We start from the raw sequence: 288,358 nt of genomic DNA on the forward strand, positions 1-288,358 counted from the left end.
TTTTGACAAACTTGAAGCAATATTTACAGAGGCCGAGATTAAAGATACAATGATGTCTTGTGATGGGAACAAAGCACCAGGGCCAGATGGTTTTAGTATGGGATGTTTTCAAAAAATTTGGAAAGTGATGAGGTGTGATGTGATAAACTTTTTTAATGAATTTCATAAGAATGGAAGGTTGGTTAAGGGTATCAATAGCTCTTTTATAACCCTTATACTAAAGAATGAGAATCCTAAAGGGCTAACTGATATAAGCCTATAAGCTTGGTGGGCTCAATATATAAGATCTTAGCAAAGCTGCTATCTCATAGATTGAAAAAAGTGATGCCACACATAATTAGTGAAACTCAGACTGCATTTATAAGTGGGAGGAACATTTTAGATGGTGTGTTAATTGCAAATGAGGTGATGGATGGGTGGAAGAAGGCAAAGAAGAAGGGGCAAATTATTAAGTTGGACTTTGAAAAGGCCTATGATTCCATTAACTGGGGGTTCTTATTCCATATGATGTCTCAATTTGGGTTTGGAGATAAATGGATTAGTTGGATCGAGGAGTGTGTAACATCTGCTAGAATATCAGTGCTTGTTAATAGGTCTCCAATGGAAGAGCTCAGTCTGCAAAAGGGGTTAAGACAAGGTAACCCTTTGTCCTCTTTCCTGTTTCATTTAGTTGCGGAAGGGCTACATATTTTACTGTCCAGAGCTCAAGCTCTTGGCCTAGTCCAAGGAGTGAAGGTTGGAACAAATGGTGTTATATTATCTCATCTTCAGTTCACGGATGACTCTTTACTATTCTGTGCAGCAGAGGTTGATGAGGTGAGGAACTTGAAAAGGGTGCTTAGATGTTTTGAGGTTTTATCTGGGCTGTGAATTAACTACCATAAGAATGTTGTGTGTGGTGTAGGGGTCCCAAATGAAAACATAGCTGTTTTTATCTCAATCTTGAACTGCAAAGTGAAAGCACTACCAATCAGCTACCTTGGGTTACCTCTAGGGGCTAATCCAAAGAAGAAATCTACAAGGAAGCCCATCTTGGATAAAATTAAATGTAGGCTGGCTGGGTGGAAAACGAAGTTGCTGTCTTTTACTAGGAGATTAACACTTGTTAAAGCTGTCTTATCTTCACTACCAGTGTACTACTTGTCACCTTTTAGAATGCCTGAAGGGGTTGCTAAAGAAGTTGAAAGGCTCCAAGTAACATTTCTGTGGGGAGTATGAGAAATTAAGAAGAAAATTCATATGGTTAGATGGGGGGAGCTGTGCAAAGGTGTGAAACAAGGAGGGTTAGGCATTAGGAGGGTGGAAGAGGTTAACCTTTGCTTATTACTAAAGTGGTGGTGGAGGTTTGGGTGTGAGAGTGAGGCTTTGTGGAAGAGAGTTATATGCAGCAGGTATAAGTTAAAAAATGCAAGCTGGTTACCTCCTACTATGCCTGGGAATAATCAGTCAAATGTGTGGAAAGGAATTATAGTTTTTGGTGAATATGGAAACAATCTTCAAGACGTTTTTGTGAACAATTTTCAGTTGATAGTTGGGGATGACAGAAGGATCAGCTTCTGGGAGGACAAATGGTGTCAGAATCTTTGTCTGAAAGAGGAGTTCCCAAGTCTATATAGGCTGTCCCTAGAGAAAAGTGCTACTCCGAGGGTTATCCTTGATAGGAAACAGTCTTTAGGAGTTTGGAACCTTTCATTCAGAAGAGTGTTGTATGAGTGGGAGGAGGTGGGGCTTAATAATCTTCTGAATAATTCGAAAGCAGGACCTGCAATGAGGGTTGATTAAGTGGATAGACCTGTCTGGTCAGCATCATCTTCAAGTCAGTTTTCTGTTACCTCTTTGAATAGTTCTGATGCCTGTAATAATAGCCCAACTCTCCTAATTACTAAGTTGGTGTGGCTTAACTTTATCCCACCTAAAGTTCAAGTATTTGGGTGGTTAGCGTGGAAAAATAGAGTGAAGACTGTGGAGTTTTTTGCAGAGAATTGGTGTTCTGTCTGGGAATGGAGCTGATATGTGTGTGTTTTGCAAGATTGAGGGAGAGTCAGTGAACCATGTTTTGATCTGTTGTCCTTTTGTGTAGAGGGTCTGGACTGTTATGTTGAATTGGTGGGGGACTCAAGGGCCATTACCAGGCTCGATGGACCAGCTGCTGCTATGGTGGGCTGGGGGAAGGATGAAGAGGCTAGAAAGAAAGATTTGGAGTGCTATTCCTTTGGCAATGCTGTGGTCTACTTGGAAACTTAGAAATAAATGTGCGTTTAAGGCAGCTAACCCAAATTTGATGGAGTTGTGTGAATTGGTTAAAACTAAGATTGCTCTGTGGTTGATTCCATATTTGAAAGAGTTCCATTTCTCAACCAATGATTTCATTTGTAATTTAGGGCAGATCAGAATGTGTTTTAGAGGTGTTGTGCTGAACTGAAATGGGTGGAGTTTGCTGTGTTCAATCAGGGCATCTCTGTTTTGGTTAGCTTGTGAAGAGGCTACTCTATCCTTGGTTGATGATATACAGATTCAAATGGGGTGAATACCTGGTAGTATGATGCAACAGTATGTTTTAGGTGATTTCCTGGTTTGGTTGTATCCATTCAGTGCAAAAGTGCAGGAACTGGGCTGTGTAGATTGAATTGAAGGGCTGCAGTGCATGTCATGGTTCTTCTCTGCTATCTGTTTTTCTTTGTTTTACCCCTGTCCTGGCCCTAGATCTGCTAATGAGAGGTATTGGTTGTGTAGAATGAACTGGAAGGCTCTTGTCTAGAATGAATTGGGAGGTAAGGGCTGCAGTGCAGTTCATGGCATATCTCCGCTATCTATCTGTTCATGGTCCTCAGCCTGTGTCTACTAAAATATTTTCTGATGAGACCTGGAGTACACTCTGTTGTCATGCTTTGCCTTATTGTGAGGAATGGAGGTTGAAGGCTTTAGCTCAAGTCTGGTGTTTTTTGGCCTCATTTATTTGCTGGGCTACTGTATGGAGTTCAAAACAGCAGTTCACTGATCTGGAGCTGCTGTCAAATGGATGAGCTGCTGTCAAATGGTGCATGTCTATTTTAGTTTTGATGGAAGGGTGTGAATTGATCTGGAGCTTCTTGTAAACTGTTGTTGCATGTCTATTTTAGTTTTGTGATGCTGTGTGTTGCTTTGCTATTTGTGTTGGAAGGGTGTAAATTGATCTGGTGTGTTATGATCTGATAAAAGGGTATGTCTTCAAACTGCTATTGCAAGTCTATTAGGTGGTTGCTGTCAAATAGGTGGTTGTCGTTCTTTTGTTTTGCTTTGTTGTGTTAGTCTTTCACCAACTAAGATGTTGGAGCTTAATCTAGCTCCAAGCTCCTCTTTATTGATGTTGTCTATCATATGTATTCTATATATGATTCATCAATAATGTTTTCTTTTGCCAATCAAAAAAAAAAAAAAGTGTGTTTGTAATGGAGTACAAATGAAAAGTTATAGAGATTGTATTAGTTATTTTTTCTCCTTCTCTCACCTACATATAATTTTTCCTTATTTATTATATAAAATGTTACCACTTTTTATCATTTTCATAAATTAGTAGAGTAGCTCCTATTCTGAATCTGGCAATCAAGGATAGTGCATTATGGGTAGCTTAGAGTTCTGGCCAATCCCTAGTATTTGCTTTCTACAAACATACCAATCTTGACTTTGATGATAATGTCAGCTACAGTAGTATGGTATGGATCAAATACCTTCCACCCAAAGTGCAATGTTTTGGTTGGCTTGCAAGGAGAAATAAGGTCAAAACATCAGTGTTTCTACATAGATTGGGAATTCTAGATCGAAATACTTCTACTTTATGCATTTTCTATAAAGCTAGTATTAAAACAGCTGAACATGTGCTTATCCTTTGCCCCTTGGTATGGAGAGTTTGGTCTGGCCTATTGAAGTAGTGGAAGGTTACTTGGGCGGTGCCTGGTTCTGTTCAAGGCTTGCTTGACTGGTGGTCAGGGTACTGCTGCAAGAAAGCTGAAAGAAGAATTTGGAGTGCAATTCCTCTAGTAGCTCTTTGGTCAATTTGGAAGCACAGAAATGAGTGCCTCTTTTAAGGTTCTCAACCAAAGTTGCAGGAATTACTGGAGCTCATCATTACAAGAATTGCCATCTGGTATAAAGCTGCAACCAAGTAGACTCCATTCTTAATTGATGACTTCCTTCATAACATTGCACAAATCAGATTCTGTTTAGATGGAAGGACTTAGAAGATCTGTTTTGTTGGGGTTTTGTGGGGTGTTTGTATTTTACAGCATAAATCATCCCTCCTACTGAGCAGTTTAAGCTGTTCTGTTTATAGCTCTGGGGTGTTTGCAGCTCAGTCACTTTCTAGCAGCTAGGTGAGTACTGGATCAATTTGTGAGTCTGGTGTTTGCAGCTTGTGGATCAGCTTGTGAGTGTTGGATCTGCTTTGCTATGCTATTATATGAGCTATATTTGGGATCTGTTTTACTAGCTGCTGGAAATAAGTCTGGTGGACTCTGTTTGCTCTGTAATTTACTCTGTTTGCAACTCTGTCTCTTTCTGTTCGCAGCTAGTGAGTTTGGTGTTTGCAGCTAAGTGAGTCTGGTGGACTAGTTTGATCTGTTTGCTTGTTGCTGAGTGTAGCTAAGATGGCTATCTTGGTCTTTGTTTTGTTTTTCTGTTTTGTGGGCTTTGCTTCTGCTGTTGGCTTATAGTTGGGGTGTTCTTGGTTGGTTTCTCACCAACTTCGGTGGTGCTAGCAAATGATAGAATGAACTCTTTGGTGTCAACCTAATTGAGATTATTTTGCCCATTGTGATACTTTTACACTTCCCTCTCTTTATTGGTGTTTGTTTGGTATTTTGTACTCCTTCCATTCATCAATAAAGTTTCTTGTTTGCCGTTCAAAAAAAAAAAAATCTAACCTAAGATCTCGCCTGACTAGGACATAAGTGCCTCTTATGACAACTTGAAACCTGAGTTTATTTTATTAATGTATCTTTCTGCTTATATTTATACTAATACAATAATGCCTTCACATAATAAACAAAATATAATAAGATAATAGTCATCCAAACATTATTACAAATTTTTATCAAACATTTTGTGTTCTAGGATTAGTTGTATAGAGATTAGTGCTGATCAAAAAAATAGATTATTAATAATGTTATAATAATCATATTTTTTTTATAATTTTTTGTTTACTATCTTATGTGTGATTTAAATTTAGAGATATTACTTATTCCTAAATTAAGTTTTCTTTTACTGAATATTTTAATAATATATTAAAAATTTAGAATTTTTTTTTAATATTATATGAAATTTTAGAATTTCGTTCAATATTACTAAAATATACATTGATTTTCATTAATTTTTATACAAAATCTCAAGGGATAAGTGAAATGTACTATTTGAGTAGATAACTACAGAACAATCTTGACTTTTTTGGCTTTATAACTTATGAAATCAACAAACATGTTAACAATGAGAGAGAGAGAGAGAGGGGGAGGGAGGGGGAGGGGGGGGGGAGACAGGTCAATGTTATTAAAATTATAAAAGAGATTTCTACAATTATACTAAACTTTGGGAAAGATAAGTGTAATTTATCCTAAAATAAAATTGATAGTAGTTTTGAATCACAAAAAATAAATAAATAAAAATAAAAATCTTGCTTGTAAATAAAATATTTAAAAAATTATAATTAATATTTAATTATCAAAAAACCTCACTTTAAAATTTTGTCTTAAACCCTACAAAGGTTGAGCCATCCCTTTATGTTAACCAAACTTAAAACAGTTATACATTTTTCATAAAAACGGGTGTTATAAAAAAAAATTTTAAAAAAAAATGTACTCATTCTATTTGGTTTTAAGTTTCTATATTCAATTTTTTTTAAATTGAGTTTTTTATTTTTATTTTTCATATTTTTTTGTTTTTAGTGAATTTTTTTAAAATATTTTAAATTTTATTTTAATTTTTAGATGCATTTAGATGTACCGAAAAAGTAAAAAATTATTTTTAAAAAATAATAAATATACAAGAATATGAAAATATATTGAATTTTTATATTTTTGGTATTTAGTGAATTTTTTATATAAAAAAATCACAAATATTATACTTTTTAATTGTATTTATATTAAGTGTATTAAAAAGTAAAAAACTTGCTTAAACTATTAAAAATTCACTAAAAACAAAATTAGAACTAATAGATACCTTATCTATCTCAAATCCTAAGGCAACTGTAACTTATCAAAAATGCATTTTCCTAGAAAGAAAGAAAGAAAGAAAGAAAGTACTTTCCCTTTCTTGCTTAACAAGTATATTACACGGAAAAAAAACTACCCATCTCATCTCAAATTTGTATACTAGTTTTACAAATCCTACCTGCCCACTCCTCTATTGCCGCAAGAACTGTGTGTTGAGAGAGAGAAGAGAAAGATGGTGAGTCTTAATGAAGAAGTGAAAGACCTCAATGTTCATGTCTTCAAGTGGAACCAAAAGCTTCACAACATAGAAGAATCACAAGGGTTGTTCATGTTTCGCATCAACAACGCATCCAAGAAAGCAACTCGGATCGAACATGGCGGTGTTAGAAAGATCTACTCAGCATCTTTGTTTGAACTCGAAGCATTATCAACCCTAGACTCTACACAATATTTGGTTTCTCAAGTCATTGAAGACAAACAGTTCCATTCCAAAAACACAGCTATAAATCTGAGAAAAGACATATCTGCATATCTGCTAAGTTGTTTCAAGTTCGATATCGAAACACACTATCAAAATCCCACAATCGTCATAGTGGTAGATGTTTATATTTCGGTGACTATGAGGTATACGCGAAAGAGGGTTGCACCATCACCCTTTTCATGGCGCAAGAAGCGAAAAGTTATAGATGATGATGATGATGATGATGATGAATCCAAGGGTCTAAAGCGCAGCAAATTGTCTGTCGAAGAAGTTGAAGAGATTCGTGGTGGGTTATTGACCGACCTGGAGGAACCAATGTCGTGCCATGAGTGTCAAGGGCTTCACGAGATTGAGGCTGCGATGAGAGTGAAGGAGTTTGATGGAGACGATGATGAAGAACCAGTTGATGATTGTTCGATTTGTTTGGGGGAGATATGTGCAGGAATGATGGTTGCGATAACGCCTTGCTTGCATATGTTTCACAGAGATTGCTTGTTTAAGTGGTTGCCAAAGACTAGTCGATGTCCCTTTTGTAGGTCATTTTGTGCTACCATGGTTTAGTACTTGTGTGATATTGTGTATTGTGAATATAATATAATACAATACATATGTAGTTATTCTTTGATCTTAACATATGTTTTGTTTGGATACTGATTCTTAGATCTTTCAATTATAAGACGCAATTTTGTTATTATACATATATAGTGACTCTTTCTTGTTATGTATTATGTATTGGTATTCTGATACAGTTGTCATTCTTTGATCTTGTTATGTTTTATTTGTATTTTTTTATTCTATTGATGTCAAAATTTTGTAATGTATCACTCTCTTGTTACTTTGATACAGTAAAGTATTTGTAAAGGCTCTTCGTTCACAAAAAAATGTAAAGGTCAAAAAAAAAAAAAAAAAATCAGCGAAGGATGCGTTACTAATTGTAGATGTGTCACTAATTTTTCCCGTCACACTCATCTCTCACATTGCATTAAATCAAAAAATTGAAAAAACAAATAAAACAATTTTTTTTTTTGACAACTGCAATAGCATCGATTAATTTACTTTGATTATAATTTTTATCATATTTATTTCACTACTCTATATATATAAATAGATAAGCGATGACATGTGACTAAGCTTCTGAAAAGCGGTTGCGGCCGCCGTAACGGTTGTGGTGGCGGTTGCAGGATGGAAATGCCGTAGCGTAACGGTTGTGATAACCGGAACTGTGATTTTTTTTATTTTTCGCACAATTTGAAAAAAACTTACTGATACGCATATTTTTTTTTTCAAAATCTCATTTATTGAGGTTTAAAATAGATTTTAATAAATTTTTGTTAATTTTTAAGTATGTCTAATGTACATATTTTCAAATCACTATAAAAATAGTTTTTTATATTTTATTTCAATAGTTAATGACTTTAAGAATAATTGATTTTAAATATTTATAAATTATTTTTGACTAATACACGAACTAACTGAATAAAAAACATTCACAATTATTAAATGATTATAAAAATAAAAATTATGCCTTAAACAAAAATTATTTTTGAGGCATTTTTTTAGACAACACTTTAAAGCTAACTAAAAAAAATTATTTACAATTAAGTATTAAAAATTATTTTTGAACTGCTGATTTTATTTATTTTTTAAAGACATTTTTTAGACAACACATTAACAAAATAAAAATATTAAATAAAATGATTATAAAAATAAATGCAACCACCGTTAATATATTTTTTATTTTACATGCTAATGTAATGAAATAAAAATTATAAATAAAAAAAATTCATATAAGATTTTTTCTTTGAATTTAGATCACTTGAATATTTGTTCTTTTTTTGTATTCTTTTATTATTTTTTTTTTTAGGAAAGGAAACTATTTAAAATATTATAAAATAGTGTAACGGTGTATAATGAACCGTTACAACCTTTAATGTCGTTATGTAACACCGAAACGGTTTTTACACGTAAATTTTTATCACTGCTATAGCGGCCGTAACGGGTGACGGTAACCACTACAACCGTTACGTAACTGCGTTACATAACGATTGCAGCCACTTTTTAAAACCTTACATATGACATTTGCAACAATCTCTCGCTCTTCCCCCTTTGAAATTGATTCTACAATTGAACGACATAAAAGGTGACCATAACTCTCTGATGGCCAGAATTGGTGGCGGTGTTGGTGGTGGTGGCAGCCGGGAATCAGGAGAAAGAAAGAGAAAAGGGAGAGAAAGGGAAAGTAGCCTGAGTATAAGATTAAAATGCAATAGTAAACACACATTTTTATACATTAGATTTCTACTATAATCTTTATGGTTCAGAGAATAAGCAATGATGTGTAAATATATCCCATAAAATTATTTTTTCCAATTGTCGTATACAGGTTACATAATTTGGCTCCATCTTCCCTGCTCTAAAGCACCTCTTCCCATCTATTTTCATATTCCAAATACAAAACTATACAATACATAGAAAGAAAACAAAATTGAATCAACTGGCAAGAACAAAATTGTTACACCTAATTTAGCACCAAGAAGAATCAGCAATGTTGAATCAGAATCCATGCTATTTAGCATTTTTCTATCTTTCCCGGACATCAGCAGAGCACACGAAACAGGACTTTTCAACTTCTGAAATCCCACTGCGCAGAGTACCGATTGATTTCCCTAGGTGCAAGGATAAATGATGATCAAACAGGGTTTGTCCTGCAACCTAGGCAACCCTTCCAGCTCTGTGACTTACTTGACAGCACAGGAATAGGCCTTCATAGGAGCAAACCCGAGCTTTCACTTCTCACTGTAAATGTGGTCTTAAGTTCCATCCATGTTCCCGGGGATCCCACTTCAACCATGTTTTTGATACTTTTCTGAAGACTCAAATGATAGAAATATATGTGGACGGGTTAGTTGAAGAAGTACGGAGAATAGAGAACTTGTTGCAAGTTGAAGTCGCCTCTTTCTGGGAGGGGAGGAAATGTCAACTCTGGATATGATCTCTGGAAGCTTTCAAGCAACTGGGTAAAGAGAATCAGAATATTATGTAGATATATAAGTAAATTAATTCAAAATTTTGATGTCACTTGTATGTTGATGTTCAGATCCATGAAGCAATAATGGCTTTATATGAATAAGGAATTACAACAAAACTACATGTTTTTTTTATTAGTGTGCTCAGGAGAGAGAGAGAGAGAGAGAGAGAGAGATGCTTACATCTTCAAGTATTGATGTTCTATAAAGCTCCACAAACTTTTCCCTGATGATCCAATTCATCCTATCAACGTCACATGCATGCGTCCAGAAAGAGTCATGCACCCCTGCAACAGACAACAACATGAAATTAAATAGGAAACATAAATTTCTCATTTTCTACAAATTCCCCTCCAGTCTTTCCCAAGGAAGAGCCTATAAAAGCACGTCAGAGTTTCAAAAATGTTTGATTAAAAAATTATCTGAAAATAAATGTATGACCTGCATTTGAACATGCATTAAATAGAAGCATTTTAATATAATTATGAATTTCAAAACATACAGCACACTAGTGGGGACATATAAATGCATATTAGACTTGATTCAAGTTAAAGACAACACAAATGGATATTATATATTTGAATTCTTAATATGATCATGTAATATTAGGAAATAAAATGATTTTTTTTTTTTTTTTTTGATAACCGGGTGTCCGGACAAGTTTACGCGTACCTCGCCTAAATCCCAGGACCTTGAAATTAACGACCGGGCAAACCTCTAGTGGCCCCAAGGTTTGAGATGTTTGGCCTTGTGGGTTTTGAACCTACAACCTTTTGGGTGGTAAGCCCTTTGGTTACTTTCTTTACCCACTAAGCCAAACCCTTTGGGGTTTATAAAATGAAATTAATTTATTTCTGACATCCATTAAGAGACTTTAACTGTGATTGAGAAGATAGAAGTGGATCTGTGGATTTAGGCAATAAGTTGACTGAAGCCAATAAATCGGAGTATTTCACTTCAAATGTATGATTAAAATTTAATTATTACTTAATTGTAGTACAACGCCATTCACCTAATTCACATAACAACTTCTAAAGTTATCAAGAGATTAAGGAACTTCTCCCAGTGGTCAACTCGGAGATGTGTGCAAAAAGAAAATAAAGACGGAAAAATAAAAAAGAGTAGACATTTCTGTAATTGTGGATCCCACATAAAGCATAATCTTAGAGTCCAGACAAATGTTGAACAATTTAGACGACTTGTAATCTACAACTTAATAGATTCAAAGTGTAGAAACACAGAAACAACCACAGAAAATACAGGTGGAACAATGTGAGTGAGACAATATCATTAATGGCGAACCCACCAGCTGATATGTATGGCCAGAATTATTTGATGTGCTTGGTTCTGTGGGGAGATCATTTTTTTCATTTTCAGAGTATGGTACCAACAGTACGAGCTTCCCTACAGGATTGGAGAAAACAGATCACTTAACCAATAAGTTGGCCTCAATTATGCTACATGGACTTGTGTATGCGTATTGGGTGGGGGTATGTGTCCAATCATTGGACCTTCTTTTCTTAATTTTAGATATATTAAAATATGTGAAATGATATCTCCTATCCATGTGAGAAGTTAGAAATTTTCCTTTACTATCAAAAGTGAGCTCCTTGTTCTTTAAACATTGTTACAAATTAGAGAATCCAAGTGTATTGAAAATCTAAGTGATTCGTGATTAGATCAAGATTAAAATATTCCAAATCCCAAAAATCCAAAACACACAATCTAAATCAACAAGCACTTACGAAAGCGATTTAGATTGTTTGTTTTGTCAGATTAAATAATAAATCGACACAAAAGATTTTTACGTGGAAAAAACCACAATTGGACACCTCCAACTGTGATTAAAAAAACCACGGGCGAAACGCCATAAATCAATCCACTACTGAAGTAAAAAAAATTACAAAGATAGCTTACAAATTACCCAACTTAGTCAATCTGTCTCCGAATCTTCTGTAACTCTTTTTCACGACTTCATCTCGGAACTGATCAATCTTGAAGTTGATTCCACAACCTCACCCACATATAGAATCAAACACCTTTCGAAACTATATGCTAGAATCTTCGGAATCCACCGAAGAGAACTCTCTCTTGAATATAAAGAAACCAACTCCTTGATGTATGTATTTTAGATCCTGAGTGAAGAACTCTTCTCAAGACATCAAGAAATACTCTCAAAAATCTCCCAAGAAGACTTTTAAACTCAACCCTAGTTTGTTTTTATCAGATCTAGGAAAAACGTATCCAACAAAACAACGTTAGCAGCTTTAAATAAGAATCTGAAACCGCGATCTCCGCTCGAGCTCAACATAGCCCGCTCGAGCGGACTGAACAAAAACTGCATACGAAGAAACAGAGCTGCGCTCGAGCGTAGGAGTTTCCGCTCGAGCGGAAAATCACACCCACCAGTATCTGTGCTTGTCCTGTCAAACTACTGTGACCTGCTACTCTACGCTCGAGCTCAGGAGTCTCCGCTCGAGCGGACAGTACAAAAACAGAAAAACAGAAAAACATAGTTTTTTAAATTAACACAAGATTTTGTCTCCGGATTTGACAACACAGGGACCTAACAATCTCCCCCTTTGTCAATTCCCGGACAAAACTTCTCTAAACAAAAATCCTTAAACACAAGCACTAGACAAGATTCAAAAACTAATACTAACACACTCAAAACAAATCTATGAACAAACAAACTTTCCAATCTTGCCATATATCGATCCATCAAGTCAATTCATCATCCACCAATCACCTGTGAAAAAACGAGCAACATACCAGAAAAACCAAAACTTGTGGAACTATATAAGAATATAACAAAATGTATCCATTCAATAGAACCAACGGAACAAAATATCAAAAAATATCCATGTATCATAACCAAAAGACAAAACGAAACAAAATATATCAACAATATCCAAGAACCATCAACAAAATATACCAATATATCAACAATATCCATGGGTCAGCAAATATCCAGCAGCAGCAGCAGATAGCAGCAGATATGGATCCAAACTCTCCCCCTTTTTGACCGGGAATGAAGAAAGCAACAAATCAAGCACCAGAGGGAGGAGGTGGCGGCTGAAGCGTCAGTAAGGAAATGATGTGATCCAGCTGCGAAGTATTGTGAGCAGCAGTCTGCTCCAGCTGACCAAGACGACCATCAAAGGCGTCAAAGCGAGCATCAAGAAAGTCTAACCTCCGAGTCATGGCCTCCTCAAAATGGCGAAGCTGATCAGGAAACGAGCTAGATGGAACAGGTGGAGTAGGATCCTCCTCACCCCCGGCAGCAGCAGCATCATATTCAGCCTCCTCAGCAAGACCAGCAGCGGTACCTGTAGAAGGACCAGCCCTAGAGGACTCCCCCTTAACATGAGCCCGACTCTGCGAGACAGTTTTCTTAGTGAAAGGGCGAGAGGGAGAGGCAAACTCATCATCATCGAGGGTAGGAGCCCCAAGGTCAGACAAAAGTCGGTTGATCAAGCAACCGTAAGGAAGGCCAAGCTTGGAATGGCCATGAGCACTGATCATTTTGGTGACAATAAGAGAGGCAAGATCAATAGGGCGATGATTGGCAATACAGGACAGAATGAAGCCTTGGTCTTGTTTGACCTCGGAAGAATGTGTGGTGACAAGGATGTTGGCGCAGACAATCAAATTAAGCAGTCGGAACTCCGGAAGAAGTTCAAACTGTTTAATCAAACCGCCTTTAGGCCAATGACGGGCAACACCACAAAGTTCCAAAGACACCTCATCAAAGTCACAAGTCGGACGATCCGGTACAGGAAATGGATAGTATTGGGGAGAACCCTGCTCAATCTGAAGTAGTTGGCGAATCAAAGCAGGGGTGACAGAAATGGATTTGGACCTAACCCAAGTGGTGAAAGAAGGCTCATAATCCCTAATACCCTCCATATTACAGTAGAATTCTCGAACCCAATCGAGATTCTGACGCCCCGAGAATAATAAAACACGGTCACCTCCTAGAGGGTCGAACAAAGGACGAATTTTGATGGACTCAAAAGTATCGGGCTGAACATTACGTTCTAAATGAACGGTTCGAGTCACAAACGATTTATGGAATGACTTGGATTGAGAGGCTGACTGAAACCTCTCAGGGTTAAAGATAGGGCGTGAAACGGTGGCCTTTCGGCGTTTTGGGGCAGGAGCAGACATACCGAAGAAGACACTAAGACACCCAACAAAGCAGCAAACCCAAATCCCAACCCAAACCAAAACAAACCAAAACACAACATTAGTGCAAGAATCAAATCAAAAACAGGGCATAACAAAAAAAAAACAGGGCATGAAAGCATGGTATTGAAGAACTCATAATTAATACACAAAATGTGAGAGAAATTACACAGAATAAGTATGAATCATGAGAAAATCACAGCAATGTATCTAAGCCCAAATTGAGACCCACACAAAGATACCTCAACAGCCCAGTAAAGGAGGAACACAGATATCTTCAAAATACCACAGACACAACACAAGAACAAAAAACACAAACAAAAAAAAACAGACAAAGAGACAAAGGAAAAAAAAATGAGAGAGAGAACCACAGACACGACACACAACACCCCACAAAGCGATAAACCCAACAATCAATCGAATCAAATAGAACAAGAAAACGGGAAAAAAGGAGAGGATAAAACTTACCAACGAGCAAATCAATGGAAAGGATGATGAATGGGAGGAGAAACGACCACAATGCAGCCACACGACCAACCCTAGATCGAGAGAATGAAACAGGAAGAGAAAAAAATACCTCGAAGAGGCAAGAGAGGGAGTTAAGTATGAAACAGGTCCGCTCGAGCGTACTTAGTACCGCTCGAGCGTACAATACTGCAAGCAGACTCACGCTCGAGCGTGAAAGAGTCCGCTCGAGCTCAAAATACCATCTCTCAGAACTGACAAAACACGAACAAACTGCTGCAAGAGAGAAAACCACGCTCGAGCGTAAAACAAGCCGCTCGAGCGTAACAAAACAAAAACAAACCCCCCTTTTTTTTTTTTTTGTTTTTTTTTTTTTTTTTTTTTTTTTTAAACAATCCAATATGCAAAATCACGGGGTGAGACCTGAAACAAAAATAGATGATCAGACAGAGCCAAATGAATACCACGATGAAATCATCCACAATTCATGAATCGTGTGAACTTGCACCTTTTTTTTTATTTTAAAAGAAAACGACACTTGAAATCATGAGCATAGCAAAAAAAATATAATCAGTGATCATAAGCTACATGAGAATGTACACCTCAAAATCCCAAATGAGAGCTCACATAAAAAAGTGTGTGTGTGCAATCCATGAGAGGTCACTGAGCTAGAGTTAATCCTAGTAGTGATCGGATGGCTGGACCTCCATCAAGAGTAACTCAACAATACAGTGAAAAGTCAAACCACTAGGAATCACGGGGTATTTGTTGAGTAAATGCGGAGGCTCCCCCTCAGTCAAAGAGTCCCCCCTTTTTTTTGTTTTTGTGCACTCACTGGTGGCTTTCACTCTCAAGAGTATGGAAACCAAACCAGAGAAGAATGAAATCATAAAGGATGGCCTGGTTGGTGCCTCTGAGGTAGCCTTTTCCTAATGCCCGGACTTCAAGGAACTGAGGGAGAAACCGTGGAAGTGAAAACAGATGGTGGATGGTTAAGAGACTCAACATCACCCATGATATGCTAGTATCGGTCAATTCCACAGTAAAAGTACAAGAAACCCTGTTAGTGGTCCATAGAGAACTTTGATCACATGTGCGGAAACCCCTGCAACAATTAATCTCAAGGATGTGTACAGAATGAGATCATGAGATTAATGAGCATGGGCATTCAAAATGAGCTATGACCAATGAACAATGAGATCTTGTAAGCAGCATGAGTAGTGTATAAAAATTGGATGCAAGTAAACAGATATCAATGATAATGAGATTATCACATCCAAGCATTCATAAGGCACAACCAATTACACCTACTCAAGAAACAGGTAACACTCTAGTGATCGAGCATGACACCCAAGGTCTTTCTAAGGAACTCAAACCGAAGAAGATCAAGGGGTTTTGTAAAAATATCAGCTTTTTGATGCTCAGTGGGAATATGCTCAATAACAACAAGGCCCTCTTCCACTAACTCACGAATAAAATGATGACGAATGTCAATGTGTTTGGTGCGAGAGTGTTGGACAGGATTTTTTGAAATGTTTATGGCACTTGTGTTATCACAGAAAAGAGTAAGAGTGTTCTGTTCTATCCCATAATCGTGAAGCATTTGCTTCATCCACAACATTTGAGCACAACAACTCCCTGCAGCAATGTACTCAGCCTCAGCAGTGGAAAGAGAGATGGCATTCTGCTTTTTACTATGCCAAGAAACCAGATTATTCCCAAGGTAAAAACACCCCCCGGATGTACTTTTCCTATCATCAGCACATCCTGCCCAGTCGGCATCAGAAAAACCAGTAATTTCGGCTGTAGTGTCAGTGGAAAACCAAACCCCATACCCCAAAGTCCCATTAACATACTTGATGATGCGTTTTACCGCAAGAAGGTGAGACTCTTTAGGACTGGCTTGGTAACGAGCACAGACACCGACACTGAAAGAAATATCAGGACGACTGGCTGTAAGATACAAAAGACTCCCTATCATACTCCTATAAAGGGTAGGATCAACATCAATACCAGAGGAATCTTTGGAGAGGTGAAGACTGGTGCTCATGGGAGTGCGTGCATGCTTGGAAGACTCAAGACCAAACTTAGACACAAGATTTCTCGCATACTTAGACTGAGACACAAATATACCTGAAGAAGACTGTTTAATCTGAAGACCCAAAAAATAAGACAACTCTCCCATCATGCTCATCTCAAACTCATGTGTCATACAATCAGAAAAATATTTCACAAGATGTTCAGCAGTGGATCCAAACACAATATCATCAACATAAATCTGAGCAACAAGAATATGAGACTTAGTATGTTTCACAAACAAGGTCTTATCCACACTACCCCTTTGAAAATCATTGTCAAGAAGAAATGTAGTAAGTCTATCATACCAAGCTCGAGGGGCTTGTTTCAACCCATACAAAGCCTTGTCTAACTTGTAGACATGATTGGGACATTTAGGGTCCTCAAACCCTTTTGGTTGCTCAACATATGCCTCTTCTCTCAAGTATCCATTCAAAAAGGCACTTTTCACATCCATTTGAAACAATTTAAAGCCAAGAAAACATGCAACACCAAGCAAAATACGAATAGATTCGAGACGTGCAACTGGGGCAAACGTCTCATCATAGTCAACACCCTCTACTTGTGTGTAGCCTTGAGCAACCAACCTAGCTTTGTTCCTAACAACTGTACCATTCTCATCAGATTTATTTTTAAAGATCCACTTGGTACCTATCACATTCATGTCTCTAGGTCTGGGAACTAGAGTCCAAACTTTGTTACGTTCAAATTGACCTAATTCTTCATGCATAGCATTGACCCAACTATCATCTAGCAAGGCCTCTTTAAAATTTTTAGGTTCAATTAAAGAAACATAACACATATGTGATACCTCATCCCGAATCTGTCTTCGGGTTTTCATTCGATCCGAGACACTTCCAATCACCTGTTGAGCTGGATGATTTAGTTTCACCCTAGCTGATGGTTTAAGCTCAGGACTCGCAGTGACCGGGGCAACAGGAGTTATGTCCCTTGGAGCACTCTTTGGACTTGACCTTACCTGTGAAGATGGTTCTGTAACCATTTCTTGTGATGGGTCCACACCTTCTCCTTGATTTTGTGATTCCGTGTCCATGATTGGAGACTCATCATTATCATCCTCATTTGTTGCTGGAGTAGGTGCACCTGTGTCATCTATAACCACATTTATAGATTCCATTAAAGATGAAGTTCGCAGGTTATAGACTCTAAATGCCCTACTAGTGGTTGAATACCCTAGAAAAATACCTTCATCACTTCGGGAGTCAAATTTGCCCAAAGGCTCTCTATCTTTGAAGATGTAACACTTACTCCCAAAAGTTTTGAAGTATTTGACATTAGGTTTCAACCCCTTCCACAATTCATATGGAGTTTGTAAAGTGCCTGGCCTTAAGTACACGCGATTTATGACATAAACAGCAGTATTTAAGGCTTCAGCCCAAAACTTAGGAGGAAGTTTCTTACTAAGGAGCATGACCCTAGCCATTTCTTGAACAACCCTGTTCTTCCTCTCAACAACTCCATTTTGTTGTGGAGTAATAGGAGCAGAAAATTCATGCTTGATTCCATGCATATCACAAAAATCCGAAAACGAACTATTTTCAAATTCACGACCATGATCAGTTCGGATTCTTATGATACGCCCAATGGAAACACCCTGTTCATTTTGGATTTTAGGGACTAAGGCCTGGAAAGCATCAAACGTATCAGATTTTTCTCTTAAAAAATTTACCCACGAAAATCGAGTAAAATCATCAACAGTTAAAAAAATGTATCTTTTACCTCCGATGCTTTCAGTGCGAGTAGGACCCATTAAATCCATGTGAACTAATTCAAGAGGACGTTTGGTTGTAAAGCTGTTCACTTTTTTATGAGGAGCACGGGTTTGCTTTCCAAGCTGACATGGTCCACACACATGGCTCAAAGTCTTACCTAGTTTAGGTATTCCCCTCACAAGCTCTTTGTTGGCAATCTTAGTTAGGTCATTGAAATTCATGTGACCTAATCTTTGATGCCACAAATCAATGTTACTAATGATGGCAGAGTGACAAGTGAGATCATTAGTTGTAACAATCCCATAGCAGTTATCAGATGTGCGAACCCCATGTAAGACAGTATTTCCTTTTTTATCCAAAATTTCACATTTATTTTTAGAAAACAATACTTCATGATGGGAATCACACATTTGACTAATGCTTAAAAGATTTGCTTTAAGACCATCAACTAATAAAACATTATCTAGCTTGGGAAGACCAGCAACACTTATAGAGCCCTTACCAATGACTCTCGAAGTGCCACCGTCTCCAAAGGTAACAATTCCTCCTTCATATTTGTCAAGGGAGGTGAAGTAGGATTTGTTACCGGACATATGGCGAGAACACCCACTATCAAGATACCACATGTGTGAATCACGTGCTTTTAGAGCAGTGTGAGCAACAAAACAAGTCAAATCCTCTTTTCTAATCCAAACCTTTTTAGTCTTGGTGTTCAGCCTAGACATGTAAGGTTGTCTCCTAACCCAAAAAGTATTAGAATTTCTACCCTTTTGAGACACCTTACCAAAGAGTTCAAAACAGTAAGGACGAATGTGGCCATACCTACCACAGTGATGACAAATAAAAACTGGTTTTACCTCCTTTTTGTTGATTTTACCAGCTTTCGGTAGACGGAGAGAGAGATCAGCCTGGTCTACCTTCAATTTTCCCTTTGCTTGAGTCTTCTTGTCATGTGAAGTAGAGGCCTGTCCCTTGTGTGCTGTTGCATCATAGCCTAACCCGCTTTTGTCGCAACCCATTTGTTGAGACCCGAGGATGTCTTCTAAGGATTTTGAACCTTTGTTCCACATGGCAATAGTGGTTCTAGCAACCCGAAGCTCTTCATCCTTTTGACAGATTATCTCTTCCAATCTGGCTTGTGACAGCTCAAGACTTTCAAGCTTTTCTTCAAATGTGGAATACACCTTCAGAAGTTCATTCCTTTCAGTTTCAGAGGATAGTAATTTTCCACATAAGTCTTGCCTGTCACTCGAGATCTTGACAATATTCTGCTTTGCTGCTACAAGTTCTTCTTTCAGCCTGACATTCTCACTCTCACATGTCTTGAGCTTGAGAGAGAGTCTGTCGTTGAGTTTGGATAAATTCAAAGATTCCTCGTACAACTTTTCGTAGGCTTGTTGTAGTTCATCGCCATTGATCTCCTCATTATCCTCAGATGTCTCATCATCCTCTTTTTGCTCTTCATTCTCCTTTGCCTCCTCCAATCTTGCAACTAAGACTGAAAAGTCGCTGGATGGTGGTGAATGTGAGTTTCCTCTTTCATGGAATTGGCTCAAAATTTCCCATGCCTCTTTAGCCTTTGTGCAACGAACAACCCGTTGCTGTTCTTCAGCAGAAATTGCTCTACGAATAGTGCTAAGGGCTCTCAGATTGCTCGGACTGTCAACACTTTCTGTATCTTCTTCAATGGCCTGCCAGCCTTCTGGATCAAAGGCTCTCAGAAAAGCCCTCATTCTGATTTTCCAAAACAGGTAGTTACTCCCATCAAAAGTAGGAGCATGATGCAAGTTCTGACCACGAGCTAACTCCGCTGGCTTTGGAAGAGTTTGAGTGAAAGTGGACCAAAAAGCCATAAAAGCACTATCCCCGTCTTCTCCAGATTCAGGTTCTTCGGGTTCTTGCTCCGACCCGCTTTCATCATCCCAAGTTACAGTGTAGACTTTCTTTCGATTCTTTTTCGAAGGGCATTCAAGGGCAATGTGACCAAAGCCTTGACACTCATAACACTTGACCCCTGGTCCCCTAACAATCTTTTTTTCAGTAGTTTGAGCAAATTTTGGTGGAACATTTTTGGGTTTGTCATTACTCTTATCTTTTGAAATAGGGGCTCTGAAATTCGGCTTCTTTTTCAAAAATTTTTTAAACTGTTTTGTAAGCATAGCCGTCATCTCAGACTCTAAATCAAATTCAGTCTCCGGAGGTTTTGCAGTCTCATGGGCACTCGTGAAGGCCATATTTTCTTTTTGCTTTTTCTTAGAAATTTGGTGGGCTTCATAAGTCTGCAAATTTCCAACCAATTGATCGAGCTTGAGGGTATCAACATTCTGAGCCTCCTCAATGGCTGTCACCTTTGGTTGGAACCTCTCGGGAAGGGACCTCAAAATTTTTCCAACAACTTTTGCTTCCGGGATTTTCTCACCGAGAGTGAAACAGGAATTCACGATATCACTGAGTTTTGCATAAAATTCATCGAACGTCTCATCGTCGCGCATAAAAAGGGTTTCAAAGGCGGACGTGAGACGTTGAAGTTTTGCCCTTTTAACAGAGGTGGTACCTTCGTGAATCGTTTCAAGAATATCCCACGCCTCTTTTGCTATTTCACACGTGCAAATTCGACGGAATTCTTCAGGTGTGACAGAGCAGAAGAGGGAGTTGAGAGCTTTGCTGTTCCAACTCGAATTCTGGTAATCAATTGCGTCCCATTTATCCAGGGGTTTAGGAATATCACTCCCATCAATGGTGATTGTCGGTTCACTCCACCCAAAGATTACGGAGTGCCAAACTTTCTCATCGATGGATTTTAAAAATGCTCTCATACGAGCTTTCCAATAAGAATAGTTTGTACCGTCTAGTAAAGGGGGTCTATGAGTGGAGTTACCTTCACGAATAGAATCCATGATACTAATCACACAAAATCACACTCCTATAGTTTTGAAAAAACAAAGAGTGACCCGCTCTGATACCAATTGAAAATCTAAGTGATTCGTGATTAGATCAAGATTAAAATATTCCAAATCCCAAAAATCCAAAACACACAATCTAAATCAACAAGCACTTACGAAAGCGATTTAGATTGTTTGTTTTGTCAGATTAAATAATAAATCGACACAAAAGATTTTTACGTGGAAAAAACCACAATTGGACACCTCCAACTGTGATTAAAAAAACCACGGGCGAAACGCCATAAATCAATCCACTACTGAAGTAAAAAAAATTACAAAGATAGCTTACAAATTACCCAACTTAGTCAATCTGTCTCCGAATCTTCTGTAACTCTTTTTCACGACTTCATCTCGGAACTGATCAATCTTGAAGTTGATTCCACAACCTCACCCACATATAGAATCAAACACCTTTCGAAACTATATGCTAGAATCTTCGGAATCCACCGAAGAGAACTCTCTCTTGAATATAAAGAAACCAACTCCTTGATGTATGTATTTTAGATCCTGAGTGAAGAACTCTTCTCAAGACATCAAGAAATACTCTCAAAAATCTCCCAAGAAGACTTTTAAACTCAACCCTAGTTTGTTTTTATCAGATCTAGGAAAAACGTATCCAACAAAACAACGTTAGCAGCTTTAAATAAGAATCTGAAACCGCGATCTCCGCTCGAGCTCAACATAGCCCGCTCGAGCGGACTGAACAAAAACTGCATACGAAGAAACAGAGCTGCGCTCGAGCGTAGGAGTTTCCGCTCGAGCGGAAAATCACACCCACCAGTATCTGTGCTTGTCCTGTCAAACTACTGTGACCTGCTACTCTACGCTCGAGCTCAGGAGTCTCCGCTCGAGCGGACAGTACAAAAACAGAAAAACAGAAAAACATAGTTTTTTAAATTAACACAAGATTTTGTCTCCGGATTTGACAACACAGGGACCTAACATGTATAATACAGATTCTTCAACTACCTTTCACTTGTCACTTTGTTCCACTCACTCGCTGTAACAGAATTTACATCCATTCTTGGGCTCTTTTTTGCTTCTATAGCTTCAATCAGCTTTATGGCATCCTTCGCAAAATTATTTATGGGATTTGCAGAAATTTGTTAGATCATCAACCCTCTTTATTAGATAATAAATTCAATAAGGGTCATCTGCAAACCTGGGGCTTGCGGATGAAGCCTTTGAATGGAACATGCCATTGTGAGGCATCTCCATTAAAGCTTAAAAGGAGCTTTGGATTTCTTCTGGTAGAATTATATAGCTAGAAACAAATCAAGACACATTCAATCTTCAAGCGACTCCTAAGATTAAGAGTTCTTGGTGAAGAAATTTATGAAAATATCAATCTGATTTAAAAGCTGCTTCTGATTTCGTATAACCTGCCACTTGCTGGATGGCAAACACAGAAGGATAAGATGATCCTTAAAAAATTCAAAGTCTCTTTCTGAATAGGTTTAAGCTCTAAATAAAATGGTACCTGCAAAACGTAATCCAGCATCCCTGCATGCAACAGCAGTCATCATCATGTGTGAACCATCAAGTGAGTGCACAAAATTCGGAGGAAATGTTGTTCTCTGTTTCCTAACCTCAACCTAGAGTTCACATGATAATGAAAGTTATGGCAACGAAGGTGTCAGAAAAGAGGGGAGAATTTCTAACAAAAAGATGATATGTACTTACAGAGTCACCCTCACGCTGCAAAGCCAACACCTGAAGAGAAGTTCTTATCTGCAGCACCACGGTGTGATCAATATCATTTCACAGATTTTATGAGGAATTACATTGTATGATTTCAAAATACAACTAAACTCAAATACTCACAACATGCCGTTCAGTTTTAAAGTAGGGTTGCACAACAGGAAGACCTAGAGGAGTTGTCCAACGCACTGGTTGATTTTCTGAAGCAATAATCTGTAGAATTTCAATAATCAAGATTCCATATTCAAAAATAGGACTTCTGATCAAATTTAAAGTAGGGTTGCATGACAGGAAGACCTAGAGGAGTTGTCCAACGCACTGGTTGATTTTCTGAAGCAATAATCTGTAGAATTTCAATAATCAAGATTCCATATTCAAAAATAGGACTTCTGATCAAATTTAACAGTCCAAAATTTGAAACAAAAGTATACCTTTGCACAATCACCAAGCCAACCCATTATGGCACGTGCAGCTTCGAATATTTCTCCAAGGGCAGACATTGTCACCTAGTTAAAATTGTGGTATTGAAACGAATGATTTTTTTTTTTTTTTTTTTTTTTTTTTTTTTTTTTTTTTTTGAACAAGTATTGAAAAGAATGATTGAAATGAAAATATTACGATTTGATCAGAGCAGCAAAGTTCTTTTTTAAATCTTGGTATTAAACATCATGTGCCTAAAAATTTAACATTTGAATTAAACAAATGCAATTTATGTCTTGCAATACATATTTCGAAACATGGTACGCTTTCATTCTAAAACAATGAATTTAGTGATTCCAATTTTTCCTATGTATTTTTCCTTGACATTTTCCATAGGAGAAAATAAATCAAACAGAATGAATTAAAATCTAGCAGGTGTGGAATTTCAACTGGACAAAATGTCAAAAAAGGCCAAACTGCTCCTAGAAATGTGTTTTTAAGTGATTAATTTGTAGGATAATATACACTACGTTTCATTGGATGTCTCAATGTTTACAATAAATTGGTATCAAGTTTGTAGTACCTTAATAAATTTCAAGTGTGATCAATATAAATGATAAATCTACCCCTATCAAACCACATTTTAGAGCATGTGTTGTATCACATCCCTGTTCTTGTTCCTCGTACTGAAATGATCCATGTTCCAAGTAATATTGCTTTGTCCAAAAGCACAACATAACTCAATAATTTTCCAATTTAAACCCCCCCTAAGAGAATGACATTGGGTTATGATATCAAAGTTCTAGGGAAACTTATGGCGTGAGTTCGAACACTATGCTATGGGAATGGGGTCACATTTATAGCCTATCATGTATGAAGAAAAACTCAAAAGTAACGAAAGGGGGGGAGGAGAAAGAAATAGATGGATGGAGTTTCTGTTGACAAATGAAGGAAATTGGGTGTGAAAGATTGATATAAATTGTTGGGCCCATGTTCAAATAGAAAAACGTTTCAGGGAAAATTGTTTCTCCCAAGTGCTTCCCTCTTTCCCTCCCCCTGTCATGCTTTTGCCAGCTGAACACCATCCATATGTAAGGAAAAATTTAGAGTCATTATTTTTCTTCTTTTTATTTTCCTCAACTCTGCTAAACCAAACGGAAGGATGAAGGACTACTTTCTTTTCCCAGGGGTTCTTCCATTACTATTATCATTCCTTCCTCCTCGCTTTTTCATCCCATACAAAATCCTAGAATAAGGAAAAACAGAAGCTGCATGTGATGGAAAGTTACAACTTGAAGTAGCATCACGGAAGCTTCATGTGATGGAAAGTTACAACTTGAAGTAGCATCATGAGTAAAAGCTAAATGAGTGACGCATAAGTCTTGGTCAAGATCAAAATACAAGCAAATGCTTCACATGAATATGTAAAAAATGGCAATCACCTAAACTGTGCCAACTCACACTCAGTTGTGCGCGTGGATAGACCCATGTTGAATTAATCATTTGGTGGGATGCTCAGCACAAGCTAATCAAAAGAGAAACTTGCTAAAGAAAGGTACCACCCAACTCCTAATACATGGTGAGGGATGGTTGTGATTTTTAGAGTTACAGTTTTCTACAGGGCACTGCTAATTGTCCAGTAATGTTCATTGGAGCTTACATTGTCCCCACAACCTCAGCATCTAGAAGCAATCTCACCACCTACAAAAGCTGGGCTCCTTGCCATATTTCAACTATCCATCACATGAACCAAGAGAAATCTTTCTTTTGATGTAAAAGGATCAATTGAAGGAATTAAATCTTGTTTTTTATGAACTTCATCTCTATATTTGAGCAAATTTTCTGTCATTAAAGCCATTTTTGCATGGTATGAACTAGTTGAGTGAGGAAGCCTCCTAACCCAGGTTGGCCAATCACTTATATCAGTGATGGATAGTAAATCAAATCTCCAATTTCAATCTTTTTCACTTATTAGGTGCCAGAGGTTCAAAATATGCCAAAAACAACATGGGTCAAGCATGGCCAATCATGAGAAACAATAAAATGCCAACTACATTAATGAATTGATCTTCACTGTAACCTTGACTTTCTAATAAATTTTCTTTAGCGTGAAGAATCAAAATATTTTCTGTTTTCATGACATAAGCAACAATATTAAGGACATTGAAGTGGAAATTATGTTCTCTAATGCTATGCTAACAACCTAACCCTATTTTCTAGTCAGTGGATGCTTACTTTAGCAGCATAGCAAGCTGCATTAAAAAGTAGGCCATCATCAGTAATTTGACCCTTCTCCTCTAATCTCCTTTTGATCTGCTCTCGTGCCCCAACATAAGTAATGCCATATACTGAAGTCATCACTGTCTGTTTCACTAGTTTCCAGTTTCCTATCCACCTGAAAGCTAACAAAGTTAAAGGTCATTATCTAGAATTCGTCTTCTTATAAATATGTAATGTGGTCTAAAACTCAAACATTTCAGGGAAGTGAGGGAGAAGTAAAAGAAAACAACCTGTCCAATTAAGAGCTTGGCTAATAAAGCATTTGGACTAGTTGCAGGATCCTTATTGCTGTCCCTTACCATGATATCATGAACCCTGCCAGATTAAACTGTTGCTTTTTAAGGGTCATGAATGCAGCATTAAAATATTAACAACAAAGTAATGCATGAGACAAAAGATCAAAGCCTCCTCTCCCACACCTCCCTTTCCCTTCTCCTTTTTTTATTTGGTTGAGAAGGGAGAGGGAAGGGTAAGAAAGGGGTTACTAGTTTATGACTTTGCCCAAATATGTTTACAAAAGTGCTTTTTCGAGGCAAGACGGTGATGAAGAAGTTCATTAAGGTTCCACATTCCCTTCCTCTTGTTCGCTGTTGGGTGAAAAGGGTAGGTGGAACCATGGAAACTCTCCCAAACCCTTTTTCCTTTCCCACCTATTTTCCTGCTATCAAATACTAGAAACTCCAAATGTTGTTTAGAGGCCAGAAGTGATGAAGTGTAAGGTTCCTCCTTTCCTTTCACCTGTTCACTATTGGGTGAAAAGAATATGTTGATCCAAAGAAACTTGTGGGTATCTATATTATGCTTGGCACGTGGCGAGCCCTACGGGTGTCACGTTGCACCACTAGACATCCATGTGGCAGACCCCTGAGGCACCACGATGAGTATGTCATCACCACTATACATACACGTGGCAGACCTCTGAGGCACCACGATGAGTGTCATCACCACCACACATCCATGTGGTAGACCCCTGAGGCACCACGATGAGTCGGGGTCGTATGCCTAGCCTAAGCGGGGGCATGCACACCACCAAGTATGAAAACAAGGCCACAGCCTACTTTGATAGAGCTGGCTCACCTAGAGCTCTTTATGACCCTTCATAACTCAAGAAATATATTCTCTACCCACGCACCCCAGCTCCATAGCAACATAGTTGGACTCTTGGCTCACCTATGTATACTTAGCTACTAAAGATGAGCCCTTAGCTCACCTATGCACTCACCCTCTTGGCTACCTAGGTTGGGAGCAGGACCTACGCACTCCCCTTGGGATCATTAGAGAATTGTGTATTGGAGGCTAAGACCTCAGGATCGTCCAAGGTCATGTAGCTGTCTCCCTACAGTGACAACTCCCCCTTTGACCTGGCTTAGAGAAAGGGACGTTGACCTTACACTTACATTTGATGCACATATGATACGCCTCTCAAGATATCATACCTACAGCTGCAGCTCCTGTGATGCAACCTTCCCAAGGACCTGAATCATAGGACACAGCTAGTAGGGCTGATATTACCCTCCTGTCGAGTCAAGGAGAACTCGCCACCTGTCTTAAGGTTGCTTGGACTCCAATACTCCTAGAGTCTATATAACGACATCATATGTGCAGCCACAATAACACAACAAGAGCAACAAGAATCATATAACATACACTAAGTGTTCAAGGTCCCTCACTGCCACCCCTTTCCTCTCTAAGCTTGCCTTGGTCTTTTCCTCTTCTATCTCTGGTAATCTCAGGGCATTGAAGTGCCTACCATCTTCCCAGAGATCAACGACCGATCACCTCTAATCTCTATCACCCACAAAACTCTCTCCTCTCTTTTTTTTCCTACCCCTTCTCCTTTCCTTCTATCAAATACTAGAAACTCTCTTCATCCATCATCTAGAAAAGACAGAAAGGGGAATGAAAAGGAAAAGAGAAATGAGATTTCTCCCTCTTCCTTTCCCCTCCCCTTTCCTCTTCAACTATGAATTGCCATGGAAATACAGACTATAAGCTATCATAGGGTTTATAATAGCTTAAAGAGAACAATGATTGGATTCCAAGTTCATAATAGATATCATTATACCTTGCAGCAATTTCGGAGTAACATCAGCAGGTTTCTCTCCAGCAACTAAGTTGATAGCAGCTGCTTCCAACTGTAAAAACAGAGCCACCATAGAGAAGGCAGAGGACGTGAATGTACTCTAAATCAATTATCAATGCCAAAACTCCACGCAAAATAAATAAATAAATTAATTGATTAATGATAAAATTTGCCAAAAAAACAATTGAAAGCAGAGGTTACAGCATTAACTCCAAATATGACCACAAAAAATAAATTGAACATAAAATACTAGACAAGACTTGAAGCTTAAATCTATGAAATCCATACTCAATTCACCATGGAAATAGAATAAATGTGTACAGCCATTGCATGAACCATAAAAGCAAGCCTCCTAGGCAGATTAAAGAAGAAAACATAAAAGCAAGCTTCCATGGCTGGTACATCAGGGGCTACAAATAAATAGAATCTCAAAAAGAGAATTCCACCAAAAACATAGGCTTACTAAACATAAGATTTCAATAGTCTCATAAAAATGACTATTGCACATGTTTCCCAAGTAATGCATAAAAGAAGAAAACAATGTCAACGATGCAAAGACAATATTATCTTTGAAACAAAAACGAAATTTATTAAGCAAAGCAATAGAAAGGGAGATATCATCTAGCAAAGAATGAAACAATATAAGTTCGAACAGAATACTTACAGCATCTCTTCCCAAGGCTGCATAGTGCTGTAGGCCATTGCATGAACCATCCTAAAAGAAGAAAGTGCAGCATCAAGATCAGGCTATAAGAAGCCAAATAAGGTGAATGGTTCTATTCAAAATCCTCTAACTATAAACAAAACCCAAAAGGTACTTAATTCAGGTACAAGCAAGTAAAACCAATCAATGAAGTAGTTAAGTCGCATCCTACAAATTACAAATACAAATTGGTTGTACAGATCAAAAGCATGACAGAAGATTACAAACAATGCACAAATAATGGCATACATGTGTCAGAAATATGCAGAGGATGTTACATACATGTCATGAGAGGAAAATTGCAAGGCCAAACCTCAATAGAATCCAAAACATCCAATTTTACAATTGGGAAAAGAAAAGCCCAACTAAAATCTTTCTTACATATTACAAGGGGTGCATGGTTGTCTGCAATTGCGTATTATCTTAATCCAAGGTTTCATTATGCTCCTGATTTTAATGCGGATTATGAGATAAAGAAGGGACTTTATAAGACAATTAAAAGGATGTGCCCCACAAGTGAATTGCAAGAAAAGGTGGATAGGCAACTAGATATGTTTCACAATGTGGAAAACATGTTTGGGATGGAGATGGCCATTCAAATGCGAAGCAAGAAACAACCTAGTATAACATTAACTTTCATTTATTTAGGATTCCCATTTGTTTTACTAAAGTAGTGATTAATTTTTGTTAATACTTGATAGTCTTGTGGTGGGCCTCTTTCAAACTCTTGCCATTCGTGTTCTTAGCTAATTGTAGTGCAACAGGATGCGAGAAAAATTGGAGTACATTTAATCAGGTACAAAAAAAATATATAAATTAATTTCAAAAAATATTTTAGTTTTCAAATGAATAATAAATCCTAATTCAACCCTCCTCCTTTAATAGGTGCATACTAAGTGGAGGAATCGATTGGAACAACAAAGACTTTATGCACTTGTGTTCACAAAGTATGATCTCCGATTAGAAGCAAGGCACCAAAAAAGGGCAGAACAAGGGCATGCCTATGATCCTATTTCTCTATCGGATATGGAATAAGATGATGAGTGGATAATTGAAAAAGAAGATCCTACCCTACCTGAGGACACCGCAAGGCTAGATATTGATGAATGTTTTCAATTTCAAGCGGGATCAAGTAGCAAAAGAAGAAGAGAGGTAATATACTTTTACTCTTATTTGTAGCGCGTAGAAATCTCAACAATATAAATAAAGGGAAACAAGTGGTTGAAGCTTAGTTGCACAAAACAGAAGCGGGGACGGGGATGGGGACGGGGACGGGGGCGGGGGGCGAGATAGCATGGCCACTTAGAAGAGTCGTAGGTTGGGAGCGCTTATGTATTATTTTATTGATAATATTTTTAATTTATCTATATAAACTTTTATTTATTTATTTATTTATTTTTTTGATAAATAACCAAACTTTATTAAAAAGCATCAAGATGATGCAAATAATACAAATAAGGAAGCCAAAGAGGCGACACAAACAAACGAACTAACAAATCAAATCTTCCACAAATTCAACAAAAGCCAAAACATCCGGATCAACCGATCTAGTCACCCAACCATACAAAATCGTAAGAAGCCGCCGTTCTAACCAAAGGACTAAATGAGACAACCCCTGAAAGACGCGCCTATTTCGCTCCAACCAAACCAACCAAAGAATACAATGCGAAGCAAGCATCCACGCCTTCCGACGTCTCCTACCAACACGACTCCCTACCCAACTATGCAGAACTGCTTGAACCGACGCCGGCTGCACCCAAGCCAAACCAAAAGTTGCAACAACTAACACCCAAAGGCGAGAAGACACGGGACAATGAATGAACAAATGGTCCACTGACTCCGCAGCACCACAACACAAACAACACCAATTAACCAATATGTGGCCACGACGAATTAAATTATCCAAGGTCAAAACACGGCCCAACATAGCTGTCCACACAAAAAAGGCCACCTTAGATGGCGTACCCGAGACCCAGACACACTTCCAAGGGAAAGCAACCTCCTCCACATGAGCAAGCACATGATAAAAAGAAGAAACGGAAAAAATCCCATTAGCCCCAAGACAGTCCCAAACCAAAGAGTCCTGTCCGTCCTCACCCACTCGTAACTCATATAAAAAAGCCAACAACTCCACCAGCTGACCTTGCTCTCAATCCTGAACATCACGACGCAGGCCGACATTCCAAAAAGTCGAACCCCCCTGGCCAGACCACACAGCACCCGCCAACATCTCAGCATCCATGGCAATTCCAAAAATCAAAGGGAACCGCTCTTCTAAAGTAAGATCACCACACCATCGATCGCGCCAAAACCGAACCCTATCCCCTACCCCAACCTTGAGTTTCACCCGCTTCCAAAACTCCTCCCACCCCAACCAGATCCCCTTCCATAGGCCAAAACCATGAGAATGCCCTACCCGCCCCGAACACCACCCGCCTTGCCCCACACCAAACTTTACAACCACTACCCTTTGCCAGAAACGGTCATGCTCTACCACAAACCGCCACAACCATTTACCCAACAAGGCTATATTGAATAAGACCAGCCTGCGAATCCCCAAATCCCCCCTGAACCTTGGGACGACAAATCCGATCCCAGGCCACCAAAGGGTAATGGGAACCCTCCCCCCCGAACCCCACAAGAAATCCCTCTGCAATTTCTCTATCCACTTGGCTACTGACACCGGGATCACATGGACAGACATAAAATATGTCGGGATGGAAGATAGAACACTCTTAATCAACGTAAGTCTCCATCCTTTTGACAAATATTGCCACTTCCAACCTGCCAACCGCCGCTGCACATGGTCCACCACCCTATCCCACACCCCTATGGCCTTAAAAGACGCCCCCAAAGGTAATCCCAAATACGTAACTGGCAAAGTGGCCACCTTACACCTGAGAATAGCTGCCAGTACCGAAATCGTAGCCACCTCCCCCACTGGGATCAACTCGGACTTTGCTAAGTTCACCCGAAGCCCTGAAACGGCCTCAAAACACAATAACACACATCTCAAATACCCAATTTGATCCACATCCGCATCAAAAAAAATAAGAGCATCATCGGCATAGAACAAATGAGAAACCGACAAATTATCAGGATCCTTTCCCACCGCAAATCCCTGCAACCGACCTCCCTGCACCGCTCTAGATAACAATCGCCCCAACGCTTCCATCATCAGAATAAACAATAAAGGAGATAAAGGGTCTCCTTGCCGGAGCCCCCTATAAGTAGGAAAGAATCCCGCTGGAGACCCATTCACAAGAACTGACATCCGCACAGTAGAAATACAGAATTGGATCCAACGCCTCCACCGAACCCCAAAACCGAGCCTGTCTAACATATATAGTAAAAACTTCCAATTAACATTATCATAAGCCTTCTCAATATCAAGTTTGCAAATAAGGCCCGCCTGCCCTTGGCGGATTCGAGAATCCACACATTCATTTGCCACTAAAACTACATCCAGAATTTGCCGGCCGCCCACAAAAGCATTCTGAGACTCCAAAACCACCCCTTCCAACACACCTCGTAACCTATTAGCCAACACTTTCGCCAAAAGCTTATACATACTACCCAACAGACTGATTGGACGAAAGTTCCGAATATCCTCCGCCCCACCTTTCTTTGGGATTAAAGCAATAAATGTGGCATTAAGACTACGCTCAAACTCACCAGTCTGATGAAACTGCTCAAACATTGCCATCACATCAGCTTTCATGACCTCCCAGCAATGCTGAAAGAATGCTAAAGTAAAACCATCGGGACTCGGCGCCTTATCCCCAGGCATACTACGCAAAGCCTCCAAGACCTCCTCTTCTGAGAACGGGCTCTCCAACCGACAACTAACCGTGTCTGAAATTAAATCGAAAGAAACACCATCCAGGCTTGGCCTCCATACCTTCCCCTCATCCCGAAACAGGTGCTCATAGAAGCCCACAATTCCGGCCCTAACCGTATCTGAAGAAGACAGCTCCACATCATTTACACGCATACGACTTATCTGATTCACCCTCCGATGGGCATTCGCCACTCGATGAAAAAACTTTGTATTACGATCCCCATCTTTTAACCACAAGCATCTGGATTTTTGTCGAAAACTAATCTCCTCCATACGGGCAATCTGGCCAAACTCCTTACGAACCTCAACACGACGACGAAGATCAGCCGCAGACAAAATCCCCTTAAATTCTTTGACGTCCAATTCCAGCAACACCGCGAACACAGCAGCCTTCTAAGCCTCCAAGCGACCAAACACTTCCCTATTCCACCTCTTCAAATCGGACTTAAGAAGTTTCAATTTCTGTGCCAGACGACAACTAGGCAAACCTGAGAGCACATAACTATCCTACCAGCCCTTAACCCGCTCTAGAAAACCCTTAGACAACAACCACATGTTCTCAAACCAAAACGGCGATGGCCCACTCCGGATACCCCCACTATCCAATAAAACTAGCCAATGATCTGAAACTGGACGATGCAAACGTGTTTGGATCACGTTTGGAAAATGCTCCTCCCAATTCCCTGTGACCAAAAATCTATCAAGTCGAGACATCACCCCACCTCCAGACCATGTAAATGCACCACCCTGCATAGGAAAATCCACTAACTCCGCCTCATCAATGAATGGCGAGAACATCCGCATAGAAGCCGTTACCGAAGTTGCCCCCCTCTTCTCCTCCAAACTCCGGACCACATTGAAGTCACCACCGACACACCATGGAACCCCCCACCGAAAGGCAATGTAGTGAAGCTCCTCCCAGAAACCAATCCGCTCCCCTCCATGAACCGGTCCATAAACACCTGTGAATGCCCAACGGAAGTCATCCTCAATACAACGAAAAAGGCAAGAAATGGAATAAGCCCCCACCTCCTCCTCCTCCTTTACTAGCACCCTCCTATCCCAACAAAGAAGAACTCCCCTAGCCACCCCTTGGGCAGGTAAAAACGCCCAATCCACAAACCGACCTCCCCATAACTCTCAAACCATCTTGACCCCCAAACTCTCCATCTTGGTTTCTTGTAGACAAACCACATCTGCACGCGCAGTTTTTAACAAAGATTTGACCATCACCTGTTTTCCCCTATCATTTAAACCACGCACATTCCAAGATAACATTTTTAACCGCATTGTAACATCAATGGAGTACCACGACCCTTCCTAGCAACCCGGCCATCCCCACCTTCACTCCGATCATAATTGATAGAACACTCCAATCTTCTTAATTCCCTAACACTCCTCTCATTGTGTTTCAAAGGCGTCACCACCTGGCAATTTGGGGCACTCTCCCTCCAGGAGCCCTCAATAGCAGAAAATAAAGCAAAAGCCTCATGCTCATGACCCTCAAAAGACTACCCCAAGAAATGACTAACCTCATTTATGCGAGAAAGAACCCACCTTGATACCTCCACCGAGCTCGGAATAACATCCTCGTGAAAATCAAATACCGGACTAGCAAAGCCCTCCTCAACCACAACATCCGCAACATCTACCGCAGCATCCACTACCTCGGGCTGGACCACCAACGCTAGCCTATCTACCTGCATGGACCAACAACCTGCATCACCATTTCCGTCGGGCTCACAATTTGCCCCACAACTCAGTTCCTGCAAACATGGTTCAACCCCCACAAGTACAGAAAAATTATTTGGGGAAACTGCAACAGAAGACCCAATTGAGTGGGAAGAACCACCGAAATCCTCCGCGGCATTCTTCTCCTGAGGTAGCCCAGATTCCGATGACGCGGTCATGGCAGTAAGGGGCCGACTGAGTTCTAAAATATTCGGAGCAACCACCACCGGAGATCCAGAGTCTCCGAAAATCACCACGGAAGTCGTCACCTGAGGTCGCCCAAACTCCGGCGAAGCGTCGAAGGCAGTATCGACCCGGTGAAGCCCCAATCCGTCACAAAGAGAGGCACAAACCCGAGTAAGGGTTGGATTGTTTTGACCCGGGTTGGGTAGAACCGGATCTAACACCACTGGGCCTAAACCACTCCCAGAGGCCTTGAAAGTAACCTCTCTACCAGCTAAGCCCATATCTGGAGGGTGATTGACCTGAGCCCACCTCTGCTGGCCCAAAGAAACATCAATAGAATTATGGGCCTCAGAAAGACACAATTGTGGACCTGGTAAAACCCCTAAAGAGCCCACGATTGAGCTAGCTTGGGTAGTGGGACAAACCCACACCTCTTTACCCTGAAGATCAGTGGGTTAACCAGATCGCCCAAATCGCTGCTTATACTCGTTGACCCCCACAATCTTCACACAGCCCCAATTTGTCCGCCGCAGATCTCGTCGTTCCAATCCAAAATCCAAACCACCCTCCTCGCCGCCGGGCGGCGCCACAGGAACAACCAACGGCCGGACCTCCACCCAAATTGGTAACGAAAATGACCACGATCTCCACCGGAGCAAGACAATTTGCGGCATTTTCTCCAAACCCCTCACACACAAACGAAGAGAACCAAGATCCACCGATGACTCGTCTGCCTCTAAAAAGCCACCACACTGGTCACCAAGGACTCGATAAACCGCCTCCCCACGAAGATGCAACGGTAAACCCATCACACGAATCCACTGTCTTGGTCCTGGTAGTGAGTCCATCCCCGAAGCATAGAGGGCCAATGGTGTCCACCAGTCCAACAACAAATCTCGGCCATCAAGAGTCCATCACCGACGCAACACAATTTCTGCCTCGTGTCTGGAAGAGAAGACAAACAGAAAGGCCTGATCACCAAGGGAACGCACTTCCACCTGCCCCGACGTCGTCCATCAACGACTGATCCATTCTGACATAGCTGCAAAACTCAAGCCTTTGCCCCGCACACCTCTCAGATGGCCCACCAATGCCTTATCCAGAAGTTTAAACCATTCCCCTTCCAGTGCTGAATGTACCGCCTGACCCACTGCCACCAGACCAGGATGTGCCACTGCCATGGGTGTAGAAGTAGGTAGCCCCATCCGCCGCACACCAACAGGGCGCTTAGCCCAACCATCACCTAATCCGAACCCTTCAATCACCAAAGCCAAATCCCCCCACCCATCTCCAAAGGCAGACACCGGAAAGAACAGCTGAGTCCTCCGCTTCCCCTCCATCACCACTATCTGGATAGATGACCCACCCTCCTCACCTCAAACCCAAACTGCAACACTACGGCTGCTCTACGGCTGCTGCCCCTAAGGCGTCCCATAAATCAAAGGGCCCCAGGATCCAACGAAGCCTCCCGCAATTTTGCCACCAGCCAACATACTTCAAATCCAACAAGCAAGACCGCCCGTCGAAGCCCCTGACCCCGTTTCACAATCGACAAACACTGGCGCCCAATCGCATCCACTACCGCCTCCTCCAGTTCAAAAGACCGACCGCCGAGAAAAAGGATTCGCCGGCATGGCCCTACTTCTGATGTCACAGGTAACATTAAAATGTCCTATTGGACATGGGATTCTAGAGGTACTTTTTTTTTATTTTTAATTGACATGTATAAAACATATTTTTTGGGGCTTTATTCAAATATATTAAAGTCATATTATTTTGTTTATTTTTATATTTTTTATATATATATGCCTGTTTTTTAATGGGCTTTGATTGTAATATAATTAGTATTTAGTATCCAATATTTTTTAATCTACAAGCTAAGACCAACTATAGGCCCAATGAAGCCCATTGAACTTTTTAAATGAAAGCCCATGACCATCTAGGTCAAAATAAAATATATACTACTAAAAAAATAAAAATAAAAAGGGAAGAAAGAAGGATAAATCCAGCAAATAAAGTGAGCAGCTTTGTCGTCTTCTCTCTCTTCGAAGACTGGTCTGATTTGAAGGTTTCCTTCAACTTCTCCCTCGATCTCGTTCGCTTCATCTGTTTTCAAAAGGTATGCCATCTTTCTTCTTCTTCTTCTTCTTCTCCTTCTCCTTCTTCATATTTGATATCAGATTCTTTTTCTTTTCTTCTCGTAGATGGATCTTCAGATCTACTTTTCTTTTTCTTTTTTTATTGCTTTTGGAGTTCACCAGCGCTTCCATCTAGATAAAAACGTGTTTCTCTCCCAAAAGAGTCGCGTTTCTTCCTAAGAAACACAGCCTGGATGCATAATTGCTCTAACTAGTTGAAGTTGCTGATGATGATGATGACGAAAAGAGAGAAAATATTGAGCAAGTAGATGTTGGAAGTGAAAATGAATTGATAGATGTTCTTGATGATGACATGATTGATATTTAGAAATTGGAAGTTCAATAGCCTGTTGTGTTGTATGCCAGTAGGGATGGCAATGGGGGTTAATGGGGTGGATATTAATTCCCCATCTCCATTCCCCTATAATAAATTTTTCCCATTCCCCATTCCCCATTCCCCATGGGTACCACCCTCCGCATCTCCTAATAGGTTTGGATTTTTCCTAACCCATCTTAATCCCCATTTCTTTTTTATTTTTTATATTTAATGTTAACAACCATTTTTTTTTTAATGTTCACAACAAAAGCTAAATATACCTTCAATCTCTTTTTTTATTTTTTATTTTTTATTTAAGGTTCACAACAAAAGCTAAATATACATTCTTCTTCTTCTTTTTTTTATAATATATTTAATGTTAACAACTTTATTTTTTTATTTTTTTATTTTTTTAAGGTTCACACAAAAGCTAAATATACATTCAATCTTATTTTATTTTATTTGGTTCAACAACAAAATCAAATACACATTAATTAATTAATTAAAAAGTTTGTTTTATGATAATCAAATATATAATTTTAAGACAATCAAATAAGTTTTAATAATTGAAAAAAAAAATGTGGAAGAACATGGAAGATTAAAAAAAGAATTACAACCACTCATTTTATTTGCTGCCCACCTAATGATAGCAAGATTGAGAGAAAAATATATACACGATGTTGTTTCTAAAGTTATAGCTCATTTCTCCAGACTTCCTATATCCTTTAATGTCTTTCCATTAACAAAAGAGTGATGAAAATGTCTGACATACTGGAGTATTGAGTCAAAGTCAGATTGCCTATTCATAGTAAAGTACATTTCCAAATGTTTAGAAGCCAATTTCAGATTAGGAACTTACACAATAAAATATCGCTAGCAATAACCAGATCCCAATCCATCAAACAATTGAGCAAAGTTAAAAGACATACAAACGAGGGATCTACTATACCTATCATGTCATATTGTTCATTCCCTAAGTCTAATTTTACAATGAAAAAAAAAAAAATTCCACCAATCATGAGAATGAAGGTCAAAAGCATCAAATCTTATTGATAGTCCTCACCAATATTTTCTTGGATCTATCTTCCTTATCGTATGAAAGAGAAAAAGAACTCACGCTTAATGTGAGGAAGGAGGGGAGAAATTCCATTAACTCTACAATTATGAGCTATGTTCTCTGTAATTTCTTGATCATCATAGTATGAGGTAGTGATGTCAAATTCCCTCTTTACTTTGTTTATTTGTGTCTTCACGCCATTATGTCCATTAATTCCAATCACTTTACCTTACTAAAAGAGATGTCGGTGTAAGTACACTAAAAATATGGGGTTATTATTTCTTTTCTTTCATTATTTTATTTTATTTTTTCAGATCTTAGGAGAATGGATCCATTCTTTTATTAGTTTTACATGAACAGAGGAGCATTAGCCAATTCAATAGCTGATCAACACAACAAAGTGAAAATTCAACAGTATTGATCAATATTTGATGAAAGTAAAATTGAAAGATTGGATTAGTACCTGAAACAATCCCTAAAATCCCAAGACTCTCTCTCTCTCTCTCTCTCTCTCTCTCTCTCTCTCTCTTTAAAAACCCCTATTTCTGTCTCTACAAGCTAAAAGGGATCAACTTTCCACTCAACATTCTCTTCTCTCTCTCTTCTTATTCAATGGAAATGTTAAAACACTCATTTTATTTTGACTATATAAAGCAACCAATCATCAAAACAGAGATAACTTATTTGCTTAAAAACTTAAGGAGTAGCTATATTGATCTTGATCATTTGCAGAGGCAATTGCCATTTTTGTAACAAAGCTTTTATGCAATCCATTTTGACCCTAAACCCTTTTAACATAACATAACATAACATAACATAGCAAAGTCCCAAGAAAATAAATAGACAGTAAATCAATTTCATCTTCCACATGAGAAATCAAAGCTAAAAATTTCCAAATGCATCAGAATTCACAACTGATTTAAATCCATAGCTTTAAACAACATTAAGTTAAAATTTCCATGAATCAAAGCAACAACTCTGTGAAGCTAACCGTATTTTCTGTTGATTGATGCGTAAGTCTCTTCGACAGGTTTCGCCAATTGCAAAAGAATGCCAAAAACTCTGTGAAGCAACAACTCTGTTTGGAAGTTGAGAAAGTGATAAATAGATGAATTTGTAAACACAAACAAAACAAGAGAGAATGATAGGCCTTCAACTAGAAGTGACTCTGCTGCCATGGGCCAAGACAAGGGGCTGAACTCAGGAGCAGTCAGTAGTGGTTTGGATAGTGGGCTGGACTGGATGATGGACCAGACAACAGAACCAGATAACCCAGATAACAGATCAATTACAGCTCAGTGACTTGGTGCGGGATTAGCAGAAGATGTTAAAGTTGTTGAGCAGGATAAGCAAAAGTGGTTAAAATAGTTGAGAGATATTGTATAAGGAGGGAGATAAGGAGAGAGGAGAGATTATTATTTTTTTTGTAATGAAGAAGCTTGGGATCTAACATTTCCCAGAGTTGGAACCCAGTTTCAATTCAATATAATTTTCCATTGCTATCTCAATTTCAGTCTCAATCAGTCTCAATCTTTTCTCTCAATTTCCATTTTCATCACTCATCTTATCACTGGTATCAGAGCTAGCAGTTCCTCGGCCAGAATTGCTAATGTCGGAGACTCGTGCACAGGAACAAAAGAGGATGGAGGAAACCATTCGCCAGTTGCACGAGAGTGACGAACGTTTGGTTCGCCAACAGCATGAAAGTGAAGCACGAACGCAGCTTGCTCTCAACCAGCTCAAGGAGATGATCATGGCTCTCACCCTTCGTGGTGATTAGAAACAACCACCGACAGAAGATTTGGGCGGAGATTCCGTTACCCCTCATAGATCTTCACCCCACAACTCTGGCTACATACAAACTCGTTATGCCAAAATTGATTTTCCCCAATTCTCAAGTGAGGATCCTACTGGTTGGATTTATAAGTGTGAGCGTTTCTTTGAATTTAATCAGATTGATGAAGGTAGTAAAGTAAAACTGGCTGTGATGCATCTCACTGACAAGGTGATACTGTGGTATCAATGGTTTGAGCGAACTTAGAAAATGCCTACCTGGGCTGAATTCTCTCATGGACTTTAACTGCGTTTTGGCCCCAATGCTTTTGACTTTGAGGACCCTATGGGGAAATTGACCAAGTTGAAGCAGTTTACGTCTATTAAGCTGTACCATGAGCGATTTGAAGAGTTAGCCAACAAAACCAAAGGTTTAACGGAGGAGTTCTTTGTTAGCTATTTTGTCAGTGGATTGAAAGATGAGATCAAAACTGGTGTCCAAATGTTCCAACCTACTACCATCTCCCATGCCACAGGCTTGGCAAGGTTACAAGAAGAAAGCATTGAAGCCCTTAGTAGACGAAACAAAATTCCCCACAGATCATCCACCAGTAATTGGTCTTTCCCTTCCCCAACCCTCTCATTACCAAAACCCTTTCCCTCAAGTGGACCTAAACCTGATACCAAAACCCCAGAACCTACTGACTCCAAATACCAACCAACCAACCACTTCTCCCAACTCAACCCTAACCAGTACCATCCATTTTCCCATCAAGAGACTAAGTCGCAAGGAAATGGAGGCCAGAAAAGAGAAAGGGCTTTGCTACAACTGTGACGAAAAATATGTCAGGGGACACAAGTGCCAAAGGAAACAATTGTATTTGATGCTTGGGGAAGACGAGGAATCAAATGCTCCAGAACAGGAATTACAAGAGGAGGGAGACTCTCAGATGAGTGATGACATGCAGATTTCAGTGCATGCTTTGTCAGGTAGCCTATCCTTTAGGACCATGAGAATACTTGGGAAGGTCAAGGGGAGGCCCATCACTATCTTAATTGATTCTGGCAATACCCACACCTTTGTGGAGCCAAGTGTGGCTAAGAGTTCTGGACATTTAGTGGAACCCACCACAGATTTGCCAGTCACAGTGGCTGATGGAACCAAATTATGTAGCAAAGGACTGTGTAAGGCCTTCACATGGGAAATACAGGGAGCCACCTTCACCACAGAGGTGCGTATCCTGGCTATTGGAGGGTGTGACATGGTGCTTAGGGTGCAGTGGTTGTCCACCTTAGGACCAATACTTTGGGATTTTAAGAACCTCCAAATGCAGTTCCAATTGGAGGGACAGGCCATCCTTCTCAAGGGAGACACTGGCTGCAAGGTGGAACAAGTGTCTAGCAAGCAAGTGAGCAAGGCTTTGCAGCAAACCAACCAAGGTTACCTAGTCCAGTTGTACAGTATCACAGCTGCACATGTAGAACAGGTACCCACTGATATTACTATCATTTTAGATGATTTTAATGATGTATTTGTGGAGCCTAGCACCCTCCCTCCTCAACGATTGATTGACCACCGCATTCCCCTAACACAAGGCAGTGTACCCGTCCATGTGAGGCCATATCGGTATCCATACATACAAAAGAATGAAATTGAAAAAATAGTCAAAGAAATGCTGGATGCTGGAATCATTAGACCAAGTACCAGTCCTTTTTCCTCCCCTGTGCTATTAGTGAAAAAGAAGGATCACACTTGGAGGATATGTGTTGATTACAGAGAATTGAACAAGTTGACGATTAAGGACAAATTCCCCATCCCTATAATTGATGAACTATTGGATGAATTGCATGGTGCCAAAGTGTTCACAAAGCTCGATTTACGAGCTGGATACCATCAAATCAGAGTGAATCCTGAAGACATCTCCAAAACTACTTTCAGAACTCACGAGGGCCATTATGAATTTTTGGTTATGCCTTTTGGGCTGACCAATGCACCCTCCACTTTTCAAAGCCTAATGAATTTAGTTTTTAAACCCTATCTCAGGAGGTTTGTACTGGTCTTCTTTGATGACATCTTAATATATAGTAAAACTTGGGCTGACCATCTTCATCACTTACAAACCACTTTACAATTATTGAGGACCAACCAGCTCTATGTCAAGAAGTCTAAGTGTGCCTTTGGACAACAATCTTTGGAGTATTTGGGGCATATTATTTCTGGACAAGGTATGGCAGCAGATCCAGTTAAGATTGGGGCTATGGCCCCATTTGGTAGAACTGTAGGAAAGTGATTATAACGTATAACCTAACAGCTTATACCTTATAACTGTGAACATAAGCTGATTTTTTACTTATAAGTTAAGCTTCTCCTCCCCCACTCAAAGAATAAGTTGATTTTTGACTTACAAAAAGCTATAAGCCGTATTATTAAGCTGAACCAAACACATCAAAATAGCTTAAATTAAACTAAAAGCTGAAATAAGCTGGAAATAAGCCCTATCAAACAGGGCCTATGTTGCAATGGCCCAGACCAATATCTATCAAGGCATTGAGGGGATTTCTGGGGCTAGCCGATTATTACCGACGATTTGTGAAAAATTATGGGAAAGTTTGTGCACCACTTACCACTCTATTGAAGAAGGACTCCTTTGGATGGAATGAACAAGCAGAAAATGGCTTCAACACCTTAAAAGCAGCTATGGCTTCCACACCTGTGTTAGTACTACCAAACAATGATAAGGACTTCATTTTGGAGTGTGATGCATCTGGCACAGGCATAGGAGCAGTACTCACGCAAGATGGGCGTCCCATAGCTTATATTAGCAAGGCTTTGGCACCCAAGCATTTAGGGCTATCAACCTATGAGAAAGAGTTATTGGTAGTGGTATATGTTGTCCACAAGTGGGGACACTACCTTTTGGGAAGACATTTCACCATCAAGACTAACCATCTCAGTCTTAAGTGCCTACTAGACCAAAAGATCTCCACTACTATGCAACAAAAGTGGCTCACAAACTTGCTTGGCTATGACTATGACATTGTTTTCAAGGCTGGGCACGAGAACAAAGCTGCAGATGCTTTATCCAGACAGAGCATGGAACAAGTTTGCACAGTTTCAGCTCTCTCAGTTGTCCAACCTGAGTGGCTCAATTCTCTCAAATGGGAATGGCATACTGACCCAACCCTCAAAACACTCATTGAGGGCTTAACCAATGACCCAACCGCAAAACCAGGCTATTCTTGGACGCATGGGCTGTTGACCTACAAAGGCAGACTAGTAGTGGGCTCAAATGCACAGCTCAAGGAGTTACTTATGCAGGAGATACATGCTACCCCTTTGGGAGGACATTCTGGTACTAAAAAAACTTATCACCGAGCAAGACGATCATTTTATTAGAAGGGTATGAAGAGGGACATATATGCTTTTGTGGCCCAATGTGATAATTGTCAGAGGAACAAAATTGAGACAGTAGCTTCCCCTGGCCTACTGCAGCCCTTGCCCATCCCAGAAGGCATCTAGTCCGATATATCCATGGACTTTGTGGAAGGGCTCCCCAATTCCCATGGCAAGACTGTCATACTAGTGGTAGTGGACAGATTGTCCAAGTACACTCATTTCATTGCCCTATCCCATCCTTATACAGCTGTGGAAGTAGCCCAAGCTTTCTTGGATACCATCTACAAATTGCATGGCATGCCTAAATCTATCGTATCTGATCGGGATCCCATTTTCACCAGCAACTTTTGGCGGGAACTGTTCCAGTTACAAGGAACAAAACTAAACCTCAGCACCTCTTACCACCCTCAAACGAATGGCCAAACTGAGGTGGTCAATAGGTGTCTTGAGGTGTACCTAAGGTGCATGACAAGAGATAGGCCCAAGGCATGGGCTCACTGGCTGCCCTTGGCTGAGTGGTGGTTCAATACCAACTACCACACTGCCACCAAGCTAACACCATACCAAGTGGTGTATGGACAAGTACCCCCTTCTCACATCCACTATATTCCAGGGGTCTCCAATGTGGCTGCAGTTGATCAGTCGGGTAGGGATAGGGAAGCAACTCTAAAAATCCTCAAGGAACACCTAGTCCAAGCCCAAAATAGCATGAAGCAACAGGCAGATCAACATCGAACTGAAAGACAGTTTGCAGTGGGAGGTTAGGTATTCCTAAAATTGCAGCCCTACAAGCAAAGGACATTACAATGCCGGTCTAACATAAAACTGTCCCCAAGATTTTATGGGCCATTTCAAGTGTTGAAGAAGGTGGGTCAGGTAGCTTACCAATTGGACCTACCCCCACACTCTAAGTTGCACCCAGTTTTCCATGTGTCCCTGCTCAAGAAGAAGTTGGGAGACCACACCACACCACAAGCCACATTTCTACCTGTAGGGACTGATGGTGTCATTGAACCTAAACCCATTGCAGTCTTGGACAGACGTTTGATCAAGTATAAAGGTAGACCAGCTAGTCAATTGTTGGTCCAATGGTCTAATTCATACCCAGAGGATGCAACTTGGGAGCTGTATCAAGATCTCCAAACCAAATTTCCAACTTTCCAGCCTTGGGGACAAGGCTCTTTTCAAGGGGGAGGGAATGATAGGCCTTCAACTAGAAGTGACTCTGCTGCCATGGGCCAAGACAAGGGGCTAAACTCAGGAGCAGTCACCAATGGTTTGGACAGTGGGCTGGACTGGATGATGGGCCAGACAACAGAACCAGATAACCCAGATAATAGATCAATTATAGCTCAGTGACTTGGTGCGGGATTAGCGGAAGATGTTAAAGTTGTTAAGCGGGATAAGTGGAAGTGGTTAGAATAGTTGAGAGATATTGTATAAGGAGGGAGATAAGGAGAGAGGAGAGATTATTATTTTTTTTGTAATGAAGAAGCTTGGGATCTAACGCTTCCCAGAGTTGGAACCCAGTTTCAATTCATTATAATTTTCCATTGCTATCTCAATTTCAGTCTCAATCTATCTCAATCTTTTCTCTCAATTTCCATTTTCATCACTCATCTTATCAGAGAAAGAGAGAATGGAAGAGAAAGAGAGAACGAGATAGAGAAACTCACCACGCCGGAGAACCACCGTTGTAACGCAGACAGAGATCGTCGCCGCTAGATCGTTGCCTTTGCAAAACCTATGGAGATTGTTGCCTTCGCTGCTATGTGAGAGTGAGAAAGAGAACCCTAACATATGGGGAAATGGGCGGGTACCCATTCCCGACCCATATCCTATGGATATTTTAAAAACCCACTTAATTAATCCTATGGGTAAAAAAAAAAGGGGAAAAATTCATATATTTGGATTAGATCTCCATGGATATCCATAGGGTAAGATCTCCATTGCCATCCACTATGCCTAATGATGTCATTTTGGATTTTGAATTTTCTCAAAAGCTAGTTTTTGAAGCTTGAACTTTGATCTATAAACTTTTGGAGCTTCCTCTTAAATCAATGAAACAATGATGCATGAAATTTATAGTAGATTGTTATTTTTTTTTTCATTTTAAGCACTATATTTGTGATTTTATATGTATATATATTTTTTACAAAAAAAATATGAACAGCAGCCAAAGACTTTTAAATAAGAGTAATCCGGGATGCTTCCAGCAAGAACTTACACGGTGATCAAGTATGTTGCAGTCAACACAGCTTCTGCGCAAACGAGGTACATTCATCATAAGATTCACGATTCAGTTTTTGAGAAATACGATCCATGATTTGATTCGTGATTTGACAACCATGTGAGGGTGTAAATAAAGGACAAATTACTCTTTCTTTTTCCATTATATCGTATTGGTTATTATGTTGATCAATGCTCTCTTCCATAACCAATTGATGTCTTTGCATGAGCGCAACTTAATAGCGACTATGGAGTGGATACCTGGTTTATACACCATCACCTATTTGAGATCGGTTACCTCTTAGTTCATTGCACCTGGACCTTGAAGGGCCTTGGGCCAGAGGGGAATTGGAAGCGAACCTTCTTGCATGTCTGTATCTCTTTTGTTTATACCAAACAGTACAAGGAAAGCTCATTGGAGTATTTTTTTAAATGAGTTCCAAATTTTGACCATTGTTAACATGAAACTCTCTTTGAAAGAAGAGACTTATTTTAGGAATGGAGACAAAACCCTAGTGAAATTCAATCCCTAGGAAATATTTCCAAAACATTTCAGGAACTTGTCAGAAACTTGAAAACTTCCTAGAAACACACTTCTCATAATTTATAGTTTTTCAACTATTTTTTCATGTTCATATAGTTTCAACAATAATATGTTGTAGCTCTTATAAATTTCTCTAAATATTAGTTAACATCAATAGTTTAATTGATAATAAAAGTATTCTAATGCATTATATTACCATTTTAAGATCCCTAATAAATTTAAGGGTAATTACACTGACCTCCCTGAGATGCTAATTCCAGATTTCTTCCTCGAGGTTTCTAAAATAACCCTGACCTCCCTGTCAATCTTGTCTCCCTAACACCATTAGAAAAGGGCGGTCTTTACTTATTTAGCCCTACAATGAATTGAGACATTTTCTCCATTTGATTTGTAACGAAACAATTTTATAACCTCACCACAATACTCTCTCTATTTGCAAAACCAAACAACACAAGAACTTTACAACAAAACACAAACAATGCACTCAACTTCACTGCCATTATCTTAACCACCACTACCACCTCATCTTCATCATTACCCCCTCCCCTCTTGCCTCCCCTTCCCTACAACTATCCCCCACCATCTCCCACCCACTTTTGTGACCACCATCGCCACCAACTACCACCAGTTATCTCCTACCCAATCATCAGCCACCACAACCATCAGCTACTAACCACCACCGCAATCTCTTTCAAGAAAAATGCAACTCCTTCAACCCTAACCGTGAAACCCTCCACCCACCCCACAAGAGTCAAATCGAGTAATGAGTTGAGATGGATCTGATGGTGATAATCAATAACATTGGTGTGCAATTCCACTAGGTCGACAATGATGATCAACATGTTGGGTCGATGGTTAGCTAAGACCAACGTGTGTGTTTATTTATTTATTTATTTTTTTTGAACAAGCAACAATAGAATTTTATTAATAACAAAAGTAATAACCGAGTGGAGGACATGAAGTCCTCATACAATGACTAACGATCAAAGCATTAATCCAACTAGTAAAAATGGAAAAACAAAACAGAAAACATTCCACCATTAAACATGACAAACAACAGCCCAATCCCCAAAAATAAAAAATAGGGAAATTCCTTTAAAAGGGGAAGCCACACAAGCCAAGATTTAAGCCAAATGCCTCGCCTTATCCCAACATGCCAAATGCCTCACCAATTATGAAGCACGGACATCTCTCTGAAGATAGTGTATGGGTGTCCGACACGTGTCGGACACGAACACGCATCGAACTTCGTTCTTCTTCTTTCATCACTTTGAAGGTCGTCTCTCTCTCTCTGCGCTTTTCGTCTCTCTTTGTCGCAGTTTGTCCCTCTCTGTCACTCATAGATCGTCTCTCTATGTCTCTCACAGATCGCCTCTCTCTGTGTTTTCGTCATCACCCCCTCTCTGTTTCTTGTCTCTCTCGCAGATCCCCTCTCTCTCTCTCTCTCACTGATTGTCTTCGTTTCTCTTTTTTTTGTCTCTCTCTCTCTCTCTTGCTTTTTATTTATTTTTTTTCTTTTTCTTCTCAGATTGAAAATACTTTTTTTTTATAACAAAAACCCTATTTTTTATTTATACTAAGACCCTCTTTTTTCCCTCTTTTTATTTTTTCTATTTTTTTTTCAATTTTAGACATATAATAAATAAATAAAATTATATATATTAAACATCTCCCCAGTGTGTCGTGTCTCTCATTTTTTGAAAATTTACATGTCCGTGTCGTGTCCGTGTCCGTGTCCGTGTCCATGCTTCATTGCCCACCAACATGTTGGGTCAACAGTCATGATCAAACATCCACAATCGCTACAATTTAATGGAGATCTAGACATTTCCGATCAATATGGTCTTTTCCAATGAGTGGGCTCAAGATGATTTTGAAAGGGGATGATGGACGAAGGGTGGGGAGGGGAACAAGAAAGGGGTTTGTTGTGGACAGTAGAAGGTTAGAGAAGAATGATGGAGAGAGAGAGGGGGAGGAGGAAGAAAGAGGGCTTCCATAAGGGTAGGGGGTGGGGTTATGCATCAGTGTAATTTACCAAAATTTAATTATGCATGTCTTAAACGTTCTTATATCACCTAGTGTTTTCCATTACACATAATTATTTTGGACCATATTTCTGTTTCCTACTTATGTTTCCCGTATTGGAACTATGCTTTTGACTAATAACATCTTGAGAGATTCAAATACATTAGTTTCAATCAATTCCTTAATCGTCATGTGAACTATTTGGCCCACCCCAAGAAAGCATATCCCATTACTAGATCTGAATTACATGATTTCAAACCAGGACCCAAGTTCTTCAAGTGATGGAGATTGGAGACATCTCAATTTAAAGGTAAAATGCATCTCAATAAAATGGAGATTAGTAACAAAGGGAATAAGCAAAATATAAGATATTTCTTTGCAAGTAAAATTTGATGAGCACAAAAGGGGTGATATACGGGTGATTTGCTTTCAAGATCTACTCAAGCACAACAATAAAGCATGTATGGATGTAAAGGAGACCCTCAACTCAGGCTAGGGTGCAGAAAATAGTTATTATATATCTTTCAGTAGGTTTGGGATTACAACAAGGTAAGCTGGATCTATAATTAGCATTACTCTTACAAATGCAATTGCTAAAAATGTTTCCTAGTAAATAAAGCATCCTTGGAGAAATTTACAAAAGATATTTTCAGCTTGCATAAGTTGATAGATGTTCTTTTATGATTCCAAGGCATCCAAAAACACTTACCTGATGAATAGGTAGGTGGGAGATGACAGTATGCGGGGATGAGCTTTTTAAGGCTTCTGACAGATTAATACAAGTTGCCAAACATTGAAAAGGATCTTCAGCAGTTAACCACCACCGATTTCCATGAAAAAGGTTGTCTGCTGAATCCAATACATCATCTAGATGGCTTTCCACAAACGCTAGGCGTACATTTTGTGCAATTCATTTTTTACAGTGCAAGTTCAAAGAAACATAAAAGAGCAATACGATATTTAATTTTTTTTGAAAGAAATAAATCATACAAAAAGCTTAAGTTCAATATCACATCATTGAGAATGCAACTCTTGGTTGATTTTTTTTGCCTTTCTCACACTCCATTTCCATTTTTTTATTTCTGCTAAATCCTCTGATTGTGGCCTCTTAGGTATGGGAACCTGCAAGTGAATGAAAAGCAGTGCCAGATTGATTACTTAAGGTATAGCTACAGAAAACAAAATCTAACATATCAAGTTGTATAAGTAGTCTACCAATGATCAAGTGTCAGATTAACCAGCTAGAAGAATTGCAGAAAACCATAATGATTGGATGAATTTTTTTTTTTTTTTGGATAAATATAATGATTGGATGATCCTTTTGCATAGCCATCAAAAATGGCAAACATTGCAGGGGAAATTTTAGGAGTATAATCGAAAGGATTTTCCAATCACATTACAAGCTGTTTCCCATGGATAACAAAGAAGCAAGAACTATCAAGCTTCTCTATAGTGACAAATTGAGAACGGCCTCGCTATCAATGGTTGACCACTCTTACAAGAATATTATCACTAAATGCACCATACAAACATCCACACTGAATGGGAAGTTGTAAGTTTTCTAAACACAACTGTATATTAGATTGAATTGATTGAACAAAGAATACATACATCATTTATATAGAGTACCACTAATTCCTAACCCTACATGGATACATCACTGAGATATATAGAAGTCTAATAGATATAGGACACTTATTCCTAATCCTAGGAGAACACATATTCTCACACCCCCGCTCAAACTCAAGGTGTTTTAGCAGAAAACACAGAGAGTTTGCTAAGAAGAAACTAAAACCGAGTAGTAGTGTGAGTCTTGGTGAAGAAGTCCGCAAGTTGCAAAGTTGAAAGAATGAAAGGAAGCAAGATAGAGGCAGACTGCAGATGTTGGCGAACAAAGTGACAATTAATCTCAATGTGTTTTGTCCGCTCATGGAAGACAGTATTGTGGGCAATCTGAACAGCACTGCGGTTGTCACAATAGAGAGAGGCCGGAGAAGACTAAGAGACACCCAAATCAGACAAAAGACAACAAAGCCAAACAATCTCAGCAGTGGCATGAGCCATAGCACGATACTCAGCTTCGGCAGTAGAGCGGGCAACGACTGATTATTTCTTATTTTTCCAAGAGATTAAGGAATCACCAAGAAACATACAGAAACCAGACGTAGACTTGCGATCAGTAACATCACCAGCCCAATCAGAGTCAGCATAGGCCACCAAGTCCAAAGAGGAAGTAGAGGACAATAGTAAGCCTTGAAATATGGTACCCCTGAGATAGCAAAGAATGTGAACCAAAGTAGCCCAATGGGTAGAGTGAGGAGCAGAAACGAACTGACTAACCACATGAACAGCATAAGCAAGATCAGGGCGAGTGACAATCAAATAAACTAAACAACCCACAAGCTCGCGATATAAAATAAGATCATCCAGAGGGACACCATCAGTAGAATTAAGCTTCACATTAAGCTCAATAGGTGTATCAGAAACCTTAGTATCGGTAAGACCAGCACGGTGAATGACTTCATTACCATACTTAGCCTGAGACAGAAAATAGCCCTTTGGAGAAGAAGCAACCTCAATACCAAGAAAATACCATAACGGACCCAAATCTTTCATTTCAAAGGTGTGGAAGAGATGCTGCTTGACGTCAGAGATAGCAGAATAGTCAGAGCCAGTGATGATCATATCATCCACATAGAGTAAGAGAGCAACAAAACCAGCCGATGTATGTCTCAGAAATAAACCAGAGTCGGAAGCAGAAGAATGAAACCCAAGCTCAGTAACAGCAGTCTGAAAGCGATCATACCAAGCACGAGGAGACTGCTTGAGACCATACAGAGAACGCCGAAGACGACAAACTTGGCCAGAGGAATGGGGAAGACCAGGGGGAGGACGCATGTAGACCTCCTCAGTGAGACAACCATTAAGAAAAGCATTCTTTACGTCCATCTGATAGAGAGACCAATGTCGAATAGCAGCAACAGAAATAAAGGTACGGACAGTAGTCATCTTGGCAACAGGTGCAAAGGACTCCTCATAATCAATACCATACTCCTATGAGAAACCCTTGGCAACCAAACGAACTTTGTAGCGCTCGAGAGAACCATCAGAATGAGTCTTGACTTTATAGACCCATTTGCAACCAACGAGATTCTTGCCAGCAGACAAAGGAACTAACTCCCAAGTGTTAGTCTTCTGTAAGGCAAACAACTCATCCTCCATAGCTTGAACCCAATTAGGATCCTAACAGGCCTCCGTGTGAGATTGTGGTTCTGAAAAAGAGTGAATAACAGACAAAAAAGTACGATAGGAAGCAGAAAAACATGTATTAGACCAACCCAACTTGTTTGGAGGACGACGCTCACGAGTAGGATATCGGTGTGTAGCAGGATCAAAGTCATCAGAAGCAAAAGGAGCAGCAACAGGAGTAGAGACTACTGGTGGTGGGGGAGCCTGACGACGAGAATAGACCAACAACGGAGGGGGAGAAGAAGCTGAAGGAGGAGAAGGAGCCATAGGTGACGTAGACGGAGAAGTACGAATGGACTCAACAGGAACAGTGGAGATGTACCCATCATATGGGACCTTAGAAGGAAATGGGTCAATGTGTACCAAATCCTCTTTGGAAACTGGAGCAGTGAGAGGAGGAAGCTGAAAGTAAGACAGACGTTCGAGAAAGGCAACATGACGGGAGACATAAAGGCGACGAGAGACAGGATCGTAACAGCAGTAGCCTTTTTGAGTAAGACTGTAACCCAAAAAGACACAGAGGACAGACCGAGCACTAAGTTTGGTCCTATCTTTGCGGGAAAGAAGGACAAAATAGGCAGACCCAAACACACAAAGAAGGAAGTAGTTAAGAATGTGAGAGAACAAAGCCTCATAAGGAGACTAACTAGAAAGAAGGGGAGTAGGCATGCGGTTGAGAAGAAAAGCAGCAGTAAGAACTGCCTCCCCCCAGAATGGAGCCGAAACTGAGGCAGAGAGAAGAAGAGCCTAGCTGTCTCAAGGAGATGACAGTGTTTACGCTCGGCTTGACCATTTTGGGCAGGTGTATCTGTACAGGAAGTTTGATGAATGGTACCCAAATTGGCCAAATACTCACAAAACTCATTTTTTAAATATTCTCCACCTAAGTCAGACCGTAACACTTTAATAGTAGACCCAAGCTGAGTAGTAATCATAGACTGAAAGGTACGGTATATCTGATAGAAATTAGACTTATAAGTCATAAGATAAACCCAAGTGTAACGGGTGCAATCATCAACAAATGACACATAGTATGCAGAACCCCCCTTGGTGAGAACAGGAGAAGGACCCCAGACATCAGTATGAACTAAAGAAAACGGTGTAGCAGATATAGAAGTACTGTTACGGAAAGGTAAGACTGTCATTTTGGCAAGTTTACACCCCCGACACTCTGTAAGTTGACTAGGAGAAACTTTACCCAATATACCTGACTGAGCTAAAGATCGTAAGCGGTCAGCAGACAAATGCCCTAATCTAGAATGCCACAAATAGAAAGGACTGAACAGAGAATCTAACTGAAAAGAAGAAAAGGCAGTTGAAGAGGTAGTCATAGGCAGATGCAAGTTCTTCACCACATAAAGGTCTCTAACTCTACGGCCAGTCCCAATCTGCTGCTTGGACATCCGATCGTGCACAGAACAAATAGAAGAAGAAAAGAAAACATCAAAACCAGAGGCATCAAGTTGACTAATAGATAATAAACTGACAAATAACTGAAGAACATATAAGACAGACGGAATAGAGACTGCAGACATAGCAAACGGTAGGACAAACCCAACAGATATAACTGACATACCCGACCCATTAGCAGCATTAACAGTAATAGGAAAGGGAGGGGGAATACAATTTTGAAATAAAGAGAGATAAGGAGTCATATGATGAGAGGCACCAGAGTCAAAAAGCCAGACAGATGAAGAAATACCTGAAGAAGACCCAAGCAAACCTGAATGAAGAGAGAAAACAATTGAAGCAGACAGGGATGGCTGGGAGGTAGACAGTATATGCTGAAGCTGGCTAATTTGAGCACTCAAGGAAGCCAAGTCAGGATTAGGAGCCGGAGCAGAGACAGTGTATGCAATCGGAGACTGAGAAGAACTTAGAGGTGGAGCTCGGAACTATGTCGGAGACTGCTGAGAAAACGGAGCATGCATACGTCTCTTCTTAGGACACTGATACTTCCAATGTCCCATCTAATGGCAGAAGGCACACTCATTCGAAGCCAGAGACATCATAATAATAAATAGAAAACTGAAGGGTTTAAAATAGAGCAAAATAAGGGTTTAAATGTAATAAACCCAAAATATAACCAAAGTATAACCAGAGATCAAATTCATGAATAGACTGAAGAAAAACTAGAGAGAGAAGATCAGCTATCGAAGCATAGTGACCACTTCGAACCGATGGGTCGAACCGATGGGTCACCTAAGACGACCAGCTATCGTCGGAGAAGAGAAGATCTTCGCGTGAGGCACGAAAGAGGCAGAGACAAACGACCAGAGTCCTATCGACTCAGATGAACTGTGACGAGGGTTTGTGCGACTTAGACGGGTTACGAAAATGGTTCACAACCTACACCCAGATCCCAGATGTGTCGCAATGAAATAGACAAATCAAGAACCCAAAGAACCAGAGAGAGGAGAACCCGGTTCTCGAATCTGATGACCTTCGATGAACCAAATGGGTCTCGCAAGCCTAACAAAGCATAGGCATGACTTGATGATAACTAGGGAGTTCAATCGAGTTTAGAAAACAGAGTCGAACTAGAAATCAGAACCAGAAAGGATTTCACGATGGCTGCTGGGGTTTGAAACCTAGCTCTGATACCATGCAAGTTTTCTAAACACAATTGTATATTAGATTGAATTGATTGAACAAAGAATACATACATCATTTATATAGAGTACCACTAATTCCTAACCCTGCATGTATAGAAGTCTAATAGATATAGGACACTTATTCCTAATCCTAGGAGAACACATTCTCACAGTTTACTTAAAGAAAAAATTTCAGGGTGCACTCACATCTTTGCGATCAACCAGGCCTCCAATTGTCACGACCCAAACCCACCCCTATGGGTTTAGCACCGTAACCGGCCAGTAATTTGAGATTACCGAAGGCCTACTTAACAGTAAGACAGTAATACAGAGTACAGGGGCTGGCGGAAACTAGAACAGTAATTAAGAGATGTCCAATGAGCTGTGACTGTCTGTATGCAAAAAGACTTTTCATAACATATACACATTCAGAACAAAACAGTACATACATACATCATATACAGATATTCAGGTTAGGGACCGGATCCCTACCATAACAGTACAGTACGGTATCATTCAGCCTATACAGTAATTACAAAACAGATACAAAAAGGGGAAACTAAAACACCCCAAAAGCCCTAGCTTGAAGGACTTAGAACCTCTCAGTGAGGCATAGTGGTTGGCTCGACAAAACTAGAGTTTACCTTGACGCTTCTAGCAACGGTCCGGTGCCTGTACACCTACATATATATATGAGCAGTGAGCTAAAGCCCAGTGAATAACATATGCGTAAAGAGGTTAAGAATGAATGTCCTTTCAGTATTGAAAACAGTCATTTATCAGTATATCAGTCATTCAGTTTGTGGCTCATAATTCATGCCATACAGTAATTCAAAAACTATAATAGTCATATGTGGTACACCCAATAGCAAAACCATACAGTAGGTCTTAACAGACCGAACAGTCAATAATGGCCATCATATTAGTAAACAGTAATGGTTCCAAACATGGGAACTGACAGAGATCTCTGTAACAGCAGCAGTAACAGTTCAGTAATAGTATATTGCTATGGATGCCACGAATACAGTTCACAAATAGGACAAACATTCATTCAGTAAACAGTGTCATTTCATAAAGCAGTACAGTCATTTGTTCAGAAAATAATCTCAATTGAACATATCTTTACAACATTGTTACTCACAGAGTTCTGGGCTACAGATAAGCTAGAGCGTCTCCGGATGCCCACCCTACACAGTTAAAGAGTGAACACACACTAAGCTACACAGTTGGGAAAATAATAGCTTAATCCCTAATTTGCCTCGGTATGGTATTACATCAATATCTTCATTAAGATGCCTTAAACTAGGCCTAAGAATGCCTAGAATGAAATGAGGATACAAAGATACACTTTAAAAACATTTTTAGAATTTTCAGAAAACAGATGTCCCTCTCGAGCGTGGGTTTCCCCGCTCGAGCAGATGTGCAAACAAAAGTCTCCACTTGAGCGTAAACTTTCCCGCTCGAGCGGACTGTAAAAGTACTGGATGTGTGAAAATCACGCTCGATGGGCGCTCGATACCCGCTCGAGCGTGTGACACAAGTACTCGCTCGAGCGTGCAAAACCCCGCTCGAGAAACACAACAAAAGTGCTGGATACACGAATTTCCCGCTCGAGCGCCACTTACCCAGCTCGAGCGGGAGTCCAAAATCTGGAATTTCAAGATTTGAACCTCAAGCTCAAAACTCAATTCTAATGCATCAAATTCGATTCTTTTGGGCTAATTTTCTGGAAAACACTTGTAAATTCACAGTATAACATGATTCAAAACTCAATTTGTAAAATCAAGGCCCAAAGGTAGTTCAATTAAACACAATTTCAAAGAAGTTTTCATGAACAAAACTCAAATGTAACATGCATGATTTTGATCAACTTCAAAGCTTCTAATTCAAGAACAAATGAGCCAATCCTTTCAAAAACATGAGGAATTCATGGACTACAACAATAATATGGACATGCATGCAAGAATTTCCATGAAAACAACTTTAAACTTCAAGAGATGCACATGCATGCATGAATTAAGCCTCTATTCAACAATCTACAACCAATTTATGATCTTAAGCGCCTATTTACCATGAACCATGCAACAATTAACTTGAATTCACAAATAAGAAGGTAAATGTCCTACCTTAGGTCTTGAATGCAAGATATGGGAGCTCAATTATGCAAATTATCCTTCAATTCCTATAATATCCAAGAAAAACCTCCAAGTTGAACTCAATTCCTCTCACTCTCTCACTCTAGTCGGTTTTAGCTCTCAAAGTGGCTGAGAAAAAGGGTGCTCAAACAATGTAAGGGTGAGAAGATGAGTGGTCTAGCATAACCCACTAAGTGGCAATTTGGTGAATAATCAACCTAATGCAATTTAGCTTTATTTAATCTAATTTAGTCATTCCAAATCACATTTCAATTAAATTTACCATAAAATCACATAATTCCTAATTAGCATAAAACATTAATCAATTTCAGATTCGGCTGCCGATAAGGCCTTCAATTTGCAGTTTAACATAATACATGGACAGATCATTTAACAGTCAAACAGATAGAAATGCATTCAAACTAGCACAATCAATCAATCAGTTTAGTAATTCAGTCAGTCAGTCAATCAACATGCTTAATCATAGATTAGCACTAATTAGTAGTGTTATCAATAAACAGTAGTAAGGGTTGTCACAGTCTCCCCTCCTTATAAAGAGTTTGGTCCTCCAAACTCGAATTACCTTCTTTTTGGAAGAAAATAGGATTCAGTGGGAACAATTCAGGATATCTCTTCATCATATCATCTTCCCTCTCCCAGGTGGCATACACGCCACCATGGTTTTGCCAATCAACTTTCACTAACGGTATCTCTTTATTCCTCAACTTCTTGATCCATCTGTTTACAATCTGAATAGGCCGTTCTTCGTAAGTGTAGTCATCACTTAGCACCACACGGGTAGGCTCAATCACATGGAAGGGATCCCGAAGGTATTCCCTCAACATTGAAATATGGAACACGTTATGCATATGCTCCATTTCAGGAGGAAGCACTACTTGATACACCACTGGATTGTTTTTCTCAATAATCTCATACGGTTCGATATATCGCGGCGCTAACTTGCCTTTAACCCCAAAACGGGTCTGGCCCTTCATCGGTGTCACTTTAACAAAGACATGATCACCTACTTCGTACTCTCTGTCTCGCCTTCAGACATCCGCATAACTTTTCTGTCGACTTTGTGCGGTTTTCAATCTCTGTTGAATCAGTTTCACTTTTTCGGTAGTTTCTTGTACAATCTCGGGCCCAAACAAAGGCCCATCTCTAACTTCTGCCCAGCAGATAGGGGATCGACATTTCCTACCATATAAAGCCTTGAAAGGCGCCATACCAATGCTTGAATGAAAACTGTTGTTGTAGGCGAATTCAGCCAACGGTAGATGACTTTCCCAATTTCCCTAGAAATCAAGAACACACATCCGCAGTAAATCCTCTAGAGTCTGGATGGTTCTTTCTGACTGGCCATCTGTCTAAGGATGGTAGGCATTACTCAGTCTCAGTTTAGTACCCAATGCAGTTTGCAGACTTTTCCAGAATCTCGATGTAAACTTCGAGTCCCTATTAGAAACAATGGACACAGGTACTCCATGCAATCTAGCCATCTCATCAATATAGAGTATAGCCAATTTGTCCACATTATAAATTGTTTTGACAGGTAAGAAATGAGCAGATTTAGTCAATCTATCAACAATAACCCAAATTGAATCCATACCTTTACTGGAGCGAGGTAAACCAACAATAAAATCCATAGTGATATGTTCTTATTTCCACTTCGGTATCGGTAAGGGTTGCAGTAAACCTGCGGGTCGTTGATGTTCGGTTTTAACTCGGTTACATTTTCATATTTCCTGGATGAATAGATAGTTTTGAATTGTGGCCTTCTTGCAGAATTCTTCTTTTCAGTTCAGAATTACTTGGTACACACAATCTTCCCTAAAATTTCAAAACATTATTCTCAAATTTGAAATCTGGCCTCGGTTTGGATTCCCGTTCTTCGATGCTCTTCCTCAAGAAGTTATCCTGTTGCTGTTTCTCTTTAATATCTTCAATCAATGCCGGTTAAGCAGAAATAGAGGCTATTGTTCCACCTTGTTCACGCAAAACAATCTCAATTTCAAGTCTTTCAAGGTCACAAAGCAATTCTTTCTGTCCGGTGAGTAAACAGGCTAAATTTCCAATCGATTTCCGACTCAATGCATCGGCAATGGTATTAGCTTTCTCGGGATGGTACAAAATTTGCAAATCATAGTCTTTAATCAGTTCTAACCATCTCCTCTGCCTCATGTTCAATTCTTTCTATGTGAAGAAATACTTTAAACTTTTGTGGTCTGTGTATACCTCACATGTAGCCCCATAAAGGTAGTGACGCCAAATTTTCAGTGCAAACACCACTGCAGCAAGTTCCAAATCATGGGTCGGGTAGTTTTTTTCATGCGGTCTCAGTTGTCGGGAAGCATATGCAATAACTTTCCCATTCTGCATTAAAACACATCCCAAACCCTTGTGAGAAGCATCACTATATACAGTATAACCATCCGTACCTGAGGGTAAGGTGAGAATCGGTGCAGTCACTAGTCGAGTTTTCAACTCCTGAAAAGCTGATTCCCTCTTATTGGTCCAGTCAAATGATATCCCCTTCTGAGTTAGCTGTGTCAGTGGTAGAGCAATTTTGGAGAAATCTTTGACAAACCTTCTGTAATACCCGGCCAAGCCTAGAAAACTTCGGACTTCGGTAACATTTGTCGGTCTAGGCCAGTTCACCACTGCTTCAATTTTCTGTGGATCAACTGAAATTCCATCTTTACTGATTACATGCCCCAAAAACATAACATTGTCAAGCCAAAATTCACATTTAGTTAGTTTTGCACAAAGTTTCTATTCTCTTAGGGTCTGTAGGGCAATTCTCAAATGATGTTCATGTTCCTCCATGCTTTTGGAATAAATTAAAATGTCATCTATGAATACAACAATAAAGTCATCGAGGAATGGTTTAAAAATTCTGTTCATAAGTGTGGATGCGCCCTCGGGCTTTATGCCACCACAGTTCGGACTCCCTTTTGTGTCACGGTTCTTAGTCTGAACCAAATAGTCCAAATCCGGCACATCGTTTTGGAAAACAGTTTTTTGTAAAGAAGTGTCAAACATGGACTGCTTTGCCAGATACGGAGTCGCCACCTAAATATTTTTTTAATGGGGGAATTTAGGAAACCCTGACTTGTTTGCCTAAGGCCACGTGTTCGTCATTACCAAAGTTGCCTCGGCTCGGGAACTTGGGTACAATTGGGGAAGGTCAGCTATGAGCACCCCCTCTCACCCGATCCGAAGATCGGCCTCTACTAACCATGATATCCAATTTTGAAAATGTTATGTGTTCTTATTCTTGTTAATTAGCTAGAATTACTATGTGATTGTAGACGTCCCCGAACGCCCCGGGAGGGTTAAGTCCCGTTCTGTTCATTTGGGGTTACTACAGCTCGGACTCTTAAATGTCACGGTTCCTAATCTGAACCAAAGAGTCCAAATCCGGCAAATCGTTTTGAGAAACAGATTTTTGAAAAAGTAGTGCCAAACATGGACTGCTTTGCCAGATACAGAGTCGCCACCTAAATATTTTATTTTGGGAAATTTAGGAAACCCTGACTCGGTGCCAAAAGGTCACGTGTCCGTCATCACCAAAGTTGCCTCGGCACGGGAACTTGGGTACGATTGGGGAAGGTCACTTCGTGAGCACCCCCGCTCGCCCGGTCATAGACCGGCCTCTACTAACCATGATATCAATTTTTGAAAACATTGCGAGTTCTTATTCCGGTTATTAGCCTAGGTTACTATGTGATGCGCACGGCATACAAGTATAGACCAGGTCACCCGAATTGGAACAAAACATTTCATGTTTTGCCTTTTTTGAAAGAGGTTTTGCTACCCGCAGGTAGGCTTGAAACATTTGATGATTTACTCCAATTCAGATAACCCAACCTTCACCCACAGGCATTCAGGCAGTTATATCAGATAAGCACATAGCCTCATGGTAAACATGCTATTCATAGCAGCACTCACACGCATGCAAGGATGCTAAAGTATAAAAACTTACCGAGTACTCCAAGCCAAAATAGAAACTTCATTAGAAATCATGCATGATCCTAACTATACAGAAATGCCTAATGCAACACATGCAGAATGCAACTATAGCAGACTCGGCTATTCTAAGATGGTATATGAAATGCTACAACTACCATGTATTCAACTTGGAATTGAAAGTACGATGCAGTTAGTATGGTGCGCCGAGCCTGGTGCATGCAATACAGATGAATGAATGCAAACATGCTGTCATACTGTATGCTAATTTAAACATGCCCTAATCTAACCATCATAAGCGGATAAATAAAGGGAGAAAGACGTGGGGTTGGAAGACATACATCACACTCACCCACACTTATTACAGTTGTGCCCTCGCAGAGAGGGTCCGAATAAATATACAGTCCAAATATTACAGTCCCGAATAAAAGAATATTACAGTCCAAAATATTACAAAATCCTAATTAATTAAAGAATTAACTAAGAAAGCAAATAAAACTGGCGTGCAAGCCAGGGACTGCCTTGCTTCTGATGGATGATGCATGTCCGGGTTGTCTTGCGCGAAAATCCACCGGAATGCCCCAATTAGCCTCTGTTTACACCTGTTCTTGAAATGCGTGCCAAGCCCCAAAAGTTGCTGATTCTTCGTTTTGCTGCAACAGAGAGCAGGAAAGGGGCATAGCAATGTATTTGCACAGATATATGCATGTCTCGATCCTCGTGCCACCAATCACGCATACCGAGGCATGATGGCCGAGGAGTCGAAATGCACAACTCAATATAGGATGAATGCACATGAAACTACAGCTAAAACCTAACTCCATCATGGATAATCCAGAGTGTCGGTGACTGGGGAATTGAGACACATTCCGTCACTCGGAGTACGAAATGTACCACGTTTCCCGTGCCCGGGCTAACTCCTATTCCGGACACGATGCAATATGCATGATATGCATGAAATGCAACTAAGATATAATCCTAACATACACAGAATGCTATGAAAATGAGATGCCTCGAAGCGTGTGCACACGGGCACGCAAACCGAGGCGATGACAGAATGCAATGAAAATGAGATGCCTCGAAGTGTGTGCACACGGGCACGCAAACCGAGGCGATGACAGAATGCAATGAAAATGAGATGCCTTGAAGTGTGTGCACACGGACACGCAAACCGAGACGATGATAGAATGTAATGAAAATGAGATGCCTCGAAGTGCGTGCACACGGGCACGCAAACTGAGGCGATGACAGGATGCAATGAAAATGAGATGCCTCGAAGTGCGTGCACACGGGCACGCAAACCGAGGCAATGGAAAAATGCAATGAAATGACATGGAAACATGATATGGACCTATACCAACATGAGTGAGCCTCAGACACACTCACATAGGATGCCGGTGAATAAAAATGGAGTGTCTCGAAATGCGTGCACACGGGCACGCAAACCGAGGTGGTGATAAAATGTGATGAAATGACATGGAAACATGATATGGACTTATACCAACATGAGTGAGCCTCAGCCACACTCACATAGGATGCCGGTGAATAAAAATGGAGTGCCTCGAAATGCGTGCACACGGGCACGCAAACCGAGGCGGTGATAAAATGTGATGAAATGACATGGAATGGATGGCAATCATTCTAACAGAATTTCAGCAACAAAATATGGGGGAAAACAGTCCCGAAATGAAGCGAAATGACACCAAATGCATGAAATTGTCCCGAAATGCAACATTAGGCACCCGAAATGGCCTATAGCTATGCCAAACATGCACAATATGGACATGCAATGCAAAGACAGAAGCTAGACAGTCCCAAAAAAGGCACTTTCACAGTTATAAACATGGCCAAACAGCAAGCGTAGGTATGGCAAAAATGGCATGCAAGAATAGGGGCCAAAAGAGGGGTAATGAAGCAAGTGATATAAGCAAAGCCCAAACTGAAAATTTTCCTTCTACAACACTGAAGAGTGACCAAAAATATGAATATTTACAGTATATGGAAGCCTCAAAATCAGTATACAAACATGATAGAAATGTGATGCAAAATAAGGCTCAAAAATGGCTATAACATGAAGTATACAAAATAATCACCAAAAAGAAAAAAAATGTTAATGAAACATGAAGTATAGGCCAAAATAAGGCCACTTTCAGTTCGGACCAAGGTCCAAAAACAGAAGTAAAGGGGGTTGCCAATTTATGCAAAAATGGAGCCAAATAAGGGATATAACTACAAGTGACACATGGAGGCACCAAACAATGTTGAGCCCTTCTCCAATGTTGAAGAGGGGATCAAAATAAGCCTAACATCAATTTACAACATGCTCAAAAACAGATTTCTCATGGGCCAAAAATAGCATGCAAGATTATGACATATAAGAGGATCAATGAAGCAAGTATGTTATGGAGGGCTCAAACAGGGTTGAGCCCTTAATGAAAAGTGAAGATGAGCTCAAAATAGGGCCCTTTTCAGTTAGGGCCGGAGCTTGAAACAAAAAGGAAGTGGGGCTTACAAATAGATCAAGAAAATGGGTCAAAAGAGTAGAAGTATCACTTACCTTTGAAGACTCAAACTTTTGTTGCTTCTTGGATGAATTTGCAGCTTCTTTGGCCTTTTAGAAACCTTCCTTGTTGCTGGAAATGAGGTGGTGGTGGTAGAGCTTGGTGGTGTAGAAGGAATGATGGTTAGGGACTTAGGGTTTTTTCAAGAATTGAGAAGGATGAAGATGGAGTTGTGTATGGATGCTTGAAGGAGAATTTTTCTAACCCCAAAATACTACAAGGCTTGCTTGCTATATAGGCCAAAGAAGGGGTGTAAAGGTGGGGGAAAAGGAGAGCAAAATTCCCCCACAAAATATCCCCTGGATAAATATCTTTTCTGGGGGATATTGCCCCACAGCTGTAAAGGGAACAGTGCAAGGAATACGGCCGGCCTGGTACTTTTGCTGCAGGTGGCCGGCCGGCCACACCCCCTAGCCGGCCGGCTAGGGGTCAAAAGGTTCAATCATATTTTCTGGCCGGCCACCAACTGGTGGGGTACTCCTATGTGTTTACAACACAACCATGTGGTTGAAAGTCCAAGAAAGTGGGTCCAAGGGGTTCAACATTAACTCGGAAAGAGGAGTTCAAAAGGGTCAATTTGAATTACTGGCCGGCCACCTCTTTTTAGGGTCCTCTCATGTGTGTACATCTCAGATATGTGGTTCAAAGTTCAAGAAAAAGGGTCCAAGGGGTTCAACATTAGCCCGGAAGGAGGGGGTCAAAAGGGTCAAGTTGAATTAATGGCCGGCCATGAACTTTTAGGGGCCTCCCAAGTGTGTACATCACAAATGTGTGGTTCAAATTTGGAGAAAATGGGTCCAAGGTATTCAACATTAGCCCGGAAGTGCGAAAAACGGGCGCCGGAGGGCGTCGGAGGATGTATAACTGGTTGTTGCAACAATTGCTGGCCTCCCACCCTTCAGTGACCTCCCTGGTAACAAAACAGAGGTACCTGCCAAAAATGAACGAAAACCGTTGCAAAACGAATGTTCGGGGGCCAAAACACGTAGTTCGGGGTCCCGAAAATGGGCTGTTAAGCACCGAAAGTGGCGTTCGGCCACGAAGTGGGTTTCTCAGACCCCAGTGTCCCTCAAAAGGGAGAAAATAGGAAGTATGCCAAAAACCGGAGCAATAGGAGATGGTTAAGCGGTCCCGAACCGAGGCACACGGCCTGACGGCTCCGAAAACCGGAAACCGGACTCCGAAATGGGAAAAATGGCCTACGGCCACCAAATGTAGCCTACGGACATTGAGAGATGGTCTACGGGACCTCTCCCTTCCCTCAGGAAAAGAAACAGAGAAAACCGAGTCTGGTTCGCAAACCGAGACAAGGCACAGAAGAGGGTTCGGAAGTCCGGAGGCAGGGCTCACGGCCGCAACTCTGAAACTTCTGAACAAGCACATTATGCAACATCACCAAGCGCTCAATCAGTGACGTCTGAGTCTTAAGGTCGGTCAAAAATGGGGTGTCTACAGTTGCCCCTCTTTGACAGAACTCGGAAGTCACAAGTGACGGGAGTGAGTGTCAAAGCCCAAAGACGACCCATTTTTGACAAGGCCGAAGACTTAGACAAACGTACAAAATGAACAGAGATGTGCTCGCAGGCATGCCCGCAGGCAGGGGCAAAATGCAAATGATATGCAAGGAGCCGAAGGTAACCCAATGATCATGCAAATGCAGCAAGCTGTAATGAAGCAGGTATTCGCGAATAGATGCAACAGTTTTAAGCAAGAATGCAAAGCAACAACTACATTTCATGTAGTTAAGAATGCGGAGGATTATTCAACCCCCGCCACGTCTCACACGGAGAAGATACGATACCTGCGCGATTCGTCTGGTCGCACCAGCCTCAATTGAACCGTACATACAATATCGTGCCTGCAAAAGAGAGAAATTGCAACAAGTACAACATGCTACCAACATATATTTAATGTGATTCCGAAAGTTCGACACACGCAGTGCCGGTGAGTGAATGCATCGCAATGCGAGAGTGGAACATGCGTGACAACGCATGCTCAAACATAGAGGTATGCCAATATCGAGAAATGTGCATGTTAATGCAGGTATGCTCATGAGAATGCAAGTTATGTGCATGATAGTACAAAACGAGCATAAATCAGGGTGTTCATTTGTCATGAAATAACGAGTACGGAAACGCGTGTTCCGGCGAAGGTAACTCGGTCACGGCCTCCGATCCGCTTCCCTGAAAGGTTACAACTCAATCAAAAAGGATACACTTCGATTTTGATGAATGATGATGAGACACATGTCAGAACTTGAAACCGAAGTCCCGGCGGAGTTATTTCGCGACCGGAAGTGTACTTTTCTTGAACTTTTTCAGGTCCTGGGAACTCCGATCTTCCTCAAAATTTGCAGAGAGCTAGGTGAGCATGTGGGGGACATGGCCGGCCGTTCATCTTCCCAAGGGGAGGTGGCCAACCGGTTTTCCATAAAGCTAATGGCTGGCCGGCCATTTCTGCAAAAAGCAGAAAGCTGGCCGGCCAGGAAAGGGGGCCGGCCGGCCATATGTCCGAAATCAGGGGCATTTTGGTCTTTCACCTCCCTTTTGATGCTCTTTCAATCTAAGGCCTTGAGGCCTATATAAGGCAGCCGAGACCTCCCCTTTTCTTGCCTCTTACAACACTTTCCTCTCTAGATCTGAGTTTCACGTGCATTTTCCAACGCCCCGTGCAAATTGTTTTCGCAAAAACACTCAGTTTCAAGCACTTTGAAGCGATTAAATTCCGGCTTCGGAGCTTCTTTTTGCATTTTCACCACTTGAGGTAAGTTTGTCTCAATATTTGGAAGATTTTCTCGGGAGTTGACTTTTGTTGACTTTTTATTTCCCGAGAGTTGACTTTTGTTGACTTTTTCCAATTTTGGCCCATTTTGCTCATTTTTGCTCCCTTTTGCAGATTCTCTGAAAATGGCGGGCAATTCTCCCCACGGCGGAGGTTTTCCAGGTGCCGGAGACGATTTCGATCCCATGACGCTTCCCCCGAGGACCCGACCTTTTATTCCTGGGTGGTACCGTCCGTCAGCGCATGTCCTCCCGCGTGCTGTCTTCCGTCACTTCACTAGCTTTGACGAGCGAGCACCCGGGGATCTGCTTCTCCGAGAGCCGGAGCAGCACCTCTCTCACGAGGCCCGAGAGGTATTTACTTCATTTTCTGTATTTTTCATCGATTTCGCACCTTTGCCATGCTTGAACACGCAGTTTAGCTTAGCACTTTGCTTGCATCCTGAACATGTAGTTTAAACACTCGAATTTCTGAATACTTGGCTCACTAATTAATTGCGAACGCACAGTATACATTAATTAAGAGGTGAACACACGGCTCAAACACTGATTTGTCGAACGCACAGCCCGAATTCGAAAGTGAACACACAGCCCACACTTTAAATTTTCTGAACACGCAGCCCAGGTAGATAGTGAACACGCAGCCCACAATTTAACTGAAAGTTGAACACACAGCCCAAAATTCAAATTTTCTGAACACGCAGCCCAGATAGGTAGTGAACACGCAGCCCACAATTTAACTGAAAGTTGAACACGCAGCCCAAACTTCAAATTTTCTGAACACGCAGCCCAGATAGGTAGTGAACACGCAGCCCACAATTTAACTGAAAGTTGAACACGCAGCCCAAACTTCAAATTTTCTGAACACGCAGCCCAGGTAGATAGTGAACACGCAGCCCACAATTTAACTGAAAGTTGAACACGCAGCCCAAACTTCAAATTTTCTGAACACGCAGCCCAGGTTGATAGTGAACACGCAACCCACAATTTAACTGAAAGTTGAACACGCAGCCCAAACTTCAAATTTTCTGAACACGCAGCCCAGGTAGATAGTGAACACGTAGCCCACAATTTAACTGAAAGTTGAACACGCAGCCCAAACTTCAAATTTTCTGAACACGCAGCCCAGGTAGATAGTGAACACGCAGCCCACAATTTAACTGAAAGTTGAACACGCAGCCCAAACTTCAAATTTTCTGAACACGCAGCCCAGGTAGATAGTGAACACGCAGCCCACAATTTAACTGAAAGTTGAATACGCAGCCCAAATTTCAAATTTTCTGAACACGCAGCCCAGGTAGATAGTGAACACGCAGCCCACAATTTAACTAAAAGTTGAACACGCAGCCCAAACTTCAAATTTTCTGAACACGCAGCCCAGATAGATAGTGAACACGCAGCCCACAATTTAACTGAAAGTTGAACACGCAGCCCAAACTTCAAATTTTCTGAACATGCAGCCCAGATAGATAGTGAACACGCAGCCCACAATTTAACTGAAAGTTGAACACGCAGCCCAAACTTCAAATTTTCTGAACACGCAGCCCAGATAGATAGTGAACACGCAGCCCACAATTTAACTGAAAGTTGAACACGCAGCCCAAACTTCAAATTTTCTGAACACGCAGCCCACAATTTAACTGAAAGTTGAACACGCAGCCCAAACTTCAAATTTTCTGAACACGCAGCCCAGATAGATAGTGAACACGCAGCCCACAATTTAACTGAAAGTTGAACACGCAGCCCAAACTTCAAATTTTCTGAACACGCAGCCCAGATAGATTTGTATGTAGCTTATTTCACTTCATCGGCACACAGCCCATTTCATTCCATTGGCATACGTGTATTCATTATACTGGCACACAGCTCATTCATTTCATTATTTGACACATGTATTCATTCTGAATGCAGGTTTGTTCCCGCAGTGTGCGGGGATATGGTTCCACCATCGCACGGGACTGGTATGTTGAGCTCCCGGAGGGCGTCGGAGACTTGGTAGATTTGGCAAGGTTTGGGCCCTTCTGCGTCGGGTTGTCACGTTGTCCTGCCGGGAGGACACTGATGGCAGCCTTGGTAGAGAGATGGTGGGACACCACTAACTCCTTTCATTTCTCTGCCACTGGGGACATGACCATGACGCCCCTAGACTTTGCCGTGCTGACCGGCCTGGATGTAGGAGGTTGGTCCATCCCCTACGATGAGGATATGGGCGAGTGGGAGGCCGCTTGGATGTACTTATTGGGGGTTTGCCCGCCCGTTGACAGGGTCTCTGGGAGAGTCCGATACACTTGGTTCTCTTCCCACTTTCGGCAGGCGGAGATGGTGCCTGAGAGTCCCGAGGAGACGGAGCAGTACGCCCGTGGTTTCCTTATGTTCCTCTTCGGGACTACCCTGTTCGCCGACAGAGGGAACACGGTTGGGTTATATCTGCTGAGCGCTCTAGTCGACCTATCACAGGTCAGTAGATATGACTGGGGTGGCGCCGGCCTGGCTACCCTTTACTTTTATATGAGCGCGACCTCCCGCGGGCGGGGCGATTTACTTGGCGGCTACTGGAGAGCCTGGGAGGTACCCCTCTGTCCCCTTGATTTACATTTCTGCTTTTCATCATTTGTACATTGCACACACAGCGCACTTTTACAGTCTGTATTTTGCTCTCAGCATTTCGTACTTACATTCTGCACTGTTTTTCTCAGCTATGGGTCTATGTATACTTCCCATCATTAGCCCCAGAGCTGGAGGTGGTAGGGATTCCCACGACCCCATATTCATTGATGTTCGAGGGCCCGCACCGGCCGAGACCTCGAGAGACCCTCCTTCGCCTGCGACAGTACTTTGACACTGTGCGACATTCAGAGGTACTTCAGAACTTTCAGTTCTTTTCATTTTTATCTTTGATTTGCTCTGTATATTCTCGATTTCTGATCGGTTTATGCATTTGTCATCCGCAGATCACATGGCAGCCCTGGGTGTGTTTGGGTGATGGTCTCCGACTTCAGTACACCGGAGCGTCGGACATCTCCCAATATAGGGTCCTGCTCGAAGGGCCGGTTGGCAGGGCCTGGTTCCTGGAGGAACGCTTTCTGCGCCAGGTATGGGGGTATCTTTCTCAGGATATTCCCGCAGTACCCCCAGCTAGTATGCGGACCGCTGACAGGCTCTCTTACTCGGAGGTAATCGGCGCCATGCTGGGCAGTGATGCTTTGCTATATATTGAGGAGGGGGACTATGCCACTTACCGTCACATATATTTGATGCCTCCATTGACGGGAGCTCATATCCCGATGATGAGGCCTGCCGGTATGTCATCCTCGGGCCAGGCTCGGGCTCGGGCTGTAGATGCCCCTTCTACTAGCAGGGCTGGTACATCTAGAGGCGGGAGTAGACCGGTTCCTCCGGCTTCGTCGATTCATCCTCATCCCGGATGGCCAGATATGCCGACTGAGTTGATGGCGTGGCAGTATGGGGCTATCTCTCCGACCCCGATCCCGCTAGAGCCTCCGATGCCCAGTGATCGATACGCCATTGATCCGGACTCACCGCCGGTATGCTCCACCTTTTCATTCATCATTCAGATGTTTAGACACTCTTTTGTTCACTGACGATTACGAGCTCATTTTTGCAGCCATCGCGAGGGTACATGGAGGAGGTGGTTGGACTGGTGGCCACACTCGAGGGCATGGTCCTGCGTAGGGAGGCACAGTTGTCTGTCGCGGGCATTCAGGTACCCTTCAGTTTTCTGGCATTTATCATACTTCTGATGACATGCTGATTTCTACTGCATTGATAGACTACTTGTGTAGAGCACATCTGACACACACCCCACTTGTACACTGTATTTACATGCACCCACTTCACGTAGCCTTTGCTTGTATCCGCATCTGATGTACATATTTGGACTGATGTATTTGAATTGAACTCTTTGTTTTCAGATGCCTTCATGGTCCGGTCAGCCGCAGACCAGGCCACCTGGGCCTCATTGGGGAGCTGGGCCATCTGGGCCTTTTCAGGGGGCGGGGTCATCTCGGCCTTCCCGAGGAGCCGGGGCATCTAGGCCTTTTCGAGGAGCTCGAGGGGGGCCTGTCCGCAGACGCAGGGCTCACGTTGTGGAGGTGGAGCCTGATGAGGAGGAGGAGGAGGCTACCGATCGTCAGTCAGAGACATCTGTTGAGGATGGGGGCTCCGGTTTTGGCTCGGGGAACAGAGGCGAGGCTGAGGGGGATCCTGGGGATGACAGCTCTGACTCAAATGATGATGACGGTGCGGAGATTGTCCCGCAAAAGAGGATGAGGCGTGCTTCTCGTTCCCGCTCCCGGGGACTTTGATGCTGTTATTTCCTGCTTTATTTTTCTTTTTGCTAGTAGTTTGTAGCACTTTGCACATTGTTAGGCAGTGTTATTTTTTGTAAAACTTGTACCTTTGTTTGTTGTAAAGCATGATGAAATGAAATAGCTTTTGAAAAGGTGTTTGTATTTAAACTTTTAGCATCGTATCGCATCATTTTGTTTTGCACAAAAATGAAATTGAATGGAAATGCGCATTGTGTAATCACCAAGTCAGGTAGTGAACCGACGCAACAAACTAAACAACGCAACTTACTAAGATATAACAGAATCTTTAGCAAGTTTACAACTCGCTAAGCAAAATGCAACAACGCAAATAAACAAGACTTTAACACAGATTGCTTAAACAGAGAGCAATGACTCAAAAACACGAAACACGTCCACTCGACAAACAACTCGATAAGCAAAACAACAACTCGATAAACAAAACTCAATCACAACAAACTGTACTTCTGACGATCTGGGCATCGGAACGCATCCGAAACAGAGGGAGATGAAGGTCTTTGACTCTCCCGTTGTATGGAAATGCTTGGAACTCTCGCTCGAAGGGTAAAACAGGGGCAAGGAGATACACTGCAGCATTGCCAGCCGTCCCTGGGAGCTGGCCGGCCATTTTTGTGGAGAGAGACAGCTGGCCGGCCATTTATGTAAAAAGTAAATGGCTGGCTTGCCAGAAAAGGTGGCTGGCCGGCCATTCTGTCCTGCAGCCACCGGATTTTTGACACGTGTCCCCGTGAATAGTGTTTTTCCTTCTATAAAAGCCTCAACTTCGGGAACATTCATTTCATCTTAGTTTTAGACAAAGATGGAGGCGTTTCTTGCAGAAAATGTCACATCTTGGATCTCTTCTCTAGATGGCTCGAAAAAGCTGAATTTCCGGGGTTTCGGCTTGAATGCACTATTCACGCTGAGCCGTACTCCGCTACATTTCCCTTTTCTCCATGCCGCGGCAAGGTTCTGGAATCCAGTGACGCATGTTTTTAGCTTTGGCGGCCAAGAGGTATGTCCCACTGTCGAAGATTTTCAGGTTTTGATGGAGTCTGAATGCTCTGAAGTGATCTTGCCCCAGCTCCGTTTTGGCCATGCTCAGGCTTTAGGGCGGATGTGTGGGCTCACGGCGCATGATGCTCGATCTCTGATCTGCAGTGGGGAATTGGACATCCTCGGCTTGATCCATCGTTTTTCCGACGCTGGTGACCGCAGCAACCATTATTGGTAGGGTTTCCGGCAACACGCCCTCTGCTTATGTTTGTTGTCTCACTTTCTGCTTTCCTCGGGCCTCGGCGGGGCTAGCATTCGCTTGATTGAAGTCGCCCGAGGTTTGAGAGAAGGAAAGAGCTGTATTGCCATGACCTTGGCCGAGACACTGATGGGCTTAGATTCTGTCTATCGCCGGGAGGCGACCAGGTTTGCTGGGAGTCCACTGCTGCTACAGGTAATGTTTCCCACCCGACCTTACATATATATTTGCTCACATCACTCGACCCTCAGGCTCGGTTTTTTCTCACAAAACCCTTGTCTTACTTTTTTTCTCAACTTACACCTCTCTGTTCTTTATTCTCTCATTTTCCATCCCTCCCCTAGGTATGGTTAATGGACAAGTTGCAAGTTGTGGACTCTTGCCCGGCCTATTCAGCTCGAGGCTACTTCTTTCAGCAGCGCCTAGTCAATGCTCTTGACGAAAGGTGGTGGTTCGATTGGATGTGCAATTTGTCCGCAGATGGCATTGCTTGGCGTTGCCCTTGGCTCAACCTCCCGGCAATGAGCTATAGTATGTCCCGGCTGATTGGGATCCAATTGGTTGGTCTAACCCACTGCGTATTCTATTTTTCGTTCCGGTTTCTGCGTCAGTTTGGTCATGATCAGATCTGCCCACCAGAGGAGATTGAGTACCCAGCCGCTTTCCCAGTCCGGGGTGCACAGCTTGCCCGATACGCCACGGCATGGAGGACGAGAGAGCTCCTGGCCCCTGCTTCCACTTTCAGTTGCACTTTGTCCGATGAGTGCGTGGATTGGCTCAATGAGGAGGCACAGGTTGGGCCTAGCTTGGCATCAGATGCTCCGTCCAGTTCTGGGAGAGGAGGCAGGGATACTTGATTCAACTATGCCCCAAATTTATTGCCTATTTAGCGTTTTCAAGTTTTCTTTATGAATGTACTAAAAAAAGCAACCTCGATTGTAATGCAAGAGCAGGAGAACTCAGTTTTGAAATCAATGAAATTGAAAGTTGTGGTACTGAAAATTTTCCGCTTTTGGTCCAAAAATGGTCTTAGTCGTAAAAAGATGATTTGAACAAAGTCAACTTTTATCAAAACTTTTCAAAACTATTTTCGATGTGGATCAGAATTGGACACGCCGAAAATCTGTCACTGAGATGCACAACCCCAGATCCTTGTAACTGGAAAGTTGCCCCTAGTCTGAAGAACAATGCGGCATTCCATAGCAACGGAAAGTTGCCCCTAGTTTGAACAGCACTGTACCGGAGATCACGATAAATGCTGATGGATAGAGATGACTGAGATGTTCAAGATGGACAGAGTTGATCGAGGAAAAGTTATGGCTGAACTTCAAGGTGAAGTTGCCTACGTATCCCAAAGATGGGAATCAAGCCTTACGTAGTTCAGGCTAAGGTTCACTCGAGTATTTTCACTCTCCTTTTGCGCTCTAACTTTTGCCAAGGCCGCCCTTTGCGGGTTTTCAACCTTGTGAGCTCAGTTTTTATATTTTCTAATTTTTTGTGCTCTGACTTTTGCCTAGGTCGCCCTTTCGGGTTTTCGGCCTAGCGAGCCTCTCAAGGATAGTATTTCTTCAACTTGTCCATATTGATCGGTTGTGAGAACTCCAAGCCATCTAGATCCATCAGAACCACAGCCCCACCTGACCAGATAGCTTTGATGATGTAAGGACCAGTCCAATTGGGTTTGAACTTGCCCTTTGGGTCGTGGATGGGAGCTCGGTTGTCTTTGAGCACCAAATCTCCTTCTTTCAGATTCCTGGACTTAACCTTCTTATTGAAAGCCCGGGCGATTCTGCGTTGATAGCCTTGGACGTGGTACAGTGCTTTCAGTCTTCTTTCATCAAAGAGCATGAGTTCTTCGAATCTGCTTTGCTGCCAATCTGCTTCGGCTATCTGGCATTCAGCCAATACTCGTAACGACGGAACCTCAATCTCAATGGGTAGAACAGCCTCCATTCCATAGACCAATGAATATGGAGTTGCTCCAGTAGAAGTTCTGATTGAAGTCCTGTAGCCCCACAGAGCAAATGGCAGCTTGTCTGGCCAATCCCGATAGGTTTCCACCATCTTCTGTAGTATATGCTTGATATTCTTGTTGGCGGCCTCAACTGCTCCGTTGGTCTGCGGCCAATATGTAGATGACTTATGGAAAGCCACATTGTATCTCTCCAACAAGTCTATCACTTCTTTCTTGAAATGGGAACCATTATCTGAAATTATCTCGTTTGGCACCCCGTAGCGACAGATGATGTTGTTTCTAATGAACTTTGCGACGTGCAACGCCTTCAACACCGCGTATGATTGGGCCTCGACCCACTTTGTAAAATAATCTATCGCTACTAGGATAAACTCATGCCCGTTTGACCGCTTCGGGGTAACAGCTCCGATCACATCAATTCCCCAGACTGAAAAAGGCCACGGCGAAGTCATGTTGTACAGTTTTGACGGCGGGATGTTCATGCGGTTTGCATGAATTTGACACTTGTGGCATCGCCGAACAAAGCTAATACAATCCTCCTCCATGGTTGACCAATAGTAGCCCGGTCTGAGGATCTTTCTAGCCAGCATCACTCCATTCATGTATGCACCGCATTCTCCCCCATGGATGGCTTCCATCAGGCGTTTCGACTCTTCAGCTTCTACACAGAGCTTATGCATTCCCAGATGACCCCTTTTGTACAGCTTTCCTCCGCAGAAAATGAACTGAGCAGCCATTCTTCTGACGGCCCTCTTATCCTTGGCATTTGCCCCTAGTGGATATGTCTCTTTTTCCAAGAAGTTCCAGATGTCGTAGTACCAGGGGTTGCCGTCTTGAACCTCATCTATGGCGGAAATTGACTCGTACGCTGGCGCAAACTTCTGATCAATAATGACTGGACGCATCCGGACTCCGGACGGGATGTCTATCATAGAAGATAGAGTTGCTAATGAATCTGCAAACCTGTTGTTCTCTCTTACAAGGTGGGTGAAATTTAGCTTCTCAAACCGAGGAATTAACAAATCCAAGGTTTGGTGGTAGATTATCATCCTTTCCTCCTTGACTTTCCAATCTCCTTTTGCTTGAGACACAACAAGGTTCGAGTCCCCAATGACGTCCAACCGTCTTGCCCCTAGTTCTAGGGCTGCTTCCAGGCCAGCAATACATGCCTCATACTCTGCTTCATTGTTGGAGACTTTGAACCGGAGCTTGAATGCTAAAGGGATACGGGAATCATCAGGCGCTATCAGCAACACCCCTATCCCATACCCATACTGGTTTGACGCTCTATCAAAGTACATCGTCCAAGTTTCATCTTCGACGTGCAGAATGGCTTCATCTGGGAATAGATACTCAACCGCTTCATCCCCCTCAACCGGGTGGTCGGCAAGGAACTCCGCTACCGCTCTCCCTTTTACTGACTTGCGCGTTACATACTTCAAATCAAATTCGGAGAGCAACAGCAGCCAACGAGCTAGCCTACCCGTAAGTGCTGGTTTCTCGAAAAGATATTTAATGGGATCCAAACGCGAAACCAACATTACAGAGTAAGCTAACAGGTAGTGCCACAGCTTCCTGGTTGCCCATACCAAGGCCAAACAAGCCTTCTCCAGCGGTGTATAGCGGGTCTCGTAATCCAGCATCTTTTTGCTCAGATAGTAGATAGCTCTTTCCACTTTGTCTTCTGACTCCTGCGCGAGCATGCAGCCCATGGTAGTCTCAGTTACCGAAAGGTACAGTATCAACGGTCTCCCCGGCTCTAGCAGTGACAACACGGGTGGGTTCTGTAGGTACTCTTTGATCTGCTCAAAAGTTGCTTGACATCGGCCGTCCCATTGGAATTTCTTTCCTTTCTTCAGGAGACCAAAAAGTGGTTCACAAGTCAAGGTTAATTTAGAAATAAACCGTCTTATGAATTGCACTTTACCCAGAAAGCCTCGCACCTCCTTTTCAGTCCTTGGTGGTGGCATTTCTAAGATGGCCTTGATTTTGGAAGGGTCGACCTCGATGCCCCTTTGTGTGATCAGAAACCCTAGCATCTTCCCTGCTGTAACACCAAACGTGCATTTCTGGGGATTCAGTCGCTGCCGAAACTCCTTGATCCTTTGAAAGAATTTTTGTAAGGCGGTGTAGTGGCCCTCTCTATCTTTGGACTTGACAATCATGTCGTCCACGTACACCTCGACCTCCTTATGGATCATATCATGTAATATTGTAGTTGCTGCCCGTTGATACGTAGCTCCAGCATTTTTCAACCCGAATGGCATCACTCTATAACAATATGTACCCCACGGGGTAGTGAACGCAGTCTTCTCCCGGTCTTCGGGTGCCATCACTATCTGATTATAGCCTGAGAAACCATCCATAAACGAAAGCAAGGCGTGTCCTGCCGTGAAATCCACCAATTCATCGATGTGCGGCAAGGGAAAGTCGTCCTTCGGACTGGCCCTGTTCAAATCTCTGAAGTCTACACAGACTGAATTCTGCCGTCCTTCTTTGGCACCGGAACAATGTTGGCCAACCAAGTTGGATATTCAAATACCAGCAGGAACCCTGCGTCAATTTGCTTGGTGACCTCTTCCTTAATTTTGAGAGCCCAGTCCGAGCGGATCCTTCTGAGTTTCTGTTTGACAGGGCGGGCCTCGGGATCAAGAGGGATCCGGTGCTGTACAATCTCAGAATCGATTCCAGGCATGTCTTCATAGGACCACGCGAAAACATCTTTGAAATCTTTTAATAAAGCGACTAAGCGCTCGCGCTCCTCTGAAGACAACGTGGACCCGATCTGGACCAGCCGCGGGTCCTTCTCAGTACCAACATTCACAGTAGTGATTTCATCCATTAAAGGTTTAACAAATCTTTCCTGCTCTTGATCAATTAATCGTTGCAAAACTGGGGGAATTTCTTCCTCGCTATTTTCATCAAAATTTTGAAAATCCTGATTTAAGCAATAAATCAAAGGCACAGAAAAATACTCGGAAACCACATCCACATCATTCTCATTAAATACTTCCAAGCCGTCAGATTCCTCTGTTACAACAGACTCAAAAGAAAATGAAAAAGACGACCTAGACAGGACTGTGGCATCCGGGTTATCACCCCCAGGAATACCGGACTCAGACTCAGTCGAGCTGGAATCTGATTCTAACGCACAAGATTCGGTAGAATCAGATTCCGGCTCACTACCTGACCCGGAACTGCTAGATAAAACGCCTTCTTCATATTGCCAGATGAGAGAAGGTGCGATAGATGCATCCAAGATCGGCGCTGGAAAGCCCGCAGCTATTTCATCTCCAATCACAGAAACCGAAGAGTTATCCCCCAAGCACTCTTGGCCGATCGGAGGATCTGATAGTAGACTCGCCAGTGTTACCCCCATTTCAAGCTCTGTGCTCTCAGGATCCATTGCTTCACATTGCTCAACCTCAGTTGGTGGGTCTGTCCGCGCTTCGGCGACGTCATCCCCAGATAATTGTATGTCGAAGAAGATTTCAAAACCAGGCACGCGCGTCCCCTCCGCGTTTAGCCATGGCTCCGGGAAGCCGCAGAATGGAAAATCTTCCCCCTCCCGGACGAAACGTCCGTTTAGGGTACGCCAGATGGGCCTGTGCATTAACTCAAATGGCTTCCCGGCCTTCTTTGCTCTGGCCCTTCCGGCCATTTCTTTTCCTTTCCTCACCCAGTCTTCTTTGGTGGGCAGATAACCCAGTCCAAAGGCGTGGGGGTTGTGTGGCACTTCGGCCAATACTGAGACGCCTTTCTGGCCGCTTCTCCCTAATCCCATCCCAGGGGTATGTTTTAGCTTGTTCATGAGGTAAATAGATTGAGCATTAACGTACATACCCTCATTCGCAGCCATGACATTCTGCACCACTTGGGCCTCGGCCAAAGTGAACCCCGATAAAAACACATCCTCCGTGCCGTGCTCGATCTCCAAGACAGGTGTAGACACTTCCGGCGGCGGATGGATTGATGAATTCCCAAAAACGATCGCTACCCCTTTCCCGTGAGGGTACTTTAGCATCTGATGTAGAGTGGAAGAGATTGCTTTGACCTGGTGCAACCACGGTCGCCCCAAAAGTAGGTTAAAGGTTGCGGGAACGTCCAAGATATGAAATTCAATGTTGTGTTGTCCTGGACCAACCTTGGTTTGAATTTTAACAGTCCCCATCACTTCTCTGCTGGTATTGTCGTATGCTCTGATCACTTGGGTGGTTGGGATGAAGTCCACGGGTTTCAACCCGATTGCATATGCCGTTCTGGTCGGGCAGACATTAATCGCAGACCCGGTATCAACAAGTACCACCGGTATCCACTTATCTCTACATTCCACAAAAATATAGAGAGGTTTATTATGACTTGTGCCCTCAGGCGGTAGTTCCTTGTCCGAAAAGGTTAATGCCGGGGAACCTCCTCCCGGAAAAACCAGCCCAACCAGCTGTTCAGGCGTGGTGTCTATGGAGAGTTTAGACTTGTCCATGGCAGATAGGACAGCTTCTCTGTGTACTCGTGATGCCATTAGCAGTCCCCAGATGGAGATGTCTGCTTGTATCTTTTTTAACTGTTTCAGCACAGCTTCATCTTCAATCTGCTTCTCCTTCTGTCTTTCTGCTTCTCTGTCCTTCCCGGATGCCTTGGGTTGGTCCAGGTGTGGGGGTTTGAAGTACCGCCCACTTCTCGTCATATGGTCAACCTCATCGAGGTACCAAGTATCATCCGGCTGGCCACTTCCCCAGTCTTCATCGGTGTGGGCAAGACACAGGTCGTCATCTTCCCACCACATTCCGCTGGCAGCCAACAGGCATCTGTCTGGCTCCGGTCCACTCGCACTCTCAGTGCTCTCTGTCCATATGTTCGCAGCATTGTCTGTCTTCGTGCACACAGCACTTTCAGTCCCCTCAGGGCCTTTTGCCTTCCTGGCTTTCTCAGTAGCCTCAAACTTTTCTTGTTCCAGCTACATCAGTACAGCTGTTTGTTCAATAATTCCCGTATCTGTAATGCCCATGTCTTGAGCGGAATTCTTAGCACCGGCGCTCTCCGGCGATACAACTTGACTCTCGGCCATTCCGGCCACAACTGATACTTCTGCCCCTGCCGGGCTCTGTTCTGGTTGGGCTTCCCCCACTACATCTGGTTGATCCTCGAGCCATCCAGTGGCCTCCTCTGATCCCTCATAATCATTCCAGTTGATTGACGCATCCTCCAGTTCTTGATCATCGAGAAATTGCAAGTTAGCAAAGTCCTCCTCCACGACTGTCAGCTCATCTGCCCATAGCCGAGATCCATCCCCCCGGATCATGCATAGCTCTCCTGTCTCTGGCAATTCTACACTTAGCCCAATTCGGCTCGTTGATAGGATGTACTTGCTTGGATCATAGGCTCCCTCAGCAAAACTCTGTCCAGTCCCAGATTTAACAATCTCATTCTCTCCCAAAATCTGCCCTGCTCTGTCTTCGACGGTCACCACCATCGGTTCTGGTTGGGTTTTAGAGATGTCCACCATGCACAAGAAATCAGTGCAATCGGGGAGAAGCACCTCCGGCTTGGGTAGGTGGGTGGGCGTAATATAGACGCTAGGATCGTAAGATACGACCCCAGTCTGGATGAAGTTAATTCTTTTGGGAGGGGGAGGTTGGTTATGTGGTGGGAGAGGGTTGGTTGTGACATTGGGTTTATCAGGAGGCGCTATCACCTGTTTGTCAATAAGATCTTGGATCTCATGACGCAATCTGTAACAACGGTCGGTGTCATGACCGTGTTGTTGGTGATATGCGCAGTACTTTGACGAGTCATAAGAGGGGGGAAGTGGATTCGGTAATGGCTTTGGCTCCAGGGGTTTTAAATGATTTTTTCTGATCAATATTCCCAGAACCTTGGTCAGAGGCATATATAGTGGGGTAAAGGTTCTTTGGCCTCGCGGTTGGAATCGGTTGTTTTGTGTGTTGCTTCCGGACGCGCCGGAGAATGGTGTGGCAGTCATGGGCCTTGGAGGGGGAGGGGGAGTGGTGGTGACCATACTAACTTCCGAGGCTCTCGTATTTGCAGCGCCACTCGGGCCCGCATTGTTGTTGCGATTGAAGGTCCTCCTCGGTTGTTCTCTGTCGTGGTCAAACAGACCTTGTCTCATTGCATCTTCGATTTGCACCCCCATATCATGTAAATCTGCGAAAGTAGGGAAGGGGACTACAATCATTCTTTGCATCAGCTTCGGGTGGAGATTGCGCACAATCATCCGGATTTGATCTTTGTCAGTGGGCCTTAGAGTCATCGTTGATGCCTTTGCCCTCCATCAGATCACAAAGTCCGAGAAAGATTCCTTGGGCTCTTGCCTTGTCGTTTCAAGATCACGGGTTGTGATCTCAATCTGAGTGTTGTACGAATATTGTGTGACAAAGGCCTCAGCCATCTCATCCCAATTCTTCACTTCATCTGGTAATCTTGCGTACCAATGGGAGGCCACACCCGACAGGGTTCGATCGAATAGTGAGAGCTTCTATGGTCGTGTTAGGCCCATTGGCCGCAAGACGTCTGCAAACAGTCGGATATGGACCATGGGGTCGCCGGTCCCATCAAAGCGGTCGATTTGTGGCATTTTGAACCTATCGGGGAGTGTTACGGCCTCCTCGGTATATCCATCTCCGATATCCGGCATAGCCTTGACCCCTTGGGATTTTTTGAAGAGCTTCTCCAGTTTGCTCAATTTCAGAGCTGTATGATCAACCTCGACCTCGGATGGAGAGTCCGGGTGATTGGGTGTATGGACCTTGGATAGTTGTGGTGGAAGCAGGGGCGGGGCTGGCCCTGTTGGAAGATTTGTGTCCTCTTGCAGATTTTGGATAGTCAGTATAGTATTCTGGGTGTTCGGAGGAACGTCCTGAATAGCAGGAGCCTTCTCAGGTAATGGGGCCCCTGCCGGAGGAGGAATTTGGTGTGAAGCAGATGCTGTACTCTGTTGTTGCAGTCTGGTAATCAGCTCAGCCTGCTGGGTCATAATTTCGGCCTGCTGCTTAGCGAGCTCATCTCGGCGAACGGCATCCTGTTGCATGGCTCGCATGGTTTCCTGCATTTGGCGTATCATCTCCTCAACTCCTGTTGGTGCCGTCATACTGTTTCGATTTGTCTGAACTATTGGCAGATCTGTCTCAATGGGGGTCTCAATCCAACTGTCCGCTGATGGGGGATACCACTGTTCTGGTGCTCTCTGTTCAGATGTACTGCGCTTTTTTCTGCTTCCTTCTTGTAGCAGGGGGTAGAGAATGGAACACTGGCTGTCCGTCGATTAGATCCTCAGATCGATGGAGTCGACGACCTCGTGTCCAAGGTGCTTGGGGAATGCCTGCTGGGTTGGAAGCAATCGTGCTAAAACTAACCTAGCAAAAGATAAATAAAGCGAAAAGGAAATAAATAAACAGATAAACGGACAGCACAACAGCTTAAAATAAAATGCATGACACACAGTCGAGCATAATTAACACACAGTCAATAAGCTGAATACACACTGTCCTCAAACACTGATTATTATCCCTGTATCACTGTCCCCTTAAACAGAATCTGATATCCGCAGATAACTAGTCCTCAAATACTGGCTGGTGTCCACAGGCCTGATACCCGTAATACCGAACTGATGCCCGCAGGCCTGATGCCGACAATACTGAACTGATGCCCGCAGGCCTGATACTGTCAATACTGAACTGATGCCCGCAGGCTTGATACTCAAACTCATATACTGATCTGATGCCTGCAGGCCTGATACTGACAATACTGAACTGAAGCCCGCAGGCTTGATGCCCAAACTCATATACTGATACATGCATTCCTGTAGAGACGCACTCTAAAGCACATAACAGATAAGTGAGAGCCAAAACACCCCTATGTTGGGGTAGGGTTTCCTTGTCCTATTTTGTCAGGAGCTAGGGTTTCACTACGCACGCAGCGGTTTCAAACAACCTATAAACGGGTAAGCAACCTGTCCTAATTTGGAATGGTCACTATGAATCCGAATATGCACTAGGTCGAATGGTCAAAGAGGGTGCCCCGGTAAAACCGGGGTTTGTGTTCCCATACTGGCAGAGCCCACAACCGGTCAGCCTTATGGTCATGCCTTGACAAGACAAGCCTCCGGCAAACCGTTCAGGAATAGCAGATGGCAAACACGGTGTCCTAGGCGCACCAATGCAAATGCAATGCAAAGAATCACACAAGTGTAGTCAAAAACGGATATCATGAGTTCGAGTCAAGCTCTCTAAGTCCCCAGCAGAGTCGCCAGAAACTGTAGACGTCCCCGAACGCCCCGGGAGGGTTAAGTCCCGTTCTGTTCATTTGGGGTTACTACAGCTCGGACTCTTAAATGTCACGGTTCCTAATCTGAACCAAAGAGTCCAAATCCGGCAAATCGTTTTGAGAAACAGATTTTTGAAAAAGAAGTACCAAACATGGACTGCTTTGCCAGATACAGAGTCGCCACCTAAATATTTTTTTTTTGGAAATTTAGGAAACCCTGACTCGGTGCCAAAAGGTCACGTGTCCGTCATCACCAAAGTTGCCTCGGCTCGGGAACTTGGGTACAATTGGGGAAGGTCACTTCGTGAGCACCGCCGCTCGCCCGGTCATAGACCGGCCTCTACTAACCATGATATCAATTTTTGAAAACATTGCGAGTTCTTATTCCGGTTATTAGCCTAGGTTACTATGTGATGCGCACGGCATACAAGTATAGACCAGGTCACCCGAATTGGAACAAAACATTTCATGTTTTGCCTTTTTTGAAAGAGGTTTTGCTACCCGCAGGTAGGCTTGAAACATTTGATGATTTACTCCAATTCAGATAACCCAACCTTCACCCACAGGCATTCAGGCAGTTATATCAGATAAGCACATAGCCTCATGGTAAACATGCTATTCATGGCAGCACTCACACGCATGCAAGGATGCTAAAGTATAAAAACTTACCGAGTACTCCAAGCCAAAATAGAAACTTCATTAGAAATCATGCATGATCCTAACTATACAGAAATGCCTAATGCAACATGTAGACGTCCCCCGAACGCCCCGGGAGGGTTAAGTCCCGTTCTGTTCATTTGGGGTTACTACAGCTCGGACTCTTAAATGTCACGGTTCCTAATCTGAACCAAAGAGTCCAAATCCGGCAAATCGTTTTAGGAAAACTGATTTTTGAAAGAAGTGCCAAACATGGACTGCTTTGCCAGATACAGAGTCGCCACCTAAATATTTTATTCGGGAAATTTAGGAAACCCTGACTCGGTGCCAAAAGGCCACGTGTCCGTCATCACCAAAGTTGCCTCGGCTCGGGAACTTGGGTACGATTGGGGAAGGTCACTTCGTGAGCACCCCCGCTCGCCCGGTCATAGACCGGCCTCTACTAACCATGATATCAATTTTTGAAAACATTGCGAATTCTTATTCCGGTTATTAGCCTAGGTTACTATGTGATGCGCACAGCATACAAGTATAGACTGGGTCGCCTGAATTGGAACGAAACATTTCATGTTTGTTTGTTTGAAAATGATTTGCTACCCGCAGGTAGGCTTGAAATATTTGATGATTTACTCCAATCCAGATAACCCAACCTTCACCCACAGGCATTCAGGCAGTTATATCAGATAAGCACATAGCCTCATGGTAAGCATGCTATTCATGGCAGTCACTCACACGCATGCAAGGATGCTAAAGCATAAAAACTTACCGAGTACTCCAAGCCAAGATAGACACTTATTAGAAATCATGCATGAATCCTAAGTATACAGAAATGTCTAATGCAACACATGCAAAATGCAACTATAGCAGGCTCGGCTACTCTAAGATGGTATATGAAATGCTACAACTATCATGTATTCAATTTTGGAATTGAAGATACAATGCAGTTAGTATGATGCGCCGAGCCCAGTGCATGCAATACAGATGAATGAATGCAAACATGCTGTCATACTGTATGCTAATTTAAACATGCCCTAATCTAACCATCATAAGCGGATAAATAAAAGGGAGAAAGACGTGGGGTTGGAAGACATACATCACACTCACCCACACTTATTACAGTTGTGCCCTCGCGCAGAGGGTCCGAATAAATAATACGGTCCGAATATTACAGTCCCGAATAAAAGAATATTACAGTCCAAAATATTACAAAATCCTAATTAATTAAAGAATTAACTAAGAAAGCAAATAAAGCTGGCGTGCAAGCCAGGGACTGCCTTGCTTCTGATGGATGATGCATGTCCGGGTTGTCTTGCGCGGAAATCCACCGGAATGCCCCAATTAGCCTCTGTTTACACCTGTTCTTGAAATGCGTGCCAAGCCCCAAGAGTTGCTGATTCTTCGTTTTGCTGCAACAGAGAGCAAGAAAGGGGCATAGAAATGTATTTGCACAGATATATGCATGTCTCGATCCTCGTGCCACCAATCACGCATACCAAGGCATGATGGCCGAGGAGTCGAAATGCACAACTCAATATAGGATGAAAGCACATGAAACTACAGCTAAAACCTAACTCCATCATGGATAATCCGGAGTGTCGGTGACTGGGGAATTGAGACACATTCCGTCACTCGGAGTACGAAATGTACCTCGTTTCCCGTGCCCGGGCTAACTCCTATCCCGGACACGATGCAATATGCATGATATGCAAGAAATGCAACTAAAATATAATCCTAACATACACAGAATGCTACGAAAATGAGATGCCTCGAAGTGCGTGCACACAGGCACGCAAACCGAGGCGATGACAGAATGCAATGAGATGAGATGTCTCGAAGTGCGTGCACACGGGCACGCAAACCGAGGTGATGACAGAATGCAATGAGATGCCTCGAAGTGCATACATACGGGCACGCAAACCGAGGCGATAACAGAATGCCATGAGATTAGATGCCTCGAAGTGCGTGCACACGGGCACGCAAACTGAGGCGATGACAGAATGCAATGAAAATGAGATGCCTCGAAGTGCATGCACACGGGCACGCAAACCGAGGTGATGACAGAATGCAATGAGATGAGATGCCTCGAAGTGCGTGCACACAGGCACGCAAACTGAGGCGATGACAGAATGCAATGAGATGCCTCGAAGTGCGTGCACACGGGCACGCAAAACGAGGCGATGACATAAACAATAAAAATGAGATGCCTCGAAGTGCGTGCACACGGGCACGTAAACCGAGGCAATGACAGAATGCAATGAGATGAGATGCCTCGAAGTGCGTGCACACGGGCACGCAAACCGAGGTGATGACAGAATACAATGTAATGACATGGAAACATGATAAATGGGCTTATACCAACATGAGTGAGCCTCAGCCACACTCACATAGGATGCCGACGGATAAAAATAAAGTGCCTTGAAATGCGTGCATGCGGGCACGCAAACCGAGGCAATGGCGGAATGCGATGTAATGACATGGAAATGATAAATGGGTTTATACCAACATGAGTGAGCCTCAGCCACACTCACATAGGATGCCGACGGATGAAAATTGAGTGCCTCGAAATGCGTGCATGCGGGCACGTAAACCGAGGCAATGGCGGAATGTGATGTAATGACATGGAAATGATAAATGGGCTTATACCAACATGAGTGAGCCTCAGCCACACTCACATAGGATGCCGATGAATGAAAATGGAGTGCCTCGAAATGCGTGCACGCGGGCACGCAAACCGAGGCCATGGCAAAATGCGATGAAATGACATGAAAATGAATGGAAAACATTCTAATGGAATTCCAGCACTAAAATATGGGGGAAAACAGTCCCGAAATGAGGCGAAATGACATGAAATGCAAGGAATTGACCCGAAATGCGAATTTTGGCACCCGAAATGGCCTATAGCTATGCCAAACATGCACAACATGGACATGCAATGCAAAGACAGAAGCTAGAAAGTCCCAAAAAATGCACTTTCACAGTTATAAACATGGCCAAACAGCAAGCATAGGTATGGCAAAAATAGCATGCAAGAATAGGGGCCAAAAGAGGGGTAATGAAGCAAGTGATATAAGCAAAACCCAAACTGAAAAATTTCCTTCTACAACACTGAAGAGGGACCCAAAATATGAATATTTACAGTACATGGCATCTTCAAAATCAGTATACAAACATGATAGAAATGTGATGCAAAATAAGGCTCAAAAATGGCTATAACATGAAGTATACAAAATAATCACCAAACAGAAAAAACATGTTAATGAAACATGAAGTATAGGCCAAAATAAGGCCACTTTCAGTTCGGACCAAGGTCCAAAAACAGAAGTAAAGGGGGTTTCTAATTTATGCAAAAATGGAGCCAAATAAAGGATATAACTACAAGTGACACATGGAGGCACCAAACAATGTTGAGCCCTTCTCCAATGTTGAAGAGGGGCTCAAAATAAGCCTAATATCAGTTTACAACATGCTCGAAAACAGATTTCTCATGGGCCAAAAATAGCATGCAAAATCATGACATATAAGAGGGTCAATGAAGCAAGTGCATTATGGAGGGCTCAAACAAGGTTGAGCCCTTAATGAAAAGTGAAGATGAGCTCAAAATAGGGCCCTTTTCAGTTAGGGCCGGAGCTTGAAACAAAAAGCAAGTGGGGCTTGCAAATAGATCAAGAAAAAGGGTCAAAAGGGTAAAAGTATTACTTACCCTTGAAGACTTAAACTTTTGTTGCTCCTTGGATGAATTTGCAGCTTCTTTAGCCTTTGAGAAACCTTCCTTGTTGCTGGAAATGAGGTGGTGGTGGTAGAGCTTGGTGGTGTAGAAGGAATTATGGTTAGGGACTTAGGGTTTTTTCAAGAATTGAGAAGGATGAAGATGGAGTTGGCTATGGAAGCTTGAAGAAGAGTTTTTCTAACCCCAAAATACTACAAGGCTTGCTTGCTATATAGGCCAAAGAAGGGGTGTAAAGGTGGGGGAAAAGGAGAGTAATATTCCCCCACGAAATATCCCCCAGATAAAGATCTTGTCTGGGGGAAACAGCTCCACAGCTGTAAAGTGTACAGTGCAAGGAAGCAGGCCGGCCTGGTACTTTTGTTGCAGGTGGCCGGCCGGCCACACCCCCTAGCCGGCCGGCTAGGGGTCAAAAGGTTCAATGATATTTTCTGGCCGGCCACCAACTGGTGAGGTCCCCCTATGTGTGTACAACACAACCATGTGGTTAAAAGTCCAAGAAAGTGGGTCCAAGGGGTTCAACATTAGCTCGGAAAGAGGGGTTCAAAAGGGTCAATTTGAATTAATGGCCAGCCATGAACTTTTAGGGGCGTCCCAAGTGTGTGCATCTCAGATATGTGGTTCAAAGTTCATGAAAAAGGGTCCAAGGGGTTTAACATTAGCCCGGAAGGAGGGGGTCAAAAGGGTCAAGTTGAATTAATGGCCGGCCATGAACTTTTAGGGGCCTCCCAAGTGTGTACATCTCAGATATGTGGTTGAAAGTTGGCAACACTAACCCTAGGGTGTTCAACATTAGCCCGGAAGTTGGAAAAACGGGCGCCGGGAGGCTCCGGAGGAGAGATAACTGGTTGTTGCAACAATTACTAGCCTTCCACCCTTCCATGACCTTCCTAGTGATGAAATAGCGGTACCTGCCAAAAATGAGCAAAAATCGATGCAAAACGAATGTTCGGGGGCCAAAACACGCAGTTCGGGATCCCGAAAATGGGCTGTTAAGCACCGAAAGTGGCGTTCGGCCACGAAGTGGGTTTCTCAGACCCCAGTGTCCCTCAAAAGGGAGAAAATAGGAAGTATACCAAAAACCGGAGCAATAGGAGATGGTTAAGCGGTCCCGAATCGAGGCACACGGCCTGACGGCTCCGAAAACCGGAAACCGGACTCCGAAATGGGAAAAATGGCCTACGGCCACCAAATGTAGCCTACGGACATTGAGAGACGGTTTACGGGACCTCTCCCTTCCCTCAGGAAAAGAAACAAGGAAAACCGAGTCTGGTTCGCAAACCGAGACAAGCAACTCTGAAACAGAAGAGGGTTCGGAAGTCCGGAGGCAGGGCTCACGGCCGCAACTCTGAAACTTCTGAACGAGCACATCATGCAACATCACCAAGCGCTCAATCGGTGACGTCTGAGTCTTAAGGTCGGTCAAAAATGGGGTGTCTACACAACACATGCAGAATGCAACTATAGCAGGCTCGGCTATTCTAAGATGGTATATGAAATGCTACAACTACCATGTATTCAACTTGGAATTGAAAGTACGATGCAGTTAGTATGGTGCGCCGAGCCCGGTGCATGCAATACAGATGAATGAATGCAAACATGCTGTCATACTGTATGCTAATTTAAACATGCCCTAATCTAACCATCATAAGCGGATAAATAAAAGGGAGAAGGACGTGGGGTTGGAAGACATACATCACACTCACCCACACTTATTACAGTTGTGCCCTCGCAGAGAGGGTCCGAATAAATATACAGTCCCGAATAAAAGAATATTATAGTCCAAAATATTACAAAATCCTAATTAATTAAAGAATTAACTAAGAAAGCAAATAAAACTGGCGTGCAAGCCAGGGACTGCCTTGCTTCTGATGGATGATGCATGTCCGGGTTGTCTTGCGCGGAAATCCACCGGAATGCCCCAATTAGCCTCTGTTTACACCTGTTCTTGAAATGCGTGCCAAGCCCCAAAAGTCGCTGATTTTTCGTTTTGCTGCAACAGAGAGCAGGAAAGGGGCATAGCAATGTATTTGCACAGATATATGCATGTCTTGATCCTCGTGCCACCAATCACGCATACCGAGGCATGATGGCCGAGGAGTCGAAATGCACAACTCAATATAGGATGAAAGCACATGAAACTACAGCTAAAACCTAACTCTATCATGGATAATCCGGAGTGTCGGTGACTGGGGAATTGAGACACATTCCGTCACTCGGAGTACGAAATGTACCTCGTTTCCCGTGCCCGGCCTAACTCCTATTCCGGACACGATACAATAAGCATGATATGCATGAAATGCAACTAAGATATAATCCTAACATACACAGAATGCTATGAAAATGAGATGCCTCGAAGTGTGTGCACACGGGCACGCAAACCGAGGCGATGACAGAATGCAATGAAAATGAGATGCCTCGAAGTGTGTGCACACGGGCACGCAAACTGAGGTGATGACAGAATGTAATGAAAATGAGATGCCTCGAAGTGTGTGCACACGGACACGCAAACCGAGGCGATGACAGGATGCAATAAAAATGAGATGCCTCGAAGTGCGTACACACGGGCACGCAAACCGAGGCGATGACAGGATGCAATGAAAATGAGTTGCCTCGAAGTGCGTGCACATGGGCACGCAAACCGAGGCGATGACAGGATGCAATGGAAATGAGATGCCTCGAAGTGCGTGCACACAGGACGCAAACCGAGGCGATGACAGGATGCAATGAAAATGAGATGCCTCGAAGTGCGTGCACACGGGCACGCAAACCGAGGCAATGGAAAAATGCAATGAAATGACATGGAAACATGATATGGACCTATACCAACATGAGTGAGCCTCAACCACACTCACATAGGATGCCGGTGAATAAAAATGGAGTGCCTCGAAATGCGTGCACACGGGCACGCAAACCGAGGCGGTGATAAAATGTGATGAAATGACATGGAAACATGATATGGACTTATACCAACATGAGTGAGCGTCAGCCACACTCACATAGGATGCCGGTGAATAAAAATGGAGTGCCTCGAAATGCGTGCACACGGGCACGCAAACCGAGGCGGTGATAAAATGTGATGAAATGACATTCAAACATGATATGGACTTATACCAACATGAGTGAGCCTCAGCCACACTCACATAGGATGCCGGTGAATAAAAATGGAGTGCCTCGAAATGCGTGCACACGGGCACGCAAACCGAGGCAATGGCAAAATGTGATGAAATGACATGGAATGGATGGCAATCATTCTAACAGAATTTCAGCAACAAAATATGGGGGAAAACAGTCCCGAAATGAAGCGAAATGACACCAAATGCATGAAATTGTCTCGAAATGCAACATTAGGCACCCGAAATGGCCTATAGCTATGCCAAACATGCACAATATGGACATGCAATGCAAAGACAGAAGCTAGACAGTCCCAAAAAAGGCACTTTCACAGTTATAAACATGGCCAAACAGCAAGCGTAGGTATGGAAAAAATGGCATGCAAGAATAGGGGCCAAAAGAGGGGTAATGAAGCAAGTGATATAACCAAAGCCCAAACTGAAAATTTTCCTTATATAACACTGAAGAGTGACCAAAAATATGAATATTTACAGTATATGGCAGCCTCAAAATCAGTATACAAACATGATAGAAATGTGATGCAAAATAAGGCTCAAAAATGGCTATAACATGAAGTATACAAAATAATCACCAAACAGAAAAAAAATGTTAATGAAACATGAAGTATAGGCCAAAATAAGGCCACTTTCAGTTCGGACCAAGGTCCAAAAACAGAAGTAAAGGGGGTTGCCAATTTATGCAAAAATGGAGCCAAATAAGGGATATAACTACAAGTGACACATGGAGGCACCAAACAATGTTGAGCCCTTCTCCAATGTTGAAGAGGGGCTCAAAATAAGCCTAACATCAATTTACAACATGCTCAAAAATAGATTTCTCATGGGCCAAAAATAGCATGCAAGATTATGACATATAAGAGGATCAATGAAGCAAGTATGTTATGGAGGGCTCAAACAGGGTTGAGCCCTTAATGAAAAGTGAAGATGAGCTCAAAATAGGGCCCTTTTCAGTTAGGGCCGGAGCTTGAAACAAAAAGGAAGTGGGGCTTACAAATAGATCAAGAAAAAGGGTCAAAAGAGTAGAAGTATCACTTACCCTTGAAGACTCAAACTTTTGTTGCTTCTTGGATGAATTTGCAGCTTCTTTGGCCTTTGAGAAACCTTCCTTGTTGCTGGAAATGAGGTGGTGGTGGTAGAGCTTGGTGGTGTAGAAAGAATGATGGTTAGGGACTTAGGGTTTTTTCAAGAATTGAGAAGGATGAAGATGGAGTTGTGTATGGATGCTTGAAGGAGAATTTTTCTAACCCCAAAATACTACAAGGCTTGCTTGCTATATAGGCCAAAGAAGGGGTGTAAAGGTGGGGGAAAAGGAGAGCAAAATTCCCCCACAAAATATCCCCCGGATAAATATCTTTTCTGGGGGATATTGCCCCACAGCTGTAAAGGGAACAGTGCAAGGAATACGGCCGGCCTGGTACTTTTGCTGCAGGTGGCCGGCCGGCCACACCCCCTAGCCGGCCGGCTAGGGGTCAAAAGGTTCAATCATATTTTCTGGCCGGCCACCAACTGGTGGGGTACTCCTATGTGTGTACAACACAACCATGTGGTTGAAAGTCCAAGAAAGTGGGTCCAAGGGGTTCAACATTAGCTCGGAAAGAGGGGTTCAAAAGGGCCAATTTGAATTACTGGCCGGCCACCTCTTTTTAGGGTCCTCTCATGTGTGTACATCTCAGATATGTGGTTCAAAGTTCAAGAAAAAGGGTCCAAGGGGTTCAACATTAGCCCGGAAGGAGGGGGTCAAAAGGGTCAAGTTGAATTAATGGCCGGCCATGAACTTTTAGGGGCCTCCCAAGTGTGTACATCACAAATGTGTGGTTCAAATTTGGAGAAAATGGGTCCAAGGTATTCAACATTAGCCCGGAAGTGCGAAAAACGGGCGCCGGAGGGCGTCGGAGGATGTATAACTGGTTGTTGCAACAATTGCTGGCCTCCCACCCTTCAATGACCTCCCTGGTGACAAAACAGAGGTACCTGCCAAAAATGAACGAAAACCGTTGCAAAACGAATGTTCGGGGGCCAAAACACGCAGTTCGGGGTCCCGAAAATGGGCTGTTAAGCACCGAAAGTGGCGTTCGGCCACGAAGTGGGTTTCTCAGACCCCAGTGTCCCTCAAAAGGGAGAAAATAGGAAGTATACCAAAAACCGGAGCAATAGGAGATGGTTAAGCGGTCCCGAACCAAGGCACACGGCCTGACGGCTCCGAAAACCGGAAACCGGACTCCGAAATGGGAAAAATGGCCTACGGCCACCAAATGTAGCCTACGGACATTGAGAGATGGTCTACAGGACCTCTCCCTTCCCTCAGGAAAAGAAACAGAGAAAACCGAGTCTGGTTCGCAAACCGAGACAAGGCACAGAAGAGGGTTCGGAAGTCCGGAGGCAGGGCTCACGGCCGCAACTCTGAAACTTCTGAACAAGCACATTATGCAACATCACCAAGCGCTCAATCGGTGACGTCTGAGTCTTAAGGTCGGTCAAAAATGGGGTGTCTACAGTGATGCGCACAGCAAAACAAATATAGACTAGATCACCTAATTTCGAACAAAGCATCGCATATCCGTTTGTTTGAAAAATGTTTTGAAATTTGCTACTCGCGAGTAGGCTAAAACACGGATTTTGATGAGTTGTTCCAACTCAAACAATCCAACCTTCACCCATAGGCATTCAGGCAGTTCATATCACATAAGCATCTAGCCACATGGTAAGCATGCTGTCATGTCGTTAGCAATCAATGTATGATCCAAGTCCATGTTAAGTGCCTAATGCAACGCATACAGAATGCAATTAGGATAGGCTCGGCTAATCCTAGGATGGCATGTGAAATGCAACCATTAGATGCACGTATTCAAGTTAGATTTGAAATACTTATGCAGTTAGCATGATGCGCCGAGCCCGGTGCATGCAATACTGATGAATTCTGCACGCATGCATAGCATAAGGTATGCTAAATTAAATATGCCCTAATACTAACCATCAAAGCAGGTAAGTAAAAGGGAGAAAGAAGTGGGGGTTAGAAAACATGCACACACGCACCCACACTTATTACAAATTCGCCCTCGCTCGGAGGTACCAAAAGAATAATACAATTAATTAACCTACAAGCTAATTAATTATTACAGACAAATTAAACCAGTTAAGAAAATTAACTAATCTAATAAAACAGTAAACAGCCTCGGGAAGAGGGCCCAATGCAATGCATGCTCGGTTCTGCTCGGAAGTCCACTGCCATGCACAAGTTGCCTCTGTTTTTACTGTTTGGCACCTCTGAAAATTGCACAAACTCCAAGGTTGCTTCTCTGAGTGTTGTGGAACACCACCGGCCATGAGGAATGGTCATCGACCACCTGTGGAGATATCGGCCACAAATTGTTGGTCGGTCGGCACTGTATGTAGCCGACTGGCCAAAACTTCCTGCAGAACCTGTTTTGACAGTAGCAGAGAGCAAAACAATGCATGGCAATGCATTCCAAGCAAATGTGTGCACCAATACATCTCTTATCATGTTTGTGACTCAAAAGGACATGGTTCTCAATTCTCGGACCACTAATCGCGCATTTCAATACGTGATGGCCCAAGAAACCAAGTATGCACTTTGATTTCAAATGAGATGCACATCAAACAAACAAGTGAGGCTCAACTTCTATCATACTCAATTCAAGAGGCAAAGCATGCATGCCAATGCAATGCAACCTAGGCATGTTAACTAAGTATGCAACATGGGCATGCAATGCACAATGCATACTAGGCATACAACCTATGCAAGCAAGCATGCAAGGCATGAGGCAATGCAAACCAACAAGTGTGCAAGATGCAATGTGGATGTTCAAGCATGCAACAACACATGGAGCAAACATGTTAAACAACCTAAACATGTAACAACACACAAGTATGCAACAACACACAAGGTGAGCATGCAACAACATGCGAATAATGGACTTAAACTAATTTGGGCACCTCTATACTAAGCCCAAAACAGTGGCCAATTGCTAAGAGAAGGAGAACCAAATAACATGCAAGCATGCATGCACACAAGGACCAACACTTAGGCATTGAAGAGCAACTCTCAAGCACACTTAAGAGAATGAAAGCATGGACAAATGGCATGTATTATAAGCTCTGAAAATCAAGTCATGAAAGGTGCCAAACCAACTAGACAAGACAAACAAGGCATGCAAGCAAAGCCAAAATTCAAGGCGAGCCAAAGGTGTATTGAACTACACTTAGCAAAATCAAACATGGGATGAATTAAGCAACCAAAATCAGAGTTTTAGCATATTAAGACAAAGCCAATAACACATGTAGATGGCATCTAAATGGCTTAAACATGTAAGCATGCACAAGGGCCTAAACAAGGGGCATAAGACAACAACCTTTTAACACATTAAAGGGGCATCAAATGCAAGCGTGCAAGCATGTCATGAGGACTGAAATGACATGTTAAATGGTTCCAAACCACTGGAATAATGCAAGTAATGCGTGCTCATGGTTCATACACTTAAGGCTTACGAGCCAAGAATGCAAAGAGGCTAAACAAAGCATGACAAGCATGGCTAAGACAACCTACATCAGACCTTAAGCATGGCAAAACAAGCCTAAAAGCTTCACAAAGCTTGGCCAAAACAAGCAAGCATGGTAATCTACATGCTAAGTACATGTTAAGGCAAATGATGGCATTACAAGACATGTATGCTAAACAAGCATGGCGTGCCTAAACCAACATAAAAAAGTGCTATAGCATGGCAAAATAACACTAAATAGAAGCTAAGATATGGCCAACATGAACCTAAATAAGATGCTCACTCAAGAGGCTAAAATGGCCCTTTTCAAGGACAACAAGGAGAGGGGGTGGCCCTCTCCTTCTTAGGACCTCAAGGCACCATCCTCACCACTGAAATTCCTCGAGATTTCAGTGGTGAAGAGGCCCAAACAAGGTGGTCCCGGAGCTCAACCAAAATGGCACAAAATGGGATCAAACAAGCCCTAAGAGGCGTCAAACAACCCCAAAGCTCAAAACACTCTTAAACAACTATTTAGAGCAGGAAAAAACAAGACTTTTATATGTTATACACAAAGTCTAAAAACAGTTTCAAGATAGGTGAAAAAGCTATGTAAAAATGGGGAAAAATGGGAAAAATTGTTACCCTTGTAGACCCTCTTCAAAAATGGAAGACCAGCTGCTTCCTTAGGTTTAAACTAGTCCAAAACCTCCAAGAACAAGCCCCTTATGCCTCAGCAACTAAGGTATGGTGTAATGGTAGGTATTTGTGTGCAATATTAAGAACAAAACACACACAAAACACTCGAGAGAGAGAGAGATATAGAGATAGAGTATGAACAAACCCTAACCCTAAAACTTAAAGCTCTGAAAAATTTTGTAATCCTAATGGAGGGAGAAGAGGCTCCCTCTTATAGACAATCCCTCTTGTGAAGCTTTCCAAACAAGCTAGTCAAGAGGGAGATCCCTCCATACACGTGTATGGAGGGGAGTAAAGTGTATGCCAGCTAGCACAGCTGGCATAAAAATATCTGCAAAAGCAGATGAATAGTGGTCGGCCAGCCAAAAATGCAATTTGACCAAAATAGATGGCCGGTCGACCATCTAGAGTGCTGGTCAGCCCAACATTTAGCCGATGGCAACAAAACACAGCCGGTGGCCTCAAGCCATGGCCGGTGGAGTGTGGGGATGGCCAACAAGCCATTCCCTGCCCTCCAAAGCAAAAACACAAGTGTTTGGTGCAAAAACAAACACAAAACAGTCGAGTCGAGAGATCCTGAGGCAAGGCGCGTAGCCGAGACCTCCAGGAACTCAAGACGAACACAAACAAGGATGATCGCCGAGTGTTCAAATGGTGACGTCCAAGTCTTAAGGAGCGTCAAAAATGGGGTGTCTACAATAAGGTCCATAAATGCAGCAGGTGCATTGGTAACTCCGAAAGGCATAATTAGAAATTCATAGTGTCCATACCTCGTTCGAAATGCAGTCTTTTCTATGTCCTCTATCTTGACTTTCAACTGGTGGTATCCAGATCTAAGGTCAATTTTGGAGAACACTTGGGCACCCTGTAACTGGTCAAATAAATCATCAATGCGAGGCAATGGATATTTATTTTTCACTGTTACCTTGTTCAATTCATGGTAGTCAATGCAGAGTCTCAGTGAGCCGTCTTTCTTTTTCACAAATAAGACCGGCGCGCCCCACGGTGAAGTACTGGGCCTGATGAACTTCTTATCTAATAACTTTTGCAGCTGAACTTTCAACTCTTTCAATTTAGTCGGTGCCATTCTGTAAGGAGCTTTCGATACTGGCTGTGTACCCGGAATCACATCAATGGTGAACTCAATCTCCCTATTAATCAAATCCCCTGGCAGATCATCTGGAAAAACATCTGGGAATTCTCTGACTATAGGAATACTATTCGCATCAGTTTTATCATCAGTAGGTACAGTCAATACAAAACATAGATACCCTTTACACCCCTTTCTAATCAGTTTGAGAGCTTCCATAGATGAAATCAGATATGGGGGAGGTAATACTCCTACTCCGTTAAACACAAATTCAGGCAGTCCGGGTGGACGGAAAATAACTTTTTTTGTTACACAGTCTATGGTAGCATGATATTTTGTTTACCAATCTATTCCCAATATCACATCAAAATGATCTATATTCAATGGCAGTAAATCAATATACAAATGTGCCTCTCCAACAATAATTTCACATGCAGGGTACATATAAGCACAATTCATAGATCCCCCAACAGGTGAAGATACAGCTAACAGATAGTTCATGGGTTCCAATGGTCTATTCAATTTTCGCGAAAAAGTATGCAATACATATGAATGTGTAGACCCCGAATCAATCAAAACATATGCATTTTGCGCACAAATTGAGAGTATACCTAACACAACGGTCTCGGTATTCTGTACATCTCCCGGTACGAGTGCGAACACTTGGCCTTACCTTATAGGCTCTTTTCTAGTCGCTTTAGGGTTGGGTTTTGGTGGAGCAGTTGATGCTGCTGCACTTGGTGCCGCTTTGCTATTGCCTTGGGGAGCAGAAGGGCAGTCTTTGACCATGTGGCCCACCTTGCCACACCTGTAACAAGCACCAGATATTTTATAACAAACCCCCTTTATGGTTCTTACCACATTCAGAGCAGGGTGGTATAAAACGGTTCCCTTGACTAGAACTAGTCGTTGACCCTGTATTCTGCTTTTTGTTCAATGGATTGTTTCGGCCTTTCTTGAACTTAAAGCCCCGTCTTTTACCACGCCACTCAGTCGATGGTGTATCAGTCTGTTTCAATGCCTCGATGTTTAACTCAGCCATGATTGCTCGGTCAAGAACATCCACATACTTAAGCAGTTTCAAAACATTAATTCTATCAAGAATTTCCACATTAAGGCAGCCTTCAAACTTCCTGGCCTTTTTGTAGTCAGTGTCAACCATGTGCGGTGTATAACGGGCAATGTGACAACCCTCACCACTGTTTACTGATAAACCACTGATTACTGTTAAACTAAGACTGATTATGATAATTGACTGAATTGATTGAAATCCTCAACTGATTGATTGCCTGTATATGTTTAAGTGCAATTCTATCTGTTGGCTGTTAAATTATCTGTTCATGTTTTAAGCTTAAAACTGCAAATTGAAGGCCTTATTGGCGGCCGAACCAGAAATTGATTAGTGTTTTATGCTAATTGAGATTTATATGTTTTTATGGTGTATTTATCTGAAATTTGAATTGGCATGATTAAATTAGATTAAATAATGCTAAATTGCAATGGTTGCCGTATTTACCAAACTACCACCTGGTGGCTACTTTATACAAAACATATTTGAGCCTCAATACATTCAAACAAAACATTTCATCAGCCTTCTTGAGTCCTTAGCCGACTAGAGAGAGAGGGAGAGGAGAAAACCTTGTTTTCATCTTGAATTTGCTTGAAGGCTTAGGGGATTTGGAAGATAATTGCAAAATTGAGCTTCTAAACTTGGAGTTGGAGACTTAAGGTAGGGTAATTACCTTCTAGATTGTGTATTTGAGATAGTTCTTACATGGTTCATGTTACATTCATGTTATATTGAAGAGTTGAGTCTTGAATTGGACCTAGCATGTTGAATTATAGCATATATCATGCATGCATGCCTCCATTGTTGCGTTTTGAGGTTGATTACATGGAATTTGGTACATGCATGTTCATATTATTGTTATAGTCCATGTTTTCATCTTGTTTTTGAGCAAATTAGCTCATTTGAGCAAGTAATTGAAGCTTTGAATTGGTTTAAACTCATGCATGTCATGTTTGAGTTATGTTCATGAAAATTGGTTTGAAATTGGATTTAATTGAACTACCTTTGGGCTTTGATTTTTCAAATTGACCTTTGAAACATGTTATATTATGAGTTTTGAAGAGTTTTCCAGAAAATTAGCCCAAAAGGATCGAATTTGGTACATTGAAACTTGTTTTTGAGCTTGAGGTTCAAATCTGGAAATTCCAGATTTTGGACTCACGCTTGAGCGGAGTGACTGGCGCTCGAGCGTGAAATTCTTGCATCCAGCACTTTACACTGTTTTATAGTCCACTCGAGCAGGGTATTGGACGCTCGAGCGAGGCCTTGTGTCACACGCTCGAGCGGGTATCGAGCGCCTAATCGAGCGTGATTTTCACATATCTAGTACTTTTACAGTACGCTCAAGCGGGAAAGTTTACGCTCGAGTGGAGTCTTTTGTTTGCATGTCCACTCGAGCGGGGAAACCCACGCTCGAGCGGGACCTCTGTTTTCTAAAAATTCTGAAAATGTTTTTAATGTACATCTTTGCATCCTCATTCTATCATAGGCATTCCTAGGCCTAATTTAAGGCATCTTAATGAGGATACTGATGTAGAACCACACCGAGTCAAACTAGGGATTGAGTTATTATTTTCCCAACTGTGTAGCTTAGTGTGTGTTCATTCTGCAACTGTGTAGGGTTGGCATCCGGAGACGCGTACTAGCTTATCTGTAGCCCAGAACTCTGTCAGTAACAATGTTATAAAGATATATTCGAAAATGAATATTTTCTGAATGATCAACTGAACTGTTTTTTGAACTGTTTACTGTTATCTAAATGAATGTTTGTCTTCTATTCTGAACTGTATTGTGGCATCCTTAGTAACTACTGTTACTGTTACTGCTACTGTTACAGAGATCTCTGTCAGTTCCTATTTTGGAACTTCTGTTTACTGTTTTGATGGCCATCATTAACTGTTCGATCTTTCAAGACCTACTGTTTACTGTACTGTTCTGCTAATGGATGTACCACATACGACTGTTATGTCTGAATGACTGATACACTGAATCAATTGACTGTTTTCAATACTGAAAGGACATTCATTCTTAACCTCTTTACGCATTATGTTATTCACTGGGCTTTAGCTCACTGCTCATATATATATGTAGGTGTTCAGGCACCAGACCGGAGCTAGGAGCGTAGGTTAGACTCCCTTTTGTCAAAGCCAACCATTGTGCCTCACTTCGAGGTTCCTGATCTGTTCAAGCCGAGGCTGTTTGGGGTCTTTTAGTTTTTCCCTTTTTGTGTCGGTTATATAATTACTGTATAGACTGAATGATGTTACTGTACTGTACTATTCTAATAGGGATTAAGTCCCTGATCTGGATAATTGTAAATACTGTGCATACTGTTTTGGTACTGACTGTATATATATATATATATATGAAAGTCTTTTTGCATACAGACTGTCACAGCTCATTGGACATTGTCTATTTACTGTTTTGGCTTCCACCAGCCCCTGTACTCTGTGTTACTGTATTACTGTTAAGCAGGCCTTCGGTAATCTCGAATTACTAGCCGGTTACGGTGCTAAACCCATAGGGGCGGGTTTGGGTCGTGACAAGCAAGTTCGATAAACTTTGATTCATACTCTGCTACCGACATGGTGCTTTGTTTCAACTGTTCAAATTCGGTTACCTTGCGGTCCCTGACACACTGTGGGAAGTATTTCTCAAAGAAGGCTCCCTTAAACTGAGCCCAATCCATAGCAGTATTTGTGCCGCAGACCAGCATCCACCACCTTCTGGCCTCTTCTTGTAAGGTGAAGGTAGCCAATAGGACTTTGTGTGCTTCAGAACACGAAAACACTTCAAATAAATTTTCTGTTTCAAGCACCCATGCTTCGGCCTTTAAGGGTTCAGGGCCTCTCTGAAAGGATGGCGGTTTCATCTTACTGAACTTCTGTGTTAGAGCAATGATGTCATCATTAACATTCTGTTCCGGCAGTACCGGAGGAGGTGGGGGCTGTTGGTTCTGTTGTTACAGCCTTAAGGTCTTAGTCAACATTTCCATTGTTCTCTCTAGACTTGCCATTCTGGCCTTAGATGATTCAGATTCATTAGTAGTTCTTGCGTTATCCATTTCACTATAGACAATTATGGCAGTTATAAACATAGACAGTTGCATACTTAACATATTAGCACATTAGCACAGATATTCATGTCATGGCCACACACACTTTTCAATGTTCATGCAATGCCCTATTCACTTTTCTAGGACATCCTATAGCTCATTTGGGCACGTGTGTGCGGTATCACTCGTGGTTTAGTATCGCTCTGATATCACTCTGTCACGACCCAAACCCGCCCCTATGGGTTTAGCACCGTAACCGGCTAGTAATCCGAGATTATCGAACGCCTGCTTAACAGTAAGACAGTAATACAGAGTACAGGGGCTGGCGGAAGCCAGAACAGTAATTAAGAGATGTCCAATGAGCTGTGACTGTCTGTATGCAAAAAGACTTTTCATAACATATACACATTCAGAACAAAACAATACATACATGCATCATATACAGATATTCAGGTTAGGGACCGAATCCCTACCATAACAGTACAGTACGATATCATTCAGCCTATACAGTAATTACAAAATAGATACAAAAAGGGGAAACTAAAAAACCCCAAAAGCCCTAGCTTGAAGGACTTAGAACCTCTCAGTGAGGCACAGTAGTTGGCTCGACAAAACTGGAGTTTACCCTGACGCTTCCAACAACGGTCCGGTGCTTGTACACCTACATATATATATGAGCAGTGAGCTAAAGCCCAATGAATAACATATACGTAAAAAGGTTAAGAATGAATGTCCTTTCAGTATTGAAAACAGTCATTTATCAGTATATTAGTCATTCAGTTTGTGGCTCATAATTCATGCCATACAGTAATTCAGAAACTATAATAGTCATATGTGGTACACCCAATAACAAAACAGTACAGTAGGTCTTAGCAGACCGAACAGTCAATGATGGCCATTATATCAGTAAACAGTAGTGGTTCCAAACATGGGAATCGACAGAGATCTCTGTAACAGTAGCAGTAACAGTTCAGTAACAGTATATTGCTATGGATGCCACGAATACAGTTCACAAATAGGACAAACATTCATTCAGTAAACGGTGTCATTTCATAAAGCAGTACAGTCATTTGTTTAGAAAATAATCTCAATTGAACATATCTTTACAACATTGTTACTCACAGAGTTCTGGGCTACAGATAAGCTAGAGCGTCTCCGGATGCCAACCCTACACAGTTACAGAGTGAACACACACTAAGCTACACAGTTGGGAAAATAATAACTTAATCCCTAATTTGCCTCAGTGTGGTTCTACATCAATATCCTCATTAAGATGCCTTAAACTAAGCCTAAGAATGCCTAGAATGAAATGAGGATGCAAAGATGCACTTTAAAAATATTTTTAGAACTTTCAGAAAACAGAGGTCCCGCTCGAGCGTGGGTTTCCCCGCTCGAGTGGACATGCAAACAAAAGTTTCCGCTCGAGCATAACTTTCCCACTCAAGCGAACTGCAAAAGTACTGGATGTGTGAAAATCACGCTCGATGGGCGCTCGATACCCGCTCAAGCGTGTGACACAAGTCCTCGCTCGAGCGTGTAAAACCCCGCTCGAGCGGACTGTAAACACAACAAAAGTGCTGGATACACGAATTTCCTACCCGAGCGTGTAGACGTCCCCGAACGCCCCGGGGAGGAACGAGTCCCCGTTCCGTTCGATATTGGGCTCACTACAGTTCAGCACTCAAATATCACGGTTCTTAATCTGAACCAAAGAGTCCAAATCCGGCAAATCGTTTTGAGAAAGCAGATTTTTAGAAAAGAAGTGCCAAACATGGACTGCTTTGCCAGATACAGAATCGCCACCTAAATATTTTATTTTGGAAAATTTAAGAAACCCTGACTCGTTGCCTAAGGCCACGTGTCCGTCATCACCAAAGTTGCCACGGCTCGGGAACTTGGGTACGATTGGGGAAGGTCACTTTGTGAGCACCCCCGTTCGCCCGATCAAAGATCGGCCTCTACTAACCATGATATCTATTTTTGAAAAAACATTGTGTGTTCTTATTCCGGTTATTAGCCTAGATTTACTATGTGATGCGCACAACATACAAGTATAGACTGGGTCGCTTGAATTGGAGCAAAACATTTCATGTTTGTTTATTTGAAAATGGTTTGATGGTGCTACTCGCAAGTAGGCTAAGACGTGGATTTGCCACCCTCAGATGGGCTTAGAAAACATGATTTTGCCACTATCTAGTGGGCTTAAAAAAACACACATTTGATGAATTGTTCCAATCCAAATAACCCAACCTTCACCCACAGGCATTCAGGCAGTTATATCACATAAGCATATAGCCTCATGGTAAGCATGCTATTCATGGCAGTCACTCACACGTATGCAAGGATGCTAAAGCATAAAACTTATCGAGTACTCCAAGCCAAAACAGAAGCTAATTAGAAATCCATGCATGATCCTAACTATACAAAAATGCCTAATGCAACACATGCAAAAATGCAACTATAGCAGGCTCGGCTATTCTAAACATGGCATATGAAATGCTACAGCTAACATGTATTCAATTTGGAATTGAAAATACAATGCAGTTAGTATGATGCGCCGAGCCCGATGCATGCAAAACAGATGAATGAATGCAAACATGCTACCATACTGTATGCTAATTGAAATATGCCCTAATCTAACCATCATAAGCAGGTAAATAAAAGGGAGAAAGACGTGGGGTTGGAAGACATGCATCACACACACGCACACTTATTACAGTTATGCCATCGCATAGAGGGTCCGAATAAAATAATATACAGTCCCGAATGAATAAATAATACAGTCCCGAATAAATACCAAAATCCTAATTAATTTACAAATTAATCTAAGAAAGCTATAAACTGGCATGCAAGCCAGGGACTGCCTCGACTCTGATGAATGATGTATGTTTGGGCTGCCTTGCGTGGAAATCCACTGGGATGCCCCAATTAGCCTCTGTTTTGTAATTATTCTTGGAAAGCGTGCTAAGCTCCGGAAGACTGCTGATTCTTAATTTGCTGCAACAGAGAGCAAGAGAGGGGCATAGCAATGTATTTTCACAAATGTATGCATGCCTCGATCCTCGTGCCACCAATCACGCATCTCGATGCATGATGGCCGAGGAGTCGAATTGTGCAACTCAATATAGAATGAATGCACATGAAAACAAACAAAACCTAGACTCCATCATGGATAATCCGGAGTGTCGGCGATTGGGAATTGAGACACGTTCCGTCACTCGGAGTACGAAACGTCCCTCGTTTCCCGTGCTCGGACTAACTCTTATCCCAAGAACAATGCAATATGCATGACATGCATGAATGCAACTAATATACAACCTAGCATGCACAATGCTATGAAATGGCATACACGATGCACGAGGTAACATGGCATACACAATGCGCTAACATACAACCTAGCATACACAATGCTATGAAATGAAATGGCATACACAATGCATAAATGGACTTACACTAACACAAGTGGACCTCAGCCACACTCGCATAAGAGGCCATTAGATGAAAATGAGACACTCGAGATGCGTGCATACGTGCACGCAAACCGAGGACCAATCCTAAGGCACTGAATGCCACTCTAACAAGACATGGCAAGGCACGAAATATGATATGCAAACATGCAAATTTCAACGCTAAAATATGACCCGAAACAGCCTCGAATCATGACAACATAGCACCCGATGCATGAAATGGTCCCGAAATGCAAGATTAAGCACATGAAATGACTTGTAGCTACATCAAGCATGCATTATTTGTACATGAAGTATGAAGAAAGATATAAGGAAGCCCCAAAACAAGCATGTTTACAGTTTTAAGCGAGGCCAAACAGCAAACACAAATAGGGCTAAACCGATACGCAAAAATGGCCCTAAATGTGAGATAAAGAAGCAAGTCACAGCTTCTGGTCCCAAATAGATGAGGGCCCTTCAACAATGTTGAAGAGGGACCCAAAATATGACCTTTTACAGTTTATGACTGAGCCAAAAACAGTACACAAGCATGCTCAAAATACTTATGCAAAACAAGGCCAAAAAGAGAGCTATAACACAAGGTACAAAAAGGATGCCTCAAACAGTAAAAGACCCTTAATGAAACATGAATAGGGGGTCAAAATAAGGCTGTTTTCAGTTCAGACCAGAGTCCGAAAACAGAAGCACAAGAGGCTAATAAATCATGCAAAAATAGAGCCAAAAAAGGGATATAAAGGCAAGTGGAAGATAGAAGCCTAAAAGAGTGATGAGCCCTTCAACAACATTGAAGAAGGGCTCAAAATAAGCCACTTTACAGTTTATGACATGCCTCAAAACAATTTATACATAGGCCAAAAATTCTACACAAGAAAATGGCATACAAGGGAGGCAATGAAGCAAGTGCAACAAGGAGGCCTCAAACAGTGAGAGGCCCTTAAACAAACATGAAAAATAGCTCAAAATAAGCCTAGTTCCAGTTAGGGTCGGAGCCCAAAACAGCAAGCAAGCATAGCTAATGTATTGAACAAAATAAAACACAAAAAAGAAAAATAGGGACTCATCCTTGAAGACTAGTCTTTGACAGCTCCTTGGCTTGAGTTGCAGCACTCCTAGGCTTTGAAGAACAACCTCCAGCTACTGGAATGGAGGATGGAAGGGTGGGGCTATGGGTTGGTGAAGGAATGAGTGTGGGACTTGAGAGTTTGGAGCTTGGAAATATAGAGAGAGAGGGAGAGAGAGAGAGATTGAATGCAAGAGGCTTGGGGGGAATTTTTGTAACCCTCATAACAAAGCTGGAGTTGCTGTTATATAGACAAAAAGGGGGGAAAATGGGGGGGGAAATGGAGGGAAAACAATCCAAGTTTCCCCCCAAAATGCAGCCCCCCCCCCTCCGGATACAGAATCTGGGGGAAAAGAGATGCATATTTGAAATGTGCCTGCAGCAAGGAGCATGGCCGGCCAGTTATTGGGACTGCAGGTGGCCGGCCGGCTTTCCCCGTGGCCGGCCGGCCAAGGGTCAAAACGGTCAATGAAAATTAATGGCCGGCCACCACAGAAAGAGGGCCTCCCATGTGTTCACAACACAACCCTGTGGTCACAAACTGGAGAAAATGAACCAAGAGAGAGAACAACCCACTTTTCAAAGGGGTTCAAAAGGTTCAAAAGTAATTACTGGCCGGCCACCAAATATTGGTGGCCTCCCAGATGTGTGCATCACAAATATGGGGTTTAGGGTGCAAGAAGATGGCCCAAGGGTGGTCAACATTGGCTTTGAAGTGGGAGAAATCGGGCGACGGAGGGCGATGAAGGGATAAAGTTGGCTGACAGAACAATTACTGGCCTCCCATCCCTCTATGATCTTCCTAGCAATGAAACAGAGGTCCCTGCCAAAAAGGAACCAAAACCGATGCAAAATGAAGGTTCGGGGGCCGGAACGCGCAGCCCGAGGCCCGAAAAACTAACTGTTAGGCACCGGAAGTGGTGTTCGACCATGAAGTTGGTCTCTCGGACCGCAGTGTCCCTCAAAAGGGAGCAAATAAGATGTATGTCAAAAACCGGAGCAAATGGAGGTGGTTAAGCGGTCCCGAACTGAGGCACACAGCCAACGGCTCCGAAAAATCAAAAACCGGGCTCCAAACGGGCAATATGGCCTACGACCACGAAACGTAGCCTACGACCACTGAGAGATGATCTACGAGACCTCTCCCTCCCTTCGGGAAGAGAAAACAGAGAAAATGGAGCCTGGTTCGCAAACCGAGGCAAAACACAAAATAGTCCTGAAGTCCGGAGGCAAGGCTCGCAGCTGAGACTCTGAAATTTCTGAACGAGCACAATATGCAATATCACCGAGCGCTCAACTGGTGACGTCTGAGTGTCAAGGTCGGTCAAAAATGGGGTGTCTACAGTTACCCCTCTTTGACAGAACTCGAAAGTCATAAGTGACGGGAGTGAATGTCAAAGCCCAGAGACGACCCATTTTTGACAAGGCCGAAGACTTAGACAAGCATACAAAATAACACAGATGTGCCCGCAGGCATGCCCGCAGGCAGGGGCAAAATGCAACCGAAAATGCAAGAAGCCGAAGGTAACTTACTGATTATGCAAATGCAGCAAGCTGTAATGAAGCACATATTCACAAATAGATGCAACAGTTTTAAGTAAGAATGCAAAGCAACAACTACATTTCATGTAGTTAAGAATACGGTGAATTATTCAATCCTCGCCACGTCTCACACGGAGAAGATACGATACCTGCACGGTTCGTTTGGTCGCACCAGCTTCAAATGAACCGTACATACAATATCGTGCCTGCAAAATAAAGAAACTCAACAAGCACAACATATCTAACAACATATACCTAATGTGATATCGAGTGCAAACAATCGCGGTGTTGATGGAAAAGTGCATCGCAATGCGGGAAGAAACGCGCGTGACAACGCGGGTTCAAGCACGGAGGCTTGGTGATGTCAAAGAGACGTGCATAACAATGCAGGTATGTGCATAAGAATGCAAATTATGTGCATGATAATGCAGAACAAGCGTAAACCAAGATGCATGTTCGTCACAAAACAATGAGCAAGGAAATGCGCATTTCGGCGGGGGCGATTTGATCGCGGCCTCCGGTTCACCTCCCGAAGAGGTTACAACATGTTCAAAAAGGATACATCTCACTTTTAATGAATAATGATGAGACACGCATCAGAAGTTAAAGCTGAGGTCCCGGCGGAGCGATTTCGCGACAGGAAGTGCACTTCTCTTGTACTTTTTCAGGTCCCGGGGACTCCAATTCTCCTCAAAATTTGCAGGGACCTTGGGGGGCATGTGGGGAACACCACCGGCCAGTTTTATTGGGAGTGGGAGGCCACCAACCATTTTTTGAAAAGTGAATGGCCGGCCTGCCAGAAAAAGTGGCCGGCCGGCCACTTTGCCAAATCCGGGAGCAATTTTGTCCTTTTAGCCTCTTTTCTTTAAATACACTTATCCAAACATTTTGAGCTCATAATTGCAGCTTCGAAATCCTCCTCCCTAGCTCCTCAAACCATTTTCTCCCTCAAATCTAGGCTCCATATGCGTTTTCCAACGTCCCACGCAAGTTGTTTTCGCGAAATTTTTCAGTTTCAAGCACTTTGAACCGATTAAATTTTGGTTTCGAGGCTTCTTTTCTCATTTTCGCCACTTGAGGTGAGTTTGTCTCAATATTTGGAAGATTTTCTCGGGAGTTGACTTTTGTTGACTTTTCATTTCCCGAGAGCTGACTTTTGTTGACTTTTTCCAATTTTTGCTCATTTTTGCTCATTTTTGCCCCTTTTGCAGATTTCTCGAAATGGCGGGCCAATTTCCCCACGGCGAAGGTTCTCCAGGCGCCGGAGGCGAGCCTGACATCATGTCTCTGCCTCCGAGGGTTCACCCCTTCATACCCGAGAGGTATGGCCCACCAGTACACGTCCTTCCGCGGGCTATTTTTCATCATTTCACCGAGTTCGACAAGCGAGCACCCGGAGATCTCCTCCTGCGGGAGCCTGAGTATCATCTCTCCCATGAGGCACGAGAGGTATTTACTTCGTTTTTACCTTTTTTGTAACGTATTATGAATTTTTCTTGTATTCTGTTTGCACTCCGAACACACGGTTCAATCACTTGAATTTCTGAGCACTCAGCCCATAAACTGATTGTGAACACACAGCACACACCGGTTGAGGGTTGAACACGCAACTCACACACTGATTTTCTGAACGCACAGTCCAATTTGAAGGTGAACACGCAGCACACACTGATTGAGAGTTGAACACGCAGCCCAAACACTGATTTTCATGAACACACAGCCCAAATTGAAGGAGAACACGCAGCCCACACTGATTGAGAGTTGAACACGCAGCCCAAACACTGATTTTCTGAACACACAGTCCAAATTGAAGGTGAACACGCAGCCCACACTGGTTGAGAGTTGAGCACGCAACCCAAACACTGATTTTCTGAACACACAGTCCAAATTGAAGGTGAACACGCAGCCCACACTGATTGAGAGTTGATCACGCAGCCCAAATTGAAGGTGAACACGCAGCCTACACTGATTGAGAGTTGAGCACGCAGCCCAAACACTAATTTTCAGAGCACACAGCCCAAATTGAAGGTGAACACGCAGCCCACACTGATTGAGAGTTGAGCATGCAACCCAAACACTGATTTTCTGAGCACACAGCCCAAATTGAAGGTGAACACGCAGCCCACACTGATTGAGAGTTGAACACACAGCCCAAACACTGATTTTCAGAGCACACAGCCCAAATTGAAGGTGAACAGGCAGCCCACACTGATTTTCTGAGCACACAGCCCAAATTGAAGGGGAACACGCAGCCCACACTGATTGAGAGTTGAACACGCAACCCAAACACTGATTTTCAGAGCACACAGCCCAAATTGAAGGTGAACACGCAGCCCACACTGATTTTCTGAGCACACAGCCCAAATTGATTTTCAGAGCAGAAAACCCACTTACTTTACTTTGCGCGCAGCCTATTCATTTTATTTGCACGCAGCTTATTCATTTCATTTGCACGTAGCTTATTCATTTCGTTTGCACGCAGCTTATTCATTTTATGCTGAAACATCTATTCATTCTGAATGCAAGTGACTTCTCACAATGTGCGGGGGTATGGCTCTACTGCGGTGAGAGACTGGTATGCCGAGCTCCCGGAGGCTGTTCGGGATTTGGTTGACTTGACGGGGTTTGGGCCCTTCTGTACTGGGCTATCCCGTTGCCCTGCCAGGAGGACGCTGATGGCTGCCTTGGTGGAGAGATGGTGGGACACCACCAACTCCTTCCATTTTTCCGCTACGGGGGACTTGACTATGACCCCCTTTTACTTTGCCGTACTGACTGGCCTGGACATGGGAGGTTGGCCTATCCCTTACGATGAGGACATGGGTCAGTGGGAGGTTGCCTGGATATATTTGTTGGGGGCTCGCCCGCCTGTTGATAGAGCTTTGGGGAGAGTCTGATACACCTGGTTCTCTTCCCATTTCCGGCGGGTAGAGATGGAGTCCGGGACTCTTGATGAGGCGGCACAGTATGTCCGCGGCTTCCTGATGTTCCTCTTCGGGACCACTTTGTTTGCCGACAGGGGGAACACTGTAGGGCTCTATCTGCTGAGTGCTTTAGTGGACCTATCACAGGTTAGACGATACGACTGGCGTGGCGCCGGCTTGGCTACCCTTTATTGCTATATGAGCGCGACTTCCCGCGGACGGGGGGACTTACTTGGCGGCTATTGGAGAGCCTGGGAGGTACTTTCTGCCCTCTTGATTTACATTTCTGCTCCTCATTACTTGCACATTGCACACGCGGCGCACTTTATACTCTGCATCGTGCACTTTGCCCTCAGCACTTTCGTATTCTGCTTTGTTTTCCACAGTTGTGGGTCTATGTATATTTCCCGATATTGGCCCTAGAGTTGGTGGTAGCGGCACCCCTCATGACCCCGTACTCACTCGTATTTGAAGGCCAGCACCGGCCGAGACCTCGGGAGTCTCTCCTTTACCTGCGACAGTATTTCGACACGGTGCGCTCATCGGAGGTACTTCAGAACTCTCAGTTCTTTCTATTTTCATCTCTGATTTGTCCTGTACATCTTCGATTTCTGCTTGGTTTATGTGCCTGTTATCTGCAGATTACATGGCAGCCTTGGGCGCCTTTAGGTGAGGGTCTCCGATTCCAGTTTGCCGGAGGGTGGGGTGCCTCCCGGTACAGGATTCTGTTCGAAGGGCCAGTTGGCAGGGCCTGGTTTTTGGGAGACCGTTTCTTGCGTCAGGTCTGGGGATACACTTCTCAGGACCCTCCTTCAGCACTCCCAGTTGATATGCGGATTGCTGATATGCTCATTTCCCAGGATGTTGTTAATGCTATGCTGGGTACTGATGCCTTGCTACATCTGGAGGAGGAGGATTACACTACTTACCGCCACATATACCTAATGCCTCCATTGACGGGAGCTCGTACTCCGACGATGAGGCCTGCTGGCATGCCATCTTCGAGCCAGGCCCGGGCTCAGGCTTCAGATGCCCCTTCCACCAGCAGGGCTGGTACATCTAGAGATGGGGGTGGATTGGTTCCCCCGATTCCTCTGACTTATCCTCATCCTGGATGGCCAGACATGCCGACCGAGTTGATGGGGTGGCGGTACGGGACCTCCTACACGATTCCGATAGAGCCTCCCATGCCTAACCATCGATACGTCATTGATCCCGACTCACCGCCGGTATGCCCCACTGTTTTTCATCTATCATTCAAACACTTAGACATTCCTTTATTCACTGATGATTATGAGCTCGTATCTGCAGCCACCCAGAGAGTACATGGAGGGGGTGATCGGATTGGTGGCCTCACTTGAGGGCATGGTCTTGCGGAGAGAGGCGCAGCTGTCCGTCATGGGTTTCCAGGTATTCTTTAGTTTTCTGACATTTATCATACTTCTGATGATATGCTGATTTCTACTGCATTGATAGGCTACTTGTGTAGAGCACATCTGACACACACCTCATTTATACACTGTGTTTATATATACCCACTTCATGTAGTTTTCTCGCATCTGCATCTGATGTACATATTTGGACTGATGTATTTGAATTGAACTCTTTATTTTCAGATGCCCCCAGTATATGCTCAGCCGCAGGCCAGGCCACCTGGGCCTCCTCAGGGAGCTGGGCCATCCAGGCCTTTTCGAGGAGCTGGAGGGGGACCATCTCGTAGGCGCAGGGCACACATTATAGAGGAGGAGCCCGGTGAGGACGATGAGGAGGAGGTTGCAGATCGTTAGTCGGAGACATCTGCCGATAGAGAGGACGGCTCCGGCCTTGGTTCCGGGAGTGGAGGCGAGGCCGAGGGGGATCCCGAGGGTGACGATTCCGATTCAGATGATGATGATGGCGATGGCGGCGGAGAGTCTATTCTGCAAAAGAGGACGAGGAGGGCCTCTTATTCCTGCTCTTGAGAGCACATATGCAGCTATTTCCTGTTTTATTTATCTTTTTGCTAGCACATTTGAACATTATCGGGCGGTTTTATTTTTTGTAAAACTGGCACCTTAGTCTGTAAAATGTTGTAACAAGTGAGGCATGATGGAGTGAAACAGCTTTTGAAAAAAGTGTTGTATTTTAAACTTTTAGCATCATATCGCATCATTTTGCACCATAATGAGATTGAATGAAAACGTGCACTGTGCATTTTGCCCAGCCAGGTAGTGAACCGACGCAACAACTTAACTTTTTAAGACATAACAAAACCTTAGCAAGTTTACAACTCAATAAGCAAAACACAATAGTATTGACAACTCAAGACTCAAACAAAATTGCTTTAAACAGAGAGTAACAACTCAAAAAAAAAACGAAACATGACAGCTCGACAAACAACTCGATAAGCAAAATGACAACTCGATAAACAAAACAACAACTCGATAATCAAAACAACAACTCGACAAACAAAACGTAACAAACCAAAGTGTACTTCGGACGATCTGGGCAACGGAACGCATCCGAAATAGAGGGAAATGGAGGCCTTCGATACTCCCGTTGCATGGAAATGCTTGAAACTTTCTCTTGGAGGGTAAAACAGGGCTAAAAACACACATTGGAGCATGATCGGCTACTTTTTGGAGCCGGCCGGCCATATTTATTGCAAGGGGGGGCCGCCGGCTAGTTTTTGGAAAAAGAAATGGACGGCCTGCCAGAAAAGGTGGCCGGCCGGCCACTTAGTCCAGCAACTGTCAAATTTTTGACACTTGTCCCCCGAATAGTGCCTTTTCCTCTTTAAAAGCCTTAGCTCCATGGTTCGTTCAATTCATCTTAGTTTTGCACCAAAATGGAGGCGTTTCTCGTTGAAAATCTCACAGCTTGGATTGCTTCTCTAGATGGTTCGGAAAAGCTGAACTTCTGGGGTTTCGGCTTGAATGCACTGTTCACGCTGAGTCACACTCCGCTGCACCTTCTTTTCCTCCATGCCGCGGTGAGGTTTTGGAACCTGGTGACGCACGTCTTTAGCTTTGGTGGGCAAGAGGCATGTCCGACTTTTGAAGATTTTCGAGTTTTGATGGAATCTGAAAGTCATGAAGAGATTTTGCCCCAGTTTCGCTTTGGCCACGCCCAAGCTTTAGGGCGAATGTGTGGACTCACCGCACACGACGCTCAGTCTTTGATCTATAATGGCGATCTGGATATCCTCGGTCTGATTTATCGATTTTCTGACGCTGGTGACCGCAGCAACCATTATTGGCAAGGTCTCCGACAACACGCCCTTTGCTTATGCCTACTGTCTCACTTTCTGCTTTCCCCGGGCTTTGGTGGATCTAGCATCCGTCTGATTGAAGTTGCTCAAGGTTTGAAAGAAGGAAAGAGTTGCATCGCCATGACCTTGGCCGAGACGTTGATGGGCTTGGATACTTTCCATCGCCGAGAGACGACTAGATTTGATGGGAGTTCACTGCTGTTGCAGGTAATGTTTCCCACCCAATCTTACATATGTATTTGCTCACATCACTCGGCCCTCAGGCTCGATATTTCTCACAAAACCCTTGTCTTACTTTTCTCTCATCGTACACCTCTCTATTCTTTATTCTCTTATTTTTCATCCCTCCCCAGGTGTGGTTGATGGACAAATTACAGGTTGTGGATTCTTGCCCAGCCTACTCAGCTCGAGGCTATTTCTTTCGACAGCGTCTAGTTGATGCCCTTGATGAAGGGTGGTGGTTTGACTGGATGTGCAATTTGTCTGCAGATTGCATTGCTTGGCGTTGTCCTTGGCTCAATCTCCCGGCAATGAGCTATAGCATGTCCCGGCTGATCGGGATCCAGTTGATTGGTCTGACCCACTGTGTGTTCTACTTTCCGTTCCGGTTCCTGTGCCAGTTTGGTCATGATCAAATTTGCCCGCCAGAAGGGATTGAGTACCCGGCTGCTTTCCCAGTTCGAGGTGCACAACTTGCCCAATATGCCACAGCATGGAGGACTAGAGAGCTCCTAGCCCCTGCTCCCACTTTCAGTTGCACTTTGTCTGACGAGTGCTTGGATTGGCTCAATGAAGAGGCACAGATTGGGCCTAGCTTGGCATCAGAGGCTTCGACCAACTCTGGGAGGGAGCGGAGGGACACTTGACTTGACTATGCCCCGGATTTATTGTTTTACTAGTACTTTCAAGTTTTCTTTATGAATGTAATAAAAAGCAACTTCGATTGTATGCAAGAGCAGGAGAACTCTGTTTTGAAATCAATGAAATTGAAGGTTGTGGTACTGAAAATTTTAGCTTTGGTCCAAAAATGGTCTTGGTTGTAAAGAGATTAATTTGAACAAAGTCAACTTTTATTAAAACTTTTCAAAACCATTTTCGATATGGATCAGAACTGGACACGCCTAAGGTCTGTCACTGAGATGCACAATCCCGGATCCTAGCAACTGGAAAGTTGCCCCTAGTCTAAATAGCACTGCACCGGAGATTGCGATAAATGCTGATGGATAAAGATGACTGAGATGGTCAAAATGGACAAAGTTGATCGGGGAAAAGTTTATGGCTGAACTTCAGGGTGAAGCTGCCTACGTATCCCAAAGATGGGAATCAAGCCTTACGTAGTTCAGGCTTAGGTTCACTCGGGTATTTACACTCTCCTTTTACGCTCTAACTTTTTCCAAGGTCGCCCTTTGCGGGTTTTCAACCTTGCGAGCTCAGTTTTTATATTTTCCAATTTTTTGTGCTCTAACTTTTGCCTAGGTCGCCCTTTCGGGTTTTCGGCCTAGCGAGCCTCTCAAGGGTAATATTTCTTCAACTTGTCCATATTGATCGATTGTGAGAACTCCAAGCCATCTAGATCCATCAGAACCACAGCTCCACCTGACCAGATAGCTTTGATGATATAGGGACCAATCCAATTAGGTTTAAACTTGCCCCTGGGGTCATGGATGGGAGCTCGGTTGTCCTTGAGCACCAAATCTCCTTCCTTTAGATTCCTGGACTTAACTTTCTTGTTGAAAGCCCGGGCAATTCTGCGCTGATAACCTTGAACATGGTACATTGCCTTCAGTCTCCTCTCATCAAAAAGCATGAGTTCCTCAAACCTGCTCTGCTGCCAATCTGCTTCGGCTATTTGACACTCAGCCAATACTCGTAATGACAGAACCTCAATCTCGATAGGTAGAACGGCCTCCATCCCATAAACCAATGAATACGGAGTCGCTTCAGTAGAAGTTCTAATTGAAGTCCTGTAGCCCCACAGAGCAAATGGCAGCTTATCTGGCCAATCCCGGTAGGTTTCCACCATCTTCTGCAGTATGTGTTTGATATTCTTGTTGGCGGCCTCGACTGCTCCGTTGGTTTGTGGTCGGTATGTGGATGACTTATGAAAAGCCACGTTGTATTTCTCCAACAAGTCAATCACTTCTTTCTTGAAGTGGGAACCGTTATCCGAAATGACCTCGTTTGGGACCCCGTGGCGACAGATGATGTTATTTCTAATAAACTTTGCAACGTGCGACGCTTTCAATACCGCATATGATTGGGCCTCGACCCACTTTGTGAAATAATCTATTGCGACCAGGATGAACTCATGCCCATTCGACCCCTTTGGAGTGACAGCCCCGATCACATCAATTCCCCAAACTGAAAATGGCCATGGGGAAGTCATATTGTACAGCTTCAACGGCGGGATGTTCATGCGATTTGCATGAATTTGACACTTGTGGCATCGCCGGACAAAACCGATACAATCCTCCTCCATGGTGGACCAGTAGTAACCCTGTCTGAGGATCTTCCGTGCTAGCATTACTCCGTTCATATGTGCACCGCATTCTCCTCCATGGATGGCCTCTATCAGGCGCTTTGATTCCTCGGCTTCGACACACAACTTATGCATTCCCAGATGACCTCTCTTATACAGCTTACCCCCACAGATGATGAACTGAACGGCCATTCTTCTGATTGCCCTTTTATCCTTGGCATTTACCCCTGGTGGGTATGCTTCCTTCTGCAAGAAGTTCCAAATGTCATAATACCAGGGGTTTTCGTCCTGAACCTCATCTATAGCAGCAATCGACTCGTAGGCTGGTGCAAATTTCTGGTCAATGACGACTGGACGCATCCGGATTCCAAACGGGATGTCTATCATGGAAGATAGAGTTGCTAAAGAATCCGCAAACCTGTTGTTATCTCTTGGAAGATGAGCAAAGTTTAGCTTCTCGAACCTAGGAATTAACAAGTCCAAGGTCTGGTGATACATCATCATCTTTTCTTCTTTGACTTTCCAGTCTCCTTTTGCTTGAGACACAACAAGGTTCGAATCCCCGATGACATCCAACCGTCTTGCCCCTAGTTCCAGGGCTGCTTCTAGACCGGCAATACATGCCTCATATTCAGCTTCGTTGTTCGAGACTTTGAACCGGAGTTTGAAGGCTAGAGGGATATGGGAATTGTCGGGTGCTATCAGCAACACTCCTATCCCATACCCGTATTGGTTTGACGCTCCGTCAAAGTACATCGTCCAATATTCGTCGTCGATGTGCAAAATGGCTTCATCTGGGAATGAGTACTCAATTGCTTCACCTCCTTCCACTGGATGATCGGCTAAGAACTCTGCCACTGCTCTTCCCTTGACTAACTTGCATGTTACATATTTCAGATCGAATTCAGAGAGCAACAGCAGCCAACGAGCTAGCCTACCCGTAAGTGCCAGTTTCTCGAAAAGATATTTGATGGGATCGAGTCGTGAAACCAACATTACGGAGTGAGCTAACAGGTAGTGCCGCAGCTTCCTGGTAGCCCATACCAAAGCTAAGCAAGCCTTCTCTAATGGTGTGTAGCGAGTCTCATACTCTAGCATCTTCTTGCTCAGATAGTAGATGGCCCTCTCCACCTTATCCTCTGATTCCTATGCGAGCATACAGCCCATTGTGGTCTCAGTCACTGAGAGGTACAATATCAACGGTTTCCCCGGCTCTGGCGGTGATAACACGGGCGGGCTCTGCAAGTATTCTTTGATCTGTTCAAAAGAAGCTTGGCATCGGCTGTCCCATTGGAATTTCTTGCCTTTCTTCAGGAGACCAAAAAGTGGTTCACAAGTCAAGGTTAATTTTGAGATAAACCGTCTTATGAATTGCACTTTACCCAAAAAGCCTCGCACCTCCTTTTCAGTCCTTGGTGGTGGCATTTCTAAGATGGCCTTGATTTTTGAAGGGTCGACCTCGATGCCCCTTTGTGTAATTAGAAATCCCAGCATTTTTCTCGCTGTAACACCGAACGTACACTTCTGAGGATTCAGCCGCAACCGGAATTCCCTGATCCTTTGGAAGAACTTTTGCAAGGTGGTGTAGTGGCCCTCTCTTTCTTTGGACTTGACAATCATGTCGTCCACATACACCTCAACCTCTTTGTGGATCATGTCGTGCAATATTGTGGTTGCGGCTCGTTGATAAGTAGCCCCGGCATTCTTCAACCCAAACGTCATTACCCTATAGCAGTATGTCCCCCACGGGGTGGTGAATGCAGTCTCTTCTCTATCTTCTGGTGCCATTACTATCTGATTGTACCCTGAGAAGCCATCCATAAATGAGAGCAAAGCATGCCCTGCTGTGAAATCCACCAACTCATCGATATGCGGTAAGGGAAAATCGTCCTTCGGACTAGCCCTGTTTAAATCCCTGAAATCCATGCACACCCGGATCCTGCCATCCTTCTTTGGTACTGGAACGATGTTGGCCAACCAAGTCGGGTATTCAGAAACCAACAGGAAGCCTGCATCGATTTGCTTGGTGACCTCTTCTTTAATCTTGAGAGCCCAGTCGGGGCGGATCCTTCTGAGTTTCTGCTTAACAGGTCGGGCCTCGGGGTCAAGGGGGATCCGGTGCTGTACAATCTCAGGATCGATCCCAGGCATGTCTTCGTAGGACCACGCGAAAACATCTTTGAAATCTTTTAACAAAGCGACTAAGCACTCGCGTTCTTCCGAAGACAACGTGGACCCGATCTGGACCAGTCGCGGGTCCTCCTCAGCACCAATATTCACGGTAATGATTTCATCAGTTAAGGGTTTGACAAATCTCTCCTGCTCCTGCTCAATTAAACGTTGCAAAACCGGAGGAATTTCTTCCTCGTCGTTTTCATCAAAATTTTAAAAGTCTGAGTTTATGCAATAAATTAAGGGCACAGAAAAGTACTCGGAAACCACAGTCACTTGATTCTCATTAAGCTCATCCAAATCGTCCGAAATCTCGGTTACAACAGACTCAAACGAGAAAGAAAAAGACGACATGGACATAACTGTGGCATCCGGGTTATCATCCCCAGGATTACCAGACTCAGACTCAGTCGAGCTAGAACCTGATTCCGACTCACAGGACACGGTGGAATCAGATTTCGGCTCACTACCTGACTCGATGCTGCTGGACAAGAATCCCTCTTCATATTGCCAAGTGAGAGAGGGTGCGATAGATGCATCCAAAATAGTTGCTGGTAAGCCCGCAGCCGTTCCATCTCTGATCACGCATATCGAGAAGTTATCCCCCAAGCACTTATGGTCGATCAGAGGATCTGAGAGTAGACTTGCCAGCGCTACCCCCATTTCAAGTTCGGTGTCCTCAGACTGCACTTTCTTACTCTGTTCAACCTCAGCTGATGGGTCTGTCTACTCTTCGGCAACGTCATCCCCGGGTAGTTACAGGTCGAAGAAGATCTCGAAACCTGGCACGCACTTCTTCTCCGCGTTTAGCCACGGCTCTGGGAAGCCGCAAAACGGAAAGTCCTCCCCCTCCCGGACGAAGCGTCCGTTTAGGGTACCCTGAATGGGCCTATGCATCAATTCAAAAGGCTTCCCAGCCTGCTTTGCTCTGGCTCTTCCGGCCATTACTTTACCCTTCCTCACCCAGTCCTCTTTGGTGGGCAGATAACCCAGACCAAAGGTATGAGGGTTGTGTGGCACTTCGGCCAATGCTGAAACGCCCTTCCGGCCGCTCCTTCCCAATCCCATCCCGGGGATATGTTATAACTTGTTCATGAGGTAGACGGATTGAGCGCTGACGTACACCCCCTCATTCACAGCCATAATATTCTGCACCACTCGAGCCTCAGCCAAAGTGAACCCTGATAAGAACACATCCTCAGTGCCATGCTCGATTTCCAAGACTGGTGTGGCCACTTCCGGTGGCGGATGGATTGATGAATTCCCAAAAACAATAGCTACCCCTTTCCCGTGAGGGTACTTCAACATCTGATATAAAGTGGAAGAGACTGCCTTTACTTGGTGCAACCACGGCCGCCCCAAGAGTAGGTTAAAGGTTGCGGGAACGTCCAAGACATGGAATTCAATGTTGTGTTGTCCTGGACCAACCTGGGTCTGGATTTTGACAGTCCCCATCACTTCCCTGCTAGTATTATCGTATGCTCTGATCACTTGAGTAGTCGGCACGAAATTCGTGGGCTTATCTCTACATTCCACGGAAATGTAGGGGGGTTTGTTGTGATTCATGCTTTCAGGCGGTAGTTCTTTGTCTGAACAGGTCAATGTCGGGGAACCTCCTCTCGGAAAAACCAGCCCAACCAGCTGTTCTGGTGTAGTATCTATAGAGAGTTTGGCCCTGTCCATGGTAGACAAGACAGCCTGTCTGTGTACTCGCGACGCCATAAGTAGTCCCCAGATGGAGATGTCTGCTTGTATCTTCTTTAGCTGTTTCAGTACAGCTTCCTCTTCGATCTGCTTCTCTTTTTGCCTCTCGGCTTCTTTGTCTTTCCCAGATGTCTCGGGTTGGTCTAGGTGTGGGGGCTTGAAGTACCGCCCACTTCTTGTCATGTGATCAACCTCATCGAGGTACCAGGTGTCGTCCGGTTGATTGCTTTCCCAGTCTTCGTCTGTGTAGGCAAGACATAAGTCATCGTCTTCCCACCACATTCCATTGGCATTCAAAAGGCACTTTTCTGGCTCGGGCATGTTTACACTCACAGCACTTTCAGCCTGTATACTCACAACATCCTCTGTTCTTGTGCCCACAGCACTCCCGATCCGCTCATGGATTTTGGCTTTCCCGGTTCTCTCAGAACCCTGTTGTTCTACCTGCGTCAATGCAGTTTGTTGCTCAACTTTCCCCGCATTCACAATGCTTCTGTCCTGAATGAAATTCTTTGTACCGACGCTCTCCGGCAATGTAACCTGACTTCCAGCCCTTCCGGCCAAAGTTGATACTCTCGCCCCTGCCGGGCCCTGTTCTGGTTGGGATTCTTCCACTACATCTGGCTAATCATCCAGCCATCCAGTGGCCTCTGCCGATTCCTCATAATCAAACCAGTTGACTGTTGCGCCCCCTGATTCTTGGTCATCAAAAAACTGTAGGTTGGAAAAGTCCTCCTCCACAACCGTCAAATCATTTGCCCCTTGCTCAAATCCGTCCCCCTGGATCACACACAACTCCTCCTTCTCTGGTAATTCGAAGCCCAGCCCAATCCGACCTGTTGACAAGATGTACTCACTCGGATCATAGGCTTCCCCAGCAAAACTCTGTTCAATCCCAGACTCAACAATTCTATCCTTTTCTGAAGTCTGCCTTGCCCCATCTTCGATGGTCACCACCGTCGGCTCTGGTTGGGTGGTTGGGTTGTGGAGATGTCCAACATACACAAAGAGTCAGTGCAGTCGGGAAGGAGCACCTCCGGCTTAGGTAAATGGGTAGGAGTAATATAGATGCTAGGATCGTAAGACACGACCCCAGTCTGGATGAGATTGACTCTTCTGGGAGGTGGAGCTTGGTTGTGTGTAGGGAGTGGATTGGTTGTGACGTTAGGTTTCTCTGGAGGTAGGATGACATTTTTGTCAACAAGGTCTTGAATCTCGTAACGCAGCCTGAAACATTGGTCAGTATCATGACCGTGCTGCTGGTGATATGCACAGTACTTGCCTGGGTTGTGAGAGGGTGGAAGTGGATTTGGTAATGGCCTCGGCTCTAGGGGTTTCAGATGCCCCTTTCTGATTAAGACCCCCAGAGCCTTAGATAAAAGCATGTACAGTGGGGTGAAGGTTCTTTGGCCTCTGGGCTGGTGTTTAGTGGTTTGGGTATTACTTTCGGATGCACCGGAGAAGGGTCTGGCTGCCATGGGTCTCGGAAGAGGAGGGGGAATAGTGGTGACCATGCTCACCTCTGAAGCTCTTGCAGTTGCAGCGCCACTCGGGCCTGCATTGTTGTTACAGTTGAAAGTCCTCCTCGGTTGCTCCCTATCCTGGTCAATCAGACCTTGCTTCATCGCATCCTCGATTTGTACCCCCATCTTGTGTAAATCTGAGAAGGTGGGAAAGGGAAGTACAATCATCTTCTGCATCAATTTCGGTTGGAGATTGCGCACAATCATCCTGATTTGGTCTTTATCAGTGGGCCTCAAAGTCATCATCAATGCCTTCGCCCTCCATCGAGTTACAAAATCTGAGAAAGTCTCTTTGGGCTCCTGCCTCGTCGTTTCGAGATCACGAGTTGTAATCTCAATCTGAGTATTGTACGAGTACTGCGCGATAAAGGCCTCAGCCATTTCATCACAGCTTCTTTTTACTTCATCCTCTAACTTCGCGTACCAGATGGTGGCTACACCCGACAGGGTTCGGCCGAACAGCGAAAGTTTTTGTGGTCGGGTTAGGCCCATTGGCCGCAGGATGTCTGAGAATAGCCGAAGATGGACCATGGGGTCCCCGGACCCGTCGAAGCGGTCAATTTGCGGCATCTTGAACCTATCTGGCAATGTTACGACCACATCGGTATATCCATCCTCGATATCCAAAATAGCCTTTACTCCTTGTGATTTCTTGAAGAGCTTCTCAAGCTTGCTCAGTTTCAGAGCTGTATGGTCTATTTCGAACTCGAAGGGAGAGTCCGGTTGGTTGGGTGTATGGGTCTTGGACAGTTGATGCGGAAGCGGGGGCGGAGCTGGCCCCGTTGAAAGGTTCGTGTCCTCTTGCATGTTCTGGATATTTGGCACGGTGTTCTGGGTGTTTGGCAGAGCATTCTGGACAGTAAGTGCCTGCTCGGGAAATGGAGCCCCTGGCGGAGGAGGAACTTGATTTGAAGCAAATGCCGCATTCTGCTGTTGCAGTCTAGTGATTAGCTCGGCTTGCTGGGCCATGATCGCGACCTGCTGTTTGGAGAACTCCGCTTGACGGGCGGCATCCTCCTGCATTTGTCTCATGCTCTCCTGCATTTGGCGCATCAGGGCTTCCATCCCTGATGTATTTTGCTGATCCATCCGACTAACTGGTATGTCTATTTTTATAGCAACAATCGAGACCTTAGTCCTATTGTCCTCTGATGGAGTAACCCACTGTTCTGGCAACCTTTGTTCTGACACACTGCGCTTTCTTGGCCTTCTTCTGACAACGGGGGGTAAAGAATGGAACACTGGCTGTCTATCAATTAGATCCTCAGATCGATTGAGTCAACGACCTCATATCCAAAGTGCTTGGGGAATATCTACTGAGTTGGAAGCAATTGGCTAAAACTGCCCTAGTAAAAAGATAAATAAAACAATAAGGAAATAAATAAACAGATAAACGGACAGCATAACAACTTAAAGTAAATGCATGACACACAGCCGGGCATAACAACACACAGTCGATAAGCTGAATACACACTATCCTCAATCACTGATTATTATCCCTGAATCACTGTTCCCCAAAGATTGAATCGGATACCCGCAGATAACTGATTCTCCAATACTGACTGATGCCCGCAGGCCTGATGCCCAAACTCATACACTGATACATGCATTCCCTGTAGAGACGCACTCTAAAGCACATAACAGATAAGTGAGAGCCAAAACACCCCTATGTTGGGGTAGGGTTTCCCTGTCCTATTTTGTTCGGAATTAGGGTTTCACTACGCACGCAGCGGTTTCAAATAACCTATAAACGGGTAAGCAACCTGTCCTAGTTTGGAATGGTCACTATGGATCCGAATATGCACTAGGTCGAATGGTCAAAAAGGGTGCCCCGGTAAAACCGGGGTTTGTGTTCCCATACTGGCAGAGCCCACAATCGGTCAGCCTTATGGTCATGCCTTGACAAGACAAGCCTCTGGCAAACCGTTCAGGAATAACAGATGGCAAACACGGTGTCCTAGGCGCACCAATGCAAATGCAATGCAAAGAAACACATAAGTGTAATCAAAACAAGATATCATGAGTTCGAGTCAAGTTCTCTAAGTCTCCAGCAGAGTCGCCAGAAACTGTAGACGTCCCCGAATGCCCCGGGGAGGAACGAGTCCCGGTTCCGTTCGATATTGGGCTCACTACAGTTCAGGACTCAAATGTCACGGTTCTTAATCTGAACCAAAGAGTCCAAATCCGGCAAATCATTTTGAGAAAATAGATTTTTAGAAAAGAAGTGCCAAACATGGACTTCTTTGCCAGATACAGAGTCGCCACCTAAATATTTTATTTTGGGAAATTTAGGAAACCCTGACTCGTTGCCTAAGGCCACGTGTCCGTCATCACCAAAGTTGCCTCGGCTCGGGAACTTGGGTACGATTGGGGAAGGTCACTTCGTGAGCACCCCCGCTCGCCCGATCAAAGATCAGCCTCTACTAACCATGATATCTATTTTTGAAAAAACATTGTGTGTTCTTATTCCGGTTATTAGCCTAGATTTATTATGTGATGCGCACAGCATACAAGTATAGACTGGGTCGCCTGAATTTGAGCAAAACATTTCATGTTTGTTTATTTGAAAATGGTTTGATGGTGCTACTCGCAAGTAGGCTAAGATGTGGATTTGTCACCCTCAGATGGGCTTAGAAAACATGATTTTGCCACTATATAGTGGGCTTAAAAAAACACACATTTGATGAATTGTTCCAATCCAAATAACCCAACCTTCACCCACAGACATTCAGGCAGTTATATCACATAAGCATATAGGCTCATGGTAAGCATGCTATTCATGGCAGTCACTCACACGTATGCAAGGATGCTAAAGCATAAAACTTACCGAGTACTCCAAGCCAAAACAGAAGCTAATTAAAAATCCATGCATGATCCTAACTATACAAAAATGCCTAATGCAACACATGCAAAAATGCAACTATAGCAGGCTCGGCTATTCTAAACATGGCATATGAAATGCTACAGCTAACATGTATTCAATTGGAATTGAAAATACAATGCAGTTAGTATGATGCATCGAGCCCGGTGCATGCAAAACAGATGAATGAATGCAAACATGCTATCATACTGTATGCTAATTGAAATATGCCCTAATCTAACCATCATAAGCAGATGCATCACACACACGCACACTTATTACAATTATGCCCTCGCACGGAGGGTCCGAATAAAATAATATACAGTCCCGAATGAATAAATAATACAGTCCCGAATAAATACAAAAATCCTAATTAATTTATAAATTAATCTAAGAAAGCTATAAACTGGCATGCAAGTCAGGGACTGCCTCGACTCTGATGAATGATGTATGTTTGGGCTGCCTTGCGCAGAAATCCACTGAGATGCCCCAATTAGCCTCTGTTTTGCAATTATTCTTGGAAAACGCGCCAAGCTCCGGAAGACTGCTGATTCTTGATTTGCTGCAACAGAGAGCAAGAGAGGGGCATAGCAATGTATTTTCACAAATGTATGCATGCCTCGATCCTCGTGCCACCAATCACGCATCTCGATGCATGATGGCCGAGGAGTCGAATTGTGCAACTCAATATAGAATGAATGCACATGAAAACAAAACAAAACCTAGACTCCATCATGGATAATCCGGAGTGTCGGCGACTGGGAATTGAGACACGTTCCGTCACTCGGAGTACGAAACGTCCCTCGTTTCCCGTGCTCGGACTAACTCTTATCCCAAGCACAATGCAATATGCATGACATGCATGAATGCAACTAATATACAACCTAGCACGCACAATGCTATGAAATGGCATACACGATGCACGAGGTAACATGGCATACACTAACATACAACCTAGCATACACAATGCATAAATGGACTTACACTAACACAAGTGGACCTCAGCCACACTCGCATAAGAGGCCATTAGATGAAAATGAGACACTCGAGATGTGTGCACACATGCACGCAAACCGAGGACCGATCCTAAGGCACCGAATGCCACTCTAACAAGACATGGCAAGGCACGAAATATGATATGCAAACATGCAAATTTCAGCGCTAAAATATGACCCGAAACAGCCCCAAATCATGATAATATAGCACCCGATGCATGAAATGGTCCCGAAATGCAAGATTAAGCCCATGAAATGACTTGTAGCTACATCAAGCATGCATTATTTGTACATGAAGTATGAAGACAGATTCAAGGCAGCCCCAAAACAAGCATGTTTACAGTTTTAAGCGAGGCCAAACAGCAAACACAAATAGGGCTAAATCGATACGCAAAAATGGCCCAAAATGTGAGATAAAGAAGCAAGTCACAGCTTCTGGCCCCAAATAGATGAGGGCCCTTCAACAATGTTGAAGAGGGGCCCAAAATATGACCTTTTACAGTTTATGACCAAGCCAAAAATAGTACACAAGCATGCTCAAAATACTTATGCAAAACAAGGCCAAAAAGAGAGCTATAACACAAGGTACAAAAAGGATGCCTCAAACAGTAAAATACCCTTAATGAAACATGAATAGGGGGTCAAAATAATGCTTTTTTCAGTTCGGACCAGAGTCTGAAAACAGAAGCACAAGAGGCTAATAAATCATGCAAAAATGGCGCCAAAAAAGGGATATAAAGGCAAGTGGAAGATAGAAGCCTCAAACAGTGATGATCCCTTCAACAACATTGAAGAAGGGCTCAAAATAAGCCACTTTGCAGTTTATGACATGCCTCAAAACAATTTATACATAGGCCAAAAATACTACACAAGAAAATGGCATACAAGGGAGGCAATGAAGCAAGTGCAACAAGGAGGCCTCAAATAGTGAGAGGCCCTTAAAAAAAACATGAAAAATAGCTCAAAATAAGCCTAGTTCTAGTTAGGGTCGGAGCCCAAAACAGCAAGCAAGCATGGCTAATGTATTGAACAAAATAAAGCACAAAAAAGGAAAATAGGGACTCACCCTTGAAGACTAGTCTTTGACAGCTCCTTGGCTTGAGTTGCAGCACTCCTAGGCTTTGAAGAACAACCTCCAGCTACTGGAATGGAGGATGGAAGGGTGGGGCTATGGGTTGGTGAAGGAATGAGTGTGGGACTTGAGAGTTTGGAGCTTGGAAATATAGAGAGAGAGAGATTGAATGCAAGAGGCTTGGGGGGAATTTTTGTAACCCTCATAACAGAGCTGGAGCTGCTGTTATATAGACAAAAAGGGGGGGGGGAAATGGGGGGAAAAATGGAGGGAAAACAATCCAAGTTTCTCCCCAAAATGCAGCCCCTCCCCCGGATACAGAATCTGGGGGAAAAGAGATGCATATTTGGAATGTGCCTGCAGCAAGGAGCATGGCCAACCAGTTATTGGGACTGCAGGTGGCCGGCTGGCTTTCCCCATGGCCGGCCGGCCAAGGGTCAAAACGGTCAATGAGAATTAATGGCCAGCCACCACAGAAAGAGGGCCTCCCATGTGTTCACAACACAACCCTGTGGTCAAAAACTGGAGAAAGTGAACTAGGAGAGAGAACAACCCACTTTTCAAAGGGGTTCAAAAGCAATTACTGGCCGGCCACCAAATATTGGTGGCCTCCCAGATGTGTTCATCACAAATATGGGGTTTAGGGTGCAAGAAAATGGCCCAAGGGTGGTCAACATTGGCTTTGAAGTGGGAGAAATCGGGCGACGGAGGGCGATGAAGGAATAAAGTTGGCTGACAGAACAATTACTGGCTTCCCATCCCTCTATGACCTTCCTAGCAATGAAACAGAGGTCCCTGCCAAAAATGAACCAAAACCGATGCAAAATGAAGGTTCGGGGGCCGGAACGCGCAGCCCGAGGCCTAGAAAACTGACTGTTAGGCACCGGAAGTGATGTTCGACCACGAAGTTGGTCTCTCGGACCGCAGTGTCCCTCAAAAGGGAGCAAATAAGATGTATGTCAAAAACTGGAGCAATCGGAGGTAGTTAAGCGGTCCCGAACCGAGGCACACACCGAAAAATCGGAAACCGGGCTCCAAACGGGCAAAATGGCCTACGACCACAAAACGTAGCCTACGGCCACTAAGAGATGATCTACGAGACCTCTCCCTCCCTTCGGGAAGAGAAAATAGAGAAAACGGAGCCTGGTTCGCAAACTGAGGCAAAACACAAAAGAGTCCGGAAGTCCGGAGGCAAGGCTCGCAGCCGAGACTCTGAAATTTCTGAACGAGCACAATATGCAATATCACCGAGCGCTCAACTGGTGACGTCTGAGTCTCAAGGTCGGTCAAAAATAGGGTGTCTACAGAGCGCCACTTACCCCGCTCGAGCAGGAGTCCAAAATCTGGAATTTCCATATTTGAACCTTAAGCTCAAAACTCAATTCTAATGCATCAAATTCGATCCTTTTGGGCTAATTTTCTGAAAAACACTTGTAAATTCATAGTATAACATGATTCAAAGCTCAATTTGTAAAATCAAGGCCCAAAGGTAGTTCAATTAAACACAATTTCAAAGAAGTTTTCATGAACAAGACTCAAATGTAACATGCATGGTTTTGATCAACTTCAAAGCTTCTAATTCAAGAACAAATGAGCCAATCCTTTCAAAAACATGAGGAATTCATGGACTACAACAATAATATGGACATTCATGCAAGAATTTCCATGAAAACAACTTTAAACTTCAAGAGATGCACATACATGCATGAATTAAGCCTCTATTCAACAATCTACAACCAATTTATGATCTTAAGCTCCTATTTACCATGAACCATGCAACAATTAACTTGAATTCACAAACAAGAAGGTAAATGTCCTACCTTAGGTCTTGAATGCAAGATATGGGAGCTCAATTATGCAAATTATCCTTCAATTCCTATAATTTCCAAGCAAAACCTCCAAGTTGAACTCAATTCCTCTCACTCACTCACTCTAGTCGGTTTTAGCTCTCAAAGTGGCTGAGGAAAAGGGTGCTCAAACAATGTAAGGGTGAGAAGAGGAGTGGTCTAGCATAACCCACTAAGTGGCAATTTGGTGAATAATCAACCTAATGCAATTTAGCTTTATTTAATCTAATTTAGTCATTCCAAATCACATTTCAATTAAATTTACCATAAAATCACATAATTCCTAATTAGCATAAAACATTAATCAATTTCAGATTCGGCCGCTGATAAGGCCTTCAATTTGTAGTTTAACATAATACATGGACAGATCATTTAACAGTCAAACAGATAGAAATGTATTCAAACTAACACAATCAATCAATCAGTTTAGTAATTCAGTCAGTCAGTCAATCAACATGCTTAATCATAGATTAGCACTAATCAGTAGTGTTATCAGTAAACAGTAGTGAGGGTTGTCACACCAATGTTGCCACCTCCAGCCCAAATGCTCTCCACCACACTTAGAACTCTTCAGTTAACTCTCCATTTGGTATTTCCTAGTGTGTCCAGGGCCTGAACATGTGCAATTTTAAAGCAATATGGTTGCGATATAAGGAAAAAATAAATATATCACAACTATAGATTTTACCTCATATACTTTCTGCATTTGTTTCACAGCAACTTTCTTAACAGCATCTTGTTGCTACCTCAATCCATGAGTTCGCATGAGATAAGAAGGTAAGAAAAAGTACCCGCCTTTGTCATACCTGAAAGGAGTCGTATAAGACACTTCAAATATAAGTGAAAATTTTAGCTGAAAGCAACCCTCTATTTCTTTGATTATATCTGAACATACTGGAGTGTCAATTTTCTTTTTCTTTTTCTTTTTTTTCTCATTAGCCTTTTGAAGAGGTCAGATAGGGGTAGATCACAAAACATGATGACTTGAACTTTGTGTCCGACTAACACAAACCCAAAGCCAACCACCTTAAGGGCCAGGTGAACAACATCATCACATGTTGAGTGAATAACATACCCTTTCCATTTTTTCGGAGGCACCAACATTGGCACATAAGAAATCATCATATGCTTAACCTGCATAAAGAGAAATGTTCGAAGGATTAGACATGAAGGACAAATCAAAACAAAAACAAGTACTCAATTTTTTTTATTGCATATTTGGAATTTATAATCAAGAAAAAAATTTGTATTACTTTCACAAATAACATAATTAGTGGGTTCCTAGCAGTCGTCTAAGAAGCACGGACACAGACACGGACACAGGACACAATGGTTTCAAACAAATGGGGACACAGTCATGGCGAGGACACAACAATAAAATCTTTTTCATATTTGCTATGTAGATTATCATTACATCCACAAAGTATCCAAAAAAAAATCACTTTTGAATTAACACTTGTCGTTTGTTTCCATTTTATGGATGGTTGTTAAATATTTAAATCTAAGCAAAAGAGTAATAAACATTCAACATCCAACATCCATCAAAAGCACTAAAGAAAAGGGGGAAAAAACCTAGTTGGCATGTCCCCAGAGTGTCCTTGTCATTTCTCCTTGAAACATATTAATTAAATAAATGTGTCCCCTCCGTGTCCCTCTGTCTCGGTCGTTTCTGACATCCCTACGGCACTTGTTTTGCAGTGCCGGCAATTCATAGGCAGTAAACGCAATTCAAAATATTCCATTGCTTAAAATGTACTTTAAATGTGAAAGATTAAATATCCAATAAAAAACAAATGGAAGGAAGTATACTTCAGTCCACAGGACAATATATCTTATTGTAACACATCATTTATAAAAAGCACAAAAGTATTGGGATTGAATTAGTATTTATGCATACATTCTCATCCAATTAAATAAGATTTATATTTCCTAGGTGAGATAAACTGCAAATAAATATTATGCAAACCAAATGAGCAAAAAAGAAGAGATATTAACTCACAGTTCTATCAAGTCCTGAAAGGACTAGGGGATCACATTCTATAACTCCATACCTCTTAACAACTCTCTGCCTACAAGGACCAAACAACAAATCAGACTTACAACTAACTTAGAAAGACAGAAATAAAGCAGCGGTGAACCGCCTCCATTGTGCTATGTATGCATATAACCATAATAACTTAACACAAACAATTCAATTTGTTGGCCACATTTTTTTTAATAAGAATTTTCTGACCACATTTTAAATACAGCATTGACACAAACAAATGAAATGTGGAACTTAAAAATCAATCATCAAACAAAATTCATCTGCTTAGGCAATATCCCCTCCAAGAATTGGCCTAATGATCTGTCTAAATATTAGCACATCATGGACCATGAATTAGTCAGATAAGGTCCAGTGCTTTGAAGATGAATTACTGATGCAAAGAATTACATGCTCACCCAGGATCGTTTGAAATTCTGAATAAGTGCCTAAATGCAGGTCGAATATCAGGTGGACTATCTGCTAACTGGTTGACTGGAGGCTGTACATAAGCTGTTTCAGTTAATAATTCTATCAGACGACATCCTAGCTGTATTACATTAGAAAAAGAAAATAATTAGTAACTATAGAACATAAAGAGATATATATATATATATACCCATCACTTATTCATTTCAGTAGGAATAAATATTGATGGCCACAAACTTTAGCCTGTGTGTCACGACCCCAAGGCTTAATTTCTTCATCTTTCACCAGCTTTTGCACCTCAAGTATCTTTCTTCTTCTGATCAAACTTTTTACACGTTTCCTTCGTATCTCAGCATCCTTACGAAAGCTTTCTTCAGTTGGAGCTACAATCTTCTTTCTCTGGTACATCTTAGTTTTCTCCAAGAAACTATGAATTCTAACCTGTACTAATTGCAAAAATAATAACAAGATTATCAATAATTTTATATTTATCCCAAATAAGAGATAATGGATAAAAGAAAAGTTAATTAGACAAACTCTTTTTCCTGATGGCTGATATCGATACTTCAAATAATAATCGAAGTGAGATTAAAGGGCTCTATTCATTTCTCGAATTAGATGATGCATGATAAGGAGTAGTTGTATTATACTACTGTGCTGTGCATCACATGTGATTGTATATCTGGATTAGTTACAGAGATAATAGATGGTTAGGCTGTTATATTAGTTAGGCAGTTACATAGTTTGTTATATAGATATAGATGTATACATATGGTAGCTAGTATATATATATATAAAGCTCATCATGTAACTGATTGATAACAATTAATGAATAAATTCTGAACTCTCAAGTTCTTCATGGTATCAGAGCCCTGTTAAGCTCCACCGAGCAATCCATGGGTTCCTCTACAGAATCTTTATCTTCTTCTTCTTCCATTCCATCAAATCTCAACATGCTGATTTCGAATCTAAGCTCTCTTATTACCGTAAAGCTTGATAGCACGAATTTTATCATCTGGAAAAACCAGATGCAAAATATTCTTCATGCAACAGATTTGTTGAAGTTTGTCGATGGTTCGTTTCCATGTCCTGTTGATCATATTCGTAGTTCTTCAGCAACAGAGGTCAGCAATCCAGATGCGATTCGATGGCGGATGATTGATGCACATCTCTTGAGTTGCATCACCGCTACGCTTTCACCTGCAATTTTTACAACAGTTCTTCACCTCCGGTCCAGTTCTGCGGTGTGGACTGCACTTGACAAACGTTTCACGAATCTTTCTCGCTCACACATTCATCAACTGAAGAACAGATTGAATTCTGTTTCAAAAGGCTCCGATTCGATGGAAATCTATCTGAACAACATCAAATCTATTGTTGATCAACTCAGTATTGCCTCTTCCTTTATTGATGATGAGGATATCGTTCTTATCACCTTGAACGGCTTACCGACTGAGTATGATTCTCTCAAGACAGCCATCCGAGCGAGACCTGAAAGCATATCTATGGAAGATCTCTCTTCTTTGCTCTGCTCAGAAGCTCTTCATGTTGAAGGCAAATTACAACACAACTCCGATCTTCATTTTGCTCATGCAACACAGCGAGATTCCAATGCCAATGCTTCCAAAGGTTATGTTTCGTATCATAATAATCGTGGCTTTTCTCGTGGTGATTCTCGCGGTACTTTTCGTGCGAATCGATTCAGTTCTAATCGATACTCTTCTTTTCGAGGAGGTCGTTCTCAAAATCGCCCCAGATCTTCTTCTGGAACCATTTGCCAGATTTGTGGAAAAGCCAATCACTCTGCTTCCGAGTGTTGGCATCGACTTGATCTTCAATATCAGCCCCAGTCACATCCGTCTCACCAATCACCTACTGCTTCTTCATCTGGTGCTTCTATGCCTCATCACTCCAAGGCCTTTCTCACCAACATCCCTGATGATACTGTCTCCCATGCTTCTAGTCCTTGGTTCTTGGACTCTGCTGCTTCTGACCATGTCACAAATGACCTTCATCATCTGAATTCTTATCAGTCCTATACTGGTTCCGATCAAGTTACCATTGGCAACGGAACTTCCCTTCCTATCCATCACACTGGCAAAGGTATTCTACCCACCCCACACCACTCCTTTAAGCTTGCCAACGTTCTTCATGTTCCTTCCATAAAGTCCAATTTTCTCTCTGTTCAACAGTTAGCCAAAGACAATGATTGCTCCATAATTTTTGATAAATCTACTTTTTCCATCCAGGACAATCATTCTAAAGCAATTCTTCACAAAGGTTTTCATGCTAATGGCCTCTACCATTTTCCTGTGGGTTCTTGCCCTTCTCCACATGCTTTTGCTGCCTCATCAACATCTCCTTCCACTGCGGCTATATGGCACAAACGGCTTGGCCATCCTTCATTTGCAAAATTTCAATTACTCAAATCTCAATTGTCATTGTCTCATTCTTTCAATAAAACTGATTTGTCTTGTGTTGAGTGTTCCATTTCTAAATGTCATAGACTTCCCTTTGTGCTTTCTAATTCCAAAACTGATGTTCCCTTGGCTTTAATTCACACTGATGTTTGGGGACCGTTTACTTGTTCCTCTAGTGCTTATCGCTATTATGTGTTGTTTGTTGATGATCATAGTCGCTTTACATGGATTTATCCTCTTGTCTATAAAAGCGAAGTCTTTTCTAAATTCATGATGTTTAAAGCATTTGTGGAAAAACAATTTGGCTTTCCTCTTAAAATACTTCGCTCCGATGGGGGTGGTGAATTTATCAATACTCAACTGCAAGATTTTTTGAATTCTCATGGTATTCTTCATCAATTTTCTTGCCCACACACTCCCTCTCAAAATGGAGTCGCGGAGAGGAAACATTTACACATTACCGAAACCGCCATCGCCCTCTTACATCAATCTTCTTTACCTCTCTCCTATTGGTTTGAAGCTATTGCTACAGCCACCTATCTCATTAATCGGCTTCCTAGTGCCTCTCTCTCTAACTGTTCTCCTTTTGAACTCCTGTTCCACACTAAACCTGATTACTCTCATCTTAAAGTGTTTGGTTGCTTGTGCTTCCCTTGGCTTAAGCCTTATGCCTCTCATAAATTGGCCCCTAAATCTGCGTCTTGTGTTTTTCTGGGTTATCACCCTTCTGTCCAAGGCTACCGCTGCCTCAATCCTCTGACTGGTAAAGTCTTGCTCTCTCGCCATGTCACCTTTCATGAGTCCACTTTTCCCTTTTCCTCTCTTTCTTCTGTCCCACCCTCTCCTCTCCCTACTTTACAATCCTTCTTTTGGTCTTCCCTACCTAAACCCCAGAATCAGTTTTGCACGCCCCACAGTCATCCATATCGTTATGCCCAACTTAATCAATTCACTTAGTCTCATTATTTGCCAATCCTCTAATAAGCTGATTTGCTTATTCAAAACGGCTTGCATTAGTTACAAGTTACAACTTATATGTAAGCTCACAATGAATGTCAATTAAAATGGAGATCAATGGTTAATGCAATGCCTTCCAATGCAATTCAAATTTGATTCAGAATTTGATGAAACCTTTAACCAAATCTCTCCAAACTAAAATTCTGAAGTATGAAATACATATTTATCTAATGCTTGAATGCAAAAATAGACTTAATGAACAATGAAGTCACTTTGTGTTCCTAATGAGATTAATCAAAATACATAACACTGACTGGACATAAATTCATTAAAAATGATTGAGATTACTTATCGACACTACAGATGAGGAAAGGCTAAAAGGATTTTATTTGGGGTACGCCAATAGATCTAATTGTGATAAATGACAGAGCCAGATATAGTAAGAAAACAAACTTATGAAATCAAAATTAATCTTAGATCTGTCAACTGTAGCAGTATAATTGGAAATATCTCAATTTGCTAGTGGACCCACAATCACTTCCTTCCCATTGCTTCTTATCTTCTTTAAGGCTTCAGTCCTTATAGAAGCAGGACATAATCTGTAAAAACCGAATCCCAAATATGATTGTAACTGACTTATTACTAGATATATCGTATACAGAAACACACATGTAGGTATACAGGCTCGAGATTCTAATTCCTTATTCTCTTTGCCTAGAAAACCTTAACAAATTAAGAAAATCCTTTCACGCTGTACACTACACGCTAATGCGGTGTAGTGGGAGTAGCCTTATACAGTGGTATAACTGAAGTGAATATCAAGTTATTTATAGATAAGAGTGTGATTTTCTATCAACAATTAGAAATCAATTATACATATCAAGTAAAATGCGTTTATATTTTTCGATTTTTCTTATGGTCAAATTAATCATGTAAAACATTTCTAAGTGCATCCTATAATAGTTGAACTGTTGATGCATTATGTCCCTACTTTCTTTGATCTTCTCCTATAAAAATTCCTTTGTTTTTAGCATTAATATATTTTAGTCAATGCTTTTCTTCATTAGGAAAATTAGAAAAACTGTTTGGATCACTCTGGATAGCTTTAATTTAGTATTTTGGTCCAAAAATGTAATATATTTCTGTGTATTGAGTATTTCTAGCTTCATGTACCTAAATGCCCGTTGTTGACTATAGAAGTTTTGGTTCCACCAAGAAGCCCCTAGTCCTATGGAATAGTGTGATTTGTGTTGTGCTTTCAGTTATTTGCACAAAAAGAAATACAAGATTTTTAATGGTAAGTTTGAATAAGTTGCAGACCTATAGGGGAACATTTTTTACTTGTCTCCTTTTTGGGTTTCAATATCAATATCTTTAAAAGAATGCCTTTTTTTTTTATTTCTAGAGATTGGAAATTGTTTGTTATTTGTAGTTGTGATTAATTTTTCTCTTCCTTTTCTTATGTTTTGATGCCTTAGCGTACTTTGTACTTTCTTTATTCTCTGATTTTAATAATAAGTCAGCCGCATGTGGCCCAAGCCAAGCGAATAAGGACCAAATATCAAAGTCTGTGATAATCACAATAGATCACTCAAAAAATATAATGCAAAAATGAATTGCTACAAATGCAATTTCAAATAATCAAATAATATATTTCCATGTAGTTCTCTATTACTACCCATATCCAGTAGAACATCCAAATAGTCTACCATTTGACCAAGGAAGAATTCAAATGTAGCACCATATAAAAAAGATACAGTAGGCCTAGTAATTCATATTTCTGCATCAACTAGTTGTCTCCTATTCATTTTTACATGCTTCAAGTTAACCAACCAATCACTTTAACCCAACAAGTCACAACAAGATAGCCACAATTGACGACATTATTCTACACTGTTGGATTTATTTTTCTAGTGTAGCCCAATAGCCTACATATTTTCTACATGTTTTAATTTATTTGGACTCCACAAATAGATAAAGCCAATATTTGAGATCAAGTTCAGTAAATAGAATTTTAATATAATCACTCTTCTAAGATAAGAAGGAAACCTTGATGGATTAGGAATTCTTCTGATAGAGTTCATCTGGCCCTCTTCTCTCCTCTATATAAGGATGGGTGACTCCCATTTCATATCATGAGTATTTTTCCATCACTTTAAGTTTTATAGTCATCCTAATTAAGAGAGACAGAGAGAAGAAGGTGAGCCAAAATTAAAGGTTCAACTCTAAAGGGGTATTTTCTCAACTTCTCTAATTCAATGGCTGACAAAGGTATATTCGTTTTACTCTTGAGTTGTATTGAATTCAAGATCCTGTAAAGTTTAATTCCGCATAATTATTATGGTTACATGTATTATTAAATCTTACATGTGGTATCAGAGCTTTAGTTTGTGAATCAATACACCTTGGAATAATAATATATTTATGAATATTGTTATTATAGTTATAATTATTCATAACAACATATTTTTTGTTCATAAGGTTTGAACTCTCAGCATGTGTTGGTTATCTTGAATATACGCTGTATGTTCAACCTTGTAAGCTGCATGCCATATTTATTAGGCAGTGTCTGAATGGTACATCTAATCTCTTTCATATTCATTATGCATCAAAGAAACTTTTTTTGTGTTGTTAAAAGTCAAAGGTTGTGTGAAAGAAGATTTCATTCCTGATTTCTAAATCGTAACTAAGTATGCACATCATGGACTCCCTTACTCACTTTGTTTTGTGATATGTTAGGTGCAAACTTTTATGTAATTCTATATGCTATTCATATGCATGTTTTGATTTATTATCAATTTTAGTGATAATAATTTTTATAATCATCATAATATGTTATTGAATTGAGTGTATTGCTTTCCGTTATGATAAAGTGCATAGATTAAAAGCAATTTTAGAATTTTGCTGAATCGTTCGGACTATTAAATAAATATATTTATTTGATTGTATCACATTAAAGGATTATGTTTTTGCTTTGTTTAATTATGCACACTTATTGTCTATTATTGTTAAATATTTATATATTTTCATGATTTAAAATTGATATCATGATATAATTTTATGACATTGAATATTAAATATTAAAGTGGTTAATTCATATTAGGTGTAATTCTTATTAACCATTATTTTAGATATTCATGATTGTTATAATACATATATAAATATTCCTGTTCATCCAGAGTTATTATTATTATATTGGTAATAGCAATCACATAAAAGAAATTTTAGAAATCATAAAAATAGTGATCTCATTAAAATTGTGATTGAATTAATGATAATTAAATAACTCAAAACTAATGAATAGAGAATATTGTTGATTAGTTCCGTATTCATAGGGTTTACTAATTTAGTAGCTGCCAAAGTGGCCTAGATTTGTAAAACTTATTGTAAACTAAAAACACAGAATATACAGCGGAATAAAATGTTTAGATCATACCTCATTTGATCTAAAACCTCGTGGATAAATCACGTGCTTCCAGAATCTAATCAATCAATCCCAGCAGTGGGGTGATATTACAATGGTGAATATCACCCACACAAACCACAGTGCAAATGACTTGATCGTTGTTTCTTGGGAGAGAGTAAGTTTATGGGTAGAAACAAAAACCTACGTTGTTTCTCTCTTGGTTACCCATAACCATATATCAGATATATAATATATTTATCTCATTTATCCATTGGTTAAATGAGATAATATCTGATATCTTTATCATCTATCCATATCATGATATGATAGATATATATCCTGAGTGGCTATCCAAATAGGTTTGAATTCAAAATTCAAAACCCATTTGGATGAGGTTCAAAAGGTTCCAAGGGTCATGCCACATGGGCGCCCAATTTCTAACATCTCCCACTCGGACATGAGTTGGCATGACACTGCCACGTCTCAATCTCAATCTCCTCAAAAAATAAACAATCTCATACTAGCCACTGCACCGTGCGACTGCTGAGAACACCTGCATGTGGGAGCTCTATACTAGTAACTCAAAATGAGCCAGCATAGAGACATCAACCCAAAAAAGAAAAGAAATAGTGTCTCATATACCCCAGACCCATCTAATTACACCGGTCCAAAAAACATCTCTAATCTCTCAAAAAGAGCATGTTTGACCCTCTCAATTCTTGCAATATATTCACACTCAATTCGCCTCTCATACAGAGCGATATGAGTTGCCGACAGTGAATATACAACAGTGGTGTAATACTAGATGATCTTCCCTTTGCACTCATGCCATTTAGTTTAGAATTGACCGCTTTCCCAGTGATGTCCCTTAAGGCCGAATCATGCATGACCGCAGGCAACATACCAAAGTAGCAGAACATCAACCCCTTACCTTATGACATAGTCAAAAGTCACAAAAGGGTACATAAATGAAAGTCATATCAATAATGACACGTAAGACTCACACGGTGAGGAAGCAGGGATCCATTCTCTCACCTCATTACTCGGTCGCCAAGCACATATAGTATGAATACATGCTACGGTGGAGTAACTCTTCCATAAAGAGTGACGTCATACTCGATACACCGTACAGATATTAGTCTAGTCGCTTTCTAGCGTCTAACCCGAATTCTCTATTTGCTCGCCTTCTAGGCGCCAAATGAGATCTCGCATCTGGCTAATCATAACAGGCACAACATGGAAAGTGGGTACTAACATCCATGTTTGGTCCTTAACACGACCTCATCTTGGTTATAACCAAGGCGACATACATAGTGGATGATTTAAGCCTCTCTTGGCTTCAAATAAAAATAAACCACCAGTCTCATCCTTGCTCGCTCCCAAGCGCCAAGGGCGATTGCTCGTGTGAGTGAGCCAATCTTGCCTGCTGACATCATCATCTGCTAATCATTATGACACAAACCATAATAGTGTCAACATCCCATTATCTCAAAATAAGTGATCGATTTTTTTAAAAAATGACCACAGCTTACGCAATTATAGATTCCAAACATAAGCCTTATCAGCACCTCTTGCGATAAGTATATACAACAGAATCCACCATGTGCGCCTCACATGAAATGATTTAAGATCACTACCTCTTGCGCAATAACCTCTCTAAAGATATTTTGGTGACCAATTTGCGTTCATTCTTAATGCGCCCAACTAGCGCATTGAATTTTACAAGGAGCAAATTAATATGCTTCTAATAAAGCATTTTATCCACAGTCTAATGAGCAAGGTCAATGTCTAAACAACTCAGTTGACCATTTACCAAAGATAACACTTATCATGCCGAATACGCCCACATAGCGTACTTTAGGCTCCCACAACAAAGAAAAGATCAAGGAATATAGGTCATCTGTTTCTCCCAAAGACAATCTGAGGATTCACTCAATAGCTAAGGCTCTGGCTTTTACCGATAGGTAAGTCAATGGGTTTACAATTTTGCATCTAGAATCGTTCTAGGATATTCCTTATGTAAGTCATCGAAGACAAAATATGAATTCTCCCAAAGCAATCCCTAAGGGTCGTACATCCGAGCATATAAATTACATCACCCATGTCCATCATATCTAAAATAGAGGACTGCCCACCCTAGGTGGTGACAACCTTATAAATTCCTGGCTCATAATGACTAAGTAAGGAAAAACTTCTTTTGGACCATTGATCATGCCTCAGTGGTCTTCATCGATCATCGTTGGCCTGTCATGGCTTGACGAAATCTAAGAACCACTATTTGGATAACTGTTTTAGGCTGTAAAAGATTTATTAGAGCTAGCAACCTTTTTGCGCTCCTAACTTTTCACCATAAAAGCAGAAGGTAAATCCTTACGGATCTACTTATCCAATTCTCTAATGAAAAATCGGGTCACAATGTCCACAAATCAATGTTCCGAACTTATGTCAATCATAGCCTAAGTCAAAATAACCTCACTCCCCAGGAGGAAGTCTTCTCATGGTCTACACTTTCCTCAATGCTGCGACTTTTCGGTATCTAACGAGCCTTATGCCTCAACAATGACTATCCAAATTACGCATATCTATATAACAGTTTTGCGTCATAATGGAAAGTCAACCAATTATAAAAAATGGTTAATCCTCAAAGACTTTGTCTTAAACTGCGCAACATGGATCCACTTTCTAAAAATAGGGGACTAGAGCCTTAAGCATTATCCTAGGCTCTTTATCATCTTGCGGAGCAATCATGAATGTTTCCCTCTTAATCACCCAGTGATGACGTGGAAAATTTTCACATTTGCTACCACGAAACTAAGAATGTAGAGTATTCTGTTCTAATGGAGTAATCCATTAGTAGGCACATCGCTCCCACTGTCCCTAGGATATTAGAAATTTCTTTCCATTCTCAACTAGGCTACATAGAGCGCTATGCTTGGAATTCTCCATCTTATAGAGTTCCAAAAACTCTATTCACGTCACCTTTACTAATAAAACTTTATGTGACTTAGTTATACTACCACAAAGCTGCTTACCTATATGCACATGGCCCGGAGGGTTTGCATGACCGCATACAATAATGCGCCACACGACCCTTTGTGTTTACAAGACAGCATACAATAATGCGCTATAGAACCCTAGGTTTTAACTTCACAATCTTATGAGAAGTAGAATAAAGATAAGCTGCTTAATGGTTACAGATCGCCCATAAATGGCTCTCTGCTAACCCATTACTCAAAATGGAGTGTAAAAAATGATATGAAGGGCACTTAGTTAGGGATATAGGTAACAAACTAGTACAATTCCCAATTGGGAAACATTTTGCGCCATTATCCACCTAACATTAACAATATTTAATTCCTTATCTCTACTACACCAGTGTGTTGTTGAGTACTAGGAATAATCAATTTTCTAAGCATCCATCTCTCTTCACAGAGTTTTTCTAAAAAATAACTCAAATAGATACTCGCCACCTTGGTCAAAACTAAAAGCACAAAAAACTCTTATCTAATTGATCTCGACCTTATATGTGCAATGTCAAAAATCATCTCAAAACTTTTGACTTATGGGAGATCAAATAGTCTTGACTCAGATGCGTATCGTAATCTATAAATGTGTCGAGATTGAGGCTTAGATACCCTCACACATATCTAGTCACAAAATATCATAGTGGACTAAATGCGCCAAAACAAATGACCTTCTGCGGCTTTCCTACTTGCTTGTGCGCACCCATTGCGAACAAAGTTACACATTCACATGAGAGCAGGATGTCATAAGCGAGTGGGCCCGAGAAGGCCTACTCAAACCATCGTGTCATCATCTCATTAATGTGATTAAGTATAATAAGCCACTGGTCCATGACCAATGTCATAAACTAATTCCAATCATCTTAATGTGTGAGTTTTCGAAGACAAGTTTTAAAGGTTTAGGCCCAACTAGGTAATGACTCACGACTAAGTCATATTTACTAGATCATAAAAAGGATGTCATGGAGATATCAACTACGCCTAAGTCGCAAATTTAACTAGTAAGTGCTAATCCCCTGCACCTTCAAGTCAATTTTATTCTCCATACACTTTAATACATCTAGTTGAAAGATGACGATACTCCTCTTGCCATCTCTATTTCTCGCTTCATAGTTACTTGCAATTAATTCTACTATCCACAAGAAGGAGAGAATAAGCTATCAACTATGACAGCTCCTGAAGTAACTTAAGCGCGAATTAGGCTAAAGAGTCTAATTCAACACAATGCTCATACAAGCGATGCGTTAAATTCTTAGAGTCATAACAACCTTGTCAGCCTTAACCTTTTCATTACTATGCTGCAACGTTTGCGCTTAGTGGTAAATGTTATTCAAAACGTTAGCCTAGCTAAGGAATTATACAAAGAAGCCCTTCCTCATGTCTCACACTCAAGTGTGGAAACAGTAAGTGTCCAGACTTAGACAAGTTGGCAATGCTAATAGATTTTGCAGCCACTAAGCGCTAATCTTTTCACTTAGTGTTAATAGATTTTGCAGCTACTAAGCGCTAATCTTTTCACTTAGTGTTAATAGATTTTGCAGCTTCTAAGCGCTAATCTTTTAACTTCACATGATATTTCAACGCACACTATTATAGTGCATGAAATTTTGCTCCATCCAACTCCCAATAATTGGGTAGAGAGCAAAACACTGCCCATACTGGTTACTCGTCTTACACTTAATGACTAATTTATTTAAGCTCGCATTTCTTGGATAACGTGACTCTTGAATGTTACTTCATCCAATGATGTAACATTATTTACAAGTCAAATTACAAAGTCAATCCGCGCAGCTCATTAGTCAAGATCATATACAGATCTATTGAGGGCTTACTAATTTCATAACTCCAAAACTCGCCAACCAAAACTATGTAGCGTGCCGCTAACTATAGCGCACACATTAGTTTTTATTGTGCCAAACAAGGCAACAAAAACACGGCGACTTTGAGTCATGTTTCCTTACTTTGGCTCAATTAAGGTTTGACCTAAAGTCTCCAAGACTTTTGCTCATCTAAAGAATGGGATTAGTTTGTTCACATTTGAACATCTCTACTAAGTTTAGGTCAACAAAATTAACTTCCATAAGCTAAATCAATTTAGAGAGAAATTCACATTGGGATTAATTTGATTAGCATAATATAATTTTGCCGCAAAAATCTAAATTAAATAGTGACAATATTACACAAGTCGCAAGATCGAAAATCCGCTATGCTCGTAATCATCTCTTGCGCCACAAGTGACAATTATCTAAAATTTAGTTTAATTTATGCGCAAAATATTGGTTTTCGGGAGTTAATCTACAAAGATTTTTCTCAACCGAATAACCTCCCACTGACTATGGCATATACAAAGCATGATAAATTCCATACAATAGCATCTTAATGTAAATTTACAAATAACTCATGCTATATTTATTTAATAATGGAATTCTAATAAATAAATAAATAATCATGCTCTTCTAATTACAACATATTATAAATCCAAAAAAAAATATGCTGTATTAAATATTTAAATTATGCCATAACAGAAAGTACATCATCCTGAAATTTTTTGGAATTTTCTGGTATTTTCTGGAATTTTAAATAACTAATTAAACACACATAAAATTAGAAATAAAAAATCCAGAAACTAGTAAACAGAAATAATATTCAGATTATGCCATAATTAAAATGTATATTGTTCTGAAATATTCTGAAATTTTTCTGAAATATTCTGGAATTTTAAATGACTAATAAATACACATAAAATTAGAAATAAAAAATCCAGAAACTGATAAAATGAGACAATATTACCAGTAAATAATAAAACCTTTTAGAAGTCTACAATAAATATTTCAGCCCCAAAAAATTATTTATGCAATACCAGAAGCAGTTTAAAGCATAAAACATGAATTATTAACACAGGAAAAATAATTTATATTTTCTGAAAATTTTCAAAATTTTACAGAATGTAGAAAAATTAATTCTGAGTCTAAGGGTACCAACCATGCTTAAAACAAAGCTATAACGAATAAATTATGGCCAATTAACGCAATTCAGAATTAAAAAACAAACAAACAGAGCCTTAGAGCCAAGCCAGGCGGGAAAAACGGCTCGGCTCGGCTCGGCGCCGCTCAGCGCAACACGGCGCGAGTCGGCTTAAGGGGCGGCTCGGCGCGGCTCGGCGCTCGGCTCGGAGCGCGGCTCGGCGCTCGGCTCCAGCACGCGGCGCGCGTGCAAGGCGCCGACGGCGTGCGCGTGGCAGCGCCACTGACGCGCGCGTGATGGCGCGTCTGCGGGGGCGTCTGGCGCGTGTAGGCGCATGGAAGCGCGTGGGCGCGCGTGGCTGCGGCGTGGTGGCACGTGAATGCCACGCGCCGCCTTCCAGGGTACTGACTGGTCCGATTTTTGTACTTTCGGACTCCTTTTTTCAAAATAAAACCGTTTATGGTCTTAAAAATGACATTAATGATCATAAAAATGAAATATTTTGGATCTCCACATCTTTTATAAATGTACACATGATAAAAGAAAGCACGAAAATATCCATCAATGGCTCTGATACCAATGTAAACTAAAAACACAGAATATGCAGCGGAATAAAATGTTTAGATCATACCTCATTTGATCTAAAACCTCGTGGATAAATCACGTGCTTCCAGAATCTAATCAATCAATCCCAGCAGTGGGGTGATATTACAATGGTGAATATCACCCACACAAACCACAGTGCAAATGACTTGATCGTTGTTTCTTGGGAGAGAGTAAGTTTATGGGTAGAAACAAAAACCTACGTTGTTTCTCTCTTGGTTACCCATAACCATATATCAGATATATAATATATAATATATTTATCTCATTTATCCATTGGTTAAATGAGATAATATCTGATATCTATATCATCTATCCATATCATGATATGATAGATATATATCCTGAGTGGCTATCCAAATAGGTTTGAATTCAAAATTCAAAACCCATTTGGATGAGGTTCAAAAGGTTCTAAGGGTCATGCCACATGGGCGCCCAATTTCTAACACTTATGAATATAGAACTACATAAAAGAATTGTTAAAAAGGGTAACATTAAGGTCGATAATATTCTCAATTGCAGTTATAATTAGGAGATTGAGACTAGCCCAAAGGAGAGTCACTTTCAAATAATTATAAACTAGATAGGATAATATAACTTATGTAATTTGACAGATTAGAATTGAATACCCAAAGGTAACATGACTAGCTGAAAAATTACATAAATTACTTTAGGCCTATATAAGTGATTCTTGACGAGTGGACAATAGATATACCTAAGTTTTGCCCAAAGGAAAGACTTATCTGATATCAATAGTTCATCGTAATTCTCAAAGCTTTAATATGTATATTGTTTATGCCTTTTTCCATGTTACCTATGAGATCTTGTGTTAATACCTCTTAAGATTTGTCAAAAAGATAGCTTGCTATCTAAGGTGGTTGGACTTAGAAGGGAGGCTATATTGACTCCTCCGACCTTCCTGGGATCTTACTTGGTTATTGACCAAAGGACTCTTTAGTGACGTTACCCTAACACTTAAAGTAAAATTTGGTTAAAGGCTGTTGAAGATCGATTTAGATCTGCTGACAAGTCACTTGCTGGCACTATTATGGCTGAATTGACAACAATGAAATATGATGGCAACCGAGGAGTTCAGGATCACATCCTCAATATGGCTGACAAAGCTGCAAAGCTTAAAACTTTAGGAATGCAAGTTGATGAAACTTTCCTCGTGCAGTTTATTCTCAACTCACTTCCATCACAATACAGCGCATTCAAAATTCACTATAACACCAATAAAGATAAGTGGAATTTGAATGAGCTGACTAATATGTGTGTTTAGGAGGAAGTGAGGTTGAGGGAGGAAGGACGTCAAACTGCATTGGCTGTAACTCATGGAGCTATAAAGAAAAAGAAGGGTAAGTTTATAAAATCAAAGAAAAATCCACCAAAAAAAAAGAATGAACCTGGGGAAGAAAATCAGGCTAAGAATGGTTTCACTGTCAAGTGCTACTTTTGTGGCAAGAAGGGACATGTGAAGAAAGACTGCAGCAAGCGAAATACTTGGTTCGAAAAGAAAGGTAAAGAATTTTTCTTTTGTTTGTTATGAATCAAATCTTGCTGAAGTACCTTCTAATACGTGGTGGATTGACTCTGGGGCCACAACCCACATTACAAATGACATGCAGGGATACCTCTCAACCAGGGAACCGAAGGAAAGTGAAAGATTTGTCTATATGGGGAACCGTCTCAAAGCTGAAGTCGTAGCTGTAGGAACCTATCGACTGATCTTAGAGACGGGTCATCAGATGGATCTAGAAGACATTTTTTATGTTCCTTCAATTTCTAGGAATTTAGTTTCGTTATCCAAATTGGATCGTGTTGGATATTTAGTTTTATTTAATTGTGGAAAACTCAATTTAATGTTTAATTCAAAAGTTATTGGTTCTGGTAATTTATGTGATGGTTTATATAAAATTACCTTAAATCATGAGTTTGCACAATCATTAGTAACTCTGCATTCGAATATTGGTTTAAAACGTGGTCTAATTAATGAAAAATCATCGATCTTGTGTCATAGACGGTTGGGGCATATCTCCAGAAATAGAATTGAAAAATTGGTGAAGAATGGGATTTTGGAAAACCTAGACTTCACTGATTTTCAGATATATGTGGATTGCATTAAAGGAAAGCAAACCAAACACACCAAGAAAGGTGCCACAAGAAGTAATGAGCTTCTTGAGATAATTCATACAGATATTTGCGGGCCACTCAACATCCCATGTCTTAGTGGTGAAAAATATTTTATCACATTTATAGATGACTTCTCACGTTATGGATATGTGTATCTAATTCATGAAAAGTCTCAAGCTGTTGACATCCTTGAGGTGTACATAACTGAAGTCGAGAGACAATTAGATAGAAAGGTTAAAATAGTGAGATCAGACAGGGGTGGTGAATATTATGGTAAATATGATGAGTTAGGCCAAAATCCTGGCCCATTTGCCAAATTCTTAGAAAAGAAAGGCATTTGTGCTCAATATACAATGCCTGGTACGCCATAGCAGAATGGAGTTGCTGAAAGGCGTAATCGTACACTTAAAGATATGGTTAGGAGTATGTTAAGTTACTCAATTGTACCCATTTCAATGTGGGGTGAAGCTTTAAAAACTGTAATGTATATCTTAAATAGGGTTCCTAGTAAGGCGGTCCCAACAACTCCTTTTGAGTTGTGGACTGGTAGGAAACCTAGTTTGAGACACTTTCATATTTGAGGTTGTCCAGCAGAGGCAAGAATCTTCAACCCAGAAAAAGTTGGACTCAAGAACAATATCTGGATATTTCATTGGTTATCCAGACAAGTCTAAAGGGTACAAATTTTATTGTCCTAATCACAGTACGAGGATAGTGGAGGTTGGTAATGCTAGATTCCTAGAAAATGGTGAAATCAGTGGGAGTGAGAAAACACGAGTGGTGAATTTCAAGGAAATTAGGGTAGATGTGCCAACATTTGACCCTTATCGAAAAGTTGTTGTTCCTCAGACTATTCCACAGGCTGAGGAAAACGAACAACATGATGAAAATCCTTCACCACCTCATGTTTCACCACTTCATGAAGATACCACCATTGAAAATATTGTAGAACCACCACAACCGGCAGTTCTGAGAAGATCTCAGAGGGAAAGAAAGCCTGCTATTCCAGATGATTACATGGTGTATCTACAGGAATCTGATTTTGATATTGGGATTAACAAAGATCTAGTCTCATTTTCACAAGCCATGAATAGTGATAATTCTTCTAAATGGGTCAATGCTATAAATGAAGAGTTAAAATCCATGGAACAGAATAATGTTTGGGATCTCGTCGAATTGCCTAGTAACTGCAAAAAGGTCGGGTGTAAATGGGTCTTCAAGACCAAGCGTGACGCAAAAGGCAATATCGAACGATTTAAAGCCAGACTTGTTGCCAAAGGTTTTACTCAAAAAGAAGGCATAGACTATACAGAGACCTTCTCTCCAGTATCTAAGAAGGACTCGCTTAGAATCATCCTAGCATTGGTAGCTCATTATGACTTAGAGTTGCATCAAATGGATGTGAAAACTGCTTTTTTAAATGGGAATTTGGATGAAGAAATTTATATGGAGCAGCCCGAAGGATTTGCAAAGAAAGGTAAAGAACATTTAGCTTGCAAATTAAAAAAATCCATATATGGCCTTAAACAAGCTTCTAGGCAATGGTATTTAAGGTTTAATGATACCATTACCTCTTTCGGATTTAAGGAAAATGCAGTTGATCAGTGCATATATCTGAAGGTTAGTGGGAGCAAGTTCATTATGTTGGTGCTATATGTGGATGACATTTTGTTAGCTAGTAATGACCTTGGCTTATTGCATGAAACCAAGGAATATCTCTCCAAGAACTTTAAAATGGTCGATATGGGTGAGGCAAACTATGTTATTGGCATAGAGATCTTTAGGGATTGGTCTCGAGGATTGCTAGGACTATCTCAAAAAGGATATATTGATCGTGTTTTGGAGAGATTCAATATGCAGTTTTGTTCAGCCGGTGATGCACCCATCATGAAGGGTGATAAATTAAGTGAAAAACAGTGTCCAAGGAATGACTTGGAAAGAAAACAAATGAAGGACATTCCATATTCATCAGCTGTAGGGAGCTTGATGTATGCCCATACATGTACCAGGCCAGATATTAGTTTTGCAGTTGGAATGTTGGGAAGATTCCAAAGTAATCCTGGAATGGAACATTGGAAAGCAGTAAAGAAAGTTATGAGATATCTTTAGGGAACAAAGGATTATATGCTCACCTATAGGAGATCATAACAGTTGGAAGTTATCGGATACTCAGACTCAGATTTTGCTGGTTGCCTTGATAGTAGAAAATCTACATCGGGTTTTGTCTTTCTACTAGCTAGTGGAGCAATTTCATGGAAGAGTGTGAAGCAGTCCACTATTGCTTCATCTACTATGGAGGCTGAGTTTGTGGCATGCTTTGAGGTTACAAATCATGCTTTATAGTTGCGAAATTTCATCTCAGGACTTGGTGTTGTTGACTCAATTGCCAGGCCGCTGAAGATATATTGTGACAATACCGCAGCAGTTTTCTTCTCTAAGAATAGAAAGTACTCCAGTGGTTCCAAACACATGGAAGTAAAGTACTTGGTTGTTAGAGAGAGAGTCCAGAAACAACAAGTGTTAATCGAAAACTTAAGCACCTCTCTTATGATTGCTGATCCATTCACAAAGGGATTACCACCGAAGACATACAAAGAGCATGTTATCAGGATGGGTCTTTTAAGCAACCCTTGATGTGTATGGTTAATCATGAGTACTTATTTTTTGACACTATTTGCGCAATAATAATTTTGTTTCTGTTTTTCCTGTTTCTAAAAGTATGTGTACACATTAAATTGAATATTGATAAACAGGAAATGTCTTAACAAGACAAATTACAGGAGCCTTTCAGGCAAATAATTATATATCCCAATAAAGGACTGGGTTGGTGAAGGTTATCAATGGTGTGGTGCATAGAAGGAAATATGACATAAATGTTATATAACCGCTATGACTCACATTGGTGATCTGAAGTAATCACAGTATTATAGTTTCTAATATATCTGAACTTATTGGTTATTTTTTTAAAAAAATTCGTGATCACATGTCAAAGTTTTTAGTGTGGAATCCAATGAGCCAAAATTTTTTATAAGTTGCATATTTTTGAAAAAACTCATAATTGCATCATAATCGGCTTAATGGGCCAAGTGGGAGAATGTTGGATTTATTTTTCTAGTGTGGCCCAATAGCCTACATATTTTCTACATATTTTAATTTATTTGGACTCCACAAATAGATAAAGCCAATATTTGAAATCAAGTTCAGTAAATAGAATTTTAATATAATCACTCTTATAAGATAAGAAGGAAACCTTGATGGATTAGGAATTCTTCTGATAGAGTTCATCTGGCCCTCTTCTCTCCTCTATATAAGGATGGGTGACTCCCCTTTCATATCATGAGTATTTTTCCATCACTTTAAGTTTTATAGTCATCCTAATTAAGAGAGACAGAGAGAAGAAGGTGAGCCAAAATTAAAGGTTCAACTCTAAAGGGGTATTTTCTCAACTTCTCTAATTCAATGGCTGACAAAGGTATATTCGTTTTATTCTTGAGTTGTATTGAATTCAAGATCCTGTAAAGTTTAATTCCGCATTATTATTATGGTTACATGTATTATTAAATCTTACATACACAACTGAATCCAATAACTTTCTACATAATTATTGCACATTGTCTCTATAGATTCAAGTTTCAATTCAATGACTACTCATATAGGGATTCCAGTACCACAGACCAATACAGAAATTGCAAATTTGCATATGCTTAGCATATATTCATGTACAGAACAATTCAAGACTCACCTCCTGCTCAATTGCCACACCAATCCAAACCGCAGCTTGAACAACCCGAACAGACATGTCCTCTTGCACAGTCATCAACAAAGCCATCATCTTATGCATCACAATAATTGCCATCTTATCAGCCGGCAAACAATCGATATACGGTGCAAATGCTGCCTTTTGCTTCTTCGTTCGCTGCGTACTCTGTTCCTTAGCAATTGCCTCCCTCAAAGGCTCAAACCAACCAAAAAACAACTTCTTCACATAAGGCAAATTGGGGCCCAATTTTTTCTTACACATCTCTCTCTCCAACTCCCTGTACTCCTCCATCAGCTTCTCCCAAGCCTCAGCCTCTGCCCTAATCTGTCTCCTCCTCAACAAATAATATCTCTTCCTATCAACTTCTTGGAATTCTGATTTCACCTCTGGTTTAGTCCTATTGTACAAATTCTTCACCTAGGACCTGAGTGGACTGTTTTATCAAGCAATTCTGGTTTTATTTTGCTTGATTAGATGTTGTTTATGCCTCCTAATGGGCTGCTCCTCGTTGCTACTAATTTTGTTGTGCTTCGTTCTGTTTTTTCCACCATGTGTTCTGTTATATCTTTGTTGTGTAATGATGCATTTTTTTTTCACCTTGGCCTTTGATCTATTATTGCTTCATTGTAATTTCTCCCCATCAATAAAATCTCTCTTTTTCTCTGATGAAAACAAAAAAAATAAATAAATAAATAAAATTAAGCATTTATGGCAAGACCACATTAGCATCATATCTCTTGACCTGGTACATTTGTCTTGATTTCTATATGCATCTATGGCAACACTGGCAAGACTATGATTGCATCGGCACTACCATTAATGTATTTCTATTTATCAACTATACTATTTTGTGCTTCTTAGATAGGCGATAGGTGAGTGTGATTACCAATTCTTCAGTGTAACAACATTAGTGGCAAATTTTCTGAGGCAGAACATTGAAAGTCGAATTTACTTTTGATTGGCTTTATTCACAGATTTCTGTAACATGCTTGTAGTCCTTCTGCAGTTTTATTTTTTTTAATTAGCTTTCTTTGTTTTGATACTTCATAAGGTTTGATTCATTGCTTGTTACTTGCATTTTTTTTTTTTTTCTGGTTTCCAAAGTTGTAATTATGTTGAAAAAATAAGTGAAAAACCAGTTTGTGGCTTCTAAGGAGATGTTGTAGCAACAAATATACCGACATTGAGACCATTGGATCCATAAGATATAATCCACGAAAAATCTGGAAAGGCTTGCTTGGATCAAGAAGATAATCTACCTAAAATGTGGTAATTCGGTGCCGGCATAGTTGGGATGGTCTTGCTTGCTTTGATACTTTTTGCATTCGCCCTTGATTTTCATCACTAAAATTATTTGTTCTTTTGTTTATCAAAAATGAAAGATCTGGAAAGGCTATGACGTTAGTTAATCTGAGATATTGAATGGAAAGCAAGAAAAACATCTGTTCGTGTACCAAATCAAAACAGAATAACAAAAGTACAAATAAATGAAGAAGACTAGACAGAAATCTTCTCCTATTTTCTGCTTTCTTCTCTTCTATTTCCTTGGACTACTCTATAATGAGTTAAAAGCTCGCTGTTGTATCCTGGAGAATGATCACCAAGAGCCATCTGCATTCTGCACCGAATGGAGGCTTAATCAATCTTAAGGACAAAGAGTTTAATTTTGGCGTTGCAATCTTTTCATCCTCTTTAATAAGTTTCTTTCCTTCATTTTTATCTTACTAGGTTCTGTTTTTTTTTTTTTTTTTTTGTTAAAATCGATCTTAATCAATCACTGTTTTTCTAATTATTTCATAACGAGGACCAAATACTTTGAACCACCTAGAAAACTTACATAACACTGCTTGAAATTAAAGAAATTTATTCTAAAACGAAGCCTTTATTAAGGCCCCGTTTGTGAACTTACCTTTTTAGTCAAAAAGTCAAAAAGTTACCATTTTAGCCAAAAAGCCAACAACTCATACCAAAAAGTCAAAGATTCTCTTTTCTCTCTACTTTTTGCACATCTTTTCGTAATTAGCCAAAAAGTCATCCCAAATATATAAGTTTTTTTTACCTACTTTTTTAGCCAAATAGCCAAAAAATTACTAAATTAACATGTTCCCAAACGAGACCTAAATATATATAATAATAAAAAAATTGTTTCTTTATAGATGAAAGTTCACTTTAAAGGACTACTAGACATAAAAAGATCAAAGAATCATAATACAAACAAAACATAAAAAGGTCAAAGAATGATTATAGATGAATTATATTATATTAGGTTCATAATACACATAGATATCACACAAACACTAAACCAAGATAGCACAAAATGATCTACAAAACGGACATCGACGAGCCTTTAGCAGCCACTTGAACAAGCAGTCTCTGTGGAACATATGCGAGCAAGGCGTTATCGCAACCGTCATTCCTTCACAAATCCCCTCCAAACAAATTGAACACGCGTCTACCTCTTTATCATCACCTTCCAACTCCTTCACCGTTATCGCAGCCTCAATTTGGTGAAGCCCTTGACGCTTCTGGTTCGATATTGGTTTCACCCACAAAAGCATCGGTTCCTTCAGAAGCAACCTTAACATACCCCGAATCTCATGAACTTCATCAACAGAAAACTTTCCCGAAACGTTTTCGCTGTTTAAATCCACGACTTTCTGTCTTCTAACTTGTTTCCGTGAAAGCCTTTTTCGCATATAGCTCGTGGTCCTCGAAATATAAACATCTACCGCTATAACGATTGTGGGTTTTTGATGAGATCTTTTAATGTCGAACTTGAAACAACTGTGCAAGTATACAGATACATCTTTAATCAAATTCAAAATTGCTTCTTCGGAAAAGTATTTTATGCCTTGGATGGCTTGAGAAACCAACTGTTCTGTGGAGTTCAGAGTTGATAATTTCATGAGATCGAATATTGACACTTCGAACTTTTTAAAGATTTCTTTAACACGACCACCTTGTTTGATCTGAATCGCTTTCTTGGATGCGTTGTTGATGCGAAACATAAACAACCCTTGTGATTCTTCTATGTTGTAGAGCTTTTCATTCCACTTAAACACACTAACTTTTAGGTCTTTCACTTCATTAACACTCACCATCTCTTTCTCTCTTTCACAACAAGGAATAGAGCAATGGTACGGCAGGTAAGGTTTGAAAAACAAATCGAATGGTTATATATATATATATATATATGCATATACATGTAGTGAGATCGAAATCAGAAATAGAAAATAGTACTTTTTCTAGGAAAAGGTTTCCTAAAATAAAATCTCACTTGAGTTTGGATTTTGAAATCATAAATAATATATTGTGAGATTGAAATCATAAATAGGAAATAGCACTTTTTCTAGGAAAAGGTTTCCCAAAATAAATCCCAATTGAGTTTGGATTTTGAAGTCATAAATAAATGAATACTCTCCTATACACGGTTTTATTACACCCTATCATCAAGTTAGTTAATTAAAATGGTAGTTAAATAACTCAAGGATAATTATGTAAATGATCCTTATATTATACACAATGTGTTAATTTAATTCTTGTTATTTTAATTTGTTCGATTTTACCTTTTTATTTAACAGATTGTGTCATTTTAGTCCAATAAATAACGAAAATTGATACAGTGTGTAAACTATAGAGATCAAATTGGCACATAGTTTGACTTTCTGTCCACCAAACTTAACAACCTTTATTTATTGTACTAAAATGACAATCCATTAAATTAAAGGTCAAAATCGAACAAATTAAAACAATAAGAACCAAATTGACACATCGTGTAAATTACAGGGACTATTTGTATAATTTACCCATAAATCAAAAAAATTATTTAGAATTTATAATCTAGGCCATGATTCAATCATCGTTGGGAAAAAAAATTAAATTAAACAAAATCGTGATACTAATGACATGGTATCACTATCATTCCAAAAAGGAAAATATCTCGTAACTCAAATTTTGTGGCTCAAAAGTGGCTCAAATGGCAAAAACGACGTCGTTTTGGCCATTTTTATTTTATTCTGTACTCAAAACGACGTCGTTTTGGCCATTTAAGCCACTTTTGAGCCACAAAATTTGAGTTACGTAGCATTGTCGTTCCAAAAAAGGGGTTCATCCCTCCCATGTGAGGATTTTATTGATGGGTGATGTCACGTATCACTAATGACGCAATATCACGGTTGTATTGAATTTTTATTCTATGATTAGGCGGCACAACAATTAAATCACTCTACCCTTTATATTTAAATTTTTGAGTAAAATGGACTTTTTTGTAAAACGAGAAATTATTTGAATGCTCTACATCATTCAATTATTGGACAAGTGTTCTATTAGTGGAACACATTGTTTTAGTCAATGACATTTAAATTGAAGCACCAGATAAATTTACCCTAGAAGCAAATTATAATTTTTCTTATAAAACGAGTTGAACTTGTTCATGCGACAATCATAAATAACCCGATGAATTATCAACATAAGTTCGTTTAAGAGTTCTATCGAAATACAACTTTGGTAAAACATGGGAGAGAGTTAAATAAAAATAAATAACCAAGTGAATCACATCAAATCAAAAGATAAATCTGTAATTCATCTGGTTGAAAGATAAAAGGGTAAAATTTATTATACCCACTCGTGGTTTCGTCATGGAACACTTTTTTTTTTTTTAATCAGCAAAAATCAATAGTTAATTGTTAGATTAGCATTAGTGGCGGAGCCAATATTTTGATTCATGAGGGCATCATTAATCCTTAGCTATATCAATTAAAAAACTTAACCAAATCTAATTTTTATTTGGTGATAGAATGACCAAAGATCAATGTGATGTCAAAATTATGTACCTTAGATATATTTTATTAACCACTATTTTTTTATATGCTATTTTAGTTACTAAGGGTTGGTTTGGGAAGTGGGTTAGTTTTTTGGCTTTGTTGCTATTTTACTCTGGGCTAAAAAACTTGGTTTGGGAACTTTTTGACTTTTTGGCTTTTTTGACTTTTTTTGTGAGAGAAGAATGTCATGATTATGAGTTGGATGTGATGTTTTGTTTGTTGTGGCTAAAATAGCCTATTTTGTCTTTTAGGGCTAAAATAGCTAAAAAAGCCCACAACCTATCTTCCCAAATGGAGCCTAAATATGATGATAATCACAATTTAAAATATAATAACATGCGTACCAAAAAAAAAATAAAGAAGATTTATGTGGAGAAAAACAAGAGAGAAATGGGAGAGATATAAATAATTATAAGTGAATATTTTGATAAAATTAAACATTTATAATGGTAAATTATAAGGAATTTATTAAAAATAAAGAGAAAAGAAGATAAGATATAAACATTTTGAGACTTATTTGACAATTAAAAGGGAGTTAAATGAAAAACTTCTTCTCATTAGAGGTAACAGTATAATTTTCAAAAAATGTGTCTCCCCTAGACCCAATATAGCTCTGTCCCTAATTAACACCTTATGACAATTGAAACTTACACCCATACACATTGCAAGAAATCATTGCTCTCCTATTACACTCCTAGATGTAAAACCCAAGATCGTCACTGGAACATTTTACCCCTATAGTTTAAATATATGCAAACAATCCTTTTATAATTTTGAATTAAAGTCATACCGTTAGTTTTTTTTTTTTTATTTAATATATGCAGAAAACCACTTTTCCAAATTGAAAGTGGGCAATGCAAAATTTTCAAGTCAAAGGAAAAAATATCCTCATCTTCATCTTCTTCTCTAAATTAAATCATATTCTTCGCTAAATCCTAACTCTAACCTTTAATGTCCTCGCCCATAAAAAAAAAAAAAAAAAAAAAGGCCCTTCAAATATCCTCTTCTATGAATAATATAATTTAATTTAAAGTGTTATTAAATGAGAAATTAAGTTAAAAATTAAAAGTTATTAGATTAAGATAATTTTATGATAATAAAATTAAGGTGTTTAAGTTCATTTATGGTTTAATTTATTAATAATAATATATATATATTCTAAAATGTTATTAAATAATAAATGGCAAAAACTTAGATTAAGGTACAAAAACTTACCAAAAGGGTTAGACAACAAGTCATTTGGGTCCAATCGCTGGCATATGCATCAGCAAAACAAAATTTTAAATTTCAAGAATTAAAACAACACAACACATGCATATATTTGAATTGTCTTCTGATTTTTGTCCCTATCTGGGAAGAAAAAAAAATCATTTACAACATTCATCATCAACCCAATTTGTTCTTACAACGAGGCATAGAAAACAAAAACAATTTAATAAAACATTGCTAAAAGGAAGTTTATTTTCTAATCATCGATTCCTATTACTTTTCCCCTACCTTGGATTTGTTCACACCCAAGCTTGCAACCTTCATCACAATCAATGTCTGTGGAACCTTGTAATTCCATGCAGATGGGCATGCAAGCGTCCAAACATTTCGATATCGGCACGATGGATTCGGTCAATACCAACATGTTATAAATTAATAATAAAAGCATTGCAATTGATTTTTCAGAAGAAGCCATAGCAAAATCTTTTGTTACCAATTTTGTTGGTAATCCATCCCTTGAGAGTAAGTTGAAATTGTGTGTAACCAAGAATGGCTTCATAACTGTAACTTTTATTTTTTTTTGGTGACAACCCTCACATGTTGGAAGGGTAGTGAGAGAAATGAGGAGAGTGAGGGTTGCAATTTACATGAGAGGCAAGTTTTGCTAAAAACAAGGTACTTCTCCAAGACCAATTCAAATCGATTATTTTCTTCAATCCTTTATGTAGAGATATAATCTTGAGTCCAGTCAGTTGTCCAGTTTTACTAGAAATATTAATTAATATATCCATAAATGTGTTAACTACAATACAAGATGTGCATGTTGACTCTATCTCTTGATGTGGAGTCTACCTAACATTGTGTTTAATATTTGTCTTGTAAATTATAAATATTTTCACTACCGCAAATTCTGACTATTTCTTTATTTTCTATTTAATTTTGAAAATTAAAAATCCCACTATCACAAGTTTTAATTATTCCTTTATTTTCTATTTACTTTTGAAAATTTAAAATTCCTAGACAATGACAATTCAAAAAAATATATTATCTTGACTGATTTTTTTTTAAATATGATGATTTTTTTTTTTTTTGATTGGCAAAAAAAAACTTTACTGATGGAAAAAGAGCAAGATAACAAGCACAATACATCAATAAAGGGCATGGAAGTGCACCGCATCACAATGAGTTAATTGATCCCAACTAGGTTGGTACCAAAAGGCTCATCCTATCATTTGCTAATACCCCCAGAGTTGGTGAGAGACCAATGAAAAGACAACACAAAACAAACACCAAACAACTATACAACAGATCCAGCTCAACCCAACAAATCAGATCCAAACAGCCACCCAAACCAAACAGACCAACAGACCCAAACCCAACAGATTAGTCCAGCAGATTTGATCCAGATTGCAGACCCACACCAAACAGACCAGCAGCCTTAACAAACTGTTAAGGCTCTCTTAACAGTCGTAGAAGGCACCATCTATTTAAATATGATGATATAGTGTTGATGGTTTGTGATTTTTTTTTTCCAATTAAAAGTTTTAAGACAATGTATATAAAAAAATATTTAAAAAAAAAAAAAGGAAGAAGAAGAAGAAGAAAAATACACCAATTGACATTCTAAATTATGTTAAAATGAAAATACTAACCACCACTTAATAGTGGTTTACGCAGGAATATTGTACTTAGCAGGGGCAAATTTATATGAATTTTAAAATTGACAATTAAATTTTAATTATTTTATTATTAACACTGTATGTGAATTATATTAAAATATTCAATTCTATAAAATTTGAAATTTTTACTAAATTTGCAAATAAAATTTATTTTTTAAAAAATATTAAGATAGACACATACAAAATAAAATGCATCAAAAGATAGTTATATAAGTTGTTTTCCACATTATACAAAACAAAAAAGGATTAAAAAAGAAAAACATAAGTACAATTTCCAAATTTATCAAAAATTTCACTATGTCTACGTGGAATGAAAAGACACTGAAGCTCTATACTTTCGAATTCTAAGCCCTCTTTTTCTCAATAATCCTACTATCAGATTATGATATCATAGAATTTCCCTTTTGTTAATCGGAAGAACTACATGCAAGTGGAAAAAAGAAAATTACATGGAATACAAATGAAAGGTTGTAGAGATTGTATTTGTTATTTTTTCTCCTCTTCTCACCTGCATGTAATTTTTCCTTATTTATTATATAAAATGTTACCACTTTATATCATTTTCATAAATTAGTAGACTTGCTGAAGTTGTTGTGTTTCTGTTTTGCACTGGTTTGCTGTCAGTTGGTTGGTGGGCTGGCACTTGGTTATTTGAATTGGTTGGTGGTCTGAATTGGTTCCTTGTTTTTGGCTGCTGCAGGTGGTGATTAGGAGGGTTTTGTGACTGGTCTGCAGTTGGTGGTCTGCTGTTATATTGGAGGAGTTTTTGGCTCTAGTTTGAAGTGAGATGTCCTACTGATTTGCTCTAGACTGGAATGGTGGTCTCCCCATCCTCTTCTGGCAGCTGCTATGAGATTGGGGGTTATAGGAGTAGGATTAAGGTTGCTATGTGTTTTTGTTTTTGTTTCCCTTTTTGGTTGGTTTCTCATCAACCTTTTGGCTTAACCTAGTTGGGATTAGAGAGGTTTGCTTTGATGCTTTTTGCTCTTGCCTCCCCTCCTTGTTAATGTATGCCATGATGTTTTTGTTATGTTATCATCAATAAAGAGTTTTTTTTTTGCTGATCAAAAAAAAATATTATAACAGACTGACACTACTCTATTAACTCTACCCTAAGATCTCGCCTGACTAGGACATAAGTGCCCCTTATGACAACTTGAAACCTGAGTTTATTTTAATAATGTATCTTGCTGCTTATATTTATACTAATACAATAATGCCTTCACATAATAAGCAAAATATAATAAGATAATATAGTCATCCAAACATTATTACAAATTTTTATCCAACATTTTGTGTTCTACGATTAGTTGAATAGAGATTAGTGCCAAAATGTTGGAGTGGATTTGGCTACAAAAATCTCGACTGAACTGGGCATCTAAAGGGGATAAAAACACTAGATACTTTCACATTATGGCTTGCAACAGAAATAGTAGAAACTCTCTAAGTTCAATTGTTGTGAATGGCTCTATGATTGAGGAGCCTTTGGAACTTAAGGCAGTAGTTAAGGCCCATTTCATGAGGCAATTCTCTGAATCTTGGAAAGTTAGACCCAAATTGTCTGGCCCTTTCAAGAGTATTGGTGGAGCTCAAGTGGTGGATCAGTTGGAGGTAGAGTTTACAGAGGAGGAAGTTAGGACTGTTATTAGGTGCTGTGACGGTAATAAGGCCCCTGGTCTTGATGGTTTCAACATGTCATTCTTTAAGAAATGTTGGGAAATTGTAAGAGTGGATGTGCTACAGTTTATGAGGGAATTCCATCAGAATGCTCGTCTTGTTGGTGGGATTAATAGCTCTTTTATAGCTTTAATCCCAAAAAATCATAACCCTTCTTGCCTAACTGAATATAGGCCCATTAGTTTGATTGGCTCCTTGTATAAGATTTTAGCAAAGGCGCTAGCTAATACAATGAAGAAGGTGATGCCTATTATTATTAGTGAGGTTCAGTCAGCCTTTTTGGGGGGAAGGAATATATTAGATGGTATTTTGATAGCGAATGAGATAGCTGATGGGTGGAGGAGATCTAATAGAAAAGGCTTGGTGCTTAAATTGGATTTTGAAAAGGCCTATGATTCCATTAATTGGGAGTTTTTATTTGACATGTTATTAAAGTTTGGCTTTGGAACTAGATGGGTAAGCTGGATGAAAGCATGTGTATCAACGGCTAAGATCTCTGTTTTGGTAATTGGGTCACCAATATCTGAGTTTTGTCCTCAAAGGGGTCTTCGTCAAGGTGATCCGTTGTCACCATTTCTATTCAACATTGTGGCTGAGGAACTCAACATTCTACTGAGCAGGGCTAAGGAGTTGGGCCTAGTTAAAGGAGCAGAGGTGGGTGCTAATGGATTGAGAATAACACATTTACAATTTGCGGATGATACGATTTTATTCTGTGAAGCAGATAGGATGGAGGTGAGTAATATCAAAAGAATTCTAAGATGTTTTGAGATCTCATCAAGTCTGAAAATTAATTATCACAAGAGCGTCATTTGTGGTATTGGGGTGGATGATGGTCTGTTGCATGAGTTTGCCTCTTCTTTAAAGTGTAAGCACTAAAAGCTGCGTTTAAGTTATTTGGGACCTCCATTGGAGGCTAATCCAAGTAGGAGAAGTACTTCGCAGCCTGTTCTTGACAAGTTCAAGCAGAAACTGGCTTCATGGAAGAAAAGGTTACTTTCTTTCGCTGGGAGACTAACTTTAATCAAATCTGTGTTGACTAATCTGCCTATCTACTATTTATCATTGTTTCGGATACCTATTGGAGTGGCTAAAAAGATTGAGTGAATGCAATAAGCTTTCCTTTGGGGCAGATCAGACCTCAGACAAAAAGTCTATATGGTCCGGTGGGAGGTGCTCGCTAGGAGTAAGAAATTAGGTGGTTTAGGTTTGCGGAGGATTATAACGATGAATCAATGTCTTTTGTTAAAATGGTGGTGGAGGTTTGAAGTTGAGAATCACTCTCTTTGGAAGGCTGTGATATGTACAAAGTATGCGGCAAGGGATGGAAGATGGTTACCAGAATTAATGGACAGAGAATCTAAGATCTGGTCTGGTATAATCAATGCTGTAACATCCGTTCCAGAGCTACATAATTTTTATATTAATAATTCATAGATTGTTTTGGAGGATGGGAGTAGAATTCGATTTTGGAGGGACAAATGGGTTGGTAATGTTCGTTTAATGCACAAATTCCCAAGGCTTTTTTCTTTATCTAATGACAAAAATGGTGTGGTTAGTGAGTTCTTCATAAGAAGGGCAGATGATAATGGATGGAATCTTAGCTTTAGAAGATCTTTGCTGGTATGGGAGGAGGAGGAAGCTAGAAGATTATTCAATTTGCTTAATAATGCACCACCAATATGTCTTAGCATATCTGATGAACTAAAATGGAGAGCTGACCCATCTGGACTGTTTACTGTTGCATCAGCATATAAATGGTGTGAATCACTTATGGGGTCTGTAGTGCCAGTGGCTGATTTAATTTGGAACAATTTTGTTCCTCCCAGAGTGAAATTTTTTGGGTGGTTGGCTTGGCTTGGTAAGGTTAAAACTTCCAGCTTTCTCCATAGAATTGGAATCTTAACTGAGAGTGCTAATCTTGCTTGTGTTTTCTGCCATGATGAGGTTGAATCGGTGGATCATCTATTTCGTTTCTATCCTTTTGTTTGGTTGTTGTGGTCTAATATAGTTAGATGGTGGTGCTTGCAATGGGTCCTACCAGGCTCTGTGACTGGTCTGCTGCAATGGTGGTCTGGTTGTAGAATGAAGAAGCTGGAGAAGCAAATCTGGATGGTTCTCCCTCTGGCTACTCTCTGGTCCACTTGGCAGCATAGAAATGCTTGTGTATTCTCTGGTTCTTAACCAAATTTGGCAGATTTGTGTGATCTAATGAAGGTCAGATTAGCTATGTGGCTCAAAGCATTGCCAATTCAGGTGGAGTTCTCTTTAAATGATTTGGTATTTAAACTACTGCAAGTGAGGCATTGCATTAGAAATGGAGGTGGATGAGTCTGATGTCAGGTATGTTCTGCTATTTTTGAGTCTGCTGACTGGTATGCTACTGTTTTGTGGTATTGCTGTTTGGTGGTGGAAAAACAGGAAGCTGTGGGTCAAATTCTGCTGGCTGTAAGTTTTGTTGGCTGAAGGGGGTGCCCTGTCTTGTTGGTCTGATATGTCAAGTTATGGGTCAAATTTGTCTCAGGTTTGGTGGTAGTTGCACATTAGCATCAGGTTACTGAGGTTTATGAGGAGGTATGGGTCTTTGTCTTACCTCAGATTGGTGGTTCTTTGTTTTCCTATCTAACTGTGCTGATTCTGATAATTATGTGCTAACTCTACTTCTGAGGATGGGATCTGTTGGTCTGCTAAATTCTGCTTACGTCTGCTGTGATGGTCTCTAGTGGGGAGCTTGCTGTTGATCTGTGCTTTTGTTGTGTTGGTTGTGTTGTGATTAGGTGCTGGATGAATGGTTGAATGGCTGAATGGTCTGCAGGTCTGGTTGGCTGATTGGCTGATTGCTTTGTTCTCTCATTAATTTTGGTATTCTATGGGTTTTAGAGGTCTACTCAGGTGCTCATGCTATATTTTGTTGGCTGTGTGAAGAAGTGCTGGTGTCTGCTCTGGTCTCAGTTCTGTCGATGTCTGATTGGTTGTTGTTTGGTCTCATTTCTGCTGGTGTCTGCTCTGGTCTCATTTATGTTACACTGCTAGTGATTGTTTTAGCTAAGGTTTCAATTGGTTGTTGATCTGTATGTCTGCTGCTAGTTGCTGTGGTGCTCAGGCTGACTTGTGTTGGCTGTGTGATGATATTGTGTGGCTTTTGAGGTGCTCATGCTACGTGGCCTCCTATGCTACTATGTGGCCTTCTGATTGAATTGCTGTTGATCTGCTAGTGGACTAGCAGGGGAGAATGATGAAGGTTGATGTGGGGTGCAGCTCATATGAGTGCAGCTCTGATGTTGTATGATGCTAATGTATGGTGCTCTGCTGACGTTGACTTCTATATGTTTGTTAGTTTGTTAGTTTGTTAGTTTTGGTTATCTTCTGCTTGGGTGAGGTTGGCTTTGGTGTTTGTGGTTGGCTACTCACCAACTCTTGATAGTGTGCTAGCACATGATTGGGCAGCCTTATCGGTGCCAACCTAGTTGAGATTGTTTTTGTTCGCTATGATGCTTTTTGCACTCATCATTCTCTTTTCTTTTATTGATATAATTGTTTTCTATTTCATCAATAAAGTTCTTTTTTTCTTTGTTGATCAAAAAAAGAATAGAGATTAGTGCTCATCAAAAAAAGAGATTATTAATAATGTTATAATGATCATATTTTTTATAATTTTTTGTTTACTGTCTTATGTGTGGTTTAAATTTAGAGATATTATTTATTCCTAAATTAAGTTTTCTTCTATTGAATATTTTAATAATATATTAAAAATTTAGAATTTTTTTTTTAATATTATATGAAATTATTGATTTTCATTAATTTTTATACAAAATCTCAAGGGATAAGTGAAATGTACTATTTGAGCAGATAACTACAGAACAATCTTGACATTTTTGGCTTTATAACTTATGAAATCAACAAACATGTTAACAATGAGCGAGAGAGAGAAGTGTGGTCAATGTTATTAAAATTATAAAGGAGATTTCTACAATTATACTAAACTTCGGGGGAGATAAGTGTAATTTATTCTTAAAAAAAATGATAGTAGTTTTGAATCACAAAAAATAAATAAATAAAAATAAAAATCTTGCTTGTAAATAAACCAAACCAAACCAAACCAAACCAAGCCTTAAGTCCCATCAAATGGGGTCAGCTACATGAATCCTCCTTCTCCACGCGGCCCTATCAATGGCCATTTCATTAGTCAAATTAAATAGATTCATATCTCTATTTATAAAGCTAGTCAACGTTAATCTAGGCTTACCCCGTCCCCTAACATTTCCATCTACCGTTACAGCATCACATCTCTTCACTACTGCCTCTATTGGTCTCCGTTGAATATGACCAAACCATCTCAAACGATTCTCTCTCAACTTATCTTCTATCGGTGTTACTCCTACCCATTCCCAAAAACACTCATTCCTAATCCTGTCCTATCTAGTCTTACCACACATCCACCTTAGCATCCTCATCTCAGCCACACTCATCTTATCTACATGTTGTTTCTTGGTTGCCCAACACTCCGTCCCATACAACATAGCTGATCTAATAGCCGTTCTATAAAACTTACCTTTTAGTCTAGTGGGTATTCGTTTATCGCACAATACCCCAGACGTACTTCTCTACTTACACCATCCCGCCTTAATCCTATGGGTCACATCTGCATCAATCTCTCCCGCTGTTGTGATAATCGACCCTAAATAACGAAAATGTTCACTCTTAGGCAGTTCTTGGTTCTTAATCTTCACTTCTCCTCTGCTTTCATTGTTACTGTTACTAAATTTACACTCCATGTACTTCATCTTAGTTCTGCTTATCCGAAATCCTTTAGATTCAAGAGCTTTTCTCCAAATCTCCAACTTTGTGTTAACTCCTTCTCTAGTCTCATCCACTAACACAATATCGTCTGCAAAAAGCATACACCATGGCACGTCATCCTGAATATTTATCGTCAACTCGTCCATAACTAAAGCAAAAAGATAAGGACTTAAGGTAGATCCTTGGTGTAACCCTACAGTGATGGGAAATTCATTTGTTTCTCCAGCTGGCGATCTAATAGTGGTCACCACCCCTTCATACATGTCCCTAATCACATCAATGTAGCCTTTTGTCACCCCTTTCTTCTCTAACGCCCACCATATTATATCTCGGGGCACTCTGTCATATACTTTCTCAAGGTCGATAAACACCATATGAATGTCTCTTTTCTTTTCTTTATACTTTTCTATTACTCTCCTCAAAAGATAGATCGCTTCCATTGTTGACCTACCAGGCATAAACCCAAATTGATTCTCTGGCACCTCTGTTATGTCTCGCAATCGGCGTTCCATCACTCTCTCCCACACTTTCATTATATGACACATTAGCTTAATTCCTCTATAGTTGTTACAATTCTGGATATCACCTTTATTCTTATAGATTGGCACTAAAATACTCTTCCTCCAGTCATCTGGCATATTCCTAGTCAACAAAATTTTGCTAAACAACCTAGTCAACCAAGCAACTCCCTTTTTACCCAAACACTTTCAAGCTTCAATAGGGATATCATCAGGTCCTAAAGCCTTATTTGATTTCATCTTCTTAAGTGCAATCTCCACTTCAAAGTTCCTAATCCTACGATAGAACCTATAGTCTTGGTTTATCGTATTACTGATTATTTCTTCCCCTATTGTCGTACTTCTATGTTCCTCATTTAACAGTTTCTCAAAATAATTCTTCCATCTTTCCTTAATCTCATCATCCTTCACCAATACCTTAGAATCCTCACTCTTGATGCACTTTACTTGATTAAAATCTCTTGTTTTCCTCTCCTGTATCTTAGCAAGTTTGTATACCCTCTTCTCTCCCTCCTTACTATCTAGTCTAGTGTATAGGTCATCATAAACTTTCAACTTAGTCTCTCTCACTACTTTCTTGACCTCCTTATTAGCCAATCTATAGCTCTTAAGGTTTTCATCAGTTCTATCCTTCTGCCACTTTTTAAAGCACTCTTTTTTTGCCTTAACTACCGCTTGGACCTCTCCCTCCACCACCAAGTTTCCCTAGAGTTGGGTCCCGTTCCTTTTGACTCTCCAAGCACTTCCCTTCAGATTCTCCATATACAATTGGCCATCGAAATCCACATAGTGTTAACATTACCTTCTAAGTCCCAAGTACCTTCCTTATCCATTTGATTCTTAAATATTTCTAGTTTATCCCCTTTTAAGTCCCACCATCTCGTCCTACGATGCCCACCATCCTTCCTAGCTTGGTATTGCCCTCTAAAACATAAATCTAGTACCAAAATCCTATGTTGAGAGACCAGACTCTCTCTAGGAATCACCTTACAATCATTGCATTTTAGGCAGTCCATTTTCTCAATAAGAAATAATCTATTTGGCTCTTAACTAATCCACTCTTAAAGATAATTAAATGCTCATCCCTCTTCTTATACATAGTATTGGCCACTCTTAAAATATTAAAAAAATTATAATTAATATTTAATTATCAAAAAACCTCCCTTTAAAATTTGTCTTACACCCTAGAAAGGTTGAGCCATCCCTATATGTTAACCAAACTTAAAACAGTAATACATTTTTTATAAAATCAGGTGTTATAAAAATAAAAATAAAAAAATGTATTCACTCTACTTGGTTTTAAGTTTCTAAATTCAATTTTTTAAAAATTAAGTTTTTTTTTTCATATTTTTTTTGTTTTTAGTGAATTTTTTAAAAATATTTTAATTTTTTTTTATTTTTTAGATGCACTTAGATGTACCGAAAAAGTAAAAAATCATTTTTAAAAAATAATAAATATACAAGAATATGAAAATGTATTGAATTTTTATATTTTTGGTATATAGTGAATTTTTTTAAGATTTTTTTCACAATATTATAATTTTTAATCGTATTTATATTAAGTGTATTAAAAAGTAAAAAATTGCTTAAACGATTAAAAATTCACTAAAAAAAAAATTAGAACTAATAGATACCTTATCTATCTCAAATCCTAACGCAACTGTAACTTATCAAAAATGCATTTTCCTAGATAGAAAGAAAGAAAGAAAGAAAGTACTTTCCCTTTCTTGCTTAACAAGTATATTACACGGAAAAAAAACTACCCATCTCATCTCAAATTTGTATACTAGTTTTACAAATCCTACCTGCCCACTCCTCTATTGCCGCAAGAACTGTGTGTTGAGAGAGAGAAGAGAGAGATGGTGAGTCTTAATGAAGAAGTGAAAGACCTCAATGTTCATGTCTTCAAGTGGAACCAAAAGCTTCACAACATAGAAGAATCACAAGGGTTGTTCATGTTTCGCATCAACAACGCATCCAAGAAAGCAACTCGGATCGAACATGGCGGTGTTAGAAAGATCTACTCAGCATCTTTGTTTGAGCTCGAAGCATTATCAACCCTAGACTCCACACAATATTTGGTTTCGCAAGTCATTAAAGACAAACAGTTCCATTCCAAAAACACAACTATAAATCTGAGAAAAGACATATCTGCATATCTACTAAGTTGTTTCAAGTTCAATATCGAAACACTCTATCAAAATCCCACAATCGTCATAGTGGTAGATGTTTATATTTCGATGACTATGAGGTATACACGAAAGAGGGTTGCACCATCACCCTTTTCATGGTGCAAGAAGCAAAAAGTTATAGATGATGATGATGATGATGATGATGATGATGAATCCAAGGGTCTAAAGCGCAGCAAATTGTCTGTCGAAGAAGTTGAAGAGATTTGTGGTGGGTTATTGGCCGACCTGGAGGAACCAATGTCGTGCCATGAGTGTCAAGGGCTTCACGAGATTGAGGCTGCGATGAGAGTGAAGGAGTTTGATGGAGACGATGATGAAGAACCAGTAGATGATTGTTCGATTTGTTTAGGGGAGATATGTGCAGGAATGATGGTTACAATAACGCCTTGCTTGTATATGTTTCACAGAGATTGCTTGTTTAAGTGGTTGCCAAAGACTAGTCTGAAAAATCTAGAAATCCCTTAAATGTTGATTTGTGATTATGTATCAATTTTAAGTAGTATATAACAATCTCAATCAAACAATCAAGACAAAACGATACAACGATTTTACGTGGAAAAACCACAATTGGACACCTCCAATTGTGTTAAAAAACCACGGGCAACAGCCACAAACAATCTGTTAAGAAGATTTAAAGGAATTACACAGGTATACTCTCAATTACCTAACGAATCCACGCCTAATTGAACCAACCTCTATGTGCCTCTTCCAACCCTGTCTTCACCTCGGAATTGTCTTTACGATAAGCCACTTTAGAATCCATCGAAACTTCAGGCTCGAATTCTTCAGAATCCACCGAAGAACAACTCTCTCTCTCTCTCTTGTGTAGAATTAAACAAATAATCCTTTGATGTACACTTCTAAAACCATGCGTTGAATACTCAATCAAAACATCAAAGAAAACTAGCAAAATATCCCCAGATATAAATCTTAGAATCCAAAAAGAAGATCTGGAGGACTTGTCCAAGTTTTGGAAGAAACCCAACTACTAATAGAAAACCAAAGTAATCCTAGTTTTGGAAGAAAACCAATTCCTTATAGAAATCCAAGAATCTGTGTTCGCAAGGTCCGCTTGAGCGTGGTAATTTCCGCTCGAGTGGAGGCTTCAAAATTGTGTGATTCATATAGGCTTCGCGCTGCTTCACGCTCGAGCGGAAGTTTCCACGCTCGAGCGGAGAATCACACCATCCAGTACTTTTTCAGGCGAAGCAGAGATGCTGTGAGCTTGCAATCCACGCTCGAGCGTCACTGTCCCCCCTCAAGCGAGACGACCAAAATTGAAAAATTTGGAAAACTAAATCCTGTTACAACCTCGGTTTTGATCCATGGAAATTGACAAAGACACGATTCGGGTTGGATTCGCATCTAAACACTCATAGCCTCACTTAAAAATGCGAAAACAAATACAACTGAAAGGAGTTTTGTCAAACGGGGTTGCCAAGAATAAAACCTAACATAGTCGATGTCCCTTTTATAGATCATTTTGTGCTACCATGGTTTAGTACTAGTGTGATATTGTGTATTATGATTATAATATAATACAATTCATGTGTAGTTATTCTTTGATCTTAACATATGTTTTGTTTGGATACTGATTCTTTGATCTTTCAACTATAAAGAAGCAATTTTGTTATTATACGTCTTGTTATGTTTTATGTATTGGTGATTCTGATACGGTTTTCATTCTTTGATCTTGTTATGTTTTATTTGTGTTTTTTTATTCTATTGATTTCAAAATTTTGAAATGCATCACTCTCCTGTTACTTTGATACGGTAAAGTATTTACCACTAATTGTAAAGTCTCTTCGTTCACAAAAAAATGTAAAGGTGAAAGGAAAAAAAAAAAAAAAAATCAGCGATGGGTGCGTTACTAATTGTAGATGTGTTACTATTTTTTCCCGTTGCACTCATCTCTCACATTGCGTTAAATCAAAAATTGAAACAAAAAATAAAACAAATTTTTTTTTTTTTTTGACAACTGCAACAGCATCATTTAATTTACTATGATCATAATTTTTTATCATATTTATTTCACTACTCTATATATATAAATAGATAAGTGATGACATGTGACTAAGCTTCTGAAAAGCGGTTGCGATCGTCGAAACAGTTGTGGTGCCAGTTGCAAGGTGCAAAGGCCATAACGTAACGGTTACGATAACCGGAACTGTGATTTTTTTTATTTTTCACACAATTTAAAAAAAACTTACCAATACGCATATTTTTTTTTTCAAAATCTAATTTATTGAGGTTTAAAATAGATTTTAATAAATTTTTGTTAATTTTAAGTAGGATCTAATGTACATATTTTCAAATCACTATAAAAAGAGTTTTTTTATATTTTATTTCAATAGTTAATGACTTTAAAAATAATTGATTTTAAATGTTTACAAATTATTTTTAACCAATACACGAACCAACTGAATAAAAAACATTCACAATTATTAAATGATTATAAAAATAAAAATTATGCCTTAAACAAAAAAAAAAATTAGGCATTTTTTTAGACAACACTTTAAAGCTAACTAAAAAAAATTATTTACAATTACGTATTAAAAATTATTTTTAAACTACTGATTTTATTTATTTATTAAATGCATTTTTTAGACAACACATTAACAAAATAAAAAATATTAAATAAAATGATTATAAAAATAATGCAACCAATGTTTATGTATTTTTTATTTTATATGCTAATGTAATGAAATAAAAATTATAAATAAAAAAAATTCATTTAAGATTTTTTCTTTGAATTTAGATTACTTGAGTATTTGTTCTTTTTTTGTATTCTTTTATTATTATTTTTTTTAGGGGGAAACTATTTAGAATATTATAAAAGGTGTAACGGTGTATAATAGACCGTTACAGCCATTACAGTACCGCTAATGCTGTTACATAACACCGAAACGGCCTTTATATATGTGAATTTCCGTCACACTACTATAACCGCCGTAACGGATGGCGATAACCACCACAACCGTTACGTAATGGTGTTACATAACGATTGCAACCGCTTTTTAAAACCTTACATGTGACATTTACAACAATCTCTCGCTCTTCCCACTCTGAAATTGTTTCTGCAATTGAACGAACATAAAAGGTGACCATAATTCTCTGATGGCCAGAATTGGTGGTGGTGTTGGTGATGGCGGCAGCCGGGAATCAGGAGAAAGAAAGATAAAGGGGAGAGAAAGGGAAGCTAGCCAGAGTATAAGATTAAAATGCAGTAGTAAACACACGTTTTTATACATTAGATTTCTACTATAATCTTTATGGTTCAGAGAATAAGCAATGATGTGTAAATATATCCCATAATTTTTTTTTTTCCAATTGTCGTATACATGTTACATAATTTGGCTCCATCCTCCCTGCTCTAAAGCACCGCTTCCCATCTATTTTCATATTCCAAATACAAAACTATACAATACATAGAAAGAATACAAATTTGAATCAACTGGCAAGAACAAAATTGTTACACCTAATTTAGCACCAAGAAAAATCAGCAATGTTGAATTAGAATCCATGCTATATAGCATTTTTCTATCTTCCCCGGACATCAGCAGCGCACACGAAATAGGAGTTTTCAACTTCTGAAATCCCACTGCACCGAGTACCGATTGATTTCCCTAGGTGTAAGGATAAATGATGATCAAACAGGGTTTGTCCTGCAAACTAGGCAACCCTTCCAGCTCTGTGTCTAACTCGACAGCACAGGACTAGGCCTTCATAGGAGCAAACCCGAGCTTTCACTTCTCACTGTAAATGTGGTCTTAAGTTCCACCCATATTCCCGGGGATCCCACTTCAACCATGTTTTGGTACTTTTTTGAAGACGCAAACGATAGAAATATATGTGGACGGGTTAGCTGAAGAAGTATGGAGAATAGAGAACTTGTTGCAAGTCGAAGTCGCCTCTTTCTGGAAGGGGAGGAAATGTCAACTCTAGATATGATCTCTGGAAGCTTTCAAGCAACTGGGTAAAGAGAATCAGAATATTATGTAGATATATAAGTAAATTGATTCAAAATTTTCATGTCATTTGTATGTTGATGTTCAGATACATAAAGCAATAATGGCTTTATATGGATAAGGAATTACAACAAAACTACATTTTTTATTAGTGTGCTCAGGAGAGAGAGAGAGAGAGAGAGAGAGAGAGAGAGAGAGAGATGCTTACATCTTCAAGCATTGATGTTCTATAAAGCTCCGCAAACTTTTCCCTGATGATCCTATTCGTCCTATCAACGTCACATGCATGCGTCCAGAAATAGTCATGCACCCCTGCAACAGAAAACAACATGAAATTAAATAGGAAACACAAATTTCTCATTTTCTACAAATTCCCCTCCAGTCTTTCCCAAGGAAGAGCCTATAAAAGCTAGTCAGAGTTTCAAAAATGTTTGATTAAAAAATTATCTGAAAATAAATGTATGACCTGCATTTGAACATGCATTAAATAGAAGTATTTTAATATAATTATGAATTTCAAAACATACAGCACACTAGTGGGGACATATAAATGCATATTAGACTTTATTGAAGTTAAAGACAACACAAATGGATATTATATATTTGAATTCTTAATATGATCGTGTAATATTAGGAAATAAAATGATTTATTTTTTTTCATAACCGAGTGTCCGGATCAGTTTATGCGTACCTCGCCTAAATCTCAGGACCTTGAAATTAACGACCGGCAAACCTTTAGTGGCTCTAAGGTTTGAGATGTTTGGCCTTGTGGGTTTTGAACCTACAACCTTTTGGGTGGTAAGCGCTTTGGTTGCTTTCTTGCCCACTAAGCCAAACCCTTTGGGGTTACAAAATGAAATTAATTTATTTCTGACATCCATTAAGAGACTTTAACTGTGGTTGAGAAGATAGAAGTGGATATGTGGATTTAGGCAATAAGTTGACTGAAGCCAATAAATCAGAGTATTTCACTTCAAATGTATGATTAAAATTTAATTATGACTTAATTGTAGTACAACACCACTCACCTAATTCACGTAACAACTTCTAAAGTTATCAAGAGATTCAGGAACTTCTCCCAGTGGTCAACTTGGAGATGTGTGCAAAAATAAAATAAAGACGGAAAAATAAAAAAAGAGTAGACATTCCTGTAATTGTGGATCCCACATAAAGCATAATTCTTGAGTCCAGACAAATGTTGAACAATTTAGACGACTTGTAATCTTCAACTTAATAGATTCAAAATTTAGAATCACACAAACAACCACAGAAAATACAGGTGGAACAATGTGAGTGAAACAATATCATTAATGGCAAACCCACCAGCTGATATGTATGGCCAGAATTATTTGATGTGTTTGGTTCTGTGGGGAGATCATTTTTTTTCATTTTCATGTTAGAGCATGGTACCAACAGTATGAGCTTCCCTACAGGATTGGAGAAAACATATCACTTAACCAATAAATTGGCCTCAATTATGCTACATGGACTTGTGTATGCGTATTGGGTGGGGTATGTGTCCAAGCATTGGACCTTCTTTTCTTTTTTCTTTTTTTGATCGGCAAAAAAAATCTTTATTGATGACAACATACAAAGTATGGAAAAGAACATCAATAAAGAGGAGCTTGGAGCTAAGACAAAGCTCCAAGCGCCAGTTGGTGAGGAACCAACCAAAAAAGAACAAGAGGAGAAAGAGAAGGGGAAAAAACAGCAGAAAAACAAAACTAGAACATACACCTAGATACCCCGCACAGCAGAACCCTCAGGTGGATTAGCCCCCAGCTGAATCAATTAGCTCCGAAATTCTGAAACACCCTCCTCTGCCCAGTCCAAGAACAAACTCCTCTGCACATTCTGAATCAACCTCCTCTGAAGCATCCACCCCTGCTAATTCTGAGAGCATACCATAAGCTGCATCAAGCTGAACACCTCACTGAATGAAAACAGAATTCAGTCTTATTAATACAATCCAGACCAAAGGCCCAGCCAAAGGCAAAACATAGAAGCCTTTGAACACCAGACTTCAGCACTGGCCAACTGAAAACATAACAAACATATACCCAGCAGATCATCATTTCATACCCATACCCATTTCTTTTCTTAATTTTAGATATATTAAAATATGTATCCAAACATTAGACGCGGGGCATGTAAGCAAGTTCCAAACATTTAAAAACATTGTTTATTGCATAATATCTGGATATAAGATGTTGTTATTTAGAAATTGTTGGTTTTTTGGCTTTCGAAGATTATTATTGTAATTTTAAGCGTGCCAGTGAGGATTAATCAGTCCTTACAGAAGATTAATTGCCAACTAATTATCAGACGATTGTATTTTAGTTCTTTCAGCCTTAATGAATAAGACTTTTACTGGTAGCTTTGTTTAGGAGAATTAAGCAAACAACGATTAAATGAAGAACAATTGTAACATTTCATTAAGTAAAAATGAAAGACTTACAATGATCCAATTCAACCTCGTAGAGGTTTACAGCAACAAATTATTTGAAACTACTCCTATGAACAAAGTGCAGTGCAGGAATTTGAAGTACAGAAATATAAAGAACAAGAAATTTAAAAACTGGAAGGAAAATAAAGTAGATAAAACTGATTTTTTAGATCTGAATCTGGGGGCTCTTTCTGGGGCCTTCTCTGCTATTTATACTTTTTAATGATAACCGTCGAAATGAGCTTCTAACCGTCGAATCATCCCTCTATGATTGCTGATCATGTTTCCTCACAGTTAGCTCCACTATGTCATGTCTACAGTTAGGCTTCTCTCCTGATTTTGAATTTAAATATATGAGTAACTGTTAAAGCCATGTCAATTTGCATCTCTTTGCTGATCCAGTGCTATGCAGATCCACAATAACCAATACTAACTGTCACGTGTGTGATTACGATTGAATATTTGAATTGTCTTCCCGTATTGTCCTCATCCTGCCACGTGTTGAACTGTCATTAGCCTATACAAAATATGTAGCCAACATTACCCACGCACTAATATACCCAATACTTGGTCATATTAGTGGATCAAGGTATTTTATCCACGTCTTAGAACGTGCATGGGCTTTGCTTTTTTTAGAAATGAAACCCTTATTCATCAAAGAAACATTTGCATTAAATTTTCTTCTATCCTTTGAACATTCCCACTATCTCAGTATTCGAAAAGACTAGTACAGCTCTTATGGCCAAGCAAACCTTTTCTTACCTCGATCAAGCATATGAAGAGTCGTTTGATAATGTTGTTCGTCCTCGAAAGAACCTTCATGCATTGATTAGCCACCTTTACCCACCTTCCTATATTCAAGTCATGGAAGCTTTTGCAAACTATCAACTTTTGGATTACGAACCTATTGTCCACAATTCTTTAACCTAAAATTTTGCAAACATGGATATTGGAAGCTCTTCTTTTGACCCAAAACCTTTTGCGTAGGATAAGGCTGCAGCTTTTTCTTCTTCTGGGGCTTCTGGTTAGAGAAGTTAGCCAGAACCTAAGGAGTTCAAGTTAAGAGAGCGAATCAATCATCATTTTGTCGAATTTGTTGATCCTCTAACTTTCCTTCCCTTTGCTCGAAGTTCGGTGATTTACCCATATATACCCATCGACCGCCGATGCCGTTTGGAAAACAACTTACTTGTAGCATGGTACACATCTTTCATGCCTACGAAGACAGTACAAGCTACTCGTCGTCCAGATGACACTCAAGGGTATAGCCCGTCATTCTTAGCCCAAAACGCAAAACTTTGCTCTTTTGACTAGCTTGATATCGTCAACAACCCCCAATTTCTTCCTTCTTTCGAGATGGAAGCTCATGCACCTCCTCTTCTACAAAATTCTCACTGGATGAAGGAATTGAGACTTACTTTCTTTGAGGACCAGTTTATCCCCTCCTATAACCCTCCTCCATCTCTCCCTACTAAATATCAGCGACAACAAGCCCAACTTCTACTTGCGGCATGATCTCACTTGCCTTTCAATGTTCCCGAGAATGATGTTCCTCTTAAGAACTTTCGATGGGCTTACGATGTTATGACCCAGGGTCATGTCCTCAACCCTATCGCCCAAGCAGAGCTCCAGATGTTTTTAGACTAACTGCCACTGCTTCTTCATTGGCATCACATTTCTGTGGCCACCACTCGATCTTTGGATCAAATCTCAGCCCGTCGAATTCATACCCGGTATGAAGCAAAGAGCCTCATTGATGAATATGATGATTACAAGAATAAAGACTCTGCATACTGGGATGACTTGGACATGGATGAAATAGACTAAGGGTTGAAAGAAACAAAGTTTGAAATAAAGGCCGAAAAGTTTTTTTTATCAAGTAAGGGCCTATCAACTTCAGCAGCCTAGCTTGGAGAAAATAGAAGATAGAATAAAAAAGGAATAGAAGTTCATTGACCATAGTTGGAACAAGTTCCATGACCTTGTCATTTACTCTATTCCTTATTTTTATGAACTTGAATATGCAGCCAATGAAGGCTTCTAATGTAATTACCTTTGTCTTAATAAAGCTAAGATGTTTTCTCTTTACTTGGCATGGTCTGATTTTGCTCCATTTGTCACAATCAAACAAAATTAGGGCTTCGAATTCACCAATTTTGTCCTTCGACACTTGATTCAATCATACCCAATGGAATACTAGAAATCCAATTTTAACTTTTCCAACATATGAGGTGTAATTAACAACTTTTTCCTTAGGTCTCATTTCAGTATCAGAGCTTCGAATTCACCAATTTTGCCATTCGAAACTTGATTTGATCATATCCAATTCCCCAACATATGGTTAATACAGTGAAGTAGTTTTAAATCAACTGATTTTCCTTCGAACAAACAGTCTATATTTTCCAAAATATGGAAGTCTTTTTCAAGAACTGCACTGTTTTATTCTAAAAAAGTGATTGTATACTACTAAACCAACTATGGGTTTGAAACCTAGAACAAACAAATTCTAACCATAAGGTATTTCAAATTTCACTTCGAAGGATTTTACTCTCATCACGAAACCTAAAAACAGGTTTTTAATCCTTTTGAAGTAAACAAACACCTAAACATTCCTGCACCCATAGGTGTGGAATGTGCTTCGAAGTCAACTTCCTGCTTTCGAAGCCGTTTGTCACTTGATTTTGGCACCAAAACTTCGCCTCGAAGCCAAATATTTTATTTCGAAGCTAACATTAGTATTTGAGATACGTTTCCCTCCATAACTATCAACATTGAGGGAAACTTTTCGCACTCGTACCTTTAGTACTTCTTTATGAATTCCGCCCATATAAAACGATTGGGTGTTTTTCAAACAGAAAGGTTTAAAAACCCTTTTATTTTGTGCTCCCAATCCACTTGGTCGTCTAACACACAAACCCTTCATCTTCTGCTGGCTTTTTTCTTTCCCTTTACTCTCTTTCCAACTTCGTATTCTCAGAAAACTCTCTATCAATGGCTTTTTCTTCCTTGAAAATACCGGTTGTGGAGCGCGCGAGTCCATCCATAGCCTTGAAAAGGATCATTAATGAGAAGTGTGCGAAGTACAAGGCTGGTGAGAAAAGTGCCATTGACGGACGCATTTTCATTTCCCGTCGCCATAAGCAATAAGAATATGTGCTTGGGCCCATTTTTAAGGAGATTCCTACTAAGCTTCCAGCTCTGTATCCACGTCTAGAAGATCATTGTCTCCTTTACGAAGGTGGTCTTGATTGGGAAAGCTGGAGGATGAACCAACCTCATCGTTGCTGGCCCACAGTGAGACCAGAGTGGGAGGAATGGTATGATCGGGTCGTCCCTGATAGGACACTAGATCTTCAGGAGCTCCGTCTCTTCGACACCCTTCAATTATCCAGGTTTACCATTTCTGAGAACTCTTTTTTAATACCTACTGCCCTTTATTTTTGGAATTCTACTTTTAATTTCTTTCAATTCAGATGTGGGATAATGGCTCCTACTGTCCTTGACATCTGCCATCTGTTAGGATTATCCCCTACTGGTACCCCCATTGGTCCAGACTATCCTGACCTCAAAACCCTTTTTTCTCTCCCCTCTCTGAACTCATACTATAGTGACTTTGTCAAGGCTAAGAATAAAAGAGAGGGTCCTGTGACTGATAGGGAATTTTTCTCTTTTATATTGTATTGGCTTTGCAAGTTCCTCTTCTGCACCTCTTCTCAGAGGATCATGCCTAAATTTGCCCCTCTTGTCAAAGCCCTTGTTTTACAAAGAAATGTGGCCTTAGCTCCATACGTTCTAGGCCATGTTTATATAGCTTGTTCCCTTTTTTGTGAAAAACCCTTGGATGCCAATCAAGGAGGCCCATTTTGGATACTTCAACTTTGGCTTTTTGCATATTTCACCGAGTTACAATCTAAATGCCTAAGGTTTTTGGAGCCAAACCCTACCACTCATGGCATGAAATTAGTCAATGTTTCACTCTATCCTTCCAACTTTGCTTTTTACTTTTCTTTCTTCCACCAAGCCTTGTTGCTCCTTCCCTTCTTGAGGAAATTCCAACTATTACTTCATCTCCAGTAATAGTTGATTCCTATAGATAAGACATTGGCAGCTCACCAGTTCCTCGTTCACTATCCCTATCTAGCTCCAACCCTTCTTCTTTTGACTTACTAGTAACTACACTATCAAAACTGCTAGGGATACTTCATATTCTTCTCCTATCCATATGCAGCCATATCTTCCTCCTATCAGAGCCATTTCTGCATTAACCATGTCAACAGAAGAAGTGGACATTTTTTAGGCTAGACTAGCTAGCCTTTTTGACATGCCATCCACCATTCCAACAACTAGCAATGAAACTGAGCCATTAGTCCTAGCTGATTCTCTTTTAGAAATCTTTGAGAGCTCTTCCTCCACCAGCAGGACTTTCTTGCCTTCATTGGACTTGGACAGTTGTTTGGAATTGCTGACATCCTTCTCAAGGATTCCCTTCAAAGCCTTACAAAGGCCTATTATTAAGAATGGCTTCCTCCAATGCTACAAAGTTGTTGAGCAATCCAGCAAGACTATTTCAAGTCATTTATCTCAAGCGGTAGCCACCATTGACTTTTACATCAACATTTGCCATGTTGCCAAGACTGCAGAAGAGAAATTACTGAGAGACCAGAGTTTTGTTTCCCAAATACATGCTGAAGTGTCAGAATTGAAAGCGCAACATTCCTCTGTCTTCCAATTTCGAGCTTAACTATTGGAGAAGAAAGCTCAGCTTGAAAAGAAATTATCAACAATCAACCTGGCTTTAGATTGAACTGTCACCAAGCTGCTGAATCACTAACCAAGGATTAACTGATCGAAAATAGGAGATGGCTACAGCCATTCAATTGTTCCCATCTCTTAAGAGTAGAGAGTCTATTGTAAAGGAACAGCTGAAACATTGTACTGACTTTTGGGCCAATTTATGGCTGCATGTATTCAACTCATTATGAAATAAAATCCTTATTTATTATTTTAGTGTTTTCATGTTCTTTTCGCTTAGCACTTATTATATTCTTTGTGTTTCCCATACGGTTGGATAATAAGGCTTTAAATAGCTGCCATTAATCTTCTTGGGGTATACATATTCATTCAACTTTTTCAAATGATATGCTCCCGAAGGCAAAGCTCTGTGAATTTATACGGTCCTTCCTAGTTAGGTGACCATTTGCCAGACTTGTGACTTTTAATCCCTATTGGGAGTATTGTCTTCCATACCAAATTACCTTCATCAAAGCTAATGTGCTTGACATTTTTATTATAGGTTTTGGCTGCTTTCTTCTTTTGGAAAAGAATGCTATTTAATGCCAAAATTCTAGCATCATCTACGTTCTCTAATTCCAAGCACATACTCTGATGGTATTGCTCAGGAACTAACTGGTCCTGGCCTCTCACCTTTAAGGACTTGATGTTAATTTCTACAAGTAACACTGCATCATGCCCATATACTAAGGCATAAGGAGTAACTCCTGTACTTGATCTCGGAGAAGTCATGTAAGCCCATAATACATCCAATAGTAAGTTATGTCAATCCTTGGGATTGTCTTCCACAACTTTCTGTATTCCTTTCTTCAAAGATGTATTGGATGATTCTGTCTGACCATTGGCTTGTGCATAATAGGGGGTAGAATTAACAAGGCTAGTTCCAAACTCTGCCACAAAAGACTTTACTATCCTCCCATCAAATACAGTCTCATTATCAACAGTTATAGTCTGTGGGATGCCAAATCTGTGGATCAAATCTTTAATGAATCCAATAACTTCGATCTGGTCTACAACCTTATACGGCTTAGCTTCGACCCACTTAGTGAAGTAATCTGTGGCCACTAAGATGAAACAATGATGCTTCAAAGAGGGTGGGTGTATTTTCCCTATCATATCCATAGTCCATCCTCTAAATGGCCAAGGCTTCACAACCGCATGCAGATCAGTTATGGTACATGTTTTATTGTGCCATGCTTTTGACATGCTTGGCAACCTCTAGCATATTCTATACAATCTTTAAGGATGGTTGGCCAATAGTAAGAATGTCTTCGAAATGGCCATCTCATCTTCACACCAGGCTGATGAGCACCACTGATGCCTTCATGAACCTCAGCCATGGCCGTCAATGCTTCCTTTGGGCCCAAACATTCCAATAATAACCTGTCTGCCCCCCCTTTTGTAGAAAGCATTACCATACAGTATGTATTGCATAGATTGCAATTTGATTTTTCCGCTGACTTTCAAAGATGGGCCAACTAGATACTACATTATTGGATGCCTCCAATCTTGTTCTTGTAAGTCATTATGATTGACTTCTAAGACCACATTCCTTTTATTTAAGGGTGGTATTACGTTTTGATATGTTGTTTGGCTTATGTTCATTTGAGTGTTATCCCTTCTCTTGAAATTCGAAGCTCTTGAAATTCGAAGCTTTCTAAGCCACATCATTAGCTTTATTATTCAAGAATCTTGGGACATAAGTTACATTTACTATCTGAAATTGAGAAAGCAAATGTAATGAAACAACATAGTATGGCAACATGCTTACACTTTGACACTTGAAAATTCCTTTTACCTGGTTAACCACCAATTGAGAATCTCCAAATACATCAACTGCATGAGCTTGTAATCCAATAAGTATTTCTAGTCCCATTATTAAAGCTTCGTATTCAACTTGATTATTGGAACAAATTATTTCATCCACTCTGAAACCATGTGTGGTTTCTACCCCCTGTGGTGACTTAATCACCACACCAATTCCAATTAGACTATTGGCTTTTGATCCATCAAACCACATTTACCATGGTTCTACACTAACCATACCAAGTTCCATTATCTCTTGGCTTTCTGTTTGACATGGATGATTTTCCAAGCAATTAGCTAAAACTTGTCCTTTTATTGCCTTTTGGGGGATATATTCTAGATGAAATTTTGATAAAGCTAGTATCCATTTGCTAATTCTTTCTCTCAGCATAGGTCTAGATAACATATATTTAACCAATCTGTGGTTGCAATTACCAAGACAGTTGTAGGCAAAAGATAGTATCTTAATTTCATTGCAACAAAATACAATGCAAGGCACAGCTTTTCTACAGCTGGATATTTACATTCACAAGAATTTAGAAACCTACTAAGGTAATAAACTGCTTGCTCTTTGCCTTCTTCATTATCTTGGGCTAAGAAAACTCCTAGTAAATCTTCTGTCGCAGCTATATACAACTTCAAGGGCTTATCATCCTTTGGTGGCATCAGCACTAGAGGGTTGGCCAAGTAGGCTTTGATTCCTTCGAAAGTAGTTTGATGCTCTGCTGTCCACATAAATTCATCTTCATCTTTCAACCTTAATAAGGAAGAAAATACTTTAATTTTCCCTGCAGTATTAGAAATAAATCTTCGAAGAAAATTAACCTGTCCAAGGAATTTTTGTACTTCTTTCTTACTTGATGGAGGTTTGGCTACAATGATAGCTTTGGCTTTGTTCTGATCAATCTATATTCTCTTCTTGTGTACTACATAGCCCAAGAAGTTTCCAGTTGATACGCCAAAAGCACATTTGAGAGGGTTAAGTTTCAGCTTGAACTTTCTCATTCTTTTAAAAGTTGCTTCCAAGTGAAACAAATGTTCCTCCATGAATTGAGACTTTACCACAATGTCATCAATGTAACACTCTAAATATCCTCCAATGAGGTCATGAAAGATAGTTTTCATAGTCCTTTGATATGTAGCCTCAACATTCTTCAGACCAAATGGCATTTTAACCCATTCGAAGGTGCAAATGTTTCCAAGACATCTGAATGCTGTCTTGTGGATATGCTTTTCTGCAATGCAGATTTGGTTATAACCAAAGTGCCCATCCATCATTGATAAAATTTTGTGCCCTGCTGAACTGTCCACGAATAAATCTACTATGGACATAGGATACTCATCTTTTGGAGTTGCTAAATTCAGGTTTCTGAAATCGATGCATACTCTCATTTTACCATTCTTCTTAACTACAGGCACAATATTAGATAGCCATTCAACATACCTGGCTGTCCTAATAAAGCTTGCCTTGAGGAGCCTAAGAATTTCCTCCTTGACCTTCTGAATCACTTCAGGACTTATCCTTCTTGGTTTTTGCTTATATGGCTTGAAATTAGGCCTCATAGGTAGCCTATGTTCTACTAATGACCTATCCAATCCTGGTAATTCATTATAAGACCGTGCAAAACAATCTTTATATCTCTTTAAAACCACCAACAACTAGTCCCTATTAAGACCATTTAACCAAGCACTTATATAGGTAGGTTGTTATATGGAACCTTCCCCTAAGTTCACTTCTTCCAAAGGGTCTTGCATCTGAGAACTCACTGATACTTCTTTTTTGATTTCTTCTGTCTTCGAAACAATCTCTTTGTTTTGTCCTGCTCCCAGTTTCTTTGATTCAACATCTTTGTCCTCCTCCTCATAAACAAAGTCTGTCCATAAGGCTTTTTCTTCCTGTATCTCTTGGACTTTTATTTTAATATCCAATGCATAGTATTTATCCAAGGCTAGAACCCTAACCTGTTGATGCTCCTGCTTACAGCCAATTACCATGGCTTCTTTTTCTTGCTCTTACATCTTCTGGACTGTTGATTTTATGTCCAATACTGAGAACTTAATTAAAGCCAAAGATCTGGCCTTCTGGGTTCCATCTTTTTTTCCTACAACCAGGCATCATTGTCATCCTTGGCGACAAATTCTTCATCAGTATTTTCCTGGACTAAGTGTTTCTGGTGTTCTAATTCCTCATCAGCCGTCACTTCGGCTGATCCATCAGGTTTTCTCAGTATACTGAGTGGTATCACTCATTCAATATACAATTTGGCCTCTGCAAAATCTGCACAAGCTATGAAGGGTTGAGGGTCTGCATTGATCTCCTTCGTCTCTCCAATGCACAATGCCATCATTATATTCTGATGTAGAGAGGAAAGCACACATTTGTTGGTGTGAATCCAGTCCCTACCAAGTAGAGCATTATATTTAGCATTGTTGTCGATAACGAAGAATGCCGTAATGTAGTCCCTGGTTCCTACACTCAGGTTGATGAGCAAAATGCCCTGAGCCATCTGTTTGTCTCCAGCGAAACCAGCAATGGTTGTGCTAGTTGAAATTAATCTAGGATTCCTCTTTCCTAGTTTCTTCAAAGAAGATTTCAGAAGCAGGTTTACTGCTGCCCCATTATCCACCAATACCTGGTTCATCTGTATCCCATCGAAGAAGGCCTTAATATACAAGGGTTTGACATGCTGTGTCATGGATGTCGTGGGATACTCAAAAGGGTATGAGAGGTTAATACTCACCTCTTCCTCACTATCGTCTCCAGTTTCCATTGGTGTGGCCACTTCAATTCGTCTTGCACTATACTCACTTGTGAGTCTTCACTAGAAACTGGAATTGGGTCAATATCTTGACATTCTTGGTTTTCATCTTCAACTTGGAACTCCTGTGGTAGTATATGCACCATATTCACTGATACTGGAGGAAACAAGCCAAATTAGACGACTGGTTGTACCTGCTTCTTTTCTTGGCCAACTTGTTCAATTACTTCAGAAGCACCTTCCATGCTGCATTCTGGCACTTCAGTACTAGTACCTTTCTTCGAATGGTCTGTTTCTGTTGATTTTTCGACCAAAAATGTCTGTTCAGCCATGAAGGCTTCGAACATTTCTTCCTCAACCATCTCCTTCCTTTGACCTAGGCCAACTTCTCCCCCTGTCTCACTATCGCTTTCCATCAAAGCCCTTTCCAATCTTGCTAAACTAGATCTTTCTTTGGCTTTTAGTTCGGAGTGAACTTTGGCCAACTACTCTCTGCTGCAGCTCATTTTGTCTTGAGGAGTCAATTTTGGACTATGATCTAACTTTAGACTTTTCTTTCCCTTTGTCTGGCCCTTTGACTGGACCAGTAAAGAGCTTTCTCCACTTTCTTTCAGATCCTTTTGGTACTGAGTGTACCTTCACTAGATCTTCCTCCTTTGGGGTCTAGAAATCACTAGAACCATATTTGGTTTCTTTGTTTTTAGATGCTTTAGTAACACCTAATTATTTGCAGCCACCAAGGGAGGTTTGACCATCCTACCTTGGTCTGCAACAACATTTCTCTGGGTAGGTATTTCCTTAGGTTTGTTCTGCATAACAAACCAATCTGGAACTCCAGGTACCCGTGAGCCCATTAACTCAGTTGTTGAACTGTCACTTTCTTCCTTTGGAGCTAGTTTTGAAACTACCAGTAAAGGCCACTACTGCTCTGACTCCCTGTTTTGAGCCTAATTCAGGTCTTCCATGAAGGTGGCCACTTTCCATTTTGTGTGAGTCTGGTCTAGGGGGCCAATCTCTAGCTTTGATCCCATGACTTGAGCCCACTTTAGGTCTCCTTTCAGAGATGATTGCCCTATATTTTGTAATAGTTGGGTGGTCTGAACTCATATAGAGGTCTCTTCCCCTTGGAGTGCACTTTGGTGGCTGCTGACCCAGCCATGAGTGGCTATTGCCTAGGACCAGCTGGATATGGCCTTTTGTTATAGGCACTGGTTGGTTTAGGACGCCTTTGCACATCATTGTAATATTGTTTCCCATCAATCGGAAGCCCTTTCAACCACTTGTAGCTCAACCTGCACCTGGGACACATTCTTTGCATTACAGCTGCCTCTAAAGAATCATTATCTAATGCCTCCTCATCAAAGTCTTCCCTCTGGTCTGCAAATCCCTGTCCAACAGTTGGTGAACTTCTAGCATCTTTCTTGACAATAGTTTGGCTGGCAACATGCATTTGCACATTGACCTCTTCTAATTCCTTCAAGGATAAGTTTTGGAAGTCTGGCACAATAACATTGGCTGCAATTTCTCCAATTTCTGGGAATGGATTAATGTCAATCCCCATAGCCTTTTCTACTTTAGCTGGGAATTTTAAACTCCCCTTTCGAATCTGTTCTTGGATCATGTCCCGAAAAACAATACAGTTTTTAGTTGAGTGAGACCAAGAATTATGCCATTTACAATACACTTTTCCTTTAAGTTCCTCTGGAGACGAAATTTTGACTCCTTTTGGTAACTTCAGGAAGTTTGCCGCAAGCAAATGATCAAAAATGTCATCTGCCTTTGTTAAATCGAAAGAGTATTTCCTATGAAGGTCTTTCTTTTTAAACTGCTGGTCAATTGTTGTGTCTTTATGAATTAATACCTCACAGATCACAAGTTATTTCCCTACAATCTCTGCTGCATCAATCTCATAATTAGGATCTCTATAATACGTCTTGTACGATGTATTACTTCGATCTTGTTTTTCTTCTAGTAATGCTTCATACCTAGACACCTTATAGGTTAGTTCCACTAAGTCTCTAAACTCAGTTGAGTCAAACTTCTTTCGAAACCTAAACTCTAAACCATTTTGAGCCAATCTCACGAATTCAGGCTCTGGTAGGATGATCCTACATTTGTTTCATGCTCTTTTGAATCTGGCAATAAATTGAGCAACCTTCTCATCAGGCCTTTGACTCAACCTTGACAAGTCTTCCACGGAAACTTCTGGCTCCGTTTGGAAGAATTGGGCATGAAATGCCTCCTCTATTTGTTGCCAAGTTTGGATAGAGCCAGGTGTAAGGTTAATATACCATACAAAAGCTGCCCCAGTCAGAGAATTTGGGAACAATCTTAACTTCATGTAATCATTATTGGTAAATTCACCGTATTGAGCAGCAAACCTAGCAATATGCTCTACCGTTGACTGGTTTCCATTCCCATAAAAAAGAGCAAAGTCTGGTATCCTAAACCCTCTCAGGTATTCATGTACCCTATCTATCCATTCTGGATATGGTTTCCTGTAGACAGGAGTTTGAACCCTCCGAGCCATCGGTTCACACATTTCTCTAATAATATCAACAATTTGGTCCCTAAGAACCATATTTTGTGCTTGTTGAACCACTACTGGAGAAACAAACACAGGATTCGGTGGACAACCTTGTGCCTGAGGTCCTCTTGGTCCATAGAGCGATATATTTGGGACTGGTTGTCCCTGTGGTGCTGGCTGCTGTTGAGGGTATGGGTAACCCCTCTGAGCCTGTCCTGCGAAAGGACCTGCTGTAGACACGCTCCTGGGAACTCTCCGATATCCACGCTGCGAAGGCGCGAATCTCATTTTGTTCTGAGCTACTACAGTTCGGACTCAATGTCACGGTTCTGAATCTAATCTCACAAAGTGCAATGCAAGACTGATAAATCACCAAAGAGTCCAAATTCGGCAAATCATTTTTGGAAAACTGATTTTAATAAAGAAGTGCCAAATATGGACTGCTTTGCCAGATACAGAGTCGCCACCTAAATATTTTATTTTGGGGGGAAATTTAGGAAACCCTGACTCGTGCTTAAGGCCACGTGTCCGTCATCACCAAAGTTGCCTCAGCTCGGGAACTTGGGTACGAGAGGGGAAGGTCATGCAATGAGCACCCCCGCTCACCCGATCAAAGATCGGCCTGTACTAAGTATGATATTTTATTTTTGAAAACACATGTGCTCTTATTCCGGTTACTTAGCTAATCTTACTACGTGATGCGCACAGTATACAAGTATAGACTAGATCGCCTAACTTGGAACAAAACATCGCATGTTTGTTTGTTTGAAAATAGTTTGAAGTTTGCTACTCGCAAGTAGGCTAAATCGCGGATTTCAATGAATTGTTCCAATTCAAGCAATCCAACCTTCACCCACAAGCATTCAGGCAGTTATATCAGATAAGCAGTTAACCTCATGGCAAGCATATTTTCATGGCAATCAATAACACACATGCAGTATGTTAAAGCGTAAACACTCACAGTGTACTCCGAGCCAAAATAGAGAACTAGTTAGAAATCATGCATAATCCTAGTTCATGTTAAGATGGCTAATGCAACACATGCAAAAATGCAACTTAGATAGGCTCGGCTATCCTAAGATGTCATGTGAAATGCAACTTGATACATGTATTCAAATAGGTATTGAAATAAAATGCAGTTAGTATGATGCGCCGAGCCCGGTACATGCAAGACAAATGAATGATGCACGCATGCTAGCATAAGGATGCTAAATAAAATATGCCCTAAAACTAACCATCGTAAGCAGTTAAGTAAAAAGGAGAAAGAAATGGGGGTTAGAAAACATGCATCACACACACGCACGCTTATTACAACAATTGGCCCTTTCAAGGGAGGGTCCGAATAAGAAGCTAACTAGCTAATCTAAGCTAATTAAACTAATTATTACAAACAACACTAGCTAACTAATGTGCTAACTAATTAAGCTATTACAAAACAAATAAGCAGCTAAACGCATTAACTACTTAATTACAAAACCAAAGCATGAACTAGCTAAGCAAATTAACTAAGGAAAGTAGTAAAACAGGAGCTTCAGAGGGAGAAGAGTGCATGCATGTCTGGTCGCCTCATTCGGAAATCCAACGCGATGCCCCAACTTGCCTCTGTTTACAACTGTTCTCAGAACCTTGCACCAAGCTCCAAAAAGCTTAAACTCCACCATGGGAACCTGTGGGAGGATGGCCGACCACCTAGGGGTGTCACCAGCCATGGCCAACCACCTATCCTTGCTGTGAACCAGAAAAAGTGGTCGGCCAGCTAGTTTTTCTGGCTAGCCGACCAGTTGTTGCTGCCAAACTCCAGTTTTCTACAACAGAGAGCAAGAAAGGGCATGGCAATGTATTTGCAAGATATGTGTGCACAACCACCCTCCCTATCATTTCATAAGCTCAAGGGGGTGTGGTTCTCAACCCTCGGGCCACCAATCACGCACCTCGATGTATGATGGCCGAGAGGCGAAGTTGCACAATTCGATATAAAAATGAATGCACAAGTAAACACATAAGGCCTAAAACTCTATCATGTATGATCAAGAGCGTTGGCAACCGAGAATTGAGGCACGTTTCATCACTTTAAGTATGAAACGCCTCTCGTTTCTCATATTTGGACTAACACCTATTCCAAACAAAATGCAACACATAACATGGCATGCACAATACTATGTAACATGAAGTATGCAAAAATGCAATGCAACACAAGCATGCAATTATGCAATATGACTTATGCATGCAAACATGGAATGCAACATGAACAACCTAACAAGGCTAATGGCATGCACAATGCACAATGCACAATGCTAATGCATGCATATTCAATGAAAGACAACATGAGCATGCAACAATATGATACAATGCAACTAACATACACAACGCGAATGAACATAGCATAAACAAATGCAATGAACAGTACGGCATACTCAATGCAATATCATCATGGCATGCACAATGTAAACAATAACATAACATGCACGATGCGATGTAACATGGCATACACAATGCTCAATGGACTTAAACCGAATGTGGGTAGAACTCAGCCATGCCCAAATCAGTGGCCATGAGAATGAAACTAAGGCACAAGAGACAAGGTATGCATACACAATGCATTGGCCTATCAACTAAGCCTGAGAGCACAACCCTCAAGAAGGCTCAAGGAGTGACAAATACGGAAGTGTAACAACACTAAATGCACTGAAATTAAGTAAGAAATGATGCCAAATCATTCAATCAAATACAAGTATAGCATGCAAAGGTCCTAAGGCATGAAAGCTAATAAAGAGGACTACAAAGGAGGCATGTAATACATGGAAAATATGCATGAACCAACCATGGACAGAGCTGAAATAGGTCAAAACAATGACCAAAACATGCTAAGATGGAGGCTAAAAAACATAGGCATGGAAGCATACATGCTAGGCCATAAACAAGGCAACAATGCATAACACTCAAAGGCACTTAAAGAGTGAATGAAGTGAGAACATTGCAATGCTACATGCTCTAAAATGACATGGTAAATGATGCCAAATCATGTACACAACACAAATGACGCATGCTATGGTGTCCAAAGCTTGAAGCTAGCATAGGCATTTGTACTACAACTATGCAAAACATGAAGCATGTGATCAAGGTAACCCAAAACAGTCCTAGAACATGTCAAAATGAGTCTAAAACATACATGGAAGGAAGCCAAAATATGCTAGCATAAAGGGCATAAGGCATGGATGCATACAAGGCAAATAAGGTGGATTACACTACACCTATTAAGACCAAGCATGGGATGACTTAACCAATAAAAATCAGAGTTATATTAGGGCAAAATAATCCCAAAAACACATTGAAATGATAGCTCGCAAGTTTAGGCATGAAGGCATACGCAATGATTCATGTTAAGGCATAAATGGGAGAACCCTCCAACGCATTGAATGAATGGCAAATGCAAGTGCATGAACATGAAACATGGACTAAAATCACATTACAAATGATGCCAAATCATTCAAATAGTCCAAGTAATGCATGCTAGTGGACTTGATACACAAAGCTAACAAGCTAGATTGAACCATGGCTATACAAAGCAAGTCATGCATGGCCAAAACAACACAAATCAAAGCTAGAGAATGCTAAAACATGGACAAAATCTTCTTAGAGTTGAGCCAAAAGCATGCTAGAATGACATGTTAAAGCATGATGAATGTTAGGCTATTTCATGGAATTGCACTACAAGTGCATGAGGCATGCAAGAGGTGACCAAACCAAACCCTAACAGAGGTATGACATGGCAAAACATCACCAAAAGCATGCTGAAACAGAAACAAAACAAGCTAGAATGGCATGCTGAAGCATACAAGACTAGTTTGTGAGATTTACACTACAAGTGTATTAGGCATGCATGGAGTGACAAAACCAAGTAAAAATAGTGGCATGCCATGCTAAAATAAGCCCAAATACAAGCTAAGATATGACCAACATAAGCTTAACAAACATGCTCACACATGAGGCAAAAGAAGCAAGTATTTAAGACACAAGGAGAGGGGATGACCTTCTCCTTTTTGGGACCACAAAACACCCTTCCCACCACTGAAATTCCTCTAAGTTTTAGTGGTGAGAACGCCAAAACAAGGTAGTCCCAAAGGCTTAAAAAGAAGGTCCAAAAGCAAGGCCAAACAAGGCCTAGGAGGGAGTAAACAACCCTCAACACAAAAGTGACCTTAAACAAAGATCTTAAGCATACAAAATCAGAACTTTTTATAGTTTAGAGTTAAGCTTAAAACAATATGCAAGTAAGGCTAAAAGCTTAAGCAAGAATGGGGGTTTAAGGAGTTAAAGGCTCACCCTTGAAGACCACCCTCAAAACCATAACTCCAGCAGGTTTTTCAAGCTCAAACCAAACCAATAACACCAAAACCAGCTCCTAAGCACCTCAGCAACCAAAGGATGGTGTTTGAGTGTGTGTTTGTGTGTTAAAGTACGACAAAACTACACTTTTGAAGCACAAAAATGAAGTAAAGGGAAAAATGGATACAAGGGTGTATCTATGACTCTTAAGGAAATTTTTCTGAACCTAGAGGAGGGAGGATGAGGTTCTCTTATATAGAGAACAAAAGTGCAAGCTTCTTGAGGAAGCTAAGGGTCCAAGGTATGGAGGATGGTTTCAGTGACTTCCAGCTGTGCCAGCTGGAAGAAAATATCTCCAAGAATCTGTTGGAAAGTGGCCGACCAGTTGAAGTGGTCGGCCAGCTACTTTTTCTGGTCGGTAGGAAGAGCAAGTGGTCGGCAGGTGGCTTCCAAGGCCAAAAGTGGTCAGCTAGGTGTCCAAATTGAAGCCCCAGAAGTTAGCTTTCTAATGGCACTAGCCTTGCATCAAAATTCCAACTGTCCAAAAATTTATGCCTATTTTGGTGAAGCCGCGCAGTCTCAATCCAACCAGATTGATGCCCTACTTCAACCAACCATATCTCCCCCATCCGGACTTCGTTTTAGGAGATTCTTGAGTGAAAAAAGAAGCCCCATAAGTAATATTTCCAATGGTGGTGGCCTCATAGCTGAAATCTAATTATTCAAAAAGATAGGCCTAATTTAGCGAGGACTGCTCGATTAAAAAAACAGCTGGCCGACCAGAAAACTGGCTGGCATGGAGGAAAAGTGGTTTTTAGGGAGAGAAACTGGTCTCCCACCTTCATTCCACCCTCCAAGCAAGGAAAACAAGGTTTGTACTAAAAACAAATCAAAAATGATGCAAGACGAGAGATCGGGAGGCAAGGCGCACAGCTGGGAGCCTCGAAAACTGGTCTACGGGCACCAAAAGTGGTGTGCGACCACAAAAGTGGTCTCTCAGACCACAGTGTCCCTCTAGGCAGAGGCAACAAGGCATGGTTAAAAAACCAAGCCAAACGGAGAACGTTAAGCAGTCCCGAGACAAGGCGCACGGTCGAAGGCTCTGAAAATCAAAAACTGGTCTCCAAAAGGAAAAAGTGGGCTACGACCACAAAAAGTGGTCTACGGACTTCTCTCTCCCCTCCAGGCAAGGTAAACAAGGCTTGGTCCACAAACTGAGCCAAAACACAAAGAGTTCAGAGGCCCGGAGGCAAGGCACTCAACCGAAAACTCCGAAAACTCGAAGCGAGCACTAACATGCATAATCACCGAGTGCTCAATCGATGACGTCTAAGTCTTAAGGTCGGTCAAAAATGGGGTGTCTACACCTGCAAAAGGTGCTAGAATAGGTGTTGTGTCTCTTCCAATCGTAGGAAACCCTTCCAATCCCCAGGTACAAATTTGAACAAAGGATTAGTGAACTCCTTTGTGCCAGGTATGGCTTCGAACATGGGATTTGGGAGCATCCTTATACCATTTTCTTGTGTTGGCCCGAATCCACCAATTTGCATGGCTTCATTGTTAAGTAATGAAGCATTTTGATTTGTCATAGGCCTTGAAAGAGGCTCATACCAAGACTGAGGTGGTCTTTCATAATTTTGGTTACTAGTTTGACCATTAGTATGTCCATTGCTTTGTATAGGCTGTTTATCTCTAGCCAATGTTTGCTGAGGGACATTTGAAATTTTCTCTACGTGCCTTGCGTTAATTAGTTGATGAGTATTCATTCGATCCATAAAGGATGTTGCCCATCTTTCTATTGTGTTCATTAATTGCTGTCTCATGGCTTCTACTAGGCCTCCCCATGGATTTATTGGCTGAGTAGATGGAACAGTGGATGGTCCAATTCCTTGGCCTCGTCCAATATTTTGAACATGTGGTACTTGCTCCGAAGTGCTGATCTGTTCGACCATTGATTCTGATAAAACTGGTACTTCCACAGGATGTGTTATCACATTATCCTCTAGATTATGTATTTTTACCTCTCCTTCCACGCCTTTTTCCAAGCGTTCATTTTCTCCTTGTCTCCTACACCTAGCCATTTTAATTAGTCCCACTGGGCGTGCCAAAAATATATGTTGGCCTTTTGGCTTTCGAAGGTAATTATTGTAATTTTAAGCATGCTAGTAAGGATCAATCAATCCTTACAGAAGATTAATTGCCAACTAATTATCAGACAATTGTGTTTTAGTTCTTTCAGCCTCAATGAAGAGGACTTTTACTGGTGGCTTTGTTTAGGAGAATTAAGCAAACAACGATTAAATGAAGAACAATTGTAATATTTCATTAAGTAAAAATGAAAAACTTACAATGATCCAATTCAACCTCATAGAGGTTTATAGCAACAAACTACTTGAAACTACTCCTATGAACGAAGTGCAGTGCAGGAATTTGAAATACAGAAATGTAAAGAACAAGAAATGCAAAAACTGGAAAGAAAATAAAGTAGATAAAACTGGTTTTTTTATCTGAGTCTAGGGGCTCTTTCTGGGGCTCTTTCTGGGGCATTCTCTGCTATTTATACTTTTTAATGATAACCGTTGAAATGAGCTTCTAACTGTCGAATCATCCCTCCATGATTACTGATCATGTTTTCTCACAGTTAGCTCCACTATGTCATGTCTACAGTTAGGCTTCCCTCCTGATTTTGAATTTAAATATATAAGTAACTGTTAAAGCCACGTCAGCTTGCATCTCTTTACTGATCCAGTGCTATGCAGATCCACAATAACCAATACTAACTGTCACATGTGTGATTACGATTGAAGATTTGAATTGTCTTCCCATATTGTCCTCATCCTGCCACGTGTTAAATTGTCGTTGGCCTATACAAAATATGTAGTCAACAGAAATGTACTTGAAATTAAATAGGATTTAGGGCAAAAAGGAGTTCTATCTCCTATCCATGTGAGAAGTTAAAAATTTTCCTTTACTCACAAAAGTAAGCTCCTTGTTCTTTAAACATTGTTACAAATTAGAAAATCCAAGTGTATAATACAGATTCTTCAACTACCTTTCACTTGTCACTTTGTTCCACTCACTCGCTATAACAGAAGTTACATCCATTCTTGGGCTCTCTTTTGCTTCTATAGATTCAATCAGCTTTATGGCATCCTTCGCAAAATTATTTATGGAATTCGCAAAAATTTGTTAGATCATCGACCCTCTTTATTAGATAATAAATTCAATAAGGGTCATCTGCAAACCTGGGGCTTGCAGATGAAACTTTTGAATAGAACATGCCATTGTGAGGCATCTCCATTAAAACTTAAAAGGAACTTTGGATTTCTTCTGGTAGAATTATATAGCTAGAAACAAATCAAGACACGTTCAATCTTCAAGCAACTCCTAAGATTCAATTCCTTGACTTTATTTTCTTAGGATAAATATTTTATATTTTAAATATTTATTTATTTTACTGTGTATTGTATTTCATACATTTTTGTGCTATATGTTTTAAATATATATATATATATATTGTAAATATTTAAAAAATTATAAAAAAAATTAAAATACTTTATTTTATTTGATAAATATATTTTTAAATATTTTAATTTTTTAATATTTTTTTTTACTTTTTTTAAATATTTAATTTTTTAAAATTTTAAAAAAAAAATCGGATCGCCATATATATCTAAATCATACAAATTATTTAGTCAATACTTGAAAAAATAACAAAAATTATTGTTTGAAAAAATAATAAATAGATATTTTTCTTCAAAAATAAAAATAAACAAAATATTTTTGGAAAAAATATATTTTTTCAAAAAAATATAAAATAAAAAATAATTTGAAAGGACAAAATTAAAAATATTTTTTTGAAATTTTCCTTTTAAATAAAGTTTTAAAAAGAGTTAGGTTATGAGTTTTGAGTTCTGTGTTTGGTTACGATTTGAGTGTGAAGTTGTGTTTTTTTTGTTTAAAATATTTACAAAATAAAATAAAATATTTAAAATTAAAAAATGTTTAAATAACAATTATAAATTTAAAACAAAAAATAAATAAAATTTTCTTAAACATTTATAAATATTTTTAAAAAATAAATTTCAAAAATTTTAAAATACAACTCAAAATTCAAAAACTCAAAACTCAAAATATAACTCAAAACTCAAAATATAACTCAAAACTCTTTTCAAAACTCAAAACTCTTTTCAAAATTCAAAACTCTATTCAAAACTCATAACCAAACAAATTTTCTCTTTTCAAAACTTAACTCACAACTCCACATTTAAATCAAAACTCCACACTCAAATCATAATTCTAAAACTAAACTAAATGCACTATTAAATTGTGATCAAAAGATTATGTACTTATTCTTTTACTTTTTCCAATATTACAAATAATTCAAACTTAAATAAAAAAAAAATGATCATATAATTCAAACTTAAATACTAAATAAAAAGTGAACAAACTGTAACAAAATATCACTTTGAACATCATCATTTTCACATTTTTAATTGAAAATTTTCTTTTCCCATAAATAACTCTAACTAGTATAATTAAGAGAAAATTGGTGAAAAATCCAATTTAAAGAGTATCTAAGGCATTAGATCTAGTGAATATTTTTTATTGGTGAGAGATTCACGTTTTATAAAATAATTTGGTGAGAAGTCCTGTAGAACATTTCTTTTCCAATTCTACCCCTTGACTTCTTTTTATCTGTTTGATTTTTCGTTGACTATCTGTTCAATTTTTTTTTTCTATCTGTTCAAATTTTTTACCTATCTGTTCAAATTTTTTACTCTGTCTATTTAAATTTTTTCCTATTTGTTCAAATTTTTTACCCTATTTATTTAATTTTTTAACATTTTCAATTCAAATTTTCCTTATCTGTTTAAATATTTGTCTAAATAAAATTCTATTTGTTCAATCTTTTGTCTATCTATCCAATTTTTTGTCTATCTGTTCAATTTTTCACCCTATTTGAACAGATATATTATCTTCTTTGTTGAAAATCAACTATAACAGATCTATCTAAAACAAATATGTTCTATCTATTCTATCTGTTTAAAATTTTATTATTTTCCTATATGTTCAAATCTCTTATTCCTTTATCTTATATGTTACAATCTGCTTCTTCTTCATTACCTACTATCTGTTAAAATCATTCCATAAAAAAAAAAATTCATCATCATCACAGCATAGATTCATCATCATCATCATTAACAGCAAAATTAATATATTCTAAACATTCATATTGAATATGAAAGGGAAAATGCCACTTCAAAAATCCATAAGAAAATTTTGTGACTATCAGCTCTTTTCTCCGTATCTGTCGCAATTTGTTTCTTCATCATCATCAACTCTTCACGTGTAGATAGGATAGAAGAAAGAGAAATATATCAATTTTCCATTTTAGATTAGGTCAATTGAATAGAATACCAATGAATCTGACCAAATACAAGACTAAAAACACTACTTTTTAGCTTCTTTCTAAATCACTTGAAACATATATCAAACACATGGACTGCAGGTCTAAAAAGTAGGCAAAACTGTACAGATAAATCTTTATAAGGCATTTATCCTTACACAGTGGTTCTATACAAGACAAACCATCCACTGTTTGGATAGAAAAAAATAAAAACCTAGAAGCTAAGTTTGAGTTGGAAATGAAAAACATACCCTCTACTATCTCACGACATCGTTTAAGAACATACACACACAGATCTGCCGATTCAAACCCTAGTTCTGTGCCCAAAGATTTGTTGATCTACCAATTTCTCTAGATCTCCTCTCTCTTAACAAGTTGTTGGATGTTCGATTTGAGATCTCGATCGATCTGAGATCATCGGAGATGGAGGCGGACTTCGTTGCAGGTGAGGGTCAAGGCAGAGAAAGGATGACAACAATGAGAGAGAAAGAGATCTAGTATAAAGTAGAGTAGAGAGGGGAAAAGGAGCAAAACGTGATAATGCCAACGATAAATCAGCAGAAGGAAGAGGAAAATCCTAGGCGTTAAAGGAATGTTGACCGATGAGAGATAGCTTGGTTTCTAGAGAGATAAAGATGAGAAGTGAGTGAGTATGTGTGTGTGTGTGTGTGTGTGTGTGAGAGAGAGAGAGAGAGAGAGAGAGAGTTGGTTTAAGGAAATGAATTCAACAGATAATATTTTGTATGTTATGAGAATACGTGTGAATGAGAATGGGTATTATGGTCATTTCATACAAGCTTGTCTTTTTTTTTGTTTGTTTTTTGATCAGCAAAATGAAACTTTATTAATGAAGAAAGCAAAATATGCTAAAACTTACATCAAGAAAGATGGAAAGTGCAAAAAGTATCAACGCTAACCTTAATAATCCCAACTAGGTTGGCACCACTAAGGAAGCACAATCATGTGCTAGCACTAACCCAAAGATTGGTGAGAAGCCAATCAAGAGGAACCAAAAAAACAGAAAAAATAGCAAAAATAGCCTACAGCGGTAGCATACTGCTACAAGCTTATCTTTATGGAGATGAAATTTTAGCATCTGAACATTTGAACAAAGAAAATTTAATTTTGAACTTTTGACCCAAGTGCCCTATAATTAATTGTATTATAGTATTGTTTGAGAAGTTGGCTATTTTAGTAAATTATTTTAGTTTTTAACTATTTTAGTATCCTAAAATTGTTGTGTTTGTAAAAAGCGTTGGATTTTTTATAGTTGAATGTGATATTTGTGAGAGAAAAAATGAAATGATTATGAGTTTGATGTGATATTTGTCTTATTGACTATTTTAATCTATTTTGTCTTTTTATGGATTTTAGTCAAAAAAAAGCCCAAACACAACTTGCCAAACAGGGCTATATGCACAATGCATGCATTTGAGAAATAACTATCGATTAATTTCAAATAGCTCACAATATCAATCAACTTTTTGGTTTTTTTCGGATAAAAATAATTATCTATTAATTTTAAATGATTCACCACATCAATCATATATTAATTTTGAATTTTGACTAAATTTTATCAAGGCCTTTCATCGAGGCATTTCAAATTCAGATCGAGGCCTTTTGTGGACTAGTAGTCCACTAATTTTTTGGGGGCCCAACTTTGCCTGCTTTGGGCCAAAGCTAGCCCTGGCCGTTCATTATTTTAAAGACAAATGTGATTGAATTATGTGAATATGATAATCAAATCGACTTGATTTTTTATACGAATGATCTGCTAAGAAGACCCTATACTAACAAAAATTTTAAAACGAAGTATGGACGATAACATCAATTTCTACCTTCATAAAAAGTGAAAAATAGCATGAAAAACATAAATAAACAAGTCAAAAATAGCATTATGTTTTTCTATATTCATGATGAGTTATAAAATATAACAATTGTATGACAATCTATTAACACTAGTTGTGGACCACATTTTTTTTTTATTATTATTTTATGTTTTATCGAAATTGTTAAATTTTATATTTTCAACACCATGTTTCATAAATACAGAGGTGTGGATTGTGCAACCACTTAATTTTTTAATTTTTTTTTAACAACCTAGAGTAAATGAATCTATATAATTTAAAAATAGTTAATAGTTAATACTATATAAAAGAAACGTAGACCAGCTAAGTCCATCCTTGGCAATGAAGCAGACCAGCTATGGTGCTAATCCAATGGTGATGCTGCAGGAGGCAGTTGAAAGAGACCTTCGGTGGAGTGGCGGGTATTGTAGGAGGGAAATACGTGGAGAGAAGTGTCACGCCCCAAGCTCCGTGACAACGCCGCACACTCATTTAAGTGAGCATGCAAGGCTAAGAATCCAACACATAACCAACAATGTAAAATACTCCAATTAAATCCTTAATTATCATAATGCTAAAATCCATAAAAGCTGATTATTCTTATCATATGAAATTATCCACCAATTTCACTAATAAAATCCATTAACAAAACTATAGGGATATATTTTCTGAATACCAACACGTGGCATGGTGACGCCGACGTGTCAGCCGAGGTGCCACGTGTCATGGTAGTTACGCCGAGGTTATCTATGAATTGCTGAGATTATCTCCGAAGATATCGGAATCCGAGATAAGCGGATAAAGGATAAGAGTCCTAGGACAAAGAGGAAACTTGGCCAAGATAAGGATAACACTCTTAGGGAGTTTATCCTTATCTCTTGAAGAATCCAAAGTAAGCACAGAATTAGAGTCCATAGAAGTCATACTTCTAGTGGGACTTGGATTGAGTTAACTATAAAAGAGAGGCACCCCCGTGGGTCTAAGGTACGCAATTTATGTTTTGAGCAATAAGTTTAGCACTTGATTATCTTTGAGAGATATACTGACTTGATCGTCGGAGTGCCCCCGGGTGGAAGAACCACCGCTGGAGCCTTTTCTTTCTGTTACAGGTTAGCTAAAGCCATCTATTCTGCCGGTGCTCTCCAGTTGATTACAAGGCGGGCAGTGTGGTCGGAAAATCACCCACACAATTTGGCGCCGTCTGTGAGAAGAAGGAAGAATAGATGGCCAGTAACGGACAGAAGGAAAAGATTGGGGACGACGCTCCCGCTGGGAGTGGCAGACCAATTGACCTTGATATTGAAGGGGACAACCACAATGCAGAAACCCGTGACCAGGGTCACGGAGAGAAAGACGTCGGCCAGGAGGGCGACACTTCGAAGAAGACAGACCAAGGCAAGTACTACAATGAAGATAACCTCCAGGTATGGAGAGACAGATGCCTACGGAGGGATGAGGAAGTAAAAGAATTGGCAAACAAGCTGGCAGACCTACAGTCGGTCGTCAACTTCATGATGCAGAACAATGTTATGCAGCAGCCATACCCGCTGCAAGATACGCCGATGCCAGCAGTTAATACCCAGAAGGGAGGAAGGAAAATAATCCCCGAAGCCCCTCAACACACCAGGAGCGGAAGGCACTCTCACCGACCTTCCAGGGAAGTCAGACGAGAGGAGCCGAGGCAAGAAGAATCCCGAAGGACACATCACACGAAGGATCCAGGGCCCAAAGAACATCGGCATATTCAAGGGAAAGCACTCTACTTTTACACAACCCATGGAGAAAGATCGAAACGGGCCCACCACGAGGCCGAAAGTAGTGTGCCGAAGAGATTGAAGTCCAGAGATAGCCGAGCTCCTGGACGGAGCAAAAAAGACTTGAGAAACTACCTCAAGAGGAAGCAATAGAACGGAGAAGCCGAGGTTACCTTACCCGACAAGCCGAAGACACCGTTCTCGGTAGAACTAGACAAATTTAAGGCGCCTAAGAGATTCAGTATGCCGAGATTTCAAATATACAATGGTAAGTCAGACCCTAACTTCCACGTTGGATTATTCTTGAACTCAATGGCATTATACAGTGGAAACGAGCCGTTGCTCTGCAAAGTGTTCCCCTCATCCTTTGGGGAGATTGCGTCAGATTGGTTCCACAAACTGCCAAAGGGAAGCGTGAAGAACTGGGAAGGCCTGGCCAAGATGTTTGTGGCCAGGTTTGTGACGAACAAACTACAACCCCTGAGGGTTGACGCTCTGATGGCTTTAAGAATCACCAAGGATGAAGGCCTGAGGGCCTACGCAAAGAGGTACTACGAGGTGTTCAATCGAATAGCCGAATGCAACCAAGAGGTGGCGGTCGTGTCTTTCAAGAACGGCCTGAAAGATGACTACCCACTACGGAAGTCTTTGGCAGAAACATTGCCAAAAACCATGGAGGAACTCATGGCAACAATCGAGAAGTACGCCAGAGCCGAGGAAGATACGTCGAGAAACAAAGAGATAAAGCAGGAGAAGGGAAACGGCTCGCCAAAGCGAGGCCGAGGTAACAACGGGCCGACCAAACAAGAAACGGAATTGAGGGGTAAACAGGCGGTGACGACGGTGTTCTGAATCCCTATCCATAAAGTCCTGGATCAAATACGAAACCAACCCTATTTCAGGGCACCGGCAAGAGCACCAGGGGAATTTATGGGAAGAAACGTTGGTAGGCGCTGTGCTTACCACAATGAAGAAGGACACCCAACTCAGGGTTGCAGAGCCTTGAAAGCACACTTAGAGGACTTGGTAAGGCAAGGCCTTCTGAGAGACCTGGTTGATGAAGCCAGGACAAGGGAAGAACAGGCAAGATTGCCTCAAGCACCAGCAACTCCGCCCCCCCCCCTAGCACAGCAACCTCAGGCAGGAGGACCACGGGTGGTTAATATGATCCACTCAAGGGTCAACGAAAACGAAGTCAGAGGAGAGACCCAGAGGGTAAGGCATCTACAACATGTCTACCAAGTCAGGGAAAAGAGACATCGGCCAGAAGAGTGCCAAGGACCAATGATAGCCTTTACTAAAGCCGACCTGGAGTTGGTCCAACATCCGCATAATGATGTCGTGGTAGCATCCCTCCAGGTTGGGGATTGCCAAGTGAAACGCATCCTGATAGATCAAGGCAGCTCTTGCGACATCATGTATGTCAGATGTTACAAGGAGCTGGGCCTTCACCCTGATGACTTGAAGCAATCCAACGGCCCAATGGTCAGCTTCAATGGAACGCCGACATGGCCACTAGGGGCAACAAACTTGGAAGTACAAGCCGGCACTAAGAAGATCAAAACTGAGTTTTTGGTAATTGACACGCCCTCGCCATACAACATCATCTTGGGAAGACCGTGGTTGCATGCAATGGGGGCAGTTCCCTCAACGCTGCATCAACTACTACGGTTTCCAACAGAGCATGGGATTGAAGAAGTCAGAGGAGATCAACTACAGACAAAGAATTGCTCCATGGCAGCAATGAAGTCTACCTGCAGCGTACGAGAGCCAAAGAAAGCAGAAATTGAAGATGAGGACGTAGAAGTCCTAGAAGACGTCGGCAAAGAACCAGCCGAGAAGAGCGAAGAGGCGCTAAAGAAAATCTTCGTCCAGGAGGGCGACGAAGAGCGTTTCTTTCTTCTCGGCTCAGGCTTAGCCGAAGAAGAGGGAAGAGAACTGGAAGATTTTTTTAGAGCAAACATAGAGGTGTTCGCTTGGACACCTTATGAAATTCCTGGTATTGACCCCGAGGTCACTTGCCACAGATTGAATGTCGACAGGTCGGCAAAACCAGTGATACAACGAGCCAGAAGATCGACGTTAATGCACGTCGAAGCAGTGGAAGAAAAAGTAGACAGACTTCTGGAGGCCAAGGCCATCCGAGAAGTTCACTACCCGATATGGCTATCCAACACAGTAGTGGTAAAGAAGAAGAACGGTAAATGGAGGGTCTGTGTAGACTTTACCAGTCTCAACAAAGCCTGCCCCAAAGACAGCTTTCCTCTGCCCAAGATTGACCAGCTAGTAGATGCTACTTCAGGGCATGAAAGGATGAGTTTTTTGGATGCATACAGAGGGTACCACCAGATTGCCATGTACCCTCCAGACGAGGAGAAGACCGCGTTCATCACCCCTAAAGGCCTGTACTGTTACAAGGTAATGCCTTTTGGGTTGAAAAACGCAGGAGCAACTTACCAAAGGTTAGTAACAAAGATGTTTAAACACCTGATTGGCAAAATGGTAGAAGTCTACATCGATGACATGGTCGTGAAGACCAAGGAATCTAAGGGTCATCTTACCGACCTAAAAGAAGTCTTTGATATACTCAAAACATACCGGCTCCGACTCAACGCATCAAAGTGCGCGTTTGGAGTTGGATCAGGTAAGTTTTTAGGGTATCTGGTAACAAGAAAAGGCATTGAGGCCAGCCCAGACCAAATCAAGGCCATCCTAGAACTAAAGAGCCCGACGTCGGCAAAACAAGTTCAGATGCTTACTGGAAGGGCCACAGCCCTAAATAGATTCATCAGCAGAAGCTCAGATAAGTGCAGACCCTTCTTCAACCTGGTGAAAAAAGCCACAGACTTCCTGTGGACAGAAGAATGCGAAGCCGTTTTGACCGACCTGAAGAAGTACTTGACCACAACTCCGGTTCTTTCCAATCCAGAACCAGGAGAAGAACTGTTTTTGTACTTGGCAGTTTCAGAACACGCAGTCAGTGCAGTACTAATCTGAGAGGAAAAAGGGGAGCAAAAGGCTGTTTATTACGTAAGTAAAACCTTGGCCGATGCAGAAACGAGGTATCTACCACTGGAGAAGTTAATGCTAGCCTTAGTAATGGCTTCAAAGAAGTTGAACCATTACTTTCAGGCGCACAAGATTGTGGTCCTAACAGAGCACCCACTGAAGTCCTTGTTGCAACAAGGAGACTTAACAGGAAGGATTGCAAGATGGGCAGTAGCCCTGGGCCAGTATGACTTGGAGTTCAGGCCGAGAACAGCAATAAAGGGTCAAGTTTTGGCCGACTTTGTGGCAGAATTCATGCCTGAAATCGTCAAACATCGGGCTCCGTTGAGCCAGGATGAGCATTGTCCCAGCAAGCAAGGAGAATCCCAGCCTAAGGCAAAAGAGCAAAGGAAGGAAAAACTTAGACCCTGCAGCATCTACATCGGCGATTCGTTCAGACTGTTTGTCGATGGAAGTTCGAACCGACAAGGAGCGGGGGCAGGAGTACTGCTGATATCTCCAGATGGAGAAATAATAGAACAGTCCATCCGTTTGGGGTTCAAGGCCTCAAACAATGAAGCAGAATACGAAGTATTAATTGCGGGGCTAAAACTGGCAGCAGCAGCAGAAGCAGATGAGGTAATAGTTTTTTGTGATTCACAACTTATTGTTAACCAGTCAACAGGAGAATCTGCAGCCAGGGACGAAAGGATGTCGGCATATGCAAAAGAGGTCATCAGATTGGCAGCCCTATTTCAGAACTGCCGACTACTCCAAGTTAGCCGAGATGACAACACCCACGCCGACGCGTTGGCTAACCTGGTAAGTTCAATGCAGACTGGAAAAACAATGACAATTATGATCGACTATATGTCGGGCCCGAGCATAGAACCACAGAGCACAGAGCAAGAAGCAATGTGCATGGACTTGGAACCAAGCTGGATGGATGCAATCGTTGCATTCCTAAAAGAGGGAAAGCTGCCAGAAGACCATAAGGAGGCACATAAGATCAGATTGAAGTCGGCCAGATTCAATCTGACAGCAGAGGGCCATCTGTACAGAAGGTCCTTCACTGGACTCCTTTTAAGGTGCGTGCACCCTTTGCAGGTTGAAGATTTTCTATACGAGATTCATGAAGGGATTTGTGGAAGCCACACTGGGGGCAGATTATTAGCCCACAGGGCCATTACCCAGGGGTATTGGTGGCCCTACATACAAAAGGATGTTGAAGCCTACGTAAAGAAGTGTGAACAATGCCAAAGGTTTGCACCTTTGATACATCAGCCAGCTGCTGACCTGAACCCAGTATCCAGCCCTTGGCCGTTTGCCCAATGGGGCATGGATCTTGTTGGGCAACTCCCCCAAGCAACTAGGCAGAGAAAATACTTACTGGTAGCAACAGATTACTTTACGAAGTGGATAGAGGCAGAACCTCTTGCCAAGATCCGAGATATGGACGTCAAGAACTTTATATGGAGAAACATCATCACCAGATTTGGGATTCCAAGAGCAATAGTTGCCGACAACGGAACACAGTTTGACAGCAAACTCATCAAGAACTTTTGTGCGAAATTCAAGATCAAGAATTACTTTTCAACACCAAGTTTTCCCCAAAGTAATAGACAAGCAGAAGCATCCAACAAAGTAATTTTGGATGGAATAAAAAAGAGGCTGCAGGCAGCAAAAGGAAAGTGGGTAGACGAATTGCCCAACGTACTTTGGGCATATCGGACTACACCGAGGAGATCAACAGGGGAATCCCCCTTTGCCATGGCTTATGGCACAGAAGCAGTCATCCCATTGGAGATCGGCATCCCAGGGATCAGAACCCAGGGAGTAGAGAATGGCACCAATGGCAGACTCCTAGCCCGAGATCTGGATCTTTTGGAAGAACGAAGAGAGAAAGCTGCAATTCAGCTCGCAGTATACCAGCAACAGCTTGCCAGAGCTTACAACAAGAAGGTCAATCCAAGAGATTTTCAAGTCGGCGACCTAGTCCTGAGAAAAGTCGTCGGCAACAAGAAGAATTCCAGAGAGGGCAAGCTTGGCCCAAACTGGGAAGGACCCTACAGAATTACTTCGGTATTAGGCAATGGAGCTTATCGGCTTGAAGATAACGAGGGCAAAGCATTGCCAAGACCTTGGAACACTTGTAATTTGAAATTCTTCTATCATTAGATGTGCATTATTTTTGGCCAATGTCATCAATAAAATCTTTTCCCTTTTCTTTAAAACACATATGATTGATAAAGTTGCATATTGGTGTTTTTGAAGGCATGAATAATGAGAACCCAAGTAGAACTCAGGTTCACATTGGGGGCAGAGAGAAGACAAAGACACTTAATTCATTTGTTGAAATTTGTAGCAATTTACAAGTTGGAGTTAAGCTGATTCCTTATCTTCACTTGTTGAAATTTGTAGCAATTTACAAGTCGAAGTTAAGCCGAGATTATTCCTTAATTCACTTGTTGAAATTTGTAGCAATTTACAAGTCAAAGTTAAGCTGAGATTATTCCTTATCTTCACTTGTTGAAATTTGTAGCAATTTACAAGTCGAAGTTAAGCTGAGATTATTCCTTATCTTCACTTGTTGAAATTTGTAGCAATTTACAAGTCGAAGTAAAGCCGAGGTTATAGTTTGCACACTTATAGCAATCTACAGGTTGGTCCAACCTAAGAAGAAGCTTAACACTTGTTGAAATTTGTAGCAATTTACAAGATGACGTTAAGTCGACATATGATCATCTGTTGAAATTTGCAACGATTTACAGGTTCAGTAAAAAGCTAAATATATTGTTTAAACACTTGTTGAAATTTGTAGCAATTTACAAGTAGATCATTGCTTAAACACTTATTATAACCTGAGAAAAGTTTACAGTATATGATAACACTTGTTGAAATTTGTAACAATTTACAAGTAGGTTAGACTAAGATCACTGTCTAAACACTTGATTGAAACTTGAGAAAAAGTTTGCAAAGTTAACATCGAGTAGTATATGTTTCATACTTGTTAAAAATTATGAAAAGTTTGCAGGTCAGTATCTTGCCGAAGTAAAAGTTTTGTAGTTATTATACCCGAGGTATGTAACCCCGAGAAGATTGCACAAGGAAGGAAAGAAGTATGTAAATATAGAAACCACGCAGAAGCAATCAAAGAAGAGACAAAGATTCAAGCATTCAGAAAAGGAAAGCTGAGTTAACATTTACAAAACTGGGAGGCACGTTGGCCATACAAAATCTTACATTGTTCAAGAAAAAGATAAAGGAAAAACAAAATACAAGTAAGCAAAAAAAGAACGTAAAATTAAGGGTCTTCTCCTCCAGATTGTTGAATTTGGAGATCAGATACCACCTCGGCCTCCTTCTCTGCCGCTATTTCGACGTCAATTTCCTGAAGAGTTTGTTCAGCAGTCTTAACCTCGGAAGGGATGTCGGCTGGTACAGTGTCAGGAACAGCTTCTTGGATAACCTCATCACCTTCTTCATCTTGAATCAAGTCAAGGACTTGCTCATTCTGAGGAGGGGACTTAGCCCCATCAGCATCCTTTGATTTTCTGACCAAAGCCTCATCCTCTTCCTCATCGGCATCTTCAGACTCAGATTCAGATTCTCCTTCAGGTTGACTTGATGGAGGAGGAGGGGGGAACGGCAGAGGAATAGCATCGGCTTTGCGCAGTGGCGAATCGTCAGGAATATTAAGCTTTTTGGCAAGGGCCATCCAACCAAGGGAGAAGCCCCTGTTGCATGCCTGCCTGACTTGAAGTTTGTATTCCTCAGTGACGTCGGCCATGCCCTGGGCGTAAGCCTTCTCATCAGCTTCTTTGATTTCGGCTTCTTTGGTGGCCAGAGCCTTCTGAAGCTCCTTCTCAGCCTGGGTCTTTTTGACCTCGGCCTCTCTCTTCTCGGCCTCAGCAACTTTCTTTATGGCCTCGGCGGATTCGACTTTTTCCTCGGCTAGACTTTGGGCTCTGGTGGCTGCTTCAGCTTGGTCCTCCACTTTTTTCATTTTTGATTGAAGAGTTTTTGTGACGACCCAAAATTTTTCCCTCCGCTCGAGCGGAAGAGTTAACGCTCGAGCGGACTTTTGGGGTTTCCAGTAATTGTGCAGACGGCTTGAGATTCTGGGAGTTGTGATTTCCCGCTCGAGCGGGGGAGTAGACGCTCGAGCGGATTGCCTTGTTGGTTTGCACGCTCGAGCGCAAGGTTGGGCGCTCGAGCGAGTCGTCTGGTTAAGTTTGCTTCTGAGGTATGTGGGCTCATTTTGATGTTCTTCTTCGTGTATTTGGAATGTTTTTACCTTATTTTGGGATATTGATTGAGATGATAATATGATGGTAAAGTAAGATTGGACCAAAAACTTTAATTTGAATAATTCGTTTACGACCAACCTTCACTCATTTGCCCTTTTATTTTTCCACACTTTGAATTTAGATGTGAGGTTAGAACCATTGGAAAGATTATTTCCAGGGCTTCAATTTGGACACAAGAACGACCTAAAACGGAGTCCGGATGGGAGAGTTACGCATGTTTGAAGTTTCAGAATCTGTGCTGGGAGCAGGTCCGCTCGAGCGGGAATAGGGACGCTCGAGCGGAAATAGCGGGTACAGCAGCTTAAAATCGGGATTTTGAGATCATTTCTTATGTTTTCCTTTCCTCTCTTGATCCCTCTTGCCCTAAGTCCGAAAACCCTAGGGTTTTGATCCCCAAATACCTCCATTTCCCTTAGGTTTGAGCAAGATCTTCCACCAAGAAGTGAAGAAGGCAAGAAGATGAACATTTTCAACCGATTGGAATTTCGAGATTTTGGTGGATTATTCTCAAAGCTTTGCTCCTTGCTTGGTTCTTGAGGTAGGGGTCCTTGTTCTCTTACAATACTTGTATCCATGGATGGATTTGTGGTGTTTTGAGTATATAAATACAAAATCTACGGTTTTGAGCATTTTGTGTCAACTTGAGATTTGGGGTTTTATGGTTTGTGATGTTGGGAGTTAATTGTTGGGTTTAAATGATGGATTGTGAATCCTAGGTGTAGAATTATTGAGAAAATTGGAATTAAAAGTGGTGATTTAAGAAGTTTGAATTTTTGCTAAAAATCATCATTTTCCTTGAAACCCTAGGTTGATTAATGATGAAAACCAATGAATTGGTCCAAATTGAAAGTAGAGGAATGAAATTGAGATATTGAATTAGATGTGTTCAAGTTTAATTGGAATTTGGAAATGTTTGGAAATTATGTTTAAAATTTGCGAATGAACTTTGTTATAAATGTTGGAATTCATGCTATCATGTAAAGGAAAAATTAGAGAAATAATCTATTAAGGATATGAATGACATAAACTCGATTTTGGAATGTTAAAATGAGATTCAAGGGTTTATTTTGAATTATGTTGAATTGTAAATGATGTTGTACTATGATGGATTATGTTTGGGTTACGTGATTTGTGTAGGGTTAGCTTCAAGGGCGGACCACGCACCTGAATGCTATGAGTAATAGTACTTTGATGTACCTTTAACCATTTATCGTTATTGATGCTAAATCTTCGTCGTAAGAATTATATTGACATAAATGTTATAAATGCCATGTGAGAAATACTGTGATATTATGGAAACATCAAAAGAGTTTATGAAGTTATGTATGTTATGTGAGAAACATTATGGAATTAGGAAAACATCAAAGGAACTTGTGAATGTGTGAACCCCTCAGGCCAAGGGCCGAACTGTGAAATTGTGAAACCAACAAAGTCATCTATAATCTAACGAAAATGTACTTACTTTTCGTTACTAATTATCAGGGATGTTCTGTTAACCTTACGTTAATTATGTCAACTCATGGGAATGATGTAACAGTTACCATTAGGACTATGTTAATTACAAGGCAAGGCAACTATGTTAACATATAAGAATGATTAAGCAAAGGTGTATGCTATTGATAAGAGAGCACGTAAAATAAGTCATTTACCCAAAAGAATTTATGTTCATTCTTGAAGAATGGATTCTGAGTAAATATAAGAGTAGCTACATGTATCCAGATGAATTGAAGTTAATTTGTCATGTTGCTTATGAATTGGAAGTGATCCAGAATCTATGATATAAGTGCAAAGTTTAGCATCATTATGTGACCCTCATGAGAATGTGAATTAGTCTCTCATTGTTAAGCGTACGATAATGACACGACACAACAAGAAATGCTCTAGTTATGATATGTTCCGTTTGAATTAATGAATGATGTTAAAGTATGTTTCAGGCATGTTTCCAGTATGTTACAAGTTCAAGTATGTTCAGGTATGTTTCAAGTATATGTTACAAGTTTAAGTCTGTCACAAGTTTATGTATGTTACAAGTTGATGCTGTTACAAGTTGATGTATGTTACGAGTTTATGTTGTTACAAGTTGATGTATGTTACAAGTTTTTGTTGTTACAAGTTATGTATGTTACAAGTTCTTTGTTTTAAGGGCTTTCATGCCAATCTTTCAAGGGCTTAATGCCAATCTTTCAAGGGCTTCATGCCAACTTTACAAGGGCTTTATGCCATATGTTTCAAGGGCCTTAGTGCCACAAGTTTCAAGGGCTTATAGCCACCATGTTTAAAAGGGCCTTAGTGCCATATGTCACAAGGGCTTTATGCCATATGTTTCAAGGGCCTTAGTGCCATACGTTACAAGGGCTTTATGCCATATGTTTCAAGGGCCTTAGTGCCACAAGTTTCAAGAGGTTGTAGCCACCATGTTTATGTTGCAAGATTGAACTTAAGGCTGTTCTGTATATATATACTTCTAGGCCAAAAGGCTGTTCTGTTATATATATATATATATATATATGCATTTCTGGGCCTATGGCCATTTCGTATCTGCAGACCTATGGAAGTTCCGTACATACTAGGTTTAAAACTACTCTGTTAAGAAAACTGAATTCATGGCTGTTTTGAAGTGATTATGGAATGAAGTTAATCATATGTCTCTGCAGTCTTATGCCTTACTATTCAGGTTACACTTTACATTATTTATGTACTATTATTCATTGAGTTTCACTCATTCTATATTTTGTCTGTTTCTGTAGGTGATCAACTGGGAAGCCAGTCCTAACCCTTAACGCTCGTCTCTCTCTTGTCAACCTCGATGTGTCCAGGCACTAACCGAAGCCCGTGTATTTGTTATTGAGTTTTTGGGGTTATGCTTCGGTTGTCCTTCATTAATATGCTTTGTTATATGCCCAATTATGGGCGGAGTCGATGTATGTGTATGTATGTTTTCTGTATATTATTTACTTTTACGATGTTGTGATCCTGGCATGATAGTGGTAGCTCAATGGAATAGATTTTTGTTTATCAGGTGCTTCCGTTCAGGCCCCATAGGTTATATTTATCAGGTTCTATGTCCATTTTTTTTGAGGTGGTCATGCCCAAACTTTTAGGGGCGAGTTCAAGGGCGTGACAAGTGGTATCAGAGCACGAGTTGCCATCTCACACACGAATCCATTGAGCTTTAGGATGTCTAGAAAGATTTAGGCATCATGCATGATATTCTACAAGTACATGAAAAGAAAAGAATGATGGCAACGTTAACTGTCTGTTGCTAACTCTGATGACTACAATCTATATCTGTTGTATGTCCTTTTATTGCCTCTGTTTATCTTATATAGGCAGGTGAAGAATGCAAGACATGCAATGTGAATATTGCACTGCGGAAACATGGTAAGGATTTGAGCTGATCGGTAAGAACTAAATGAAATTTGTATTATTGGTTCATGGTTATCTGTAGAAATAATGATAATATGGTTGGGCTTTTAGCCTTGGCTTAATTGCAACATCAAGGGAAAGATATATAAGTTATTTTAATTTCTGACAACTTCTGATAAGAAATTATTGATGGTGCCTAATGAGTATAGTTTCTGCGTAATCGGGATTTTTTTTATAAGAAATGGCTGAAGGACATGAAGGACCCCACCTATCTTATATGTCTGTTTATATGACACCCGTAAAAAGGTAGTTAAGGACTACCGTGAAACCAAATTAAATGAGTGGGATCTGATAAATTGCCGCAAAGATAGTTTACCTTATATGTTTTTATGGTTCATATCCAAACTTAGGATATTCTGATTAATGTCTCTCATGGTGCACTTACAGGAAATTGCAAAGTATAATGCTAGTTTTGATATTACTGTAACTGTTAGATTTAGAATATGGTCCTCCTTACGTTATTGTATGTAGAAATAATACTATGTTGGGATTCTGAAAGGGATATGAAATATTTAATATGATAAGTTTTCTGGATAAGTTCCCCAAAATGTACGAAATTTTGAATGCTTAAGATATGACAGATTTTCTGACAAAGTTTAAATAAGCTTACTGCTATGGGGAAATAGTCCATTGTCTGATATCTTTGAAAGGTCTGATAAGTTTCTGAGTACTGTCTCTGAACAACGTGTTATACCATATTGTAATTTGGGAATTGTGAGAGGTTAATCTGTATTTGATTTCGCTAATAATTTACCTTGAACATGTAATTCCCTGATATGGGGGTTGAGTTGTTATTTGGAGTCTGTTAGAAATCTGATTTGGCCTGATAAGTCTAATTATGATAGTGAGCAAGAGCCACAAAGTCATTGATTTAGAACTATTGGGGAAAAGTAATTGAAATTGAGGTTTGGGCATTCACTAGACATGGTCCGCTTAGTTGTTAATTGAGAAGTTGTTATGGACTTTGGGACTATATATGGCTCCTTGTCGTTGAGTTTCTGATACATGTATGTTGATCGAAAGTATTTGTGATCCTTTCCTATCTCAAGTGTGGATCTAGTTTTGGAACATTGCAAAATGTGTTTCCATTTATGTCTGAACTGTCTTCTATTTGGTTTTTTTCAATTTCGAGGACGAAATTTTTTAAGGAGGGAAGGATGTGACGACCCAGAATTTTTCCCTTCGCTCGAGCGAAAGAGTTAACGCTCGAGCGGACTTTTGGGGTTTCCAGTAATTGTGCAGACGGCTTGAGATTCTGGGAGTTGTGATTTCCCGCTCGAGCGGGGGAGTAGACGCTCGAGCGGATTGCCTTGTTGGTTTGCACGCTCGAGCGCAAGGTTGGGCGCTCGAGCGAGTCGTCTGGTTAAGTTTGCTTCTGAGGTATGTGGGCTCATTTTGATGTTCTTCTTCGTGTATTTGGAATGTTTTTACCTTATTTTGGGATATTGATTGAGATGATAATATGATGGTAAAGTAAGATTGGACCAAAAACTTTAATTTGAATAATTCGTTTACGACCAACCTTCACTCATTTGCCCTTTTATTTTTCCACACTTTGAATTTAGATGTGAGGTTAGAACCATTAGAAAGATTATTTCCGGGGCTTCAATTTGGACACAAGAACGACCTAAAACGGAGTCCGGATGGGAGAGTTACGCATGTTTGAAGTTTCAGAATCTGTGCTGGGAGCAGGTCCGCTCGAGCGGGAATAGGGACGCTCGAGCGGAAATAGCGGGTACAGCAGCTTAAAATCGGGATTTTGAGATCATTTCTTATGTTTTCCTTTCCTCTCTTGATCCCTCTTGCCCTAAGTCCGAAAACCCTAGGGTTTTGATCCCCAAATACCTCCATTTCCCTTAGGTTTGAGCAAGATCTTCCACCAAGAAGTGAAGAAGGCAAGAAGATGAACATTTTCAACCGATTGGAATTTCGAGATTTTGGTGGATTATTCTCAAAGCTTTGCTCCTTGCTTGGTTCTTGAGGTAGGGGTCCTTGTTCTCTTACAATACTTGTATCCATGGATGGATTTGTGGTGTTTTGAGTATATAAATACAAAATCTACGGTTTTGAGCATTTTTTGTCAACTTGAGATTTGGGGTTTTATGGTTTGTGATGTTGGGAGTTAATTGTTGGGTTTAAATGATGGATTGTGAATCCTAGGTGTAGAATTATTGGGAAAATTGGAATTAAAAGTGGTGATTTAAGAAGTTTGAATTTTTGCTAAAAATCATCATTTTCCTTGAAACCCTAGGTTGATTAATGATGAAAACCAATGAATTGGTCCAAATTGAAAGTAGAGGAATGAAATTGAGATATTGAATTAGATGTGTTCAAGTTTAATTGGAATTTGGAAATGTTTGGAAATTATGTTTAAAATTTGCGAATGAACTTTGTTATAAATGTTGGAATTCATACTATCATGTAAAGGAAAAATTAGAGAAATAATCTATTAAGGATATGAATGACATAAACTCGATTTTGGAATGTTAAAATGAGATTCAAGGGTTTATTTTGAATTATGTTGAATTGTAAATGATGTTGTACTATGATGGATTATGTTTGGGTTACGTGATTTGTGTAGGGTTAGCTTCAAGGGCGGACCACGCACCTGAATGCTGTGAGTAATAGTACTTTGATGTACCTTTAACCATTTATCGTTATTGATGCTAAATCTTCGTCGTAAGAATTATGTTGACATAAATGTTATAAATGCCATGTGAGAAATACTGTGATATTATGGAAACATCAAAAGAGTTTATGAAGTTATGTATGTTATGTGAGAAACATTATGGAATTAGGAAAACATCAAAGGAACTTGTGAATGTGTGAACCCCTCAGGCCAAGGGCCGAACTGTGAAATTGTGAAACCAACAAAGTCATCTATAATCTAACGAAAATGTACTTACTTTTCGTTACTAATTATCAGGGATGTTCTGTTAACCTTACGTTAATTATGTCAACTCATGGGAATGATGTAACAGTTACCATTAGGACTATGTTAATTACAAGGCAAGGCAACTATGTTAACATATAAGAATGATTAAGCAAAGGTGTATGCTATTGATAAGAGAGCACATAAAATAAGTCATTTACCCAAAAGAATTTATGTTCATTCTTGAAGAATGGATTCTGAGTAAATATAAGAGTAGCTACATGTATCCAGATGAATTGAAGTTAATTTGTCATGTTGCTTATGAATTGGAAGTGATCCAGAATCTACGATATAAGTGCAAAGTTTAGCATCATTATGTGACCCTCATGAGAATGTGAATTAGTCTCTCATTGTTAAGCGTACGATAATGACACGACACAACAAGAAATGCTCTAGTTATGATATGTTCCGTTTGAATTAATGAATGATGTTAAAGTATGTTTCAGGCATGTTTCCAGTATGTTACAAGTTCAAGTATGTTCAGGTATGTTTCAAGTATATGTTACAAGTTTAAGTCTGTCACAAGTTTATGTATGTTACAAGTTGATGCTGTTACAAGTTGATGTATGTTACGAGTTTATGTTGTTACAAGTTGATGTATGTTACAAGTTTATGTTGTTACAAGTTATGTATGTTACAAGTTCTTTGTTTTAAGGGCTTTCATGCCAATCTTTCAAGGGCTTCATGCCAATCTTTCAAGGGCTTCATGCCAACTTTACAAGGGCTTTATGCCATATGTTTCAAGGGCCTTAGTGCCACAAGTTTCAAGGGCTTATAGCCACCATGTTTCAAGGGCCTTAGTGCCATATGTCACAAGGGCTTTATGCCATATGTTTCAAGGGCCTTAGTGCCATACGTTACAAGGGCTTTATGCCATATGTTTCAAGGGCCTTAGTGCCACAAGTTTCAAGAGGTTGTAGCCACCATGTTTATGTTGCAAGATTGAACTTAAGGCTGCTCTGTATATATATACTTCTAGGCCAAAAGGCTGTTCTGTTATATATATATATATATATATATGCATTTCTGGGCCTATGGCCATTTCGTATCTGCAGACCTATGGAAGTTCCGTACATACTAGGTTTAAAACTACTCTGTTAAGAAAACTGAATTCATGGCTGTTTTGAAGTGATTATGGAATGAAGTTAATCATATGTCTCTACAGTCTTATGCCTTACTATTCAGGTTACACTTTACATTATTTATGTACTATTATTCATTGAGTTTCACTCATTCTATATTTTGTCTGTTTCTGTAGGTGATCAACTGGGAAGCCAGTCCTAACCCTTAACGCTCGTCTCTCTCTTGTCAACCTCGGTGTGTCCAGGCACTAACCGAAGCCCGTGTATTTGTTATTGAGTTTTTGGGGTTATGCCTCGGTTGTCCTTCATTAATATGCTTTGTTATATGCCCAATTATGGGCGGAGTCGATGTATGTGTATGTATGTTTTCTGTATATTATTTACTTTTACGATGCTGTGATCCTGGGATGATAGTGGTAGCTCAATGGAATAGATTTTTGTTTATCAGGTGCTTCCGTTCAGGCCCCATAGGTTATATTTATCAGGTTCTATGTCCATTTTTTTTGAGGTGGTCATGCCCAAACTTTTAGGGGCGAGTTCAAGGGCGTGACAGTTTTGCTCTCCTTTTTAAGGGCAGAAACCTCCCGCCTCATATCGGCCAATTTCTCCCTTGTTTCAAAAGCCTGCATGGAGAGCGAGTGGGCATGTTGAATGGCCTGAAAGAACACAAGGCACAAATTGTTACAAAATTTTACAAATTAAGAGAGAAAACAAATTTCAACACAAAGGCACTTACTTGGACAGAGTGTTGCAGCACAAAGGCGTAGTTCTCATACTCGCTCATCTTGGCATTCCGCTCAAGATCGCCTGGGAGGAGTAGAGCAGTACTAAGGGCCACGCCGACGTTTATGTCATCAGCACTGTCACTGGCTAGGACTGGCTTATCTTCTAGAGTAATCTCTGGTCTCCAAGGGACTTTTGGTATTCTGGAACCCGAGGTCGTCGCAGACGATGACCTCGGCTTCTTTGATTGGGTGGATTATGATGGTTGGGCCTCAGCAGACCTTTTTGCAGAAGTAGAAACAGTTTTTTTACTCTCAGCCAATTGTGAGATGGGCAGAGCATCCTCAGCCTCAACCTCAGCGGCTTTGGCCTTGGGCTGAGCCTTTTTTATTCTTTTTGGCTTCGGTGGGGGCATGGATTGAGTTGGAACAGCATCAACGTCGGCAGGTAGGTCGGCTAAGAGATCTGCAGCAACAGGCTTCGGGCAACCCATCTCAGCAGTTTTGATAAGTCGTCGCCGACGTTTTCTTTCTGGTATTGGGATTAAGTATGGGGCTGAAGTAGATGGCAGATCAGCTGGGTCAGAAGTGGATCCTTGGTCTGCTCTTGATGTGGAAGCAGTGGGAAGAGTTGTGGCAGAAGGTGGAGAAAGACTCTTCTTCTTCTTCTTCGGGACGTCAGGCAACGTGGATTTGTACGTCGAGATAAAATTTAATACCAGGGGAGCTCTGAATTTTTGGATTGGAAGATCTAGGAGCTCCTTTAAATCTTTTCCTGGAAAAAAAAATTGGCGGAAGTTTTTGGTGGCTGATGAAGATCTGCAGGACAAACAAACAGACATTAGAAACAGACAAAGTTTTAAAGACTTGAACAAAAATAACTAAGTATTGACACTGGGCTCTTACCCTTGCCCTCTTTAATGGATCGGGGAAGAGGGTAGAGATGGGCGTCCTTGTCTGCACCAGACTCCCAATTTCCCGAAGCGATAACATAATCATCTCCAGCCCCCTTGTTGGAGTTTGGAAGGTCGGCTACGATTTTGAATTCAGTAGACCTCGGCTTGAGGTAGTAAACATAACTTTTTTCCTTCAGGTTAAGGGAGCACATGGTGTAACAATACTGTATATCGGCAAGGGTGATCCTAACGTTCTCCTGCCTAGCTAGGACTATGATACCATTAATCACTCGATAGGAGTTGATGGTAAGTTGCACAGGGTTCAACCTATAGTAGTGGAGAACTTCGCGAAAAAGGGGATTAAGTGGAAGCCGGAGTCCACATTCAGTAAAGGCTACAATAGGAAAGGGCATCGTATTATCTGTGGGCATGATGGAGTCATTATCCCCAGCCAGTCTCAAGTGGACATCGGCAGGGATGGAGAACTCCTGCCTAAAGTACTCAAGTTTGATCGAGGTATCTACCCTATGTCTCCACATACCCATAATGTTGGCCTAAATCAAGAAGACTGGGTTTCAGAAGAAAGATATTTCAGAAGGGTTGCTAGAACCTCAGCTTCAAATATGGGTAAGGACTGGTAAGGCTTGTTTCAGTTTTCCCTAAAAATTGAAGGTTTTACAGACAAATCCCAAACCTAAATCTATGAAGGCAAAGATCGGAAATAAAAATTAAAGGCAGAGATCTGGAAAACAACACAGGAAACAAGAAACAAAGAATGACGTTTCAAAATCAAAGAACAGAGGTATGGTTCTCAAAAGTGAAAGAAATACAGAAGTAAAAGGTCAAGAACAGTGGCAAGAAAAGTGTTGAAACAGTGCAAGTGTTCAAGATGTAAGTGAAATCATGAAATAGACGCATCCAGATGAATAGTTCAGCAAATCAAAGGTTTGAACAGAGCAATAATGGCAGTAAGTAAACGAAAGCACATAGAAGAAATTGGGAATAAGAGGAACAGAGGCTTACCAGAACAAATGAAGACGGAATGAAAGTCGCCGAGGTAAGGCAACGGTTGCAGATACGACGGAACGGTGAAAGCTTCGCTGGAATGGAAGAATGAAGACAGTTGCAGAGCTTGGAGCTAGAGCAATGGCGGATTTGAAGAAAGTTTAAGAAAGAGAGAGAGCCAGAAAATCGAGTGCAAAAGTAAAGAAATGAAGATGGAAAGAAAAGTTTTATCAAAAACTTGAAACGGCGGCAAAACAAGGCATTTATTGTGCCTGGAGCAATGCACACGTCAGACGGCGCAGACAGATGAAAGACGGCTTACGAGCGCGTAACAGACACGGGCTAATAAGGATGGAACACGTAAGGGGAATGGTTGAGAAGAGATGCATGACAACTCATGCGCGTGGGGGAGTTCATTCGAGTTGATGAAGGCATGTCGGCCTAATGTGAATGATCTCGGCCGAAGAGTTCTTACGCCGACGTACTGAAAAGAGGAACGATATAGGTTCCATCACCTCAGAATGCCGAGGTAATAGAACCTAAGGGGCAGTTGTGGAGATATATTTTCTGAATACCAACACGTAGCATGGTGACGCCGACGTGTCAGCCGAGGTGCCACGTGTCATGGTAGTTACGCCAAGGTTATCTATGAATTGCCGAGATCAGAATCCGAGATAAGCGGATAAAGGACAAGAGTCCTAGGACAAAGAGGAAACTTGGCCAAGATAAGGATAACACTCTTAGGGAGTTTATCCTTATCTCTTGAAGAATCCAAAGTAAGCACAGAATTGGAGTCCATAGAAGTCATGCTTCTAGTGGGACTTGGATTGAGTTAACTATAAAAGAGAGGCACCCCCGTGGGTCTAAGGTACACAATTTATGTTTTGAACAATAAGTTTAGCACTTGATTATCTTTGAGAGATATACTGACTTGATCGTCGGAGTGCCCCCGGGTGGAAGAATCACCGCCGGAGCCTTTTCTTTCTGTTACAGGTTAGCTGAAGCCATCTATTCTACCGGTGCTCTCCAGTTGATTACAAGGCGGGCAGTGTGGTCGGAAAATCACTCACACAAAAACAATAATCCAAGTACTTAAATCATAGTCTTACTCTCGGCACTCCCACATGTAAAAATCCAACGCAGCTCTACTCTTCAAAATCTAAAAAAAAAAATAAGGGTAAGCTAGATAGCCCAGTAAATAACCAACCATCACTGCTAGCTGGATCAAGTATACAAATAAATAAATCGATAACCAATAAATATAATTTTTACTGCAGTTCAATAAATGAACAATTATTTGTAAGATGGTTTCATGGCTAAAAATAAACAATGTACAATACATTTTAAATTAAAAACCAACAAGATAACTCAAAGTAATTCGTTATTCAAATCGATAGTTCGATATTCAGATGGTTCAATGATTTGATTCACAAAACCCAAGTCTTGGTGACTACGGTCACTTAGCCCGTGACAAGGCCCAGAACCACACATAGGCCGGTGTAAAGTCCCAAAAGAAACTAGTTTTTGTGCCAATAAATAACCCCCATTGGCTAGGGTCCAAATCATAGTCAGACTAGAGTGATATTTAAAATTCAAACAATACACAAATTTTAAATAAAACATTCGATATTTTCAGAATAAATGTTTAGTACAATTTTCAGAATAGTTTCACCAAATATTCAAATAATTTTCATAATAATATTCAATGTTGTTTTATACTTTATCCATATTTTATTTTAAGAGAACATGAAGGCTATAAATAAATATTTATGATCTTAAACGATTCGATAGGAATAAAAATGAGCCAACAGTGATAGAGGATTACTTACCTCAAACAGCTAAAATAATATTTCCCAAGCCAATCTCAAATTACCAAGATCCACCTCAATCTCACAAACCTAATAAAATATTACACCGCATAAACAATTATTATGTGCACCCATCTATCTCTTCTTGTAACAACAATAAAATCAATTAACCCAATTGCCTATTAAGAACTCCCACAATTTAGCATCAAAACAAAGGCATCACGGTTTCGGAAATTCTCAACCCATATTATTCTATTGTTGTTTATATACACGTAAAAATTTGTAATTGCTTGTAATCAATCTTGTATCCCACAAACACACCACCATCAAACCTAACATATCACATATTAATCTCAAAATATGAACCACCCAAACGGAATACAAAATACACTCTAAAATTGAGCAAAATCGAGAACCCCAGCACAGACTACATCAATATAATTATTTAATCATATATGCCCATAAAATCATCTATTGATATATTAACACTAAAATCATAGAAATGAATACAATAAAATAAATCTTACTTAAATGATGAATAAAGCAAAATCACCACTCTTATGAATCCTCCCTCTTCCTTTTAGTTTTGGTTTCTTTTCTTTAATTTTTTTTTCAAACCCTTGTTGCCTTGCCTTTCCACAACATCACGCCTCCCCTTGTTTGTTTGTGTTGTTTTTTTTGTTTTCTTCTCCAAGACTAAAAGCCACGGCATCTCATACTTAACTTAATATTCTTTTCTTTTTCCAAAATTGCAAAATTACCCACCTATGTTATAGAAATAATAATGCTATCTCATAATTAATTCCTTGATATTACTAAGTGACCCATATAAATTAATTTAATTACCAATCTATTCAAAAATAATAATATACAAAACTTGGGTTTTACAAGAAGTGTTGGAGACAGCGACGAATGTAGGGGTGGCTAGTGGGGCTGTCGCCCCTACATCCATTTCTAGAACTGTGATTATTATACTATATTTGTTTTTGGATCTATAATTAGGCCTTGTTTGAGAAGTTGACTATTTTAGTAAGTTATTTTAGCTTTAAGTAAATTACAAATACACTCTTTGAGATTTTTTTAAAATACAAATTGCCCCCTGTGATTTGAAAAATTACAAATATCCCCTTGTCATAATTCTTTGTTTAACAGAATTAACTGAAAAAATAAAATTCATATTTGCTCTCCTATACAATAATAAAATTACCTAAATTATTAATTTAAATATATTTCTAAAATCATTAAAAACTATTAATTGACTTGATTATTTATTAATAAAAGAGGCGATTTTTTTGAAATTAGAAACCTCAAGGGATGGAATGTAATTTTCAAAACTACATGGGGCGATTCGTATTTCAATCAAATCTCAGGGGTGTATTTGTAATTTATCCTTTAGTTTTTTTAAAATTTTTGTGTTTGGGAAGATAATTGGATTTTTTTGTAGTTGGAAGTGATGTTTGTGAGAGAAAAAGTGAAACGATTATGAATTTAATGTGACATTTTGTCTTATTAATTATTTTAGTCCATTTTGTCTTTTTGTAAATTTTAGCTTAAAAAGCCAATTTTTAGCCTTTCCCAAACAAGGCCTTTGTAAAGATTTGACCATAGTATCAATTTTATTATTTTATTTTTGAATTGCCAATTTGTTTGAAGCATTTAGCTAGGGTGCTACTATAATACATACAGTATACACCATATGTACATTACAGTCCATATTGCTAGTTACAAATTATTTTGGTATCTGGACTATTATAGTAGTGGGGTTAGAAAATTATTAAATTAAGAATAAATCTTGGTAGTTCGAAGTTTTCGTGGCTCGACTGGCCAAAAATTCAAAACGACGTGACTTTGATTTTTCGGTGATGGCACGACGGTGGGCGCGACAGTGATGGCACGACGGTGGGTCTCTTTCTCCCTTTTCTCTCAACAAATCTATGTGTGTTTTTTATTTTGATTTGTGAGTTTGTTTTTTATTTCGATTTGTTGGTTTGTTTTTAATTTTGATTTATGGGTTTGTTTTTTATTTTGATTTGTTTTTGGATATGGTGGTTTGTTTGATTTTGATTTTTTCGAGGAGGAGAGCAGAGGGAGAAGGAAGAAGAGAGGGGGAGGAAGAAGAGAGGAAAAAAAAAATGGTGATTTAGTTCCAAAAAAAAAAAACAAACAAATTACAGAGAGTTGTTGTTGGAGATGAATTTGTTTTTGTTCAAGTTGTAGTTCAAGCCGATGGAGTTCAAATTGTAGTTCAAGATTTTGCTTATGTTGTTGTTGTTGTTAGAAAGGTTGGAACTTCATTCTGTGTGTGTGTCTGTGTGTGTGTGTGTCTGTGTGTCTGTGTGTGAGAGAGAGAGAGGAAACTGTGAAGAAGGCAAGGAAGAGAAAGGAAAAAGAAAAAAAAAATCGGGCCATTTGAGCCCTGGTATTTCGAGCTACATAGCACAGTTGTTAAATTAAAATTAGTTACCTCCTATTATAATGTTTGATTATGTCTCAAAATAATATTCATGATGACTCATTGTGGTGGTATAATGTTATCGAAAATATCAAGCAATACATATTAATAATCGGGTGTTGGGGTTGTGAATTTTTTGAAATCATCAATCATGAAAATAAATAAATAAATAAACCAATTTTATTGTAGCCGAACCAGCTGTATATTATTACAACACGACTGCTCTTTGTGATTTCAGGCCGATAAGTCTCATAGGATCTGTCTACAAGGTTCTTGCAGAAGTACCCTCCAATAGTCTAAAGAAAGTTCAATCAGCCTTTATTCGCCAATGAACATGGCCTAATTTTGAGACTTGACTTTGAAAAGTCATCTGACAGTGTAAATTGAAATTATCTATTTTCAATGATGAAGAGTTTTGGACTAAAATGGATTACTGAATGTGTTTCTACTGCATCTCTTTCTCTCAGTCTTAGTGAATGGATCTTCTACTCAGTAGTTTGCCATGAAAATGGAGTTGCAGCAAGGTGACCCCACTCACCTTTTCTTTTCAACAGCCGCGGACAGTTTTGAGTATTCTCTTCAAGAAAGCCAAGAGCCTAGGTCTGATTGGGGGTGTTCAAATTAGGCAAAATGGCCTTACAATTTTTCACCTTCAATTTGCTGACGACACAATAGTGTTCTCCAATTCAAGTTGGCATAATGCGCTGACCATTAAAAGAATTTTGCGTTGTATAGGAGTTATCACAGGCCTTAGAACCAATTACCACAAAAGCACTGCCAGTAGTGTGGTGCAGGTATCTCAAATGAACTTGCCAATGACATGGCCAAGGCATTAAGTTGCAATCAGCAGTCTCTACAAATCAAATACTTGGGATTGCCTTTGGGGAGCAGCCCAAGATTTTGAAGCATTTGGAATGCAATAACTGAAAACGTCATGAGTAAACTCACTTCATGGAAAGAAGAGATTTCTCTCTTTTGGTGGGAGGCTCACTCTTAGTATTAAGCAATGTGGCCTAGTGGCATTGAGGAAACGCTTAAGTGCTTGTAGGGGAGAGGTTGGGAGTTTAACTCTCCTAGGACCTAATCTAACAATTAACAACTGATTTTCCATGACAAAAAATAAATAAAATAAAGTATTAAGCAATCTTCCAATAATGACTGATTCACTTTCTTTTGAAATGGTGAAAGACTAAGTCACTATGGAAGCATTTCTTGTAATTTGTCTGCTTATTCTTGGCGATCCACTTCTTTTAATCTGTCTGCTTTTTCTGTTTCTTCAGTAAGAAAATTCCTCTTTCCTAAAAAAATTAAAAAATCACTAATGGAAGCAAGTAGTAGGTGATAAATACAACACACCAGCCCTTTTTCACAAATTGATGGCGGAGTTGAATGGAACTTGGGTTTTAGAAGAGCTTTATTTAGTTTTAGATGCTGTTTATGCCTCCAAATGGGCTGCTCTTCATTGCTACTAATTTTGTTGTGCTTCGTTCTGTTTCTTCCACCATTGTTCTGTCTTCTGTTATATCTTTGTTGTGTAATGACGCTTTCTTTTTTTTCACCTTGGCCTTTGATCTATTATTGCTTCATTGTAATTTCTCCCCATCAATAAAATCTCTCTTTTTCTCTGATGAAAAAAAAAAAAATTAAGCATTTATGGCAAGACTACATTAGCATCATATCTCTTGACCTGGTACATTTGTCTTGATTTCTATGTGCATCTATGAAAGTCGAATTTACTTTTGATTGGCTTTATTCACAGGTTTATGTAACATGCTTGAGTCCTCCTGCAGTTTTTATTTTTGTTAATTAGCTTTCTTTGTTTTGATACTTAATAAGGTTTGATTCATTGCTTGTTACTTGCAATTTTTTTATTTTTTTTATTTTGGTTTCAAAAGTTGTAATCATGTTGAAAAAATAAGTGAAAGACCAGTTTGGGGCTTCTAAGGAGATGCTGTAGCGACGAATTTTGGTTTCAAAAGTTGTAATCATGTTGAAAATATAAGTGAAAAACCAGTTTGGGGCTTCTAAGGAGATGTTGTAGCGACAAATATAACGACATTGAGACTATTGGATCCAGAAGATAATCCATGAAAAATCTGGAAAGGCTTGCTTGTATCAAGAAGATAATCCATGAAAAATCTGGTAATTCAGTGCCAGCATAGTTGGGAAGGTCTTGCTTGCTTTGATGCTTTTTGCACTCACCCTTGATTTTCATCACTAAAATTTTTTGTTCTTTTGCTGATCAAAAATGAAAAATCTGGAAAGGCTATGCTGTTAGTTAATTTGAGATATTGGATGGAAAGCAAGAAAAACATTTGTTTGTGTACCAAATCAAAACAGAATGACAAAAGTACAAATAAATGAAGAAGACTAGACAGAAATCTTCCCCTATTTTCTGCTTTCTTCTTCTGCTCTTCTATTTCAAAGCTAAAAAGCCTAAAAAGCCAATCAAGAATACCAAACAAATAAAAAAGTCTCAAGTTAAAAAAGTCAAAAAGCTAACTAAAAAAGTCATTGCCAAACGAAGGCTTAATCAATCACTGTTTTTATAATTATTCCATAACGAGGACCAAATACTTTGAACCACCTAGAAAACTTGCATAACACTGCTTGAAATTAAAGAAATTTAAACGAAGCCTTTTATTAAAAAAAAAAACTGTTTCTTTATAGATGAAAGTTCACTTTAAAGGACTACAGGACATAAAAAAGATCAAAGAATCATGATACAAACAAAACATAAAAAGATCAAAGAATGATTATAGATGAATTATATTATATTAGGTTCGTAATACACATAGATAGCACACAAACTCTAAACCAAGATAGCACAACATGATCTACAAAACGGACATCGACGAGTCTTTAGCAGCCACTTGAACAAGCAGTCTCTGTGGAACATATGCGAGCAAGGCGTTATCGCAACCATCATCCCTCCACAAATCCCCTCCAAACAAATCGAACACGCGTCTACCTCTTTATCATCACCTTCCAACTCCTTCACCTTCATCGCGGCCTCAACCTGGTGAAGCCCTTGACGCTTCTGGTTCGATATTGGTTTCACCCACAAAAGCATCGGTTCCTTCAGAAGCAACCTTAACATACCCCGAATCCCTTGAACATCATCAACAGAAAACTTTCCCGAAACGTTTTCGCTGTTTAAATCCGCGACTTTCTGTCTTTTAACTTGTTTCCGTGAAAGCCTTTTTCGCATATAGCTCGTGGTCCTCGAAATATAAACATCTACCGCTATAATAACGATTGTGGGTTTTTGATGAGATGTTTTAGTGTCGAACTTGAAACAACTGTGCAAGTATACAGATACATCTTTAATCAAATTCAAAATTGTTTCTTCGGAAAAGTATTTTATGCCTTGGATGGCTTGAGAAACCAACTGTTATGTGGAGTTCAGAGTTGATAATTTCATGAGATCGAATATTGACACTTCAAACTTTTTAAAGATTTCTTTAACACAACCGCTTTGTTTGATCTGAATCGCTTTCTTGGATGCGTTGTTGATGCGAAACATGAACAACCCTTGTGATTCTTCTATGTTGTAAAGCTTTTCATTCCACTTGAACACACTAACTTTTAGGTCTTTCACTTCATTAACACTCACCATCTCTTTCTCTCTTTCACAACAAGGAATAGAGCAATGGTACGGCAGGTAAGGTTTGAAAAACAAATGGAATGGTTATATATATATATGCGTATATACATATAATGAGATTGAAATCAGAAATAGGAAATAGTACTTTTTCTAGGAAAAGGTTTTCTAAAATAAATCCCAATTGAGTTTGGATTTTGAAATTATAAATAATCTGAAAAATGATTTTTCTTCTGAATTTTTCTTCCCCGAATCCCCCGACTGCCCAAAACGATCGTTTTGGGCAGTCTCTTTTTTTTTTTTTTTTTTCCTCCTTATGTCTGAACAGAGGGAGAGAAACAGAAAGAGGGAGAGAGGAAGAGGAAGAGGGAGAGAAAGAGAAAAGAGGGGAAGAGGGAATGGAGTCGCCATCGCCTCTGCCTCTGCCTCCGGTTTTTTTTTTTCAGCCCGTTTTTTTTTTTCAGATCGATCGCAGCCCCTTTTTTTTTCTAAAAATGTGTCGATGATGATGGTGATGTTGATGAAGATGGTTGATTATTCTTTCTTTTTCTTTTTCTTTTTTTTCTGGATCTGAAGATGATTGTTGATGATGATATTGATCAGATGATGATGATAATGTTGTTGCTAATGATTTTTTCTCTCTTTCTCTCTCTGCTACTCTCCTCTTCCTCCTTTCTTCTTCGTCTTTCTTCTTCTCTTTTGACTTTTCTTCTTCATCTTCTGCGTTATTAAAAAAAAAAATCAAAATGACGAAATGACGTGGTTTTAAATTCGGGAGAGTCAGGGAAGAAAGGTTTCGAGCTAGGTAGCATTACTGAAATAATATATAGTGAGATTGAAATCATAAATAGGAAATTGTAAGTTGCGTTTGGTAGAGTTTTGTAAATATGATTTGAGAGTATGAGTTGTATTTTGAATTTGTGAGTTGTGGAATTATGATTTGAGTATAGAAAATTCATTTGGTTGTGGTTTTTGAATAGAGAATTGAGTTTTGAATTATATGTGGAATTGAGGTGTGAAAGTTTGACGTGACATGTGAAATAAGAAAATTTGTTTGGGATGAGTTTTCAAAATAGTTTTCAAAACTTAATTCAATCTATAATTGATAATCAAACACACAACTTATAACTCGATATCCGTATTTTTTTATCAATAATCATAACCAAACTATTTTTAAAATACTCAAACAAAAAAATGATTTTTTTTTTCAATTAATTGTTTTTAAGTAATTTTTTTGAATAATTTTTTTTTCAAATAATTTTTTTTTTCAAATAACTTCTACGTCAATTATTTTATGTCAATTAATTTTTCTGTCAATTCATTTTTTAAACCTGTATAAACATTAAAAATATTTTAAAATTATTTAGAAAATTAAAATATTAAAAATATTTAGATAATTAAAATATTAAAAATATTCCAAAAAATAAAATATTAAAAATATTCCGAAAATTAAAATACTAAGAATATTAAAAATATTCTGAAAATCAAAATTTTTACAATTAAAATATCAAAATATTAAAAATAAAATATTAAAATATTTTTTATGAAAATTAAAATATTAAAATATTCCTATAACATAAAATAAAACATTTAAAATAAAAATATAAAAAAAAAATTTAAAACAAAAATTAAGTTGTTTTTGAGTTTTGAAAATTAAATAACTCATAACAAAGCACACTGCTTTCACACTATTGAAAATTCTGATCAACACTCATAACCAAACTCTTTTTAAAATTCAATTAAAAAATTTATTATTAACAGAAAATAACATTAATCAATTTTTTAATTGAAAATACTACAAAGCAAAATAATTTTTTTTCAAAATAAATATTCAAAAAATTTAAATCGTAAATATTTAAATAATTTAAATAATCTAAAAAATTTAATAAGTAAAAATTAAAATAAATATTCAAAGATTTAAATCGTAAAAATTTAAATAATTTAAAATTTTTATATTTTAAATTTAAAAACAACTCTACACTCAAATCGTAACCAAACACATAAAACAAAACTCAATTAAGAAATTATTTTTAAAACTCATAACCAAACACATAACTTGAAACTTCATACTACTTTCACAACTCTACACTCAAATCGTAACCAAATACATAACAAAAAAATTAAAATATTTAAAAATACTTTTATAAAATAGAGTTTGAATTTATTTTTATAAAATATTTTAAAATTTAAAAAATTAAAATCATAATATTTAAAAATTAAAATATTTAAAAATATTCAAAAAATTAAAAAAAATCATAATATCCTTGCCCATTCAAAATAAAATTAAAAATTAAAAAACCCTTCAAATATCCTCTTCTGTCAATAATATAATTTAATTTAAAATGTTATCAAATGAGAAATTAAGTTAAAAATTAAAAGTTATTAGATTAAGATAATTTTATGATAATAAATTAAAGTGTTTAAGTTCATTAATTATGGTTTAATTTATTAATATATATATTCTAAAATGTTATTAAATAATAAATTGGGTTAAAATTAAAAATTAGATTAAGGTACAAAAACTTACCAAAAGGGTTAGATAACAAGTCATTTGGGTCCAATTGCTGGCATATGTGCATGTATTCTCTATTGCATCAGCAAAACAAAATTTTAAATTTCAAGAATTAAAACAACACAATACATGCATATATTTGAATTGTCCTCTGATTTTTGTCCCTATCTGAAAAGAAAAAAAAAAAAAATCATTTACAACTGTTGTGAAGTAATCTTGCTTCACTATAATAATAAAATAAAACAATTTTCACCGTGCCTAAGAGTAGTTCAAGTTTTTCAAAGATGGTTAGTTGCAACCGTTTGAAATTTGTTGCCTTAATTGTATTTGTATTTAATGGTTTTACATTGTCTAGTTAATCTATAAATAGCTAATGTATCAAAATGATAAGTGTGTGGGAAAAAGAAAATAAAAGGAGAGAATACTGTAGTTCATGCTCTGTTTCTTTTTCAGAATTATTTGAATAAATTTAAGTAAAGTTTGGTTCAGAGTTAATCCTCTCGTTGTGAATCACTAACAGTAATTTGCACCCCACTCCCACTAACAACAACATTCATCATCAACCCAATTTGTTCATACAACGAGGCATAGAAAACAAAAACAATTTAATAAAACATTGCTAAAAGGAAGTTTACTTTCTAATCATCGATTCCTATTACTTTTCCCCTACCTTGGATTTGTTCACACCCAAGCTTGCAACCTTCATCACAATCAATGTCTGTGGAACCTTGTAATTCCATGCAGATAGGCATGCAAGCCTCCAAACATTTCGATATCGGCACGATAGATTCAGTCAACACTAACGTGTTGTAAATTAATAATAAAAGCATTGCAATTGATTTTTCAGAAGAAGCCATAGCAAAAACTTTTGTTACCAATTTTGTTGGTAATCCATCCCTTGAGAGTAAGTTGAAATTGTGTGTATAACCAAGAATGGCTTCATAACTAAAACTTATGTTTTTGGGCGACAACCCTCACATGTTGGAAGGGTAGTGAGAGAAAGGAGAGTGAGGGTTGCAATTTACATGATTGGCAAGTTTTGCTAAAAACAAGGTACTTCACCAAGATCAATTCAAATCGATTATTTTCTTCAATCCTTTATGTAGAGATATAATCTTGAGTCCAGTCCGCTGTCCAGTTTTACTGGAAATACTAATTAATATATCCATAAATGTGTTAACTACAATACAAGATATGCATGTTGACTCTATCTCTTGATGTGGAGTCTACCTAACATTGTGTTTAATATTTGTCCTGTAAATTATAAATATTTTCACTACCACAAATTCTAATTATTTCTTTATTTTCTATTTGATTTTGAAAATTAAAAATCCCACTATCACAAGTTTTAATAATTCCTTTATTTTCTATTTACTTTTGAAAATTTAAAATCCCTAGACAATGACAATTCAAAAAAATATATTATCTTGACTGAATTTTTTAAAATATGATGATATAGTGTTGATGGTTTGTGATTTTTTTTCCAATTAAAAGTTTTAAGACAATGTATATAAAAAAATATAAAATAAAATAATAAAAAATAGGAAGAAGAAGAAGAAGAAAAAGAAGAAGAAGAAGAAGAATACACCAATTGACAATTAAATTTTAATTATTTTATTATTAACACTGTATGTGAATTATATTAAAATATTCAATTCTATAAAATTTGAAATTTTTACTAAATTTACAAATAAAATTTATTTTTTAAAAAATATTAAGATAGACACATACAAAATAAAATGCATCAAAAGATAGTTATATAAGTTGTTTTCCACATTATACAAAACAAAACAGGGTTAAAAAAGAAAAACATAAGTACAATTTTCAAATTTATCGAAAATTTCATTATGTCTACGTGGAATGAAAAGACACTGAAGCTCTATACTTTCGAATTCTAAGCTCTCCTTTTTCAATAATCCTACTATCAAGTTATGATATCATAGAATTTCCCTTTGGTTTATCGGAAGAACTACATGTAAGTGGAAGAAAAAAAAAATTACCAATAAATAAAGGTGCAAGTGTGTTTGTAATGAAAGTTGTAAGTGGGGATTAAAGAAAAGGATGAGAGGCCAACAAACACAGTTGCAAACACATAGTAAAGAAGGAGGCTGGATCCCAGTTGTAAGGCAGAGGAGTAGGCAAGAATGATGGAGGCATAGAGGAAGTAGAGATGTATTCACCATATTCGTGGATAATTTACCGACTTCAGTGAGCCCGAAGGGGCTGTACACCCTCTTCAATAAGTTTGGTGTGGTGCAGGATGTATTCATCCCGTATAAAAGAAGAAAGACAACTAACACAAGGTTTGGCTTTGTAAGGTTTGATTGTTTTGTGACGGCTACTGTTGCAGTGCAAAAAGCCAATGGGCTATGGATGGATAATAAGGCCATCGAAGTGAAACATGCGAATCTTGGGAAGGAGAAGGTAGGGGGAGTTGTATCAACAAAGCCAGGTCCTCTTCTAGTTAAGGGGAAAAATGGCCATCGAGAGGAAGAACGAATGTGGGTACCAGTCTTCACAGATCAGAGATCATACGCAGAGGCAGTAAGAGGTAAATCGTGTGGTGTCAGTGGAAACATTACACTGAAGGCTGAAGAAATAGGGAATGGGTGGTTGTATAAGAGTGTAATTGTTCGATTGAAAGCGAGTTATGCTAGGGGCAACTTGAAAAAGGAGATTGAAGCAATAGGAGTGGAGGATGTCTTGGTGAGAGAAAGTGGGGGTCGGGAGGTGGTGATTACATTCAGGTCTAAGGAGGAGATGGTGATGAGACTGAAGCCCATTAAGGAGTTGATTATGGAATGGTGCGAGATTATTTCAGAAGGCAAATCTGGACTGGTTTTAGAACAGGAAAGGAGTGTTTGGTCGAGTTGCTATGGCATCCCATTGAATCTCTGGAATAGTACAAATGTGAAGAGGATTGGTGGATTATGGGGCCATTTTTTGTACTGCAAGGGAGATATGAATCAACCTAAATCTTTTGCATGTGCCAAGATAAAGATATCCACTAAATTCATGGAACCAATTAATAAGGTTGTAAATTTGGAGCGCCGAGGTGTGTTATACCCAGTGAGAGTTTGTGAAGAACAAGTGGTGGTTAAAAAAACTAATGAATGTGGTGTGCCAGTGCAATGAGAATCAAGAGATGGAGGAACTGGGTAGCTCAAATGCCTTACAGAACCTGGACATGGCAAGGACCAACAGAGACAAGAAAGGAGATGCTGACTTGGAGGATGACTCAAACCATGGTCTGGACATTTGGAACGGGATGGACACTGGGATCAACCCACGTGGGGGGAGGAGGAGTGAAGAGGTGGAACTGGTGAGGTGCTGGGGAAGTGATACGGTGGTTGAAGAGACAAGGAGTGATGTAGAGCTGGCAATGAGAATTGGGAACAACACTATAGGGCTGCCAACTGTTACAGAGGAATGCAGGGCAATGATAGACTTGGGGAGCCATAAAGTAGGGTCTAAGGCAGCTATCAGTGGGACAAGGCAGAGCATGGATGACCAGCTGCTAACACCAGGCTATGTTAGAAGCCTAGGTGGGTCAAGTTTAAGTAGACTTGGGATACAAATAGAAGTGGTATTAGATCAAACTAAAGAAATATGTCAAGGACATGGGCTGGAGGAAATTCAAAAATCACAAAATGGGTCTAAGGATCAGATTAGTGCTATTGAGGAGGTTGGGGCTGCAGTTGGGCCTGTTGAAAGCAGCCCAAGTAATCAATACTCACAAAATGGGCCTAAAGATCAAATAAGCAATAGCAAGGAGGGTGGGGGTACAATTGGGGCAGTTGAAAGCAGCCCAAGTGTATCTGAAGCTAAGGAGCTTCGACCTGCACAAAACAAAAAGGGGAAAAAGAAGGTTAGTGCTTCAGCTAAACATGGCTACTTACACCCCAAAAAGGGTTCCCTTAGTCTATTTCGAAGATATGGGCATAGAGGGGCCTCAACAAGCAAAACAGTACCAAAAGCTGCAATGTGGAGAGCAGCAGTAGCAGCAGCAGTCATCTCTCTATCAACTTCGAGTGAGAATGGGTCAGATAAAGGGAGGCATATATTAATTGAAGCCCAAGCAAATCTGGAAATAGGGGAAATGCTGGGAGTAAATTACAATGGGAAGGAGGATGAAGTGCTTCACTAGATTATGGAGCTTGAGCTTAAGGATAAGCAAAGAATTGGTAAGGGGAAATAGGTGAGGCATAAGGCACCTACTAATTGGGGAGAAATAAAGGAGTATCATCATTTTATTATGCAATTATTAACATGGAATGTAAGAGGGTTGGGTAAGAAGGAAAAGAAAGGAAAGATTAGGAAGCTGTTGAAGGAAAGAAAGGTTGATATGGTGTTGTTACAGGAAACCAAGAAAACTGAGATCTAGGAGGCTGAAGTAAGGTCATTGTGGCCTAGGGATAACATGGAATTTATGGTTGTGGATTCTGAGGGTGCATCTGGGGGATTACTTGGTGTATGGGACCCAGGGGTGTTTCAAATAGCAGAGTGTTGCAATAGTAGGAGGTTTATATTGCTCTCAGGTACCTTTTTTAATTCTTTTGAGTGTGCAATTGTTAATATTTATGCATCTAATGAAGTAGGGTTAAGAAGCAAGCTCTGGAATAGCTTAGTCAAATTAAAGAAGGATTTTCCTAAACCTTGGTGCTTGGGTGGGGATTTCAATGAAATAAGGACCATTGGTGAAAGGAAAGGGTGCTCTAGAAGAGATAAGGGGATGAGAGAGTTTAATGAGTTCATTGAGAGTTGTGAATTGTCTGACTTGCCATTGTGTGGTAGGAAATTTACATGGTGTAACTCAAGAGAAGGTGAAAAGTGGAGTCGAATTGATAGAGTTTTAGTTGATCCAAAGTGGCTTGAGGTCTTTAACTTGAAGTTGCGGGGTTTGCCTAGGCTACTTTCTGATCACAGCCCTCTCCTAGTGAAGGAGGATGGCCGGGATTGGGAGCCCAAACCTTTCAGGATTCAAAATGCTTGGTTCCTTCATAAAGCCTTCAAAGTTTTCTGGGAAAGCTGCTGGAAAGAGGCTAATGTAGTGGGTTGGGCTGGCTTTATTCTTCTACAGAAGCTAAGAACTCAAAAAGTTGGGCTTAAAAAATGGAATGTGGAGGTGTTTGGGAATATAATCACAAGCTTAGAAGCAGCAGAAGCTGACCTGCATAAGCTAGATCTTGTTGCTGAGGATAGAGAGCTTGATAATGCCGAGAAAGCAAGAAGAAGGGAGGTAAGGGAAGAGGTGTGGAGGCTGAGCAAGATGGTGGAGAGAATGTGGATCCAAAAATCAAGGATGAACTGGGCTTTGCAGGGTGACAAGAACTCTAGATTCTTTCATGTGATGACTAAGTGTAGGCAAGTAAGGAATGAGATAAATTCTATTTCAGAGGGTGAGGTGGTTTATGAGAAACCTACTCAAGTGAAGAGAAAAGTGTTTGAATACTTCAGGAGTCATTTGAATGAAGATTGAGGAGGAAGGCCACAGTTAGGAGGGAGTTTTAGCTCAGTTCAAGGTTGTTGTGGTTTTGACAAACTTGAAGCAATATTTACAGAGGCCAAGATTAAAGATACAATGATGTCTTGTGATGGGAACAAAGCACCAGGGCCAGATGGTTTTAGTATGGGACGTTTTCAAAAAATTTGGAAAGTGATGAGGTGTGATGTGATAAACTTTTTTAATGAATTTCATAAGAATGGAAGGTTGGTTAAGGGTATCAATAGCTCCTTTATAACCCTTATACTAAAGAAGGAGAATCCTAAAGGGCTAACTGATTATAGGCCTATAAGCTTGGTGGGGTCAATATATAAGATCTTAGCAAAGCAGCTATCTCATAAATTGAAAAAAGTGATGCCACACATAATTAGTGAAACTCAGACTGCATTTATAAGTGGGAGGAACATTTTAGATGGTGTGTTAATTGCAAATGAGGTGGTGGATGGGTGGAAGAAGGCAAAGAAGAAGGGGCTAATTATTAAGCTGGACTTTGAAAAGGCCTATAATTCCATTAACTGGGGGTTCTTATTCCATATGATGTCTCAATTTGGGTTTGGAGATAAATGGATTAGTTGGATCAAGGAGTGTGTAACATCTGCTAGAATATCAGTGCTTGTTAATGGGTCTCCAATGGAAGAGTTCAGTCCGCAAAAGGGGTTAAGACAAGGTAACCCTTTGTCCTCTTTCCTGTTTCATTTAGTTGCGGAAGGGCTACATATTTTACTGTCCAGAGCTCAAGCTCTTGGCCTAGTCCAAGGAGTGAAGGTTGGAACTAATGGTGTTATATTATCTCATCTTCAGTTCACGGATGACTCTTTACTATTCTGTGCAGCAGAGGTTGATGAGGTGAGGAACTTGAAAAGGGTGCTTAGATGTTTTGAGGTTCTATCTGGGCTGCGAATTAACTACCATAAGAATGTTGTGTGTGGTGTGGGAGTCCCAGATGAAAACATGGCTACTTTTATCTCAATCTTGAACTACAAAGTGAAAGCACTACCAATCAGCTACCTTGGGTTACCTCTAGGGGCTAATCCAAAGAAGAAATCTACAAGGAAGCCCATCTTGGATAAAATTAAATGTAGGATGGCTGGGTGGAAAAGGAAGTTGCTGTCTTTTGCTGGGAGATTAACACTTGTTAAAGCTGTCCTATCTTCACTACCAATGTACTACTTGTCACTTTTTAGAATGCCTGGAGGGGTTGCTAAAGAAGTTGAAAGGCTCCAAGCAACATTTCTGTGGGGAGTATGAGAAATTAAGAAGAAAATTCATATGGTTAGATTGGGGGAGCTGTGCAAAGGTGTGAAACAAGGAGGGTTAGGCATTAGGAGGGTGGGAGAGGTTAACCTTTGCTTATTACTAAAGTGGTGGTGGAGGTTTGGGTGTGAGAGTGAGGCTTTGTGGAAGAGAGTTATATACAGCAGGTATAAGTTAAAAAATGCAAGTTGGCTACCTCCTACTATGCCTGGGAATAATCAGTCAAATGTGTGGAAAGGAATTATAGTTTTTGGTGAATATGGAAACAATCTTCAAGACGTTTTTGTGAACAATTTTCAGTTGATAGTTGGGGATGGTAGAAGGATCAGCTTCTGGAAGGACAAATGGTATCAGAATCTTTGTTTGAAAGAGAGGTTCCCAAGTCTATATAGGCTATCCCTAGAGAAAAGTGCTACTCTGAGGGTTATCCTTGATAGGAAACAGTCTTTAGGAGTTTGGAACCTTTCATTCAGAAGAGTGTTGTATGAGTGGGAGGAGGTGGGGCTTAATAATCTTCTGAATAATTCGGAAGCAGGACCTGCAATGAGGGTTGATTAACTGGATAGACCTGTCTGGTCAGCATCATCTTCAGGTCAGTTTTCTGTTACCTCTTTGAATAGTTCTGATGCCTGTAATAGTAGCGCAACTCTCCTAATTACTAAGTTGGTGTGGCTTAACTTTATCCCACCTAAAGTTCAAGTATTTGGGTGGTTAGCCTGGAAAAATAGAGTGAAGACTGTGGAGTTTTTTGCAAAGAATTGGTGTTCTGTCTGGAAATGGGGCTAATATGTGTGTGTTTTGCAAGATTAAGGGAGAGTTAGTGAACCATGTTTTGATCTGTTGTCCTTTTGTGTGGAGGGTCTGGACTGTTATGTTGAATTGGTAGGGGACTCAAGGGTCATTACCAGGCTCGATGGACCAGCTGCTGCTATGGTAGGCTGGGGGAAGGATGAAGAGGCTAGAAAGAAAGATTTGGAGTGCTATTCCTTTGGCAGTGCTGTGGTCTACTTGGAAACTTAGAAATGAATGTGTGTTTAAGGCAGCTAACCCAAATTTGATGGAGTTGTGTGAATTGATTAAAACTAGGATTGCTCTGTGGTTGATTCCATATTTGAAAGAGATCCATTTCTCAACCAATGATTTCATCTATAATTTAGGGCAGATCAGAATGTGTTTTAGAGGTGTTGTGCTGAACTGAAATGGGTGGAGTTTGCTGTGTTCAATCAGGGCATCTCTGTTTTGGTTAGCTTGTGAAGAGGCTACTCTATCCTTGGTTGATGATATGCAGATTCAAATAGGGTGAATACCTGGTAGTATGATACAACAGTATGTTTTAGGTGATTTTCTGGTTTGGTTGTATCCATTCAGTGCAGAAGTGCAGGAACTGGGCTGTGTAGATTGAATTGAAGGGCTGCAGTGCATGTCATGGTTCTTCTCTGCTATCTGTTTTTCTTTGTTTTACCCCTGCCCTGGCCCTAGATCTGCTGATGGGAGGTATTGGTTGTGTAGAATGAACTGGAAGGCTCTTGTCTAGAATGAATTGGGAGGTAAGGGCTGCAGTGCAATTCATGGTATATCTCCGCTATCTATCTGTTCATGGTCCTCAGCCTGTGTCTATTAGAATATTTTCTGATGAGACCTGGAGTACACTCTGTTGTCATGCTTTGTCTTATTGTGAGGAATGGAGGTTGAAGGCTTTAGCTCAAGTCTGGTGTTTTTTGGCCTCATATATTTGTTGGGCTACTGTATGGAGTTCAAAACAACAGTTCACTGATCTGGAGCTGCTGTCAAATGGATGAGCTGCTGTCAAATGGTGCATGTCTATTTTAGTTTTGATGGAAGGGTGTGAATTGATCTGGAGCTTCTTGTAAACTGTTGTTGCATGTCTATTTTAGTTTTGTGATGTTGTGTGTTGCTTTGCTATTTGTGTTGGAAGGGTGTAAATTGATCTGGTGTGTTATGATCTGATGGAAGGGTGTGTCTTCAAACTGTTGTTGCATGTCTATTAGGTGGTTGCTGTCAATTAGGTGGTTGTCGTTCTTTTGTTTTGCTTTGTTGTGTTAGTCTTTCACCAACTAAGATGTTGGAGCTTAATCTAGCTCCAAGCTCCTCTTTATTGATGTTGTCTATCATATGTATTCTATATGTGGTTCATCAATAAAGTTTTCTTTTGCCAATCAAAAAAAAAAAGTGTGTTTGTAATGGAGTACAAATGAAAGGTTGTAGAGATTGTATTAGTTATTTTTTTCTCCTCCTCTCACCTACATGTAATTTTTCCTTATTTATTATATAAAATGTTACCACTTTATATCATTTTCATAAATTAGTAGAGTAGCTCCTATTCTGAATCTGGCAATCAAGGATAGTGCATTATGGGTAGCTTAGAGTTCTGGCCAATCCCTAGTATCTGCTTTCTACAAACATACCAATCTTGACTTTGATGATAATGTCAGCTACAGAAGTATGGTATGGATCAAATACCTTCCACCTAAAGTGCAATGTTTTGGTTGGCTTGCAAGGAGAAATAAGGTCAAAACATCAGTGTTTCTACATAGATTGGGAATTCTAGATCGAAACACTTCTACTTTATGCATTTTCTATAAAGCCAGTATTAAAACAGATGAACATGTGCTTATCCTTTGCCCCTTGGTATGGAGAGTTTGGTCTAGCCTATTGAAGTGGTGGAAGGTTACTTGGGTGGTGCCTGGTTCTGTTCAAGGCCTGCTTGACTTGTGGTCAAGGTACTGCTGCAAGAAAGCTGAAAGAAGAATTTGGAGTGCAATTCCTCTGGTAGCTCTTTGGTCAATTTGGAAGCACAGAAATGAGTGCCTCTTTCAAGGTTCTCAACCAAAGTTGCAGGAATTACTGGAGCTCATCATTACAAGAATTGCCATCTGGTATAAAGCTACAACCAAGCAGACTCCATTCTTGATTGATGACTTCCTTCATAACATTGCACAAATCAGATTCTGTTTAGGTGGAAGGACTTAGAAGATCTGTTTTGTTGGGGTTTTGTGGGGTGTTTGTATTTTACAGCATAAATCATCCCTCCTACTGAGCAATTTAAGCTATTCTGTTTATAGCTCTGGGGTGTTTGCAGCTCAGTCACTTTCTAGCAGCTAGGTGAGTGCTGGATCAGTTTGTGAGCCTGGTGTTTGCAGCTTGTGAATCAGCTTGTGAGTGCTGGACCTGTTTTGCTATGCTATTATATGAGCTATATTTGGGATCTGTTTTACTAGCTGCTGGAAATAAGTCTGGTGGACTCTGTTTGCTCTGTAATTTACTCTGTTTGCAGCTCTGTCTCTTTCTGTTCGCAGCTAGTGAGTTTGGTGTTTGCAGCTAAGTGAGTCTGGTGGACTAGTTTGATCTGTTTGCTTGTTGTTGAGTGTAGCTAAGATGGCTATCTTGGTCTTTGTTTTGTTTTTCTGTTTCGTGGGCTTTGCTTCTGCTGTATGCTTATAGTTGGGGTGTTCTTGGTTGGTTTCTCACCAACTTCGATAGTGCTAGCAAATGATAGGATGAGTTCTTTGGTGCCAACCTAGTTGAGATTATTTAGCCCATTGTGATACTTTTACACTTCCCTCTCTTTATTGGTGTTTGTTTGGTATTTTGTACTCCTTCCATTCATCAATAAAGTTTCTTCTTTGCCGTTCAAAAAAAAAAACTCTAACCTAAGATCTCGCCTAACTAGGACATAAGTGCCCCTTATGACAACTTGAAACCTGAGTTTATTTTATTAATGTATCTTTCTGCTTATATTTATACTAATACAATAATGCCTTCACATAATGAACAAAATATAATAAGATAATAGTCATCCAAACATTATTACAAATTTTTATCAAACATTTTGTGTTCTACGATTAGTTGTATAGAGATTAGTGCTGATAAAAAAAATAGATTATTAATAATATTATAATGATCATATTTTTTTTATAATTTTTTGTTTACTATTTTATATGTGGTTTAAATTTAGAGATATTACTTTTTCCTAAATTAAGTTTTCTTCTCCTGAATATTTTAATAATATATTAAAAATTTAGAATTTTTTTTTAATATTATATGAAATTTTAGAATTTCGTTCAACATTACTAAAGTATACATTGATTTTCATTAATTTTTATACAAAATCTCAAGGGATAAGTGAAATGTACTATTTGAGTAGATAATTACAGAACAATCTTGACTTTTTTGGCTTTATAACTTATGAAATCAACAAACATGTTAACAAATGAGAGAGAGAGAGAGAGAGAGAGAGAGAGAGAGAGAGAGAGGGGGAGGGAGGGGGGAGGGGGAGACAGGTCAATGTTATTAAAATTATAAAAGAGATTTCTTCAATTATATTAAACTTCGGGGAGATAATTTATCCTAAAAAAATTGATAGTAGTTTTGAATCACAAAAAATAAATAAATAAAAATAAAAATCTTGCTTGTAAATAAAATATTTAAAAAATTATAAGTAATATTTAATTATCAAAAAACCTCACTTTAAAATTTTGTCTTAAACCCTAGAAAGGTTGAGCCATCCCTTTATGTTAACCAAACTTAAAACAGTTATACATTTTTCATAAAAACAGGTGTTATAAAAAAAAAAATTAAAAAAAATGTACTCATTCTATTTGGTTTTAAGTTTCTATATTCAATTTTTTTTAAATTGAGTTTTTTATTTTTATTTTTCAAATTTTTTTGTTTTTAGTGAATTTTTTAAAAATATTTTAAATTTTATTTTAATTTTTAGATGCATTTAGATGTACGGAAAAAGTAAAAAATTATTTTTAAAAAATAATAAATATACAAGAATATGAAAATGTATTGAATTTTTATATTTTTTATATTTAGTGAATTTTTATATAAAAAAATCACAAATATTATACTTTTTAATTGTATTTATATTAAGTGTATTAAAAAGTAAAAAATTTGCTTAAACTATTAAAAATTCACTAAAAACAAAATTAGAACTAATAGATACCTTATCTATCTCAAATCCTAACGCAACTGTAACTTATCAAAAATGCATTTTCCTAGATAGAAAGAAAGAAAGAAAGAAAGTACTTTCCCTTTCTTGCTTAACAAGTATATTACACGGAAAAAAAACTACCCATCTCATCTCAAATTTGTATACTAGTTTTACAAATCCTACCTGCCCACTCCTCTATTGCCGCAAGAACTGTGTGTTGAGAGAGAGAAGAGAGAGATGGTGAGTCTTAATGAAGAAGTGAAAGACCTCAATGTTCATGTCTTCAAGTGGAACCAAAAGCTTCACAACATAGAAGAATCACAAGGGTTGTTCATGTTTCGCATCAACAACGCATCCAAGAAAGCAACTCGGATCGAACATGGCGGTGTTAGAAAGATCTACTCAGCATCTTTGTTTGAACTCGAAGCATTATCAACCCTAGACTCTACACAATATTTGGTTTCTCAAGTCATTGAAGACAAACAGTTCCATTCCAAAAACACAGCTATGAATCTGAGAAAAGACATATCTGCATATCTGCTAAGTTGTTTCAAGTTCGATATCGAAACACTGTATCAAAATCCCACAATCGTCATAGTGGTAGATGTTTATATTTCGATGACTATGAGGTATACGCGAAAGAGGGTTGCACCATCACCCTTTTCATGGCGCAAGAAGCGAAAAGTTATAGATGATGATGATGATGATGATGATGATGAATCCAAGGGTCTAAAGCGCAGCAAATTGTCTGTCGAAGAAGTTGAAGAGATTCGTGGTGGGTTATTGACCGACCTGGAGGAACCAATGTCGTGCCATGAGTGTCAAGGGCTTCACGAGATTGACGCTGCGATGAGAGTGAAGGAGTTTGATGGAGACGATGATGAAGAACCAGCTGATGATTGTTCGATTTGTTTGGGGGAGATATGTGCAGGAATGATGGTTGCGATAACGCCTTGCTTGCATATGTTTCACAGAGATTGCTTGTTTAAGTGGTTGCCAAAGACTAGTCGATGTCCCTTTTGTAGGTCATTTTGTGCTACCATGGTTTAGTACTTGTGTGATATTGTGTATTGTGAATATAATATAATACAATACATATGTAGTTATTCTTTGATCTTAACATATGTTTTGTTTGGATACTGATTCTTAGATCTTTCAATTATAAAGATGCAATTTTGTTATTATACATATATAGTGGCTCTTTCTTGTTATGTTTTACGTATTGGTGATTTTAATACGGTTGTCATTCTTTGATCTTGTTATGTTTTATTTGTATTTTTTTATTCTATTGATGTCAAAATTTTGTAATATATCACTCTCCTGTTACTTTGATACAGTAAAGTATTTACCAATAATTGTAAAGGCTCTTCGTTCACAAAAAAAATGTAAAGGTGATAAAAACCACAAAAATAAAAATAAAAATAAAAAAAAAAAAAAAATCAGCGATGGATGCGTTACTAATTGTAGATGTATCACTATTTTTTCCCGTCACACTCATCTCTCACATTGCATTAAATCAAAAAATTGAAAAAACAAATAAAACAAAATTTTTTTTTTTTTTTACAACTGCAACAGCATCGATTAATTTACTTTGATCAAAATTTTTATCATATTTATTTCACTACTCTATATATATAAATAGATAAGCGATGACATGTGACCAAACTTCTGAAAAGCGGTTGCGGTCGCCGTAATGGTTGCGGTGGTGGTTGCAGGATGGAAAGGCCGTAGCGTAACGGTTGTGATAACCGGAACTGTGATTTTTTTTATTTTTCGCACAATTTGAAAAAAACTTACCGACACGCATATTTTTTTTTTCAAAATCTCATTTATTGAGGTTTAAAATAGATTTTAATAAATTTTTGTTAATTTTTAAGTATGGTCTAATGTACATATTTTCAAATCACTATAAAAACAATTTTATATATTTTATTTCAATAGTTAATGACTTTAAGAATAATTGATTTTAAATGTTTACAAATTATTTTTGACCAATACACGAACCAACTGAATAAAAAATATTCACAATTATTAAATGATTATAAAAATAAAAATTATGCCTTAAACAAAAATTATTTTTGAGACATTTTTTTAGACAACACTTTAAAGCTAACTAAAAAAAATTATTTACAATTAAGTATTAAAAATTATTTTTGAATTACTGATTTTATTTATTTTTTAAAGACACTTTTTAGACAACACATTAACAAAATAAAAATATTAAATAAAATGATTATAAAAATAAATTCAACCACCGTTTATATATTTTTTATTTTACATGCTAATGTAATGAAATAAAAATTATAAATAAAAAAAATTCATATAAAATTTTTTCTTTGAATTTAGATCACTTAAATATTTGTTCTTTTTTTGTATTCTTTTATTATTATTTTTTTTAAGAAAGGAAACTATTTAGAATATTATAAAATGGTGTAACGGTGTATAATGAACCGTTACAGCCTGTAATGTCGTTATGTAACACCGAAACGGTCTTTACACATGTGAATTTTTATCACACTGCTATAACGGCCGTAACGGGTGACGGTAACCACTACAGCCGTTACGTAACTGCGTTACAGCCAATTTTTAAAACCTTACATAAAACATTTGCAACAATCTCTCGCTCTTCCCCCTCTGAAATTGATTCTACAATTGCACGACATAAAAGGTGACCATAACTCTCTGATGGCCAGAATTGGTGGCGGTGTTGGTGGTGGTGGCAGCCGGGAATCAGGAGAAAGAAAGAGAAAAGGGAGAGAAAGGGAAGCTAGCCTGAGTATAAGATTAAAATGCAATGGTAAACACATTTTTATACATTAGATTTCTACTATAATCTTTATGGTTCAGAGAATAAGCAATGATGTGTAAATATATCCCATAAAATTATTTTTTCCAATTGTCGTATACAGGTTACATAATTTGGCTCCATCTTCCCTGCTCTAAAGCACCTCTTCCCATCTATTTTCATATTTCAAATACAAAACTATACAATACATAGAAAGAATACAAAATTGAATCAACTGGCAAGAACAAAATTGTTACACCTAATTTAGCACCAAGAAGAATCAGCAATGTTGAATCAGAATCCATGCTATTTAGCATTTTTCTATCTTTCCCGGACATCAGCAGAGCACACGAAACAGGAGTTTTCAACTTCTGAAATCCCACTGTGCAGAGTACCGATTGATTTCCCTAGGTGTAAGGATAAATGATGATCAAACAGGGTTTGTCCTGCAACCTAGGCAACCCTTCCAGCTCTGTGACTTACTTGACAGCACAGGACTAGGCCTTCATAGGAGCAAACCCGAGCTTTCACTTCTCACTGTAAATGTGGTCTTAAGTTCCACCCATGTTCCCGGGGATCCCACTTCAACCATGTTTTTGATACTTTTCTGAAGACTCAAATGATAGAAATATATGTGGACGGGTTAGTTGAAGAAGTACGGAGAATAGAGAACTTGTTGCAAGTTGAAGTCGCCTCTTTCTGGGAGGGGAGGAAATGTCAACTCTGGATATGATCTCTGGAAGCTTTCAAGCAACTGGGTAAAGAGAATCAGAATATTATGTAGATATATAAGTAAATTAATTCAAAATTTTGATGTCACTTGTATGTTGATGTTCAGATCCATGAAGCAATAATGGCTTTATATGAATAAGGAATTACAACAAAACTACATGTTTTTATTAGTGTGCTCAGGAGAGAGAGAGAGAGAGAGAGAGAGAGAGATGCTTACATCTTCTAGTATTGATGTTCTATAAAGCTCCACAAACTTTTCCCTGATGATCCGATTCATCCTATCAACGTCACATGCATGCGTCCAGAAAGAGTCATGCACCCCTGCAACAGACAACAACATGAAAACATAAATTTCTCATTTTCTACAAATTCCCCTCCAGTCTTTCCCAAGGAAGAGCCTATAAAAGCACGTCAGAGTTTCAAAAATGTTTGATTAAAAAATTATCTGAAAATAAATGTATGACAAGCATTTGAACATGCATTAAATAGAAGCATTTTAATATAATTATGAATTTCAAAACATACAGCACACTAGTGGGGACATATAAATGCATATTAGACTTGATTCAAGTTAAAGACAACACAAATGGATATTATATATTTGAATTCTTAATATGATCATGTAATATTAGGAAATAAAATGATTTTTTTTTTTTTTTTTTTTGATAACCGGGTGTCCGGACAAGTTTACGCGTACCTCGCCTAAATCCCAGGACCTTGAAATTAACGACCGGGCAAACCTCTAGTGGCCCCAAGGTTTGAGATGTTTGGCCTTGTGGGTTTTGAACCTACAACCTTTTGGGTGGTAAGCCCTTTGGTTACTTTCTTTACCCACTAAGCCAAACCCTTTGGGGTTTATAAAATGAAATTAATTTATTTCTGACATCCATTAAGAGACTGATTGAGAAGATAGAAGTGGATCTGTGGATTTAGGCAATAAGTTGACTGAAGCCAATAAATCAGAGTATTTCACTTCATTGTAGTACAACGCCATTCACCTAATTCACATAACAACTTCTAAAGTTATCAAGAGATTAAGGAACTTCTCCCAGTGGTCAACTCGGAGATGTGTGCAAAAAGAAAATAAAGACGGAAAAATAAAAAAGAGTAGACATTTCTGTAATTGTGGATCCCACATAAAGCATAATCCTAGAGTCCAGACAAATGTTGAACAATTTAGACGACTTGTAATCTACAACTTAATAGATTCAAAGTGTAGAAACACAAAAACAACCACAGAAAATACAGGTGGAACAATGTGAGTGAGACAATATCATTAATGGCGAACCCACCAGCTGATATGTATGGCCAGAATTATTTGATGTGCTTGGTTCTGTGGGGAGATCATTTTTTTCATTTTCAGAGTATGGTACCAACAGTACGAGCTTCCCTACAGGATTGGAGAAAACAGATCACTTAACCAATAAGTTGGCCTCAATTATGCTACATGGACTTGTGTATGCGTATTGGGTGGGGCTATGTGTCCAAGCATTGGACCTTCTTTTCTTAATTTTAGATATATTAAAATATGTATCCAAATATTAGACACAGGGCATGTGGGCAAGTTCCCAACATTTAAAAGCATTGTTTATTGCATAATATCTGCATATAAGATGCCATTATTTAGAAATTTACTTGAAATTAAATAGGATTTAGGGCAAAAAGGAATTCTATCTCCTATCCATGTGAGAAGTTAGAAATTTTCCTTTACTATCAAAAGTGAGCTCCTTGTTCTTTAAACATTGTTACAAATTAGAGAATCCAAGTGTATAATACAGATTCTTCAACTACCTTTCACTTGTCACTTTGTTCCACTCACTCGCTGTAACAGAATTTACATCCATTCTTGGGCTCTTTTTTGCCTCTATAGCTTCAATCAGCTTTATGGCATCCTTCGCAAAATTATTTATGGGATTTGCAGAAATTTGTTAGATCATCGACCCTCTTTATTAGCTAATAAATTCAATAAGGGTCATCTGCAAACCTGGGGCTTGCGGATGAAGCCTTTGAATAGAACATGCCATTGTGAGGCATCTCCATTAAAACTTAAAAGGAGCTTTGGATTTCTTCTGGTAGAATTATATAGCTAGAAACAAATCAAGACACGTTCAATCTTCAAGCAACTCCTAAGATTAAAAGTTCTTGGTGAAGAAATTTATGAAAATATCAATCTGATTTAAAAGCTGCTTTTGATTTCGTATCTGCTGAACATGAACTAAAAAAACTATCTATGATCACATAACATGCCACTTGCTGGATGGCAAACACAGAAGGATAAGATGATCCTTAAAAAATTCAAAGTCTCTTTCTGAATAGGTTTAAGCTTTAAATAAAATGGTACCTGCAAAACGTAATCCAGCATCCCTGCATGCAACAGCAGTCATCATCATGTGTGAACCATCAAGTGAGTGCACAAAATTCGGAGGAAATGCTGTTCTCTGTTTCCTAACCTCAACCTAGAGTTCACATGATAATGAAAGTTATGGCAACGACGGTGTCGGAAAAGAGATGGGAGAATTTCTGACAAAATAATGATATGTACTTACAGAGTCGCCCTCACGCTGCAAAGCCAACACCTGAAGAGAAGTTCTTATCTGCAGCACCACGGTGTGATTTGTTAAATAAGTAATCATAGAATTTTAAAAAAAAACAGAGGGAGACCAATATCATTTCACAGATTTTATGAGGAATTACATTTTATGATTTCAAAATACAACTAAATTCAAATACTCACAACATGCCGTTCAGTTTTAAAGTAGGGTTGCACAACAGGAAGACCTAGAGGAGTTGTCCAACGCACTGGTTGATTTTCTGAAGCAATAATCTGTAGAATTTCAATAATCAAGATTCCAAATTAAAAATAGGACTTCTGATCAAATTTAACAGTCCAAAATTTGAAACAAAAGTATACCTTTGCACAATCACCAAGCCAACCCATTATGGCACGTGCAGCTTCGAATATTTCTCCAAGGGCAGACATTGTCACCTAGTTAAAATTGTGGTATTGAAACGAATGATTTTTTTTTTTTTTTTTTTTTTTTTTTTTTTGAACAAGTATTGAAAAGAATGATTGAAATGAAAATATTACGATTTGATCAGAGCAGCAAAGTTCTTTTTTAAATCTTGGTATTAAACATCATGTGCCTAAAAATTTAACATTTGAATTAAACAAATGCATAAAGAACAGACTATGTTTCTCTAAAATAAACAAATGCCCCACAGCCACAAACCAATAGATGAGGCACACATGGTCTTCAAACAAGATAAAACCAATGTTTAGGCACATGCCTATGTCAAACACTAATCCCCTGGCAATTTATGTCTTGCAATACATATTTCGAAACATGGTACACTTGCATTCTAAAACAATGAATTTAGTGATTCCAATTTTTCCTATATATTTTTCCTTGGCATTTTCCATAGGAGAAAATAAATCAAACAGAATGAATTTAAATCTAGCAGGTGTGCAACAGGACAAAATGTCAAAAAAGGCCAAGCTGCTCCTAGAAATGTGTTTTTAAGTGATTGATTTGTAGGATAATATATGCTACGTTTCATTGGATGTCTAAATGTTTACAATAAATTGGTCTCAAGTTTGTAGTACCTTAATAAATTTCAAGTGTGATCTATATAAATGATAAATCTACCCCTATCAAACCACATTTTAGAGCATGTGTTGTATCACATCCCTGTTCTTGTTTCTCGTACCGCAATGATCCCTGTTCCAAGTAATATTGCTTTGTCCAAAATTACAACATAACTCAATAATTTTCCAATTTAAACCGCCCTAAGAGAATGACGTTGGGTTATGATATCAAAGTTCTAGGGACACTTATGGCATGAGTTCGAACATCGAACACTATGCTATGGGAATGGGGTCACATTTATAGCCTATCATGTATGAAGACAAACTCGAAGTAACGAAAGGGGGGGAGGAGAAAGAAATAGATGGATGGAGTTTTGGTTAACAAATGAAGGAAATTGGGTGTGAAAGATTGATATAAATTGTTGGGCCGATGTTTAAATACCAAAACCTTCCGGGGAAAATTGTTTCTCCCAAATGCTTCCCTCTTTCCCTTCCCGTCATGCTTTTGCCAGCTGAACACCACCCATATGTAAGGAAAAATTTAGAGTCATTATTTTTCTTCTTTTTATTTTCCTCGACTCTGCTAAACCGAACGAAAGGATGAAGGACTACATTCTTTTCCCAGGGGTTCTTCCATCACTATTATCTTTCCTTCCTCCTCGCTTTTTCATCCCTTACAAAATCCTAGAATAAGGAAACATGGAAGCTTCATGTGATGGAAAGTTACAACTTGAAGTAGCACCACGAGTAAAAGCTAAATGAGTGACGCATAAGTCTTGGTCAAGATCAAAATACAAGCAAATGCTTCACATGAATATGTAACCTAAACTGTGCCAACTCACACTCAGTTGTGTGCATGGATAGACCCATGCTGAATTAATCATTTGGTGGGATGCTCAGCACAAGCTAATCAAAAGAGAAACTTGCTAAAGAAAGGTACCACTCAACTCCTAATACATGGTAAGGGATGGTTGTGATTTTTAGAGTTATAGTTTTCTATAGGGCACTGCTAATTGTCCAGTAATGTTCATTGGAGCTTACATTGTCCCCACAACCTCAGCATCTAGAAGCAATCTCATCACCTACAAAAGCTGGGCTCCTTACCATATTTCAACTATCCATCACATGAACCAAGAGAAATCTTTCTTTTGATGTAAAAGGATCAATTGAAGGAACTAAATCTTGTTTTTTATGAACTTCATCTCTATATTTGAGCAAATTTTCTGTGTCATTAAAGCCATTTTTGCATGGTATGAACTAGTTGAGTGAGGAAGCCTACTAACCTAGGTTGGCCAATCACTTATATCAGTGATGGATAGTAAATCAAATCTCCAATTTCAATCTTTTTCACTTATTAGGTGCCAGAGGTTCAAAATATGCCAAAAACATGGGTCAAGCATGGCCAATCATGAGAAACAATAAAATGCCAACTACATTAATGAATTGATTTTCACTGTAACCTTGACTTTCTAATGAATTTTCTTTAGCGTGAAGAATCAAAATATTTTCTGTTTTCATGACATAAGCAACAATATTAAGGACATTGAAGTGGAAATTATGTTCTCTAATGCTAACAATCTAACCCTATTTTCTAGTCAGTGGACGCTTACTTTAGCAGCATAGCAAGCTGCATTAAAAAGTAGGCCATCATCAGTAATTTGACCCTTCTCCTCTAATCTCCTTTTGATCTGCTCTCGTGCGCCAACATAAGTAACGCCATATACTGAAGTCATCACTGTCTGTTTCACTAGTTTCCTATCCACCTGAAAGCTAACAAAGTTAAAGGTCATTATCTAGAATTCATCATCTTATAAATATGTAATGTGGTCTAAAACTCAAACATTTCAGGGAAGTGAGGGAGAAGTAAAAGAAATCAACCTGTCCAATTAAGAGCTTGGCTAATAAAGCATTTGGACTAGTTGCAGGATCCTTATTGCTGTCCCTTACCATGATATCATGAACCCTGCCAGATTAAACTGTTGCTTTTTAAGGGTCATGAATGCAGCGTTAAAATATTAACAACAAAGTAATGCATGAGACAAAAGATCAAAGCCTCCTCTCCCAAACCTCCCTTCCCTTCTCCTTTTTTTATTTGGTTGAGAATGGAGAGGGAAGGGTAAGAAAGGGGTTACTAGTTTATGACTTTGCCCAAATATATTTACAAAAGTGCTTTTTCAAGGCAAGAAGGTGATGTAGAAGTTGATTAAGTATAAGGTTCCACCTTCCCTTCCTCCTGTTCGCTACTGGGTGAAAAGGGTAGGTGGTACCATGGAAACTCTCCCCCACCCTTTTTCCTTCCCCATCTATTTTCCTGCTATCAAATACTAGAAACACCAAATGTTGTTTAGAGGCCAGAAGTGATGAAGTGTAAGGTTCCTCCTTTCCTTCCACCTGTTCACTGTTGGGTGAAAAGGATATGTTGATCCAAAGAAACTTGTGGGTATCTATATTATGCTTGGCACATGGCGAGCCCTACGGGCGTCCCGTCAACACCACTACACATTCACGTGGCAGACCCCTAAGGCACCACGATGAGTATGTAATCACCACTACACACACACGTGGCAGACTCCTGAGACACCACGATGAGTATGTCATCACCACCACACATCCACATGGTAGACTCCTGAGGCACCACGATGAGTCGGGGTCATATGCCAAGCCTAAGCAAGGGCATGCACACCACCAAGTATGAAAACAAGGCCACAGCCTACTTAGATAGAGCTGGCTCACCTAAAGCTCTCCATGGCCCTACATAACTCAAGAAATATATTCTCTACCCGCTCACCCCAGCTCCATAGCAACATAGTGGGACTCTTGACTCACCTATGTTTACTTAGCTACTCAGGATGAGCCCTTGACTCATCCATGCACTCACCCTCTTGCCTACTTAGGTTGGGAGCAAGACCCAAGCACTCCCCTTGGGATCACTGGAGGATTGTGGATTGGAGGCTAAGACCTCAGGATCGTCCAAGGTCGTGTAGTTGTCTTCCTGCAGTGACAACTCTCCCTTTGACCTGGCTTAGAGACAGGGACGTTGACCTTACACTTACATCTAATGCACATATGATACACCTCTCAAGATATCATACCTACAGCTGCAACTCCTATGATGCAACCTTCCCAAGGACCTGAATCATAGGGCACAACTAGTAGGGCTAATATCACCCTCCTGTCAAGTCGAGGAGAACTCGCCACCTGTCTTGAGGTTGCTTGGACTCCAATACTCATGGAGTCTCTATAACGGCATCATATGTGCAGCCACAATAACACAACAAGAGCAACAAGAATCATATAATATACACTAAGTGTTCAAGGTCCCTCACTGCCACCCCTTTCCTCTCTAAGCTTGCCTTGGTCTTCTCCTCTTCCATCTCCGGTGATCTCAGGGCATTGAAGTGCCTACCATCTTCCCAGAAATCATAGACCGATCACCTCTAATCTCTATCACCCACAAAACTCTCCCCCTCTTTTTTTTCCTACCCCTTCTCCTTTCCTTCTATCAAATACTAGAAACTCTCTTCATCCATCATCTGGAAAAGACAGAAAGGGGAATGAAAAGGAAAAGAGAATTGAGATTTCTCCCTCTTCCTTTCCCCTCCCCTTTCCTCTTCAACTATGAATTGCCACAGAAATACAGACTATAAGCTATCATAGGGTTTATAATAGCTTAAAGAGAACAATGATTGGATTCCAAGTTCACAATAGATACCAGTATACCTTGCAGCAATTTCGGAATAAACATCAGCAGGTTTCTCTCCAGCAACTAAGTTGACAGCAGCTGCTTCCAACTGTACAAACAGAGCCACCATAGAGAAGGCAGAGGATGTGAATGTACTCTAAATCAATTAGCAATGCCAAAACTCCACGCAAAATTAATTAATTAATAATAAAACGTGCCAAAAAAACAATTGAAAGCAGAGGTTACAGCATTAACTCCAAATATGACCACAAAAAATAAATTGAACATAAAATACTAGACAAGACTTGAAGCTTAAATCTATGAATTCCATACTCAATTCACCATGGAAATAGAATAAATGTGTACAGCCATTGCATGAACCATAAAAGCAAGCCTCCTAGGCAGATAAGAGAAGAAAACATAAAAGCAAGCTTCCATGGCTGGTGCATCAGGGGCTGCAAATAAATAGAATCTCAAAAAGAGAATTCCACCAAAAACATAGGCTTACTAAACATAAGATTTCAATAGTCTCATAAAAATGACTTTTGCACATGTTTCCCAAGTAATGCATAAAAGAAGAAAACAATGTCAACGATGCAAAGATGATATTTTTTTTGAAACAAAAACGAAATTTATTAAGCAAAGCAATAGAAAGGGAGATATCATCCAGCAAAGAATGAAACAATATAAGTTCGAACAGAAAACTTACAGCATCTCTTCCCAAGGCTGCATAGTGCTGTAGGCCATTGCATGAACCATCCTAAAAGAAGAAAGTGCAGCATCAAGATCAGGCTAGAAGAAGCCAAATAAGGTGAATGTGCTCTATTCAAAATCCTCTAACTATAATCAAAACCCAAAAGGTACTTAGTTCAGGTACAAGCAAGTAAAACCAATCAATGAAGTAGTTAAGTCCCATCCTACAAATTACAAACACAAATTGGTTGTACAGATCAAAAGCATGACAGAAGATTACAAACAATGCACGAATAATGGCATACATGTGTCAGAGATATGCAGAGGAGGTTACATACATTTCATGATAGGAAAATTGCAAGGCCAACCCTCAATAGAATCCAAAACATCCAATTTTACAATTGGGAAAAGAAAAGCCCAACTAAAATCTTTCTTACATATTACAAGGGTGCATGGTTGTCTGCAATTGCGTATTATCTTAATCCAAGGTTTCATTATGCTCCTGATTTTAATGCAGATTATGAGATAAAGAAGGGACTTTATAAGACAATTGAAAGGATGTGCCCCACTCGTGAATTGCAAGAAAAGGTGGATAGGCAACTAGATATGTTTCACAGAAAACATGTTTGGGATGCAGATGGCCATTCAAATGCGAAGCAAGAAACAACCTGGTATAACATTAACTTTCATTTATTTAGGATTCCCATTTGTTTTACTAAAGTAGTGATTAATTTTTGTTAATACTTGATAGTCTTGTGGTGCGCCTCTTTCAAACTCTTGCCATTCGTGTTCTTAGCTACTTGTAGTGCAACAAGATGCAAGAGAAATTGGAGTACATTTGATCAGGTATAAAAAAATATATAAATTAATTTCAATAAATATTTTAGTATTCAAATGAATAATAAATCCTAATTCAACCCTCCTCATTTAATAGGTGCATACTAAGTGGAGGAATCAATTGGAACAACAAAGACTTTATGCACTTGTGTTCACAAAGTATAATCTCCGATTAGAAGCACGACACCAAAAAAGGGCAGAACAAGGGCATGCCTATGATCCTATTTCTCTATCGGATATCGAATAAGATGATTATAACTGAAAAAGAAGATCCAACCCTACCTGAGGACACCGCATGGCTAGATATTGATGAATGTTTTCAATTTCAAGCGGGATCAAGTAGCAAAAAGAGGAAGAGAGGTAATATACTTCTACTCTTATTTGTAGGGCCCAGAAATCTCAACAATATAAATAAAGGGAAACAAGTGGTTGAAGCTTAGTTGCACAAAACAGAAGCCGGGATGGGGGCGGGGCGAGAGAGCATGGCCACTTAGAAGAGTCATAGGTTGGGAGCGCTTATGTATTATTTCATTAATAATATTTTTAATTTATCTATATAAACTTTTTTTTATTTTTAATTGGCATGTATAAAACATATTTTTTTGGGCTTTATTCAAATATATTAAAGTCATATTATTTTTTTTATTTTTTTATTTTTTATATATATGTCTGTTTTTTAATGGGCTTTGATTGTAATATAATTAGTATTTAGTATCCAATATTTTTTTAATCTGCAAGCTAAGACCAACTATAGGCCCAACGAAGCCCATTGAACTTTTTAAATGAAAGCCCATGACCATCTACGTCAAAATAAAATATATACTAAGTAAAAAAAAATTTAAAAATTAAAAAAAAAAAGGAAGAAAGAAGGATAAATCCAGCAAATAAAGTGAGCAGCTCTGTCGTCTTCTCTCTCTTCGAAGACTGGTCTGATTTGAAGGTTCCTTCAACTTCTCCCTCGGTCTCGTTCGCTTCATCTGTTTTCTAAAGGTATGCCATCTTTCTTCTTCTTCTTCTCCTTCTCCTACATATTTGATATCAGATTCTTTTTCTTTTCTTCTCTCAGATGGATCTTCAGATCTACTTTTCTTTTTCTTTTTTATTGCGCTTTTGGAGTTCACCACCGTTTCCATCTAGATAAAAAAGTGTTTCTCTCCCAAAAGAGTCATGTTTCTTCCTAAGAAACACAGCTTGGATGCACGATTGCTGCAACTAGTTGAAGTTGATGATGATGATGAAGAGAGAGAAAATATTGAGCAAGTAGATGTTGGAAGTGAAGATGATGAATTGATGGATGTTCTTGATGATGACATGACTGATATTTAGAAATTAGAAGTCCAATGGTCTGTTGTGTTGTATGCCACTATGCCTATGATGTCATTTTGGATTTTGAATTTTGTCAAAAGCTAGTTTTTGAAGCTTGAACTTTGATCTATAAACTTTTGGAGCTTCCTCTTAAATCAATGAAACAATGATGCATGAAATTTATAGCATATTGTTATTTTTTTCAGTTTAAGCACTATATTTGTGATTTTATATGTATATATATTTTTTATAAAAAAATATGAACAGTAGCCAGAGACTTTTAAATGAGAGTAATCCGGATGCTTCCAGCAAGAACTTACACGGTATGCAATTGATCAAGTATCTTGCAGTCAACACAGCTTCTGCGCAAACGAGGTACATTCATCATAAGATTCACAATTCAGTTTTTTAGAAATACGATTCACGATTTGATTCGCGATTTGACAACCATGTGAGGGTGTAAATAAAGGACAAATTACTCTTTCTTTTTCCTTTATATCTTACTGGTTATTATGTTGATCAATTCTCTCTTCCATAACCAATTGATGTCTTCGCATGAGCGCAACTTAATGGCTACTATGGAGTGGATACCTGGTTATACACCATCACCTATTTGAGATCGGTTACCTCTTAGTGCATTGCACCCGGACCTTTTAGGACCTTGGGGCAAAGGGGAATTGGAAGCGAACCTTCTTGCATCTCTGTATCTCTTTTGTTTATACCAAACAGTACAAGGAAAGCTCATTGGAGTATCTTTTTAAATGAGTTCCAAATTTTGACCATTGTTAACATGAAACTCTCTTTGAAAGAAGAGACTCATTTTAGGAATGGAGACAAAACTCTAGTGAAATTCATTTTAGGAATGGAGACAAAACTCTAGTGAAATTCATTCCCTAGGAAATATTTCCAAAACATTTCAGGAACTTGTCAGAAACTAGAAAACTTCCTAGAAACACGCTTCTCATAATTTATAGTTTTTCAACTATTTTTTCATGTTCATATAGTTTCAACAATAATATGTAGTAGTTCTCAAAAATTTCTCTAAATATTAGTTAACATCAATCGTTTAATTGATAATGAAAGTATTCTAACCATTTTAAGATCCCCAATAAATTTAAGGGTAATTACACTGACCTCCCTGAGATGCTAATTCCAGATTTCTTCCTCGAGGTTTCTAAAATAACCCTGACCTCCCTGTCAATCTTGTCTCCCTAACGCCATTAGAAAAGGGCCGTCTTTACTTATTTAGCCCTACAATGAATTGAGACATTTTCTCCATTTGATCTGTAACGAAACAATATTATAACCTAACCACAATACTCTATTTGTAAAACCAAACAACACAAGAACTTTACAACAAAACACAAACAATGCACTCAACTTCACTGCCATTATCTTTAACCACCACTACCACCTCATCTTCATCATTACCCCCCTCTCTTGCCTCCCCTTCCCTACAACCATCCCCCACTGTCTCCCACCCACTTTTGTGACCACCATCGCCACCGACTACCACCAGTTATCTCCTACCCAATCATCAGCCACCACAACCATCAGCTACTAACCACCACCACAATCTCTTTCAAGAAAAATGCAACTCCTCTAACCCTAACCATGAAACGCTCCACCCATCCCACAAGAGTCAAATCGAGTAGTGAGTTGAGATGGATCTGATGGTGATAATCAACACCATTGGTGTGCAATTCCACTAGGTCGACAATGATGGTCAACACGTTGGGTCAATGGTTGGCTAAGACCAACGTGTTTCTTTTTTTTTTTCTTTTTTTGAACAAGCAACAATAGAATTTTATTCATAACAAAAGTAACAAATGAGTGGAGGACACAAAGTCCTCATACAATGACTAAGGATCAAAGCATTAATCCAACCAATAAAAACGGAAAAACTAAACAGAAAACATTCCACCATTAAGGATGACAAACAGCAACCCAATCCCTAGAAATAAAAAACGGGGAAATTCCTTTAAAAGGGGAAGCCACACAAGCCCAAATTGAAGCCAAATGCCTCGCCTTATCCCAACATGCCAAATACCTCACCAACTATGAAGCACGGACACCTCTCTAAAGACAGCGTATGGGTGTCCAACACATGTCAGACATGGACACGCATCGGACACGTGGTGGACATGTGTCCGACACTCTATAAGAGGTGTCCCCTTTTTTAAAAAAAAAAAATTGTAGTCGGCCACGTTCGGGACATGCTTGGACAAGTTCAGGACGTGATTCTGACAAAACCCTAACCTGTTGGTCGACAAAGAGAGAGAGAGAGAGAGAAGAGAAAGAAGGTGAAGAAGAACCTAAACATGTTGAAGACTTCGTGTATGAGGACTTGGATTAATGCTTTGATCCTTTGATCCCTCTTTAAATAATAAATAAATAAAATTATATCTATTAGACGTCTCCCCAGTGTGTCATGTCCCTCGTCTTTTGAAAATTTACGTGTCCGTGTTGTGTCCCATGTCTATGTCCATGCTTCATTGCTCACCAACATGTTGGGTCAACAATAATGATCAAACACCCACAATCGCTACAATTTAATGGAGATCTAGACATTTCCGATCAATATGGCCCTTTCCAATGAGTGGGCTCAAGATGATTTTGAAAGGGGATGATGGACAAAGGGTGGGGAGGGGAACAAGAAAGGGGTTTGTTGTGGACGGTAGAAGGTTGGAGAAGAATGATGGAGAGAGGGAGGGGGAGGAGGAAGAAAGAGGGCTTCCATAAGGGTAGGGGGTGGGGTTATGCATCAGTGTAATTTACCTAAATTTAATTATGCATGTCTTATACGTTCTTATATCACCTAGTGTTTTCCATTACACACAATTATTTTGGACCACGTTTCTGTTTCCTGCTTATGTTTCCCGTATTGGAACTATGCTTTTGACTAATAACATCTTGAGAGATTCAAATACATTAGTTTCAATCAATTCCTCAACCGTCATGTGAACTATTTGGCCCACCCCAAGAAAGCATATCCCATTACTAGATCTGAATTACATGATTTCAAACCAGGACCCAAGTTCTTCAAGTGATGGAGATTGGAGACATCTCAATTTAGAGGTAAAATAAAATGCATCTCAATAAAATGGAGATTAGTAACAAAGGGAATAAGCAAAATATAAGATATTTCTTTGTAAGAAAAATTTGATGAGCACAAAAGGGTTGATATAAAGGTGATTTGCTTTCAAGATCTACTCAAGTACAACAATAAAGCATATATGGATGTAGAGGAGACCCTAAACTCAGGCTAGGGTGCAGAAAATAGTTATTATATATCTTTCAGTAGGTTTGGGATTACAACAAGGTAAGCTGGATCTATAATTAGCATTACTCTTACAAATGCAATTGCTAAAAATGGTTCATAGTAAACAAAGCATCCTTGGAGAAATTTACAAAAGATATTTTCAGCTTGCATAAGTTGATAGATGTTCTTTTATGATTCCAAGGCATCCAAAAACACTTACCTGATGAATAGGCAGGTGGGAGATGACAGTATGCGGCGATGAGCTTTTTAAGGCTTCTGTCAGATTAATACAAGTTGCCAAACATTGAAAAGGATCTTCAGCAGTTAACCACCACCGATTTCCATGAAGAGGGTTGTCTGCTGAATCCAATACATCATCCAGATGGCTTTCCACAAACGCTAGGCGTCCATCATATGAAAGCTTTTCAACACCACCTGCATATAGGTTTGCTAAATGTATCTTCAGCCAACGTAAACCAGACTTCCCTAATGGTCGCCCTTCCGCAAACTCAAGAACTCCTCGACAGAGATCAGAACTCAAATGGTTCAAATGCGGATGCATAGGGTAAGCCCGGCCCCGGAAATCCAGATTGTGGGGATAATAAAACCCTTCCTCACCTTTCATTTTCCGAGCCACCTGTTTCAAAATAGGGCCCATTCATAATCCACTCCAATACAATGAAACCTTAAACATATGGTCTGAATACAGTTCTTGAGTTTCTCATAAAGTACATTTTGTGCAATTCATTTTTTACAGTGCAAGTTCAAAGAAAAATAATAAAGCAATACGATATTTAATTTTTTTTGAAAGAAAGAAATCATACAGAAAGCTTAAGTTCAATATCACATCGTTGAGAATGCAACTCTTGGTTGATTTTTTTTGCCTTTCTTACACTCCATTTCCATTTTTTTATTTCTGTTAAATCCTCTGATTGTGGCCTCTCAGGTATGGGAACCTGCAAGTGAATGAAAAGCAGTGCCAGATTGATTACTTAAGGTACAGCTACAGAAAACAAAACCTAACATATCAAGTTGTATAAGTAGTCTACCAATGATAACCATAATGATCGGATGATTTTTTTATTTTTTATTTTTTTAATTAAATATAATGATTGGATAATCCTTTTGCATAGCCATCAAAAATGGCAAACATTGCAGGGGAAATTTTAGGAGTATAATCGAAAGGATTTTCCAATCACATTACAAGCTGTTTCCCATGGATAACAAAGAAGCAAGAACTATCAAGTTTCTCTATAGTGACGAATTGACAACCACCTTGCTATCAATGGTAGACCACTCTTACAAGAATATTATCACTAAATGCACCATACAAACATCCACACTGAATGGGAAGTTGTTTGCTTAAAGAAGAAATTTCAGGGTGCACTCACATCTTTGCGATCAACCAGGCCTCCAATGTTGCCACCTCCAGCCCAAATGCTCTCCACCACACTCAGAACTCTTCGGTTAACTCTCCATTTGGTATTTCCTAGTGTGTCCAGGGCCTGAACATGTGCAATTTTAAAGCAATATGGTTGTGATCTAACTTCACACATAGGACAAACATTAATGCTTTGGAGAAATATAAGGAAAAAATAAATATATCAAACCTAAGCTTTTACCTCGTATACTTTCTGCATTTGTTTCACAGCAATTTTCTTAACAGCATCTTGTTGCTGCCTCGATCCATGAGTTCGCATGAGATAAGAAGGTAAGAAAAAGTACCCGCCTTTGTCATACCTGAAAGGAGTCATATAAGACACTTCAAATATAAGTGAAAATTTTAGCTGAAAGCAACCCTCTATTTCTTTGATTATATCTGAACATACTGGAGTGTCAATTTTCTTTTTCTTTTTCTTTTTTTTTCTCATTAGTCTTTTGAAGAGGTCAAGATAGGGGCAAATCACAAAACATGATGACTTGAACTTTGTGTCCGACTAACACAAACCCAAAGCCAACCACCTTAAGGGCCAGGTGAACAACATCATCGCATGTTGAGTGAATAACATACCCTTTCCATTTTTTTGGAGGCACCAACATTGGCACATAAGGAATGATCATATGCTTAACCTGCATAAAAAGAAATGTTCGAAGGATTAGACATGAAGGACAAATCAAAACAAAAACAAGTACTCAATTTTTTTTATTTGCATATTTGGAATTTATAATCAAGAAAAAAATTTGTATTACTTTCACAAATAATATAATTAGTGGGTTCATAGCAGTCGTCTGAGAAGCACGGGCACGGACACGGGCACGGACAAAGACACAGGACACAATGGTTTCAAACAAATGGGAACACAATCACGGCGAGGACACAGCAATAAAATCTTTTTCATATTTGCTATGTAGATTATCATTACATCCACAAAGTATCCAAAAAAAAAAAATCACTTTGGAATTAACACTTGTCGTTTGTATCCATTTTATGGATGATTGTTAAATATTTAAATCTAAGCAAAAGAGTAATAAACATTCAACATCCAACATCCATCAAAAGCACTAAAAAAAGGGGGAAAAAACCTAGTTGGCATGTCCCCAGAGTGTCCTTGTCATTTCTCCTGAAAACATATTAATTAAATAAATGTGTCCCCACCGTGTCCCTGTGTCTCGGTCGTTTCTGACACCCCTACGGCACTTGTTTTGAAGTGCCGGCACGTCATAGGCAGTTGTAAACGCAAGTTCAAAATATTCCATTGCTTAAAATGTACTTTAAATGTGAAAGATTAAATATCCAATAAAGAACAAATGGAAGGAAGTATACTTCAGTCCACAGGACAATATATCTTATTCTGACACATCATTTATAAAAAGCACAAAAGTATTGGGATTGAATTAGTATTTATGCATACATTCTCATCCAATTAAATAAGATTTATATTTCCTAGGTGGGATAAACCGCAAATAAATATTATGCAAACCAAATGAGCAAAAAGAAGAGATATTAACTCACAGTTCTATCAAGTCCTGCAAGGACTAGGGGATCACATTCTATAACTCCATACCTCTTAACAACTTTCTGCCTACAAGGAGCAAACAACAAATCAGACTTACAACTAAGTTAGAAAGACAGAAATAAAGCAGCGGTGAACCGCTCCCATTGTGCTATGTATGCATATAACCATAATAACTTAACACAAACAATTCAATTTGTTGGCCACATTTTTTTTAATAAGAATTTTTTGACCACATTTTAAATACAGCATTGACACAAACAAATGAAATGTCGAACTTAAGCATCAATCATCAAACAAAACTCATCTGCTTAGGCAATTTCCCCACCAAGAATTGGCCTAATGATCTGTCTAAATATTAGCATATCATGGACCATGAATTAGTCAGACAAGGTCCAGTGCTTTGAAGATGAATTACTGATGCAAAGAATTACATGCTCACCCAGGATCGTTTGAAATTCTGAATAAGTGCCTAAATGCAGGTCGAATATCAGGTGGACTATCTGCTAACTGGTTGACTGGAGGCTGTACATAAGCTGTTTCAGTTAATAATTCTATCAGACGACATCCTAGCTGTATTACATTAGAAAAAGAAAATAATTAGTAACTATAGAACATAAAGAGATATATATATACCCATCACTTATTCATTTCAGAAGGAATAAATATTGATGGCCACAAACCTTAGCCTGTGTGTCACGACCCCAAGGCTTAATTTCTTCATCTTTCACCAGCTTTTGCACCTCAAGTATCTTTCTTCTTCTGATCAAACTTTTTACACGTTTCCTTCGTATCTCAACATCCTTACGAAAGCTTTCTTCAGTTGGAGCTACAATCTTCTTTCTCTGGTACATCTTAGTTTTCTCCAAGAAACTATGAATTCTAACCTGTACTAATTGCAAAAATAATAAGAAGATTATCAATAATTTTATATTTATCCCAAATAAGAGATAATGGATAAAAGAAAAGTTAATCAGACAAAATCTTTTTCCTGATGGCTGATATCGATACTTCAAATAATAATCGAAGTGAGATTAAAGGGCTCTATTCATTTCTCGAATTAGATGATGCATGCATATCGTTATGCCCAACTTAATCAATTCACGTAGTCTCATTATTTGCCAATCCTCTAATAAGCTGATTTGCTTATTCAAAATGGCTTGCATTAGTTACAAGTTACAACTTATGCGTAAGCTCACAATGAATGTCAATTAAAATGGAGATCAATGGTTAATGCAATACCTTCCAATGCAATTCAAATTTGATTCGAAATTTGATGAAACCTTTAACTAAATCTCTCCAAACTAAAAGTCTGAAGTAAGAAATACATATTTATCTAATGCTTGAATACAAAAATAGACTTAATGAACAATGAAGTCACTTGTTTTCCTAATGAGATTAATCAAAATACATAACACTGACTGGACATAAATTCATTAAAAATGATTGAGATTACTTATTGACACTACAGATGAGGAAAGGCTAAAAGGATTTTATTTGGGGTACGCCAATAGATCTGATTGTGACAAATGACACAGCCAGATGTAGTAAGAAAACAAACTTATGAAATCAAAATTAATCTTAGATGTGTCAACTGTAGCAGTATAAATGGAAATATCTCAATTTGCTAGTGGACCCACAATCACTTCCCATTGCTTCTTATCTTCTTTAAGGCTTCAGTCCTTATAGAAGCAGGACATAATCTGTGAAAACCCAATCCCAAATATGATTGTAACTGACTTATTACTAGATATATCGTATACAGAAACACACATGTAGGTATACAGGCTCGAGATTCTAATTCCTTATTCTCTTTCCCTAGAAAACCTTAACAAATTAAGAAAATCCTTCCACACTTTACACTACATGCTACTGCTGTGTAGTGGGAGTAGCCTTATACAATGGTATAACTGAAGTGAATATCAAGCTACTTATAGATAAGAGTGTGATTTTCTATCAACAATTAGAAATCAATTATACATATCTATTAAAATGCATTTATATTTTTCAATTTTTCTTATGGTCAAATTAATCATGTAAAACATATCTAAGTGCATCCTATAATAGTTGAACTATTGATGCATTATGTCCCTAGTTTCTTCGATCTTCTCCTGTAAAAATTCCATTGTTTTTAGCATTAATATATTTTAGTCAATGTTTTTCTTCATTAGGAAAATTAGAAAAACTGTTTGGATCACTCTGGATAGCTTTAATTTAGTATTTTGGTCCAAAAATGTAATATATTTCTGTGTATTGGGTATTTCTGGCTTCATGTACCTAAACGCTCGTTGTTGACTATAGAGGTTTTGGTTCCACTAAGAAGCCCCTAGTCCTATGGAATAGTGTGATTTGTGTTGTGCTTTCAGTTATTTGAACGGAAAGAAATACAAGAGTTTTAATGATAAGTTTGAATAAGTTGCAAACCTATGGGGGAAGATTTTTTACTTGTCTCCTTTTTGGGTTTCAATGTCAATATCTTTAAAAGAATGCCTTTGTTTTTTTGTTTCTAGAGATTGGAAATTGTCTGTTATTTGTAGTTGTGATTAAGGCTTCGTTTGGGAAGTGGGTTGGCTTTTTGATTTTTTGACTTTTTTTACTATTTTAGCATGGGCTAAAAAGCTTGGTTTGGGAAGAGTTTTTTAGCTTTTTTGACTTTTTTTGTGAGAGAATAGTGTAATGATTATAGGTTGGATGTGATGTTTTGTTTTTTGTGGTTAAAATAGCTTATTTTGTCTTTTGTGGCTAAAATAGCCAAAAAAAAGCCCCAAATCCATCTTCCCAAACGGAGCCTAATTTTTCTCTTCCTTTTCTTATGTTTTGATGCCTTCGCGTACTTTGTACTTTCTTTATTCTCTGATTTTAATAATAAGTCAGCCACATGTGGCCCAAGCCAAGCGAATAAGGACCAAATATCAAAGTCTGTGATAATCACAATAGATCACTCAAAAAATATAATGCAAAAATGAATTGCTGCAAATGCAATTTCAAATAATCAAATAATATATTTCCCTGTAGTTCTCTATTACTGCCCATTTCCAGTAGAGCATCCAAATAGTTTACCATTTGACCAAGGAAGAATTCAAATGTAGCACCATGTAAAAAAGATACAGTAGGCCTAGTAATTCGTATTTCTGCATCAACTAGTTGTCTCCTATTCATTTTTACATGCTTCAAGTTAACCAACCAATCACTTTAACCCAACAAGTCACAACAAGATAGCCACAATTGACAACACTATTCTACACAACTGAATCCAATAACTTTCTACATAATTATTGCACATTGTCTCTATAGATTCAAGTTTCAATTCAATGACTACTCATATAGGGATTCCAGTACCACAGACCAATACAAAAATTGCAAATTTGCATATGCTTAGCATACATTCATATACAGAACAATTCAAGACTCACCTCCTGTTCAATTGCCACACCAATCTGAACCGCAGCTTGAACAACCCGAACAGACATGTCCTCTTGCACAGTCATCAACAAAGCCATCATCTTATGCATCACAATAATAGCCATCTTATCAGCGGGCAAAGAATCGATATTCGGTGCAAATGCCGCCTTTTGCTTCTTCGTTCTCTGCGTCCTCTGTTCCTTAGCAATTGCCTCCCTCAAAGGCTCAAACCAACCAAAAAACAACTTCTTTACATAAGGCAAATTGGGGGCCAATTTTTTCTCACACATCTCTCTCTCCAACTCCCTATACTCCTCCACCATCTTCTCCCAAGCCTCAGTCTCAGCCCTAATCTGTCTCCTCCTCAACAAATAATATCTCTTCCTATCAACTTCTTGGAATTCTGATTTCACCTCTTGTTTAGTCCTATTGTACAAATTCTTCATAAACAGTGAAGTAATCCAAGGTGGGTCTTGAATGAAAACTCTCCTAATCGATTCCCGAGGGGCAATTTGATGAAATCCATTTGCAATTGTGGGCAAATTTGCCAAATCCTCGAGATTTTGGACGAAACTCTCGTCGGTTGAGTCGGATAAGGGGTGTAAATGAGTTGAAACTGAAGTGTTGAGACAAGGAAGCTTGAGGCTGTGTGGGAAAGAAGAAGAAGAGGAGAATGAAGGTTTTTGAGAGAAATATGGAGTGTTAGGGTTTAGAATGAAGAGAAAGTTTGGGGGTTTGGGGGGGTTTTGGTTTGGTTTGAGATTTTTGGGTCTCCATGAGGTGTGTAGTTGAGCTCTAGGGCTCGGAGCAAAGGAAGCTGTGGAAGCCAGGTTAGCGGGAGTTGGCAGTTCTGCTGGGTAGAGAGAGAGAGAGGGGAGAGAAAGAGAGGAAGAGAGATAGGGTAAGAGTGAAGAATGAAGAAGATAAAACTACAAAACCTCTCTTGAACCCTATATTGCAAATGTAGGTTTCATTTCAATGAATCAAAAAAAAAATATCGTATTCCTCGTTTTGTACATTTGGTGTGTTTGTGCGTGGCATTTTTTTTTTTTTTCACAATAAATTTGGACAAGATTGTAAAGGAGTCTAATGCAGCAGAGTTTTGTTAATTTTGAGTTCAGTTTGTTTACTTATCGGGTTTATTTATTGATTTCGAACCCGACTCAATAGGTAATTGGGTTTAAATTCGGCTTAATTCGTTAACTAGCCTATCACCCGTGCTATGCATGGGATAATTATAAATATTTATATTTGTTTTTGGTTTTTTTAATATATAAATTATGTTTTTTAAGTTTTTTTATAAAAATAATTTAACAATCTTATCACTACTCATAGTGTATGAGAGAAGTTAAAAAGGGTACTGTAATAACTATACACAGATTGTATCTATAGTTATTTGTATGAGGGGATTTTAAATGCTGATCAGGAGATTTTGACCAAATCAATAAATGCAGGCATGTGGATTGAAAAAAGTTAATAAATGTTGATCAGGAAATTTTGACCAAATCAATAAATGTTGAGTTTTTTTTTTTTTAATAAAAAATTTAGAAAATTCACTCCCACAGGCCTTGGGCTTAAAAACCCCATTTTGCTTAAAAACCCGCTTGAGTGTTTATATTTATCTAACTTCAATTATATTAAAAAATCAAATTATAAACAAAATGAGATAACTTCAATCATACAAATCACATTTTTTTTAATGCTATCTAACTACAATCACATTTTTTTTCATAATAAAAAAAAATTGAAAAAAAGAACCATTAAAATAGTAAATAAAAAGATTATTTAGAACCATTGAACAAACTACAATCACATTTTTCTTTTTGTAAGTGTTTATGTTTATCTAATTTCAATCATATTAAAACATAAAATTATAAACAAAAAGAGATAATTTTAATCATACAAATCACAATTTTTTTAATTCTATCTAATTATCATCAATAATTAAAAAACGCAATAATTTATTTTTCAAAAAACATAGTGAGTTAAAAGGATCAATTACAATTTTTTTGGGTCAAAATACAATCTAATCATCATCAATAATTGATACATTATGTGACCCTAATGAGTATAATCCATTTTGCTTTTCAAAAAACACAGTGAGTTAAAAATCAAATCACAAATTAAGTGAATTGATAGTTAAAAAAACACAATAATTTTTTTTTCAAAAAACACAGTGAGTTAAAAAAATCAATTACAATTTTTTTTTTTTGAAAATACAGTCTAATTATTATCAATAATTGGTACTTTAAAAATCAAATCAGAAAAAAATCAAATCAAATCACAAATATTTTTATGTTATCTAACTACAATCATATTTTTTTCATAAATAATTATAAAGAAAAACCATTAAAAAAGTAAATAAAAGATTAAATCACATTAAAAAAAAAATCATTGAACAAACTACAATCACATCACATTTTTCTCATAATAAAAAAAATAAATGAAAAAAAGAACCATTGACTAACTACAATCATATTAAAAAAAAAAACCATTAAACTAACTACAATCACATTTTTTTCTTTGTGAGTGTTTATATTTATCTAATTTGAACCATATTAAAAATAAAATTAAAATAGTAAATAAAAAGATTAAATAACATTAAAAAAAAATATTGAACTAACTACAACAATCATATTAAAAAAAAAGAGCCATTGAACAAACTACAATCACGTCACATTTTTCCCATAATAAAATAAATAAATGAAAAAAAAAACTATTAAACTAACTACAATCACATTTAAAAAAAAAAATCATTCAACTATCACATTTTTTTCTTTGTGAGTGTTTATGTTTATCTAACTTCAATCATATTAAAAATAAAATTAAAATAGTAAATAAAAGATTAAATAACATTAAAAAAAATATATTGAACTAACTACAACAATCATATTAAAAAAAAAGAGTCATTGAACAAACTACAATCACATCACATTTTTTCCATAATAAAATAAATAAATGAAAAAAAGAACTATTAAGCTAACTACAATCACATTAAAAAAAAAAAGAATCATTCAACTAATTATAATCACATTTTTCTCTTTGTAAGGGTTTATATTTATCTAACATCAATCATATTAAAAAATTAAATTATAATTTTTTATTCGCTAGACAAATTATAAATATTTTTATGCGCTATCTAACTACAATATTAAAACAGTAAACAAAAGGAAAAGTCAAGAAGGAGAAAACAAAAAGAAGACTTACTGTTTGTATACGTGGTCACTGAAATTGAAAGTGTAGAAGTGAGAAGTCAAGAAGGAGAAAACAAAAATGAGACTCACTTTTTGCAATAGGTATGTAAAAAGTTAAATAGAGTATGTGTATTGGAGAAATTAAAAAGATTTAGAAGAATTTAATAAGTGCTAAGTTTTTTTTTTTCAAAAAAAATCACAAAAATTAAGAAATTAAGGTTCAGATATTGGAACTCCCACAAAACTTGTGGGTTAAAGGTAGATATAAATAAATAGATAGATAGATATAGATATAGATATTTATATTTGTTTTAAATTTTTTTTAATATACAAATTATTTGTTTTAAAAAATGTACTACAATAATTATGAGAGAAGTCAAAAAGTCTTATGGGTTGAGAAAAATTATTAATGCTGAGGTTAAATTTTTTTTAAAAAAAATTAAAAAATTAGAAAATTAGGATTGACATATTGGAGCTTCCACATGCCTTAAGGGTTAGAAATCCCTTTTTGCTTAATATATGTTTTAAATTTTTTTTAATATACAAAATATTTGTTTTAAAAAAGGTACTACAATATGAGAGAAGTCAAAAAGTCTTATGGGTTGTGAAAAGTTAATAAATGCTGAGATTAATTTTAAAAAAAAAACAAAAACAAAAAATTAGAAAATTAGGATTGACATATTGGAGCTCCCACATGCCTTGGGGGTTAGAAACCCCCTTTTGCTTAATATATAGTATAGATATTAATAAATTTCAAACTTGACTCAGCTCAACTCGAAATAATATTTTTTAATATTATTTATATTATTTAAATAAAAATAATACATAAAATAGTAGATAAAATTTCTTTTTTAATAGTATTATAATTTAGTTGTGCTTTATTCCAGACACCAGAATGATAGCGAACAATTTGTTCAGATGATTGAGGAATAACTTGTTGAAGAAGGATGCCACCATAACCAATGTCGGAGGCATCAGTTTAAATGATTTTGAATGAGTTTTCAGTAGGAATACCAAGATAAGGAAGAGACTTAACATATTGTTTGACTTGTTGAACAATAGAAGTATGAACATAAGACCAAGGAGGAGGATTAGCTTTTAACTTATCAAACAGAGGTTGACAAGTTTTTCGAAGGTCTTTGTAAAACTCAGCAATATAGCTGAGGGAACCTAAAAACCTTTGTAATTGGGTTTTATCCAGAATTTCATCAGGGAATTTGGACGCAAACTCAATGGATCTACTAATGGGTAAAATAGTATTATGATGAATGTCATAGCCTAAGAATCTAACCTTAGTTTGAAATAATTTAATTTTAGGAGCAGAAATGACAAGGCCATGACTTTTAATGGTGTAAAAGAATGCAGTTAAATGTTTCCAATGTTCACTAATTAATTTTGAAAAAATTAAGATGTCATCAATGTAAACAATTGAAAAATGACTAAATGGGTTGAATATGTCATTCATGATATTTTGAAATTCACTAGGAGCATTTTTTAAACCAAATGGCATGACATTCCATTCATATTGGCCAAAGGGTGTGTTGAATACAGTTTTATATCTATCTCTAGGATGAATTTGTATTTGCCAAAAACTACTTTTTAAATCGAATTTACTGAAAATAACAACTTGACTAAGTCGTTTAATTAAATCTTTTTTATTAGGAATAGGATACCTAATCCATTCTAAAACAGCATTTAAAGGTTTGTAATTGATGACTAAGCGAGGAACACCTCGTTCTAATTCAGCATTTTTATTAACATAAAAAGCAGGGCAAGACCATGGTGATTTACTTGGACTAATTATTCGATTTTGTAGTAATTCATTAATTTCTTTTTTACACATTTCAAGTAATTCATGATTCATTTGAATTGGTCTAGATTTAGTAGGAATTTGTCGTTCATCAAAATTCTTAATATAAGGTAAGGTAACTACATGCTTTTTCCTATGCCAGAATGCAGTAGGTAAGGTAGAACAAACAGTTGATTCAAGTTTTAGTTTGAAATCATTAATTTGAGAAATAAGAACTGGATCAGTTAATTGTTGGTCAATGCGTATATAATTAATTTCTTCTTTAAGAAAATTTAAATGTCGGGTTAAGCGATTGATTGTATGAGAAATAGAACAATCTTTTAATTGATTTAATGCTAATATTTCAGGAGGAGATAAAAATTTAAATGTAACAGGATGTCCTAAAACATGTGTAGTTATTCCTATACTAAATGTAGTAAATGGATATAATAAATATATAAATGGGGAACCTAAAATAATTTTATCGGTCATATTTGTGACTAAAACAAAAGAGGTTTTAAAATATACATTATCTTGGCAAACATGCACTTTAGGTAATTTATATTTGATATGCATTTTACTACCATTAGCAGAAGTTAATTTCTCTTGACATTTTTCATAATATGTAGTAGGAAGTAAACCTTCTTGTATACAATTTAAATCAGCACTATTGTCAATTAAAGCAATTAATTCTAATTCAAAGTAATTGATAATTATTTTAATTTTTGAATACCATTTTTGAATATAAAGTTTATTAATTAGACTTAACCGTTTTTCTTCAGGATTGTTGGATTGAGATTGGTGTAATCGATTATCAAATATCAAATTATCAGGATTAGTGGGATCAGAATCATGTTCAGATTCATGGGGAGATTCTTGATCATTATTTTGGAAATTATCTAGACTTTTATTAAGTTTTAAAGTAATAAGTTCGTCTTCTAATTTTTTATCTTTAAGTTGTAATTCTTTGATTGTGTGTTTAATCTGATTGATTTCTTGTTGTAGATCTTGTAAGGTAACTTCTTTTTGTTTATTTTTAAATCTTTCTAAAGTTTTGGATAGACTAATTATTGGTTTATCAAACTTTGGTTTAGTGTCTGATTGGATTAATAAAGATTTTAATTTATCAATATATTTTTGTTTTAGTTTTGGATCATCTAATTTACTAATCAGGTCAATAAGAGCAGATTCTTCTTGAGTGTTTTTGGTAAGAACAGTAATTTGTTTAACTGGTTTACAACAAATATCATTACATCCTATATTAATATTGTTATCAGAATCATCACTAGGTTATTGGTAATCAGACGAAGTATTGGGATGATCAGTAGAAGAGGAACTACTATTAGATTGATTTAATTGAAAGATTTCATATAATTGATTTTTGGAGTTATCATCAATTTGAAGTTGATTAACTTTATCTTTTAATTTTTATTTTTCTTTACATTTATTTGAATAATGACCTTTTTGACCATAGTTATAACAAGTAACATCTTTGGTAGATTTAGATTTAGGATGTGCTTTTGATTTATAATATTTCTTTTTAGGTTTAGTATAGAATTTATCATTGGATTTGGAAGGTGAATAATTCTTTTTATATTTACTAGAATATTTGTATGATGATTTATGTTTATGTTTGGAGTATTTGTGTGATTTCCTACGAGAGGGTGCAACAGAAGGTAAACCATATTGTTCACAGAAATTGTCTAATTCATATTTAGCTTTATGTTTATCTTTATTAGCTTTTTGAGTAAGTTTAAGATCAATACACATTTTTAAGCCTTCTTTTTGAATAGTGCTAATTATATCACCATATGTTAAATTATCATATTCAATAACACCAGTGGGTTGACTAAGAACATCCCTAATTTTATGAGCAAATAAACTAGGTAATCCATTAATAAATTTTTCCTTCCAAAATGATTTAGTACAGTCTTCTCTTAACATAACTCGAGAGGTAAATACATCCTTATACCATCTAAAATCACTTAAGGTCGGACAGGTAAGATTACTAAGTTGGTCATGTATGCGAGAATAAATATTTGTAGGGGTACCAATAAAATGTCGGACTATTGTATAGATTAATTGATTGATTCCATCAGGGTGACAACATCCAATAGTTTCATCAAAAATAGGTAGACCATTTTCATCAGTTTGATTAGCATATATGATTGAGTCACGTTGTTCTTCAGTAAGGTATTTTTCCCACCAGGATTTGAGCATGCCAGTGAAACCAGAGGTAATTAAGGAAACAATTTCAGGTTGAGAATATTAGGGATAATTACTGAGATAACTATTTGCTACCATCGATAAATGATTTAGTTTTTGAAGGATCTGATCTTCACTAAGACCATCAATATTCCATTCGTATAATTTTTTAGCAGAAACAGAAAATTGATTATTAAGATTAGTTTCTTCAAATTGGAGATCAGGTGGAGTATGTCGAGAATACCAGTTTTTGGTAGTTTGAGGATTAACTTTGGGATAATGAATTTTATTAAGATTAGAAGATTGAAATTGTTGGGCTAATTGATTTATTTCATTATCAGTAGTGTCAGTTTCAGATTGATTGAAAACAGTATTGGTAATAGGTTGTTGATTTAAAACAGTAAGACTTTTATCTTTGGATGTAGAAGTATCATTGGGAGTTAACTTAGTAAATAAGTGTTCAATGGCTTTGACAGTAGATTGATCATTAGTAATTAGGCTAGTTCGTTTAGAACGATGACTAGGGAGATTGAGTAAAGGTTGATCTAAGGGTTTAGTAGATTTTGTGGATTGTTCATCTAAATTAGTTTCTAATTTATCTAATTGTTTACCAATGGTTTTTAAACATTGATTAGTATAATTATTTTGTTCAATAACTTTTTTAATTTCAGGGTCAGTACCAGGTAATTTAAAAGGAGAGGCTGGAACTTCAGAACCTTGGTGATCAATAATTATATTTTCTAATGGAGGATGATTAGAGCTAACAGAAGTATTAGGAGAAGTTTTCCATTTATGTTTTGTGATTGTGTTGATCTTTTTGTAATATTGATCCATATAGTCAAAGAAAGATAATTCAAAACCATACTGAACCATAAAATCATACCAATTCCTAGTTATTTTGGATTGTTGAGTAGAATCATATTTAGCACGATAAGCATGTCTTTTAGTCCTATTTTCTTTGGATCTAAAGTCAATAAGTAATTTATCTAAATCAGGAGTAAAATCCTTTTTGATTGTCATTAGTTGAGGATTTACCGGAGGTATAAATTCTTCGAAATCAGTTTGAGTTGGAGAAGTATTTGAAGCAATATCTTCTTCTGGTAAATGTGTGAGAGTAGTATAAACAGGTTTATTGATCTGAGAAGTGGTAGAATTATCAATTCCTTTTAGTTTATTCTGAGAAGTTTGGTTGGTGTTGATTGTGTTTGTAAGTTTCATTGACAGTAACCCATTGATCAGGTAAATCTATATTCTTCCATTCAATCATTTGAGGAATATTAATGTTGAATTCATTACTACTACTGCTTTGAATTAATAAAGTTTTATCTTTGGGGCTTTTGTGTAACGCATGAACATTTAAATTAGTTTGCATGCATTTATAATGAACACGGTAAATTAAAGCAATATTATGAACTTTTTCCAACATTTCAGTGAATGAACCATGTAATTGAATGTTTAATGTTAATACTTTGAGAATATGTGGATCGCGTAAACTAAGTGTAAAATCAAGAAAACAATTAAAATGTACTGGACTTTTATGAAGAACAGTTTCCATCATACCCATTAAACTATCATTGTAATTAAGAAAGCGAGCATCTCTTAAACATAATAAAACAGAAATGTTTTTGCCTACCATTGTCAATGGATTTACACCTATTTGAATTAAGCCAATATGCATAAAATTATAACCATTATCTAAATGTCTCTTGATTAATTTTTTATCAAATAATTGGCAGGTTTCCCTAGGTTTTTCTAAAGCATAAACTTGTTCAATAGTTTTAACATGGAGAGCAACTTTAAAAACATTTTGTAAAAAAGTAGTTTTATAAATTTCTTTAATTGGCAGTTTGGGTATATTCCATTCAGCATCAAATTTATCATTTTGTATTTCAACATCTTCCTCATTAATTACTAATCCTTGATTAGGTATTGAGGGCAAAGTTGTTGACCTAGAACTAACGGATGAGTTACTTCTAAATAATCGACTCATTGTTCTGTTTAATTAACCAGTTTTACAGATATCTTAATACATACCCTATTCTTGTCAATTTTACCACATACCTAATATACATACATACCCTATCTTGAAACCCTAAAGTCGGATTCTGCCTAAACCGAAGGACTTACACTAGACTGGGAAGAAGTGGGTGACTTAAACTAGGTGGATAGAACAGACTGATCTTTTGGGTGATTAAGATAAGCTGAAAACAGGATTAATCAAATAAACAATACAGAAGATTGAATAGAAGAAGCAAAACAGTTAGAAACAGGATACAACATCACTTGGCTCTGATACCAAAACGCGGAAGCAGTACAAAGCAGTACAAAGAGAATGAAGGAGATGGATTACGAAATCAAAAGACTATATATTTGAACAAACAACATATTAAAACATTTAATTAAAACTTACAATTACAGTACAAGGTGTTGGGTTTCACTCAGAGCTCTTGGATTGTTTCAGAAATTTTTCCAAGTCTGCCGAATGAGTTCAACTTGATTACATTATATACAAAAACAAAGAAAAGAAAAGCAGCATTTGACTGATGAAAGCAGCTGGCAGCGCATGGGGAAAAGTAGATGCTATCGGTTGCTTTCGGCTGATTGATTGAATAGTTGAGTATCTTTAAACAAAAGTTGTCTGGATGAATAGTGACGGTGAATAGTAAAAGTGAACAGTAACTTTTACTATTCATCACTTTCGGTGAGTAATGGAATCAATATGAATACAAATTGACAGCTTTTCTCAAAAGAGTATTGACTGAAGCTAATTTGTATCTATATGGAATCCAATGTTGATTATGCAAACGGATCCTGGGCATTTTGAAACTCGGGTCCTGAACATTGATTAGTTGATTCTTCAGAGGAGTGGGCATGTGCTGAACCTTCTTCTGAACTGTTTGAATTGGTGGATTGGGTTTTAGCTTGATTCAAAAGTTGGTGAGCTAACTGGATCATATCTTCTTTGGATGACTTGGATTTATTCTTGGACTTGACTTTGGGCTGAGCAGGAGGTGAAATGGGCTTTGCTTTTACTTTGGACTTTGATTTGGGCTTTGATTGGGCTGGCTGGGCAGCAATAGCTTTGAACTTTGATTTGAATGATTTGGGCTTGGAACCACTGGATGAGGGGCTTCCAAGGTTGACTGGAGGAAGATTGGGCTGACTTTCTTGAGTAATTGCAGCAGTTGGGTTCTGCTGGGCTTTAGCAAGAGCAGGAGTTGGAGCACACTGATCAGGTGGGAATTCCTCTTGAACAATCTCAAGAATTCTGGGTACATTGAACTTAACCCACCATTTGACTATGTGTTGGCGAATGATGATGTTATCATCAATCCCATATTGCCATTTAAATATCCATGGAATTTTGTATTTGGATATAAAGATTAGCAATAATGGAAATTGTCGTTGATGAGCAATAAAGGGATAAACAGAGGCAAAATAATTAACTATTTCACGGAGATCATCAGGGAGGATATGTGAAATGGCGCCATAGTGAGTCCACCATCTCAGAAACCAGGTAGGTATTTCAGATTTGAATTTTTGATCAAATGAAATGAACCAAGAATGACTGAAAGTTTCATTTTGGTACAAGAAAATCTTGAACCAAGCATCAACGTAATCATGGTAATTATATTGAATGGGATAACCAGGTAAATCACGAAGCTGGTTAGGATTACCCCATTCAGCCATGGAAATAATGTTGTGAATATAAATTGAATGATATAGGATCTTGTAAGCATAGGTTCGATCCTGGATTGGTTTGATCAAAATTGAATGGTGATGGAGTAGAATGTCTTTGTAATAGGAGAGGGTTTTCTCTGGATATGAAAGGGTGAAATGGCATCCAGAACCAAAATGGAATTTAGCAATTTCATTAATGGTTTGGTTTTTTGGGTGACTGGGTTCTTTGTAGAACAAGTTAGTAACATGTGAATTGATGTACTCAGATCGGGATGGTTTAATGGGGTTAACTGGGAATGGAGTAACTGAAACTGAATGGCTGGATGCAAAGAGATCGGTAGCTGTAGACGTCCCCGAACGCCCCGGGAGGAACGAGCTCCCGTTCCGTTCATATTGGGGTCACTACAGCTCAGGACTCTCAAATTTGTCACGGTTCTAAGTCTGAACCAAAGAGTCCAAATCCGGCAAATCGTTTTAAGAAAACAGATTTTTGAAAAAAGTGCCAAACATGGACTACTTTGCCAGATACAGAGTCGCCACCTAAATGTTTTTTAATGGGAAATTTAGGAAACCCTGACTCGGTGCCAAAGGCCACGTGTCTGTCATCACCAAAGTTGCCTCGGCTCGGGAACTTGGGTACGATTGGGGAAGGTCACTTCGTGAGCACCCCCGCTCGCCCGATCAAAGATCGGCCTCTACTAACCGTGATATCTATTTTTGAAAACTTTGTGTGTTCTTATTCCGGTTATTAGCCTAGGTTACTATGTGATGCACACAGCATATAAGTATAGACTGGGTCGCCCGAATTGGAACAAAACATTTCATGCTTGTTTATTTGAAAGATGGTTTGCTACTCGCAAGTAGGCTTAAAATGCAGATTTTGCCACCCTCGGGTGGGCTTAAGAAAGGATGGTTTTGCCACTATCTAGTAGGCTTAAAACTCACAGTTGATAATTCATTCCAATTCAAATAACCCAACCTTCACCCACAGGCATTCAGGCGGTTATATCGCATTAGCAATTAGCCTCATGGTAAGCATGCTATTCATGGCAGTCACTCACACGCATGCAAGGATGCTAAAGCATAAAGCTTACCGAGTACTCCAAGCCAAAATAGAAACTTCATTAGAAATCATGCATGATCCTAAGTATACAGAAATGCCTAATGCAACACATGCAAAAATGCAACTATAGCAGGCTCGGCTATTCTAAACATGGCATATGGAATGCTACAGCTAACATGTATTCAATTTGGAATTGAAATACAAATGCAGTTAGTATGATGCGCCGAGCCCGGTGCATGCAAAACAGATGAATGAATGCAAACATGCTATCATACTGTATGCTAATTGAAATATGTCCTAATCTAACCATCATAAGCGGATAAATAAAAGGGAGAAAGACGTGGGGTTGGAAGACATACAACACACACACGCACACTTATTACAGTTATGCCCTCGCACAGAAGGTCCAAATAAATAATACAGTCCCGAATAAAAGAATATTACAGTCCAAATAATATACAAATTCCTAATTAATTAATCAAATTAACTAAGAAAGCTGTAAAACTGGCGTGCAAGCTAGGGACTGCCTTGCTCCTGACGAATGATGCATGTCTGGGCCGCCTTGCGCGGAAATCCACTGGGATGCTCCAATTAGCCTCTGTTTACACCTTTTCTTGAAATGCGCGCCAAACTCCAAGAAGTTGCTGATTCTTCATTTTGCTGCAACAGAGAGCAGGAAAGGGACATGGCAATGTATTTTCATAGATATATGCATGCCTCGATCCTCGTGCCACCAATCACGCATATCGATGCATGATGGCAGAGGAGTCGAAATGTGCAGCTCAATATAGAATGAATGCACGTGTAAACACAACAAGAACCTAACTCCATCATGGGTAATCCGGAGTGTCGGTGACTGGAAATTGAGACACGTTCCGTCACTCGGAGTACGAAACGCACCTCGTTTCCCGTGCCCGGGCTAACTTCTATCCCGAACACGATGCAATATGCATGATATGCATGAATGCAACTAAGATACAGCCCAGTATGCACAATGCTATGAAAATGAGATGTCTCGAAATGCACGCACACAGGCATGCAAACCGAGAAAATGACTGAATGCGATCTAAGATACAACCTAGTATGCACTATGCTGTAAAAATGAGATGCCTCGAAATGCGTGCATACGGGCACGCAAACCGAAAAAATGACATGCGCAATGCAAATGACATGGAAATATGATATGGGCTTACACTAACATGAGAGAGCCTCAGCCACACTCACATAAGAGGCCGATGGATGAAAATGAAGTGCCTCGAAATGCGTGCACACGGGCACGCAAACCCAGATAATGGCATATGCAATGCAATATGGCTAAAATGGCATATAGAATGCAACATGGACTTATACTAACATGAGAGAGCCTCAGCCACACTCACATAAGAGGCCGGTGGATGAAAATGAAGTGCCTCGAAATGCGTGCACACGGGCACGCAAACCGAGGCAATGGCATACGCAATGTAATATGGCTAAAATGGCATATAGAATGCAACATGGACTTATACTAACATGAGAGAGCCTCAGCCGCACTCACATAAGAGGCCGATGGATGAAAATGAAGTGCCTCGAAATGCGTGCACACGGGCACGCAAACCGAGGCAACGGCATATGTAATGCAATATGGCTAAAATGGCATATAGAATGCAACATGGACTTATACTAACATGAGAGAGCCTCAGCCACACTCACATAAGAGGCCGGTGGATGAAAATGAAGTGTCTCGAAATGCGTGCACACGGGCACGCAAACCGAGGCAATGGCATACGCAATGCAATATGGCTAAAATGGCATATAGAATGCAACATGGACTTATACTAACATGAGAGAGCCTCAACCACACTCACATAAGAGGCCGGTGGATGAAAATGAAGGGCCTCGAAATGCGTGCACACGGGCACGCAAACCGAGGCAATGGCATACGCAATGCAATATGGCTAAAATGGCATATAGAATGCAACATGGACTTATACTGACATGAGAGAGCCTCAGCCGCACTCACATAAGAGGCCGATGGATGAAAATGAAGTGCCTCGAAATGCGTGCACACGGGCACCCAAACCGAGGCAATGGCATATGTAATGCAATAATGGGAAATGATATGAAAGCATGCTAATGGAATTTCAGCACTGAAATGTGGGGGAAAACAGCCCCGAAATGAGGCGAAAGTGCACCCGATGCATGGAATAGCCCCGAAGCATAAATTTTGGCACCCGAAATGGCCTATAGCTATACCAAACATGCACAATATGGAGATGCAATGAATAGACAGTAGCAAGGCAGCCCCAAAATAAGCATTTTATCTGTACAAATCATGGCCAATCAGCAAACACAGATAGGGCAACAATGGCATGCAAAAATGGCCCTAAATATGAGGTTATGAAGCAACTCACAGCTGCTGACCCCAAACAGGTTAGGGCCCTTCAACAACATTGAAGAGGGGCCCAAAATATGCACATTTACAGAACTGTAAAAACCTCAAAAACAAACATAGATATGGCTAAGCTCTTGTGCAAGAAAATGGGCCAAAAGGTGGCCAAAGAAGCAAGTGGTATATGCAAAGCCCACACTGAAAAATGCCCTTCTACAACATTGAAGAGGGACCAAAAATATGCACATTTACAGTTTATGGAAGCCCCAAAATCAGTATAAAAACATGCTAGAAATGCAATGCAAAATGAGGCTCAAAAGTGGCTATAACACAAAGTATGCAAAATATTCAACAAAAAGAAAAAAATTGTTAATGAAACATGACAAGGGGGTCAAAATATGACCACTTTCAGTTCGGATCAGAAGCCAAAAACCAAAACACAATAAGCTAAAAAAACATGCAAGATTAGGGCCTCAAAGGGGGCTACAATGGCAAGTAGCGTAAGGAAATGGAAAATGATGATGAGCCCTTCAACAATGTTGAAGAAGGGCTCAAAATAGGTCTACTAACAGTTTATTACATACTCAAAAACAGATCACACACTAGCCAAAAATATCATGCAAGAAAGATGGCATACAAGAGGGTAATGAAGCAAGTGCAACAAGGAAGTCCCAAATAGGGTAAGACCCTTAATGGAAGATGAAAATAAGCTCAAAATATGGCCAATTTCAGTTTTGGTCGGAGCTCAAATCAAAAAGAAAGAGAGGCCAAGAAATGTTGCAAAAAAAAGAGCTAAAAAGAAGGATTTGGCAACTCACCCTTGTAGACCAATCTTTGGTTACTTCTTGGACCAATTTGCAGCACCTTTAGCCTTGGAGAACACCTTCAAACTTCTGGAATGGAGGATGGAAGGGTGGGGGTTGGTGGTGTAGAAGAAATGGTGGTGTTGGACTTGGAGGTTTTCAAAGAAATGAGAGAGATGGAGGAGGATTTTTGCATGCAAGCTTGAAGATGATTTTTTCTAACCCCTGATACAAATGCTAGCAGCTGGTTATATGGACAAAAAAGAGGGAGCAAAGGGAGGCAAAAGGTGGGGGAAAAGGAGGCAAGTTTTCCCCCACAAAATATCCCCCGGATTGAGATATTTTCTGGGGGATACAGCTATACAGCTGTAAAGTGTGTATTGCAAGGAACATGGCCGGCCAGTTTAAAAGGGGAAAAAAAGTCATCCACCAGGTAAGTGGCCGGCCGGCCAGAAAAAGTGGCCGGCCGGCTAGGTCAAAGGGAAAAAAGTGGCCGGCCACTCTTTAGGATGAAGCCCCAGAAGTTAGCTTTCCAATGGCGCAAACCTTGCATTAAAATTCCTCCTGTAGAAAAAGTTATGCCCTTTTCCGTGAAGCCGCGCAGATTCGGTCCAAGCGGACTTCAACCAACCACATCTCTCCCCCCCGAACTTGGACTTGGGAGATTCTTGAGTGCAAAATGAAGCCCCGGAAGTAAGCTTTCCAATGGTGGTGACCTCATATCTTAATTCCTCTTGTGAAAAGAGTTACGCCCGTTTTGGTGAAGCCGCGCAGATTTTTCTCCTTCCCGGATTCATGCTGAACCACTTTTGACCAAAAAGAAGTTGGCTTTTCAGAAAAATTGCTGGCCTCCCACCCTCCTACAAGCTTTCTAACAGTGAAAATAAGGTCTCCACCAAAAATGAGCCCAAACCGATGCAAAATGAAGGTTCGGGGGCCGAAACGCGCAGCCCGAGGCCCCGAAAACTGGCTATTAGGCACCGGGAGTGGTGTTCGACCACGAAGTGGGTCTCTCAGACCTCAGTGTCCCTCAAAAGGGAGTAAATAAGATGCATGCCAAAAACCGGACCAATAGGAGATGGTTAAGCGGTCCCGAACCGAGGCACACGGCCTGACGGCTCCGAAAACCGGGAACCGGGCTCCGAAATGGGAAAAATGGCCTACAGCCAGAAAATGTAGCCCACGGCCACTGAGAGATGGTCTACAGGACCTCTCCCTCCCCTCAGGAAAAGAAACAGAGAAAACCGAGCCTGGTTTGCAAACCGAGGCAAAGCACAAAAGAGTCCGGAAGTCCGGAGGCAAGGCTCGCAGCCGAGACTCTAAAACTTCTGGACGAGCACGATATGCAGTATCACCAAGCGCTCAATTGGTGATGTCTGAGTCTCAAGGTCAGTCAAAAATGGGGTGTCTACAGCAGCCAATGCAGATGAGTAATCAGGACGATAGATGTTACCAAGAGTTTGGTAACGGTTAATCATTTCAAGTGAATGAGATTGGGTAACTGACTCCAAAGGAGGAGGGATAATAAGTTGATTAGGTTTACTGGAGGATGAGACTAAAGCCTTGGAGGGAGGCCTTGGACGAGACATCTGTTGAGAAAGAAATAATGGTTAGCAGCCAGAAAGAAGATCTAAATAATCTTGATGGTGATGTAAATAGTTGTAGTTGTGAGCAAATAAATTGCGACGGGCTTGAATCTGATGGTAATTGATATATTGGGCTCTTTTGGTAGTTGGTCTGGCTAATTTGAGACGGTGAATACAATGGGTAAGTTGTTTAATTTGAGACGTGAAATAGGTAATTCGGGATTTATGGTAAGAAGTAAATGGTGCAGTCATCCCTTACCCCCCTGTAAAAATTTTTGCAAGATTTTGAACATCTGTTTATAAATAATATTAAAAAATATTATTAACATTATTTAACATATAAATAATATATTTATTATATAATTTAAATAAAGATAAACGAGCCAAGCCTTTAACGAGTCGAACCGACCTTGTTCATGAACAATTCGATTCATTTGTAAGCCTAAATTTTGATATATTTTTGGTACAGTATCAATAAATTTTAAAATGTGGTTTTGTAAATTGTTTACTCCTTTTTTTTATGAACTCGAATGTCTATTAAAATGAAAATTACACAAAAATATCATCATTCGGGTTTAATTTTTTTAGGGATAAAAGTGAATTTTTTCAAATGTGAAGTTACACATTTGGACAATTCGCATTATAGAAGTTTTGGATTTTCCCTCCTTCTGTTATAGAAGTTCTATAATAAATCTCACATTATGAATAAGTACGTATCCCTCCAATGTAACATTCCAATAACATAATATTCCAATGTAACATTCCAATAACATAATATTCCAATGTAACACATTAAAAAAACTCATTAATATATTTTTCCAAGCATAATAACATAACATTCCAAACTTTTCCAAACGTAACACTCCAATATAATACATAAAAAAATTTCTTAATATACTTTTTCTCTAAGTAACACTCCAATCAATGTAATTTTAAACGTAACACTCTAATATAACACACTCCAATGTAACATACACAAAAATACTAAAGTAGCGTTTGGTAACATTTACATTTTTTGTTTATGTTCACAAAAATTTTATAAACTGATTTTTGTTTATTTTTAGAAAAATATAAACTACAAATGCGTTTGGTTTGAACAAAATGTTTGAAAAATTTTAAAAATATAAACTAAAAAATATGTTTGTTCAAGCCTAAAATATTTATAATTAATTTTTATTATTTATGATAATGGGATCATACACATTATAATTGGAAAAAAAAAATTGGTAGTCAAAATTTTAAAATTTCTAACCAACACGTTTTTTTTTCAAATTTATAAACTGAGACAACCACTTATAAACTAAAAAAATTATCAAACAAGGTTATATGACAGTTTTTAAAATTTTTGTAAATATAAACTGAAAACTGAAAATAAAATTGTTACCAAACAAGTGCTAAAAAACTCTTTCGTATACTAATTCTAAATGTAACACTCACAGTTTGAAATTATACATTTGTCCAAAACTTACTAAGAAATTTTTACACTCTTTTTAGAATAGTTTAAAAAATCTCACATCCTTTTTTTGGAATATTATATTAGAGTATTACACTAAGGAGTTTTTTTTTTTTTTTGAAATATTACATTGGAGTGTTACGTTTGGAAAAAGCATATTAAAGAGTTTTTTTGGAGTATTATGTTTTAGTGTTATATTGGAGTGTTGTAAATTGATATGATACATTTGTTCAAAACTTACTAATGCTGTGTTTGGTTGGTGGATTTGAAAAAGGATTTGGAAAGAGAAATGGAAAAGGAAGGTGAAATGTGAATAAAATATACTTAAATTTCACTTAGTTTCACGCACATTTTCCCTTTCCCTTTCAATTTTCATTTCTCTTTCCAAATCTCCCAACCAAACACAGCGTAAGAGTATCTCCAATGGCAAATGTTATAATAGCATTGTCATTGCTATAATTTGATAATGAATAGTAACAAATTGTCAAATTATAGTAATGCTGTTTCAATAGTCATGTGCCATTTTGGCAAAATTTAACCACGTTCCCTCCAATTTTGTAGGTGTTGTTTGGATATAGATTATTTAGTAATTTTTTTATTATTTATTTTTTTGTCTTTTATTTTTCAAACATTTTCTTAAAAAAATAAATATTTACATTTTACCTGACTAGGAAAATATAAAAAAAATTTAAAATTTATGACAATGATACTCCAATGATGCAATGCCATTTTGGCACAATTTCAACCAATCTTTTAATTAGTTTTTTTTTTTTTTTTTTGTCTTTTATGACCTTTTTAAAAAAATTATATAAAAAAATTAAGTATCTACATTAAACCTCACTAAACAAAAATTAAAAAATTTAGAAATATATATACATAATTCACTCCACCATTGAAAAATAAAAAGCACTTGAGATTGTTGTTTGGAACCACCATTGAAAAAAAATTATTTTAAAATTATTTTTTTGAATTATTAGACCACTTAGTCTCTTTCTCTTTCCATCTTTTTCATTCTCTCATCTCTCTTTCATTTGTGCTCTCTCAATCTAGAACCTTCTCACCACTTACCCCTCTCACTCTCTCTCATCAACGACTGGGACTCTCTCTCTCTTTCTTTCTCTTCTCATCTCTCCATTGTTTTCTTCAATGTACAAGGGACTACCAGCAGTGGTCTCTTCTCGTCATCGATCCCCCTTACTCTCTCTTTTTTCGTCGTCGATCAGTCTCTTACAGTCGACATCCCACCTCTCCTCTTTCTCTCCATCTCTTTCGTCTCTCTCCGGTGAATATCAATTGATAAGGATCTAACATCACAAACCCCTCTTCGATGAACATCAGTCGACGAGATCAAAGATCATAAACCTTTTTTGCAAATCGCAGCCATTTGCAGATCGCATATCACAAGCCCAAACTCGGAAGCATATTGAAATACAAGTATTTATTGTTTAAAATTTACTTCAGATTTTGGAATCTTTGCTTGAGATTACTTGAGATTTGTTAAGATTTCTTGAAATTTGTTTGAGATTACCAATAATCTTTTGTGAAATTGATTGATTGTTGTTGTTGTTGTTGTTGTTTCCGGTGAATTTATTTATAAAAAAAAAGTTTGTATGAATCTGTTTAAAACTAATAAAAATATATATATGTTTAAAGAATTTTGTTGTTAATTTGGTGAAATTTGTTTTAAAAAAAAATTAACTTTGTTTTTGATAGTTTTTGCAGGGAGGGAGGGAAAGAAACAATTAGTTTTGAGTGAGTTGGCACAAATGGCATTTGTCAAAGCTTGTGTTGTCAAATTTAGCAGCTGCCATCTTCAACCATTAGAGAACTACTTTTGGTGCAAAGCTGTTATATTATAGTTTTGGTAGCTCTAATGGCAAATCATTGGAGATACTTTAAGGAGTTTTTGTACTCCTTTTGATATATTTGAAGAATTTCACATTCTTTTGAAATATTTGAAGAATCTCGTATTTTAAGTCATTTTTATACTTCTTTTGAAATGTTTGAAAAATCTTACATTTTAAGTCATTCAAAAAAAAAAAAATCTCATATAAAAATTCATCCAAAATTTAATTTTCATATGTTATGTATCTTACTTTTCTAGCCAAAAAAAAAATAATAATAATAATAGAAAGAATAGTATAACAATAAATCCAATTTTCAAATAATATATTAAAGGGTGTTTGGGATGATCTAAATAAGCATATTTCTTGACTTTTTACAGAAAAATGTAAAATATGAGTTGGATTTGAAGTAATGTAGTAGAGATAAGTCATTCAAAATAAAAATGATTCTCATATAAAACTTCATCCATGTTAGGTTTTCTTATTGGCAATCCGTTTGACAAGGATTTCTGATTTTCTTCCAAAACTAGGATTACTTTTGGATTTCTACAACAATTGGATTTCTTTCAAAACTAGGATTACTTTTGGATTTTCTATAAATAGTTGGTTTTCTCCCAAAACTATTTAATTCCTCCAGATCTTCTTTTTGGTTCTTAAGGTTTATATCTGGGGATATTTTGTTAGCTTTCTTTGATATTTTATTGAGTATTCAACTCATGGTTTAAAGAGAGTACATCAAAGGTTTTGTTTGTTATACACAAGAGAGAGAGAGCTGTTCTTCGGTGGATTCTGAAGAATTCGAGCCTGAAGCTTTGGTGGATTCTGGAGTGGTTCATCGTAAAAACAATTCCGAGGTGAAGACGGGGTTGGAAGAGGCACATAGAGGTTGGTTCAATTAGGCGTGGATTCGCTAGGTAATTGAGAGTATACCTGTGTAATTCCTTAAATCTTCTTAGTAGATTGTTTTGTGGCTGTTACCCGTGATTTTTTAATCACAGTTGGAGGTGTCCAATTGTGGTTTTTCCACATTAAAATCGTTGTGTTGATTTGTCTTGATTGTTTGATTAGGATTGTTATATACTGCTTAAAATTGTTACATAATCACAAATCAATATCTAGGGGATTTCTAGATTTTTCAATCCAAAATTTAATTCCTATATGTTGGGTATCTTACCTTTCTAGCACCAAAAAAAAAAAAAAATAGAAATAAGAATATAACCGTTAATCTAATTTTCAAATAATATATTAAAGGGTATTTGAAATGATTTAAATAAGTGTATTTTTTGACTTTTTACAACAAAAAAAAATGTGAAATATGAGTTGGATTTGAAGTGATGTGCTAGAGAGGTGATGTAACCTAAATAAGATAATTGTGACTCAAATAAGATTATGTGCTAAAATAGCATATACTATTTTAACACATGCCAACCATCCCTTAAATCTACCTTTCCAAAATCAATGAGACTAATTGGTTTATAAGAAAATACTTGGGACTAAACGAATTACCATTCCTCAAGATGGAATTTTTAGGTAAATTTTTCTAAATTGAAAACAAATCAAAAAATTAGAATTTAAATTGATAAAATTAAAAGTTTAAGGTTTGTTTTGTTATTAGGGATAAACTTTGAGATTTTTTTTTTGTTGAAATTTTTCCTTTTTTTTTTACATATATATATATATATATATAATATGTGCATGAAGCATCACTAACTTTTTATCTCTTTTTTCTCTATCAAATTTGTTTAACAGTTTAGATTAATTAAAGGGGAACTTACCAATAAGTCCCATATACAAAGTTTAAGACTCATCTAATCCTCAAACAAAATACTTGCACCAATTAGTCATATATATTTTTAATTGTTACTAAAAAATCTTAATTTTTTTTTTCAATTTATAGATACTGTTACATCCTACTACCATTGGACTTCTGTCAAACGGTCACCAGAGACTCGTCGGAATATTCAACATCGCCGGGAGTAGCTGGAGTATCGCCGGGAAGTCGCTGGAGTATCGCCGGAAGTTCACCGGAGTGTTAAGAATGTTAATGGAAGTTGCCGGAATATTCAAAACATTCATTAGATGTTAAGAACATCATTGGAGACTCACTGGAACGTCTAGATTATTTCCGGAAAAAAAAAAAAGAATAAATGGAGAAATTAGAGCAAAAAAACATAGCAAAATGTGCTAAATATTGATAAACTAAAAGAAAAAAAAATGGAACGACAAAAAACAACAACAATGGGAAGAACATATGCTATTTTTCAATTTTTGTAAGGTTTAAGCAAATAATCTCCAATATTAATCAAACTGAAAAGTAAGTTTTGAAATTATAAAATGTTACAGTTTTAAAACAAAAATTTGTTAAGCATTTATCCTTATTAATCAAACTAAAAAACATGTTATGAAACTGTAAAATTTTACAGTTCTAAAGAATGTTATGAAATTGCAAAATTTTACAGTTTTATACCATGATTCATTCCAGTACAAAAAAAATTTGAAACTGCAAAATTTTACGGTTTTCACCGCCTGTAACTAAAACTCGAAAATAATTTGTTCAAAACTTGAAAATTTTCTCCATTAGAATAGAAAAAGAGAAGTGTAGAGCAGAGAAAATGTAGAAAAAAATAAGAGATCGAAGGAGAAAGGCGGATATAAAGAGAGGATTGTACTCCGACAACTATTTTTTGTTTAGATCTAGCCAAATCTGATGTAAATCTACTCAGATCTGATGTATCTGATGTAGATCTACATCAGATCTAAGTAGATCTACTCATCTTCTTCATCTGAAACATATCTTTTTTACCGTCAGTGAGGGTGAAGTAAGGAGTCGGTGGTTGCCGATGAATCCCAACCGATGGTAGTCGTTGGTCACCGGTGACTATATATCGGAAAGAGAAAGAGAAGAAGCAAGATATGGTTACCTGTCAATAATCGCCGGAAATCACAAAAAGCAAAAGAGACAGAGAAGAAGAATAACGTTATAGGACTTTTGGGTATAAACAAAAGGTTATGGAACTAAATAGACTACACGTTTTTCAAAAAAGACTTCTTGATAATTTTCCCTTAATTAAAAGCATGAATTCTTCAATTGTGAAAATCTAAACTTTTATTTAAAAAAAAAAAACCTAATATATTCCAAAAACATTCTTTCACATTTATCATTCAACAATTTCAACAAATTTAAGTGAAAGAAGAGCTATTGAAAATTTGGTGAAAATTTTGGTTTATTCTTCATTTGACAAAATTTTAGTGAAAATTTGATGTGATATCATTTTAACAAATAGATTGGATCTCATTTTCACCATTTTTTTTAATCAAATTTGAATTTGATGTTAGATTTGGTAAAAGATTGGAGATTTTTTCATATAGACAAAATAATGATTACATTTATAGGAAAAAAATTCAATGTTTACACTATAACAAAAAATAGATTCGGCGACTAATTTTGCCGACTAAACCAAATTTAGTCGCCAAAGGGTTACGTATTAGCTACTAAAAATTAGTTGGTCGCCAATGGTTTACACATTAGCTACCAAACAATATTTGGTCGCCAAATGTTGACTTATTAGCTGCTAAAGTTTGTTGGTCGGTAAATGTTCCCTATTTCGCTACCAAAATAATGTGTAGTCGGAATTGTCTTCACTTTTGGCGACTAACTACGTTTTAGTCGTTAAAAATATACTTTTCAGCGACTAAATGTGATGTTCGTCGCGAAAAATAACTATATAATTTGTTTAATTCGTATTTATTTAATTTTTGGTTACTAATTGTACAATGGTCGTGGAAATGATTGGGTTTGGGTGACTATTTCAATTTTGGTCGCTAATGATTAATTATATATCGACTATAGTTCGGTAGCCAAACGTGCCACAAAATTTTGGAGGGAATATTACATTTTTCTTAAATTTATTAGTGACGGAAATTTATGTTGGTCGGGAATAATTATTTGTTTGTTTTATTTTTATTGCCAAAGCAGCCATTTCCCTCCCTCTCGCACTCCCGCGTCTGATTCTGCTATGTCTCCATCGCCATCACTGCAAATATCTGGATCATCCCCCGAACTCCCTCCCAGGTATGTCCTCTCTCTCTCTCGCTCCCTCTCTCTATCTTTCTGTATCTCCCTCTCGATCGTTAGTCTCTTTCTCATAGAGGCCTCTTGGTTTCCCTCTTTCTCTCTCTCTCTCTATCTCACTCACGCCTCCGCCCTCTTCTCTACAGCTTTTTCTCCATCGCCATCATCGCAAGGCTTGCTGGATCATCCCCCAAACTCCCTTCCAGGTATGTCCTCCATTTCACATCTGTCTCTCCCTCTCTCTATATCTCTCTCTCGATTTCACTCTCTTTGCCTCTGTCTCGGTTTAAACACACACACATACATACATACATATATATATATATATATATATATATATGTGAAAACACACAGAAATCATATAGGAAATGCTGAAAATTAGGGCATTGTTATTGAAATGTAATTGAAATTATTTAGTAGGGACATGCTTGGGTTGAATCAAGCAATTTGCTACAAATACTAGGGCAATGTCTTGTAGTACTAGTATGTATACCAATCTATGAATCAAGCAATTTGGTCCAATCTATGTATACCAATCTAATTAGATATGCTTCTTTTTGGTTTTCTTAGGCCTTTTATGATTAGCCCATTCTTTTTGACCATCCTATAATTTTTGTCCCATGAGCTGTAAATGCTAAGATAAGTGCTTAAAACCCCTTCTCTTTTTTTCTTTTTTTTTCTTTTGGGTGTTCATGAGACTGTTCGTCCCCACTAATCACCCAATATTTTTGGTCCTAAGAGATGAGTGAAAAATTAAATGGTCACTGGTAGAGTGACCTGGGTCAGTGTCTTTGTAAATTTAACTTGAATGAAAGCATGTTTAGGACATCATTGATAAAAATGTCTCTAGTTAGTATCTCTTTAAACAAAGCGCATTGTTAGCCCCAAAAGCAAAACTCATGTTTGAGTTGGTCATTTACAAATTAGTGAATGTTTTTGTTTTGTTTTGTGGTGGGTTTATTTTGTTGACGAACCTAAAAAAACAGAACATTGAGGTAATAAGAGACTCAGAAACAACAGAAATGTCAATCTAAACAGAATAAAATCAGGTACTGAACTCATTTTGCTTAGGAAAAAAAACACGAAAACTAAAAAGTTTATGTAATTTTGATCATTGGGATTTGCAACTTTGGCATGCTAAAATGTTTTTATTTTTTATTTTTTTTGAAGTAGCCATGTAATGAATAAAACAACAGATTAATATCATTCTTGAAAGTCGAATGAATATTTTAAAATGAATAAAACTATGGATCACCACTGAGCTTTCGCTGTCATTGTGTCCTGCAAAGAAGTTATAAAAGGTAAATGATACTTGTGATTTGACTAATTGAATTATTTAGCCAAAAGGAGAACAAATGCAAGTGTTTCATGTGCAAATTTTAATATTTTTAGAAATTTCCAAATTTAGATTAAAAAAGAACTTTCATTTAAAGAATAACTTTGTAATTTCATTTTTCGAGAGTTGTGTGTGAATGTTTAATTGCCAAAAAAAAAAAAAAAAGGTCATGCACTGCCTTCTAAATGGGATTTGCAAAAACAGAATTTTAGGAATTAACCATACAAAATTTACTCCAGGTTTATTTACTTACTAGCCAAATAAGAATAAGTTCACTCAAAATGGTTTAAGGACCTAAACAAATAGCTTATGTTTCTTGTTCTTTTCATTGTTGGTCTGCAACTGCATGATTTATTGTTTTCTACGATTTCATTTGTTCTTGCTTCTTTTTTTTGCTCAATTCTTTTCCTTCTTACTTTATGCTATTTAGTTATCCTGTTTCGTTACATTTTGTTTTGTCTATAACGTGACAGACGTTGAAGTTTGTCTGAAATAGTCACTCAAGAATAATATGGAGCACTCCCCAGTAGCACAAGTGACCTTTACATACTTGTGATCCACAACACTATCTAGGAGTCTCAGAAGCACCAGGTCATTTTTCTACTCTCTTCTTTTTTTTCTTTGGCTGCTTTGTCTCAAATATTCTTCTGTAGCTTTCCCACCACACCTTCTGCCGCGTAAACCCTATGACTGCAGTGATGGAAAACGCAGTGCCAACCAATTTCTTTGGTTGTTGCTCAACATCATCTCGATTGGCCTAAGCTAATAATCACATTTTGCTTAACCTCATCTGTCAAAATAGTCATCCAATTTATTCGAACCTGACTCTTAAGTCTAATTTCCTCCTTCTTTTTTTTTTTTTCCAATCTCACTAGCCTTTGCCTCTTTCTTTGTAGTGAGTTTCACATCACAACCCAAGCCTTAGAGTGACTTGCTATCTTCTTTGCTGCCACAACATTCTGCATTGCTATTTAATTCCCTACACAGCAGTCCTTACGTGGACCAACTGGCCTGTTTATGCTGTCTCCTTGTATAGTTCTACTTTATGGTTATGCTCATTGATAGTGAAGTTGTAAGGGCTAGCATATGATTGGATTACTTTGTTGGACACAGTAGGAACTCCAATTTGCAAAATGTTTAGGATCTGGTGTCTGAATTTCATTGGCTTACTTTTGCTTTTCAATTTGCATTGATTGAATTGTGGAAATTAAGAGATCACACTGACTGTTTACATGAAAATGTGCATTTCATCCCAATGAGCAATATCATTAATGCAATTTAGTGCTGTGTGAGTGTAATTTTTGTTTGTGTAATTTTTTTTTGTCAGTTCTACTGTAATTTTTTTGTCTGTGTGAGTGCATTATTAATGCAATTTATTAATGCAATTCAGTGACCATAAAATGCTTATCATGTCATGCACACACACTGTTGAGAGCATGAAAATGGTTTTGATTCTTTTGATATATCATTCTATTATTGACCATATGGTTTCACTAGTACTAGTGCTCTACTAGTTATGCTATCTACTGGTCCAAAATTACGGGTCAGTTCTAAAATATACTTCCATAATTACACTTTGTTTTAGAACAAATCATGTCAAAAAGTCCCACCCTAAAACATATTTATGTGACAAGCCAAACAGTGAATGAAAAACAACATAACATATCTCAACTTGAAATGCGTGTTCTCATTTGTTCCTCAGTTAATCTTTGTGTGAGTTGTAGGTGACAAAATGGACAAGAGTTGGATGACGATAAATAATAGGTTGACAAATAAAGAGTATCAACAAGGAGTGAAGTCATTCATTGATTTTGCTACGGCAAATGTAAGTGTAGATGATGAAATTAGCAGTCTGTGTGTCGATTACATTAATGGCACAAAATATAGCAGACAAGTTGTGTGGATGCACTTGATCCGAAGAGGAATGTCATCTTCGTATATAACTTGGGTGCACCACGGGGAACATGTTCCCGTGTCTCGTCCTAGTGTATCAAATGACAAATGTCAAGGTAGTGGCGAATGCATGATAGATATCGATGATCCGCCCATGGATGAATTGCCTATTATGTTGGAAGAAATTTACGTGAGTGGTCTTATGGATGATCATACCGACGAGGAACCTAATGGTTTGGAGATGGAGGATTTGCATAAGTTCACTAGGTTATTTGAAGATGCACAACGCAAAGTTTACCCGACATGTGAAAAGTTTTCTGTGTTATCATTGGTCATTAAGATGCTTTATGTGAAGGTGTACAACAAATGGAGCAACAAGTCATTCGATATGGTTATGCAGGTATTCAAGGACATTCTACTAGAATGTGATCAAACAATTCCATGGACACTCTATGATGCTAAGAAGTTCTTACGTGACTTGGGTTTGGGATATGAAACAATTCATTCGTGCAAGAATGATTGTGCACTATTTTGGAAGGAGAGTGCTAATTTGGAGAAATGCCCTACATGTGACACGTGTAGATACAAGTTGAACGATGATGGTAGTAAAAAGATTCCACACAAGGTATTGCGGTACTTTCCTTTGACACCGAGGTTGAAAAGACTGTATATGTCCAAAAAAATAGCCGCATATATGAAATGGCACAATGAGAAGCGTGTGGATGATGACATATTAAGGCACCCGGCCGATGGTGAAGTATGGAAGGACTTTGATAAGCAACATCCGACGTTTTCTGATGACTCTCAAAATGTAAGGCTAGGGCTGGCAACAGATGGTTTCAATCCATTTGGAAATATGAGCACATCATATTGCATGTGGCCCGTAATCTTAATGCCTTACAATCTCCCACAGTGGAAGTGCATGAAAGAGCCATATTGCATGATGTCATTGCTTATTCCAGGACGTTCTGCACCTGGAAGAGACATTGATGTTTACTTGCAACCATAAATAGAAGAATTGAAGAATTTATGGAAGCATGGTGTGCAAACATATGATGCATCGAACGGGCAAATTTTTAGAATGCATGCGGCGGTAATGTGGACCATAAATGACTTCCCTGCGTATGGTAACATGTCAGGGTGGAGTACAAAGGGTTACTTGGCTTGCCCTAATTGTAACAATAATGCATCGTCCCAGGGATTACGGAGTAAAATAGGGTATATGGGTGCTCGTCGCCACTTGCCTGAGAACCATACTTGGCGAACAAGTAAGCTCTTCAATGGTCAAATGGAGCATAGGTCCAAACCTTTGGACTTATCGGGGGACCAAATACTAGAGCAAATTGATTCTAGGACTTACATGCCGTATGGAAAGCACCCACAAAATCGAAAACGACAAAGGAATGAACATTAAAATTTGAATTGGAGCAAGAGAAGCATTATGTTTGACTTGCCCTATTGGAAGACGTTGAAGCTTCGACATAACCTTGATGTCATGCATATTGAAAAGAATATATGTGACAATGTCATTGGGACACTTTTGAGCATAGATGGAAAGAACAAGGACACGGACAAAGCACGCTTAGATTTAGAGGACATGAAAATACGTAAAGAGTTACACTTGAAGAGGCATTCTAATGGGTCCTTTAAAAATAATAAGATTAATGTAAAGCAATATTAGTCTTTTGGGAACTTTAGAGGTGCCTGAGTGTAAACAACACATTTCATAATTGAGCTTTATCTATGTCTTTTAAGATTTGGCACCCTTAATTTTAGGCATCATGGCTGTTATTTGGGTTTCAGATTTCTATTATGAGAAGATGAAGCCCTAAATCTGTCATAAGTGGAGTTTGTAGTCTATATACTAAGAAAGAACAAATGAATTCATACTAAGACTAAGTGGAGTTTGTAGTCTTAGTTCATTCTAATTCTTTCTCATCTTTTTCTCTCTTATCTGGCATATCTACATTTTATACTTTTTATTTTAGTATTGGTGGGAACATTTGGGTGGTTATACTTCAATTTAGCTAAATCCATTTTGTATGCTTGGTGTTTGTCTCGTTGGTTCTTAAGTCTGTGAAACTGAATTGAGTTTCATTAAAGTTTAGCACTGGTTAGTTACAGTAACACTTCTAAAGTAGTTAACCTTTATCAGGTTCTAACCAAAGTTGCATTCCATGCATCTTGTGTTGAATTTATTAGGTTTCTTGAGGGCATCAAGAAATGTATTTTTCATCTCTCTAGTTTCAACCAGTAACTAATGGGTTTGAGATTAATATAGATGTGACTTATTATTATTCTCTACTCTCTCTCGCTCTCTCTCTCTCTCTATATATATATCTACATATTCTTCTTCTTTGTTCAGATAGATAATTATAAAAAGATTAAGGAGTATCTAATTTGATAACTTGATCTATGGTGTCACAACATAAATTGCTCTTCTCTAATATTGAACTATTTGAATGCAGAATATTGCAGGTATACATTTGAATCTTGATATTCCTAAATGGCTACATATACTTCACTTGGACCAGCTTAACTCATATGCAGGTAAAGGCTATGCTTTCGGGTTGTTTGTTTCTTGTAATTTAACATCATGTGTTGTGTGTATTTCATGTCAAATATGATATTTGATTCGTAAGTTCATCAATGTGGAATACGTTTAGGGCT

The 288,358-nt window shown here is 39.0% G+C and overlaps 3 protein-coding genes and 1 pseudogene across 7 annotated transcripts; 2 read left to right on the forward strand and 2 right to left on the reverse strand.

Annotated features, from left to right (window-relative positions):
* Window positions 1-8,992: 8,992 nt before the first annotated feature.
* On the reverse strand, window positions 8,993-150,281 carry LOC114270372 (DNA-directed RNA polymerase 3, chloroplastic-like; annotated as a pseudogene). Its single transcript, XR_014365877.1, has 22 exons — window positions 149,637-150,281; window positions 147,163-147,597; window positions 128,152-128,355; window positions 127,905-128,035; window positions 127,462-127,531; window positions 126,538-126,596; window positions 126,151-126,268; window positions 125,984-126,074; window positions 119,667-119,669; window positions 53,565-53,584; window positions 48,505-48,636; window positions 48,224-48,406; window positions 28,239-28,289; window positions 27,557-27,626; window positions 25,718-25,806; window positions 25,447-25,595; window positions 23,223-23,297; window positions 22,915-23,004; window positions 22,774-22,821; window positions 22,571-22,685; window positions 9,870-9,973; window positions 8,993-9,673 (listed from the first exon to the last, which is right to left on the reverse strand). The product of XR_014365877.1 is annotated as a DNA-directed RNA polymerase 3, chloroplastic-like (transcript).
* On the forward strand, window positions 67,254-98,494 carry LOC145823229 (uncharacterized). Its single transcript, XM_082922818.1, has 6 exons — window positions 67,254-67,373; window positions 67,502-67,663; window positions 67,757-68,350; window positions 68,431-68,529; window positions 68,738-68,990; window positions 98,442-98,494. The coding sequence occupies exons 1-6, from the start codon at window positions 67,314-67,316 to the stop codon at window positions 98,492-98,494; spliced, it is 1,221 nt and encodes a 406-aa protein (XP_082778944.1). The 5' UTR covers window positions 67,254-67,313.
* Window positions 150,282-227,869: 77,588 nt separating the features above from the next.
* LOC145823713 (uncharacterized) lies at window positions 227,870-228,928 on the forward strand. Its single transcript, XM_082923231.1, has one exon. It carries the CDS (start codon window positions 227,870-227,872, stop codon window positions 228,926-228,928), a length of 1,059 nt encoding a protein of 352 aa, XP_082779357.1.
* A 9,093-nt stretch (window positions 228,929-238,021) lies between these two features.
* On the reverse strand, window positions 238,022-259,391 carry LOC114260222 (DNA-directed RNA polymerase 3, chloroplastic). 4 transcript variants are annotated; one of them, XR_014366396.1, is made up of 20 exons: window positions 258,413-259,386; window positions 255,683-255,886; window positions 255,442-255,572; window positions 254,999-255,068; window positions 254,057-254,115; window positions 253,668-253,785; window positions 253,437-253,550; window positions 252,870-253,001; window positions 252,266-252,682; window positions 246,658-246,708; window positions 245,987-246,057; window positions 244,145-244,229; window positions 243,877-244,029; window positions 241,592-241,666; window positions 241,415-241,504; window positions 241,227-241,274; window positions 241,022-241,136; window positions 239,973-240,070; window positions 238,898-239,001; window positions 238,022-238,702 (listed from the first exon to the last, which is right to left on the reverse strand). XR_014366396.1 is itself a non-coding variant. In XM_082924697.1 (19 exons), the coding sequence occupies exons 1-19, from the start codon at window positions 258,845-258,847 to the stop codon at window positions 238,592-238,594; spliced, it is 2,583 nt and encodes an 860-aa protein (XP_082780823.1). In that variant the 5' UTR covers window positions 258,848-259,391; the 3' UTR covers window positions 238,022-238,591. The 4 variants fall into 4 exon arrangements, 3 of the variants coding, with proteins under 3 accessions (XP_082780823.1, XP_082780825.1, XP_082780824.1); XM_082924697.1 differs by lacking the exon at window positions 239,973-240,070 and having other exon boundaries at window positions 258,413-259,391; XM_082924699.1 differs by lacking the exon at window positions 239,973-240,070 and having other exon boundaries at window positions 255,683-255,891; window positions 258,413-259,381.
* Between the last annotated feature and the right edge of the window lie 28,967 nt (window positions 259,392-288,358).

This window comes from Camellia sinensis, chromosome 4, assembly GCF_055761805.1.
Source record: "Camellia sinensis isolate YWXY chromosome 4, ASM5576180v1, whole genome shotgun sequence".
NCBI classification, from domain to species: domain Eukaryota; kingdom Viridiplantae; phylum Streptophyta; class Magnoliopsida; order Ericales; family Theaceae; genus Camellia; species Camellia sinensis.

Bases quoted from the DNA above. Each gene is read 5' to 3' on its own strand.
- LOC145823229 (XM_082922818.1), top strand. From the start codon at position 67,314: ATGAGCGCGACCTCCCGCGGGCGGGGCGATTTACTTGGCGGCTACTGG. The intron at 67,664-67,756 runs GTACTTCAGAAC...TGTCATCCGCAG, and splicing joins ACACTGTGCGACATTCAGAG to ATCACATGGCAGCCCTGGGT. The intron at 68,530-68,737 runs GTACCCTTCAGT...CTTTGTTTTCAG, and splicing joins TGTCTGTCGCGGGCATTCAG to ATGCCTTCATGGTCCGGTCA.
- LOC145823713 (XM_082923231.1), top strand. From the start codon at position 227,870: ATGGAATTTATGGTTGTGGATTCTGAGGGTGCATCTGGGGGATTACTT.
- LOC114260222 (XM_082924697.1), bottom strand. From the start codon at position 258,847: ATGAAGAATTTGTACAATAGGACTAAACAAGAGGTGAAATCAGAATTC. The intron at 241,505-241,591 runs GTATACTTTTGT...GAAATTCTACAG, and splicing joins GGCTTGGTGATTGTGCAAAG to ATTATTGCTTCAGAAAATCA. The intron at 239,002-241,021 runs GTACCATTTTAT...TGTCTGTTGCAG, and splicing joins TGCTGGATTACGTTTTGCAG to GGGTGCATGACTCTTTCTGG.